This window comes from Paroedura picta, chromosome 1 (assembly GCF_049243985.1).
Source record: "Paroedura picta isolate Pp20150507F chromosome 1, Ppicta_v3.0, whole genome shotgun sequence".
Taxonomy (NCBI): domain Eukaryota; kingdom Metazoa; phylum Chordata; class Lepidosauria; order Squamata; family Gekkonidae; genus Paroedura; species Paroedura picta.
The window spans coordinates 169,169,261-169,457,618 of record NC_135369.1 but is presented as its reverse complement, the minus strand read 5'-3'; the positions used below and the strand labels follow the sequence as shown (position 1 = coordinate 169,457,618).

At 45.4% G+C, this 288,358-nt stretch overlaps 3 protein-coding genes across 16 annotated transcripts; 1 reads left to right on the top strand and 2 right to left on the bottom strand.

Moving 5' to 3' along the window:
• Positions 1-145,446: 145,446 nt before the first annotated feature.
• RHOB (ras homolog family member B) lies at positions 145,447-147,608 on the bottom strand. Its single transcript, XM_077311453.1, has one exon. It carries the CDS (start codon positions 147,233-147,235, stop codon positions 146,645-146,647), a length of 591 nt encoding a protein of 196 aa, XP_077167568.1. The 5' UTR covers positions 147,236-147,608; the 3' UTR covers positions 145,447-146,644.
• Positions 147,609-170,344: 22,736 nt separating this feature from the next.
• LOC143824381 (b(0,+)-type amino acid transporter 1-like) lies at positions 170,345-199,623 on the bottom strand. Of its 2 annotated transcripts, none has more exons than XM_077311617.1 (7): positions 199,503-199,623; positions 188,872-189,671; positions 185,226-185,359; positions 179,926-180,055; positions 178,650-178,774; positions 175,816-175,903; positions 170,345-173,781 (listed from the first exon to the last, which is right to left on the bottom strand). In XM_077311617.1, exons 1-7 carry the CDS (start codon positions 199,573-199,575, stop codon positions 173,548-173,550), a joined length of 1,584 nt encoding a protein of 527 aa, XP_077167732.1. In that variant the 5' UTR covers positions 199,576-199,623; the 3' UTR covers positions 170,345-173,547. The 2 variants fall into 2 exon arrangements, with proteins under 2 accessions (XP_077167732.1, XP_077167741.1); XM_077311626.1 differs by having other exon boundaries at positions 170,346-173,781; positions 188,872-190,301; positions 199,503-199,520.
• A 126-nt stretch (positions 199,624-199,749) lies between these two features.
• Positions 199,750-278,009, top strand: PUM2 (pumilio RNA binding family member 2). Of its 13 annotated transcripts, none has more exons than XM_077311550.1 (21): positions 199,750-199,910; positions 220,801-220,869; positions 230,194-230,299; positions 231,602-231,789; positions 236,239-236,408; positions 238,315-238,588; positions 239,027-239,120; positions 241,401-241,523; positions 243,196-243,338; positions 247,846-247,984; positions 253,800-253,943; positions 255,351-255,632; positions 258,505-258,741; positions 264,661-264,928; positions 266,315-266,444; positions 267,925-268,059; positions 268,248-268,385; positions 270,579-270,704; positions 271,148-271,269; positions 273,495-273,687; positions 276,128-278,009. In XM_077311550.1, exons 2-21 carry the CDS (start codon positions 220,819-220,821, stop codon positions 276,257-276,259), a joined length of 3,195 nt encoding a protein of 1,064 aa, XP_077167665.1. In that variant the 5' UTR covers positions 199,750-199,910; positions 220,801-220,818; the 3' UTR covers positions 276,260-278,009. The 13 variants fall into 13 exon arrangements, with proteins under 13 accessions (XP_077167665.1, XP_077167675.1, XP_077167719.1 ...); XM_077311560.1 differs by lacking the exon at positions 199,750-199,910 and adding an exon at positions 200,606-200,778; XM_077311604.1 differs by lacking the exon at positions 199,750-199,910 and adding an exon at positions 220,395-220,413 and having other exon boundaries at positions 238,318-238,588; positions 241,416-241,523; positions 267,925-268,053.
• The last annotated feature ends 10,349 nt before the right edge of the window (positions 278,010-288,358 follow it).

Sequence of the window (288,358 nt, the reverse complement as noted above, 5' to 3'; positions counted from 1 at the left end):
TTTTTTATATAAGAGGACCGGCTTCTAATCTCACACGCCAGGTTTGATTTCCTCCACATGCAGCCAGCTGGGTGACCTTGGGCTCACCACAGCACTGAGAAAGCTGTCTGAACTAAGCAGTAATATCAGGCTCTCTCAGCCTCATCTACCATGCAGAGTGTCTGTTTTGCGGAGAGGAAGGGGGAGGCAAATGTAAGCTGCTTTGAGACTCCTTCTGGTAGAGAAAAGCGGTATATAAGAACCAACTCTTCTTTTTAATTTGTTAAACATTTATCAGGTGATATGACCATATATGGTCATGCTGACCCGCCCACTCCTACCTAAATGGCCAATGATGGGCCTGGATAGTGTGGGAAGGGGAGGGGCAACAGCTGAGCATGTATACAGCTATGCTTCCTAGCCATATTCTGCATGATAGTACCACATCTGGGGTTTCTCAAAGCCTAATGAATGTATCAGGGATTTCTTAACGGCATAAAGGTTGAGAAAGGCTTCTTTAGGCAGTCGAGGAGATGGGAAGGTATGGCCTGATCTAATCAGATCTCAGAAACTAAGTAGGGTCAGTACTTAGATGGGAGACTGTCAAGGAAGGCTTTGCAGAGAAAAGCCATGACAAGCCACTTGTGCTTCATCACGTGCCTCAAAAACTCTCTAGGGTAGCTATAAGTCAGCTGTGAGTTGGCAGCAATTTACACATAAGCATACATTAGGCAGTCATATCCAATGTAATTTCACCTCTCTCTGTTGTATAATAGACCTAGGGATCCAATCTTCCCTAGGAGCTCCCAGCTTCCTTGTTTGTAATTGTTGGGACTTTGGGACTTGGCTGGGCCCTGAGTCCCTCCAAAGAAATAGACCTGCAGAGTAATAGAGCATTATGTGGATAAAGGCTCAGACTCACAGCACTTTGAGGTTTAAAAGAGAGTAATCTTTACTAGGAAAAATTATTTGCAAAGTGTATCTTGGTGCAGTGGTTAACGAGCCAGGTATGATTCCCTGCTCCTCTACATGCAGCCAGCTGGGTGATCTTAGGCTCGTCACAGTCCTGATAGTACTGTTCTCATGAAGCAGTAGTGTCAGGGCTCTCTCAGCCTCACCTTTTTCATAGGGTGTCTGTTGTGGGGGGAGGAAGGGAAGGCGATTGTAAGCCACTTTGAGACTCCTTCGGGTAGTGAAAAGCAGGATATAAAAACCAGCTCTTCTTGTTATTATTATTGACATTTATCTGTTTCAGTCTCTTTATTGAAACAGAGTACAAAAAGAGTAGTTACAAAAGTAACATATTACAAGCCTCTGTGGCTAAGCTGCAAGCGGACTACACGCTGCACATCAGCAGATGGGGAAAGCTAAGCATAATGGCAGCTGCTTACTTGCTTGCTTCTGCAGAGGATACACACTAAGCTGCTCTTCCTAAAGAAAGAAGAAGTGGGCAGGAGCTTACCCTAAACAATGGGATCCTCAGAGCACCTGCTGGGGACTTTCCACTGCTGATGGCTGCAATTCCCAGCTCGGACCACCCAGCACCACAAGTGTGTGCATAGGTTCAGCGCACCTCCTTAAACACTTTAACAACCATCCTGCAAGGCTAACTTTACCAAATTACTTTCTGACTGCAATTCCAATAGTAATGAAATCTCAGCACCCCAGCTTATATCATCCTCTACATTTTATGCCAAGGCAGGTCTTGATCTGGGATGTTAGGAACAGATATTAGTGTGGTCATTACTGGTCTAGCAATCAGTGGAAGAATGAGGGACAGAGATACGGTGGGCTGGCCATTGCACAATGTTAGGGAGTCACTTCTAAGAAAATCTGCAACTGATGTCATACTTCTCTTGGAACAGACATGAAACTCTATGGGGAAAAACATACAAGTGGCATTTCCTAAGCAGGTTTTCCCTGGGAAAATCACTCAAAACTCTATGGTTTTGCCATAGAATTTCAGGCAATGCCTAGACAAGCATGACATCACTTGTGGGCTTTCCTGGTGGTGATGTTATGCCATAAGCCAGTGGCTATTTGTTCCCCAGTGTTATTTTTCTCCCCCAACCCCTCAGAGTGGCAGTGGGGAACGCCAGCTGGGGATGGGCAGTCTCCTACCCCTCTGTAGGGAGAACTGACAATCCAAACGTTATAGATCTTTCATCTACCCACTTTAGTGGCATAGTACAGTGGTTCCCAACCTGGAGGTTGAATGACCCTTTCACAGGGGTCGCAGCAGGGCAAGCAGCTTGGCCAGGGGGTGCCTTCCACACAACAGTCTTGTGGGGTAGATCGAGATATAACGTTTGTCTGTCTGGTGCAGCAGCAAAGAACGAGATTGGCATGGTGGGACAAGAGGCAAAACTGAACTGAGAAACCCCGGGGGGAAAAAAACAAATGTATATACAATCATGAACAATGGATCTTCACGGCATTGGTCAGTTTTGGCTTAATTCCTATGAAAGAACACTTGCATGATTTGATGGTTGGGAGTCACCACAACATGAGGAACGGTATTAAAGGGTTGCGGCATTAGGAAGGTTGAGAACCACTGGGATAGTGCAGCAGGCCCATCCCATGCAAGGTCCATAAAAATATGGGACCAGCCATGTTGCTCCATTCTTCTTCCCCTCGTTTTCCTCCTCCTCCTTGGTCTCCCTACCCAGTTAGCTACTTTGACTGAAAGGGCCATTTTAAAGAGATGCCTTTGCAGACAGAAGGGCCATTTATATAAATCATAATCCACTTAGCACGGGCTGGAATGCCGGCGGTTTTCAGAAGACTCTGCCTTCCTGCCTTTTAGAACCACTTTCCATTCCTGCTTTATTCAATCACCATTTCAACTTGATGATGTCATAATCCTTTGTGGAATGTGCCGGCATAACAAACAAAGGCAAACGGTGAAGAGAGGCAGAGACGGCAACAAAGGGGATTGATGATTCTGTCAGCATAATTGCCAATACCACAAAGTGATCCAGGTGAAGGAAATAGCCAGTTTCAACCAATAGAACCAAAATGCTTTAAAACTTAACATGATTCTTTAATGGCACTTAGATGGAGTTATTTCTAGGAGTAACTGTCAAACATGAAGAGAGAGGAAATACTAAAGCAAAGATTCACGAGGCACTATGAATTTGGTTGTCTCAGGTAGTTTAAGTGGGCCTATTTGGTGGGCCTACCTGTCAAAAGTAATGGACATCAAGAAGAAGAAGAGTTAGGTTTTATATGCTACTTTTCTCTACCAGGAGTTTCAAAGCAGCTTACAATTGCCTCCCCTCCCTCCCTCCACAACAGATACCCTGTGAAGTAGGTGAGGCTGAGAGAGCTCTGACAGGACGAATCAGTCAGAACAGCACTATCCGGGCTGTGACTGGCCCAAGGTCACCCAGCTGGCTGCATATGGAGGAGCGGAGAATCAAACCTCGATCACCAGATTAGAAGCTGCTTAACCACTACACCAAGCTGGCTCTGTCAGAGTTTAAAATGGTCTGCTATACCTTTTTCAGCCTTGGGAATGGGCTGATTTGAGGCAACTAGAGGCAGTTTCCAGTTTTGATCTTGAACAAAGTTTGAGAAAACAAAATCAGAGTCCAGTGGCACCTTTAAGACCAACAAAGATTTATTCAAGGCGTGAGGAAGACTTAGTCTGAGGAAGAGCGCTTGTACTCAACAGCTCACGCCTTGAATAAATCTTTGTTGGTCTTAAAGGTGTCACTGGACTCTGATTTTGTTTTGTTGTGCTGCTTCAGACCAACACGGCAACCCACTTGGATTTATCTTTATGAAAGTTTGAGAAAGTTTAAGTGGTAATGAGCTGGGCTGGAAGTGGTTGCAGGAATTCTTACTTGGGGAGAGGAACCCATGGTAGCCAGTTACTCCATAATGAGACCAAAAACAGTGAAAAATCTGTACGAACAAGAAGAGTTGGTTCTTATATGCTGCTTTTCTCTACCTGAAGGAGGCTCAAAGCGGTTTACAATCTCCTTCCCTTTCCTCTCCCCACAACAGACACCCTGTGAGGGAGGTGAGGCTGAGAGAGCCCTGATATCACTGCTCGGTCAGAACAGCTTTATCAGTGCCGTGGTGAGCCCAAGGTCACCCAGCTGGCTGCATGTGGGGGAGCAGGAAATCAAACCCGGCTCGCCGGATTAGAAGTCTGCACTCCTAACCACTACACCAAGCTGGCCCTCCTTTATGCCTAATCCATGTCACTCTTGTACCTTAAAAGCAGATTGTTTTTATGTCAAAAGATTTTGAGAGACCCATCATATCTTAATTTTTCAGTCTGTCATAAGGACTTGAGTAGAAGAAAAATTCTAAAGACGTTCCCATGGAGGCAAATACATTAGTTTGCCCAAATCTGTGGATCCAGCACCAATCTAGGGGCATGGATTTAAGACTAATAAAACATATCCAAGGACCTGCTCAAAAATCAATCCCAGTGGCAGCAAATATTGACTAGCACTGCAGTCCTAAGAAGAGCTAGACCCTTCCCAAACAGAAGTAGGAAGTCTGTTTAGGATTGCATTATAAGAGTATATCTGTGGGACGTAGCTGGGGGTAAACAGAAGGGGGCAGGCTATGCAACTAGTGACTTTAGAATGAAACAAAAAAAAATTGTCATGCTCAAAGACTGCACTCTGCTTTCATACTTTAGAATAGCAGTCCCCAACCTTTTTAAGGTTGAGGACCGCCTCCGGGGGTGGTGAAGAGCTGGCGGCCCGGGCGCCATGCATGCGCATTAGCGCCCCTGGTTGTGAAAACGCACATGCGCGGCAGCTCCACGCATGCACGTTTTCGCCCCCAGGGGGCACTAACGCATGCGTGGGAACTCCACACATGCGTGTGTGTGCCCGCTGGCATGCCGGCGCCTGCCCCCCCCCCCTCACAGCAGAAAACTAGCCGGGCCATGAGTGAAGCGGCCGCTTTGGCAGCCACATCTCTCGCGGCCTGGTGTGTTTCTCTCTGTGGGGGGGGGGGGAGAGGCAGGCGTGGCGGCCCGTCACCGAGGCCTTCGCGGTCCACTAGTGGGCCGTGGACCAGCGGTTGACGACCCCCGCTTTAGAATGCCAATTTGGATCTGAGTTGCCAGCATCCTAAGGGAGTTATGGGTGCCAGTCCACAGGTAGGACCTGGAAATCTTCGGGAATTATAGCTGCACCTCCAAAATAAAGAGATCAGTTTTCCTGGATAAAAATGGTTCTTAGGAGGATGGACTCCATAGCATTATATTCCACTGAGGGCCCTCTCTGCCCCAAATCCTGCCCACTCCTGACTCCACCCCCAAAGTCTCCAGAGCTGGCAAACCTAAGGGTTGTTTTTGTGCTGTCGTTCTAGACTACAGAAACCACTTCCCACTGAGAAACCGGCAGCTCTGGAAGGGAGACTTGATGTAAGGGGTGGTCAAACTGTAGTTCTCCAGATATCCATGAACTACAGTTCCCATGAGCCTCTGCTGGCAAGGGCTTATAGTAATTGTAGCTCATGGACATCTGGAGAACCACAGTTTGGCCATCCTCACAAGAAGAAGAAGAAGAAGAAGAAGAAGAAGAAGAAGAAGAAGAAGAAGAAGAAGAAGAAGAAGAAGAAGAAGAAGAAGAAGAAGAAGAAGAAGAGGAGGAGGAGGAGGAGGAGGAGGAGGAGGAGGAGGGGGGGGGGAGGAGGAGGAGGAGGAGGAGGAGGAGGAGAAGAAGAAGAAGAAGAAAAAGAAGAAGAAGAAGAAGAAGAAGAAGAATCTTCCCTTTTCTATCCCCACAACACTGTGAGGTAGAAGAAGAGGAGGAGTTGGTTCTTCTATGCTGCTTTTCTCTACCCGAAGGAATCTCAAAATGGCTTACAGTCACCTTCCCTTTCCTGTCCCCACAACAGACACCCTGTGAGGTAGAAGAAGAGGAAGAGTTGGTTCTTATATACTGCTTTTCTCTACCCAAAGGAGCCTCAAAGTGGTCCTCCTTTCCTCTCTGCACAACAGACACCCTGTGAGGTGGGTGAGGCTGAGGGAGCCCTGATATCACTGCTCGGTCAGAACAGCTTTATCAGTGCTGGCTGCATGTGGGGGAGCGGGGAATCAAAACCGGCTTGCCAGATTAGGTCCACACTCCTAACCACTACACCAAGTTATTGCATCACATCCATGGTGAACTTCCTCCCCAAACCCTGTCCTTCCCAGGCTCCACCCCAACCTTTGGGAATTTCCGAACCAAGAATTGGCAACCTTCATTCGTGTGTGTGTGTGTGTGTGTATTCTGGGAAACAAAAGGTCAACTGGATCGGGAAGGATCGAAAGCCCTGCATGACAGGCAGTCTGTAAGATCTGGAGGAAAATGTACTTCTACCTCCCCCTGCCCCCACTTGTTCCTTTGAATTAACTCTGCTGCCAAGAATGCTGTTTATGACTAAAGTAAAGCATCCTGAAGGGACTCACGGCTGAGCAAATAGGCCCATAGATCATCCGGCTGGGCCAGGTTACAAATTATCCTTATGACCTTGTATACATCCCCGTGAGCAAGTCAAAGCGCCGAGAAGCTGCAAGGTACAGACTGTAACAGCAAATAATTTGCACTCATCTCTGAAGCATTCCATATAACCAGGAATGCTTCAGAATAACTGCCAGGGTGTATTCTAGTGTTCCAGAGGACATGTGTGTGTGTAAAGGGCCATCAAGACAGAATTTACGATGACCCTGTAGGGAAGGGGTGGCCAAACTATGAGCCCCTGCAATGGAACTGTAGTCCATAGACATCTGGAGAGCCACAGTTTGGCCACTCTTACTGTTGAGTTTTCAAAGCAAGACAGAGGAGGTTTGCCATTGCCTGACTCTGCATGGCCATCCTGGGTGTAAACTGCATGGAGCTCTTATTCCAATCCCAGGTCGATTCAGTCCCTGCCGTCTACACAGAATGCGATTTCCGTTTTGATTTTGGGCGATTTAAATTTTCCTTCTGAAACAAGAAGGATTGATCTGGAGTTACCCTACCTTTATTGTGCGGTATCTTAGAGTGCTTTTAATTATCAATATTTTAGGAATCGAATTGAGAAAGCAGGCTGTTTTGATTCTGGGTTTTGCTCCATGGTAGAGAACCCCTGATTGGCCAAAGCTGCTCATGTGACAAGGAGAAGGAGAAGCCCCTAATTTCTCTCAATTTCTGTCGGTCTTGGATTTTTTTCTCCCTCCTCTACCTTCTTCGATCCTCTCCCCCCACCCCTTCAAGAAAAGAAAGAAAGAGGCTTGGCTCCCCCCCCTTCTGACCTACCCTAACCACGTGCAGAACACTTTCCTGTTTCAATGGGGAAGGGGGGGGGAGAAGAAGACCCGAGTTCAAATTGATCTGAATTCAACAGGATTGACAATGGAATAAAGAAAGTAAGTGCAGACTCTGCCCTGGTCTTTGTTGGTGGTCTCCCATTCCAATAGTAACTGGAGCAGGCCTGTCTTGGCTTCCAAGATCCGATGAGACTGGGGTGACCTGAGTCATCCAGGCATTCCAGAGCAGAAGGGTAAATTTATCTTCTGTAGGAGCCCTCCAATATTCTGGTAAGTCTCAGGAGAACTGAAAAAAATTAGGTGGTGGCAGGGGGAGTGGGAATAGGTAGGCACTGCTTGCTCTAGATTATTTCCAAAGCATTGACAAAAATCTAAGTCATACAGTCAGTGTGGCACAGTGGTTAAAGTATTGGAACTGGACTGGCACTCACTGGGTGACCACGCATTTTCAATTTCACTGACCAGACAAGGTTGTTGTGAAGATGAAATGTGTTGCCCTGAGCTCCTTGGGAGAAGGGCCAGGTTAGTGTGTGGGACTACACAAGATCTGCAGTGTGTATGATTGGGTCAGAGTGATCTGAAGGGGGCATTGGAGGAGCTGTGTATTTAGCATAGTTAGATTCCGCAGAGCTCCTCCACCAGGCATTCGACTGAGGTTAATCCAACCTAGAAACATCCGGCGGTCCCCCTCATATCATACCCTCCATAATCTCAAAGTTTCTGACTTCCCTAGGGTCTCTGTTAAAGTTGTTCTTTTGACATTGTTCAGTGAGTTAATAATGGTAACCTGTTAAATTTATATTTACTGCTGGAACTCTTATTGATATATTGCTACTGTTATTAATATATAACGTTCTACGTATCCCATAATGTTCCCATGTAAACTTCCCTGGGCTGTATGGGAGGGCGGTATAAAAATCTAAGAAAATAAATAAATAGATCAGGAACTTCCTGATACTTTTCAAATAATCTACTCCAGATTTTCTTGAGAGCCAGTTTGGTGTAGTGGTTAGGAGTGCAGACTTCTAATCTGGCGAGGCAGTTTTTAATCTGCACTCCCCCACATGCAGCCAGCTGGGTGACCTTGAGCTCTCCACAGCACTGATAAAGCTGTTCTGACCGAGCAGTGATATCAGGGCTCTCTCAGCCTCACCCACTTCACAGGGTGTCTGTTGTGGGGGGAGGAAAGGGAAGGTGAATGTAAGCTGCCTTGAGCCACCTTTGGGTAGAGAAAAGTGGCATATAAGAACCAACTCTTTTTCTTGATTGGCTGTTTGGAGACTTCCTGATCTTTTGAGCATACTTCCTTCCTGCTTGCCTCTCGTTGTGTTGAGCACAACAGGCAGAATGACTTCAGACAACAGTTGGACATACAGCTAGGCCTCTGTTCTCTCCTTTTTTCTATAAAAAGTTGTTTCTCCTCTGGATAAAAACATTTATTCTTTTAAGAAGCCTGGTGTGGCATGCTCACCATATTTAAACACTGCCAACAAAATTTACACGACCAATAAGAACTATAGACGTTAGATTAGGGGTGGCTTGCCCCAAATTGAAAAGAGCCTTCAGCTCTGCGAGAAAATCCTCATCTTGATTCCGATCTCAATGACTGCTATAAACTACCAGTCCATTCACCCCCAGCAATTCTGCTTGTGATTCAGAATGAAACACAAACTTTGGTTATGTTTGTTTGGGTTTAATCAAGATAGGGTCTTTTCCCTTCACTAATGTTGTTTAATTAGTTTCACAAAGACATCCAGAAACACAATGGTTTTTGTGCAGCAGCCAAGAAAATATTATATGCTTGGGCAGGTTTTTGTTATCGCTGAGCTCTTTAACCTAAATGTGTTCAAGGAAGTAACACGCATGGAAAAAACCAAAAAATGGAAGGTGCCTTTGCCTGCCAGTTCTGTGGAACAAGAGTATATTGCACCTTGGAAAATGGTGCTCTCACCTGCTGGATACTTGAACAAGTCATCAATGAACCTGACTCATCATTTGGATTTAAATTCCTGATAGTCTTGGTGATTAATGCTGAGTCTTTGTAGGTGTCACAAGATGTCATAGTCCCATTGCATACGGCACTGGTCAGACCACACCTGGAGTACTGTGTGCAGTTCTGGAGGCCTCACTTCAAGAAGGACGTAGAGAAAATTGAAAGGGTACAGAGGAGAGCGACGAGGATGATCTGGGGCCAAGGGACCAAGCCCTATGAAGATAGGTTGAGGGACTTGGGAATGTTCAGCCTGTAGAAAAGGAGGTTGAGAAGGGACATGATAGTCCTCTTTAAGTATCTGAAAGGTTGGAGGAGGGCAGGAAGCTGTTCTCATTGGCTGCAGAGAAAAGGACGTGCAGTAATGGGTTTAAACTATAACGATATAGGCTAGATATCAGGAAAACATTTTTCACAGTCAGAGTAGTTCAGCAGTGGAATAGGCTGCCTAAGGAGGTGGTGAGCTCCCCCTCACTGGCAATCTTCAAGCAAAGGTTGGATACACACTTTTCTTGGATGCTTTAGAATGCTTTGGGCTGATCCTGAGTTGAGCAGGGGGTTGGACTAGATGGCCTGTATGGCCCCCTTCTAACTCTGATTCTGTGATTCTGTCAGAAACCTGAGAAGAGATTCTGAAATTCTTCTGTCTGCAGGGTTTGTCAGACCCGCCACCCCCCCCCCCCAGTGGAGGCAGGGGTCCCCACCAACAAGCCCTGCCCCCCCCCACCAATTAGCCGGGCCATGGAGAAACATACATTGAACAGTAAGGAGGCTGAGTCTACGCTGCTGGCAACATGATGAGAGTAATTATGGCATGTGCTGGGAGTTGTATCATCACGTTTTGACATTGCAGCAATGCTCTAATAGTTGGGCAACAATTCTATGGCAGAAGCCATTTTTATCATAGAGTTTTTGTCCAAATACCTGAGTTTCAGCTCTGTGTCACAACGGGATGATGTCACTTCCGATGTCACCATGTTTTTTCGCTATCTTGAGTGGCTTGACGCAAGATGGAGAACCCTAATTTACGGGTCTTTCCCACAACTTAATAATGTTAGGCCATCAGTTTGGGGAGGGTTATTGCTCAGTTTGAAGTCCATCGAGGCCCTCTTTTCTCTACATAATTTTATTGGTTTCATAGTTTCACTTAAGGATTTTTGAAAATTGTTGTGTGTGAGATGACAAAAAGCTTCCTGTTGCACAACATTCATGTGTTTCTTCCGTGTGCTCCTTCCCATGTCCCCTGGAAACCTGGGAAACCATGGAAGAAGTTGAAGAATGGAGCTTTCATTGGTAGCACGAGTTTTCGAATGTCTGTGTTATGCACAGGAGTAGACTAGGAGGCTAAAGCAGCCCAGGAAAGGCTCCTGATAAAGGGAGGCCTGGCCTGGACCAGGCATGTGTGATCACTGGTTAGGCTGGGCCATTGTTGCATGACTTGCCTTGGCCAAGCAGGCGTCCCTCTACCTGGTGGCATCTCACAGTTGGCTGGATCTGCTTCCTCACCAGGCAGCGGGCTGAGGAGAATTGATGGTTGTCCAGACCATCATAACATTTCCTGGTTGTATATATGTGTATATGTTTTACTACAGTTTAGACTTGTTTCCCCTTACATAACTTGTTTCCCCTTATATAACTATGGTTTCCAGATTTCCCCCAGACACAGGGAAGACTTCAGCATTGAACCAGTTTAAGGGCAGAAATACTGCAAAGATAGAAAAGATGTGGATACCATGATAAATCACTAGGGCCTATTATGCATGTGTCAGTTTTCAGTGCACTCAGTTCACCAACCCTTTTAAATCATCATTTTAAAAAAGTTTTTAAAACGTTCGTTCATTCATTCATTCATTCATTCATTCATATATAACCTGCCACTCTCAGAAACTGGCTTGCGGTGGGTAACGACAATAAAACCCCATTAAAACCCCAATCAACAATATTACAACCACAAACAGATGGTAAAACTTGGTATGGGAAAAGACCTTATGAGGACAGCATAGGGAGAGACCAATCTGTGTTAAGATGTCCGATGCCAGTTATCAAGGGGGACCCATACAACCTTCTCTAGCACTGGCCCTGACCTGGTGGCCCTGGTGGAAGAGCCCTGTTTTGCAGGCCCTACAGAAAGCAGAAAGCTCCCATCCCCATTTATGCATGAACTATGATACTGCATTGTTTTTCCCCAGGGGTTATGCATCTTTAAAAGTTCCTATGGAAACTCTAGGAGGAGGATAAGAGTTTGAGGGGGGAATTCCATTGCTATGCAATGTCACTCACATTCCCAATAATATTGTCTGCAATTAGCATTTCAATTGTAGCCAGTATCTTTAAGACAGAGAGCCTTAGTCTGAGGAATTCAAGCTACAAAGGACTGATTTCTGGGGATAATCACTCCAAACAGGATACCAGAGAGCCACCTGGAGCTAAGGCAAAGCCCCTTCCTTCCCAATAAAAAGCCACATGAAACACCCAGTCTGTCCTTGGGCTATTATGGGCAGTGGGAGACTGAATCAAATTGCATGTTCACCTGATCACTGACACTGAGGAAGCAGAAACCAGAAGCAAGCACCTTGAGCTCCCACCCCCACCATGGTCAGTGATCAGAGGTAGAGCTTTGAAGGAAATGCATACCACAGGGTAATTTCTACTAATTTACATAGTAATAAAATTGGCTGGGTTGCCAGGGCAAATGGCATGTTCACGTGTTCGCTGATAAAGGCAGAATATCAGCAGGCACTCGATCTCCCATTGGTAAATGAGGGACTGTGAGCAGAAAAGGGGAGGAGACCAAAAATGCGTTGACATTTATGCATTAAAAAGACCATTTTCAGTGCTGTAACACAAGAAAAGTCATCATAAAGCTAGTTTCAGAAACCTCACTGATAAAATGCTGCTGGAACTGTAACCAGCGTTTGCAGTGCAAAAACGAAAATAACACGATGGGTTTTGTGCTGCAAAAATAGTGCCATATGAAGAATTTAAAAAATAAGACATTGTTTTTGGCAGTCTTTTTGTGAGTTTCCTGTGGTGCATAATACACCCAGAACACACTCACACTTAATTTACAGTTGAGCTTCAGGGTGGTGGAGGCCATGTGATTTTTCATAAGTGCTTTTATCAGCATTGAAAGGCACCCCTCCTCGTTCAAGGAATCACCACAAAAAGGAATGAGAGCTTTCACCCTTTGGGGAAACTTGGCTCTCAAGCACTGTGATCAGATAAAATGATGCCACTGATAGTTATAGGGTTTTTAAAAAATACATTAAATTTAATAATGCTTATAAAACTTCCAGTGGTAATCACCCGCTTAAAATGAAAGTTCCCTCCTGCGCGAGACTGCGGGATGCTTTTTCTAAGCTGTGGCTTTGTTTCAAAACAAAGAAAGCTACGGTTGTTCCCAAACACGATTCCATTCAGTTTCTCTCTGACCAGAGGGATTTTTGTATATTAGAAAACGTGTTATTTACCATTTGCTGGATTCAATTACGATTGAGCTGAACATCGGTCTGTTTGGGTTTAAAGGAAGAATAAAAATGTATTCTATTATCATGCATGTTCGCAGACATTGACCCCATAATTTGCTGCTACTTCAACATGATTTCACGCACACACACACACACCACTTGTTTGAAGCTTCTTTCTACTTTGCTACATGATTCCAGCCAACATAATGACGTTATGACATCATGATCATATACAGCTGATCAGACTTTGTGTGTGGCTGTTCAAAGGAGAAAGTCATTTAGGATGTGGTCAAAGGCTCCTGCAGTGGTCACATGCATGATGCTAGCCAATCATAGTCAAAATCAACATGTAGATTCATTCATTCATTCATTCATTCATTCACATTTATATACCACCACTCTGTGGACCCAGCCAGCTTGTGGTGGTTTACAGAAAAATCTTATAAATCCTAAAGAATTCATACAATAAAATACATACAAAAATACAAATACAACACAAACTGGCAGTAAAACCAATCTATAATCTTCTCCCTCTCCTGACCATCCAAGCCATAGAATAACAACCACCACTACCATAGCGGACCTTCTGATGATATCCGGCCTGTGAGGGGGAATATCCGGCCTCAGCAAAGGCTGGATACGGGTCAGCACAGTCTGGATATGGGTCCTCCAGGATGACCTCATAAGGAGCCCAGCAGCTGCATTTTGAACCAATTTCAATTTCTGGGTCAGAGATAAGGGCAGGCTTGCATAGAGTGAGTTATAAGAAGTCTAATCTGGAAGTTACCATTGTGTGGATCACTGTGGCCAGGTTTTCTGGGGACAGGTAGGGCGCTAGTAGCCTCACTTGGTACAGATGGAAAAACGCCACTTGGCCTACCCTTTTGATCTGAACCTCCATAGACAAGAAGGCATCAAAGAGCACTCCCAAATTCCTGGTGGTAGGTACAGCCATAAGTTGTACATCCAGGAAGGGAAAGTACACTTCCTGGTCCTGCCCCCTTCTCCCCAGCCAAAAGACCTCCGTCTTGGAGGCGTTGAGTTTCAGACAACTGAGTCATCTAAATACAACTTCCAAACATCTGGAAAATGTTTCCGGGTCAGAGTCCATCCGTCCGTCCATCCATCAGGAGATAGAACTTTATACTTGCTTTTCTCCCCAATAGGGACCAAAAAGGCATTCACAATATTGTTCGTCCATTCTCCGTTTTTGCCATCATGGTAACAAACCCTCTAAAACAATTAGACTGAGCAGTACTGGCTTGTCCTGGCCTCCATTTGCTTTCAGCTGGTCAGTGGGAGGAAATTCCGCAGCAAAATAGGGGGAGGGGTCTTGATTGGCTACCTCCAACATGATGAGGTCACTTCCAAGGTGAACCTGAAGTAACATCATCTTGCTGGGGTCACCAACCAACCCTTCTCCACTTCCTACAAACTGTGAATATATGGCCCAAAACTACCCAGCAAGATTCTTGGCAGAGTGAGCATTCAAATCTTCGAAGGATGTAACTCTGCTTAGGACTGTAACAACAATTCCAAGAAAACTGTCCTGGAAGTTAGGCACATTGGATAGATCTGAGCAGAATTCTAAACAGAACTACTTTGGGAGGCTCTACAAATGTTGCAGCCTTAATATAGCCGGAGGCCTAGGTATGCGGATGTGCACTAGGGTTGAGTGCTCCAGGGTGCTCTTCAGCAAGCACCAAAGTCTGAGGCCGCCAGCACTGCAGTGTGGAGGGGTGGCATGGGTGGCAGCACGCCAGCCAGTGCCCCTCCCCTCATCGGCGCTGGCTGCCTCAGGTGTCGGTGCTCTCCGAAATTGCCAAAGTGCACCGGAGCATGCAACCCTAGGGTGCACTAGGATTGCCACTAGGGTTTGGCGCTTCAGCCACCAAAGTGGCCGTTCCAGTCCAAAGCAGGCAGTGCCACGGCATGGGGGGAGAGGGGCAGCTCCAGGTTGGGAATTGCCACTGGGTTGGGAAATACTTGGAGACTTTGGAGGTAGAGATGGGAGATGGCAGGATTTTGGGCAAGGAGGGACCTTAGACTATAATGCTATGGATTTCACCCTCCAAAGCAGCCATTTCTCCAGGCGAACTGATCTCTTTAGCCTGAAGATGAGCTATAATTCCAGGAGATGTCCACATCCCGCATTGGAACTTGACATCCTTAATGTGCATAGGAAGCGATGTGGGTTTTGTTTCACGTCAAGGCTGATTTCGGATTGTGTTCATTTATCAAAAGAACTTTCCCGAGGACAGAAAAATATTTGCATTTCTTTTCATTTTCCATTTCATTTAATCTTCATTTAATCTTGAGCTGCGGTCTGTTCCCGCTCCGCCTTGATCACATTTACCCTTCTTGTTGTGCGGACAGGTTGCCTGATTCATGTTCATGTTTTCTATCAGCTGGCCATCTGCACAAGGCGATATGGGCAGCTGCTTTCTATTAAACCGAGAAGGTTATAGTCCCATAAACTGTACAGTGTTTAAACTTCATCACAAACAAATCTCCGCATAAGTTGTGAGCACTATTTGGAAATGAAATGATTTTCCTGGAGATAATAATTGATTTTTTAATCTGTCTCGCTCCATGTTTATCTCACCGTTCCACCAGTAATCTCAAAGGAGCATATGTGGGTCTTATTTCTTCATTTGGTTCACACCATGATCCCATGAGTTAGGTTAGGCCAAGTGTGTCTAATTAGCTCTGTGTCCTCCAGCTGTGACCTTCCTGGCCGAGTCAACATTTGAACACAGATCCTAGCTTGACCACCACATCACACTGTCTAACAGGCTACTGTGGCCATGAATTCAGTAAACAGAAAGGCCAGCCATGCAAACACTTAAAAAAAACCTCTTGTTTGGACTGAGTAGAACACCAAGGAGGATCCAATGGCATAGATACCAGCAGTAAGTATCATGGCAGTGTGATTTAAACCACCCTGTCTTCTCTTTCTCCCTCCCTCTCCTGTTTCCCTTCCTCCCACCTTTCTGTTGTGTATATAAAATCCAGCTTGATGGATTTACATTCCTCCGCATCTGATGAAGCGAGCTCTGGCTGGCTCGTGAACGCTCACTCTGGAAGAAATGTCATTAGTCGATAAGAGGCCCGCGGATTCCGGTTTAATTACGCCGCTGCGGACTAACATGGCTATCCGTTTAGACTCTAGAGTCTGATAAGACTCCCGGTGTTATGGCAGGGAATCAGATTTATCATTGACTAGTTCTAGGAGTCGAGAGATACCAAGGACAACACTGACGTTGGATCTTAGTCACTGAGCGTGTGGAGCAAACAAGGTTGCTCTGACCCGTACCTTAATAGCCAGCAGGAGGCCGCCTCAACAAGGCTGCCTGAGAGGGCACCCTGAGCAGGAAGAGAACAGCTAAACCCTGAGAAAATAAAAAAAAAAGCTTGTTGATTTGGAAAAGGGGGAAAAAAAGGGAATCAATTCTACTTTCATCTTCCCTAACTTGCAGATGGGGACTGCAGCAAAGAAATTAAAAGACGCTTGCTCCTGAGGAGGAAAGCTATGGCAAATCTAGACAGCATCCTAAAAAGCAGAGACATCACCCTGCCAACAAAAGTGCGTCTAGTCAGGGCTGTGGTCTTCCCAGTTGCAATGTAAGGCTGTGAAATTTGGACCATAAAGAAGGCCAAGCGTCAAAGAATTGAGGCTTTTGAACTCTGGTGCTGGAGAAGACTCTTGCGAGTCCCTTGGACTGCAAGGCGAACAAACCGGTCAGTCCTAGAGGAGATCAGCCCTGACTGCTCCTTAGAAGGCCAGATCCTGAAGATGAAACTCAAATACTTTGGCCACCTCATGAGAAGGAAGGACTCCCTGGAGAAGAGCCTAATGCTGGGAGTGATTGAGGGCAAACGAAGAAGGGGACGACAGAGAATGAGGTGGCTGGATGGAGTCACTGAAGCAGTCATAGAATCATAGAATCATAGAGTTGGAAGGGGCCAAACAGGCCATCTAGTCCAACCCCCTGCTCAATGCAGGATCAGCCCAAAGCATCCTAAATATCACATACAGTCATATCACATACAGTGATATGTATACTTCAGATCGCAGATTTACATTGGTGTCACTTTGCATAGTGCCTAAAAAGGGGACTAACATTGGCTTGCGTCTTTTGCGAAGTTTTGCCATCCACAGTTCTTATGCACCAGAGTGGTGTAGGGGTTAAGAGTGGCAGTGTCTAACCTGGCAAGCAGGGCTTGATTCCCTGCTCCTCCATGTGCAGCCAGCTGAGTGACCTTGGCCTCAACATAGCCCTGCATGCTGTTCTCATAAAGCATTCCTGTCAGAGCTCTCTCAGCCTCATCTACCTCATGGGGAGAGGAAGGGAAGGCAATTGTAAGCCACTTTGTCAGACTCATTCAGGCAGTAATATGATGATGATATTAGCCGTTCAGTCGAGTTCGACTCTTGGCGATCGGCTATGGTACAGCTGCTGCCACGATCCCTGATCTTGCACTGCTTCTTTTAGTTGTGCAATGTTCTGGCCAGTGTCCAGGCATAAGTCGGCCTGGTTTCCTTTTTCCACTGACCAATGCTAACATAATTGTTTTCTCCATTGAGTCGGATCGCATGATACGGCCAAAGTAAGTGAATCGGAGTTTCGTGATTTTGCCTACCAGTGATAGATCAGGCTTGATGTGCTTTAATATTTCCTTGTTTGTGACTTTTGCTGCCCACGGACCCCGCAGAAGCCTTCTCCAACACCAGAGTTCAAAGGCATCGATTCTTGTCTCGTCTGATTTTTTCATTATCCAACTTTCACAGCAATAACTTTCACGATTGGAAATATGATAGATCTAAGTAATCTACATTTGGTAGTCAGGCTTATGTCTTTGCTTTCCTGTGTTCGGTTCAAGCTCGTCATTGCTGAGCGACCTGGAGCGACTCGATGCTTTATTTCCATACTGCAACCGCCACTCTCCATCAATTTGTGATCCAAGAGTGATAAGCAGGGTATAAAAACCAACTCTTCTCCTCATAAGCACTCTGGTGCCAGGGTGTCAGAGATGGTAGCTGTTAGGCTGTAATTGTGAAAGTCATGCTCACGAAGTTAGCAAAGGCATGATTGCCTCCCGCCCTCTCGCCTACTCTCTTGCAGTCTCGCTTGTCAATCAACCTGCCACCTTGTGAAACCGTTGCAGCCGCCCCCGCGTTTATACAAAACCGATAGCAGAGGGATGAGGGAGGGCCTTGTTATTCTGCTGGCATAGACACCAGGGCCAACAACCTGGCATGGGGCAATCAAGTTGAAGACACCGAAATGTCCCCTCCCTCCTTTATTATCCACGCCTTTCGGAAAAGCAACATCTGCTGTCGACCATCCAGAAGGTCCAGCTTAATAGAACGTAGCACCGCTAGGGTGAGGCAAGAGGAACACCATTTTTTCAACTCAGTGGCTTTCTCTGTTGGAATTAAGTCTCTGTGCAATGTCTCCAGACTTGGGATTCTGACAGAAGGAGAAGAAGAAGAGTTGGTTCTTATATGCCGCTTTTACCTGGAGTCTCAAAGCGGCATACAATCCCCTTCCCTTTCCTCCCCCCACAACAGGGACCCTGTGGGGGAGGTGAGGCTGAGAGAGCCCTGATCTTACTGAAGAAGAAGAGTTGGTTCTTATATGCCACTTTTCTCTACCTGAAGGAGTCTCGAAGCGGTTTACAATCGCCTTCCCTTCCCTCTCCCCACAACAGACACCCTGTGAGGTGGGTGAGGCTGAGAGAGCCCTGATATCACTGCTCGGTCAGAACAGCTTTATCAGTGCTCTGGCAAGCCCAAGGTCACCCAGCTGGCTGCATGTGGAGGAGCACAGAATCAAACCCGACAGGCAAGATTAGACGTCCGTGCTCCAATTCACTACACCAAGCTGACTCACAGGAAACTCTCTTATCCATAGAGTTAGTGAGACAGACAGGACCACTGACCACTCAGCGTTCTCATCTCACTGACCTGTCGCTAGAGGGTAATTTCCTGTTTCCAAAGTCTCTGTTTCTCTCTCTCTTCTTCTCCATCCTTCAAGCTTGCAACATCTCTGGCCATCCAGCTATTTGGATTAGAACAGGAATCTTCTGTTACCTTTTTATGTGTAGTCTTAAGTAAACTAATAAATAGTTCTATTAGTTAAGTACAACCAAGCAGAACGTGTTTTTCTTTGTTGTTTTCTGACCACATGCACTCAGCTGCATGCTGCGCTCACCAGCCAAACCAGACATTCTGCTAACTTTCAGGATAAGACTTTACCACAAAGTCCATCAGTAAACCTTATAAAATCCAAACTGACAGCTCATTCCCTACCTGATTGGCCCTCCCTTGGGGCGTGCCACCAATAGAAACAGAGCACTATGCCAGTGAAGGGCAATGAGTTCAAAATGCACTGTCAACAAGAGCCAATCAGTTCAAATTGCACTCCGCCAATGAGGACCAATCAGCTCAAATTGCACTCTGCCAATGACGGCCAATCAGTCTTCAAATGATTTTTCAGTCATGGTAGAAAATCCGTGACTGGCCCCTCCATGTTGTTTTTCATGGTTAGTAACAAACCAAGGGACCAAAATGGTAGGGACCTCACAGAAGCAGAAGAGATTAAGCAAAGGTGGCAAAATTATACAGAAGAACTATACAAGAGCGAGCTTAACATCCCTGATGACCACAGTGGGGTAGTTACTGACCTGGAGCCAGACATCCTGGAATGTGAAGTCAAATGGGCCTTAGGAAGTCTGAGCAACAATAAAGCTAGTGGTGGTGACAGCATTCCAGTTGAACTATTCAAAATCTTAAAGGACGATGCAGTAAAAGTGCTACACTCAATATGCCAGCAAATTTGGAAAACTCAGCAATGGCCACAGGATTGGAAAAGGTCAGTTTACATTCCAATCCCAAAGAAGGGCAATGCCAAAGAATGTTCAAACTACCGCACCATTGCACTAATTTCTCATGCTAGCAAAGTTATGCTCAAAATCCTACAAGCTAGGCTCCAGCAATATGTGGACCGAGAACTTCCAGAAGTACAGGCAGGATTTCGAAGAGGTAGAGGAACTAGAGATCAAATTGCCAACATACGCTGGATCATGGAAAAAGCTAGGGAGTTCCAGAAGAACATCTACTTCTGCTTCATTGACTATGCTAAAGCCTTTGATTGTGTGGAGCACAACAATTTGTGGCAAGTTCTTAAAGAGATGGGAATACCAGAGCATCTTATTTGTCTCTTGAGAAATTTATATGCAGGTCAAGAAGCAACAGTGAGAACTGAACATGGAATCACGGATTGGTTCAAAATTGAGAAAGGAGTTCGGCAAGGCTGTATACTGTCGCCTTGCCTATTTAACTTGTATGCGGAGCACATCATGAGAAAGGCAGGATTAGAGGAGTCACAAATTGGGATCAAGATTGCAGGGAGAAATATCAACAACCTCAGATATGCAGATGATACCACTCTAATGGCAGAAAGTGAAGAGGAACTAAAGAGCCTGTTGATGCGGGTGAAGGAGGAGAGTGCAAAAGTTGGCTTGAAACTCAACATCAAGAAAACAAAGATCATGGCAGCCGGCCCTCTCAATTCCTGGCAAATAGATGGGGAAGAAATGGAGATAGTGACAGATTTTATTTTCCTCGGCTGCAAGATCACTGCAGATGGGGACTGCAGCAAAGAAATTAAAAGACGCTTGCTCCTAGGGAGGAAAGCTATGGCAAATCTAGACAGCATCCTAAAAAGCAGAGACATCACCCTACCAACAAAAGTGCGTTTAGTCAAGGCTATGGTCTTCCCAGTTGCAATGTATGGCTGCGAAAGTTGGACCATAAGGAAGGCCGAACGTCAAAGAATTGAGGCTTTTGAACTCTGGTGCTGGAGAAGACTCTTGCGAGTCCCTTGGACTGCAAGGCGAACAAACCGGTCAGTCCTAGAGGAGATCAGCCCTGACTGCTCCTTAGAAGGCCAGATCCTGAAGATGAAACTCAGATACTTTGGCCACCTCATGAGAAGGAAGGACTCCCTGGAGAAGAGCCTAATGCTGGGAGCGATTGAGGGCAAAAGAAGAAGGGGACGACAGAGAATGAGGTGGCTGGATGGAATCACTGAAGCAGTAGGTGCAAACTTAAAAGGACTCCAGGGAATGGTAGAGGACAGGAAGGCCTGGAGGATCATTGTCCATGGGGTCGCGATGGGTCGGACACGACTTCGCACATAACAACAACAACAAACCAAGGGGGGAGCCCAAATAGGGTCAGGGTGGTGCCAAAGGAAGGGTTGGGTGGCAAGCACTTCCCTCCCATACCAGAGAGAGAGAGAATTGCTGCTTCACAACATATAGGATATTTGTGTCTCCCTCAGTGTCACCTCCCAATGCAAATGGCAGCTTTTGGAGGGAAATGGTCCAAATGGTTTAGCTCCCTTTTCCCAATGTCATGACCCTCATTGAATTCAGGCTCTCCCAAAGAAGTTCTTGGCCATTAAAAGACAAGCAGGCCTTCTAACCCGTATCCTGTACAGCTCACCTCTCCATCGTGTCCTCTTTCTCACACACACCCAGTCCACAGGGCCTGTAGCCCTCGACTCAATCAGGGACATTCTGGGTCTGCTTTACAGAATGGTTTAGGGTGAGTTATTTATGGGCATTGCATGGTTTGAGAGCTAGCATGGCGTAGTGCTTAAGAACGTGCTTTGATTTGCAGCCAGCTGGGTGACCTTGGCCCAGTCACAGTTCTCTCAGAGCTCTCCCGCCTACCTCACAGCGTGTCTGCAACACAGAGAGAAAGGGAAGGTGATTGTAAACCGCTTTTAGCCTCCTTCAGGTAGTGAAAAGCAGGTTATAAAAACCAACCTCCTTCTTCTTTGGGCTTGGGATTGCAGCTCTTTCCCATTGCATTTGAATGAGATTTCAAGCTCATAAAAATCATGTGTCCCTTTCAGCTTGGTTAGTTCTCCTAAATGGAGTTCCTTCCTTTTAAGCCTATGGGCTTCCATGAAATTTAGAAGCAGGGAACTCTGCTTAGGACTGCACCATGTATATCACATTCCCCCCTCCAAAAAAAAAAAAAAAAAAAAGAAAGATTCGTTTTCTGAGTTCAAATCCTCATCGGCATCAATTTTTGAGTGAGGTTAGTTCTCCAGGGCTCCTGTTTGCTATGAATCTTTGATACAGAATACAGAAGCACAATTTTCTACAGGTTTCAAACACAGAGGAGGAGGGGGGAATACCCAGAGCCGCCCCTTCATGTTGCCCGCATTGGCGCACAAAGAATAATCCGTAACCTACATTCAGTTGTCTAAGGAACAGCCTTATTCCCTTGTTCGGATATTGATCAAAGACAGGGGAAGCGGGAAGGTGGCAAAGGCCAGCCTGTGATCAACAAAAACCCAAGCGGAATCCAAACTTCAAAGCAGCAGGAGGCGGGCAGCTTAGCCCTCCAGGGAACACTCCCAGGGTTTAAGCCTTGACCCACGGTTTTGCTGCCCGTTTGATCTCACTACAGAAGCCTTTGGAAGCTTTACAAGAGGGGCTCAGCGTCAGTAGCGCAAGGGCCCCTGTCTAAAGGGATGCTGAGCAGCAGCCCAGGCATCAGGCGTTCAGCTTCTCGGCACATAAGCTGTTCGTATGGTTACGATAGTTACGATAGACAAAAAGAAATGTATTGTGGGTCGGGATACATTTGCCCTAAGGTTACCAGCTAGGGAAATTCCTAGAGATTTTGGGAAGAAGAAAAAGAAGAGTTGGTTCTTATACGCCACTTTTCCCTACCCGAAGGAGTCTCAAAGCGGCTTACAGTCGCCTTCCCTTTCCTCTCCCCACAACAGACAACCTGTGAGGGAGGTGAGGCTGAGAGAGGCCTGATATCACTGCTGGGTCAGAACAGTTTTATCAGTGCTGTGGAGAGCCCAAGGTCACCCAGCTGGCTGCATGTGGGGGAGTGCAGAATTGAACCTGGCATGCCAGATTAGAAGTCCGCACTCCTAACCACTACACCAAACTGGCTCTCTGGAAGCGGAGGAGGGCAGGTTTTGGGGACAAGAGGAACAACTGTGTCCCATTAGGGCAGTGGTTCTCAACCTGGGGGTTGGGACCCCTTTGGGGGTCGAACAACCCTTTCACAGGGGTCGCGGCATGACAAGCAGCTTGGCCAGGGGGGGGGCACCATCCACACAACAGCCTTGAGGGGTAGATGGAGATAGAGCGTTTGTCTGTCTGGAGCAGTGGGAAAGAGTGAAATCGGCATGGTGGGACAAGAGGCAGAACTGAATTGAGAAATCCTGGGGAAAACCCCAATTTATATGCAATCATGAACAATGGATCTTCACGCCATTGGTCAGTTTCAGTTTAATTTCTGAGAAAGAACACTTGCATAATTTTATGGTTGGGGGTCACCACAACAGGAGGAACTGGATTACAGGGTCGTGGCATTAGGAAGGCTGAGAACCATTGCTTTAGGGAAATGGAGGGTGAACTTTGTACAGTAGTCTCTAGTGCTTCAGAAACCCTGATACAGACCAAGAATTTGTGAATTTGGTGCCTTGGCAGCTTGCCTGGACTGAGAAAATCCCTCCATGTGCTTGAAAACGGAAGACCCTGTCTTGGGCTACCAGGATGATGTGTATCAGGCAGATGTATGGGAGTGGTTAATTAGATGATGACCTAATTTGGGTGTGATGTTATGGAATCCAGCTTCCAAGCCCTTTTGTCCAGCGGAACAGATCTTTGTCACATGGAGATCAGTCATCACCCCCGGAGATCTCCAGCTGCCAGCTGGATGCTGGCCACCCTAATTTGTGCCGGTACTCTTAACACGCAGCAACATGCTTCACGCAAGCCATTTTCAGCCCCAAGTTCAATACTCAGGGATATTTTTTCTTCCTCCCCCCTTCCCTGCTTCCCTGACAGCTTCCTAGCTCATGGACTCACCTTGGGGGTGTGGGGGATTCCTAGACTTTTCTCTGATCTTTCAGAACCTGCTTTGCTCTGAAGTTTGCAGGAAGATTGCATTCTGGGGAAAGACCCTGTCCCCATGGCAACTATTTCCTCTTTTGAAGAGGCCCTAGAATATTGTGATGTAAATATACCATTTTAACAACAGCTGTCGCCGGCTTTCTGAATTCTGAGCTTTCTTTCCTTTTTCTTTTGTTGAGGCCTCTATCTCCCTCTCTTGCAGAGAGATAAGGGGGGAAAGACATGTTTTTGCCAGACAAGGGGGAATAGAGATGTCTTTAAAAAAAAAGAACTGAGAATTTCAGAGAACTGGCTGCACCTGTAGCTACAGTGGTACGCTGATAGAACAATATTCTGGTGCTGATTTAAAAAAAAAATTGCACAGACTCTATTGACTCAGGGCTAGGAGTGGATGGCCATTTCTAGGAGATTGGGGCAGGGAAACCTGCCACGGGGAAGCTAGTTGCTCTTGCACTTTATCTGTAGCCACAAACCACAAAAGCCCCTCCACTTGTGGAGGCCACCTCAGAGAGCTGGTATGTTATTGTTTATGATTTAGCGTATGAAGAAGAGTTGCTTTTGTATACCCTGCTTTTCTCTACCTGAGAGGGTCCCAAAATGGCTTACAATTGCCTTCCCTTCCTCTCCCCATAAAAGACACCCTGGGAGGTAAGTGGGGATGAGAGAGCTCTGAGAGAACTGCTCTGTGAGAACAGCTCTAACAGAACTGTGACTAGCCCAAGGTCACCCAGCTGGCTGCATGCGAAGGAGTGGCGAACGAAACCTGGCTCTTCAGAATAGAGGCTGCCCTTCTTAACCACTGCACCAAGCTGGCAGAGTTACACACAGGAAGCATAAAATAGTATAAAATATGTAGCCAAGAGTTTTGCAGACAGATTGGGCAATCCTCCTACAACAGCTAAGTTTTCCGCCCATTCAATTGCAACTGAGGAGAGTACAAGAGCTCTGCCACATCTCCCTGGAAAGCACAACACTCACCTTCCTGTGGCAGATAGAAAACTGTTTGGAGGGCTGCACCACAACCACATTTGGGGCCTGGTATTTTGCCCCATTTAAGAAACAGGTCTGCACAATTGCCAACGCCCTTTCCTATTAGAATCATAGAATCATAGAGTTGGAAGGGGCCATACAGGCCATCTAGTCCAACCCCCTGCTCAACGCAGGATCAGCCCAAAGCGTCCTAAAGCATCCAAGAAAAGTGTGTATCCAACACTATTCTATTAGCCAGGGGTAGTCCAGGGAATTGTAGTCCATGGACATCTGGAGGGCAGCAGTTTGACTACCCCTGCTATTAGCCATTTTCCATACTTTATGGGACTGGTGGAGCAGAGCAGCTGCCCAATGGAACTGTGATCCAGGAGAGATCCAAGGTTTAAATAGCTCATTGGCCACAAACGCTGGGTAAGCTTCTTGGCCTCCCCTGCAGTATGAGGACAATCCTATTGATTACAATATACTTCCCTTCCTCTCTCCAGAACAGACACCCTGTGAGGTGGGTGAGGCTGAGAGAGCCCTGATATTACTGAAGAAGAAGAGTTGGTTCTTATATGCCGCTTTTCTCTACCTGAAGGAGCCTCAAAGCGGCTTACAGTCGCCTTCACTTTCCTCTCCCCACAACAGACACCCTGTGAGGTGGGTGAGGCTGAGAGAGCCCTGATATTACTGCTCAGTCAGAACAGCTTTATCAGTGCTGTGGCGACCCCAAGGTCACCCATCTGGCTGCATGTGGGGGAGTGAGGAATCAAATCCTGCTCACCAGATTAGAAGCTGCCGCTGACAACATGGCATACATGGACCTTCTGCAAGGCCTCGCATCCAAGTATTGACCGGACTTCTAGCTTGCTACATCACACATCCTCAGGCCATACCAATTGTTTCAAGGACAGGATGCATCTCGACCTCAACCACAGCTCTCCTGCCTCAGTTCCTGTTTTCCGTGCTGGGACCATCTCTGCATCACTGCGCGCAAAAGCCTTGAGATTCATTGCCAAGAAATGGCTCCCCCAATCACAGGCATCTGGGAGAGAGAGCAGAACTCCGAGGCTGGATTGGGGGCAGCAGAGAAGGCAGCGTTGGAAAAGGCCATGTGAAGTGGTTAAGAATTCACTGCCGAACAACAGGAATGTGTTTATATGTCCCAGGGCAAGAGAACCAGGAAATGCTGCAATATCCTAAGAGAACATAAAAAACTGCAGTCTCACGCCTCTCCTGCTGTCGAGGCATGCCTCCAGTGACAGCCAGCTCGGTGTCGTGGTTAATAATTGCGAGATTTAATCTGGAGAGCCGGGTTTGATTCCCCACTCCTCCTCCTCCTTCTCCTCCTCGTGCAGCCAGCTGGGTGACCTTGGACCGGTCGCTGTTCTCTCAGAGCTCTCTCAGCCTCACCTCCCTCACAGGGTATCTGTTGCGGGGAGAGGAAGGGAAGGCGATTGTAAGCCGCTTTGAGACTTCTTTGAGGGGTAAAAAAGTGGGGTACAAAAGCCAGCTCCTCCTCCTCTTCTCTTCTGCCCTCCCAAGTTTATTCGCCTGTAGGTATCGGGCAATTTATCTCCCTCTCCAGGAAGTGTTTCAGAAAGAGCGGTTGCATCCGTTCCAGGAAATAAGTCCCTGCCTCCTTGTATGGAGAAAACGACACACAGCTCGACTGTAAATAACTTGATATTTGACAAGAATAGAAAGAAAGCCATTAGGACTGTCCAAACAGAAAAAGTCTGAAAACGTATAATGCTGTGTGTTTAAACAGGTTTCAGGAATCCTGGTTTACACTGCTGGTAACTTTTGTGGCACGGCAGGAGTCCTTTCACTGCAGTTCTTTGTTTCTGCTGTACTGACCTATCGCTTCTAGGCCTAGTGATGCTGCTTCTGGCAAGATGGTTGTCAGTTCTGGGTTGGGGGTGAACCCTGGGGAAGGCAGAGTTTGAGGAGGGGAGAGATCTCAGTGGGGCATAATGCCATATAGTCCGCCTTCCAAGCAGCCATTTTCTCCAGGAGAACGGATCTCTGTTGTCTGTGTTGAAACATGCAAGATCTGTAGTGTGCATGATTGATTAGAACAGGGGTAGTCAAACTGCGGCCCTCCAGATGTCCATGGACTACAATTCCCAGGAGCCCCTGCCAGCGAATGTAGTCCATGGACATCTGGACGGCTGCAGTTTGACTACCCCTGGATTAGAATATACAGCAGGGGTAGTCAACCTGCGGTCTTCCAGATGTCTATGGCCTACAATTCCCATGAGCCCCTGCCAGCGTTTGTAGTCCATGGACATCTGGAGGACCACAGGTTGACTACCCCTGATATACAGGATGTCCTGCAGGGGGCATTGAAGGACATGTATATTTAGCATAGTTAGGACAGGAAATTCTTGATGACTTTCAAATTATTTTATCCCAGTGCCCTGATTGGCTCTCAGCAGGAGACTTCCTGCTTGTCTGAGCACATTTCCTCCAGAACGGCTGTTGAACAGACAGAATGGCTGAAGACAACAGCTATCTAGATCAGGGGTCCTCAATCTGAGGCCCGTTAGCCACGTGTGGCCCCTGACCACTTTCTGTGTGGCCCTCCAACCTGCGTGTCTGCTGCCATCACCGTCAGGGCATTTTCCCTCAGACTCATACTGTTCTTCCTGCATCGAGAAGCACCATCTACTGCTGTTCATCCCCAGCTAATAGCAGCTAGAGTGCAGTGGATTTAATGGGAAAAGGAGGAGTTAGGCCCCTAAAATTATACTACTTGTATTTTTATTTATTCAAGGATAATATTGAAACTCTGCAACTGCTGCTCTGCTGCAAACCTTGAAAGATGTCTGCAAAAGGAAGTTCTGCTTCAAAGAAACAGAAAATTGCAGGTGATCACCGTGTCTGTAATGATAAATGGCCTCCTGAGCCCTTCTTTGTTTTAAACAAGGATAAAGCAGTTTGCCTGATACGTCTTGAAACTGTCTCGGTATTAAAGGAATAAAATAGTAAAGGGCACTTTAAATCCTGTCACAAGAGCTACTCAATATATCAAGGAGATGTGCGAGTGAACAAGAGAAACTCTTTAAAAAAATCAATGTTTTTGCAGCAAAATAGTTTTAGAAAGCATGTTGAAGAGAACCTGTCTACTGTGAGGGCCAGCCATCAGGTTGCTAAATGTATTGCTGAGAGTGGCAGACCATTCTCTGATGGTGAATTTGATTAAAAGTGCATGGTTAAAGTCATGGAGGAAATGTGCCCTGAGAAGGCATCTTGTGTTAGTTGGGTCAGTTTATCTGCATCTACAATCACCAAGCGTATTGAAGAGCTAGGAGAAGAGCTGCATATGTCACTGGTTGTCAAGGCAAAACGTTTTCTTTTTTTTCTTTCTTTAGCATTAGATGAGAGCAATGATACTATCGACCAGGGGTAGTCAAACTGCGGCCCTCCAGATGTCCATGGACTACAATTCCCAGGAGCCCCTGCCAGCAAATGCTGGCAGGGGCTCCTGGGAATTGTAGTCCATGGCCATCTGGAGGGCCGCAGTTTGACTACCCCTGCTATAGACGCTGCTCAACTACTAATATTTATCAGGGGGATAGATTCCAACTTCCGAATTACAGAAGAGTTGTGTGCGCTGCAGAGTTTGAAAGGCATCACAACTGTCGAAAACATATTCTTGAAGGTGTGCAAATGAGTAGAAAATCTTGGTCGGAGTTGGGATAAATTGAAAAGCATCACAACCGATGGTGCAAGAAATATGGCGGGGAGTAAAACTAGTGTAGTTGCAAAAATGAAGAGATGTTGAAAATGAATGGTACACTTCCCATGTAATTTCACTGCATCATCCATCAGCAAGGCTTGTGTAGTAAGATTCTTCAGGGGGAAAGCATGATGCATATGCAGCATTAATTACACCAAGTATCATGGCCTTACTCATCATCCGTTTCAAAATGTTCTCTCAGAGATAGATGCAGAATATGGTGAAGCATTGTACCATGCAGAAGTCAGGTGTCTTACCAGAGACAAAAGTCTTCAAATGTTTTTTTCAGTCTTCACCATGAAATTGATGTCTTTCTTAAGGAGAAATGAAAAGGTCAAGAAGCAGTTTCTGACCTTGAATTGAGTTTTGATTTGGCTTTAACGGATATCACAGAGCATCTGAACACATTGAATCTAAGGTTGCACGGGAAAGGAAAGCTTGTGTGTGGCATCTATACTGAATTAAAAGTTTTAGAAGCAAAACTAAACATTTTTGCGATGCAAGTTAGTGAAGGTATCTTTTCAAACTTCTCATGCTGCAATGCACTAAAATGTGAGAAGGATGGGAATTTACAATTCAATGTTGAAAGATACATCAAAGGACTCATTGCAGATGGAATTTCAGAACAGATTCACTGATTTCCATAAGCTTGGAAAGGAAATAGGAATGTTTCAGAATCCATTTGAAGTAGCACCAGAAGATGCAAGTAACTTTTTTCCGATGAAATTAATTGATTTGTAGCCAGTGATCATCTCAGAGACATTTACAAAGAAAATAGTCTGTTAGATTTCTATTTCTATTAATTTGCCTTTGAATGTTTACTTTTGATCTAAATAAGTATGTTAATAATTTTGTTATATTTTGGTTTAAGTCGTGGCCCTCTTTAGGCACTGGGCATGGTAATGTGGCCCCCATGTGCCAAAAGGCTAGGGACCCCTGATCTAGATAGTTAGGTCTCTCCTCTCTTCTATCTGTACATAGTGGTTTCTCTTCTGAATAAAAACTATGTTATTGTTTTAAGCAGCCTGGCACTCTTTGCATATTCAAAATCTGCCAACACAGACAGACTGAATGCCAGCAGACAACAGTTAGAACAGTTAGGAATCTCTCTTCTCTCCTCTTTCTATACATAGTTGTACCTCTTCAGATTAAAACTATTTTATTATTTTCAGGAGCCTGGTGCAGTGCTTGCTTTGCAAATTTAAACTCTGCCAACAGTCTGAAGACAAGTCGCAATTGCAGGAGATCTTCACATCTCACCGTAACGTTCACGGCTCTATTTAGAGATGACGTTTGCTCCCAAGTAATTATTTGCAGCATCATTTTTACAGTTAAATTATCACAACAAAAGACTAGAGGCAGGGTGATTCAAAACAGGATGTTCCCAGCATTTTAAAAAGTGAAATGGAAGTTTTGTAATGTTAGACTGGGACCGCCTGAGAGGAAAAGGGAGATATAACTCTTCCAAATCTACTTGTTGTTCCCCACGCCTTCTAAAACAGGGGTAGTCAAACTGCGGCCCTCCAGATGTCCATGGACTACAATTCCCACAAGCCCCTGCCAGCATTTGCTGGCAGGGGCTCGTGGGAATTGTAGTCCATGGACATCTGGAGGACCGCAGTTTGACTACCCCTGTTCTAGAATAATGACAGTGGGAGGAGGGGACTAGGAAAACCATTCAGGGCCTGAAGAGTTAAACCATCTCTTCCATGATGCAAGTCCCCAGGTGGGACCTGGAAATCCCCACAAATTATAACTCATCTCCAGAGATCAGTTCCCCCGGAGAAAATGGCTGCTTTGGAGGGTGGACTCCATAGCATTATAGTCCGCTGAGGTCCCTCCCTGCCCCACTCCCAGCTCCACCCCCAAAGTCTCCAGGTCTTTTCCAACTCAGAGCTGGCAACCCTACTCCTAACCCAGCCTGCTATTTCTAATAAAGGCTGAGAAGAACCAATCGTTGATCTTCCTCTTTCTAAAACAGTGGTTCTCAACCTTCCTAATGCCGCACCCTTTAATACAGTTCCTCATGTTGTGTTGACCCCCCACCATAAAATTATGCAAGTGTTCTTTCTCAGAAGTTAAACCGAAACTGATTGTATATAAATTGTTTTTTTTCCCAGGGTTCCTCAGTTCAGTTCTGCCTCTTGTCCCACCATGTCGATCTCTCTCTTTTCCGCAGCTCCAGAGAGACGAACACTCTGGGCCATTTCGCACGGCTTCAAAGTAGCAGAATGGTTGCTATTTGGAAACGCTACTAATTTGACATAACCCACGACGTCGTAGACAATCTGCAACAATCCTGAAACCAATCAGCAAAAAGCGCTTCGTTGTGGCGCTTTCAGGGGAATCCAGAAAAGTGGATTCACCCTCCGGATAGCGATACACTCCTGCAACCAATCTGCAACAGTAGCGCTAAAGATCTGTGCGTTACCATTGTTGCTGGTTCTTCAAAGTCCCTCCCCCTGGCTCTCTCCTCCAAACTTCCGGCGAAGCGATCGCCATTTTTTTTTCTCCGAGCGAGCGGGGATAAACGCACCGGCGAGCCTCTTTCTGTTTAGAGGCTTCCCTGGCTTCAGTCCTTCACCTTTAGTCACTAAGCACAAACAACTGAAAAGCCCGTTTGCTGAAATAAAGTCCCTTTATTTTTTACAAATAAATTCAGCCGAAAATCGTGCCCGTGAGAGGGGGGGGGGATTTTTTTTTTTATCACTCGAGGCAGCGTGCAAATGATCATACAATCAAACGACAGCTCACATTAGGCAGCTGGATGGGTCTCTCCGTAGCAACGAATCTACCTAGATTCATTGCTATGGGTCGTTTTTTTTTAAAAAAAAACCTTTCTTAAAGGGAAAGGGGTTGTTTGGGAGCATGCTAACGGCTGCCCATTGGCTGCTTGACGGCCAGGGGCGGGACGAGCTTGGCAATAGCGCTTCCTTTCTAGCGATTTCTGCCGAGACCGGAAGCCTGTGGGAAACGCTAAAAAACGCAACTGATTCCACTACAAAGGCAGGTATGCATAACGACGAATTCCACTATTTTAAATGGCGATTTTTCATTCCGCAAACAATTTGCAACAAAGATCCCTGTGCGAAAAGGCCCTCTATCTTGATCTACCCTGCAAGACTGTTGTGTAGATCGTGTCACACACCCCCCCTGGCCAAACTGCTTGCCCTGCTGAGACCCCTGTGAAAGGGTCATTCGACCCCCAAAGGCAGGGGTAGTCAAACTGTGGCCCTCCAAATGTCCGTGGACTACAATTCCCAGGAGCCCCTGCCAGCGACTGGCAGGGGCTCCTGGGAATTGTAGTCCACGGACATCTGGAGGGCCGCAGTTTGACTACCCCTGCCCAAAGGGGTCCCAACCCTCAGGTTGAAAACCACTACTCTGGTGCAATTAGGCCCCCTCAGTGGGACCATATATGGGTAACAGCAAGACACAACAGGACACAACTATTTGGACTCTGCTCCTGCAAGGCAAGCAGTCCGAACATCAAAGCATAGGGATCACAATAGGACCGGCCACAAAGTCTTTGCGATGAGTACCAATCAATTTTACTCTCCTCTAGTCCAGCTGTTGACACGCCGGCCTTCATTTTCATGGCTGAGGGAGATAAGAAGCTCTAACAAATGAATAGCGCAGCCTCGGACGGAAATACACCCTATGAAACCAATTGCAGTCAACGGGATTAGAAGGGGGTAACTCTGTTTAAGTTTGCAGCAGCTGTTGGGGCCGTGTGGCTCCCATCCTGTAGTGGTCTGGCTCTGGCGCTCAAGCAGATGTGTGGGAGGAGGACACGGCAACTTGCTTGGTCGCCCAGCCCAGCCATTGGTCCTCTCCAGGAAGAAAGGGATGGGGTGGGCTAGCCCTGCCATGCCCACAGTTTGTAAACCAACCCAGCACTGCCTGCCCAGACAATGTATTGAGCAGCCGCTGCTGTGGCAGCCTTCTGCTGGAACTATGCGCACCTGCTTGCCCCTGCACCTCGGCTGGCACCCAGCCCCTGCACCAGAGCCACATGCCCTGCTGGCTGGCTGGCTGGCTGGCTGGAGCAGTGCTTCTTTCTTGCAGCTGCATAGAATCATAGAGTTGGAAGGGGCCACACAGGCCATCTAGTCCAACCCCCTGCTCAACGCAGGATCAGCCCTAAGCATCCTAAAGCAGTGGTCCCCAACCCGTGGGCTGCGGCCCGGTGCCGGGCCGCGAAGGCCTTGGCGCCGGGCCGCGGCTCCCTCTCCCCGCCCCCCACCGCAGTAAAAAACTTCCCAGGCCACAAGCTTGCGGCCCGGGAAGCTTCTTATTGCGGGAGGGGGGGGAGAGGGAATCAGGGCCGCGCCCCCGCATTGCGCATGTGCGGCCAAAATTGTGCGTGCGTGAAAGTGCCGCATATGCGCGATTTCGGCTGCGCATGGCGCATGTGCGCATGGCACATGTGCACATGCGCAGCCCAGCAGCGCGTGCGCAATGTGCAGCGTGGCTGAGCATGCGCAGTATGCGCGGGCGGGCAGTTGCACTGTCGGTCCCCAGCCTCAAAAATGTTGGGGACCACTGTCCTAAAACATCCAAGAGAAGTGTGTATCCAACCTTTGCTTGAAGACTGCCAGTGAGGGGGAGCTCACCACTTCCTTAGGCAGCCTATTCCACTGCTGAACTACTCTGACTGTGAAAATTATTTTCCTCATATCTAGCTTATATCATTGTACTTGTAGTTTAAACCCATTACTGCGTGTCCTTTCCTCTGCAGACAACGGAAACAGCATCCTGCCCTCCTCCAGGTGACAACCTTTCAAATACTTAAAGAGGGCTATCATGTCCCCTCTCAACCTCCTTTTCTCCTGGCTGAACATTCCTAAGTCCCTCAACCTATCTTTATAGGGCTTGGTCCCTTGGCCCCATGAACCTTCTGGCGGTGGTTCGGGGCCTCCAAGCGAGTGAGGACAGCAACAGCCATGCCACCACCCAGCTGGAGATGTACGAACCCTCTGGGGGTAGTTTGGGGCTCCAAGACACGGAGGATGGTGACAGCCATGCTACCACCCTGCTGGGGTTGCCTACACTTGCCCTGTGTCACCAAGTCCCCGTCCCCCCCGCCAAATAGGCTCGGTACACCAGTTTTGAAGGGACAATTATATTTGTCTTCACACCAATACAGCCATAAAATAGTATTTTAAATATTTCTAATGGAGGATGGGAGTGGGGCCCACTGAAGTCATCATGTGATCCCAATTGATCGTGGGATGTACAAGGACCTCAGAGGATTACAATGCTATATTTAAAGCAGCCGTTTTCTATAGGAGGATTGATCTCAGTAGTATTTTATTTATCTGACGCAGAGGCTGATTCTGTGAAGGATCAAGGGGGTGGCAGGTTACAGTGGATGAGTGATAGGGTTGTGAGTGTCCTGCATGTTGGAGTATGCAATGTCTGGTGTACAAAGTTAACCAGGAAGAGGAAGACCCTGATGGGGGCAGCAAGAAGGCTGTTAGATAGATCAGAGAGTTCAGGACCTTTCTATCTTTTAAGTGTGCCTTTTGTCTGTCCCTAGATTGCTACTCTTAGGGCAATTTCCTCTTTCTTCCCGGATGCTTCCAGTCTGCCTTCTTCTCTTGAGCCAGCTAGATGTAGGAGCTCTATCCTCCGCCTCACCTTTCCTATCCGGAATGTCCTTCCGTAAATAAAACTTTCCTTTCTAAGCTAAACAGCGTCTGCATATCAATGAAATAACTTTGCTATGCTAACAAAAGGGTTATGGGCCCAGGGCAGACGCTAATTAGTTAGACAAAGGAGAATTGCCTGAGGGGGCTTGGTCGGAGCCTGAGGCGAGAGGAGAACAAAGGGGATCCAAGATGGCCACGTGCGGCAAGGATCACGCCCAGCAAATCCACAAACTGACCGACCGCAACTATCTACTTTGGAAGGCAAGAATAAAGGCCTTAATGAAGGCGGAGGAGATTTATGAGGTAATTGAGAAACCCCGACCGCCAGAAACCCAAATTGTGGAGAGGATCTCCTGGGACAACAAGAATGAAAAGGCATGCGGTATGTTGCGGGGGTCCCTTTCTCACAAAAACTTGTTGCATGTTTTAAATTTGAAAACAGCCAAAGAAGTATGGGATAAGATTCAAAAGATTTATTCCAGAGTTTCCTTGAAGATGCCTGTTGAATCCCTAAAAGGTCTCTCTGTGAATGCAAAGGAGACAGTGGGTTTCAAATGCAAAGAGAGCAGCCCCAGTCAGTGGGAATGCAAACTAGCAAAACAAAGGGAAGAGGCTGTAAAGACCAAATGGTCTGCCACAGACACAGAGAGCCCAACAGGCAATCTAAACGGAAAGCAAAGCAGAGACAGTGTCTTAAACAGGAAACAAGACAAAGAGTTAACAGATTTTAAATGTCTTTCGGTCTCCCAGAATGTTTATCAAAATAATGCAAACAATATTTGGTTTATTGACTCTGGAGCCATAAATCATATGTCGAATAACCGAAGAAATTTTATAGAATTGGATGAAAGTCGGAAATTGGAATTAATTGTAGCCAATGGGTCAACAATGCTCTGCTTAGGAGTTGGGACAGTTCAATTATCGTGCAGATTACCTACTGGGAGGACCCAAAGAATCCTGATTCAGAATTGCATGTATGTCCCTACACTTGCAAATAACCTCCTCTCAGTGGGGGTGATGACTGATAAAGGACTAGATGTATGTTTTGACAAAGGTAAATGCCTAATTAAGGATGCAAATGAGATTGTGGCCACGGGAAGCAGAGAAGGTGCTTTGTATGTGCTGGATACCTGTAAGCAACCAGAAATTAATCTTGTGAAGCAATGCAAACATAGAGACTGTATGAATCTGTGGCATCGCAGATATGGCCACCGAGATAATCAAGCAATAAAACAATTAGTAAGCCAGGATCTAACAAAGGGCTTGCAGATGAAGGGGTGCCCCATTGAACCAGAGCGATGCATATGCTGCCTTAAAGCCAAAGCAACCAGACCCAGCTTCAAAGGGAAAAGTGATTTGCAAAGAGCAAAGAGGCCCCTAGAACTTATTCACAGTGATATATGTGGTCCAATGAGGACAGCAACCCCCAGTGGAAACCGATATATACTGACTTTTATTGATGATTTCTCAAGATATACTGTAACTTACCTGCTCAAAGAAAAAGGCCAGGTATTGGAGAAATTTAAAGAATACCTTGCAATGGCCAGGAACAGGTTCACTACAGATCAGCCACTAGTATTATTTTCTGATAATGGGGGAGAATATATTGGACATGAAATGAAAAATTATCTGGCAGAAAATGGCATAGAACATAATTTCACTGTCCCATATACCCCAGAGCAAAATGGTGTGGCAGAAAGAAAGAACCGCTCTCTCACAGAGATGTGTAGATGCATGCTCCTAGAAGCAGGCTTACCTGAGAAGTACTGGGGAGAGGCAATTAACACTGCTACCTACCTGCAAAATAGACTACCTACCAAAGGTGCTACTGCAACACCCTATGAACTTTGGTATGGGCACAAGCCCAGTGTGAATCATTTAAGGGTGTTTGGATCTAAAGCTTATGCCTACATTCCCAAAGAGAAGCGAGCCAAGCTGGATCTTCGTGCTGAAGAAGGCATTTTTGTTGGCTATGCAGTGGGATGTAAAGGTTACAGGATCCTTAACCCCCAGACAGAGAGAGTGAAGATCTGCAATGCGGTGTACATTGATGAGAATCCTAGAGGCGTGAAAGCTGTGGACATCAGTGAGCCTACACCAGCAGAAGGGGGTGAATCCTCGCAATTAGAAACAGTGTTCCTCAGTCCTATGGGCAATGCGAAGAAAACTTCCCCGCAACTAGAAACAACGTTTCTCAGCATAGAGGACAACGGAGAACAGGACTCAACTGCAGAACCTCAGGAACCAGAAGGGGTTGCAGAGCCAACTATCAGACAATCTTCTAGAACAAACAAAGGAGTACCACCAGAAAGATTCACTTATCTGGTAAAGGGAGAAGCAGCACCTGAGCCTTCCACATGGAAAGACATTGAAAGGATGCCTGCCAAGGAAGCAGCTAAATGGAGAAAAGCTGCAGAAGAGGAAATTGAATCTCTGAACAAGAACCAAACATGGACACTCACAGAACTGCCTCCAGGGAAGAGGACAGTTGGATGCAAGTGGATCTTCAAAACCAAACTCGGAGCAGAAGGGGAAGTACAAAGGCATAAAGCCAGATTGGTTGCCAAAGGATACTCCCAGAAATATGGAGAAGATTATGATGAAACCTTTGCACCTGTGGTGGGACACACTTCAATAAGAATGCTCTTGAGCATAGCTGCAGCAAGAAAGATGCATGTGGAGCATCTGGATGTAAAGACTGCATTTCTTCATGGAGAGATAAAGGAAGAAGTGTACATGGAACAGCCACCAGGATTTGAAAGACACACAGACAAGAATCTTGTGTGCAAGCTGAAAAAGAGCATCTATGGACTGAAACAGGCTGCAAGATGCTGGAATGAGAAACTGCATCAGCTCCTAACCAAGGAAGGGTTTATGCAAGGCAAAGCAGAGCGCTGTCTCTACTCGAGATATAAGGACAACAGATGGACTTATGTTCTGATTTATGTAGATGATCTGCTTTTATGTTATGAGGCCAAGAAAGACTGTGATGAAATAGTCCAGAACTTAAATCGAGAAGTGGAAGTAAAGCAACTTGGAGACATCCAGTACTATCTTGGAATACAAATAGAACGCAGAGAAGATGGGAGCTATCTTGTCAACCAAAAGCAGAAAATTCAAGAATTTCTCAACTTCATGAATATGAAGGAACTTAAGCCAGCGCCAACTCCAATGAAGACAAACTTCTTGGAACAAAGAGGAATCAGTGAGCCTTTCCTCGACAACAAGCAGTACAGGGAAGCAATTGGGAAGCTCCTGTACATCAGCACATTGACACGTCCAGATATCGCAGCAGCTGTGGGCTTACTGTGCAGGAAGGTGGAATCACCAACCAAAGGAGACTGGAATGCAGTCAAAGAACTTACAAAGTACCTGACAGGAACTGCACACCTGAAACTAAAGCTACCAACATGTGACAATCCCAGACTGGTGGGATACATGGATGCCGATTGGGCAGGAGACACTACTGACAGAAAGTCTACAAGTGGACACCTGTTCTACTATGGCGGCGGTGTAATCAGCTGGAGCAGCAGGAAGCAAGAAAGTGTAGCTGTCTCCACAACAGAAGCTGAATATGTATCTGCAGCGGAAGCGTGCAAACAACTGAAATGGATACTGCAACTGATGCAAGACTTTGGGGTAGAAGAACCCAAGCCAGTGCAACTTTATGAAGACAACCAAAGCTGCATCAAGCTTGCACTATCAGAGAAAATCAACTCCAGAACAAAGCACATTGATGTGAAGCATCACCTCGTGAGAAACATGAAAGAAGAGGGGCTTGTTGAGCTGGACTACTGTCCTACGGATGAAATGATTGCAGATGTGCTCACCAAGCCACTCGCCAGAGAGAAGTTTCAAAGTCTACGCAAGAAGATGAACCTTGTGGACTTTGCACACTAGACTTTGAGAAGGGGTGTTGGAGTATGCAATGTCTGGTGTACAAAGTTAACCAGGAAGAGGAAGACCCTGATGGGGGCAGCAAGAAGGCTGTTAGATAGATCAGAGAGTTCAGGACCTTTCTATCTTTTAAGTGTGCCTTTTGTCTGTCCCTAGATTGCTACTCTTAGGGCAATTTCCTCTTTCTTCCCGGATGCTTCCAGTCTGCCTTCTTCTCTTGAGCCAGCTAGATGTAGGAGCTCTACCGTTTTCTATAGGAGGATTGATCTCAGTAGTATTTTATTTATCTGACGCAGAGGCTGATTCTGTGAAGGATCAAGGGGGTGGCAGGTTACAGTGGATGAGTGATAGGGTTGTGAGTGTCCTGCATAGTGCAGGGGCTTGGACTACATGACCCAGGAGGTCCCTTCCAATTCTATGATTCTATTTATTTATCATGGCATTTCTATACCGTCACTCCCAGAAACTGGCTCACAGCGGTTCACAACTAAACAGTATCAATTAAAATACTCCTAATAGAACAGTAAAACAATATATAATATAAATACAAGATGGCGGTATACTAATAACTTTAAAAATTGCTCCCCATATTCCAGGCATCGGTCTTAAGATATATATGTATATGTACCAGCTGGGAGAAGGAAACAGGCCCCTAGCACAGTCTACCACCGCAGTAGGAGCCGGGGGGTGGACCAGATCTAATACCCCAGGGTTCCCACCCAGCCTCAACCAAATGTATGGAAATGAGCTGTGATTCCAAGGAATCCCCAGGCCCCACTTGGAGGCTGGCATCCCTGTTTGAACCCCTATCCTAATCTGACATTCTAACCATGCAGACTTGGCCTGATTTTATTCACTCTTGGTGGATCAGAGATAAAACATCTCTCTTTAAAGTGGAAATCTTTCACATGCTGATAAAGTTAGCTGTCAATCCTAGACTGTCTTTGTGCCAAATTCTATGCTTGGAACAGATGGATTGTCTGACTGTTATGTATAGGATTATTCAGAAAACATCTTGAAGTCTCGAGCTACCTTTATTCTGAGACCAAAAAAACATATGAAAGAAGGAAACAGCAGAATGAACAACAGGCTCTGAGCCAGCTGCGGCCCAAGGGATTTATCTCACAAGTTTAACAAGCAGGAAGTCGAGTCTTAAAGGCATCGCAACCTTTTTCATTTCTATCTACAGCTCCCTTGTGCCCTTCCCCCCTGCTAATGAGGAAGGGAAAAGGTGAGATGTGGGCACAGGAAGGTCTTACATTTTGGAGGGGAGAAATGGATCAATTGACTATACCGCAAAAGCAGGTAGGAGACATCACGCGATTTGGCCTTCCTTGAGGAGATGGCTTCTGAATTGGGGCATGTGTCTCTGTATTCAAGTGTGCCATTTCGGCTGTGATGAAAAATTCAGGCCGTGTGAAGATTTGCAGGCCAATGCAGAAGGCCTGGGAAGAGTCCTGCATGTCCATAGAAAGAAAGTTTATGCACAACAAGCTAAGAGTGACAGTTGAGTTTGGAGAAGAAAACCACTTTCAAAGTTCATGCACCTTTTGGATTCCACATGATTTGGTACCGCTTGTATTTGTCAAAAGCTTGAGTTAGTGTAGTAAACCTCGAGTAGTTATACCGCAGTAAGCAGACATCTGAGAGGCATATGCCTGGCAGGGCCATATTCTTACTGGGCATGAAACCAAGACATTTTTGCTAGCAGACAGCTGTCTAGTTAAGGTATTTTCTCCTCTACAGCATTGTTTCTCTTGGCAGCACCGAACTCTAACTTTAGAAGAGCCTGAAAGCGTCTCCTAAATCATGCATTCAAAATATACTCCTTTTCAATGCTTGACAAATTTATATTCCCAAATGGGTTTTCCAGAACTGGTTTTCCGAGTATTGTTCAAGTCAATAGCCTGCACATATAATAGCACATTCTTATTTGACACGGCTGTTTTAAAAAGTCAAGAAAATGAGTTTCTACTCTCGGCAGAAGGGCGATCTTTAGAATACCAATCGGAACGCTGTCAACCAAAGACCAACGTCTTTTGTAAGAGGGCTGGGAAATTATTGCCTGGCTGTGAAAGATATACATTTGTCTAAGACTGCAAAACCTGCACGAACTTGCGTGGGATCGTCCTGCTAGTTCATTGGCAAATAAATATAGATAAGATCAGGCTGCTGCACACACACAAAGGCCAATTGCATCTTTATGCCTGGATCCAAACAACGGAGCAACAATTCCACCAGCTCAGAAAGCTAGATTGAGAGAGCCATCAACAGTGTTGGGAAATGTGGGCAGGGAAATTTTTGGAGATTTGGGGATAGATCCTGGGGAGTTTGGAGTTTGGGAAGGAGAAGATCCTCAGTGATAAATAATGTCGTCCAAAGCAGGCAATCTCCTCAGGAGACCTGGAGATCAATCCGAATTCTGGGAGATCTCCAAGCCCCACCTAGAAGCTGGCAAACCATACCCATCAAAAGCAAGACCACCTAGAAGCCATACATTTTGCCATACATTCCTGTTGCCATTCCAGGCTGATAGCTAGCACAAAGAGGTTCTTTGAGTCCTTGGGGCACTGTAGGATGTCCTTTCTTTTCAAGTCCTCGGTTTCCTAGAATCATAGACTCCTAGAATTGGAAGGGAACATTCAGGTCATCTAGTCTAGCGATCCCCAACCTGTGGGCCACGGACCACATGTGGTCCGTCGACTAATTGGAGGTGGGCCGCGAAGGATGCTTTCTCCCCCCCCCCCCCGGCCCTTTACAACACACTTCGGGTGTCATTGTCTCCCATCACTCCCAGATGGGACCATCTCGTTGCAGAGAAACAAGCTCAGGGTTCCCATTGATTTGTTATTGTCATGAGTTAAATTTCCATGAAAATAAAGTTCCTTATGTTCATTGTTGTGGCGTGTCTGTATCTTATTTTGAAGGGATGTTTAAACATTACCATAGCGATCAGAGAGCGTTAGGGCAGTGGTTGAGAGTAGAGGAGTAAACTACCCCCCCCCCACCGGGCCTCAGTAAAATTATCAAGTGTTGAGTGGTCCCCGATGATAAAAAGGTTGGGGACCACTGATCTAGTCCAACCCCCTGCTCAATACAGGATCAGCCTAAAGTACCCATGATTAGTATCTGTCCAGCCACCTTTGAAGACTGTCAGTGAGGGGGAGCTCACCACCTCCTTAGGTATCTGATTCCACTGCTGAGCTACTCTATGAATTTTTCCCCCTGATATCTAGCTCGTACCATTCTCCATGTAGTTTAAAGCCATTATTATGGGTCCTATCCTCCGCTGCCAACAGGAACCACTCCATACCCTCCTCCAAATGACAACCTTGCAATTATTTCAAGAGAGCCATCGTGTCCCTCTCAACCTCCGCTTCTCCAGGCTGAACATTCCCAAGTCCTTCAGCCTTTCCCCCCAGGCCCTTGATCATCCTTGTCACTCTGCTCTGAACTCTCTCAATTTTGCCGATGTCCTTTTTGAAGTGAGACCTCCAGAACCGTACATAGTACTGCAAGTGCAGTCTGACTAATGCAGTATATAGCAGGACTATGACATCTTGCAATTTTGATGCGATGCCTCTGCTGAGATAGCCCAAGAAGCTTGTACTCTGTTACCAACCTCCAGGTGAGGCTTTCTCCTGAATTTACAGTTGATGTCCAGACTTCAGGGATCAGTTCCTCTTGAGAAAATCGCTGCTTATTTGTCTCTTGTTTATTTTTCTCAACATGGATGTCTTTAAGTCTTCACCAAAATGGAAGTTGACACAAACATAGCAAAATGTTTTGGTCACTCACCCCGCCTCTTCAAAAACACTTTTTACACCAATGAATCTGTTCTCAAGGGAACCTGCTTTCAAAATGGCTGCAGACCTAAAGACGAAACATCCGGTCCTCCACTGAGACTCACAATCTAAAAAAAAAATAGAGCATTCATGTAACCGTGTTTTTGATGATGTCGCCACTACTTTCATTGTGGATGAGTGACCAAAAAGTGTATGTTAGTGTTAACTTTCACTGATACAGATATAATTTTTATCATTATGCATTATTTCCCAGATTAGCAAACATGATTTTCTGAAGCACAATATTAAGGGACTTGTTGATTTCCTTCGGTGGTGAACGAAACACATTTCTGTAAAATTCATACAAGATGGCAATTTTTTTTAAATTAAGTTTTTTCTGCATTAATTCTGTTTACAGTCTTCACCACTGATTGAAAGCTCCTTGAAAAGCAACTGTTATCCGGATGGTGTCTTGGTGAAGACTTAAACGCATTCACATTGAGAAAAATAAGTAACAGTCAAGAATTAATATCTTGGTACATTGTTTGTCAAGAGTTCTCTGCCTGTTGAACATCTGTCTGGGCTAAGTTCTCATCCAGCTAAGGCTTGGGTGAAGCTGGGAGCTACTTGCAAGGCTTTTTTCCTCCTAGGAGTCCTCCCTAATAGGACCTGGGCTCACAACACCTCTCCATGGCCCTGCAGCTGGCCATTAAAGTGCCCTTTGCTTTCCCCCACCCTCACTCTCCTCAGAGGAGCTAGGAGAGTCCACAGCCTGGCCTTACCTGTCCAGCCTGTCCTTTGGGAGATGTGGTATGGGTGGGAAGAAGACAGCCCAGTGATCTTTGCGGCACTGCTGCTGGGAGAACTAAGTGCCAGACTTCTGGCTTGATGAAACGGAGCAGTTACCATGCTGCAACGAGACTCATCTCTGCTGAGGAAGCATCTAATAAACGGGGGCCATCGAGAAACATGAAATTTTAGCAAATCTTGGTGTTTCCGTCACCCAACTTTAGAATACTATACAGGTCTGTGCTCAGATGGTTAAGCCAGTGGTTCCCAACCTTTTCTGGGCCGGGGACCGTGGGGGGGGGATGACCGGGGACCGGGGGGGAGAGGGAGGGGTGCGCACAAGCACAGCAACTCCCCCCCACCCGCAGCACAGCACTTTGGCGGCTGATCGCTTCTGGCACAGTGAGCGCCGCGCCACACGGTAGGAGGGAGGTGCGGGCGTGTGGGCGCTTCCCCCCCCCACTGCAGCCAAGGGCTCCACGGCCCGGGCTCCATGGCAACCAAGGGCTCCACAGCCCGGTGCCAGTCCACAGTCCTGGGATTGGGGAAGACTGGGTTAAGCTGCAGACAGTGTGTGCATGGGCGTGCGCATGCATGCGTGCGCATGAAAATTGTTACCCAGAATAAAATTTGGTTGGTCTGGAAGGGGCCACTGGACTCCAAATTGGTTCTGCAGCAGACCAAGTTAGGCACACTTACTTGGGAGTAAACCCACAGAATTCAGTGGCTTAAGTCATTGTTTATAACAGTGGTCCCCAACCTTTTTATCACCGGGGACCAGTCAGCGCTTGACAATTTTAGTGAAGCCCGGAAGGGGGGGTTGTCTTTTGCTGAGGGACGTCACCGCCGCCAGAGCCCCTGCTCAACTTGCTTTCCCACCGGTGCCCCTGACTTCCCGCCGCCCACTGGGGGGTGCTGCCAGCAGCAGCTGCCCAGTGCTACGCCAAGAGGGAGCTCCAGCCATGGCGGCTGCTGGAGAGCACCAAAGGTGAGACAGCAGCAGAATGGCAGGGCAGCCCCCAAGGCAGCAGCCGGGGAGGAAGACGAGGAGGAGCCGCAGCCCGGTACTGACTGATCCATGGACCGGTACCAGTCCCTGGACCGGGGGTTGGGGACCACTGGTTTATAGGACCGGGCCAGTGCTGGTTCCAGGTGCCTTGTGCACCTAGTGCCCAGGAACCCTCATCTGCCTACCTCCCCGGGGCCCCCTTGTGCTCCCCTTTCCACCCACTCCTGAGTCCCCCCACACACACCTGTATACTTCCCGCAATCACAAGCCCTCCCATCACCTATGTTCATTGCTTCCTGCAACGTACTTGTGTCCTTTCACTGACAGCACTAGCTGATGAGTTCAGCTGCTGCTACCCCCAGGGATGCCCCCACTCTGCGCCGCCCACATGTACTTCCCCATCAACACAAGAAAGCATAGGAGGTAGAGCACTTGCAAACACATGGGCAGAGAAAGGCACAAGAACAGGTAGCCGGGAAGCGAGAACTGTAGTGTTCATGATTCAAATGGATACGAAGAGGAGATACGTAATTAGAATAAGAACTTCCCCCCTGTTTTTCAAATAGGCTCTTCCTATGTTCATTTGGAGACTTCCTGCTCCTTGGAGCACACTTCCTCCCTGCTTGCCTCCAGAACAGCAGTTAAATAGACAGAATGTTGGTCAGAGACAGACTCTAGGACTCTCCTCTTTCTTTCTGGACAAAGTTGTTTCTCTTCATCATGAAACTACTTTATTCTTTTAAGCCAGGCTTTCTCAACTTTTTCACCATGGAGAAACCCCCGAAACGTTCTTCAGGTTTCGAGAATCCCCGGAAGGGGTGTGATTGTGCAGAACATGGTTGGGAAACATAGCTTTGTACACGCCCACTTGGAGCCCCATCCCTCATTGGTCGTTTTGGGAGGGGGACACTGGCAAGTTGACATGACCATATATGGTGATACCATCCGATAAATGCGTTAAAATTTTTAAAAAAATGTAAAACAATTAATGAACACCCACCCATTTGGGAAACCCTTCTTGGGCCATCAAAAAACACCAGGGTTTCATGAAACTCTGGCTGAAAAAGCCTGTTTTAAGCAGCCTGGTGCTGTACTCCTCTTTGCATTTATAAACGCTGCCAGCAGTGGGGAGGGTCTGTGATGGTGGGATCTGCGAGAAACTCTGAGCCCTGGCAGCTATGCTGATGCTGGCCCTTGACTGAGCCGTGCATTGGGCAACTCGAAGCGAAAACTTTGGGGGGTCAAGATGAAGGAAAGTGTGCAGGAAACTCCCATGTGCATTCACAGTAGTCATGAAAGCAGTGACAGATACTTGGCCTGTGCAAGGAAGCAGCCCTGGCAGCTGTCCTGAGCGGTTCAAATAACGGAGGGACGGCCAGACAGGGGATGTCAAAAAGTGTATTGACAGCAGTCTCACAGCTCTGTGAGTTCCCCTTGGAGCCCAGCTGGAAAGCAACCCCCGTGACGCTTGTGCATTGCCATGCAGATGTAAACAGCTTCAAATGCATGGGGAGTTGCTTCCGTACAAAGCTGAAAACTATGAACGGCTCACGTCCTGTCAAATTCCGCCCTCCCACACAAACTAAATGGCCGTGCAAGAATAACACCCCTTGTACCAAGGGAAGGCTTTCATCTGACTGCTACTGTTTGATGAATCCTGGCGTTTGAAATTCGCTGCCGACAATTCTTGAAGGCAACTGGATCGAGCAGTTCATTTTAACCACTTCCTCTCTCTCTCTTCGTTGGGTGATCCGCAAAATGCACATCGAATTGTAGAATCATAGAGTTGGAATTGGCCACACAGGCCATCTGCTTCAGCTCCCTGCTCACACAACTCACATCATTCATAACGTCGGAGGAAACAGAATTCCTGCATTAACTGGCTAACTCAGTGATTCTCAACCTGGGGGTCGGGACCCCTTTGGGGGTAGAACAACCCTTTTCAGGGGTCGAAGCAGGGCGAGCAGCTTGGCCGGGAGGGGGGGTGCCACCACTGTTGTCACTCCTCCTGAAGGCGCCCGCCAATTTATAACCAATTTATATACAATCATGAACAATGGATCTTCACACCATTGGTCAGTTTCGGTTTAATTCCTGTGAAAGAACACTTGCATAGTTTTATGGTTGGGGGTCACCCCAACATGAGGAACTGGGTTAAAGGGTCGCGGCCTTGGGAAGGTTGAGAACCACTGGGCTAGCGGCTCAATGCTAAATGCCGAAAAAGGGGTTCAGGACAAGATAAAGTCGGATGTGTCTTCAATGTTTGAAGGCCCCTTCGCATGCCTGGAAAACAGCACTTTCTCTGTTTATAGGATCAGAGAAAGGGTTTCGGATTTCTTTGTTGAGCGGAGAGGCGGGACGGGACGGGGATGTGCCGTCTGTAGTGCTGCGTGATTGTCCTAAGGCTAAAGTCTCAAAAGAGGAATGAAAGAACTCTTAGATCTTTCCCTTACGCTGAGCTAATCTTGCATGCTTTGTCCTTCATTATTTCTCTTGAGCCCACACATCATCAAAGGACATATTTAATGTCGTTTTAATGTCTCCAGCTGTGTTTTCCTTTCTTCTGATGGCCGGGGGTGTCTGAATGGACACATCTGCATTCAAGCTCGCCTTCCAGTGCGATGGGTTGAAGACGGTTTTGCGGAAAGCCCCGCTTGACAGTGACTCTGGGTTGCCAACCTCCAGGATGGAGGAAATGGCTACCTTGGAGAGCGGAATCTATGGTAAAAAACCCGCCCCAAGCCCTGTTCTCTCTAGACACCCGAGCTTTCATAAACACTCAGGAATGCACTTTCAAGCCACTGCCAGTGTATTTTGAAACTGGAATTTATTGGGTGAAGTGGCCGAATCCACTTGCAAACAGTCACTGAAGTGCATGATTTATTTGGCATGTGTGAAAGTGTCCCAAAATCTCTGTGAATTTCCCTACCCAGAACTGGCCACTCTGTTCCTACAGGAGCAAGTAAATGAATGTTTTTAATCTAATTGATTTTCTTCTGAGGAAGAACTTCTGCAGCCCCAAACATATTGGACTTCACCGAGTGCAGTTTCAATAAAAGACTGTTTTCTGCAGTTGTGTGAATTATTCCCAGACGGACAGACCAGAACGAATGGGATGAAATTAAATCAAAAGAAATTCCGTCTCAACATCCGGAAGAAGTTCCTGACAGTTAGAGCGGTTTCTCAGTGGAACAGGCTTCCTCGGGAGGTGGTGGGTTCTCCATCTTTGGAGATTTTTAAACAGAGGCTGGATAGCCATCTGACAGAGAGGCTGATTCTGAGAAGGCTCAAGGGGGTGGCAGGTTACAGTGGATGAGCGAGAGGGTTGTGAGTGTCCTGCATAGTTCAGGGGGTTGGACTAGATGACCCAGGAGGTCCCTTCCAACTCTATGATTCTATGAATGGCTGTTGGATGCATTTCTGTTTGTGTGTGTGTGCATGTCCTAAACCTGTCAAGTCAGTTTATATATCTGTTTGTTTGGTTTGTATATCGCCTTTATTTTTCTGGATGCATTTGTGTGTCTGGGGGGGGGACTGGGGAGTAGGTTGGGGAAGAAAAAGGGAAGAAGTGATGGGAGGGAAAAGTGGGGAGGGAAGGAGTCTGTGTGTGTGAGAGAGGGAGGGAGGGTGTGTTTGTGAGAGAGGGAGGGGGAGGGGAATGGATCAAAGCGCTCCAGAGCAGGTATGTGTTCCACATACCTGTGTGTGTCTGAGTGTCACTTCTTTTGTTGTTACATGACACAATGTGAAGTGAAAAGTAAAAACGTTCTATTCTTTGAATTACTGCAAGTTTCTTTCAGAATTCTGCCACACAGAACCCACGAGGTCAGGTTACGCTCAGAGCTGCTTACATCAATTTGTACAAATGTATTATGTCCCTAGACAGTGCACAATCGAAATCATGAAACCGCTCGTGGAATTAAAAGGAGCAGGGCTGGTGGGAGACCGGAATTCAAACCCAGGTGTTGCCACTGAATTTATGTAGATTTTTCCTATCCCAACCACAGATTCATTTTTTTTTAAAGTCTTGGGGCCCGACTTTTAGACCTGTCATTCATTACTTCAAGGACAGACTTTGGGTATTGCATATAGGTTCAGGTATTATATTGTTGCCTGATGGATCAACGGATTTAAGAGAGGGGTTTGTTGAGAGGATGGAAGCAAGCCTGGGAAAAGGTTGCTTACACATGTTTTCAATATCCAATTTGACTTCAAATGACTGTACCATGTTCAACCATCTTAAATACTCAACCTGCCATCTTCTAATACATTCTAATGCATTCGCTGGCAGGGGCTCATGGGAATTGTAGTCCATGAACATCTGGAGGGCCGCGGTTTGACTACCCCTGAGATAGTCGATATAACAGCTCCAGAGTTCCTGGGATTCAGCTGCAGAGCGATTGTTCATTAGGCTTGTAAGCTTCGCCATTCTGGATTGTAATGGATTCGCATAATGGATTGTAATCTGTTTTATGTGTTTTCTTTGCGACTCCTTCGGGTAGAGAAAAAAGGCCTATAAGAACCATCTCTTATTATCATTGTTATTTTCTCTTTTCTCTGTCCTGTGCAATCTTCAATAAAAGCTGGTTTACCAGCACCTTAACAAAAAATTCAATACTCAACCTGGATAGTTCGGGCAAGCCCAATCCCATCAAATCTCACAAGGTCAGCAAAGTTGGCCCTGGCTAGCACATGGAAGGTCAACCTCCAAGGAATACCAGGGTTGTGAGGCGGTGGCAGGCAATGGCAAACCACCTCCGACTGTCTCTTGCCAGGCAGCCAGACATTTTTAGGATCTCCCGGCTATATTACACACATGCCACCCAATAAATAAATAAATAAATAGGTAAAGGTATCCCCTGTGCAAGCACTGGGTCATGTCTGACCCTTGGGGTGACACCCTCCAGCGTTTTCATGGCAGACTCAATACGGGGTAGTTTGCCAGTGTCTTCCCCAGTCGTTACCGTTTTACCCCCCAGCAAGCTGGGCACTCATTTTACCGACCTCGGAAGGATGGAAGGCTAACCTTGAGCCGGCTGCTGGGGTTAAACCCCCAGCCTCATGGGCAGAGCTTTCAGACTGCATGTCTGCTGCCTTACCACCCTGCGCCACAAGAGGCTCTAAATAAATAAAGAACCTTCTTACATTCATCAAACGCATTGTTACTAGCACAAAGACTGCCACATGCTTCCTTCTGCTCTCAGCTTTCAAAGGGTAGTGACCTTCTCTTGTAGGGCTTTGGGTGACATTTGGGGGACTTGGCAGGTCTTGATCTTGTCAATCTTGATCTTGCCTTCCCTCCATTGTCCAGTTCATCTTCCCAGGATGCAAGTGCTGTAATCCAACACTGTTTGCAAATTACAAAGGGAGGCCCCAAATGGGGGCAGGACCAGGTCTTATGCTCATGACCTGAAAAAAATCTGCTTGTTTCCCTCCTCTCCCAAAACCTCTTTTTGTATTATCTGAGCTGATGATGAAGGGTTGTGGCGAGCGTCAAAATCCGTGCAGAGTTTGGCGTCATTTTGCTTAGGCCTGATAAAGAGGGCTTGCGTGGATTTTGATTTTGGGTGTTGGATTTGACGCAAGCTGATGGGATTGGCTACCACCCTTTCTTAATCCATTTACAGGCTGCTTCCTGCCATGAGGACGCTCCATGTGGCTTAGAAGAATTTTAAACTTTAAATTAAAACAGCTACGCAAGCAAAACCTGTAATAGAGCCACAAAAGTTTTAAAAAATGAAGCAGAGTTGTGTGGTCCTGTTGATCCAAGCGGCTTCATTTGTTGGGTGGGCTTGTTTTCTGTTATTGTTATTAATACTGTTATTATATTGTTATTATTAGACTTACTGCCTGCCACTCTCAAGACTGACTCGTGGCGGGTTACAGCTTGTCCAAATTAAAACCCCATTAAAACCCTATTTAAAACTATACTGGACATATCAGGATATACAACAGACTCCTAAAAGACCATGGCGGACTATGCCCTACTAACCCCTCAAAGAAAAACTGATTCAAGAGCAGGAGGAGGGAGCACAGATCACCCCGCAATTGCTATGCTCAACACTTGGGGGGGGGGTGGGCATCAGATCTTCCTTGCCATGCTGGCCTCAACCATAGACCTGGCGGAAGAGCTCCGTTTTGCAGGCCCTGCGGAACACCAGAAGCTCCCACGGGGAGCTTCCCTTTTTCTAGCCAAAAGGAATTGCTCCAGGCATACGTCTTGCTTCTCCCGATCGATCATTTTATGTTTATTTAAATAGCTCGTCTTTCTCATTGAGACTCCAGGCGGGAGATTGCGGGAGAAAAGAATGCCGGGACACCCGTTGTAACCAAAGAACATGTTGTTGCAATGAAACTGGATTGCAGGATCAGAGAACGACTGGTGGTTTCTTATATACATTCAGACTTGGAGATTACGAATTCTATTTGAAAAGACCTCTTTTGAACAATTCTGTTTTACTGAACAGTTCCATCTTGCTGCCATGCTGTTCCCGATACCGAAACGCCCTTCTGAACCGTTTCATTATAGACATTTTGTAGAAAAGGATCGGAGCCTTCTTGACCGGGTCAGACAGGTAACGCCACCTGTTAAAACCCACCGCACTTGTGTGTCTAAATGGGATATCCATCGCAATTCCGTAGGTGGAACTGTGATATCACCAGCAGTCCTATAATATTCAATCGATGTTTGGTTAGAATTCTAAGTGGGTTCCCCCCCCCCGATACCATTCTAGTTCCCCTTAATAACATTTAAATTGATAAACAAGCTGCCAGCTTAACACGATCATGGTAGAAACCAGACACGTACTGCTAATCCTTGAATACAAATTAGACCGCTGAGCAATTATACGCTCTCCTGTTTGATTCAAGCTTGTAGCCTTTGTTGTACGGCTAGGTACCCTGCCTATTTGCCTAATGGATTCACAGGATGATGAATTAGGTCATTATGGAGCTTAGCTTGGATTATTTACCACCTTCTTTGTGACTGGAAGGAATCTTGTGACTTCATTTATCCCGTTTTATTCATTTGTCCTCTTTTATTTTAGAGCATCACTCCGGCCCAGCAGCTAAGTACCTCTGTATAACTACCTGCCTATGTTGGTTAGGACTGTCTAACATTCCCAAACAATCCCTTTGTTAGACAACATGGCAGGCAAAGTTCGGCACAGCAAGGCTCGTTCAAGGCATAGAAACCATTTGCAGTTGTCTCTTCCTGACCAGCTCTTTGGCAGACTAGCTCTTACCTCCTTAGCAGTCTGGCGAAACAACGGCAAGAAGAAGACTTTGTTGTTATCTCCTGCTTTTCACTGCCTGAAGGAGTCTCAGAGCAGTTTACAATCACCTTCCCTTCCTCTCCCCGCAACAGACACCCTGTGAGTTAGGTGAGGCTGAGAGAGCTCTGATAGAATTGCTGAAAGAACAACTCTAACAGGACTGTAACTAGCCCACGATCACCCAGCTTGATGCATATGGAAGACTAGGGCATGAAACTCGGTTCTCCAGAACAGAGGCCGCCCAAGGTCACCCAGCTGGCTGCATGTGGAGGAGTGGCGACTCAAACCTGACTCATCGGATGCTGAAGCCATCACTTTGAACCACTACACCAAGCGAGCTCCTAAAAGGAATCGAGGATGGATTTCATGAACTACACCTCTCATTTAAGAATAGCACCACAAATAACCCCTTTATTCATTTCCCATAAAATATTTTTAATGGTAATATTAAGCAAGTGCTTTGCAATCTAGTCTGAAACCTACCTTTTGCTGGCATGGTAAATCTGGGTTCTGAATACAACAGGGGGCATGCATGACTGATTTCCATGTACACACACCTCTATTTACAAAGAAAAGCTAGCATGTCAGTGAGAAAGCTAAGTTAGGATTTTTCTTCTTTGAATGTATATTTTATGTGAGATCAGCCATGCAAACCCCACCTATAGACTCAAAGCAAGGACCCTCCAGTCCAGACGCATTTTAGTGAGTACTAGGCCTGACTAAAAGTCACTTGTTCAGAAATTCTCTTGAGAGCCTGTTTGGTGTAGTGCTTAGGAGTGTGGACTTCTGATCTGGCGAGCCGGGTTCGATTATGCACTCCCCCACATGCAGCCATCTGGGGGACCTTGGGCTCGCCACAGCACTGATAGAACTGTTCTGACCGGGCAGTGATATCAGGGCTCTCTCAGCCTCACCCACCTCGCAGGGTTTCTGTTGTGGGGAGAGGAAAGGGAAGGCGACTGTAAGCCGCATTGAGACTCCCTCGGGAAGTGAAAAGCAGCATATAAGAACCAATTCTTCTTCTTCTTCTTCTAAAACCTCCATAGATAGACCAATGTTGGCGACGAAAACAATTTCCCACAACAATCTATGACGTCCCGCATGAGTAGTCTATCAATTCCAAGTTGGTGAGATATATTAAGAAAAGTGTTTTTATACCATACTTTTCAAAGTGGCTCACAATTGCCTTCCCTTCTTCTCCCCACAACAGACACCTGGTGAGGAGGTAGGGCTGAGAGAGCTCAGATAGAACTGCTGAAAGAACAGCTCTAACAGGACTGTAACTAGCCCACAATCACCCAGCTTGCTGCATATGGAAGACTAGAGCATGAAACTCGGTTCTCCATAACAGAGGCCGCCACTCTCAACCACTACACCAAGCTGGCTCTCCTTTTCGTCCTCCCCTTGCTATATAATCCATGTTTCTCTTTTCATTTCCCTCACCAACCCAGACAGGTAATCTCACCCTTCCCAAATACGTTCTTTCTGAAGATGTGTTGAAAGTTACAAAAATACACATTCTAAAAATATTTCCATCAAAAAAATAATGCATACCCTGCAGTAGTCCAAAATTCGCCTCGATTCCCATGGCAACTCTCCTGAAATCCAATGAACTAGATTCAGTTCCTCCCACACCCAGCTCTTCTTTGTGTCTCAATTTCTGAAGTGTGGTGTGTGACTCCTAGCCAGAGACCTTAAGGGTGGAGTCCGAGGAGGGGAGGGTTTGGGGAGGAGAAGGACTTCAGCAAGCTATGTCACAGACTCCACCTTCCCAAGCGGCCATTTTCTCCAGGGGAACTGATCTCTGTTGCCTGGAGACCAGCTGTAACCCCAGGACACTCCCCAAGGGCCTAGAGCAGGGGTAGTCAAACTGCGGCCCTCCAGATGTCCGTGGACTACAATTCCCAGGAGCCCCTGCCAGCATTCGCTGGCAGGGGGTCCTGGGAATTGTAGTCCACGGACATCTGGAGGGCCGCAGTTTGACTACCCCAGGCCTAGAGGCAATCTATGTGATACGTTTTTCACTTGTCTACACTAGTTTGCTTGTATTCCCCACAGCCACACAGCGCTTCTGGGACTTTTGGAGTTGGATGCCATCAATAAACTGATGACTCTCAGCTCTTCCTCCTGCTGCACTAGCAGCCGGCTGCAGGGCTCTCGCCACTGTGTGGTAGTGCAGTAGTAAAGGGGGAGCTGGCTGAAGTTGAATCCATCCCAGATGGAGGTCATGAGGCAAGGAAAGACCGAGATGCTAGCTGGAGGGCGATTCCTGTGACTCAATGGCATTCAGTTGACAGCTGTAGACTCTGTAAAGTAGCGATCCCCAACCTGTGGGCTGCAGACCACATGTGGTCCTTCGACTAATTGGAGGTGGGCATCCCCAAAGGATGCCTTCTCTCCCCCCCCCCCGGACCTTTACTTCATCCCCCCCAGCCCTTTACAACACACTTCATTGTTGTGACGTGTCTGTATCTTATTTTGAAGGGATGTTTAAACATTACCATAGCGATCAGAGAGCGTTAGGGCAGTGATTGAGAGTAAACTATCCCCCCCCCCCCATCGGGCCTCAGTAAAAGGCGTTGAGTGGTCCCCGGTGATAAAAAGGTTGGGGAACACTGCTGTAAAGCACCGGGTCATGTCTTACCCTTGGGATGACGCCCTCCAGCGTTTTCATGTATTCAGACTCAATACCAGGGGAAGGTTTGCCAGTGCCTTCCCCAGTCATTACCGTTTACCCCCCAGCAAGCTGGGTACTCATTTTACCGACCTCGGAAGGAGGGAAGGCTGAGTCAACCTTGAGCCGGCTGCTGGGATCGAACTCCCAGCCTCGTGGGCAGAGCTTTCAGACTGCATGTCTGCTGCCTTACCACTCTGCGCCACAAGAGGCTCATATTTGTTTATTATGTCCATGTTTTTTACTGTATTGGTTTAATTTTTATAAGTTGCCCTGAGACCCTTCAGGTGGGTAGCAACTTATTAAAAAATCTAATAAATAAATAAATCATAAAACTGTTTCTAAGGAGAACAAGGGGGGAGAAGAGTTCTGCCATATCCATGAGATAACTCCTTCCTCATCAAAGTTTTTGTGTACCTAAACTGCTTGGGGGAAGGTAGGAGACCCCCCCCCCTCATGGTGCCATTTTTAGCAGCAATTCCTCACAGCGGCTGTGTAACTACGGGGGAAATGGGCAAACTAGCATAACGTAGTGATGAAACAGCGACATTTGACATAAAAAGATAAAACATGGACATAAATATAGAGCATGCATAAATGTGTGATATAATAAACATTGTGAACTTGTTGTTCCTTCATGCAAAATGGATGTTTCTTAAAGTTCTCACATAGCTTGGTAAGTAAACGAAGCAGATTGGACGATTCTGAATTTGTCTGGAGAAGGCAGTTGTAAGTCTTCAGCTCACAGGAGGCTCAAATATATTTTTCTAATTATTGTTACTGTGCTAACAGAGATGGAGGAGATGGGAAGTGGGTCTCCGCGTCAAATCCCAAAACAGCTCTCTCCTGAAAAATAATTCCTAGAAATGTTTACTTAGAAGAATCAAATGGGGCTTGCTATCAATTAAGCATGCAGAGGAGTCTGTGCAGACTTACTCTGGACTTTGCCTCCTTGAACAAAGTGAAGCTTACTCCTGAGTGGGGCACACATATAATTGAGCTGATATACAGACATAATTGGATTTTCCCCCTTTACTGTCTCTCTTCCACTCTCATTGTAATTATATGCAATGTATTCCAAGAATATATATTTTGGCTGACAAGCAAGTCTCCTGCTGATCTTTCTGACAGCTTGCATTTTTATTGCTATGGTGTGTGTGTGTATATATATATATATATATATATACCATTGCTATGGTGTGTCTATAGATATACAGCTTCCAAGCGATTAATATTTTAAGATGGCATTCATTTTGTTTGGTTTTAAAACACACAAAGAACCGTTCCCAAGTGCCTGCAGACATGATCTTTTAAAAAACATGCTTCATAATATTTCCCAGCCCATTTTGTGGGTCAGTATAATGGCTAACTGCTATATTGCCCAGGGAATAATATTCTGAGTAAGATAAATTGAGTTCTTCATCACTCTGACAGGCAGGTCCTATTAATTCATCTGTGCCACCGAGGAATCTTTTTTTATGACAAGCAAAGCAGGGGGACACACACCTCTCATTAACGGCTACAGGCTACCTTTCCATAAAATGAAAACCTTGAAAATGCCAACATCTGCATCTCTGGCACAGTGGTTGCCAGCAGCTGCAATAAAATGTCCCTTGCAATCAGGTTTTGAATGCTAATAACTTCAGCGTTTCTTCTTAGCAGGCAGATTGTATGCATCTGAGTTCTGGTTTAGGTTGTAGGGGGGAAAATAATTATGTTATATTCCTTATTTACACGTAGCACTTGAGGTGTAGGTGTGTTTGCATTTGTGTCCCATCCCACATGGAATCCCCTAATTATCTCCTCAAACAAAGAAAGATTATGGAAACAGCTCTGTTCCTTTGAACAATCTGGCCACCATATATTATTATTGTCCCGGTTCAGGGTTGGCGTGTGCCTTAGATGGCACAGGTGGTATCGTACTAAAATATAAGCATTTCTGACACACCTCCCTAAGTCACCAGTCTAATGCAGGAAATTTCATAGTCTCCCCTAAATGTTTCTCGATGCAAAAACGTATTTTATATCTTTTAAAACAAACTAACCTGAGGTGTTACAGACTGGCTACGCATTGAACAAAATTCAAGTCCAGGACCAACAAAGAATTCTTAAAGGGGCCACGGACTCGAACTTTATTCTGCTGCTTCAGACCAACGTGGGTAGCTTACCCAACTGAATCTTGTGACGTGGTTGTTAGGCTATCGTATTAGCCTATAAAACAAAATTCCAGGAGCACTTTAAAGACTAAGAACTGTATGAGCTTCCATCAGTCACAGCCTGCTCTATCAGACAGATATTGAAGGAGGAAAGTTTTGGGATACGTTATGGGAAAACTGAGAAGAGCACCAAGGTGTGGTGTGAATTGGTTTAATTCATGAAAACTCATTGTGAAATAAACGTCAGACTTTAAGGTGCCACTGGACTTCTGTTTTATTCTACGAAGACAGACTAACTATGCACATTTACTTTCAGACTCTTTAGAACAGTTCTATGTCGCCTGTCCAGGACCCAGCATTTAAAAGTTAGGCAGACTAGCACAAAAGTATAGATCATCAGATGTGAACTTCCATAGGCAGAGGTCCCTAGAGTAGATTCCAATCTGGATTGGAGCCATGGTACTGAGGAGGGTTAACTTTTCTACCACATCATTTTGTCAATCACGCACTTCCCTTTCTTACCTCTCATAGCCCTGATGACCCAGGTCATTCCAATACCATTGGATCTCAGAAGCTAAGCAGGGTTGGCCCTGAGTCGTATTTAGAAGAAGAAGAAGAAGAAGAAGAAGAAGAAGAAGAAGAAGAAGAAGAAGAAGAGTTGGTTCTTATATGCCGCTATTCTTTAACTGAAGGAGTCTCAAAGCGGCTTATAATCCCCTATCCTTTCCTCTCCCCACAACAGACACCCTGTGGGGTGGGTGAGGCTGAGAGAGCCCTGAGATTACTGCTCGGTCAGAACAGCTTTATCAGTGCTGTGGTGAGTCCAAGGTCATCCAGCTGGCTGCATGTGGGGGAGTGCAGAATCGAACCCGGCTTGCCAGATTAGAAGTCCACATTCCTAACCACTACACCAATTTGGCTCTCATTTAGCTGGGAGACCCACAAGAAAATCTACGGTCACTAGTATTAAAGTGGGAGGGGGATCCTAAAGCAGCCAAAGTGTGGGGAGTTCTCACTTGGATGTGATCAGAATATGGACTGCTGTGGCTGGTAGTGGTGATGGTGGACAAAGCTCGGCAATATCGCTTCCTGGCTAGCGATTTTTGCCGAGACCGGAAACCTGTGGGAAACGATAGAAACGCAACTGGATTCCACTACAAAGGCAGGTATGCATAACGACGAATTCCACTATTTAAAATGCCGTTTTTTCATTCCGCAACCAATTTGCTACATAGATCCTGGTGCGGAATGGCCCAAAGAATGTCCCTCCCTAGCTCTCTCCCCCGAGCTTCCGGAGATGCAATCGCGATTTCCCCCCCTTAAACCGGCAAAAGCAACGAAGAAGTGAGGCTTCTTTGGCTGAAGTCCCTCCACAAGCAATTCAGAAGTGCTTAATAATAAAACAAAGCTCCCTTCTGCAATTGTCTATAAAGTTTCCGAGCACAATACAGCCCCCTGTTCGACACTGCTTGTAATTTCACCCATGGGGGGGAGGATTTTTTTTTTAACTTGAAAAGCATGTAAACGATTAAGTGCTAGCTCCTATGCCAGCGAAAAAGGTCTTTCTGAGACAACGAATTAACACATATTTGTTGCTACTGATGTTTTTGGCTTTGGAAAGGGGCTTTTTGGGAGCACGAACACAACAGTTCATTGGCTGTTCTGTTTGATTGACGGCCAGGGGCGGGAAGAAGCGGGGGAAAATATCACCTCCTTTGTTGTGATTCCGGTGAGACCGGAAACCTGTGGGGAATGAATAGACCGCTACTGGGACTTCAAAATTCCGCTAAAATTGAAGCTGTGCGAAATGACGAAATTCCACTATTAAATATAGCATTTCTGCATAATGCAAACATTTGGCAACATTGGTCGTTGTGCGGAATTGCCCTGGGAAACTCCTGCAGAAAGAACAGATCGCATTGTAGGAAAGATGTAATATGATCTGGATCATGTCCTGTCTGTTAATCTGTTAATCTCTTTGTACCTTGGACATCTAATTTATATGTGCATGTGTGTGGGGGGGGTACTAAATAAGTTATATTTCACTCTGCATCTGTTGCCAATAATTGCAATTCAGTCCTGATCATGCACAAAGAAGTACATGTTACCACCAAGAGGTTCTGTAGTCCTTGGAGGTGGAAAGTCACAGCTGATTTATGGTAAACCCCCCCCCCATAGGGTTTTCAAGGCAAGAGACATTCCATCGTCTTCCTCTCTCTAGTAACCACAATTTCCATGGTGGTCTCCCATCTAAATCCTAACCAGGCCAATCCTGCTTAGCTTCCAAGATCTTACAAGATCCAAATAGGCTGGGCCATCCAAGTCAAGGCCTGTAGCATATAGTGATTCTTGCCTACTATATCTAAGAACCAGTCGTTGCAACATTTGTATAATTTGGGGCAATAAGACCCATTTTTATAAAATATTCTAGAACAGTGGTCCTCAACCTTTTCATCACCGGGGACCGGTCAACGCTTGACAATGTTACTGAGGCCTGGGGGGGGGGTAGTCTTTTGCCGAGGGATGTCGCCGCCAACACCTGAGCCTCTGCTCGACTTGCTTTCCGGCCGGCACCCCAGACTTCCCGCTGCCTGCTGGGGGGCACTGCCAGCAGCAGCTGCGAGGGGGAGCCCCAGCCATGGCGGCCACTGGAGAGCACCAAAGGTGAGCTGGCGGCAGAGTGGCAGCCCCCGAGGCAGCAGCCAGGGAGGAGGACGAGGAGGAGCCGCGGCCCGGTACCGACTGATCCATGGACCAGTCCCAGGCCCCAGCCCAGGGGTTGGGACCACTGTTCTAGAGCATATAAGATTCGACAATTTCAGTTCCTGTAAGTTTCATTTGAATATGAAAATGCCTAAATTTGTTTTGACCAGACTCATCTCTCTCTTTGGTCCATAGATTTTTAAAAAGCAGTTATGGAAACCATTCTCAATGTCCCAAGAGGGCTGTTGACCCATGATAAGAATAATTTCGTTGCAGTTTTCCAGGAAACTGGTGCTGTTTATATGAAAAATTGTTCAAAGCAATGTGGGTCCCAGGGAACGATCTGTCAACTCAACCTTGAAGATGATTTACTTTAGACAGCATCTAAAGATATATTCGTTTAATCGCTACCAGTGACCATTGTTACTTATGGCAAAGAGCATTTGCATGCATGGACTTCTACAACACTTCTAACATGCAGAACAATTTTACAACTATTTCTGGCATTCTTCTTAATCCCATAATTCATATTTGTAAATGTTCAACTTGGAAAACAATGAACGAGACAGAAACATTCCAGTCCCCTGAAAAAGACATGAACAAAAGCAGTCTTCCAGGTACAGATTCTCTTGAAAGACAGCATGGCATAGTGGTTAGGACAGGGATTCCCAACCAGGGTTCCGCAGAAGTTTGGATGGTCACTGATAATGCTAGACAATGGAATTGGTACATGATTGATTGATAGTTTGACTGGCTCCTGCATCTTACTTCCATGCCCCCTTCAATGAAGGGACATGTTGCCACTTCCTGGGTTTCATGAAGCCTGAGAAATATTTCAAGGATTCCTCCATGGACCAAAGGTTGACAAAGACTGGGTTAGAGTGTTGTAGTAGTGGGAGACCCAGGTTCAAATCCCTGCTCCGTCATGGAAGCTTTGATGCCTTCAAGACCCTCGATCCCCAGGGACCGAGATTGTTTACAGCTTATTCCCCCTTTTGTATGCATTCGTGTTTGTTTCCTTGCTCATGACTGATTGGGGCTCACAGACAGATGGGGAGGCAAGGATTTCCGCTCCATGCTGCCCAGAACAACCCTTGAGACCCTGCCCTTCCTGCAGGCTGTTCTGCCCAATTTCTTTCCATTACAGAGGAAAGAGAAGAACGCTCCCTATCCTTCCCGTGGGAACGTGCTGGCAGCATGTGGGGAATGACCCACGGCTTAGCGGTAAATGAGGTTGAAGTCTGTTCCCAAGGTTATTTTGGGGTGCATCCTTGTCCCAGTGTCCTCCTGGTTGTACAGGAGTGGCCAAACTTTGGCTCTCCAGATGTCCGCGGACTACAATTCCCATGAGCCCCTGCCTGCTGGCAGAGGCTCATGGGAATTGTAGTCCGCGGACATCTGGAGAGCCACAGTTTGGCCACACCTAGGAGTACCCCACTTTGGAGCAGCTGACCCAAGTACTAAGCTTTGGACTATAAACAGCGTACATCTTCTCAAAGGGGAGAGTCCCTGCCTTCCACTTCCCACATCCAGGCTCTAGCGTCCGTTGTATTCCTGGATACAACGGGCTTTACTCCTAGTCATCATAAAAACACATAAAGCAAAAAAGACAGATGGAGAGAGCTCTTGGCTCCACGGCCTGTTGTGACCGCAGGGGACGTTTGCTGTTTTCTGATATTTTGTTTTTCAGAAGCGGATGCATGTGTGTTCCCTTTGTGACGAGAGGGGCACAGCGATAAATGTTTCTTTTGCCATTTAAGAAACAAATGAAAAACAGGGTGTGCTGGGCACCGAACAGGAAGCTCTCTGCTGGGTACGTTGTGTGCCTCAGCTAGCCTGTGCCCTCGGCCACAACCCTGATGAATCAGGTGACAATCATATTCTTGTGAAGCCAGCAGACAGGAGAGGCAGCAGCCCAGGAGGAGGTGCAGCTGCTGCATTCTCTCGCAGTGCACTGGAGCTTTGGAAAGCATGGCAAGTGTCATGGGTGGAGGCTTACCATCCTTTGTTCTTCCAAGTGGCCTGTTGCAGCCCCCTCTAACAGAATCAGCTTGGGTTGTTAGTGATTCCCCAACCTGAACGCTGGATTGGAACACTTCGCAAGAATTGCCTTGGTGAGCCAGACCAGTATCAGCCTGCTGGTCCTAGCAGAAACTAGACAACAGAGTGGGGAGTTCATCAATTTGATATTTGTTTATACTTTATTATTGTTATTATTTCCTGGCAAATAGATGGGGGAAGAAATGGAGGTAGTGACAGATTTTATTTTCCTGGGCTCCAAGATCACTGCAGATGGGGACTGCAGCAAAGAAATTTAAAGACTCTTGCTCCTGGGGAGGAAAGCTATGGCAAATCTAGACAGCATCCTAAAAAGCAGAGACATCACCCTGCCAACGAAAGTGCGTCTAGTCGAGGTTATGGTCTTCCCAGTTGCAATGTATGGCAGTGAAAGTTGGACCATAAGGAAGGCTGAGCATCAAAGAATTGAGGCTTTTGAACTCTGGTGCTGGAGAAGACTCTTGTGAGTCCCTTGGACTGCAAGGCGAACAAACCGGTCAATCCTAGAGGAGATCAGCCCTGACTGCTTCTTAGAAGGCCAGATCCTGGAGATGAAACTCAAATACTTTGGCCACCTCATGAGAAGGAAGGACTCCCTGGAGGAGAGCCTAATGCTGGGAGCGATCGAGGGCAAAAGAAGAAGGGGACGACAGAGAATGAGGTGGCTGGATGGAGTCACTGAAGCAGTAGGTGCAAACTTAAATGGACTCCGGGGAATGGTAGAGGACAGGAAGGCCTGGAGGATCATTGTCCATGGGGTCGCGATGGGTCGGACAATTGTTATTATTATTTATTGAATTTATATATTGCCTTCCTGAGGAAGGCTGTGAATGGATTGGGGGGGAATGATCTGGGCATGGAATTGGGGTCACTGTGGGTGGGCAGGTAGTTGTGAATTTCCTGCCTTCTGCAGGGGGTGGACTATGACCCTGGAGGTCACTTCAAATTCTATGATTCCCTTGGGTCCAAGGATCACTAGCTGGTTGGAGTCAGCTGAGCATAGATTTTTACCCTGTCTTTCCCACCTACAGGTAGGCTCAGAATGACTTACAAGAACTAAAACCAGAGTTAGAACATGAATACAATAAATAACAATATAAATATTAAGACCAATTCCCACCCAACTCACCCATCTAAAAGAAGTGAAGCACCTGGAAACATTAATGAGAGTCAAAGAGCCAGGAAGAGATTAAGCCTCCCTTGAGCATCCGTCAGAAGGGGATGGTTTGCAGAAATGTTGAGATAACGATCCCTTGAGATTTGTCCCTCCCTCATAAAATGAAAGTCCCATGGAATTATAACTAGCAGCCTTCTGCAACTTTATTATTATTATTATTATTATTATTATTATTATTATTATTATTATTATTATTATTATTATTTTAGACCACCGTTCTCCAATTAGGTCACAGGGCAGTTTACAGCATAAAACAGTTAAAAACACAATAAAATCCCCATAAAACTCACAAATTACATTAGCAGTGGAATAGGCTGCCTAAGGAGGTAGTGAGCTCCCCCTCACTGGCAGTCTTCAAGCAAAGGTTGGATACACACTTTTCTTGGATGCTTTGGGCTGATCCTGCGTTGAGCAGGGGGTTGGACTAGATGGCCTGTGTGGCCCCTTCCAACTCTATGATTCTATGATTCTACATCATACAACACATAACATATATAAGCGGCAGAGGTCACAATTCTAATCACAATTACCCAACTTCCCCCATGTTCAGCCTGGTGGGAAATAATATTCAGAAGAGGGTGGGAGTCAATCCAGTAGATCTAACAAATGATCTTGATTTTAGAAATCTCAATATTGGAGGGGATACTCAGATGGATTAACGGGAGAACTGCCCTGGCCTCAACCATACGCCTGGCAGAAGAGATATGTACACACAGGAATATCAGACCTCCCATCCTTATGTGAGAAGATCCAACTGTCTGATGAAGAACCCCCAAGCATGGTAGATTGTTCTCTTTTTTAGGGGGGGGCTAGGGCAGTGCATCAAAGATCAGAAAAGGAAGGCGTTCATTCTCGACGTTCCTGCAAGCAGTTCCAAGATGGCACAACTGGTCCCTGTTACCCAGAATGCATTTGTCTCCCAGAGAAACAGCCAGCAGCAGACTTTTCTCAGGGGGATTACACTGGGAAAAATCTACTGTGCCCGTTACGAGGGAAATGATTCTGGCACAAGACGCCATCTATTTCAGGCACAAAGAAGTGATTATTTTCTACCAGCCTTTCCAACCCACTCCGAACGCATGGAATAGAGCTGAAAGGATGGGAGTGATTTCCACTTTGGCCGTGTATTGATGGAGATAAGAAAGCATGAGCTCTGCCTCTCCTCTGAAGAATTGTGGTAACATAGAAAGTGCACCTATCTCAAAGGGCTGAAATGTGTGCTTTGGAAGGAGCCCAACGCATCTATTTTAAAAACGTTCCAAGTGAGTCATGGAAAGAGAAATGCAGCAGTCTGTTGTTATTGGTCAGCGAGAGGAATGTTCTTGAGTTGGGGTCATATTTATAAGGGAAGGCTTTTCCATGCTGTTGTGTTTTGATGCAACAAATGAACACGTGTCAGGAGTGTACGTTTTATTTGCATTTCCTTCCCCTGGATTTAGCAGCTTACAGGCCACGCATCCTTAAATTAAACTCAGTTTGTCAGATGTATTGACATTATATAGCAAAATAGCGCTGTGCCCATCATTTTTTTTAGTTTGCAGGAAAATAAGAACTTCAGTGTCTGAATATTGGGAATGCTAGCAAACTGTCTAATCCAGTGGTTCTCAACCTGGGGTCGGAGCCCCTTTGGGGATCGAACTACCTTTTCACAGGGGTCGTGGCAGGGGGAGCAGCTTGGCCATGGGGGGGGGGTGTCGCCACTGTTGCCACTCCTCCTGAAGGCGCCCGCCAATTTATAACCAATTTATATACATCATGAACAATGGACCTTCACGCCATCGGTCAGTTTCGGTTTAATTTCTGTGAAAGAACACTTGCATAATTTTATGGTTGGGGGTCACAACATGAGGAACTGTACTGAAGGGTCGCGGCACTAGCAAGGTTGAGAACCACTGCTCTAATCCAAGGAGTAATAATTAGAGACTGGATCAGATTCAGGGCCGTGAAGGTCATGGCGCTGGGCCGCGGTTCCCTCTCCCCATCCCCCCCGCAGTAAAAAACAAGCTTGCGGCCCGGGAAGCTTCTTACTGTGGGAGGGGGGAGAGGGAATCAGGGCCGCGCATGTGCACATGCGCAATGCGTGACTGAAATCGCGCATGCGCTGCACTTTGTGCATGTGCACATGCGCGAAAGTGCCACACACGTGCGATTTCGGCCGCACATGCGTGATTTCGGCCACAAATGTGCGGTTTCGGCCACGCATGCGCAATGCGCGGGTGCGCATGCGCAATGCACGGGCGGGGCATTTGCCCTGCCGGTCCCCAGCCTAAAAAAGGTTGGGGACCACTGCCCTAAGGGATCTGGGATCTTTGAATCTATGGGACCGCCTCTCCCACTATGTCCCCCAGAGAGCATCACAGTCTTTCTGCCACCCTGTGTGTATATGCATCTCTGTGTGTGTGAGAGAGAGTATGATTTGATGCTTGATTCTGTGGCACACCCAACACAAGATCAATACAAGAAAGGGTAACCATACTGCAGATTACAATTCTTGCATAAGCAGAGCAAACTCAGCAAGGTCTTGGGCAATCTTGGGAAGAGGGCAACGTGGGTACAAGAAAGGCAGGCAGACCAATGGTCGGCAGAAATGTTGTGGGTCATTGATCAGTATAGAGGGCCAGCGTGGTGTGGTGGTTAAGAGCGCTGGCTTCTAATCTGGCTAGACGGGTTTGATTCCCCGCTCCTCTGCATGCAGCCAGCTGGGTGACCTTGGGGTCGTCACAGCCCTGATAGTGCTGTTCTCTTAGAGCAGTCTTGTCAGGGCCCTCTCAGCCCCACCTCCCTCACAGGGTGTCTGTTGTGGGGAGAGAAAACGGGAGGCGGTTGTAAACTGCTCTGAGACCGTGTCGGGCAGTGAAAAGCAGGGCATAACAACCAACTCTTCTCCATCTTTTTGGGTGGCAAGAGCAATATGGGATGGTCTCTGTGTCCAGTCACTCCCATTGTCTTCTGATTCACTTTGTCACCCTATCTGCCTCTCCCGGTCCTGCCTTGCAGAACTGAACGGACGCTTGTAAGATTACAAAGATAAAATCGGGGGGGGGGGGTTAAAGCTGCAGACAGACTACCTTTCACTTCTCAAAGGAGTGCTGAAATACAGAAAGGGCACGTCAAGTTAAACAAAGCAAACCATATTTTAAAAATAGAGTCACTAATTCGAAAATATGCCATTTCTTTTCCAGCCGTTGTTTGCGCATGGGCCCTGGCTTCTCTTTCGGGACAATAATATAGCCAGTTGTTCTTCCCCCCCCCACCCCAAGTAAGGTATCCAAGCATTTCGCCACATGTGGGCTTTTGCCCAAGAAGCAGGACCTGTATAAAGGCTTCTGCTGTTGTTATGGCTGAGATGATTAATGCAAGGCCTTTGGAAAAGATCCTGCTTCTGCCATCTGGTTAGTCACAGGGCTGGTTATTGAAGCCACTGATCTGAGACTGGTGTGACTCTGCTCAGGATTCCACTGCAAGGATGGCAGAAAAGCCAGACACCTTTAAGGTGCGGATGAACGTGTGACGCTGACATATACTGAATCAGATCACTGGTCCATCGTGGGCACCGGTTTGTGTGCTAGAACGGTCTGCGGCTCTCCAGGATTTCCCATGGAGGTCACGTAATCAGCGATACAATGTGGGGCGGGAGAGGAGCATAATGCGGGTCTCAGGCTGCAACTGTCATGCTGAACCTGTGGCTGATTAGAAGATGGAGTCTGGTCCAGCAGAGTCTTGGCAGACTTTTTTCTTTCTTTCAAATTTTCGTTTTCTTTTTACACAGGATAGAAAAATACTAGGACATTGATAAGGCCTGGCATACTGCATGAAATAACAATATAAAGTACAGTAAGCCCTGATTGTGAATACTGATGATTATGCAACTGGTAATATCATTTATAACAGGGGTAGTCAACCTGTGGTCCTCCAGATGTCCATGGACTACAATTCCCATGAGCCCCTGCCAGCAAACGCTGACAGAGGCTCATGGGAATTGTAGTCCATTGACATCTAGAGCAGTGGTCCCCAACCTTTTTATCACCGGGGACCACTCAACGCCAGGGACCACTCACCAAGGACCACTCAACGCCTTTTAATGAGGCCCGGTGGGGGGGGGGTAGTTTACTCCTCTACTCTCAACCACTGCCCTAACGCTCTCTGGTCGCTATGGTGATGTTTAAACATCCCTTCAAAATAAGATACAGACATGCCACAACAATGAAGTGTGTTGTAAAGGGCTGTGGGGGATGAAGTAAAGGGCCGGGGGGGGGGGGAGAAGGCGTCCTTCGGGGCCCACCTCCAATTAGTCGAAGGACCACTCTTTCTTGGTAGACTTTTTAACAGTGCCTGGATTGGCCACAAGCCTAGACTATTAAGGGGTGCCACTGGTTGTTGGGGACAGTATGTCATACCATAAGGCAGGGTCCTGCCATGCATGAGACCTGGGATCCTGGAGATCAGCTACCAGCTGATACCTGGAGATCAGCTATCAGAGGCAATAACAGTGAACTAGTCTGAACTGCTCTAAGTCATGTTGGCAAGTTCACAAACATGCCATCTCAGTGTATGGTCATCCCAAATACATCCCAAATACATCCCAAATACTGCCTTTCTGCAAAGGCAGTAGTACCTGCCCACTTCCTGGAAGTGGAGTCAGAGGAGCATTCATGCTTCATAATCAAAGGTTTGGGGGTTAGGCAGGCATTCTAAATGGAAATGACAAATAAAACGCTGAAGAATGCACCCTCGACAATTTTGGTATCCAGGGATCCTGATTTAATTTGCCATTGTTTACTTCGCTGCCTTAAATCTGAATGAAGTTGCGAAAGTCTGCAACAGATTTAGAATGCCAAACCTATCTTTTAAATTAAGCAAAGCGAACAACGACCGCCTTCATTAGACTGTGAATGCCGCACGACAGATGTTCATTTCTGCAGGACGCAAAAAGGTGTCCCAGAATTGTCGGGAATCTTTGTCACTCAAAATGCTATTGTATCCTTCAGGGATCTCCTAGGGAACACACCATGGCCCTGATCTAAGATTCACCACGCGCAAGTTCAAAGATCTCTTCCTCATCGATATAATTTTCAGGCCCATTGCTCGTTGGGCAAACAACTATAAATCTGGCCGGATGAGCCTGCGCATCATGCGAGCATGAATTGATTTTTTTGTTTGTTTCACTGCAGTCAGGCATCAGCTTTCCTTCTCTTCTGACGTGAACCTTTTCAAAATTACAATGTTACGTTGGACAATCATGGGCCCCAGAAAGCTGGATGCTCGTACTTAACTCGAGGGCCGTAGCAGAAAACAAAATGGCCGATTAACCAACGCTTATTAATCCTTCACGCATTAATGCTGCAGCTGATGGAAGAGATTAAATATGATACACTTAACAGCTTCCTATTAACGGAGCCACGCAGCCAGACACGGAACATAGATCTGAGCGAGCAGCCTGCGGCGTCATTCCGAAGCTGCGTTCTTGTGCTCCTCGGCAGAATAAATGGGGCCATAAAATGGGCAATTATAGTTATCCTGTTTGCTGCAGACATGACATCACCCATAGGCCTTTGAAAGCCAGCCTCAGGGCCTGGGCCCCAATTCCTTTGGGATCCTAGTGAGGGGGAAGGGGAGCTGCTATTACATCACAGACAATGTGGTTCACTTCTCTAGTTTCATCACTTATTTAAAGATCTCTGAATCTGGAACCTGCCGATATCCCGTTCGGCAAAGACCTAAACTCACACGCCAACTAGAGATGTTCTAGTTATTTATTGACTTTGTTCACGGCCCTCCTTTCTCGAGACACAAGGCAAATGACAAAACTATAGGAAACAATCCAGTAGGACATTATGAGATATTCAGTGATCTGTGAAATAGGACTAGGCTAAAGAAAAGAACCCAAACAAAGAACGGTCTAAGGCAGGGGTGGCCAAACCATGGCTTTCTAGATGTTTGTGGACTGCAATGATCATGAGCCCCTGACAGCTGATAGCAGGTCATTGTAGTCTGTGGACATCTGGAGAGCCATGTTTTGGCCACCCCTGGTCTGAGGCATGGCGTACCATTATTTAGAGTGAGGATTACAAAAATAGAAGGCAGTGAATTTAAAGGAAGGGGAATAGATTGGTAAAAAGAAGATGGATGGATGGATGGATGGATGGATGGATGGATGGATGGATGGATGGATGGATGGATGGATGGATGGATGGATGGATGTGCAGGTGGGTGGGTGGACAGGTGGATAAAGCCTCCGCCTGAGCTGTTCTTTATACTACAATTCTATTCCCTCACTAAAAACATGATCCTAACATTTTGACTTGGGCTGTAACAGTATCCAAATGACCCACATATATTTGGGAGGGGACAGCTTTAAAAAGGGAAATGGGCTGCAAAGAAGCATCAGGGAAGACGGGTTGCTGCAACTTTTCCCTAGAGGAGGCACCCCACTCTAAATTCCCCCTCCCATGACTTAAGCCTATAGACCAGTGGGATTTATTTGGGAGTAACAAGGATAGCAACGTAAGGCAGAAATCCCATGCATACTTATAAGGGTGTATGCTGCAATCCTACGGACATTTTCCTGGGAGTAAGCACCAATGAATTTTAATTGTGAGTGGCTCTGCTTCGGCTTGCTCCCTGTGTCACCTTCAATCCAGTAAGGCTTCCTTCTGAGCAAACAAGTTGCAATTGGTCTTTTCAGCTTGTTGAGTATGATGGACACGCATGATCTGACTGTGTTGGGTCTACAGCAGAGCATCTTCTTCTAAAAGTAGCAGAGTTAATATACAAATGATGAGACCAGGGAAGGCAGTATTCAATAATATTTTTAAAGACTGTTTTACTAGCTAACAGGGTAGGGGAAACTGGAAAAGAAAACAAGGAAAATACATGACTTCCTGTGAGCACAGTCAGCTCTATTCCTTAGCTGTTTAACATGGTGAAGATTCGGGGCCTTTTTGCACGGCTTCAAAATCGCACAATGGTTGCCAATTGGAAACGCTATTGATTTGGCTTAACGCACGACGTCGTAGACAATCTGCCACACACCTGAAACCAATCTGCAAAAAGCGCTTCGTTGTAGCGCTTTCAGGGGAATCCCAAAAAGTGGATTCACCCTCCGTAAAGCGATACACTCCTGCAACCAATCTGCAACACTAGCGAAAAAGACCTGTGCGTTAACATTGTTGCGGTTTCTACAAAGTCCCTCCTCCTGAGCCTATCCTCCAAACTTCCGGCGAAGCGATCGCCATTTTTTTTTCTCCGAGCGAGCGGGGATAAACGCACCAGCGAGCCTCTTTCAGTTTAGAGGCTTCCCCGGCTTCAGTCCCTCCCCTTCAGTCACTAAGCACACACATTTCACACAGTCATTCAGCTGAAAATCGGGCCCGTGAGAGGGGGGGAGGGGGGGATTTTTTCTTTTTCACTCGGAGGCAGCGTGTTAACGATCAAACGATCAAACGACAGCTCAAACACCCCAGGCAGCTGGATGGGTCTCTCCGTTGCAACGAATCTACACAGATTCGTTACAATGGGTGTTTTTTTTTTTTTTAAACCTTTCTTAAAGGGAAAGGGGCTGTTTGGGAGCATGCTAACGGCTGCCCATTGGCTGCTTGACGGCCAGGGGCGGGATGAGCTCGGCAATAGCGCTTCCTTTCTAGCGATTTCTGCCGAGACCGGAAGCCTGTGGGAAATGCTACAAAACGCAACTGGATTCCACTACAAAGGCAGGTATGCATAACGACGAATTCCACTATTTTAAATGGCGATTTTTCATTCAGTGACCAATTTGCAACAAAGATCCCCGTGCGTAAAGGCCCTCAAGATGGATCTCCCTCTGCCTAAAGCAGATCTCTTCTCAAAGGGAGGAAGGAGGTTCCTCCTCTTCCTGCTACAGTTGCCGCCATGGCAAACAAACATGGACGCCGATGGCCCCTAAACTCTTTTGTGTATCTATAAACAGATCACATGACCCTCTCTGCCTATCCCCTCTATCAACAAGTGTAAACAAACAGTTTAACCCTTCAAATGACAGTCAGTGGCTGACTCTTGCTAAAAGACAAAGTCTTCACAGACCGACACCATCTAGTCGGCGGGAGTTGCTTCAGTATATGTAAATTAGCTAGAACCTCTTATTTATATATTTATTTATTTATTTAAAATATTTATATATATTTGTGAAGATTTTTTGGGGGGGGGGGAATTGTCTGCAATTTGAGGAGGGGGAAGTGGTCAGAAAGCCAGTGCTGCCACAGAAAACACCAGCATTTTATTTTCGTAAAATTAATCATCCTTTTTAGAACAAATGTGGCCTTTCAAGATTACACTTTGATACCCCTATGAGTGGTTGAATGGCTTTAGCAAATGATTTATACTCACATCTATTCTGCAGGACGTTTCTAGACCTAAAACAAAGTGTAACTTACAGCTGGCCGTATTTTTAACAGAGCTGACGAATGTGTAGATGGTTTTGACAGAGACCTTTTTGTTAACGTTCATGATGGATTAAGCTAATGTGAAATGTGTAAGGCAGGGGTAGTCAAACTGCGGCCCTCCAGATGTCCATGGACTACAATTCCCAGGAGCCCCCTGCCAGCAAATGCTGGCAGGGGGCTCCTGGGAATTGTAGTCCATGGACATCTGGAGGGCCGCAGTTTGACTACCCCTGGTGTAAGGTATCCCCTGTGCAAGCACCGGGTCATATCTGACCCTTGGGGTGACGCCTTCTAGCGTTTTCATGGCAGACTCAATACGGGGTGGTTTGCCATTCCCTTCCCCAGTCATTACCGGTTTACCCCCCAGCAGTAAGCTGGGTACTCATTTTACCGACCTTGGAAGGATGGAAGGCTGAGTCAACCTTGAGCCGGCTGCAATGCAGAAGGTCACACTGGTCCATTTATGCCCCCCAACACACACTTCTGCATTCACAATGCAATGTTTTATGCAACCGGACATTCATACAGTCATCTCACTTCATATTCTCATTGTTGCCATGTTGGCCTTTTGTGTTCTGCATCTGTGCAGGCCAGAAGTCAAGAACCAAGAACAAAAAAATCTGTGTTATTACTTTTGTGTGTATGAAGCCAGGGCAGGGGTGAGGGGGGGGGGCTCTGTATTCATTTCTCAAATATGTTCTTCTTCCAAAGAATCTTTTGAGAGCTCAAGGAATAACTCCTCTGATAGTCCCCTGGGCAAGAGCTTGCATCTTTCCACACACAGAGGCCATTTGGTATAATGTATTATGTTTTCCCTTTTTTAAAGGCCTGACCAAGCAGTGAATTACAAATTTTTGATCAATACCAGTAGAAGCCCTTTAGATTTTTTCCTGTCTTTACATAAGCTGGGAGGCTGAATTGAATCTTAAAACTGGAGGGCAAGGGCCTTTTCTGCACTAGCATTTCCCTCCGGTTCCAAAGTGCATTCCTGGCTGGTTTTTTTTCTTTTCTTTTCTGCATTTCACACCACTTTCCGGTTGGAATTCGTTCTGTTTTTTTTCTCCTTCTGCATGGCAGGGCAGGGCATGGCAGAGCAACAAAATATGATTTATATTGCATACACTCTGCGAGTTTACTCATTAAAAAATGGTTACAAGGGAAGGATGCAGACTGCTTGCAAATCAGACAAATCAAACCATCCTGAATCCACTACAGGCAAATTTGAGAGTAAATGGAGCATGCAGATATGGCCTGGGTTAGACAAAGGAAGGAAGGTATTCCACCACAATCTAGCAGTGGTGGCCAGTAGTTCTCCCCTAGTCCCCAGCAGGGGAGTGTGGGGGGGGGGGTTGGTTCGCCGACACGTTTGTTGCTGGTTCTGCATTTTGTTCTGTTGTGTTCTAGTGGAGTTTTTAGGGGACTTGCTTTTTTTTCCAGTTTTTAGAATCATAGAATCATAGAGTTGGAAGGGACCTCATGGGTTATCTAGTCCAACCCCTGCACTAAGCAGGACACTCACAGGTTATCTTGGAACCTGCCATGAGCCAGCTTTGCTGAGAGTGGCGGGAAACAAACAAACAATCAAACAAATAAATAAATAATGATAATAATACCAGGAGATTCAATGAGCCTCTTGTGGCGCACAGTGGTAAGGCAGCAGAAACGTTGTCTGGAAGCTTTGCCAATGAGGTTGGGAGTTCGATCCCAGCAGCTGGCTCAAGGTTGACTCAGCCTTCCATCCTTCCGAGGTCGGTAAAATGAGTACCCAGCTTGCTGGGGGGTAAACGGTAATGACTGGGGAAGGGAATGGCAAACCACCCTGTACTGAGTCTGCCATGAAAACGCTGGAGGGCATCACCCCAAGGGTCAGACATGACCCAGTGCTTGCACAGGGGATACCTTTACCTTTTTTACCATGAGATTCTGGGGGTGGAAACTGAGGATGATAGCTTTTGGGGAGGGAAGGGATCACAGCATGGTCCAGTCCTACAGTGTCCACCTTCCAAACCAGCCATTTTCTCCAGGAGAGCTGATCTTCATGGTCTAATGATCTGTTGTAATTCCGGGAGTTATCCAGGCCCTAGCTGGAGATTGGCAATCCCCAGATCTGGAACAATCTGAATGGGATTTGAAAAAAGGGAGCCATGTCCTATTTGTGCTTTAAATTTTTGGACTGCATACATGCTTAGGATAAAGTAAAAAGGTTTTTAAAAAAGCAACAGCAATAAACAGGCAATGCAGAACAACCCTTTTCAATGTGATTGACATTTTGCATGGTGGAAGGAAAGGATAATGTTGGAACCCCACTTCCCAAACATCAGCCTGTAAAGAATGTCCTTTCTCCAGCACAGGTTAAAAGCTCTCCGTTCTCTAAAAGAAAATTACCCCCCTGCAGTCAGATTGCTTGCAAGGCAACAATTATTTGAATTATGTAATGTAACAGCTTTGAATTGTAAATGGATTCGGGAGTCAACCTGAGAGATAAGACAGGATATAAATCGAAGTAAATTGGTGAGGGACCAGCAGGGACTTGCAGAATGCATCTTATTTTTCCTTCCCCAGCCATTTCCTCCTTCCCTTTCACGAAAGCCCTATAACATCTCCCCTCTTCTCACCTTCCAACTAACTAGCCTTACATGTCCCTCACCCTTCAGCTCTTCTTCCTTTCCTCCTCGACAGTCTCTCCCTGGAAAAAACTCTGGCCCAGTCGCACCGTATTAGCTAGGCCAGGCTCAATTGTGCAGTGGGAAACCTACAAAGCGATACCTCTCTCCTATATCCCCTTCCTTACACTATTTTCTCTTTCCCTTATCCTGGCAACCCAATGCCTCCAGCTTTCTCTGCATCCTTCTCTCCTTCCTATCTATCAACCCTCCTACCTCTTCTCTGCTCCCCATCGTCAGCTATATTTATCCCCATCTTCAGCTATATTTCCTTTCGTTTATGCCTCATCTTTCTCCAAAATGGGTATCCAAATCAACTCTTATTTTCCGGTCCTCTGTTTTATCTTCACAACAACCTTGTGAGGTAGCACAACAAAACAAAATCAGAGTCCAGGGGTACCTTTTTATTTAAGGCGTGAGCTTTCGAGTGCAAGCACTCTTCCTGTTGGTCTTAAAGGTGCCCCTGGACTCTGATTTTGTTTTGTTGTGCTGTTTCAGACCAACACGGCTACCCACTTGAATCCATCCTTGTGAGGTAGCTTAAGCTGAGAATGTCCAATTGGCCCAAGGAAAGCCAGTGAGCTTCCACAGCAGAGTGAGGATTTGAACCTGGGTCTTTTGGCTCGTAGTCTGAAATTCTGACCACTACACATGCTGGCTTTACTGAGGTGTTGAACAATAACAAGCAGCTTGTGGCGGAACCAGCCCAGTTCCGTCCTTGCCTACCCCCTGATCTGGCTGGTTACCAGATGAGTGGCAAAACAAACTCCCTGAGTAACCACAGCAACCACCTGGCTAAAGTACAGGGTCGCAGCTGGGATAGCCAGGACCCCTAGCTATCCTTTCCACACCTGAGGCCTTGCCTCTGTGGTTTCCCACAGCCCCAGCTCCTGAGCACTGTGAGGGATGAGATACTGCAAGGGTTCACCCTCTGGGTCTTCCCTTTGCATTTCCGAGGTGCGGGAGCACCTCGGAATTAGAGAATCATGATTAGAGAACCGTGGTTCACTTCCAGTTTATAAAAGATCTATTAAGAGAGCAGGTTTAAAAAGCAGATCTTTAGCACAGCACAGAGTTAAGCAAAAGAGACCAAAAGAAACTGGATGAAACGCAGTCCTTCTGTCCCTCTGCTAAACATACCCTAAAGGTAAAGGTATCCCCTGTGCAAGCAGGGGCTCCCCTGAGTCAACCTTGAGCCAGCTGCTGGGATCAAACTCCCAGCCTCATGAACATCGCTTCAGACAGCATGTCTGCTGCTTACCACTCTGCGCCACAAGAGGCTCAAAGGTAAAGGTATCCCCTGTGCAAGCACTGAGTCATGTCTGACCCTTGGGGTGACACCCTCTAGCGCAGGGGTAGTCAAACTGCGGCCCTCCAAATGTCCATGGACTATAATTCCCAGGAGCCCCTGCCGGCAGGGGCTCCTGTGAATTATAGTCCATGGACATCTGGAGGGCCGCAGTTTGACTACCCCTGCGTTTTCTTGGCAGACTCAATACAGGGTGGTTTGCCAGGGCCTTCCCCAGTCATTACCGTTTTACCCCCCAGCAAGCTGGGTGCTCATTTTACCGACCTCGGAAGGATGGAAGGCTGAGTCAACCTTGAGCCGGCTGCTGGGATTGAACCCCCAGCCTCATGGGCAGAGCTTCAGACAGCATGTCGGCTGCCTTACCACCCTGCTCCACAAGAGGCTCTATACCCTACCTGATGCTAAATACAGGGCAGTCATCTTTGCTTAAATAGCTATAGCAGGGGTAGTCAAACTGCGGCCCTCCAGATGTCCATGGACTACAATTCCCAGGAGCCCCCTGCCAGCATTTGCTGGCAGGGGGCTCCTTGGAATTGTAGTCCATGGACATCTGGAGGGCCGCAGTTTGACTACCCCTGAGCTATAGTCTCATTGCCATGTCCACATATCCAAGAAGGCTGCTCACCTCTTCTTCCAAAAACAGGCTCCCTCCCTGATGATCAGCAGGCAAAGACCAACAGCAAAAACCCCAAGACCCTTCCTTCCTGGGCTCAGGATCAGATATACTCTTCTGTCTCCTCCCACAGGAAGCCCTTCACCTAGGAATCCTGGGAAGAAGAATCTCTCCCCCCCCCCCCCCCAATTCTAGGGACCTTCCTCCTGGCCAGGTCAATTAACATGTGAAAGGGAAGGCAACAGGGGCTTAGCAGCCCCTCCCCCTCTCTTCCCAGCCCAGAGGAAGAAACCTGTCCTTTTGAAATAGCTAAGGAGGCCTTTCCCCCACAGCTGAGTGAGAAATACAAGCCATCAGTTAGCAAACTCCCTAGTGGTTGTTGCCAGGCATGACCTGATGAGTTCTCCCTGACAGGCCTAGAAAATTCAGGCACACCAGAGGACAGTCACTTCTTAAAGGTACAGGTGTTGCGTCTATTAGGTATTTTTTAACCCCCTAAGTTTGTTTTTTTAGATTTCAGGTTTTTCTATAACCTGCAATTCCTCTCAGGGTGTACAGAGGTATGTTTTGTTTGTCTGTAGCTCCCGTCTCCAAATTTAAGTAGTCACAGATGGGGACTTTTGAGAACTAGATATATTGACAAGTGGGGGCCTGTGAAACTCACAGAGGGGAATCCCACTCTCCTCCGACATGTCCAGCCCAACATTCCTGAAACCTGGCAGCAGAAATATCTTGCTCCAAGCGTCTCCCAATGCCTGCTACATCAGGGCCTTGAGAGGCTCCCAGGATCCACTGAAGTAAGGCCCCAGTTGGCTGGAGTCCTCCATCACCTCCATAGCAGGACTTGCAGCAGTTCCTAGCGTCCTCTGCTGCCACGGCAGGTCTCAAAGCAGCTCCCAAGCAGCCTGCTGCATCCCCACCACACAAGCAAGGAAAAAGCATCCTCTGTGCTCCTTTACTTGTGGAGGGAGAAACCTCCTTTACTTGTGGAAGGAGTTAAACTCCTACTATGTTTTTTTCCCCAGGTTTTTCTGCCAACTGGGGAGTGCCCCAGGTATGCAAAAATCTCATTAGTCCACTGGCCCCGGTCTGCAGTTTTAAATATCCACAGGTGGTAGTGATGAATGGCTAATAATATAGAGAGAAATAAATAAACACTGACCATTTGGCATTGGCTTCAAGCAAGTGCCTGGAGACGTAACCCTGAAATCTCCCAAATAAACACACCTAGTTATTAAATCTCATCAGCCTGTAGCATTTGCACCATAGGAAGGGACTTTTTTTGGGGGGAGGGGCTGTGGTAGCAAAGCATTTGCCTTGCATGCAGAAATTCCCATGTTTGGTAGTCAACATCTCCAGTTTAAAGGGTCATATGGTAGATGCTGTGAAAGACCTCTGTCTAAGAACCTGAGTGTAAGCTGCACGGAGCTTTTATTCCAACCCCAGATTGATTCAGTCCCTGCCCTCCACACAGAATGCGATTTCCGTTTGGATTTTGGGCGATTTTAATTTTCCTTCTGCAGCAAGAAGGATTGATCCAGAGTGACCCTACCTTTATTGTGCGATATCTTACAGTGCTTTTAATCCTCAATATCCGGATTGGGAAAGAAAGCTCCGTGGTAGAGAACCTCTGATAGGCTACACCTGGTCATGTGACACGCTTGCCTTAAAGGAGAAGCCCCTAATTTCTCTCAACTTCTCTCAATTTCTCTCAACTGATTCATTGACTGTTTTGACAAAGGATTATCATTGGCTGTATATGGTTGGGACACAGATGTAACAGAACTGATTTTTGTTATATATTCCCTGTCATGTAAGAAGATCATAGTCTGACGAAGGGTGCTTGCACTCGAAAGCTCACGCCTTGATTAAATCTTTGTTGGTCTTAAAGGAGCTACTGGACTCTGATTTTATTGGAATAAGGATGGAAAGGGAAGGGCCTTGCTTTGGTGAAATGGCTATGGCTTGAGGGCAGAGCATCAATTCCTAGCATCTTCATTTAAAAAAAAAACCAGGCAGAAGGTGATGGGAAAGACATCTGGCTGAGACCCTGGAGAGCCACTGCCAATCTGATAATAAGACCTCAAGATGGCTGGTTCAAGAGAGGTGGTACAGAAATTAAACAAATAAATACCGAGGGGATTTCCACACCTGTTAAATGTAGTGAAATGCTTACCTTATGTAGTCGTTATATTCCGGCCCCTCCATATGATGTCTCCCACATCCAGTGTCTGGGCAATAACTGGCTGGCTACATCCTCCATTTTAAGGCACTAGTTGGGGAATCACATAAAGTGGATTCCCCAGCCTATTTAGTGCTAGCTACGGGAGAACAGTAGAGCCTCTTGTGGCGCAGAGTGGTAAGGCAGCCGTCTGAAAGCTTTGCCCATAAGGCTGGGAGTTCAATCCCAGCAGCCGGCTCAAGGTTGACTCAGCCTTCCATCCTTCCGAGGTCGGTAAAATGAGTACCCAGCTTGCTGGGGGGTAAACGGTAATGACTGGGGAAGGCACTGGCAAACCACCCCGTATTGAGCCTGCCATGAAAACGCTGGAGGGCGTCACCCCAAGGGTCAGACATGACTCGGTGCTTGCACAGGGGATACCTTTACCTTTACCTTACGGGAGAACAACCAGCAGAGGGAAGGTCTGGAGGCTCAAACATGCTAAAGGCACCTGCCTTGTCCCACCCTCGCCCCACCTTCCTCTCCCTTGTTCCTGGTGATAGGAATGTCTTTTTTAAATGTGTAACATCCTGGAGCAACGAATAGGAGGACAAGCATGCAGGCAATGCCAGAAACAATTTTCCCCAGTTATACCACAAAGCATGCCTCTCTAAATTCTCTCCCTCCCCCCCCCCCGCAAATAAAAAATGAGATTAATTTTTTTAAGTATCAAGACTCATTATTCCATAAGGGGTAGCGTTCAAAAAGCACTATGCATCTATGATTAGATACATAGGCGTTTCAATTGAGAAGTACGTATTGGGAAAAATTAGCGGGCATTGCGGGACCTTTAAAGCATGGAGAACGGGGATTGGTTGCCTAGATTGATTGACAGGTGGAAGGGAGTTGCGTATAAACTGTGTTGCTCTCATCTGCCATTTCCAGCAGCAGTTTTGTGTCTGTGTGTGTGGAGGGTGAAAAGCGCAAAATGGCAGCAGACAAGAGAGAAACAGCAAAAAGTTGAGTAGGGGCCAGGAGGCACAATAATATTTATCACTACGCCAGCTGAACAGGGTAGTGCTAAATATTATCGCGCCTCCCGGCCACTACTCAACTTTTTGCTGTTTCTTTCGTGTCTGCGGCCATTTTTTTTTTAACCTATGTGCGGAAATGCCCTGAGTTTGATGGGCCAAGACCTTGTTTCTGTATTAGGCAGCTTCTTATTACTGGCTCCTTCTGAAACAGGCTCCTAGCCCGTACTCTATGAAAAGGAGCCAAGGCGTGCACAAACCTCCCAAGGATCTCACCTTTTAAATAAAGGGCCGAAAGTGATGTGATTTGTAGCATGGGTTGTCCCTTAGAAAAACTCCTAAACTCTCTCCCCTTGAATCATTGCTGCCATCTTCATCCACCAAGGCAGAGCTGGGTCGCTTAGATTCTTTCCTCCCTTCCGGCATCTCTTTATTCATGTTAGCCATAGGCAGTTTCAAGGCGCTGCTGCGGGGAGCCCGTTGAACCCTGCCCTTGTGAAAGAAGCTGCCAAATAGCTGGCGGAGAGGCAGTGGGGAGTTCAGAGCCACTGGCCCCCGAATGGCCATGGCAAAGGGAAGGTCTTGCTGCACCTACCTCCAACCCATCTGGGAGCTTGGCTCTAATTAGAATCACAGCTGAGGGAACAATAGGTTCGAGATGCCAAGCACAGTGACAGAATGACGGGGGTGATGGTGGAAAGTCAGCTTTGATATTCACGGTGAAAAAAAGAAAAAGAAAAAGAAAAGGAAACGCATCCCATAATAGGAAACCGCCGTTCTTCCAGCCGCTCTGGAGGACGTCTGTCACGACAGAGAAGCAACAAGCGTGTGCCTCGGCCTCAGACACTTTGTGCCCCATGGAAACAAACCGTGATTTGGCTGGTTGGTTGGCTTTTGTTCGTCGGCCGGTTAGGAAGGGGGCTGAAGAGTTTGCACGTTTTCCTGTCTGACTGGGCCTGTGGCGATGGTGTTGACTTGAGCAGGCGGCTGAGAGAATCGGGCGAGATGAAAGATATCCTCTCAACAACAAATGCGGCGCTTCGATCAAAGCCGAACCGGCAGTGTACTCTGCCGTAGCGTGCATAGGCCGCGTCCTAACTTCTTCAAGCTCTTGAAGGAGATGAGAGGCTTCCGCATGTCAAAGCCCAGAAAAGGGAGAAAGCAAAAAAGGAAAAAAGCGATGCAGGTTTTTTGTTTTTTTTTGGGGGGGGGGAGAATAGTTTGAAAAAGCATAACCTGAAAAGAGAACCTTGAACTTCTAGCCATCTGTCAGCTGCATTAATTTGTTTCCTTTTAGAAGTGGAACTGTATAATTCAGCTGCACATTTTGATTCCAGAGACAGCAGAGCCTGAGCTGATTTTAAGTCAAGAAAACTGTGGGTGTTTGGTGAAGAAGAAGAAGAAGAAGAAGAAGAAGAAGAAGAAGAAGAAGAAGAAGAAGAAGAAGAAGAAGAAGAAGAAGAAGAAGAAGAAGAGTTGGTTCTTATATGCCACTTTTCTCTACCCGAAGGAGGCTCAAAGCGGCTGACAGTCGCCTTCCCTTCCCTCTCCCCACAACAGACACCCTGTGAGGTGGATGAGGCTGAGAGAGCCCTGATATCACTGGTCGGTCAGAACAGTTTTATCAGTGCCCTGGTGAGCCCAAGGTCACCCAGCTGGTTGCATGTGGGGGAGTGCAGAATCAAACCCGGCTCGCCAGATCAGAAGTCCACACTCCTAACCACTACACCAAACTGCTGGAACATGGCAGTCAAGGTAAGGAACTAGAACTGCTCCCTTTAGAATCCCCTTTCAATGGCAATAGAGCCTCAGTAGGATGAGTATGCTACCATACGAGTTCAAACTTAAATAGAACCTACTTCAAGGAAAATATATACAGAATATCATTGTACAAGAAATTGTACATTGTACTGAGGTGAAGTGGAGGGGGCAAATTTTAGGCTTCAAGCAAAATTTTTAAAGAGCCTTAACAGCTACTAGTCACAAAATGGCAGCTTGGTAGGCAGAGCTGGGGGGAGGAGGCAAGAAACCACTCCCTTCTTCATTGGATGTATGAAGTATATTCACCATTTAACCAGCAAGCTCCACGACAGAGATCTAGATCTTCCATATTCTCATCTGACCCTGTTGGGTTTTTACTACTTGGCACGGTCCTAGGTCCTTCCAGAAAAGTTACCTTTGTGGATGAGGCACAGATCCAGATTCATAGTGCTTTGAAGTTTAAAAGAGGAAATGTTTACTGCAAGGTTATTTACAGAAAATATGTAATATGTCTCCTTCCTGAAGGAGAGTACAAAAGCTTAAAAGAGTAGTTACACAGAAAATACATTGCTATCCCCTGTGACCAGCTTTGCAGAGACCCTAATGTCTGCTCCTTGCTTTAGCAAGCACTCACACACTGATCTTCTTCCTGAAGAAAGAAGAAGTGGGCAGGAGCCCCAGTACATGTGCTCGGTTTTTTTTTTTTTATTGCAACCTCACCTGTGACCACTTGATGTCACTAGTGAGCACACAGCTACAGCCCAACTGCTTAAACAGGTAACAACAGCCCTTCAAGGCTGACTTCACAAATTACTTGCTGATTGTTATCCCAATAGAACCTCTAACCACTAGATCACACTGACTTCCTCTACAGAAGCCCCAGTATGAGCTACTAGTCTACAAATATTTATAATGAATCCTTTTGTCTTTACGGTGCTGAAAGGCTTCCTCACTGAACTAAATGTTATCAAAATCATATTAGGGTGCCCTAATTGTCCTGGTAAGGGACTGCCCTGAGAAATGAGATACGCCATTCAATAAGAGGAGTCTCCAAGCATGAGCAGCTGCCTGTGGGCAGACATCTCTGTGAGCCACTTGCTTTTGCCCACATGATGAATAGCTCTTCACACACGGCTGCTCATGGAAACAGGAAGTGTCCGATCCCTGCCTGGCTTGAAGGGGAAGGGGCTGGATGCCAAGGCCTAGACGTGAAGTGCTGACGGCAGCTGTCCATGCCTTGCCGACAACAGGGAGAGGGCACCAACAATGGCCCAAATTTTCATTTGCTCCTCTGCCTGCTGCTGCCACTCTTTCTACGCACCACAGTGCTAGCATTCATGTGTCGGCCCTGGCCGGCACTTGGAAGAGCGGCCTCCGAGGAATACCCGGGTTGTTTCCCAGGGGCAGGCACTGGCAAACCACCTGCAAATGTCTCTTGCTCGGCAGCCAGACCGTTAGAGGATCTCCTGGCTGCATTACACGCATGACATATGATAAATGAACAAATTCATGTGTATGTCAGGCCTTCCATTGGCCAGACTGTTCTGACTCATGCATCTTGTCCCCGGTCAGTCGTGATGGAAATTTAACATAGTTACCCATTTCAGGCTCAGCAAGCCACAGAATCGATGTGTTGTGTAATATCAGTTATTCCTTCATACCTACCCCACTGTTCTCAGTTTACAACCATCTGCTTCCCTCTGTTTTATCCTCACAACAAGAACCTGGGAAAGCCAGCATGGTGCAGTGGTTAAGAGAGGCCGTTTCTACTGTGGTGAGCTGGGTTTGATTCCCTGCTTTCCTACATGCAGCCAACTGGGTGACCTTGGGCTAGTCACAGCCCTAATAGTGCTGTTCTGACTGAGCAGTCATCTCAGGGCTCTCTCAGGCTGATTCCACATGGGTGGAAAAGGCCGGGAGGGGCTAATCCCTGCTTTCACATGACATCGCCGCCCCAGCAGGCCTCTCCTGGTCTGGTGTGTGTGAGCCTGCCCACTCTAAGGGAATGTGGATGTTTTTCAAGTTCCCTTAGGTGCTCTGGGGGCCAACGGGGCCCAGTCTAGCAGAAGCCCATGTGGATATGGAAGAGCAGGAGTTGCTAGGCCCTGTTCCACCCTGTCCTACGGAGGCCCAGAGGGGGCAAAAAAGGCCCGACTTGGCTCTGCTGGCTGATTGGGGCATTTTTATTTTTTTTTTGCAGGAAGGTAACGCAGAAATCTGGGGCGGACAGTTCTGCCACAACACACCAGTGGCGCCCCAAAGTTATGCCATTCATGCAGAATCACCCTCAGCCTCACCTACCTCACAAGGTGTCTGTTGTGGGGAGAGGAAAGGAAAGGCAATTGTAAGCCGCCTTGAGACTCCTTCATGCAGTAAAAATTGGGGTATATAAGCCGATGTGGACAGAGTACCGGAGCTTGCAGCACACCCAGATGCCAACTTTGCTGCTATGCACACTCAGATAACACAATCACTGGACCTGACAACACACCATTAAAGGCTTATTCACATGCTCATCTTTGAACATTGTATATGCCATTAAATGCCAAGAATGACCTTTTGTTCTCTACAGAGGGCAAATGGGTCAAACCCTCTGCCAAAGAATAAATGGACACAAGTCTGATATAAAAAATCGCAGGACTCAGAAACCTGTAGGAGAACACTTCAGTCTTTTTAGACCTCAAAGTAGCTGTTTTATTGCAAAGAAACTTCAAGAACAGACAGGAAAGGGAAATTGCAGAGATGCAAGTTATTATAATACTCAAAACAATGGAATCCCCAGGACTCAACATGGATATTGGTTTCTTATCTCACTACGTATGCTTTCCTCATTTAGCTCTGGTATCTGCATTACTTATAGCCCCCTCTTCATTATATTTCATTTGGGACAACATGATTGTAACGTGATGTAATGAAGTATGTGATGTAAATCAGAATCTAACACTCTGATCCTAGGACAAGAGACAAAACTTAGCATGGCTTGTCAGTTGTGGTGATGCTTCCATTCTTGGATGGAGATGGATGGGGCTAGCAACAGGTCTCTGCCATTAATAACTAGGCAGAACATTTTTATTCCCCTTATGTTTTTGTGAATGGCAATTGATCCCAAAGGACTGATGAACTCAGTTTGCTATTCCAGCAAGGTATTATTTGATGGTGCTGAACATCTGCATTATGCTGCATATTTGCCGGGTATCTTCACGATGTGGTTAGTAGTTTACTGCTAAAGAGTGTCAGTGTATCACCGCGGCTGCCATTGATGCGGCAGGTGGCGGCCAAGAAGACGTGGCGAGACGGAACGACGTAGGCACACCGCAGTGCAGCATGCGGAGGAGGCGGTGCAAAGAAGCCCTTAAGAAGGGTCAAAGGCTCCTGCCTCCCTCCTTCTCGTTCCAGGCCACCAGAGAGTCACCCTCCCTCCCTGTACTTGTAGTTCTGTTTACACAGTTGGGATGTACATTTCAGCAGTGGTTTAAGCACGGGACGAGCCTGTTGGCAGGGCGTCTTGTTAAGGAGACCGGCATAGATACAAGCACGGCCTACCCAGCTGGGAGGCCAGGGCCTGTAGCCGGGCGACATAAGGGATGCCAAAATGAGGTGGACCCTGACAAGGTCACTTCCCTAGTGAGGGATCCCCAGCACAGGCAACCCGCTCTCCTGGTTGGGTTGGAGCAGGGGCCTAAGGTGTACAGGACCCTCGGGCCAAGCAGCCTGATGGCTGGGGGGGGGGGTGTCAGGCTCCTCACCATGCTGGGCCAACCCCCTCTCTGGACGTGGGGGGAAATAAAAGGCTGCGGCCTTTTTAACGCGAATAAAGCAAATCGTGTCTTCCTTGGCAAGAGTGCCACCCTGCTAATCAATTCACCCTCTCCTTATATCTCCTCAATTCAGTCTCTCCTTATATCTGTACTCTGATAATTCTATTTAATTGTCTGGGAACTAGAAAGGAGTTACACAGTACCGAGACAGGAGTGCAGAGTCTGCCGATGAAATAAAGCCATCACAATTGGTAAGAATGATCCCCTGTCAAAAACAGGGGGAGACGAAATGTCAGCATCCATTTACAAGATCTGTTACTCGCTAGTCTCCAGCCTGTTACAATAATGAGCAGGAATGGCTGGGGACGGTGACATGTGTCAGCGGCAGCATGTGAGGCGAAAGTAAGACAAATGACAGCAAGGAAGCACAGTCGCTGTCCGGATACCAGCTTCCAAGCAAAATCTACTCCCCTGATTTCAGAGGGGCAGATTTTCTCCTGCCCGCAGCCAATTTCCTGTTTGCCTATAGCTGAAGGCTCTAGGCCTCCTTGCTGCACCTCCCTTCTACTCCCAGCATGCCCCAGTTAGCACCCTCTGTCCCTCAGTATTTCACCCTGCCAGTGTTTGTCTTTCATTTTTTAATTTTTTAAAATAAAACTTTATTTAATAAGTAACAGACAATCGACATAAACGCCCCACCAAAAACAAGATTCACCCCAACACAACTCTGTAGCTTCGTGAAAATTTTTAATCCAGTGAACAGTGTCCATTTCTTGCTCCTTTCAAAGCAAATCACTGGCTCTCTGCGACAAGGAGGCTCTGTGGCTGAAAAGCCAGCCCATGCTTGCTTTCCTCCTCCTGAAACCATGCGGGAGATGAAAGCAGATGCGCCCAGCTGTGCACCTGATCATGCTTTCCGATAGATCAGCATAGATAATGTGGGAAGAGGTGGCTTATCCTTGTAGCACGTGTAATATGTGTTATGGGCCTCATGGTACCAGGGCCCTGTGGTGCTGTACGGCTTGGGGAGCTTCACACTGTGATTGTTAGGAGATCTTCATATTTATGCAGTTTGCGGGCTGTGATAACGAAAAAGAAGGAGCTGTCGATTGTTTCCAAACTTCCAGCTATCACTGGGAAGGGTGATCTACTGTCAGTGCACAAGTAGCAGGGCCGGTTGTGCTCTGCTAAGGCCTCACGAATCCGTAAACTGGGGCTGGATGTGGGCTACTTTTTATGTCCCTCCCCCCTGCCCTGCTTAGGATGAGATGAGGCTTTTGTGTCAGCAGGTAGAGGGTTATTTAATTTACCACTAAGATGTGAGTGCCAGGGTGTTTTCAAAAGCAGCACCGTAAATGCTTTGTGAATGTAGCCCGTCAAAAAGGCCAGAAATAGTAACACTTGATTGTCTATCAACAGGGTGGGATGGAGTCACCACAAAGAGAGAAAACAACCCCCCTGCTGTTTCTTATTCATTTATACCCTGCTTTTCTCCCAAAGCAGCTTATGCCTCCATTTTATTCTCCTATGAACAATTCTGTGAAATAGGGTGGATTGATTTTTGCTGCTTAATTGTAACCTCACAGGAGCCATGCAAGGTAGGCTGATTTGAGAAAGTACCCATGGTCATCAGAAGAGCATCAGTGGTCACATTGATTTCGATGGCACAGTGACTGAGACTTCTCAATAACTCCTGCTAACATGAACCGGGCTGTAGGGTAAACAACAGTGGCTCATACCTATTCTTATTATGTGGTTTATGAGGTTCCATATGTTCTCTGTTTCTTTCTTTTGACCATTTGATTTCCCTCGACTACTAATAGGTTTTACAGCATCCTTTAAAACCACAATGACATCCACTCAACAAACAAAGTTTACTTTTTATCTTTAGAAAAGTCAAACAAAACAATACACATACACATCAGATATCTTTTACTTAGATACATTTGTCGGGGAGGAGGTTACGTAATCTTTTTACTTGTAGGTCTGAGACTTGCCGGAGATGATGCTATGCATATTTTGAGACCTTTCTGCTGTTTTCAGTTGGGAAGAAGAAGAGTTGGTTCTTATATGCCACTTTTCTCTACCCGAAGGGGACTCAAAGTGGCTTACCATCGCCTTCCCTTTCCTCTCTCCACAACACACACTCTGTGTGGGAGATGAGGCTGAGAGATCCCAGATATTACTGAAGAAGAAGAGTTGGTTCTTATATGCCACTTTTCTCTACCCGAAGGGGACTCAAAGTGGCTTACCATCGCCTTCCCTTTCCTCTCTCCACAACACACACCCTGTGATGAGGGTGAGGCTGAGAGAGCCCTGATATCACTGCTCGGTCAGAACAGCTTGATCAGTCCTGTGGCGAGCCCAAGGTCACCCAGCTGGTTTCATGTGGGGGAGAAGCGGGGAATCAAACCCGGCTCACCAGATTACAAGTCCACACTCCTAACCACTACACCAGTGTGGCTTTCTTGGAGCAGGTGGTCAGTCACTTTGCTTCAGCGATTTTCATTTGAGACTTACGTAGTTAGCCTTGTTTTTAAAGGATCTCAGTCTTGGCACTTCAGGTGACCTTTCTGGGTAAAAAACAAAGGATATTAACATGCCATCCAAACAAGGATAACGATTTTTACATGTTGCCAGGAGCAAGATAATCATCCGTTCTGCTTTCCATCACCGAGGGCAGAAAACCGGAACCTGCAGTCAGCATACAGATTCAACACGTCCTCTTGAAAAGGGCAGATAAAGTTCAACTTCCGTTGGAAAGCGGCAGCCCACTTAAGGGTGGGCAAGTGGCATGTTGGGCTTGCTTATCTTGACGATTAGCAGGAACAAGAAGAGGATGGAGCAGATAATAGACTTCCAACCAGATGACATTTTATAAGAGAGCGATCCAAGGTGTGTGGGCAGAGTTGGCTTGTTTTTGAAGGAGCGGAGGTACTGTACGTCAGCCAGTCGTTCAAGGTAACAGGAGACCGAGCTGGCTTTCCTTGAATATCAACTTCCGTGCTAGCCCCAGAGTAGAATTGTTTCTCATCCTACTTTTGAAACTTGTTCACAACTTCAGAAATGTGAAGCTGATCTCATGGGAAAGGGAGTGGGATTAGGTACCCAAACTCTGCGCTGACTTTCACACATGGTGAGAACATATTTGTGTTTTCTTCTATGAGGTTTATTATTTATTATTATGATGAATAGTCCCGGCCAGATATTTGAGTGGTAGGTGGTGTTCTGCAGTTCTAGCAGAGTCACAGAGCTGGTTTTTATACCCCGCTTTTCACTACCCAAAGGAGTCTCAGAACAGTAGGTGCGGCTGAGAGAGCTCTGACAGGACTGCTCTATGAGAACAGCACTATCAGGACTGCGATGAGCCCAAGGTCATGCAGCTGGCTGCATGTGAAGGAGCAGGCAATCAAACCTGGCTAGCCAGATTAGAAGCTGCCGCTCTTAACCACTACATCAAAATCTAACCAAGCTCTTGCACATTGCAGATGTATTTCTCTAAGTTCTTGCTATTCCAAGCAATTATTAAGATATTTATCCCCTGTCCAGACCCAAACTGCTTACAGCATCAGTCTGCAACAACCCTGAGAGTTAGGCTAGGCTGAGAAAAGAAAGCAGACAGGAGTTTATAGTATCAGTCAGCATGCTGATCAATACTCAGTCTTCCATTCACATTCCAATGAATGGCTGCAAACACAGATGAAACCATTTCCACCCAATACCCATAACCTGATAGACACCAAGGAGAGGCTTGCAGGATTTGACTTGCCATGTTAAGTATGGAAGAAGGCTAACAGAATACAGACAGGCTTTGGCACTTACGTGGACCTGTTGTTTAAAGAGGACAAAATATCAGGGCCCAAATGTGATTGTGGTGCAGCCCGCCAAACTATTTTCCATCTGTCACAGGAACGTGAGCATTGTGCTTTCCAGGGAGATGTGATGGAGCTCTTTGTACTCTCTCTGGCTGCAATTGAGTGGATTGAAAAGTTAGATATTAGTATTTAGGTGGAGTGTTCAGTCTGTCTGCATAACCGTTGTACTTGCTCGGCTACATAGTGTAATAAATAAATAAATATTACTTCCAGTGCAAACTAGGACTAATAACGTCAGCATGGGGGCAATGCTGTAGGATTCCATTGAAGCTTGGAACCTTAGAGTGCCAGCCCCATGCATTGTCACTTCTGGGCTCATGCCATTTGTTCTGTTGCAGCACTGGAGCTGTAGGGCCCATTCCACACTTTCAATGTGCTTCTGCAGCTGGATTTTCCTGTGCAAGATAGGCAAATTACTTCTACAGAGCATTGAAAGTGCATTATCCAGTGTGTGCAGAATGGACAGGTAACATCCCTACCCCCAAAGGAGCTTAAAGGAGACCTGGGTGTAAACTGCACAGAACTTTTATTGCAATCCCAGGTCGATTCAGTCCCTGCCGTCTGCAAAGAATGTGATTTCCATTTTGATTTTGGGTGATTTAAATTTTTCTACTGCAGCAAGAAGGATTGATCCGGAGTGACCCTACCTTTATTGTGCAATAGAGTGCTTTTAATGCTCAATATTTCAAGATTCGGATTAGAGAAAGCAGGCTCTGTGGTAGAGACGCCCTGATTGGCCAAAGGTGGCCATGTGACAAGCTTGCCTTAAAGGAGAAGCCCCTAATTTCTCTCAACTTCTGTCGGTCTTGGATTTTTTCTCCCTTCTCTTCCTTCTTCGATCCTCTTCCCCCCCCCTCCAAGAAAAGAAAGAGGCTCCCTGCTTGGCTCTTCTCCCCCCCCCCTTCAAGAAAAGCAAGAAAGAGGCTTGGCTCCCCCCTCCCCTTCTGAACTACTCTAACCACATGCAGAACAGTTTCCTGTTTCAATGGGGAGGGGGGAGAGGAAAACCTGAGTTCAAATCGATCTGAATTCAACAGGATTGACAATCTGACCTGAAAGGAAAACAAATATGTATGGGGCACTGAAATAGAGAGAAGTCCCGCGACGGACCAAAAAACATGAATGAGCTTTCATGAGTGAGAGCCTGTTTATTTCACATGCTGAAAAAGAAAAGCTAGAAATGTATTTGTACAATTAAAAACATGCCAAAATGAATCACTCTTTTGTGGCGCTTGGTTTTGTTTTCGTGTGACAATATTTTTACTGTTACTATGACAAGGCGCCTCAGGGGCCAGAGAGAGCTTGTTCTTGCCCCAACTGTGACCCCTTTTCAAGAAGGTGAGTCTTTTAGATAAGGAAGTGAAACCTGATTCCAGACACCCATCCAAAAAAGCAAGTGCAGTGTTTACTTCAAAAGGGATTGTCATCAGGAAGGGGTGACAGGAAAGAAAGAAAAGGTGAGCTGTAATCCTTGTTTCTGTCTCCAGTTATTCTTACCCTATGAAATCATCTCTGCTTGATTAGCCCACACAAGCCACGTCGGGTCATTGCAGAGGCAAACAGCTAAGTTTGGCAGGAGGGAGAAAAAAACAATACATAACGCAAAGCAGTCAACAGCATAAAGGCAAACCGGTGAGACGCCCTGAGGGCCTCAATAGGCATTTCCGAATCTGCCCCAGGTCCTGTCAGACCAGACTGGCATGGGGAGTTCTGTTATGAAGCATACTTCTCAGGTTTGTATAGGGTTGCCAACCTTCAGGTGGTGCCTGGAGATCTCCTGGAATTAGGCTTGTGTTGGTTATCACCTTTAAGGCCATACGTGGTCTGGGCCCAGTATACCTGAGGGATCGCCTCTCCGCCTACTCGAAGAGCCTCGCGCTCTACGACCTGCAACCTCCTGGTGGTCCCTGGCCCCCCCGGAAGCCTGCTTGACCTCAACCAGGGCCAGAGCTTTCTCCATTCTGGCACCCACCTGGTGGAATGAGCTCCCAGAGGAGATCAGGGCCCTGACAGAACCTAAACAGTTCCGCAGGTCCTGCAAAAGTGAGCTCCTCCGCCAGGCATTTGGTTGATGTCGACCCAAACCATCGCTTCCATAGAATCATAGAATCATAACACAAAGCAGTCAACAGCATAAAGGCAAACCAGTGACCTCATGGGTCATCTAGTCCAACCCCCTGCACTAAGCATTGACCCCCAAGCTCCCCCCTCCCTACTTCTACGACTGCCACTAATCTGCCCAACCCACTGGGTCCCAGTAAGAGGCTCTTTTGCAGTTCCACCATTCTCTAATGTTATTGTTGTGATCATGTTAAGGTTATTGTTGTTATAAGGTTATTACTGTTATCACCTGTTGCTACCATATGTTACCTGTATCTTTTTCCTGTTTCCTGTAAACCGCCCTGAGCCTTCTGGGAGGGCGGTATATAAATATAATAAACAATAAATAAATAAATAAATTACGACTGCTTTCCAGGTGACAGAGATTAGTTAGTCGAGAGAAAATTCCTGTTGTGACGGGTGGTCTCTAAGGCACTCATACCCTTCTGAATTACCTCTCCTCCCCAAACTTCATCCTCCCCAAGATCTACCCCTAAGATTTCCAGGTCTTTCTGAAGTCAGAGTTGACTGCCCTGGGTGTTATGTAAAGGTAAAGGTATCCCCTGTGCAAGCACTGAGTCATGTCTGACCCTTGGGGTGATGCCCTCTAGCGTTTTCTTGGCAGACTCAATATGGGGTGGTTTGCCAGTGCCTTCCCCAGTCATTACCGTTTACCCCCCAGCAAGCTGGGTACTCATTTTACCGACCTCGGAAGGATGGAAGGCTGAGTCAACCTTGAGCTGGCTGCTGGGATCGAACTCCCAGCCTCATGGGCAAAGCTTTCAGACGCCTGCCTTACCACTCTGTGCCACAAGAGCCCTGGGTCTTGTGGCCCAATTCATATCAGGAGTGCAGCACAGGGGGGGAGGACAAATAAAACCTGCTTCCTGCCTCCTCCGTCCAGTTTTCTGAACTGAAACAGCCCCGAGGAGTTGCTTTGGGGAAATACATCTGCCCTGAAGAGTTACAGGTACAATTCTCTGACAGGGCTTATAGCAACACCCTATGGACACTTCAGGTCAGAAAAATATTGTCGATATAAAGGCCAGCTTGGTGTATTGGTTAGGAGTGCGGACTTTTAATCTGTCGAGCCGGTTTTGATTCCCCACTCCCCCACATGCAGCCAGCTGGGTGACCTTGGGCTCGCCACAGCACTGATAGAGCTGTTCTCACAGAGCAGTAATATTAGGGCTCTCTCAGCCTCACCCACCTGACAGGGTGTCTGTTGTTGGGAGAGGAAAGGGAAGGCAACTGTTTGCTGCTTTGAGACTCCTTCGGGTAGAGAAAAGTGGCATATAAGAACCAGCTCTTCTTCTTCTTAAGCCCCCCACACCCACACCTACACATGCCACAATCAGCCCTTCAGTGTCCAGAATGAGGTTTCAACATGGAGCTCTGGATGCATGTCTGGTTTGATAGGACCTGGGGTGGACACTGGGTGGACCAGGAAACTAATGTGTAGTGATGATGCCATAACAACAGCGTAGAGCAGGAAATCCCAACCAGAGGTCATCAACCCATGGGAATCCACAGGAGCTCTAGAGGGGGTCCACAGCCTTTTGCCTCCTGCCTTAATAGACTTTGCCACAAGCTAGGGAACTGGTTGCCTCCACCTGGAGGACTTGGTACGTAGGCCATGTGTGTAAAAATCAAAGGCGGGGGGAGTTGGTTGTTGTGTGGTATTGTGGGGGGGGGGGCTGGGCTATCTTCTTAGCACCTACACTTCTTTCTGGTCTACATGAGGCAGAGCCACTGTTGTAGCTGTTGTAAATGTTTGAGGGAGCAAAAGGAGGGTGAAGGGCGCAGGTGATTATATCAATTCTGGGGGTGTGGCAGGGAGCTGTGACCAGCTGACATCACTTCCGGGGATCCTCAAAGCCTAAAAATGTATTTCAGGGGCTCCTCCATGGTCAAAAGGTTGGAAAAGGCTGGGTTAAAGGCCAGTGAACAATGTGATAGTGAGACCAATACACTTTCAGCTGCATGATGGAAACAGTATTTCGAGGACTCCAGAAGCAGAAATCAGTGCAATAGCAACCTCCAGATCTCCAGGGATTTCCGGACCCAGAGTTGGCAATCTCTACAGAGGATAGAAATTAAGAGTTTTTTCTGGGAAGGGTAAAAGAGAAGAAAGTAGGGCTGAATCTGTATGGAGCTTTTATTCCAATCCCCTTCAATTCAGTCCCTGCCATCTACACTGAATATGATTTCCATTTTGATTTTGGGCAATTTAAATTCTCCCTCTGCAACAAGCAGGATTGATCCAAAGTGATCTTACCTTTCCCCCATGATATCCTGGAGTGGATATAACCCTCGATATTTGGAAAATCGGCATGAGTAAGCGTGCAGCTGTCTGCTTTTCCTGAACTAACTTGCTCCCTCTAGCCTACAAAGCTGTAGAAAAGCCTTGACAGGCCAGGATGTCAGTTCAAAACCTGCCTTGTTCCCAGGTTGCAAGGCTTTCCTTAAAGGGGAAGCCCTAACTTCTCCCAGCAGAAGCTCCAGAAGCCCTAACTTCTCCCAGCAGATATTTTCCTCTTGGAGTTATTCCCCCTCCTTTGTTGTCTCCAATATTCTCCCCCCACCACCACTTCAAGAAAAGAAAGAGACTCCTGTTGCACTTGGTTCCCCCCTTCTGAGCTTCCTTAATCAGGTGCAGAACACTTTTCTGTTGCAATGGGGGGGGGGACAGAGGAAGACCCGAGTTCAAATATATCTGAATTCAGCAGGATCCACAATGGAATAAACAAAGTACAGAATCAGCCTAGCATAAAGTAGTGATAAAATAGGGATGCTTGACATAAAAAGATAAAACGTGGACATAAATATAGAGCATGCATACTGTAAAAAGTAATATGTTCTGAGTGGAAAGCAAACTTAAGATACACCACCCCACTCACATCCACCCACCCTCAGGCCAACCAACCACCTGGCAGTACCAGCTCCTCTAAGAATGCCAACCTTCAGGTGGGGCCTGAGGATCCTCCAGAATGACAGCTCGTCTCCCCAGTACAGAGATCAATCCCCCCATAGAAATGGCTGCTTTACAGGGTGGAGTCTATGGGACTGTACCAACTGAAGTCCCTCCCCAAACTACACCCTTCCCAGGTACCATACTCATATCTCCAGAAATCCCCAGATTCGAGTTTGCAGCCCTAAGTCTCACCCTCTCTGCTATCTTTTATTTTCAGAACTGAAAAGCTGCAGCCAGCTCTTTAGCCTTCCCTCCGCAGAAACCTGCACTGCCCGTCACCATGGACAGGCAGGCCAAATACGAGCCTCTCCTTTAATCTGCGACGTGAGCAGGGAGTCCTGGACTTTTCAGTTCTCTTGTTTGGCTCACGTTACCGCTGGCTGGATTTCAGTTAGTACAACTTGTTCGCTGACTGCTAAATCAGTACTTTCTGTGTTTATATGGGAAACGAGGCAAGGGGTTTATGTATGCACTGGTGTCCCCGAGCAAGGTGAATGACTGAAGAGACACAATCAAACCCTACTTCAAGCCCTGACTTGATGAATCATTCACAACCAGGTTGCTCCTTTCCTTATGTATATACCATTTGAAAAAATCAACTAGGTCTCTTGATGAGCAGTCCTTTCTCTGAAATTTCCGCCTTAAACATGGGTCTTCCTTTATAAAGTAAGGCCCACCTCCATGAGTTAGCTGGCTGAGAGTGTGCCGTTAACAAATATAATAATAAAATTTAGATGTATTGAAATACGGCTCCAAGCCATCTATAGAACCCACACAATTTACAAAGTCATAGTCCAGCTAATAATAATAATTAATAATAATAATCTGTGCCACATAATATATTTCCGTAAGGCCTTGGAGGAGGAGCGTGTCTCATGGCTAAAGTGCCACTCAGCACTTAACACCCACTCAGGGTGGCTGTCCCATCCCTGAGTGCCTCCTCCAACCAGCTTGCCTGTCTATCCAGCGGCCAGCCAATCGCCTTCCGTCCTCCACCCCTGACCACCCCCTCCACATTCCACTTCCCTTTGAGGCTCGGAGGCTGTAGATCCCTGCTGCGTGAGAGCTGCCCCTACTGGTGAGTTCCATCACAGCTGCCTGCAGCCTTTCCAGGTCTGGGGGTGGGGGTGTCTGCAGAGTTCTTCCACCCCCACTCCCCAATCTAGCACCCATTGTATTCCTGAATGCAATGGGCTTGGCTCCTAGTAACAACAACAACAACAACAACAACAACAACAACAACAACAACAACAACATGCTCTAAAAACTAGTTACAGTGCCTCATAAACTACTAGCAATCTATTGAATTCTTAGAATACTTATCTCACAGCAAACTGATACATGCATGAAGCAGCAGAATTCTGGGTGTATGCCATTTCAGATGGCCCTGAGGGACTATGTTTTGTGAAAAGTTCTTCTACACTGATAATTCTTTGTTAAATATAAAACCACCACAGCGTGTGAAAGGAAGACTAGAACCACTAACCCTAACAGGTTAGTATTTCGATGCGCAGGGAGTTTTCACACCAGGACACAATAGAAATAACAAAAGAGAGGAAACAACCCCAAATCTTCCAGTTATGTCAAAAGGGTTAAACTACAGTGACAAAAATACTGATTATCTAGTGTGTACACCTAAAATTAAAAACATTAGGGGTCTGAATGTCAGACTGTACAATTTACAAACTTTCCTGGTGGATGAATATGTCCTAAGAACCACACAGGACATATTCATATGGTCTGGCATTCAGGCCCACAACAGAAATGTGGCACCCCAGCCTCCAGTCTGAAGTGGTACACTCCATTCTCCCAACCCCCAGTCAGATGTAGCACAGTCTGTTCTCCCTATCGAGCTATTTTGCCATCTCAGGGTAGCCCAGACCAACTCAGATGAACAGTTGTAGGATTATACGGGAAATCATCCGAAAAGGAGTCATCCGCTCTCCTTACGCACCCTAATTATTTGCTAACAATCTGTGCAACAAACATTCCATATACCTTTTACAGAGGCTTCATGGGATGTTATTTACCACTGGGCTACAAGAAAAGCTTCAACAGCCCATTTCTGCACTTCAAGACATCCCCCACCTTCCAGGTTTACTTATCAATTTGTTTCCTTCATTTATATCCTGCCTTCTCCCCGGTGGGGACCCAAGGGCAGCTTCACATAGTTCTTTTCTCCTCCATTTTACCCTCACTCTGCAAAGTTGATTAGGCTGTGAGTGTGGCTCATCCAAGATCACCCAGTGAATTCCCACCACAGGGTGGGGAGGTGGACCTCTGACTCCCAGAGATGACCCCGAACTGGCTCTCAGTCTGTCTGGCAGTCCTGCCTGAGAGAAATGCTAAAAGGACACATTGCTGTGTTGTCCTTCTCTAGGGAATGTTTTCATAATGGTGTAAACACAAACCACCAGTCCCTCTGCTGACCTTGGAAACATCTGGGATTTCTGAGGAGAAAGAAATGAAACAATTCAAGTCTCCAGGAAGCAAATCCTTCCCCATCTGGACTAAGGCATCAGTGGAAGAGTGGAATGTACAGTTGCCAACTGATCAGGGGACCCAATCCGGCCTGCTGTTGTGTTTTAATAACAGCTTGAAGTTCAAAAATCAGCTGGGACAGCCTTTCGCCACGTGAAAAAGAACATTTTCAGCTGCAAATGTCTTTCATGTCAAGCTGCTATTAAGCACATAGTTACTATGGCTCTCAAAAAATATATTGGGCCATTTATCAGTCTATTTTTCAGATCAGTTTTAAAAGGAAAGCTCCCTCCCCAACAGAACTGAATGTCTAAAATACATTTTTATTCATTAGAGATGTTCTTATAGGTTTCGGCTATAACATTCTTTATAAAGAAATTTTTATTCAAAGAAAAAAAGAGAATACTACATATTACAGAACTGCTATTTTAAAACAGGAAAAGCATAAATCTGGCATTTGACAATGCTTAACTTGATATTTTGCATCACCTTAATATCACACACCACATACTCCGTTTCTTTCCAAAATTTGCATTCCCCCCCATTCCCTCAGATATTTAAATTGGTTGTAAAAAATTTTTATTTTTAAAAACCTAATTTAATGAGCCTCAAGCTAAAGGCACAAATCACAAGGAAGATCTCTGACATGAACCTTATTGAAATAAATGGGAACTGCATTGGCCCATGTGCTTTCAACCTAAACTGTTTCCACACGAGGAATCTGCCTCTGGACAGTCTCTGTCTGCTGGCGGGTTTTAGAGCCTCCTCCACATGATGTTGTCTGCATTCCGAGGCTGTCCAGGGGCTGGCTCGAGTTTTGGGCAGATTCTCCTCTTGCGTCTCATTGGTGAGCATCCAGGGGCAAACCTGTATAGAAGGGGAAATGTGCAACAGACTATCTAGCATTGACCCGCCCTCCCCTCTCCATTTCCATTTTTTTAATGGTGCAGTCCATGTTGCTGCGGGACCACAAAACTACTTTGTAAAAGGCAAAATAAAATCTTCTTTAAGGTGTCCACAGTCTTTTTGGGATCAGGCAGGCAAAACACAGTACCGTTTGTGTTTTCTGGAGGTGGGGAATGAACAGGGAAAGAGGGTGTGTGTGCGTGATGAAGCAGCCCTCTCCCTATCATCTAAGCATGTGTGCACTTTGTTTTTAAGCCCACTGTTCACACACAATCACTCATTGATGTCCAGTTACTATTTCCAGCCTTTCACACATCTACCCAGACGTAAATAGAGTCCAAAATACCACAAATCCCAAAAAGGGATGAAGTATCATTCTAGTGTTTCTCCATAGCAACACAGAAGTGTTAATTTTTTATGTAAAATGCTCCTGTGTTGTGGCATTACTGCATAGCAATGTAGAAGTGCCTTTAAAAAAATTAATTTCAGGGCTCAGGGGGGAGAAAGTTTCAGTCCACAAGAGAACCGCTGTGCCGTAGAATCATAGGGATCTCCTGGGTCATCTAGTCCAACCCCCGGCACTATGCAGGACACCCACAACCCTATCGCTCATCCATTGTAACCTGCCACCCCCTTGAGCCTTCACAGAATCAGCCTCTCCATCAGATGGCTATCCAGCCTCTGTTTAAACATTTAAACCCACCACCTCCCGAGGAAGCCTGTTCCACTCAGAAACCGCTCTATCTGTCAGGAACTTCCATGATTGCTGGTTTGCTGTGATTAACAATCCAAGGAGTGGGGAGAGAAGTTTGGCTTGTTTCCCCTTGCATTCTCGTCAGGAGGCAAAAAGCCATGACGGGGCAGAGGGAAAACACAAGGGGGGGTCTTCAGTATGGAGGGCTGCAAACACGAGGTTGCTCCTCTGTGCAGAAAAGGTCCTAAATTTCCCTGTTTTTTTCTCAGTTCCTTTAGGATTGCCACCAACTGCCTTGAGATACTGTCTGGCCTCTCTAAAAGAGATTTGATGCTTCAGGCCATGGGCCATAAAAGCAAGTGGTAATAAAATTACTGAATATTACATAGCAACAGTCTTCCGCAGAGCCTCTAATCCAGGCTTTCTCAACCAAGGTTTCGTGAAATCCTAGGGTTTCTTGATGGCCCTGGAAGGGTTTCCCAAATGGGTGGGAGTTAAATTAATTTTTAATATATATTTTATATTTGTTAAACATTTCTCAGGTGATATGACTATATATGGTCATATCAACCCATCCTCCCCTCAAAATGGCCAATGATGAGCCTGGAGGGGGTGGGAAGGGGAGGGGCCCGGTGGACGTGTAAACAGCTCTGCTTCCCAACCATATCTTGCACGATTGTGCAAGTTCTGGGGTTCCTCAAAACTTGAAGAATGTTTCTGAATGGTGAAAATTTGAGAAAGGCTGCTCTAATCTCTCCCTTAGCCTGCTTGGGGATTTGAACTCGGGTCTCCCTGATCCTTAGTTCAGTAGTTCAGCAGTGGAATAGGCTGCCTAAGGAGGTGGTGAGCTCCCCCTCACTGGCAGTCTTCAAGCAAAGGTTGGATACACACTTTTCTTGGATGCTTTAGGATGCTTAGGGCTGATCCTGCGTTGAGCAGGGGGTAGGACTAGATGGCCTGTGTGGCCCCTTCCAACTCTATGATTCTGTGATTCTTATCTAAGTAATTTGCCACCATAAAAATATCTAGTTTAGTGCTCAGGCAACCTATTGACAATGAGTTTCAGCCTCCACATAACGTGTTCCTACGCTGAGCCATGTTAACTTCTACATGAGACTGCAGGCGGAGGAGTATATTTTTGAATTCTTCCTTAGATCATGAACAAACAAAAACCAGCACAATAGGGAAAGAAGTAGACTAATTCCCAGTGGCTTAGTTTTCGATGAGTTGGAATTTTTAGCATGGGGCCAGGTTCAAGACTGGTAAGTCCTCATCACTGAAGCAGTATCTCCCATTCTACCGCTGAACACATTCTGCCGTATGTCTTGTTCAGGATTTAGTTAATAAATGTGAAATATGAACAACATTTCGGGAAACAGAGGGGGGTTAATCTTGGCTGCCAAGATTAAGAAAATAATAATCTTCAGTGAACTGTAAAGCTGTTATCCTAAGTTCCTGTATTATTTATCCTTCCCCTACCCCGTGCTTTATTTAATCTCTAAATATTTCTCCGGCCTTCTTCTGAAAATATACATTGCAGCTCCCACTATCAATCTGTTTTTATATGGATGTTCCCTCTTTTGATTTAAAATATGTCTCTGTGGGTGTTGCTGAAATAAATACCAGTTGTCACGAGGATAAAACGGAGGAGAGGAGAACCATGTATGCCATCTTGAACTTCTTGTTAGGAGGAGGGAGGATAAAAACGGTATGAAATAAATAAGTTTATTTTGTGCTACTGTTTTCTCTGTTCAGATAGGCAGGGTGGGATTTGAAGCACTACGCTCCTGTTCGACCACAAAGTACGGACAAATTGGGAGTTAAAAACAAGCCCATACTTATGTCTACCCCAGGCTGCAAGCTCCACCCCTATGTCACCAAGCCCCGCCTAGTTAGCTCTGGGGGCAAAATCACCAAAGTCCATTGCCAAAGCCAAGTGACTGCTTGTTTTAATGATCAGTGGGAACAGCAGACACAATACGAAACCCTTCTGAGCTTCACCAGGGCAAAGCTTGTAGTGAATAACAAAATGCTTATTTAATTCTAGTTTGTCTTTTGTGCTCGGATCCTCCTGTGTCCTCAGGATGAAAGCCGTGTCTGGCTACTGCCTGAAAAGCAACGTGTATGAGTGAGTCATGCTCTAACCTGAGTATCACAGACTCACCTGCTTTTGTCAGATCTCAGAAGCTAAGCAGGGTCAACTCCGGTCCAACAACTTTGGATGGGAGATTGCCAAGGATGCACGCTGACAAGCCACTGAGGTTGATTTCTTCCTGGCCACCACTGATGTAAGAGGAGGTAACAGCCTCATTCCTATGACAAGCTGTGATGGAATCCTGAGGCCTAGGTCTTGGGTTGTTCCCATAAGACCAGGAAGACAATGGCAAGCCACCTCTAAACATCTTTTGCCTTGAAAACCTATGGGGTTGCCAGAAGTCAGCTGCAACTTGTCTTAAATAATACTGATTTACAGTGCTGCAAAGACCATCGTAACCCATATTGGAAAATTCCATTATTTATTTACTTATATGGATAGATAATGTGTACACACTGTCTCCCCAGAAACATGCTTAAAGCAGCTTCTCAAGTACAAAAAATATAATAAAACCCTAAAAGACTCCCCCACCTGCAATGATGGCACTCTCGTGTCTCTTTCAGTGCTCTCAAGGACCTGTTGGGTGATAGGTGATAGCCACTGTCAGGGATGGACTGGCTGTTTACCATGGAAAAGTGAGCCCCTGGCCTGGCAGGCATCTGGCTCACAGGATGAAGCAGAGCCAAGGCCAAACAATGCTAAAGGGCTGCTCAACTCAGATCAGTTTTTGACTCATGAATGGCAACACTGCAGGAGAAGACAACAGGTGAGCCAACACCCATAGATGGCCAAGTGTAAGCTCCAAATTCTTTCCTTACCAGTCCTGTAAAAGGCTGCCCTTCCATTCTTCCTGCTGTTCAAAAAAGGGAACAGGCTGATTTTTCCACTCAAGCCACCCAAGCTACTGCTTGGAAAGGCAAAGTGAGAGGACTGCTGACATGCTACTGGGGTAGACTTGTTCCTGGCCACCACTGGTACAAGGAAATGACAGTCATACCATCTCTGACCTATGACAAGCTGTGCTGGAACCCTGAGGCACTAGGTCTCAGGTTGTTCCCATAAGAGCAGGAAGAGACTGGGTGGTAGACCAATTGGAGATTGGGTTGCCAGCTCTGGATTGGGAAATACCTGGAGACTTTAGGGGTGAAGGTGGGTGGGATTTGGGGTGTGGCAGAACCTCAGTAGAGTATAATGCTATGGAGCAGCCATTTTGTCCAGAGCAACCATTTTGTCCAGGGGAACTGCTCTCTTTAGTCTGGAAATGATCTATAATTTCAGGGGACCCCCAGGTCCCACCTGTGGACTGACATCTCTAACCTAAGATTTGGCTGCCAGCCCTCATCTGGCACCTCAGAGGATCTAGGACTTACCCTAAAGGTGTCCTGCTGAAGAATGTTTTCTGTCTCTTGTGGCCCATTCTGGTACGCGGCCTAGGTGAAATTTTACTCAGAATGAACAGAGATTCTTCTTTTCTTATTTCAGTGACTTTTCAAAAACACATCAATAGAGCCATTAAAAAAAGAAACCTTTTGTTCTTGAAACACCAGGCAATATTGTACCAAATGTCAGTTTATCACAGTGTGTTAGTACACTGACTTCTGACACGATTGCTCATAAGACAGACTGTATATCATTAGTTCGAAATGTCTTGCTTCACTTTCTCATCCAAGATGTGACTTGGCCTAAATTAATATGTTCTGACTGAGTCACCTCTGGAAAGACGACATAATTTCAATTATCGGTTTAGATTAACTGCTAGAGCTAATGGCTAAGATTATTTGCCTGCTATTTAATGATTCCCAAGCATTTTCACTGAATATAAGCCTCTTTGACAGAGACTGAGAAGACTCAGAAAACAGGTGAAGTTGCTAGTGAATTCAACAGGTAGAGGGGGAAAGGAAAAGATCTGTCAAATGTCAAAACGGAGCCAAAACCCCAGTTTAATAGTAAACAGTATGAAATCAGAACCAAATATATCCAACGTATTTGGAAACGAATCTTCTTTTGAGGGCAATTCATATTAAAATGTTTACTTTTCTTCAAAAAGCATTTTCTAGAAGATCCTTTCCTTAAAAGGAATGCAGTCAAAGGCAAAATTCAAATTGTTTCAAGGATCTTTATGGACGGTTAATAAAAACAGAATAGGACAGTTATGGGAACTTGAATTGGGCCTATCAACTATATCCTGATTTTATACCAATGTAACTGTCATGGTGCCTCCTTCACTAAAAAACAGTAGTCTGGTAAAGGCCCTGAGAATACCTTATTATTCCTCTAGAGTAGCGATCCCCAACCTGTGGGCTGCGGACCACATGTGGTCCGTTGACTAATTGGAGGTGGGCCCCGAAGGACGCCTTCTCCCCCCCCCGGCCCTTCATTCCCCCCCCCGGCCCTTTACAACACACTTTGGGTGTCATTGTCTCCCATCACTCCCAGATGGGACTATCTCGTTGCAGAGAAACAAGCTCAGGGTTCCCATTGATTTGTCATTGTCATGAGTTAAAGTTTCCATGAAAATAAAATGTTCCTTATGTTCATTGTTGTGGCGTGTCTGTATCTTATTTTGAAGGGATGTTTAAACATTACCATAGTGATCAGAGAGCATTAGGGCAGTGGTTGAGAGTAAGGAGGAAACTACCCCCCCCCAACCGGGCCTCAGTAAAAGGCGTTGAGTGGTCCCCGGTGAGTGGTCCCCGGCGTTGAGTGGTCCCCGGTGATAAAAAGGTTGGGGACCCCTGCTCTAGAGAATTAAACTAATATAAGTGTTGTATGAATACTTTTTTCCCCCTGCCTCGGACCTGAGAAGTGACAATTTATTCAAAATAGCAAAAATTAAACATCCTGTGAATTCCCAAGAAAGCGAAAACTTCTTTCCTTTTCTCGCATAGAAAATAAAAAAGTTACTGAAATTATAGGATTTATGAGTCAGCCATTTATTCTAAGTGTACTTTTCTCAGAAGGCTGTTCTGAAATACACTAGCGGATTATTTCTAGAAATAGCTGAATGATCACATAAAATATATGGCGGCATCAAAGGGCACAGTAAATAAAACGCCATGAAAGGTACCAGTGACTAATTGCGCAGTTTGTGAAGAGTTCACCACTCTTCAGGCTTCTCCTAGAGAAAGAAACCTTACAAAAACAAAACCAATTGCTTGAGTCATTTCAGAGCCTTCTTCCCACAGACGAATTTGCGTCTCTTTTGCCAGCTTAAGGGCTTGTCTGAAGACTTGGGCGCCCTCACTGCAGAATTGTCTTGCAGACTGCTAACTTCCTGGTTTTGTTTAGATGTACTTGAGGCAAACAATGTATATGATTTGCACAGAACCTTCCTCCACCTCCGATTGACACAAGCTTTAGCACGAGGTTGCTCTGCAGGAGTGGGGTATGGGGAAGGAGGAGGGAAACAGGGTGGGTGTGTGGGCAGGGGGGACCTAGCAGAATCCACATAACGTGATGTGAGTCCTGGTCCTATTTATGAAACTCTTGTCCGTTTTAGAATCCCGGCGTCTCTGCTTGACTGCACTGGCCCATCGATACGAAGCAAGCCAGCCATGAATATGAACTGAATGGCATGACCCGCATTTGCGTCCTGTCGGCTAAAAACAACAAAACGTGTAAATGTCTGGCACTTTTCCTCAGCTTCCCCGGCTTCCTGTTTTTCTCCCCTTTAAAGTCTGCTTATTGGCATTTCAATGTCTTTGTTCTATTTGTGCTTGGGGAGCAGGATAGGGGCTGGGGGGGGGGCCAGACAGGAATTGTCGTATTTGATTAAAAATGTCAACAGGGAGCCAGGACATTGTCTACCCTAGCTGACCTCGACCATGAACGTATTAGGGGTCCCAAAGAAAGCCCCTGCCACCATTCATCTGCAATATGGCCATAGTGCTGTTACTCTACTTTACAGGGGGGGGGAAGGTGCTACTGGACTCAAATGTAGTGGAAATAATATAGATGAAGCAATTTTCCTCAGTAAAGAACCAAATGGATTCTAAGCATTATTGGTTATCACTACCATGTGATTTGCATGAGGGAGCAGAGGCCACAAATGACATTCTTGGGCCCGAACTTACAAGGCCCAGTTATATACAGGTGAGAGTAGGGATGCTAGTCCCCAAGTGAGACCTGGGGATCCCCCAGAATTAAAGTTCATCCTCAGACAACAGAGATCAGTTCCCCTGGAGAAAGTAGACCCTGGGGAAAAAAGACTGTATAGTATTATACCCCACTGAAGTCCCTCCCTGCCCCCAAATCCTGCCTTCTACAGGCTCTACCCTCAAAGTCTCCAGGTTTTTCCCAACCTGGAGCTGAGAACCTTGGGGCTTTCCGCACCGGGATCCATGTAGCAAATTGTTTGCTGAATGAAAAATCGCCATTTAAAATAGTGGAATTCGTCGTTATGCATACCTGCCTTTGTAGTGGAATCCAGTTGCGTTTTGTAGCGTTTCCCACAGGCTTCCAGTCTCGGCAAAAATCGCTAGAAAGGAAGCGCTATTGCCAAGCTCGTCCCGGCCCTGGCCGTCAAGCAGCCAATGGGCAGCCGTTAGCATGCTCCCAAACAGCCCCTTTCCCTTTAAGAAAGTTAAAAAAAAAAACACACCCATTGCAACGAATCTGTGTTGATTCGTTGCAACGGAGAGACCCATCCAGCTGCCCGGTGTGTTTGAGCTGTCGTTTGATCGTTGCCACGCTCCCTCCGAGTGAAAAAAAAAATCCCCCCCCCCCTCTCACAGGCCCGATTTTCGGCCGGAAATAGTTTAAAAAATAAAGGGAAAATACATCAGCAAACGGGCTTCTCCGTTGTTTGTGTCCAAAGTGTTGTTTGTGCTTAGTGACTCTGGGGAGGGACTGAAGCCGGGAAAGCCTCTAAACAGAAAGAGGCTCGCTGGTGCGTTTATCCCCGCTCGCTCGGAGAAAAAAAAAATGGCGATCGCTTCGCCGGAAGATCAGAGGAGAGAGCCAGGGGGAGGGACTTTGTAGAAACCGCAACAATGTTAACGCACAGGTCTTTTTCGCTAGTGTTGCAGATTGGTTGCAGGAGTGTATCGCTTTCCGGAGGGTGAATCCACTTTTGGGGATTTCCCTGAAAGCGCTACAAGGAAGCGCTTTTTGCGGATTGGTTTCAGGTGTGTGGCAGATTGTCAACGACGTTGTGCATAACGGCAAATCAATAGCGTTTTCAATTGACAACCATTGTGCGATTTTGAAGGCGTGCGAAAAGCCCCCTTATGTAAAATTGTTTCTGCCTGCTATGGCAGATTCTAGATCTAAGAACAATACCCCCTTTCCTGGAAGAAGATGACTTTCTACTTCATGGGGATGAGGACTTTGATTATGGCGAAGACATAGAATCATAGAATCATAGAGTTGGAAGAGACCTCCTGGGTCATCTAGTCCAACCCCCTTGCACTATGCAGGACACTCACACAACCCTATTGAGAACATGATCTTCTGATTTGTCTTCTACTGACTCTTAGTGGGAGTCAATGTGGTATCATGGTCAGGAGTGTTGGACTAATATCTGGGAAGAAACCTGGGTTTGAATGTCTTGGAAGCTTGCTGGATGACTTTGAGCAGTCACATACTCTCAGCCTAACCTACTTTGCAGGGTTGTTGTGAAGATAAAATGGTGGAGGAGAATGATGTAAGTCGTTTTGGATTCCCACTGGAGAGAAAGGCAGGGTACAAATGAATTAAATACATAAATTTGTGTAGTGCCCCTTGACCAACAAGTCAAGGCCAGTATTGCCAATATGAGGAATATTGTTGCCTTACAAACTGCTGGAAACCGATTTCTAGTTTCTACTTGCCTTATTAATTTAATCATGTAATTTTTATTTACCTCTATTTATACCCCGCCTTTCTTCTACATGGGGACTCAAAGCCAAATCGATCATTCTCCCCTCCAGTTTCCTCCTCACAACAACCCTGTGAGGTAGGTTGGGGTGAGTTGGTGACTAGATTAAGATCAACCTGCAAACTTCCATGGCAGAGAGAGGACTTGAGCCTGACTCTTGATGCTAGTCTGATATTATAATAACTACACCACACTGGCTCTTCATATTTTCAGCACTCAAAAAGCCATTGCATCTCTGTATTGTTAGCTTTTGGAACGATCTAAGCTGTGTTTGGGAAGAAAGCCACATAGTACAACTTGATCTTGGAAGCTAAGCAGGGTCACTACTTGTATGGGAGACCACCCAGGTAGCCTCTGCAGAGTAAGGCCATGGCAAGCTGCCTCTGCTTTTCACTTGCCTTGAAAGCCCCTTGCTGAGGTCGCCATAAGTTTTGGCCTGGCAGCACTTATGTACATAAGATCTCAAAATTCCCATGGTTTAACCTAATGTACCATGCAATTCTAAACAGACATCCATCCTTCTAAACCTATTGACTTTGGTGGAATTAGGTAAGTGAAACCCAGACCATTTCTGTACAGAGGCAGACCATGCGTGCCGCCTCCTGCTTTCAAACGCATGATTGGAAACCTCATGTTTGGCCGTTTCCTGACGGGAGACCCCTCCCACGTTATCCTGCCTGGGTGACCTTGGACTCGCAACAGCACTGAGAAAGCTGTTCTGATCAAGCAGTGATATCAGGGCTCTCTCAGCCTCACCCACCCCACAGGGTGTCTGTTGTGGGGAGAGGAAAGGGAAGGCGACTGTAAGCCACTTTGAGCCTCCTTTGGGTAGAAAAAAGCAGCATATAAGAACCAACCTTCTCCTCCTCCTCCTTCTTCTCCTCTTTCTTCTTGAAATTACTTGATCATAATAAATCCGGATTCCAGTGGAGAGGGTAGGCTTGAATAAATCTTTGTTGGTCTTAAAGGTGCTATTGGACTCCATTTTTGTTTTGCTAATAAATGGAGTTTTATTGTTCTGAGGACACGTTCCTTCCTCTCATTTCTGTCAGTACCCCCTGCCATTTTGCATGCCGATTCTTATGTCCACTTTACCACAGCAAAGTCATCATAAATTATTTTAATCTCAGATTTTTGAATAGCAAACTTCTCCTCAGTTTGTCCCATTTTAGGCAGGAGTGGAATTTTACCTCATCCTGTGGCACCTTGGCTTTCAGAGCAGCTGTGGGCCATGATAACTCTCATTGGAGAAATAGCCACCATTTGCAATGGGGCTTACTTAAGAAGCAAGTGTTTTTAGGATTGCAGCTCATATCAGTTCTCGGCCTGACAGCTTTTCCAGATATCGTTTTTGAGTCATTTGTGCGATTCGGCCGCCGAAGCGGCCGTTCCGTCCGGCCGCAGCCAGCGCCGCGCCGCGGGGGAGGGCGGTGCCGGCAGCGGCGTGACAGCGGGCGCAACCACGCAGGTTCCTGCGTGGTTGCGCCCGCTGTCACGCCGCTGCCGGCACCGCCCTCCCCCCCCCGCGGCGCGGCGCTGGCTGCGGCCGGACGGAACGGCCGCTTCGGCGGCCGAATCGCATGATTTGAGTCTGACTGATGGAATATAAACCAACCTGTTCCCCTCCACTACCCAGTGGGCCGCTAGACCAATGAATATATTAAATGGAATATCCTTAGCTGATTTGCATGAATAGAAATGATCCCAAATGATGAAGTTTGGAAGTATACAATGTCTGAGAGATAGCCCATCTCCTAATGAGATGGTTAAAATTCACTGTTCCAGTCAGTGCTGAGAGTTACAATTGTCACCCTTTATGAGTCTGTCATCTTTATGATCCACTTTGCAGAGCTGATGAAGGAAGTTCTTGTCAAGGGAAGGCTAAGATGAAATAAATTTGTTAGTCTTTAAGCTTTTTGCTGATTTCACAGACCCTCTGCCAATTTATTACAATTTCAGGCCTGTTCACTAGCCTACAGAGAGCTGAAAAAAGAAGCATGTTTCTTTGGTCCCTCTGAAATTTATGTTTTCGACCTGGCAAGCAATATTTATATTTGACCCAGGCAGCCAACACTACTGTAAATTTTAAGCTGGCACAACCAAAGCTGGGCCTTGAAAACGTTTTCTTGGTTTCTATGTTGCTGGATTTTGCTTTGTTCTGTTTTAATTTCTATGTCCTGTATTAGCCTTTATGTTAGAAGTAAAGAAATTAATTTTTGGAAATTTGGAAGACATGGGGAATCTCCCCCAGTTTTGTTTCTGGAGATGAAGTGAAAAATTGGAGGGGCTTTTTGTGTGGAATATATACAATATTTTCATATTGAACTGAAACTTATTTTACTGCTTTAATAACACAAAATATATCATTTATAACTTAGCACATCTTTGTCATACTTATGGAGTTTAAAAATATGAACATATGTTTTCTATATGCAAATAGGATATATACATAGTATATTGAGAAAGAGTTGCAAATTGGAGCCGTGAACAGACAAGCCAGAACTTTTTACATATCTGAAAAATGTCTCAGGCTTGCAGAAAAATCTGGGATCTAAAACAAACAAAATGGAGAGAGATGGCATTTCCGCACCCATTAAATGTAGTGTCATGCCAGTCAATAGCAAGCTGAATATTCTGGCCCCTGTACATGACGTTGCACACATCCAGCTGACAGCTCGCTACATCCTCTATTTTAATTGCATAATGTGGATTCACCAACCTAAAAAGTGCTAGCTACCAGAGAGCAACCAGCAGGCAACCAGCAGAAGGAAGGTATGGAGGCTCAAATGCACTAAAGTCACCTGCTTCGTCCTGTCCTCGCATCTACCTCCCTCTCCCTGGGATGGGAATTTCTTTTTTAAAACAGTGACGTGCCTGGTGTAACGAATAGGCAGACACACATGTAGGCGATGCCAGAAATAAAAGAAATTTTTATTCAACAAAGTGTGCCTCTTGAAAGTTTTCTCCCCCCCTCCCCCCCCAAAAAAAAACAGGAGCAAAATTAATTTTCTAATTTATCAAAGGACTCGTGATCCTATAAGAGGATCAGAAAAAGCACTATGCATCTATGATGCTATGTATAGGCATTGCAACGGAGAAGTATGAAATAAAAAAAACATAGCAGGTATTGCAGGTCCATTAAACTGTTGGAGAAAGGGGATTGGTTGCCTGAACTGATTGACAGGTGGAAGCGCAACACATATGAGGCGCATTGCTCTCTTCCGCCTCTTCCAGCCACAGATGAGGAGGGTAAGACGTGCGAAAAGAAAACAGACAAAGGCCAGGCAGCAAAAAGGTGAGGAGGGCCTGGGAGGCACAATATAATTTAGTGCTTTGCGATTCCACGGCGTGACACTATTTTACTAATGTGTGGAAATTCCCTAAAAACCACCTTCTAAAACAATAGAAGTAGCACTTTAAGAAACGAATCCCCTTAGTGGCCATTCCTAGGAAGCTAATACAGTATTATTGTCACTGTTGGTTTCTGTCAATAAAAGGCACAAGAAGGTAGGCCTCTTACTAGGCAGCCAACTTCCAAAAGCGACTGTAGTGGAAGAGGTAGTCTCGGACTAGGATCTCACTGCGTGACCATGGGCCATTAATACTTTCTCGGCTTAATTTCCCTCACAGGGTTGCTGTGAGGATGAGGTAAAGGTCAAAAGAATGAAATAAGCTGCTTTGGAAACCCATAGTATTGTTTTATTTATTTATTTATTACATTTGTATACCGCCCTCCCTTAAGACTCAGGAGCAAAAGGCAGGATATAAATGGAGTAAATAATAAACAGCTGAATATGAGAGCAGTTTAAAAACTAGATTGGTTGATGAGGGGAGTGGGAGAGAGAAACAGGAAAAGCTCAGCATTGTGAGGGGGGCTGGACAAGATGACCCTAGAGGGCCCTTCCAGTGCTATGATTCTAGGATGGAGGTTGCCAGGAGGGTGGGAAGTGGAAATAACTTGAGGAAGGGGACACAGGGGAAAATGAAGAAGAAGAGTTGGTTCTTATATGCCGCTTTTCCCTACCCAGAGGAGGCTCAAAGCGGCTTACAGTCACCTTCCCATTCCTCCCCCCACAACAGACACCCTGTGAGGTGGGTGAGGCTGAGAGAGCCCTGATATCACTGCCCGGTCAGAACAGTTTTATCAGTGCTGTGGCGAGCCCAAGGTCACCCAGCTGGCTGCATGTGGGGGAGCGCAGAATCGAACCCGGCATGCCAGATTAGAAGTCCGCACTCCTAACCACTACACCAAACTGGCTCTCAGCCCCCCCCCCCAAAAAAGTCTTTGTGGTTTCCCTATTGTGCAACGAGGCCTAGGCCAATGGTTGATACCACACCTGCACCTGGTAGAGGCTGCCAGGGGGAAGGAAGGAGGGAAAACTGAAGACAGGGGAGCAGATCACAAATTGGAAGGAGAGAAGAAATGGGAAAAGAAGAAGCTTATAGGGGCTTATAAACACTTATAGGGTCAGCTTGGTGTAGTGGTTAAGAGCGGGAGCTTCAATATGTTGAACTGGGTTTGATTCCACGGTCTTCCACATGCAGCCAGCTGGTTGACCTTGGGCTTGTCACAGTCCTGATAGTGCTGTTTTCACGGAGCAGTCCTGCCAGAGCTCTCTCAGCCCCACCCACCTCCCAAGGTGTCTGTTGTGGGGAAAGGAAGGGAAGGCGACTGTAAGCGAGACTCCTTTGGGTAGTTGAAAGTGGGGTATAAAAACCAACTCTTATTCATCTTCTTCATCTGCGCCTGCCTCTTCCCTTCCTACTCGCTGCAGGCGGAGGGAGGCAGGCATGGCTACCGGCGGCCCGGTACCGTGGCCTTTGCAGCTCAGCACTGGGCCGCAGACCGGGAGTTGATGACCCCCGTTCTAGAATATATTTATTATTATTTATTAATTAGAAGATTAGATTTATAGACCGCAGCTTCCAGAGAGCTGGCTCACGGCGGTTCACAAAATTAATATAAAAACAGGTCTCTCATAAAACACCCCAGTATTAACATCCAATATTTATTTATGTGATGTTCCATTGATTTCAGCCAGACTTATTCCCAAGTTCAGGAGTGCAGTTCTGTCAGAATTTCTGAGCACTTGGTTTTATGTCCTCACTCCGTGGGCCTTTGCCGTCCCCCAAGGAACAGTTAATCCCGGGATGCAAGTTCTCTCTGGGGTCAGTCCCAGATATGCTTCTTGTTCTGTTTAATGTTCAGGGTTGCTGGCAGACTGACAAAGCACAGAAAGTAATAGTGTAAATTGGCAAACATGAGAATTGGCTCAATTGTCATTTTACCCACTAAGCCAGGCAGATTTTTCCAGTGAGGGAAGCGATGTCACTGGCCAGTATCCCTAAAAAATCAAGGATAGCAAAATTAAGTCTAGAAACATGCTTTCCATTGCTGCCTCTGAAGATTCAGGTCATGGCGATGCTGGGGATATTTATCCATTAATACTGTGTAATTTCCATGGTGATAGTTTCCTTCTTGACAGGTATTATATGCAGGACCGGAATTTTGCAGTTGGCTGATCACGTGTGCTGAATTCAGTTTGCTGAGTACAGCTTTCCCCCAAAAGTTCTTTCCACCCTGAAAGGACAATATTGTTTCAGAAAATAACACTGAATCATAGCAGAGTATGAAGTAATTAATAGTGAAAAGTACGCCTGCCCATAGGAAACAAGGAAAAGCATACCTGCCCATAGGAATTAATGGAAAGCACACCTGTCCATAGGGAATAATGGAAAGCACACCTGCCCATAGGAAAAAAGGCAAAGCATGCCTGCTCATAGGAAAAAAGGCATAGCACACCTACCCAATGATGAAAAGCATGCCTGAACATAGGGAATAATAGGAAGTGTGCCAGTCCATAGGGAATAAAGCAAGCTTTCTGAAAGAGAATGATTCAGAGCATATTTGCCCTTTGAACATTATATGAACCACATTTGACTGAAAAACTGTGAGACATCTTTTGGAGAAATTAACAAAAGGTCTTCCCTGAGTCCCCTGCAAGTTTCAGGAAGATTGCACTGGGGGGTTCCATCCTAGGGGCTCCCAAAGACCATTCCCCATAGAAGTCTATGGGGAAATACGTTCAAACCAAAGAAACTGCACTCCATTATATCCAATGGAGCGGATAGGGGTACCCTCTTTGGGAGCCCCTAGGATTGGACCCCTTGGTCCACTCTTCTTGAAACTTGCAGGGGAGTCAGGGAAGACACTCCCTGAGCTCCGCAAGAAACTTCAGGGGTGCAACTTACACCCCCACCCCGGGAAAGGCGGGGGAATGATTTCCAATGCAAGTCAATGGCTCCATTGTAGTTCCTGGCAGTTAGAGCGGTTTCTCAGTGGAACAGGCTTCCTCGGGAGGTGGCGGGTTCTCCATCTTTGGAAATGTTTAAACAGAGGCTGGATAGCCATCTGATGGAGAGGCTGATTCTGTGAAGGTTCAAGGGGGTGGCAGGTGACAGTGGATGAGCGATAGGGTTGTGTCTTGTATTGTGCAGGGGGTTGGACTAGATGACCCTTATTAGTTTTATTGCTTTTATGGCTCATTTTATCCGTGTAAGATAGTCAACGGCAGTTAATGCTTCTAAATGTTGGCTTTTATGGTGGAGAAGTTTTAAGTTTTATTGTTGATGCATTTTTAACCTTTTAAAGTATTACCTTCCCTTTACAAACTGCTACTGTATAGTAGTGCTTCTAAAATTTTGGTCTAAATGACCGTAAATAAATAAATGATGATGGACTAGATGACCCAGGAGGTCCCTTCCAATTCTATTATTATGTGATCCTATGATTCTGATGTCATTGGCACAGCAAAACCAGTAACAATTTCCCTCTTTGCAATATTGTAATATTATCCCAGGAAATCTGTCCATTTCCTGATACATTAACAATACATTAAAACCAGCTAATATGTTTTGTTTATCACCTCTTCAGTGTATCATTAGTCATAGTCTGTGATCAGACCTTCAGTGTATGCACCCACTGCATATGATTCAGCTTTATGTAAGTGAATATGTTGTTGGACATCCTACTAGATTTGTCAGAATCATACCCTTGGGGGTTTCTTGGAAGGCGTACATATAAGGAACAGCTATCAAGCCGTGTGGGGCAGGGCGGAGGGCTGCAACGAGGAGGCGAGTGCTGTTCAGTTTGCAGAGTGAACAGTGTGCTGGAATTGTTGCAAAACTCCAAAGGCACTACACCTCCTCCAGGAACATGTGGACTGTAAATAAGGCTTGACAGAATGAGTTGCAAATACCAAGTCATACAGAACAAATGGCAAGGAATTGTTGCAGCATGATTTCAATGTGGGTACAATTGCTCGCCCTCAAATAACTGGAAAAGAACAGGAGAGGCTTCAAGGGCTAAGTTCTCAGAAAAACAAACTCTATACAAGTGCTGTTCCACAGCAAGCAGGGTTTTTTTCCCCCTTTCAAATGATGGGGATGTAATCTGCTGAGAAATTATGAACTCCGCACGGCATGTCCTAAGGAAAATCTGGCATTTGGCCCAGGTCACGTGATTTTAAAAGGCAGTGAAAACTCTGTGCTACTATTATTTCTTGACGACTCACCCAAATAATATTTTGAAGTGGTTCTGTGCCATTTTATGTCAGGGCTGGGACCTAGCTGTAAAATTCAGGAGATAGGCAATGATAGACAAATAGAACAGAAGCCCAAAGTGCCTTTCAAGACTCCCCCAGAACTTATTTCATGCATTGCCATTCAGTGGTGGTACTTGAGATGTATTTTTGTTGTTAACAATAAAACAGATTAATGACAGGCTGACGTTTGGAGAGTTTTTAGCAAAGTCTCCCATTTGATGATGCCCACAAAACTGGCATGGAAGTTTCTTTTATGAGGCTGCCAGTCTCCAGGTAGTAATGAAGAAAAAAGCTGACGTGGAAGCAACCTCAACTCCAAGTAGCTTCTTTATTGATGTGGAAACACATCTACTGATGCACCTCCTTTAACGGAAATGACTACAGATGTGACATCCATTTGTCCCACCCCAGGGAGTGCACCAGTAGATGGTTGGCGGCTGTCCAAGCTCGGTGCTCAGCCCTGCTTGCTGCACCACCACTGCCATCTTGCATGGCCAGCGCAGCTGTCAGGAGTGCAGGGCCAGGCGTGGAAGATGGGCAGCAGTGGTAGCAGCAGCAGTAATGCAGTGAGCAGGGCTCAGTGCCCAGCCACTGCTATCTCCCCTGCTCATCTTCCATGCCCGGCCCCACACTCCTTCTGGGATCAGTTTGCTGCAGATTATGTGTTTTCATATATCTGATTCTCAGGAAAAAAAATTTTTTACAGTGCCAAGAGCCAGAATGAGGTCCAGGTAGCAACTTGTTTCCAAAACTGCAACTTTTCCCTCAGTGGCTCAGTTCTAAATAAATATTATATACAATAAACATACATTTCCATCTCGCCATTTGAAATATACATTACAAAATGAAAAATGGTAAATTCTATGGGGACAACATAAATGCAGGAACGACCTGGAACAGGCATTAAACAAACAAAAGTACACAAAAAACACTGGGATGCATTGCGGACACTAGGGAACAAAATTTTAGAAATTAAAAAGTGGAAATCTCTCATCTTTATTAACCTTTGCCATGCCAAAAAGCCAACGGAACATTAGCTGGTATTACTTTTAAGTTCTGTCATCGTAGTTCTAGATTTTAAAATCCAGGTTTCAGGATTGGGGGGGCATCTGGGGGACCCAGGTGATGTTCTTGCTGGAGTTCATTGGCTCCAACCAAAACCCTGTCGGAAGAACTCCGGTTTGAAGGCCCTGCAACTCTTTCTTTGAAATCCCCATGTTTTCCTGGATCACTCATTCTGACAACCTGCCCACATTTTGCTCTCTTGACAGTTTTGCTGGGAAACTAGCAAACATATATAGCAGCGCAAAAGAAACATTGTGTGTCAGCGTTAATGCAACTGAGGGGAGTGGTTCCATATTTAGATATTTGTCAAATTATCCTGCCCCCACCCTGGCCACAGACACATGATTTCAAGGGGCAGGGGAGAATGATTCACTTATTGAGATTGCATGCATGCCTTCTACCATGATGGAGTTAACACTGTGAATAACTCCTCACTTCAGTTTTATCCTTACCACAACTACATGAGGCAACGCAGGGAGAGATGCTTTGCTCAGGGCAGTTTTATGACTAAGCTGATTCATTCACATTTTGCGGCAAAACAGAGTCTTTCCCACGCTCACCCTGCAGGGAACCCAGTCTGGTCTGGCCATGTCTCCACTTACCCAATTTCCTGGCATGAGTCCAGAGCCATTATGTTTCCAGAGAATTTGGAGGCTCACCTCTCCCCTTTACGTTTCTCATGTTCTCAGTAGAGGCAGGTCAGTCTACATGCCCAAATATTCAACATTTGGCATTTCAGGGTATTGTGGGGGCTGAATTTTTTAACTGAAGGGAATCATTTTAAGGAAAAAATAGGAATCCCTTTGGAAAAACTTTGGGGGGGGGTGCTTGTTTTTTGAGTGAGGTACTGTAAATGGGGGCCATACTCAAGAGGCAGCATTTGTCAAGGAAGTAAATAAACACATGAGAGACATAATTAAATAGATAAATGATTTTTTAAAAACCCACCCCCAAAGAAAAAAATCTCTTTTAATGCCTGAAATCTCTTTTCATTCCAGTTTGCTTTTCATTTTCATAATTCTCCCTTCCATTTTATCCCCAGTGTTACATATGGCAGGACCCTGCCCTACAGACTGGCTCACTGTCTTCCACAACCAGTGGCACTCCTCCATAGTCTAGGCTTGTGCCAAAGCCAGACACTGTTAAAGTTTGGCAAGACCCTACTTGGTCAGTCTCCATCTTTGCCAATCCCTCTCCCTAGTCTGTCCTTTGCTACAGGCTTGGAATGACAGATTCAGCCGAGCTCCTCCATTCCAACCCCCCCCCCCATGGTATTGCTGATCGAGTGGCCTTGCTTGCCTAGAGACTTCTGGGTAATCTCCCTTGTTTCACACCTATGACTCACCCTAGGCCAGGGGTAGTCAAACTGCGGCCCTCCAGATGTCCATGGACTACAATTCCCAGGAGCCCTTGCCAGCATTCGCTGGCGAATGCTGGCAAGGGCTCCTGGGAATTGTAGTCCATGGACATCTGGAGGGCCGCAGTTTGACTACCCCTGGCCTAGGCCAATCTGCCAGGGGAAATTGCTTTCCCCACCTCCACAGATAGACCCATTGACATGATGGTTCCTTTTATGTAGACCCATTAACACCCATCTCCAGACCTGGCTCGGTCATTTAACAACTTCCTACCCATGGAAAATTCCATCATGTGCCCACCATGCCCCTATCATGCCCCCACCACAAGCTCAGCACGACCCCCTTTCCCCCAAATCCTATAAAAATTCTGTATTTGCCAAGCCAAAGCGTGCTTCTGATTCGGGACCCATTCAGATCACCCTACAGGCTGGCCATGTTGACTTCTTCTCTGACCGCTCTGCTCTACAGGACCAGTAAATTTTCTCCCTTTATTTTCCTATCCGATCGCTTGTGAGTGTGGTAGATATATTTTTGCCTATTTCTTCTATTGTTCTCCTTCCAATAAAAATCGTTATTATTTTACTATAACAATCTGTTGTCTGCCTTGAGTTCTAAAGGGTGTAATCACCTCGTAAACATTGACAAACAATCCATTTCACTACGTTACCAAATCTTTTGCAAGCAGTTCCCCATTGCTAAATATACACATGTCTTGGGACACATGTGTGTGCGTTTTTGGTAACACCACAACAACCAAGTGAGATTAGGATAGGCTTGTGGGAATATTGGGGCATATTTCCAGTAATCTGCACAGTGTACAATGGCTCAAAGCCATGTGATCTCTGTGTGTGCACAGGCCAGAAAACTCATTCCTGCTCTCATGATGCCAAAGGTGGAGAGTCCTGACAATCTGTGCATGACAGAAACTGTCAAAACAGCAGGAAGTTTTGTTCCCTGAGAGTCGCATTCTACACATCAAAAGGTTAGCAATAAGGTATAAACAGGAAGGATCTTTTGTGTCTTGGCCTATCATAGTCCCCCTCTGGAGTCTGAGACATCACGGAACCCCTGGAATGACAGCTCCTGTCCAGACTACAGAGATCAGCTCTTCTGGAGAAAATGGATGCTTTGAAGGGTAGACTCTATGGCACCATATCTCACTGAGGTCCCTGTCCTTCCCAGGCTCCATTCCCAAATCTCCAGGAGTTTCCCAGCTTTCCCATCCCCCACCAATGGCCAAGGGGCCCAGGCGACCCTCACAGGCACTGCTTAGTGTTGATATGGGTCAGTTTATACAGCTCACACAAAAATGAGCAAATCTTATCCTGGACTGTACCATTTCTGGCTCCAAGATGGAACGCTGGCCCGTTCCACAGGCAAAAGCAAACCAAATCCTGTACATAGGAAAACAATATTTTGAGTAGGCCAAATTCCTAATTCCTGACATGTTGGAGTTTTTTGTTTGTTTGTTTGGATGAGGGGGGAAGTATTCAACTTGCAATCCATGCCTGAAGTGTTCTAGACCAAGAAAACGTTTGCAGCTCGGTTTTGATCATTCGATGTCTCCACCAGCAGGTTAGTGAATGGGGCAGAATTGCAAAGACGGTTAATGCTCAGAAGCTGCTTAATAAGCAACTCCGAACCAGTATGAGGCAGAATGATTTGATCTGTATACTCCTCTCTTGCTTTCCAAGAGAAACTAATTGAGTTCTCTGGAAGCCACCCAAAAGGGCAGGGGGTGGGAGAGGAATGTCTAGCTTTTGAACTACAACCAAGGAAAACCGAGCGTTAATACGGGAATGTTTGAACTGCTTTCTCTCTGTACTATGAGCAGATAATGAAGCAGGTTCCTAACCACTTGGGAAGCCTCGGCAACCCTGGGAAAACAGATACAAATGACTCTGGGGAGTAGAAGACTCAGTGCTATATTTTAAAGGTAGAGGCCCAATTATCCAGACTGAACCTTGCCAGGTGGTGAGATGTCAAATGATAAAAAGTTGGCTTTGCTCACAGTGTAAAGGCACATTATTAAATCTGTGGAGACCTGACCACTAGGATTGCCCTAGAATCATAAAACAGTTGGAGGGGACAATCAGGGTCATCTAGTCCAACCCCCTGCAGAATGCAGGAAATTCACGACTATCTGTCCTTGCACAGTGGCCCCAATTGCATTCCCAGATGATGCCCTCTCACTGACCCTTGCTTCTCCACCTACGAAAGAAATGCAGGGGACAAAAATGATGTTGCATGACATGCCAAGGTTGCTTCTGTGTGAAACCCCAGATGTGATGTCAGGCAGTTCTAGGGGTTTTTTTTGGGGGGGGGTGGGATTCCAGATTGCTAACATCTTATCTGGGATTTCACCCCAAAATGACAGCAGCATAACTTGTAACATTATTTCTGTGTCTCGCCTAGGGTTGCCAGCTCTGGGTTGAGAAATACCTGGAGACTTTGTTGGGGTAGAGCTGTGAGTGGGCTGGATTTGGAGCAGGGAGGGACCTCAGTGGAGAATAATGCTATGGACTCCACTCCAAAGCAGCCATTTTTTTGAAGGGAACTGATCTCTTTAGTCTGGAAATGAGTATAATTGCAGAGGATCCACAGGTCCTACTTGGGAACTGGTACCCCTAGTCATTGTCCATGGTGTGATGATGGGTCGGACACGACTTCACAACTAACAACAATCCCTAGTCTCACCTCACCAAGCATTCAGCAGGGCCAGGTGATCATGTGGCATCCCTAATCTAAGCCCATGACCTATAACTGTACAAGAAATTAAGGCAACAATCTCTGTGATGATGACATGTAGTGGGCCTGTGGCTCAGTGGTAGAGCTCCTGATTTGCATGCTGAAGGTCCCAGGAGCAATCTGCTGGAATATACAGAATTTAATGTTCATGAATGCAGAAAGGTGACTAGAAAATCCTGCAGGGGCAGTCAAGGGGACAGCTACCTAGAATAGCAAGGTTAGCAACCTTGTTAAGTTGTTTAAGCAGCTGAGCTGTACCTGCATGCTTACTAGTGGCATCAAGCGATCACAGGTGAGGTTGCAATGGAAAAACCCTGAGCTCATGTCCTGGGGATTCCTTTGCTTAAGATAGGCTCCTGCCTACTTCTTGCTTCTTTAGGAAGAGGAGCTCAGTGTGTTTTTGCAGAAGCAAGGAGCGGACTCGGTTAGGCTCTCTGCTCTCTCTAACTGCTGATGTGTGGGCATGTTGTCTGCTTGCAGCCTAGCCACAGAGGTTTGTAATGTACTGCTTTTGTAACTACCCTTTAAGCTTTTCTGCACTGCTTCAGTAAGGAGACTGACGCAGATGAATATGATATATATTTATATATAATATTTCCAGTAGTGATTATTCTATTTATTTATTTATTTATTTATCATACTTATATACCGCCTTCCCCGGAGGCTCAGGGCGGTTTACATCATAACAGAGAACAATACATGAAACAGTCTGTAAAACATGTATAACTGATAACTAATTGTAACCAAATAACAGCACAGTATAACAGTAAAACCATATAGTAATACAAACAGATCCAGGGCTTATTGATGGGATTCTGGGGGGGGGGGGGAGCAGGGGTCGCTGTTGATTACGTCTGGTCTTGGCCAAATGCCTGGTGGAGGAGCTCCTTTTTGCAGGCCCTGTGGAACTGTTTAAGCTCCGTCAGGGCTCTGATCTCCTCTGGGAGCTCGTTCCATCAGGTAGGGGCCAGAACAGAGAATGCTCTGGCCCTGGTCGAGACCAGGCGGACTTCCTTAGGGCCAGGGATCCTTAGCTGATTGGAGGCAGTAGAGTGTAGAGCTCTTTTGGGGGCATAGGCGGGGAGGCGGTCCCTCAGGTACACTGGGCCCTGACCGCGTATGGCCTTGAAGGTAATTACCAGAACCTTTAGTCTGATCCGGAATTCAACTGGTAACTATTGCAGCTGATGGAAACCTCAAAGCACTGTGAATCTGGATCTGTGCCTCATCCACAAAAGTAACAACTGCATGTGTTCATGTTTCTGTTACTCTGCAGCTCTAATTCTCTGGAGGGACTCAGGACCAAGCCAAGTATAAAAATCCCAACAATTTAGAACCGATGCTTATAAAAAACGCTTAGGTTAGATAGTAGCTTTATTATTTTATCCTTATCCCACCCCCAATCTTACCTCTTTTGTAAGGTAGAATCAGCAGGCAGGGAAGGTAGTGAATCCTCTCTCTGCCCCTCATTTACCCCACAAATAATCCATCTTTGCCTGCAGCTGGCTTTCTTTGGGTCTCAGAGCCTAACTGAGGAAAAAGCATTTAAAAAAAAAACCTTCGTAGTAAGGAACTCTTGGGTGACAGAAAGGTTAAGTGCCTGGCTGAACAGCCTCTTGTGCAAATGCTCCCAGCCCTGCATTAGAGTTCAGAAGGAAAATGTGAAGGGGAAACCTTAGTTCCGTTGTAACATGCAGTTCCACCTTGAAAGCAAAGCAACGTTCTAAAGAGATTAGTTGTGGTTTCCTCTATAATTTGGAAAGAAGCCTTGAGTGGGGGCCACAGGAGGATCACAAGTAGGCTTGCCCCCCCCCCCCACACACACACACACACGCTTCCGGTCTGAAAGACTAAAAGCTCCTTTGTCCCCCCAGGTCAATGGCATTGCTGTCAAGCACCAAAATCTCAATGCACAAGTGGCTTAAAAAGGCACTTTTTGGAATGCCGTGGAAATGCCAGTGCTGACCAACGGATTTTTTGCCTGGAGCTTGACCATGATGTCATAGTATGACAATGACGGCTGACAATTCAGCCATTTCAGCAGTTTAAGAAAGGCCACACAGATCTCTGCACACCCAGCCTCCTTTCCATCGATGACAATGGCAAAAGAAGCCCTTCTAAAAATAGGCCGCCTTTTGAATGGACAGGAAAGAGCGACTTGTGAGGAGGACAGCCTGAAGCGAAAGGCTGCGCTGAGCTCAGTTCCAAGATCAACTTCCGCTGGGAGGATCGTTTTTCTTTCGCAGAGATTTCTGTCCCAAGCGGGCCCACATGGAAGCAGCTGGGCATGGCTGTGTGTTGGCAGACCGTTTAGAATGATTCATCAGCTGTGATCCAAGATTGACAGCGGAGCTCTAAAAGGCCAGGCCAAAGCTGCCTTGATAGAGCTGCCAAATCTGGCTTTAGACATTTCTGGAGATTTGGGGGTGGAGCCTAAGGAGGGAGGAGTTTGAGGGAGGGGAGGGGCCTCAGAGGAGCATAGTACCACAAATTCTGCTCTCCAAAGTTTCTAGTTACTGTAGGGCGGGGGTAGTCAAACTGCGGCCCTCCAGATGTCCATGGACTACAATTCCCAGGAGCCCCTGCCAGGCAGGAGCTCCTGGGAATTGTAGTCCATGGACATCTGGAGGGCCGCAGTTTGACTACCCCTGCTGTAGGGCATTCGCTGGCAGGGGCTCCTGGGAATTGTAGTCCATGGACATCTGGAGGGCCACAGTTTGACTACCCCTGCTGTAGGGCATTCGCTGGCAGGGGCTCCTGGGAATTGTAGTCCATGGACATCTGGAGGGCCGCAGTTTGACTACCCCTGCTGTAGGGCAATTGACTACTGCAGTCTGGAGATGAGCTGGCATTCCAGGAGATCTCCAGGCCCCACCTGGAGGCTGGCAAGCCTATGTCTGACTGGCAAGCAAAAGTAAGTCAAGTAAAATGGTGCCTCTGGTTTACAGTAATATTCTCAAGTATACTAAGTTTACCACTTACTGGCTAATCTCTCACCCATTGGATAATGTACTTTCCATGCCCTTTAGTAACTGTTTGCAAGCAGGTGTTCCTATTTCACACAGAAAAATCTAGCTGCAAAAGCACATTGAAAGTCCATTATCCATTATGTGTGAAATTAGCCACTGATGAATAAAACCTTTTTTGGTCTTAAAGGCACTACTGGACTTGACCTTTGTTTTGATTTTGTTCATTTATTTAGGCACTTATTATCCTGTTTTCCTTCCCCAACAGGGACTCAAAGCAGCTTACAAGAGAGAGAGAGAGAGAGAGAGAGAGAGAGAGAGAGAGAGAGAGAGAGAGAGAGAGAGAGAGAGAGAGAGAGAGGGAGGGGGGCAATTTAAATACAACCCCTGGAGAACGCTATGGTCAGCTAACCCAACCATTTGAGGGTCCCTGGTCCCAGGGAAGTGTGCTTGGACTCGGTCAGAGCCAGGGCCCCGGCTCCTACCTGGTGGAACAAGCACCCGGGAGAGGTCAGGACCCTGTCGGAACTTGCTAAGTTCTGCAGAGGCTGCACGATGGAGATCTTCCACCAGGCTTATGGCTGAGGCCACCCACCCCACTGCCTCCTCCCCTTCTTTGCATTACCAGCAGGTCAGAATGTAATCATGACTGGTGCTGATATTTTGGTATTTTCATCTTGTTGATTTTACATTTTATATTAATGTTTTTCTGTTTTTGTAACCAGTGTTCGATCCTGTTGTACACTGCCCCAAGGCCGCTAGTCCAAGAGGGGTAGTATAAAAACTGAAACACAAATAAACAAATGAACCGGAGAAAGAAGTGCAATAAACTGAAGTAAAATAAACTAGTAAAATATGTCCCAATGTATTATCTCCTGGCTTAGCCCTAGCTCTATGAGGCTGGCTTGCTCAGACTGCAGGCCAAGGGGCAAGAGGAATTTAGCTCTTGTCTTTCAAACAGGAGGCCGGGTCTCCCATTCTGGGCAGTGGGGGACAATGGAGGAGAGATTGAGTCTTACACCAATGTGAAACATCACTTCCAATACAAAACCAAATGACAGCATCACACTGGCATGACACTGTAGTTTAATCATACAGCCCCGGGTAAGTCCTTGAGTGTCACAAATAAAGGAATTAAGTAAGTATCCCGTTTCCCCTTCATGGCCAATCAGATGCCTCTGAGAAGACTTGAAGATAATCAAGAAGAAACCCTCCCCGAAACTGGTCTTCAGCCGCGGATTCTGCCTCAATGTCCTGTTGGTGGCTTTTAGACAACAAAATCTAGACTCTGTTGACAGACCAATTCTCCAGGGACACACATCTTCTGTGGGAGGGATGGAAGCAGATGCTTGTCGAAGTTGGTTCGAACTGCCATAGCCCTCCCTCACACTGTAAGTCAGGGGTAGTCAAACTACGGCCCTCCAGATGTCCATGGACTACAATTCCCAGGAGCCCCCTGCCAGCATTCGCTGGCAGGGGCTCCTGGGAATTGTAGTCCATGGACATCTGGAGGGCCGCAGTTTGACTACCCCTGCTGTAAGTGATGGCTGGGAATATAACATCTTCCCCCAAATGCACATTATTGTCTTTTCTCAGTAATCAGAACTGTGTTTATCGTCGCCGGTTTCCACTGCCTTCGTCAGAGGCCGCTGCTCCTCATCCTGGATTTAACATGCTCTTGATTTGCACGTTAGAAAAACAAAGTGGAGAGAAACGCCCCTCCCCCCCCAAAACGGTTCTTAATTTTTAAAAATACTTTCTGTTCTCTTCCCAGCCTGGGCTTCATTAACAGGAGCTGAAATTCAATGCCTTTCGCGGGGCATCACCGAAGCTGCAAATTGGAATGTCAGCAGAAAATGAAGACTTAGTGGGTTGTAATTTCCCGGGAGAAAAGGGAAGGCAACGGTCGTCTATAAAGCACTTCTGTCACTTCTTGGAAAGCTTTCCAACCCATTCAGCCTGGGATGGAGAGAAATGCGTAATGGCGGTGATTAGGGGAGCTGTAATAATTATGAACAAGCAATGACCTTTTTAAAGAGGCAGTATCTCTTTAGCATAAGATTATATAAATCTCTGCCTCCCACCCTGGACAGTGAATCTCTCCAGTTTTAAAAGATAAAGGTAAAGGTAAAGGTATCCCCTGTGCAAGCACCGGGTCATGTCTGACCCTTGGGGTGACGCCCTCTAGCGTTTTCATGGCAGACTCAATACGGGGTGGTTTGCCAGTGCCTTCCCCAGTCATTACCATTTACCCCCCAGCAAGCTGGGTCCTCATTTTACCGACCTCGGAAGGATGGAAGGCTGAGTCGACCTTGAGCCGGCTGCTGGGATTGAACTCCCAACCTCATGGGCAAAGCTTTCAGGCGGCTGCCTTACCACTCTGCGCCACAAGAGGCTCTTAAAAGATACACTGTACATAAAAGCAGCTTGTTTAGCAACAGGCCTGGACCCTCATGGCTGGCACGACTTGGCTTCTCCCTCTAGGTGAGGATGCCCAGATGGCTCAAGGCAAAGCCACACTCTGGCCTCCTCTGGGTGTGAGTCTCTTGACTGTACTGCTGGGGGCAAGCAGGGGTGCCCAGCTGAGCATGCCTGGCCCTGCATGGTGTGCAGGCTCCAGCTCAGTTGGCTTGGTGTCAGTGGGGCCTTCACGGCTGGCTGATCAGATGCTGGTGGCCTGCCTGCTGCTGCTACAGCCCCCATGGCTCCTTTCCTGGTACACTTGGCTCAGGCAATGCCTCTCGCCATCAATTGGCACCCAGGGCACAAGCCCTGGCCACCCTAAGCTACATACACTCCGACCAACCTAGATGTTGAGCCTTGATGGACTCTGATTGGATCAGATTGTGTAATCACCTGGATTTACTTTGGCATCTAGGAGAACATCTATATCTTCCTGAGGGTTGGTTATTGTGGCCCTGTCAGGAATAAACATGTCAGTGCCTTTTGTAGAGACAGTTTTCATGTCATGCCATTGAAGTTGCAACAGCCTTCTCTGCAGCCTAGCAGGAGCCTTGCCATGGGCTACCTGGAGATTGCTTCCACTGGCTTGTGTTTGGACTGGGCCACCGCTGGTATGCCAAAAACTTATGGATGAAACTTTCCCACGGTGAACACTATGGCCAGAAACTGTTTTTGATCTGTGCCCAGTGTTGCTCAGCCCACATAAGCCCTCGAGAGGTACAGGCTGAATCTTTGGAGCAGGAAGGCACCCAAGCCACCTTTAGAGGCATCAGTGTGGACTACCACCTGCTGTATCAGATTAGGGAATCTGAGCACAGGAGCTGCAGTGATTGCTGTTTTAAGAACATCCAGTGCATCTCACTGAGCTGGGCCCCATTGCCAGGTTGCACCCTTCCTCAGGAGTGCACATAGAGGTGCAAGCCAAAAACTACAAACTAAGAGAGTACAGGCTCTGCTTGTGCTATTACAATAACATAACAACAATTTATTAGAGAACTTCATTCTAGACAGGAAAGGTAAGAAAATAGTCCCTAATCTAATCTAGCTTCTTGGATGAGGAGAGATGCCTCCTGAAGCTCTTCAACCACCATAGTGCAGGCAGGCAGGCAGGCAGGCAGGCAAGCAAGCAAGCAAATTGTCCCTGAGATTGTCCCTGAGTCAAGTCTGCACAGGGCTTTTTATCCTCTCCCAGCCTGAATAAACCACTCCCATCTGCACTGTATTTAATTTCCGTTTTGATTTTGGGCGCTTTAAATTTTCCCTCTGCAGCATCCATGATTGATCCATGATGATCCTACCTTTCCCCCGCAATATCTAGGAGTGGATATAAGCCACTATATTTGAGGAACCCGCTTTGAGAGCACCCAGCATTAAGTGTAGATCTGCTGTGTTTTGCCGGATTAATTTCTTGCTCCATGCCTCCAATGCTGATGTAGCAAAGCAATCTGTCGCTGATTGGTCAAGACATCAGTTCAAAGACTGCCTGGTTCCTGGCTGCAAGATTTCCTTTGTGAGACTTATTTTTGCCCTCATTTTGGGATTTGTTTTAAAGTGACTATATTCCAGAAGCCCACACTTCTCTCAGCAGAGATATGTCTCTTGGATTTATTTTTGTCTGCGAGGCTGCTGCTGCCTCCCCTCCCCTCCCCCCCCCCCTTCATGAAAAGAAAGAGAGAGAAACAAGCAGCCTCGTGCTGCACTTGGCTCCTCCCCTGGCTTTCTCTGGCTGTAGACTCTCAGAAGTCAAAAGACGAGAAATAAAGCACTCTCCAGCCTTTAATGTCGGCTGGAGTTTCACCCGAACCCCACCCTCAACTTGTTCAGGAAAAGAAAAATAAATAAGAAGCTTTGCAACCACCACTCCCCTCCCCCCCCGAGCTTCCCCAATCAAGTGCAGAACACTTGAGGAAGGCCCGGTTTCAAATCAATCTGAATTCTGATGGATCGACAATGGAAAAAACAAAGTAAGTGCAGAACCAGCCAAGGTCTAACCTTAAAGGGACAGCATCAGAGAGATCAGAAACTCAGTGTTCCTTTCTATCTCACGGAATCTACAGTAAGGAATCTTCTCCTCCTGCAGGTTGAGGCAAGAGACATTGCCTAGTGCACACAACGTCCAATGCTACTAATATGCAATGCACTGCAGATAAAATAGACTCATTTATTTATTTAGAGAATTCATATGTGGCCTCTCCAGAGTTTAGATGGTTCTGCCTTGTCCCGCTACCTGAACTGAAAGTCTGGTTATAAGAAGGATTCCTCTTTTCTTTGTGGATCATTTCATTGTAAGCTCATGCAGCTTGCTCGGTAATTAGACTTGAATGCTCACTGCCAGGTTGAGGTTTTAAAAGATGTGATTTTATATACCGTCAGATCAAATTAGCTGAGCCCAGATTTAATGGGAGTGGAGAGGAATGGGGAAATTGGCTGCTTAGGAAGGACTGCTGTTAAGAAACCTCTGCCTCTGTGGGGCTAAATGTGAAATGAAACTGGTAAGGTAAAATAATGTAAAGCAGTTCAACTCCACAATACATTCTTGCTTGCAAAAACTTGGTGGTCAGTCAAGACCGGCTTCTCTTCAGATCCGCCAAGTTGGTGGATTCTTGCACCCCTCTTTCAAAAGGAGTCGGTGCCAACCGTGCTGTTTTCAAATCATGCCATTGCAGCCCTACTGCGTGGCTTACTGGAGGCCATTGCAGCCCTACTGCGTGGCTTACTGGAGGCCATTGCAGCCTGACTGATCTGTTTTTATACTTTGCCTCTCAGGGAGGAAAGCATGTTATAAATGAAGTAAATAAATCAAATGATAAACGAAGTAAATAAAACCACATAATTAAAATGCTGTAGCAAGACCACCATTTGCAGCTCCGCAATAACAATGTAATTAAAGCAATAATACCCGTTATAATAAATGTAAAGCCCCCTTTTATTAATTAACTTTTCACATACATAATTTCCAGTTACCTTCTACATTAGGCAACTGGAAATCTTACACAGCTACCCCGCAAACGAATCCTCTCTCGGTCTCCTTTCACTGACTCTACCCCTGCTGGGCTGAAATGGGATCTGAAATGGGACCCTAAGTCCCAGTCCAGGGCTTTGACCACTACCACACACTGCCCTGGACAGCCTGGCCATAGTTATTTTCTCCTGCTGACAGACTGAGAGAACATCCTAGGTGATGTGATGATCAAGGCAAGAATTGTATGTACTGTGTCAGCTGCTCAGTAGTGGAACGGAGGACAAGCTTAATGCAAGATGGAAGCATCTGTCTTGATGTTACACTTAAAAATAAGATTAGAAGACACCGTGTACTGGACTAGAATGGGAAGTTAAATTACAGAACAGATCTCCCTATTTCTTATTAGGAACATTTGGATGAATTGAGATTCAGTCAAGGGTTGGTTGGTTGGCTCTTCCTTCCTTCCTTCCTTCCTTCCTTCCTTCCTTCCTTCCTTCCTTCCTTCCTTCCTTCCTTCCTTCCTTCCTTCCTTCCTTCTGTTTTTCTTTCTGAAATTCTGTAGTTTCAATATTTGATTCTGTATTCCTTCCTTCTTCCTTTCCTCCTTCCCTCCTTCCCTCCTCCCTCCCTCCCTTTCTTCTTCCATCCCTCCCTCCCATCTATATCTGACTTTTCACCTAACTCTCACAAAGTAGTAAATGATAAACACTCAAATTGCAAACAGAACAAATAACCACTACACCAAACTAAGAGCCAGTTTGGTGTAGTGGTTAGGAGTGTGGACTTCTAATCTGGCATGCCAGGTTCGATTCTGCGCTCCCCCACATGCAGCCAGCTGGGTGACCTTGGGCTCCCCACAGCACTGATAAAGCTGTTCTGACCGAGCAGTGATATCAGGGCTCTCTCAGCCTCACCTCCCTCACAGGGTGTCTGTTGTGGGGAGAGGAATGGGAAGGCGACTGTAAGCCGCTTTGAGCCTCCTTCGGGTAGGAAAAAGCGGTATATAAGAACCAACTCTTCTTCTTCTTCTTCTTCTTCTTCTTCTTCTTCTTCTTCTTCTTCTTCTTCTTCTTCTTCTTCTTCTTCTTCTTCTTAACAGCCACCATCGATTATGGTGACACTGAATTGGCAGGGAAACCACACCTTGAAGGAGCTAGGTGGCTAGAGTCCAAGCTAAGCTGCTAATTCAGGACATGTTGCACCACCAACTGCAGCCAGAGATGTGGCACCACCTGGAACCATTGCAGGGACAGCTGCCATTCCTGTGACAGTTCTTGAGTGTCCTCTGTGCCCTCCTCACATGACCGATCTCTAGACTCTTGCTACCATCGCACTTTGCTCAAGCAATAATTAACCAGCTCCACATTGCAACACAAAGCTATTCCTGCAGTCACTATTGTGCACACACACACACACACACACACACACACACACACACACATACAGATAGGCAGCATTCCATGTCTTTAACAGAGCACCCGAGGACAGTATGCGTTGCACCACTGTGGCATTTCCTGGCTGTTCTTAAAGTATCTGTAGGGCCAATGAGATAATTTATAAGGGTCCAAATGAACAAAAATACAGCTGCATTTTGTGTTCCTTTGGGAAAGAAATCTATAGTTTGTGATGTGCTAGCAGGTAAAATCCCTGGGGTTTTAATCCTTCTTTTGTTGGCAAGTGAGAGCTTCTTAACATTCAGCAGTGCAATTCAGATATAATATTTAAGGAATATATTATATCACACTTCTGTACTTGATGAATAATTTAGCAGCTGTGTCTAAATGAGACTTCCATCCTTAAAGGAATACCAGTTGCTGGGGAGGAGTAATATCTTCTCCATGACTCAACTACTTGTTGTGAGGAGTTCCCACATCCCCAGATACAATATCTCGGATGTGGCCTCATCTTGTCAGATATAACCTTGGTGTAGTGGTTAAGAGTGGCGGCTTCTAATCTGGCGAGCCAGGTTTCATTCCCTGCTTCTCTGCATGCAGCCAGCTGGGTGACCTTGGGCTTGCCACAGCACTGATAGTGCTGTTCTCACAGAGCAGTCCTGTCAGGGCTCTCTCAGCCTCACCTCCCTCACAGGGTGTCTGTTGTGGGGAGAGGAAAGGGAAGGCGACTGTAAGCCGCTTTGAGAGTCCTTCTGGTAGAGAAAAGCGGTGTATAAAAAAACAACTCCTCTTCTTCTGATCTTCTTGGATCTCAGAAATTAAGCAGGGTTGGTCATTGGATGGGGTCCCCCCAAGAACGACTCTACAGAGGAAGGCAATGGCAAACCATCCCTGCTTCTCATTTGCCTTGAAAGCCCCTTTCTTGGGTCACCGTAAGTTATTTGTGACTAGATCGCACATGCACACAATATAATGTGCACCGTGTGGCACAATGTGATCAGTGCGTTTTTTGGCATGCCTTGCCAAGTTATTCCTCCACAGCAAAGTTATACCCAGGCCACAAAGCTAACTCAGGTATATATAACAAAATCAGAGTCCAGTAGCACCTTTAAGACCAACAAAGAGTTATTCAAGGCATGAGCTTTCGAGTGCATGCACTCTTCCTCAGACTATGTGCTACAGCAGGGGTAGTCAACCTGGTATCCTCCAGATGTTCATGGACTACAATACCCATGAGCCCCCTGCCAGCATTTGCTGGCAGGGGCTCATGGGAATTGTAGTCCATGAACATCTGGAGGATACCAGGTTGACTACCCCTGCTACAGGACTCTGATTTTTTTGTGCTACTTCAGACCAACATGGCTACCCACTTGAATCTATCATCAGCTATATATAAACCTGACTACGGCTACTGCTGCCTTCCACGTAGAAGTCCAGGCAAGATCAGACCAAGAGACCCACTCAGACCAGCTTCCTTCTGTCCTGATCCCTCCAACACAACCCAGAAGCAGATCGGTAAGTTCATCCCTATCCCCAGTTGAACTCCCTCCCTGGGCTTCTTGTGAGACCGAGTATCTGAAACGGAGGTGAAGAACAAGAGACTTGGCAGCATGAAGAACAAAACAAACTGCACCGCTTGTGCCAAGCCAGGCACGATTACGGGAAAAGACTTGGTAAGGAAACAGGAAAGGACCCAAATAAACAGAACAGGACCACTTCTAATTGTGGATGCTGATAAAGATGTAGACATAATAAAACGAGTTCAGAGCAGCTAAGGGATAAACAAGGTCACTTCCACAAGTAAATACTCTCCTCCGGTACCATCAAAACTCCTCTGTTGAAGGCAAATGCCATTTCGGCTCTTAACACTGCACCACTAATGATCTCTCAGGCTTAAAAGATGTCTGTTCACAGAGGGTAGGACATACATGTGACCCACTTCACTGCTCCCAGGGGTTGCAAGGGCCAGGATAAATATCAGCACCACCTTCATGGGCCTTTAAAACTTCAGTGGGCCCTCCTGTCTCCTCAGCCCCAAATTTTGAGAAATGGTTAAGAAAAGTCTACTATACTGGGTTAATGGGGGAAGTATCTGCTTGTAAGAAGTTCTGGGATGGAGACAGACATTCTGGGATGGAGACAGATATGGCCAAGATTAGTTCGTATCAGACTTTTTGCCCTTCAGCACCTTTTGGAATAGAAATCAATCTAAAGAAACCATCAAAAAAAGAGATACTGAACTTGGTTTAGATTGTCAAAGCTTAAGGTAAAGGTAAAGGTATCCCCTGTGCAAGCACCGGGTCATGTCTGACCCTTGGGGTGACGCCCTCTAGCGTTTTCATGGCAGACTCAGTACAGGGTGGTTTGCCAGTGCCTTCCCCAGTCATTACCGTGTCAAACCTTACCTCATGGATATTGTATTATATGTGCATGTATCATGTAGTCTCATGTACTGAATATTATGAAGTAAACAAATTATTTTTTTAAAAAAACAACCTCGATGGGCCCTATCTAGGGTTGCTGATTTGGGTTTGGAAATTTCTGGGGATTTGGGAGGGGATGGAACCAGGGGAGGTAGGGTTGGGGAAGAGAAAAGCCTCAAGAGGGATAATGCCAGCCTTCCACTTTTGCTGCCATCTTGAGTGGGGGGTGTCTGGTGCGGTATTGTTCATCCGCGGGCATCCAGCGACGGCTCTGCTCCCCGTTCTCGGGGGCTGAGCCGGGGGAGTTACCCCGATATGAGAGCTAAGTGGCGAAAGAAGCGTATGCGCAGACTGAAGCGCAAAAGGAGAAAGATGAGGCAGAGGTCCAAGTAGACATCTTGCAGAGTGCTACTGAGGCTGCAGAACAGAGCATGGAATGGTGGAGCTTAGGAAGCCGACTTCCAGACAAGGCCTGCTATTTGATGCTACTGTTAGAAGACCCCTTGCCTATCTTCAGGAGCTTCCATCTTGAAAGCCTAGGAGCTGTGATCTGTAAAGGGTGCTGTCCCTGAGCTTTGCTATTCCGGACTGGTTCTCTTCTTTGCAGCTTGATGTAGTGACTGTATAAAATAAAATCCATTTTTGGGAAAGAAAGAAAAAAGAAAAGAGGGATAATGCCATAGAGTCCACCATCTAAAATCAGGCATTTTCTCCAGGGGAAGTCTGGAGATCAGTTGGCAACCGTAGCCTTAGCCCAGACAGCTCTCTAAATAACCATCTGCCTGTAACATCCAAGATAGCCCCTCTTAGCAAGCGCTGGCCACTGTCATTCAGTGATCATGACTCAAAGCCCCTACTTTTCTCAGTGGTATTCCCTTCCAACTTTTGTAGACACAGGGTCCACCTCGAACCAGAAACACCTACGTGAAGCCCACTTTTAATTTTAGGTACGAATCTTTTCTCTCAGCCCCATAAGCTTTCAGCCTGTCTACTTTTCTCAGAAATCCTTCTCTTAAAAAGAATACTTAAGCCAGCAAAGAAGAGCAAAAGGTGACGTCACCAGTCAACTCATCTTAGGCCATGGTCCACAAGTCACTGTTTGAAGATCAATGCACTGTATGGTTCAGAAGACACATAAAGCCTAAAATAGGCCGTGAGGAGTTATATCCTCTGTCCTCAGTCAAAAGAAATATTCCCAATTTAGAATGGGAGATTGGAATGTATTTCTCTTGTCTGAGGGTAGGGGACATAATTCTGCATAGCCGGTCACCCTACTTCATGCTTGGGGTTGAGGAGACGGACGGAGAATAGTGACAGGGTCACAGTTAATTACTCTCAACATTCCATGACTGGGGATGCATCTGTCCATTAGTCTCCAATCTTGACTTTATTTCCTTCACTATGTTTCCCTCCAGAGGTGAAACCCAAACAACCGCTAACTTTATAAACTTAGCTTGTTATTCCTGTGCCATCCTTGAATCTGTTAAAACTCTCCATTATGCTGTGTAACTAATTTATTGCCCACCCTCTGCCTATGTGTGTGGACCGGTAAATTCCCATTTCATTATGTCCGAGGACGTGTGACTGCCCACAAATGCTCATCCCTTGAAGCAAACTTGGTTGCTTTTAAAGGCGCCACTGGACCAGTGCTTCAGACCAATGCTGTTACCCACCTGAATCTATCTTTTTGCAATATACTTGCTTGGAGTCCATTTACTGCATGATGCCATCCCTTCCTGACAGTGCAACATTGCTGTAATAATGAATACATTTACCTAATACAAAGAATAATCCTCCTTTCTTTTCTGCCCCCAGATAAGCTGGTGTGAGATCCAACCTAGGAAGTGCCTTGCTTAAAATCAGAAGCCCTAAACCAGCTTTTCTTGTCTTTTCTACTGTTGAGAAACCCTATGTAATAAGAAACCCCAGAAGTGACACAATCGTGCAGAATATGGTTGGGAAGCATAGGTATGTACATGTTCACCAGGGGCCCCTCCCCTTCCCATTCCCTCCAGGCCCATCATTGGTCATTTCAGGGGGGGAAGGGCAGGTCAACATGACCATATATGGCCATATAACTCAATGAATGTTTAACAAATTTAAAATCTGTAGCATATATAAAGCCGGACACGGATGGTGGGAGGAGTTGGGACTCATCGTGTACCTGACTGGCTGACTGCCCAACAAACAGCCAATCAGGTAGGCTGTCCTGCCCCTGATTGGCTGTCCATCCAACGAATGGCCAGTCAGGTATGCTGTCCCACCCCTAGCCAAATCCCCCTCCACTGCCAGCTTTCTCCACTCTATTGTCTGCGAGAGGAAAGTGAGTGTGAGCTGGGAGGAGGAGGGAGGGCCTGGGACCTCAGCTGGGCCTGGGGCCTAGGAGGGAAGAGAGGCAAGCCCTGGACTTGCTGGCACATGTGGGGGGAGGCAGGGAAGGCTGCAACCCCCACCAACACTCCCCCCTCACCTGCAAAAGGCCTGTCACAGCATCTCCAGGCCTTGGCAGGCCTGCCCGGGGTGGCCAGAGAGAGGGCTAGCACCCATTGTATTTTAAATTATAGTAGGCTATTTTGCTAGTGTATATATATATTATATACATTAATTATATATATACATTAAAACTCCCACCCATTCCGGAAACCCTTCTAGGTCTATTAAGAAACCCCAGGGTTTCACAAAACCCTGGTCGAGAGAGCCTACCCTAAATTCTTACCACTTTCATGCCTGCAAAGCCAAACTTCTCTTGGAGTTTGCTGGTGCTCAACACACATTCAGGATCCCATGCCATATACAGTCTTGTGAGTTATGCAAGAGAAGCACTTATTTGTGAAATAAAGAACAGCCTACCTCATGGTAATTGGCTTGCAAGACTGGATTCCCCACTATGATGACTAGGGCTGCCAATCTCCAGGTGATAGCTGGAGATCTCCCGCCATTACAAGTGATCTCCAGGTGACGGAGATCAGCTCACATGGAGAAAATGACCAATTTGGAAGGTGGACTCTGTTCTGTATGCAGTTCCCAGAGGACTTGAGCTTGAGTTCCAAGCTGGAATCGTAAAGCACCCAATCAGAAGCTTGAGATCCTTGTTGGGAATTGTAAGAGCAGCCAATGGGGAACAAGGATTACAGCTGTCCTGTAACCAACGGAATGCAGGAGTTAATGGACAACGAGAGGTCACCGCTTAGGACCAATGAGGTTACTGGGCGGAGAGATCCTTTTGTTCTGTATTTTACATAAGTTGGTGCTGTTGGTGGGTTTTTCTCAGTTCAGTTTTGCTTCTTATAACATCATGTTGAGATTACAATAAAGAGCTGGTTGAACTCTCAGTGATCCTGGTTCCCTTGAACCCATGTATTTAACAGACACAAGTCTATGACATTATTCCCCACCCTGCCCTCCTCATGCTCCACTCCACAAATCTCCAGGTGTTTCCCAACCCAGAGCTGGCATCCCTAATGGTTAGTCCCTATTTCCCCGCCCCCTAAGTATCGAACCACATCCTCCCCAATTCCATTTCAACTTTAGACTATCCTTTCTGGAAACTGCAGCCAGCAAACATCCAACCGTTCTGCAAAACCACCAGCTATCAATTGTTTAATGGAACTCATGAGCCGCTTGAATGCTCTGATAAAAAAAATTCCAGGGAAATTCAGCTGTGGTATTTTTAGAAAGGAAAAAAAAGAAGAAGAATCCATTGTCTAACAGGGAAAAAAATAAGCCAGTAGCTGAAATTCTGCCATACATTGTACACTTGCTGAGAAGCCATGAAACGTTCTCCTTCCAGGCTGAAAAATAGAATGTATGACTAACAATGCCATAGAAGGAGGAGAGTGGGGGCTGTTATCTATACACCCAGGTGGTGCCAAGGGAATGAGCCATCTCCCAGTGAAATTCCAGCTGCAAGATTCCTCCCCCCTGTTCTCAGCCCTGTGCCCACCAGGTGTTAGCAATCGGTGAAAGCAGCCACTCCCACCACAGACCTCACCTGCTCAAGGCCACTTTGCAGGCACTCCACAGACCTGCTCTTACAGATTTCACGGTTGTCGTTAGATGTCGGTTCAAAAGCAGGACACCATATATATATGATAAATCAATAGCCATAGTCAATTTAAAATACCAAGAACTAAAACTAATAAGCAGTACAAGCAGGGGCAGAAAAAGCAGGGACATGCAAATATTCCCAGGTTCAGTTCTCAGCATCACCTGTTAAGAGGAACGTGTGGGAGTTATATGGAAAGACCTCTGAGACCCTAGGGGTAGTCAACCTGTGGTCCTCCAGATGTTCATGAACTACAATTCCCATGAGCAATAGATCTCCAATGACTCTTTTAGGGTCCAGCTTCATGTTCTTTTTTGTACCAGATCTTCCACGGTGCACTGTAGACCAGGCGTAGTCAACCTGTGGTCCTCCAGGGGCTCATGGGAATTGTAGTCCATGAACATCTGGAGGACCACAGGTTGACTACCCCTGCGTAGACTTGGGCTGGAGGGTTGGGAAGGAGGGTCTAATTCCTCCTATACACATTGCTTACCTTACTGAACCTGCGCCTCGACTTCTTTTACCTCCGATGGGGAAAAAAGACAGGCAAGAAGAAGCAACCCTGCAAAGGGGCTTTTAAAAGCTAAACTACCAATCAGGGATCTAATTATTGCAAGGAAAAAGGTAGCCCTTCAGATACCCAGACCAAGGCCATTCAAGGTAAAAACAAAACAAAACGTGTATTAGTCATGGACTACTGCAACCATAACAATTTAGTAATAATTGTCATTCTAAGCATAGATTGATAAGGAGGCAGAATTTGGTAGAAGAAAAAAATTATAGCAGCACATCCATCCATCCATGCACTCTTGGCAGAGTTTAAATATGTGAAGGGGTGCAGTACCAGGCTTCTTAAAAAGAATGAAATAGTTTTATTTTAAAGAGAAACAACTTTGGATAGAAAAGTGTCCTAAGAGCCTGCCTGTTTGGTTCATTCTGTCTGTTTGTTCTGGAGGCAAGCAGGGAGGAAGTGTGCTCAAAGAAACAGGAAGTCTCCAAATGAGCCAATCAGGACATGGAGGAGACTAACTGAAAAATATCAGAAAGTTCCTAATCTAACTATGCTAAATACACCTCTCCTCCTGTTTTTGAGCCATGCACACTACAGGTCTTGCATATTCCAACATGAACCATCTGCATGAATTTCACAGAGCAGAAAAGACCTATCCTTATGGCATTAAAAATAATAAAGGATGTTTTTAAACAATGTCCTTTCCTGAGTTTACTTTTCGTTTATTTCATTCCAAGGACGTCAGCCAGAACCGTTTTCCAGATAAACTCAGTTTCTATTATCTTTTCCTCAGTGGCAAGTCCTCTCTTCTTTTAAGTACAACAAATCTAAGTAGTGTTTCTTCCACAGCCTCAATACAAGTAGTAATATAAATTGGCCAATGGCTGAGAATAGCATGGAGAGCCTGGTCCAAAAAACCTTGTTTAAAAACATTCTTTATTATTGTTTAATGCCATAAGGATAGATCTTTTCTTCTTGGTTTGAGTTATCTGAGACCATCCTGTGTTTATCCTATTGCATTTCAGTGGAGTTTTGCATATGTTTTTCGGTCCCAAGACCTACTGCTGACGTTAAAGTATGGTTACCAACCTCCATGTAGTGGCTGGAGATCTCTGGGATTACAACAGATCTCCAGGCAGAGATCAGTTCACCTGCAGAAAACGGCCACTCTGGAAGGTGGGCTCTATGGCTTTATACCCCAGGGAAGTCCCTATCTTCCCCAAACCCTGCCCTCCTCCAGGTATTGCCCAATTAGGAACTGGCAACCCTGCATTAAAACTTTGTATAAAGGGGAGACGGAGGCCCTTCCCAATCTGGTACTTAGAGCAAAAATCAGATTCGAGCCATGATTTGCAAACCATCTGCGGACACAAATCTGTTGCTCTTTCTTTGATGCAGGAACCAGTTTGGCTCTGACAGGTGTCCCCACCCCAAGAATTATCATTTCACACTCCAGCAGCTCTTCTACAGAACAATTGCAGGAAGATCGTGGGAACAGGGACGGGACTTGACAAGAGGAAAGGTGGATTCATCAGCGTCTTCCTGGTGATGGGATGGAAAATGCTAAGTAACGTTGGGCGAGAGGAATAGATCAGAATTGTCCTTCTGGGCAGTGGTGAAACCTGCATTGTGCGGTTCCATCAAAATCTTCAGTGGGAGAGCCACGGGAGATGAAGCTCCATGGGGCAGAATTTAGTTATTTAATATACTTTTAGCCCACCTATCCACAATGCCCGAGGATGGCTTGCAAAATACAGAGAGGTGACTGTTATGTGCCATCCTGCTGCTTCCAACTTATGGTGACCCAATAAATTAAAGATGTTTTATTGTGAACAACTTTGCCCAGAAGGCCATGACTGCTTCTAGTGAGTAAACCCATCTCATCATAGGTCTCCCTCTTGTCCTGCTGCCTTCAGCTTTTCCTAATGTTATTGTCATTCCCAGTGACTTGATTTCTCATAATGTGAATGAACTAAAATAGCCTTAATGTAGTTGTTTTAGCTTCCAGGGAGAGTTCAGGTTCAATTTGATCTAGAACCCCCTTGTTTGTCATTTTGGTGGTCCGCGGTATCCATAAAACTCTCCTGTAACACATTCAGTTGTATAGGCCAGCCTTTCTCAACTTTTTTTATCATTGAGAAACCCCTGAAGCCTTCTTCAGGCTTCGAGAAACCCCAGAGGAGGCACCATAGTGCAGAATGTGGTTGGGAAGCACAGCTGTGGACACGCCCACCCGGGGCCCCTCCCCTCCCGATCCCCTGCAGGCCCATCATTGGCCACTTGGGGAGAGATGGGTGTGGCGACATGACCATTTATGGTCATGTCATCTGATAAATGTTTAACAAGTTTAAAAAATATATAAAAAATTAAATCCCACCAATTCGGGAAACCCTTCCAAGACCATCAAGAAACACTAGGGTTTCATAAAAGCCTGGTTGAGAAACCCTGGTATAGACACACAAACAATCCTGAAAAAATATCCAAACACATCAATTAAAATTTCATCTCCATTTATCTATTAAGGCAGGGATAGTCAACCTGTGGTCCTCCAGATGTTCATGAACTACAATTCCCATGAGCCCCTGCCAGCAAATGCTGGCAGGGGCTCATGGGAATTGTAGTTCATGAACATCTGGAGGACCACAGGTTGACTACCCCTGTATTAAGGTACTGGTCTGTTTGGAAATCTTTATTTTGCCTTTCTAACTTTGAGAGAGGGACTGTGGTTCAGTGGTAGAGGAGCTGCTTGGCATACAGAACATCCCACTTCTAGTCCCTGGTATCTCCAGTCGAAAGGACCAGGCACTGTGGTGGGAAAGACCACTTGGACTGAGACCCCAGGTAGCCAGAGCCAGTATTAGTACTAGGAGAAGAAGAGTTGGTTTTTATGCCTCACTTTTCACTGTGCAAAGGAGTCTCGAAGTGGCGTACAATCGCCTTCCCTTCCTCTCCCCACTACAGGGCTGAGAGAGCTCTGAGAGAACTGTGACTGGCCCAGCAGACTGCATGTGGAGGAGCAGGGAATCAAGCCCGGTTCTTCAGATTAGAGGCCACCACTCCCAATGGCTACACCATGTTGTAAGGCACTTCCATGTGTCCCTGTATATTTGGTTGGTAACATTTAGGGGGGAAATCACCCCCACTTCCTGCACCCTGCTTCAAGTGGCTATTAAGTATTGTTATGCGGGGGACGAGGGAAGGCTCCCCCCAGCATGGATCACCTAGAATCACAGAATCATAGAATAATAGAATTGGAAGGTACCTCCTGGATCCTGGGTCATCTAGTCCAACCCCCAGCACTATGCAGGACACTCACATCCCTATCGCTCATCCCCTGTCACCTGCCACCCCCTTAAGCCTTCACAGAATCAGCCTCTCCGTCTGATGGCCATCCAGCCTCTGTTTAAAAATTTCCAAAGATGGGGGGGGGGCATTCTTTCTCTTCTGCCCAAGGGAGGGGGGAGGGAGAAGAAGGCCCTAAACAGCCCTGTGGGGACAGTTTGGGTTCGAGTCACAGGCCTTCTATTGTGGACAGCTGAGGAGAACTCTGCCGGGCCGGCTCATTGTCGGTGGGTGCGATGTGTACGCATGCCAGTATTCAGGTTCTGGTTTCAAACGCCTCGCTGGAAAGGGCCCTACTTAAAATGCACTGAGGCTTATTAGCTCCTCAGTGTTGCGTTCTACGAATGCCGGTGGCAGGCAAGCTGCCTTGGATTTACTGTTCGCGCCGTCTGGCTCTGCTCTTTCGTTCTCTCGGTGTCGTGCTTGACATTTTATTAGGAGCGGCGTCATGTTTTGGCTGAGATCCTAGATCTGTCAAGGCGAGGATGTGCAGGTAGAGCTGCTTCTTTGGGCTGGAGTGGGAATGCAGACGAATCTCTTCTTGTAGATACTTTTGTATAAATATACTCTCCTCACCTTGTGAGGCCTCACCCGGATAGGCCACACTGGCCGGATCTCATCAGAGCTTGGAAGCTAAGCAAGGTTGGAGGTGCATGCTAGCATTTGGACGGGAGACCACCAAGGGAAATCGGCGTCGTTATGCACAGGAGGGCAATGGTAAATCATTCCTAATAAGGATTGGGCGCAGCAGCGTCTGAATTGGCCGTTCCAGGGGGGGGGGGGGGTTGCGTGTGTGTGCCGAGTTACACACCAGGACCAATGCCTCCCCTCCCCTCCCCCGCCACGCGGCCCTGGCTGTGTTGGATTGGAACGGCCGATTTGGAGGCCGCCACTCACAACCCTACTCTGAATATCTCTCCTTGTGAAAGCCCCCAGGGGGTCACTTTAAATCAGCCACGACAACCAAAAGAAACAAGTAAAAAAATTTAAACCCAGGTTAGTCTATTACAGCCTTTCTCAAGTTTTTTTTTTTTTTTTACCTTTGAGAACCCCCCCGAAACATTCTTCAGGCTCTGAGAAACCCCAGGTGTGATTGCGCAGAATATGGTTGGGAAGCAGAGGTGTTTCACAAGAGGCCCATCAATGGCCATTTTGAGAGGGGGGGGGGATGGGTTGACATGGCCATATATGGTCATATTACCTGAAAAATATGTAACAATTTTAAAATTCATTCATTCCTTCATTCATTCATTCCTTCATTCGTTCATTCAATGTATTTATGTACCACCCTCCCTGAGAGTGGCTTACATAAAATCCAGAAAACAGTACATGGAACTCAGTTTTTCACAATAACAATAACATTAAACTATAACAGAGGTATAACAACGCAAACAGGTCCAGAGCAGAACGCATGGGTGGATTTCTGGGAGGGAGGGAGCAGGGGCCCTGTAGATGTTGTTGGTTACGCCTGGTCTCAACCAAATGCCTGGTGGAAGAGCTCCCTTTTGCAGGCCCTGCGGAACTGTTTTAGTTCCATCAGGGGCCTGATCTCCTTCGGGAGCTCATTCCACCAGGTGGGGGCCGGGACAGAGAAATCTCTGGCCCTGGTTGGGGCCAGGAGCTCTTCTTTAAAGCGTCATTAGCTGTTGAGTAGTGCCTCCACCCCCTCATCTAGATCATTAATAAATATGTTAAAAAGTACCGGGCCGAGCACCAAGCCCTGAGGTACCCCGCTACTCACCTCTCTCCGGTCTGATGAAACACCATTGACAACAACTCTTTGAGTGCGGTTCTCTAACCAATTCCCTATCCACCTGACTATCTGAAAATCCAGATTGCAGCAACTTATCCATCAGAATTCTTCAGAACAGCTCTTTTTATTTGGCAACTCCAGCAATAAAGTCCAAATTCTGAACAGGGAAAAACAGGCAAACTCATGCACTCTTATACCTTTCAGGCAGCTTGCTGCTTCCTCTGATTGGCCTTAGGCAGAGCAATCCGATTGGCCCTAAGCAGAGCAATTGGATTGGCTCTAAGCAGAGCGCTCTGGTTGGACCTTAACAGGTTCCTTTGATTGGTTAGTTCCTTGGCTGGCAGAAATCCTCATTTGCATCAGTGGCCAAATGCCCACAGACATAACAGTAACAAGACAAAAACAGAAGCCCAGTGACCCATGAAAAGACTAACCGCATTGATTTCAGGCAGCATGAGCTTTTGAGAGCCCGCATTCACTTCATCAGGCACAGTAGAATACGTATCCATTAGGTCAATTTTACATAGAAAGCATTGATCGAATGGATGTAGAACTGCAGTGCGTCTGACGAAGTGAAATCTGGCTCACAAAGGCACATGCTGGAATCAAGGCCTTTGCCTTTAATGTGCTGCCGGGCTTCTGTTTTATGTCACATTTCTCATAGTATTCTCTGGGATGCCCCTCAACTTCATCTACCAACAACTAGAACTGGAAGACCAGACAGTGAGATTCGGCAGAGTGGGCAAAAATAAAAGATCCAAAAGGACCCTGTAATAAAGGAACTTGCTGGCTGACCTTTGCCTGCCAGGGCAGCTGGGAAGATAAAACAGGATAAAGGCACTTTGTTTGAAAGGCATGTAAATACAGCCTGCTGCTAATGCTCTCCTTATCGAATCAGAGGCCCAGTTAGTTGTCTAAGTCTACACGGGTGCCTTTGAAGGGGATCATTTCACAAGGGAGCCCCGGAGTCTTGGACCCCACAGCAAACTAAATCCTGTTGCTCTGCGATCTCCTACATGGAAGCAGATGCACAATTTTTGTGTACTGAGGTATTTTTAATTATTTCTTTATTTATACAGTTTGTAGGCTTCCCATCTCACAGTAGGCTCAGCGTGGCTTATGGTATGATGTTGATATGAGGTTTTAAAAATGATTATTGGTTTCTCAGGCTGTTGCTAGCAGAACGTATGGAAGAACTGGAAGCTGGCTGTTACCATGGAAGTGGCCTGTTTTGTTTCCAGATAGCGGCACCCCAGCGCTGCAAGATCAAATGAATGAACGCTAAGTATGCTTTTTCAGTCCACGGAATAGTTTGTGCTCAGGTAGGCTGCAAAGTACAGAGGTGTTTGGAAAGCCTCTCTTGGCCGAGAATTTCAAAGCTACAATTGATTCATCTTGAAATGTGTGAATGAACAGGAAACAATTAGCAAGGAACTTTTCTGCTTATGTGGTGGTCCCATCCTTTGGTTTTTGAGTTTTAGAAGGTGGTATTTGCAGATTAGTCTTATTACAAATGAATATTTTGAATCTAAACTGGAGCTGGCTTTTCCAAATTTATTTCTTGGTGATTGTAAATATAGCAAGCAGAAAAACCTTGTACATTTTCTGTTAGTGGCTGCCAGAATGGTTATGGCAGCCAATTGGAAGATTGTTAATGATGTTTCGTTGGAAAATTAGAGGTAAGAAAAATAATAACTTTGTAATTTGGGGAAAACTGTCTAATAATATTTGAGCGATACAAGGACGGAAGATTGAGGTTACAGTTAAGGAATTATGGGAGATTATTATTAGGTACTTAGGTAAATTTCAAGACTGTAATATCTGCAGCTCTCTGATATAATATTACATTATACTGATTATGGGAGTGAAGCGAGAAAGGTTTTGATTTATGGATGGCGATTCATTTCTCTCCTCTCCCATTGTGTTTTTCATTGTTGCTGTTCATATTTGTTTATTTTGTTAAATGATGTTTTTTTTAAGGAAATAATTAGAGTGGAAAGTAAAAGAATGACCTACAAATGGCTTCTTCCCCTGACCTGAATGGCCCAGATTAGCCTACCTCAGCTGATCTTAGAAGCAGAACCAAGTCGGCCACGGTTAGCATTTGGATGGGGGACCCACCAACCACATCTAGGGTTGCTACAAAATGGCGGGTGATGGCCAACCACATCTGAACATCTCTTGAAGTGAACACTCTACAGCACTGGTCCCCAACCCCTGTCCGCGGCCCAGTGCCAGGCCGCGAGAGCCTTGGCAGCGGGCCATGGCTCCCTCTCCTCACCCCCCCCCTGCAGCGAGAAGCTTGCCAGGCCTTGAGCAAATTGGCCACCGAAGCAGCTGATTAGCTTGTGGCCTGGCAAGATTCTTGCTGCGGGGGGGGGGGAGAAGAAAATGCGGCCACAGTGCCACTGGGCACAAACGCGCATGTGCGGCAGGTGGACCGCTGCTCTACATGGTTGCCATAACTCAGCTGTAACCTGCCGGCACGTCCCATGACCACTGAAACACTTATTAGAGATGCTTTCCCAAAAGTTGCATCCAAGTTCTTCAACAGTGGGCCACATGATCTATGAGGCTCCGGAGTCACATGTCCATACCTAGTCTTAGCCACTCAAGGACTCCAATGCTGTAACATGGTTGTTGTGAACATGTTGTGAGTACTGGGCATAAGTCAAAATGAGTTAAGTGCATAGGATGCATACCTGTTGTTTTTTGTCATTAGTGCTACTTCTCAATGGTTTCATGACATAATTGTAGTGGAACTTAACATGAGCAGATTGGGGGAGGGGGGGAAGGTTGCTGAAAATTTTTTGGACAGACCACTTTACAGAAGGGGAAATCAGAAGGATGAACAGGCACCAGTAATCCATGTGCGAGCCATGCACAATTTATACTAGTGCCCTAGAACAATTGTGCGTGGTGCCCCTGCCTATACAATTCTGAGACCTTGTGTGTGTCCTAGCGAAGGGTTCACAACTACCCGTGCAGAAAACTTATGAATGTAGGTTGTATATTTGTAGTTATTTGAGCAGGCTTTCTTTGCCAGGGTCTTTGTTGATCTCTGGAGTCTGACCTCATTTGGCTCTTCAGAGCTGCTGTCTGCTGCACTGTAGCCAAATACACAACGCCGGCCACGTGGACTGACAGCATCAAGCTGCTTCAACCCTCTCACATACCCAGAAAACCAGGTGAGGGCAAACTGTGGCCCTCCAGGTGTCCATGGACTACAATTCCCAGCATTTGCAGGAGCTCATGGGAATTGTAGTCCATGGACACCTGGAGGGCTACAGTTTGCCTTCCCCTGCAGTAAACCGATGTTCAGAAAATGCAGATAAGAATTTCCCAGCGTCCATCCACGTCACCCTCTCTCCAAAGGGATCAGCCGCTTGGCTGGTTCTGTAGAGGCAGGCTCTGCCGGGGCCAGTTGGAGCCATTCGACGTCCAAAAGCTCAATCTCGTGCAGAATTATTTCTGCCAAAGCCCATCCATTCTGGTGGGTTTAGATGGCCGAAGACCGCACAGCACTGCGCTTCTCTGGAACAATGCCCCATCCTCGGAAACCTCTGCTGTACTTCCCCTTCCAGTTCTTTCCTCTGCAAGAGGAGTTATGAAATGACTGATTACATGACACCGGCTTTCACCACCCACAGAACTTTCCTCGCCTTCCTCTCTGAGCAATCTCAGGGGGAGCTCATCTCCCAGCCAAGGAACAGCTCCTTTGTACCTGCCTGCTATGGAGGAGGAGGAGGAGGAGGAGGAGGGAGGCAGCTGCTGCGGCTCCAGAAAGATCACAAAGCCGTCTGTCAACAGAGTCAGAGAGGGGAGGGCATGACTCGTTCCAGCTGCTTGCTTGCACAAATGCTGGGGAGGGATTTTTTTTCCCTGGTCCTCCTCCCCCGTTTGCAGATAGAGGAGGCCTCAGGAAGGAACTGCCCGTTTGCCTAAGGGACCCTTGGCCTCCTAAAGCCTCAGTGCTGCAACAAACCCAATCTGCAAGAAAAGTATGGGTTGCTAAGCCCACCCTGTGCACTGACTGGTCATATAGGCCAGAGGGGCAGCTTACATTGTTCTCCTCTCTTCCGTGTTATCCTCACGACAACAACCCTGTGAGGTAGGTCAGGCTGAGAGTGTATGGCTGGCTCAAGGCCATCGAGCAAACTTCCAAATACTAGCTAGGGCTGGTCCTGCTTAGCTCTCAGGATTTACTGGGATCGGGCTTGCCTGGGCTATCCAGGTCAGGGCTAATGGTAGAACGTCACATGCCACAGGCTTCTTCTAGCACCATCTCTACATTTGTCTGAGATTCCCTCATACACCAGCGTGGTGTAGTGGTTAAGAGTGGTGGACTCTAATATGGTGAGCCGGGTTTGATTCCCCACTCCTCTGCATGCAGCCAGCTGGGTGACCTTTGACTAGTCACAGTCCTGACAGTGCTGTTCTCACAGAGCAGTTTCAGAGTTCTCTCAGCCCCAACTACCTTACAGGTTGGCTATTGTGGGGCAAGGAAGGTGATTGTAAGATGCTTTGAAGCTCCTTCAGGTAGTAAAAAGAAAGGTATAAAAACCAACTCTTCTTCGTCTTACCCAAACGACAACATCTGCAACTATCTATGAAACCTGATCCCCGATGAACTGAATTAATAATGTACTAAATAGTGAACTTTAGAGCTATTTGAATTCCTTCAGGATGTTTTCAAAATGGTGCATCACGGAATGAAAAGTGACTGGTTAGTTTAGGCTTTGGTTTTGCTGAATATTTCCCTTAAAGGGCCCCAGGCAAACCTTTTGGGCAGAGATCCTGTAAATGCAGAAGAAGTTTATTCAGGAAATAGTTTATTTCGACAAGTGTGGAATGGCAGATTTCCCCCTCCATTTGCATTAGGAAATGCCGTTTCAGGATGGTGCAATAGGGCAGGCTCCATCATAAAAATGCTTGAAAAGGTACCAAATTTTGGGGTGTGCAAGTTCAGTGTCACCAGACAGATGCAGATTGATGGGGACAGCTGACAGGACAACTTGACCTAACACAGGCATATCCCCACCCTTCCTTCTAAGAAGGCAACAGCAGCATGGGTGGATCTAGCCCAGTCTTCCTCAACTTTTTTACCATTTAGAAACCCCTGAAGCATTCTTCAGGCTTCAAGAAACCCCAGAAGTGGTGCGATTGTGCAGAATACAGTTGGGAAGCACAGCTGTGTACAGGCCCACTCAAGGCCCTCCCCTTCCCACCCCTCCATGCCCATCATTGGCCATTTGGGGAGGGGAGAGGGTCAACAAGACCATATATGGTTATATCACTCAACAAAAAAATATTAAAAATTAATTAATTCCCATCTATTCAGGAAACCCTTCCAGGCTCATGATCTAGCCTCTATTGTCACAGGAACCCAGCAAGGTAGATTATGCAGAAAGCAAATGACTGGCCCAGTCACCCATGACTCCATGGGAGGGCCAAGCCCTGATCTAGCCCCGGCACCAACCTTGGCACAGCCAAACTGGATTCAAGCAAAGGTTACATTTCAAAGAAAGCTTTGAAATTCTAAGACAGGGGTAGTCAAACTGCGGCCCTCCAGATGTCCATGGACTACAATTCCCAGGAGTCCCTGCCAGCAAATGCTGGCAGGGGCTCATGGGAATTGTAGTCCATGGACATCTGGAAGGCCGCAGTTTGACTACCCCTGTTCTAAGAAAAGCCCATCAAGTCAGTTTTCTAAGGGAGAATAATGGATTTTGAAAGGGGAATGGCAGAATTCCGGCCTACTTAGTTGCACTCGTCTATCAAGGTGTGATCAGGACAGATCAGTGAGCTTGCATGAAATGTTATGGGCGAGGGATTTTTCTCTAGGACATATTTCATGGGAAGAGCACCCGCAAGCCCAGAAGACGCGGCAAACTTCATTCAGACAGAACACATGCAAGACTAGAAAACAACTTTGTGCAGACAAATGGCAGGAATCCAACGGTTTGGGAACAGATTCCTGCTTGGCTGGTTGACACACCGTGACACAAATTCAGGCTTTGGGGAGCTGGTCGGAAAGAGGCAGCTGAACTGTGCAAAAATGGAAGCATTAGGACCCAGAAGGAAACAGGGCGAGTGGCACTGACCTCCCCCTGCAGGACAAAGGCTTTTTTCTTCTGCTCCACTGGTTAGCTATGGAATCAGAAATCAGCCTGAGGGTTTCTGGGGTTTTTTTAAAGCAAGGTTTTCCCTACTCCTTTGTTCTAAGGGAAAGGATACCCATTAAGCCTCTGGGCATCTATCAAAATGCCTCTCCCTTCATCCTGTTGACTTCAGTGTGATTTAAACAATACAAGACTGTGCACAAGTGTACAGTAAGTTCTTAAAACATTAAACCGGCATGTGTCAAAGCATCTGACGAAGCCAGCTGCAGCAGATGTCTATCCAGCAACACAAGAGTCAGCTTGATTTGGGAGCCGGCTCTGTTTGGAAACAGGAATGCTTATCCAGAAAACCATTCCAGTGTGTCTGTCTCCATTTTGGTCCAGAACTTGAAGGGGGGGAGGGGAGGAGAAGAAGCACAGACAAGATCTCACAAATGTTGCGATAGAATCTTTTAATATTTTACATTTAAAAACTGCATACACAGCTTTTATTATTTTCTGTAAACTTCAGGTGTCTTTTTTTTTTTAAACCAGGTCAATTCAAGTCCTTAGTACCATTTGTATAAAATGGTAATAAAGCAGGCGTGGGAAAAGCGGATGCCTGTTGGGTAAAACAAAGTAGCACAAGTTATTCCTCTGAACAGACCTCAAATGTTGACCTGCGAAAACATGTGTGCTATGGTTTTCTTTTAAAAAAAAAAATTTGATCCCAAATAAACGGCATTGAGCACTGCAAAAAACCCAAACATGTCAATTGTTGCAAGTCAAGGCAGGGTTTCTCAAGGCAAAAGGGGAAAAAAATACAGTGGTTTTGCTTCAGTCCATCAAGAGAACAGGAAACAAAGGACACAATCCAGCCAGAGTCAAACACTGAAATCCTCCCGGATTAGTTTAGGGACCAATCGGATTTCTAAGCCCTTCGCTAGAAGAGCGCTCCGCTGGACCCTGCCCCCCGACGAGGTTAAGATTTATAAGAGAGAGAGAGAGAAAAGGTTTCTTTCTTTTTGTAATGCTACAGTGTTGGATTGCAGATTACAAGTGCAATAATAAAGTGTCAACTTTATATATATCTTTTTAAATTAAACACCCGGCTGTGCAAAATAAGTTCTCACTTTTCTTTTTTTTGAGGGGGGGAGGTAAATCGTTCAAATAAACCCAACTGAAGCATTGCTCCCCCCCCCCAAATAATAACAACAACTCCAAACCGGAGAGAGCAGGCCCAGAACATCATGAAGTCGACACCCGTCCCCCACCCCTCCTCGCTCGCTCCTGCCCGTCTCCGCCGACAGACGGCCCAACCCCACTCCCTCCCCCACCAGGCCCAAGGCGGGCGGAGGCCCAGGCCGCGGCTCCAGAAGCCAAACCTCCCCCCTCCCCCCTTTTTTTCTTCCAGCGGCCCCGCGTAAACGAGAGAATACGGTCTATGTACAGGCTGAGCGCCAGCCAGCCCTCCCTCCCTCCAGGCTCTGGATGCCAAGCGTCCGGGAGGGTCCCAATGAAGACTGGCCCCGCGGCGTCCCTTCCCCGCCTCCAACGCGGGCTGCAAAGCTGTCCCCGCCTCCTCCCCGTCGAGTCCGTGTCGGGGACGAGGCTCCGGCCACTGTGTCCCAGGCTGGACGCGCCTGGCCGGCTCGGTTATAGGACCTTGCAGCAATTGATGCAGCCGTTCTGGGTGCCGTAGCGCTTCTGGAGGGCGGCGCGCGTGGCCGTCTCGAAGACCTCCCGCACGCCGTCCTTGGTCTTGGCCGAGCACTCGAGGTAGTCGTAGGCCTGGATGCGGATGGCCATGGCGCGGCCGTCCTCGGTGCGCACGGGCTCCTGCTTCATGCGCGCCAGCTCGTTGCGCACGTGCTCGTCGTTGCGCAGGTCCTTCTTGTTGGCCACCAGGATGATGGGCACGTTGGGGCAGAAGTGCTTCACCTCGGGCACCCACTTCTCCGGGATGTTCTCCAGCGAGTCCGGGCTGTCCACCGAGAAGCACATGAGGATCACGTCGGTGTCCGGGTAGGAGAGCGGGCGCAGGCGGTCGTAGTCCTCCTGGCCGGCCGTGTCCCACAGGGCCAGCTCCACCTGCTTGCTGTCCACCTCGATGTCGGCCACGTAGTTCTCGAAGACGGTGGGCACGTACACCTCGGGGAACTCGTCCTTGCTGAACACGATCAGCAGGCACGTCTTGCCGCACGCGCCGTCGCCCACCACCACCAGCTTCTTGCGGATCGCCGCCATGGCCAGCGTCGCCGAGCCCGCCTGGCGGGGCTGCTCCAGCAGGGAGCTCGAGGCGTCGCCTTCGCCCGCCCGGGCCGCCGAAGCCGCCTCTGCCTTGCGATAGGGCACCGTGGCGAGGCGGGAGCCGCGGGAGCCGCTCCTCTAGGCGCCCGGGGAGCCGCCCGCTCCTGCCCGGCGCGAAACCTCTCCGAAGGCCGGCGGCGTGTGGGGTGCGGCGGCCGCTCCGTGTCCTCCCGGGCGCTTCCCCCAGAGACGAGCGCCGCCTTATCGGGCTCCTTTCGCGGCTTCGCCTTGGAGAGCGTCCCGGAGCTCGCCGTCTCGGCCGGCCGGCTGCAGCTGTGCCATCCCGGCGCGGCAACCGGACGCGGCTATTTAAAGGGACCGGCGACTTTCTTAATATAGCTGGCCAATGGGAAGGGAGAGGGTGAGGTCATCTTTCGGGGGGAGGCGCGCGATTGGTGGGCCGTGCTGCAGGCGCTGGGGCGGGGCCAACGCGAGGGCGAGTGGCAGGCGGCGAGGAGGGAGGGATGGGTGGGGCGGGCGGACGGACGGGCTTGGGGCGCTGCAGGGCGGTGGGCTCCGGGGGGCAGGGAGGGTCCTTCGGCTGGGGACGGCCCCGTCTCGCCTCGCTTTTCCCGAATCACCGGGGTCGGAGGGCCGCCGTGGAGCCTTTTTCCCGCCTCCCCCACACTACTGGGTTCCGGCTGGGCGGGAGTCGTGATTTTTAGCGATCCTAACCGGCGCTGCGCCGGATCCTGCGTGATCACGGGCGCGCACTGCAGATCCCGCCTTTGCACGGAAGCCGCTTGGCGTCGGCCACTTGTTGCTAAGGCGCCTGCTCCAATGCGGGAGGCCGGCCGCGGTCAGGTGGCAGCAAAGGAGCCCCGGGGAGCCGGGACGGGCTGGGAAAGTGGCGCGAGACCGAAACCTCTCGCTTTGGGAAATGCAGGGGCGATGCTTTGGGTTGCCTTTTCTTTGGTTGTTGTTTTGTTCTAGCAGAGTCGGATCTGATGGAAGTGAGGACACACATGCGGGGTGGGGAGTCGAATTCTTATTATTGTTACTCTGCCCTCCCCCTCCCCTCCAAATAAAAATAAGCCCCGTGGCTGCTCAAGACTAAGGTGAGCAGAAGTTTTCCTCAGTCAGGACCTCCTTCGCTTTCCTTGCACACGATGAATTGAACTCAAGACAAATTCCGTGGAGGGAAAAGTGGTTCGTCTGTAGGGGGCTGCTGGACTCTGGTTTTACTCTGCTGCTGCAGACTCATGGACTGGATAGGCCTGAACTGATCAGGGCTCTGAAGCTCTCTTGCCTTGAAAACAATGTGGGGGTCGCCCTCAGTCTGCTGCGACTTGACCATGCGCATGCACAAATGACCACAACTACTACCTGTAGGGAATTATCCCAGTAGCATGAGTCACTGGTGTGCAGCAGAATAATCCTATCGCAGACAAAACTAGGCGTGCCGTCAGCATTTAGAGTACTGAAACACCCTCGGTGTTTTGCAGTGGCAAAGTCTCTTTGGAAAAAGGCTACCCTTGCCCAGAAGCAGCAGAGGTAATCGTTAGCAAACGGATGGATCAGAACACTGCTTCTTCAAGGTTATTTAAGCCCAATGGAGAAAAAGAGTTTCCAGTTCATACCTGCTATGGCTGTTCAAGGTTTTTGTTTTAATTTGGCACGTTATAGTGCCAGATTTTACCCCTCCTGCCCAAAAACCCCAGCCCCGGCACTATTATTATTATTATTATTATTATTATTATTATTATTATTATTATTATTAAATTTATTACTTGCCACTCCCTAGTAGGATCGTGTTGGGCTACAGATGTCCCGTTAAAACCCCATTAAACCCCTATTAAAAATGGACAAAAAATACAATACAGTGGACTAACAACTCAACAACATGGTGGAAAACCCCCCTCTACTCCCTACCTCTAGAGGGAGGAGGCAGGAGAGACGAAATAATCGCATTTCAGCTTAATGAAGAATATGCTTAATGAAGAATATCGATAATCACTATAAATCAGGAAACAGCATTTCCTTCCCTCCTGCTAACTTGCATTGATAATTTCGTCGCTCAAGGAATCTATACAAATTCATCGGAGGAGGTGCGCTGTTGGGCGAACCATTTTTGACTGCCTTTCCACTCTTAGGGTGTCGTTTGAGAGTCACACGGAATGCCAAAAAGGAAGAACCTTTTTTTTCTGAAAAAGCATGAAGCCAGCAGGTGCTGATTAGAATTACTCATCCCATGAAACCTACTTAGTGACCACCTACAGACATGACCCAAAAGCCCTTAGAAAACAGAGAGTTCTTCCTTTTAGCAGGGGATGTCAACAGAGCCTGAAATTTCACCGGGGAGATAATTCTATAGGACCGGGGGTATCACAGCAAAGGTCCTGTTCCTGACATTTGGTATGGATGTTGAGCCCAACAGCACCTTTAAGACCAACTAAGTTTTATTTACTACTTCTTTGCTCCAGTTTTCTCCCCTTGGGGGCCCAACATGACTATCAAGCGTTTTCTCATTGTCATAACAACCCTGTGAGTTAGGTTAGGCTGAGAGTTTGTGATTACCTCATCAAGTGGAGATTCGAACCTGGATCGTTCACATTTGAATCCTATCTCTTTTGTCTAAAACCTGTGCACACGAATACATACACACTCTGCCCCTTTAACAGAGGCTTTATGAGATGTTATTTACCAAATGATATCTTTGCCTCCCTTCCGTTTTTACACATCACACCACTGTTCAAAGGACAAGAACTCTTTTCTCCAGGTTGTTGCTAACCCAGCGATAGACTTCAAGAATCTCTGCAAAAATCATTTTTTCAAAACTGATTATATCCTTAAGTAGCATACAGCTGTGCAGTAGAATAGACAGGTGATGGCTTACATCCAGCAAAAGCGTCACCTGAATCTCTGGGGATCAGACAAGTTGATCAAGGCAGGTTCAAGGAGGGGGGGGGGAATTGGCACACAGGGTTGGTAAACAGGTGTTGTTTCCTAAGACGCCTTCCACCTGGTTTATGGAGACATTGGATGTTGTGTTACACAGAGGTGCTTATTAGAACAAGCAGAGTCCTGTCTCCATATCAAAGACATGGCTTACATGGTGTTAAAGCAGTTCGTGGCTTTTCTTACTTAAAAGAGGGTGGGTAGATGTTCAAGACGGAAGAAGTTCACTGTAGTTTACTGCCATCTTGTGGCGGTTGTAATAGCCTGGTGAGAATATAATTTGGGGTTCTACACTTATTATTTTTAAGGTTGGGAAGCCCTGGGGTATGTATTTCCATGGAAACATAAAAAAATATCTCCTAAATATTGGTTTAAATTCTGTATATCCATAATTAAGACAGTGCAGATGGCCAAACAGTTGCTTAAGCAGACTTTCTCAACTTTTTCACTGTTGAGAAACCCCTGGAGTGTTCTTCAGGCTTCGAGAAACCCCAGGAGTGGTGCGATCGTGCAGAAAATGGTTGGAAAGCATAGCTGTGTATGTGCCCACCCGAGGTCCCTCCCCTTCTCATCCCCACCAGGCCCAGCAGCCATTTTGGGAGGGTCGGCATGGGTCAACATATGGTCATGTCACCCAATAAATGATTCACTCACTCTCTCACGTACACATGCAGGAAACCCAGGGTTTCACAAAACCCTGCCCTAAACTAAGGCCTTAATCCAGCCCAAACTGAAGTAAGTATGCTGAACTCTAATTTTCATAGGCATATGGCAGGGAAGCATAATTTGTACATGGCCCTGTTTGTATTGCCATTTCTGAGGCTAATTGAATGATCCTTACTTTTCCCTTTCTCAAAGAAAGTTTTCCCTCAAAGCAAAGTGCTAGTTCTGGCTGGCTTCCACTTCACTGGAGCAGGGAGTAGCCCTTCTGAAATGATGGCTTGCATCACAGGAGGATGCATGGTTTGAGATCCCCCCCAGCATCTTTTAACTAGCTCCCTTGGCGGACATTTTGTGATCGATTGAGCTTCCTGTGGCAGCCATTTTGTCTTGCTGCCCACTACCTTTTTTTTTCTTTTTCAAAAATAGCCACAGATTCAACAAGGTGGAGGACTCCTGTTCTTGAAGTAAGTTAAGGGGGGGGGAGGGGTGTCTTTCCCACCTCTTCAACATCTTTGGTAGAATGTAGAGCCCAACTTTGGAAACTTGCCTTTTAGTCCCAAGCATTGTCACTCAGCTGGAAAATGGGAAGAGCCTTTAACAGCTATGGTTCGGAATCCCAATACAAAGAAGATAAGGAGGACGATACTCCACTTTCCACTATCCAAAGGAGTCTTAAAGGCTGAAAAATGCTTTCTCTTCCTCTCCCTGTGAGGTAAGTGGGGCTGAGAGAGCTCTGACAGCTCTGTGAGAACAGCACTATCAGGACTGTGACTAGCTCAAGCTCAACCAGCTGGCTGCATGTGGAGGAGTGGGGAAGCAAACCCGGTTCTTCAAATCAGAATCTGCCACTCTTCAAGCTGGCTACCCCAAGCTGCCTGCTATTCTTCATGTGCTCAGGTGCTGTTGAATCGTTCCCACTGAATCCACTAAGTCACTAAATCCCCTGTTAAATTCTAAGGAAGGGGATGGACAACAGTTCAAATAACCTTGTCCTTTGTACGTACAGTTTTTAAATTGGATTGTTTCTTTAATTGCATGTAATAATTTCTGTGTGTACCTAGCGGTATTACCAATCTCTTCTCTCGGTGTTTCCCCATGCTGCCCATTCTCACAGGTAAACCAGCTATCTGTTCTTATTTGCTTCTCGGTTAATCAGTTGCTTGCATGGTTCTGTGTTTGCCTCATGTTGGCCAAGGACCAACCTTTAGACTTTTGGCCTCTGCCCACCTCAACAGCACCTGTGGAGCAAGTCTTGTGTAACTAAACAAGGGGAAAATTGACACAGATTTCTTCTCTCTCATTGCTCAGCCTTATTAGCTGCTCATGGTTCACATTAAAGGGAAGGTTGCATATTCTCCTGAGTTATTTTAGCTGTATAATTTTGACTGGCTCCATAAGTACAATTTTTAGAGTACCACAATTATATATGAGCCTGCATGAGAGAGCAAATAGAGTCTCAGACTAGGCTTCCGAAAGACCCGCGTTCAAATCCTCACTCTGCTATTGAATCTCACAGGATGACCTCGGGCTGGTCACACACTCTGCACCTAACATATTTCACAGGGTTGGTGACAGAAATTGGAAGAGGTGAGAATGGTGTTGTAAACTACTTTGTCTCTCCACTGAGATAAAAGTGGGATGTAAATACATAAATACAAAAGCAGTCAGATACTCCAGAAAGTACTGATGAAATGTTTCCACCCATACCTAGCACCACATAGGAACCCTGACCTGGATAACCCAGGCAAATCTGATCCCATCAAATCTTGGAATCTACAGGGCTGACCCTGGCTAGTATTTGGATGGGAGACCTCCAAGGAACACTAGGTGTCATGATGCAGAGGCAGGCAATGGTAAACCACCTCTGAATGTCTCTTGCCTGGCTGCTAGACATATGTCATATGATAAATCATAGAATCACAGAGTTGGAAGGGACCTCCTGGGTCATCTAGTCCAACCCCCGCACTATGCAGGACACTCACATCCCAATCGCTCATCTACTGTAACCTGCCACCCCCCTGAGCCTTCACAGATGGCTATCCAGCCTCTGTTTAAAAATTTCCAAAGATGGAGAACCCACCACCTCCCCAGGAAGCCTGTTCCACTGAGAAACCCCTCTAACTGCCAGGAACTTCTTCCGGATGTTGAGACGGAATTTCTTTTGAATTAATTTCATCCCAATGGTTCTAGTCCATCCCTCCGGGGCAAGAGAGAACAGGTCTGCTCCATCCTCTATATGGAGCCTTTTAAATATTTGAAGATGGTTATCAGATCCCCTCTCAGTCATCTCTCTAGGCTAAAAAGACCAAGCTCCCCCAACCTTTCTTCATATGTCTAGGTCTCCAAACCATCTCTCACCATCTTTGTTGCCCTCCTCTGGATACACTCCAGTTTGTCTACATCCCTCTTAAATTAGAGTGCCCGAAACTGAACACAGTCCTCCAAGTGAGGCCAAACCAGAGCAGAGTGCAGCGGTACCATCACCACCTGTGATAAACCAACACTACATGGGTATGGTAGTCTGTGCCCTAGACCGGTGGTCCCCAACCACCGGGCTGCGGCACCGGGCTGCGGCTCCCTCTCCCTGCCCCCCCCAGTAAGAAACTTCCAAGGCCGCAAGCAAATCGGCCGCAAAAGCGGCTGAATAGCTTGTGGCCCGGCAAGCTTCTTTTTGTGGGAGGGGGGGAAAGGGAAGCAGGGCCGCGCATGCTCGTTTGCGGCCACGCATGCGCATTTGCGGCCGTGCATGGTGCAAACGCGCATGCACGGCCCGGCCACACATGCACATTCCACATTCACGACCGCGCATGTGCGGCATGTGCGGCCGGGCAATCGCCCTCCCCACCGCCACCGGTCCGCAGCCTTTAAAAGGTTGCGGACCACTGCCCTAGACCACATAGCAATTGAAATTTGCTTTATGCACTAATTTACATTGTTGACATCCAATTTTTTACACATATACTAATTTGAATAAATATATTGCTATGGTTTTAATGAAATCATAGAGGTCCTCCACTTCGAAACTCCTTTGAGCAGTGAAAAGCGGGGTACCGACTCTACTCCTTCTTCAGTGACAGCTCTTTAATGGAAGGAAATTAGCCTTATGAAGCCCCAGCTGTATGAAACCCCAATCGCTTTACTTGAAATCAGGCCAACAACAAATAACATCTGGCTCAGAATGGTAATGTGAAAAATCTTCACATTCCTTGCAAGGCCAGACGGTCTTAAAACAAAAACAAAACCTTTTCCTGTTTCCTCTTGGTAATGCCTCCCTCTACTGGCCAATTGAAATACTTCCTAACGTGAGGTTATGGCAGGATCTCAGTGGGACCCAGCATCTTTACTTTAGCAGCTGCATGACATGGTGCACTGCCATTGGAATTAGCCATAAGAAATTGCAGCAAGAGGCTCAGAAGACATTGCATTTAAAAAATGACCTCTCCAGTACTGAAAGATAGGCTACTCTCCAGGAAACGAGAGAAAGTAACGACACCCCGTTGAAAACGAAAGGCAACGTGTTTTTAAAAAACGTGTTTCTGCAGTGGTGCCTCCCTGCCAGGACAGGGTCCGGGTGGCATGCGGGTTTCGTTCTGCCTCTTGTTTTCTCTTTGGAGCCGGAGGCATTTCCTGGCAAACAAGGCAATTGCCACAGAAATGCCATCAGAATGGTGGCTTGTTCCGCCTCAAACACCCAAGGCTGGAAACCCTGACATCTTCTCATGGGGCCTGCTGGGAGGACTTGGCCCCCTGAAAGTGAGCAGGCCAGAAGTGGCAGAAAGAACGGGATAAAAATTGGATGGATAAATATATGTTTTGAACATTGTCTCGCATTGCCATATGTTTTTTAAATTGTTTTTCGTTGTTTTTCGTTGCTCCATCAACATCTGTGTTCTGCCTTTAAGAATATGGTGTTTCTGAGCCGACTTTTACATGAAATATATCAAGATCGAGGAATCTTCAGATGTGCAGAATATCTTTTTTTAAATGAACACCAAACAATCTGCTCTCTTACCATAACTTCCACTTTTTCTACAATTCTAGCTCTATAATAGAATCATAGAATCGTAGAATAATAGAGTTGGAAGGGACCTCATGGGTCATCTAGTCCAACCCCCCCTGCACTATGCACTAATATAATATAATGATGATGATAATGATGATAATAAGAATAATAAGAATTATTATTATTTCCCGCCACTCCCCATAGACTCATGGTGGGTAATATAATATAATATGCAGCTTAGAGAAGAAATGCAACAGGGCTAACTCCCAGGAAAGCGTTCTTTGGGTTTCACCTCCAGTCATGGTTAGGGTGCAACAGAAGATAGGGTTTCTATGCCTTTCATTAGGCTAAAGCAAGGAAGCATTTCAGCAAGTGTGGCTTCTCCCCGCCTTTTTTCACCTTTGCATGGCAAACAGCTAAACTCTGCAGCCAGTCGCCCTACTGCAAGCCACATCAAAGATGGATTCATACAAGTCTGGGTAACTAACATGCAAAACGTGGTTGGACAAAGGTGTGGTTCTTTAACCAGCTCAGGTTTGACACATCAAAAGAAAGCAATCAAGACTTGCCAAAGGTATAGTGACTGGGTTACAGTGCCCTTTATAAGACCCAGTTCCCAAGTGGATCTTCCAAAAGAATTCTTGTTCTCATTATAGAGGTCCAAAAATTACTACCATTAACTCTGTGCATACTGCCTAATTTACAGCGTTGGAGTATGGAGAGCCAGTTTGGTGTAGTGGTTATGAGTACGGGATTCTAATCTGGTGAGCCGGGTTTGATTCTGCACTCCTCCACATGCAGCCAGCTGGGTGACCTTGGGTTCACCACAGCACTGATAAGGCTGTTCTGACCCAGCAGTAATATCAGGGCTCTCTTAGCCTCATCCACCTCACAGGGTGTCTGTTGTGGGGAGAGGAAAGGGAAGGCGACTGTCAGCCGCTTTGAGACTCCTTCGGGTAGAGAAAAGCGGCATATAAGAACCAATTCTTGTTGCTGTTGTTGTTAAATTACTTACATTAAATGACAGCATCCCCAGTTGCCTAAGCTGTTTTTGCAGTGTTTATGATTTGACTGTAGGGCTTTGGGGACCAGGTATGATGAGGGGGGAATAGGGTGTATACACAGGTATATACGCAGAAATACTACTTTAAACTATGACTTTTTAAGGGCAACTTGTGCATCGTTCTAACCATTTCTGAAGAAGTAAGCGACAACTCACAAAAGCTCATCCCCTCTCCTTGTTATTCTTGAAGTTGCCACTAGACATTTGCTCTTTTCTGCTGCTACAGACAGACTAACACGGCTGCCCACCTTGATTTTCATGACTTGGTGTGTGAATGCTGAACCAGCATTCAACTTTGCTTGGCTGTATAAGCAGCTTCCTCGACCTGTAGAGCCCAGCCCTGATCTCGTATCTCAGAACTTAAGCAAGGTCTGCCCTGGATGATATTTAGAGAAGGTCTCTCCAAGGAATACCAGCGTTGTGATGCAGAGGCAGTCAACCGCAAAGCACCTCTGAAAGTTGCTGGCCTTGAAAACCCTGTGATCATTAAAAAGAAAACTGCATGGGATTTGTAGAGAGCAGGACTTTATCATTTCTCTCATTAAAAGAACCTTCAAAAGGAAATGGACCATGATAACCTGCAATAAACATTAAACAATAAACAGAGTGAAGAAATTATTTGCAATCAATACTTTTTAAGTACATGCCTCTGAATCACATTGGTTTTTCGCCAGCCTTGGGGAGATGCCACACATGGGATTTCCTACCTTATATCCTGGCAGAGAAGGAAGCAGGGAACATCCTGGATCTGAAGAACAACTATCTGACTTTGCTTCACCTCTGTGTCACAGATCTGAAGCTTGGCTGTCTGCAGTGACGGAAGCCCTTGGGCATGAGCTGAGGGGCAAGAACTCAAAGGTCTTGTTCTTTGGCTTTCACCCTGAGGACTATAGCCTAGAGGAAGGAGTAAAGCTTGCCAGCAGAAGGAGAGAGTAAGATCTGCTTTGCATTCTGAAAACTTCCTCTCTCCTGGCTGTTTTTATTGCTTTTTCAGGGATACCAACCTCCTGGTAGGACCTGGAGATCCCCAGAATTATAGCTCATCTCCAGACTACACAGTCCCCCTGGAAATATGTGAACTCAAGTTCAAAAGAAACAAACCTAGTTCCTTGTGTTACATGGTCCCCTGCTAGAAGCCCTCTCATGCAAAACAATACACGTAAACTAGAAGAAGAAGAAGAAGAAGAAGAAGAAGAAGAAGAAGAAGAAGAAGAAGAAGAAGAAGAAGAAGAAGAAGAAAAGCTGTTGTTTTGTACCTCTCCATTCACTACCTGGAGGCATCTCACAGTGGCTTACAACTGCCTATCCTTCCCCTTCCAACAACAGAAACCCTGTGAGGGATGTGGGACCGAGAGCTCTGAGAGAACTGTGACTGGCCCTAGGTCAACCAGCTGGCTGCATGTGGAGGAGTGGGGAATCAAACCCGATTCTCCAGATTAGAGGACATCGTTCTTAACCACTATACGATGCTGGGTCTCCAACCTACAGGATGCATTGCCTCTGAAGAATGTTTAAGAATGTAGTGTTCATGCGTGGATGCCAACCTCCAGGTGATTCTTGGAGATCTCCCAGAATTACAGCTGATCTCCTCAGCTCCACCCCCAGAATCTCCAGGTATTTCCTAACCCAGAACTGGCAACCGTAGGGTAAACCATAATAAACAGGCCAAGGAGATTGGAAACAGGGCCTTCCTGCCATTGTTTCCTTCTCCTGACCTTTCTGGCAGAATCGTGATAGATTGGACTGCCCAAATTGCATTATCTGAAAAAGGCTTCACCCATGATGTCTATTTAAGCTGACATCTCTGGTTACCTCCTCCTTCTCCCAGGACGTTTCTTCCTGTGTTTGTTCATCCAACATTTGATTTCCTTGTTGATATTTGGTTCCTTCTTCTGTCCCAACATGATTTTTTCCCTTTTCCACACTCATCACTTGCTCATTTTATTTGTGATTGTTTGAAGCTCCTAGAATATTTCCAAAGCTTTCCTTAACTTAACCCTCCTACACATCTGCCTACTTTGTCTTCTGTACCTCACAGTTCTCTTGGGAGCATATGCTTAGCAAGCAAAGAAAATAAATCTTTCCATCATCGCCTAGGCATAAGCCCAAGCTACCCACATGCCCTCTTGTCACGGCAGCTTACTGAAGAAGAAAAAGATCTCTCCTGTTAAGGAAATCATGAGGACAACAGATGCATGAGTGTAGGTAGTAGCAGAAGTTATGTACAAGCAAAAGTATGAATCATATTCCAGAGAGCCTTCATACCTTTTACATAAAGCTGCGGGGCAGCATTGGAACAGATGAGAAAGATTTGACCTCTGCTGATCTTGGCTGGCTGAATTAAGGAGAGAAAGGATTTAGATCAGGCATTGATATGTATATATACACACCCCTGGCACTTGTTCAGCTTGATTTAGAGGTTTGGCGTGGTGTAGTAGTTAGGAGTGTGTACTTCTAATCTGGCAAGACAGTTCAATTCTGCACTCCCCACATGCAGCCAGCTGGGTGACCTTGGGCTCACCACAGCACTGATAAAGCTGTTCTGACCGGGCAGTAATATCAGGGCTCTCTCAGCCTCACCTCCCTCATAGTGTATCTGTTGTAGGAAAATGCCTTCTTGTAGAAACTGTAAAACATTTGCTACCGAGGGATATAGACAACCGATTTTCTTTTTACATGCCCATCTCACAAAGGCTTGAAAGAAAGTGGAATATATTCTATTTGTTCACTGTTTACATGAGGATAGAATCGTCTGTGTGACCGCCTGCGAATATCCCTGCTGTAGCAGAGAGCTCTGTTCAACCTCCATGTGGTTAAGCACCTCCAGGCTGGATTTGGATGAACGATCGAACCCCATAGAAGCAGATATGGACATATTGGCAGAGGAAACTGGGGTTCTGCAACCATTTTAATTATTGCGGCAAATCACGGTCATCTTGTCTTGGACAGTTTGGAGCTATTAGAATAACATTTGCTTCTGCGTCTTTATTTTTCTGAGTAGTCTTGACAAAACTGGAAGGGATGGAAACAAATATAGGAGACTGTCCGGCCACCTCGCTGATAGTGGCTCCTCTAACTCTGCTTTGGGGTGTTGATATCATGCACACAACCTTGGTACCTGTGCATTGCTGGCTGTGGCAAACAGGTCCATCACTGGGCTCCCAAATCTGTCCACCACCATCTGGAATATTTCCTTTATGAGTTGTCATTCTGCTTCTTGAATTATTTGCTTACTCAAAAATTCGTCTTGAGTGTTGAGGGAACCTTTTCCATGTTTCGCTCTTAATGTGCTTACGTGCCTTTGTACCCATTGTAATATCCTTTCTGATTCTTTTTTCAGGACTGATGATCTTGATGGTTCAGGTAAGTCTTGGCTGATATATTATCTGTTCTGATCAGAATGTTGGCTCCCATTATTTGTCCCTGAAAAGACTTCAATGCTAACCTGATCGCTCTCAGTTCTAATAGGTTTATCGGTTCCTGTGCCTCTGCAGACGACCATTTCCCCTGGATGGAACTTGTATTCATCACCACTCCCCATCTGGGGAGTCTTGTGTCCATGTAAATCTGGATTTCTTCCCTCATATAGAAGGTCTTCTCTGACCTCAAGTTGTGAGAAAGGGTCCACCAGATTAGGGATTGCTTGACAACTGTTGGTACCTTTAAAGACATGTCAGTTTGGTGTAGTGGTTAGGAGTGCGGACTTCTAATCTGGCATGCCGGGTTCGATTCTGCACTCCCCCACATGCAGCCAGCTGGGTGACCTTGGGCTCGCCACGGCACTGATAAAATTGTTCTGACCGAGCCGTGATATCAAGGTTCTCTCAGCCTCACCCACCTCACTGGGTGTCTGTTGTGAGGCGAGGAAAGGGAAGGCGACTGTAAGCTGCTTTGAGACTCCTTCGGGTAGAGAAAAGCGGCATATAAGAACCAACTCTTCTTCTTTTTCTTGGCAATTCTGAGCTGAAACGGTCTCAGGAATTGTAGCGGTCTTCATTAATGAAATCTGCTCCATTGTACCACTTCCATATTGGCTATTAATAAACCCATTAGGCTGGCTAAACTCATCAATGATGAGAGTCTGCTCTTTATTACCTGAGACGCTACCTGTCTTGTCTTCTCTTTTTTCTTGTCTGTCCGGAAAAACTTTTTCTGCTTTGTGTCCACTATAACTCCCAGATGCTCTAGTCTCTGGGAGGGGGATAGAAAACTTTTTGCAAAATTGACTAAGAAGCCAAATCACTGAAGGTGTTAGATGGCTTTCTGTGTATGGCTCAGCGCTACTTCTTTCGATAGTGCTCTCAGCAACAAGTCGTCTAAGTAAGGGTAAATGCCTATCCCCTCTCTTCTTAGACCTGTGAGGGCATTTGCTAGGATTTTTGTGACCACCCAAGGTGCTAAGACAATCTGAATGGGAGAGCTCTGAATTGGTAATGTTTTCCTTCTATGCAGAAACTTAGGTACCTTCTGTGTTTTGGAAAGATTGGAATATGAAGATATGCTTCCTTGAGCTCTAGAGAGATGTTAGGAAGTCTTTGGGTCTTAGACATTCCGTGATTGATTTCAGAGCCTCCATTCGGAAATGCCTGGTCTTTGCACACCGATTCAAATCTAGTATCACCCTCCAGTCCCCTGTTCTTTTTGGTACAGTAAAGAAATTTGAGTACACTCCTTTCCCTTGCTCTTGAATGGGAACCGGCTCTATTGCATGTATTTCTAGAAGATATGATATTGCTGTCTGTGTGCATAACCTTTTTGCATGGTTCTTTAACACTGGGGGTTGTATGAATCTTTCTGGGGGAATGTTTTGAAATTCTATTTGTAACTGGAAGTAAAAACCTCCTGAGCCCAGGAGTCTATGTGAGGGGTGACCCAGTGTTGAGCAAAATCCTTAGGGGATTTTGGTCCCCCGTCTGCCTTGTCTCCTCTGTTGAAGGAGTTGCATTGGAACTTGGAAAAATTTCCCTGTCTATTGCTGTTTCGAAAGTTGTTGTCCCAAGAGTCCCTTCTATAGTTTGACATATCTAGGTAAGGTGTTCTGCGTGCAAAAGGAAGTACGTCCCCTTCATACATGTCTAGGCATGGCTTTGTTTGTCTCTAGTTTCTACCAAAATATTTTCCAAATGATCTCCAAAGAGCTTATCCCCTTGGAAGGGGTATGCCGTTACTATTGTTTTCGATTGATAATCAGCCTGCCAAGCTTTGAGCAAGGGCAGGCATCTAGACACATTAGTAGATGTTAGGGCCCTTGCCACAAAAATTACTATATCCAGTGTTGCGTCTGCAGAAAAGGAAGCTTCTTTTTGAGTTCTATTTATTCCTTCAATAATTCTTTTTGCCGTCTCTAGAGGCAGTTCTAAGAGCTTTCTACTCCAGGCTATGATAGCTCTACTCACTATAGATGTAGCTGTGGCTGCTCTTATTGCCATGGCTGTGGTTTCGTGGTTGCAACTCTGGGCATCGTCAGCTTTTTTGTCCCTTGCATCTCAGAGAGCCTTCCCCATCCTCAGAGACTAACCTCTTCCACTCTAAACGTTTTAACGTTTGTTGTTTGTTGCCTGCGGACACTATATGAGTGGAAAGGTGGCATAGAATTTTTTTTTAAGTTCAGTGGTTCCTAAACGATTGCCTCATACGTCAGTGGGAAAACCATTGATCCTGAACACTCAGATAGTTTCCAGATTGTCTTAGTGGTCCATTTTCATTCCCTGATGTTACCACTGTCATTTTCTTGTGTCCAGACAACTCTATCCCAACACTATCCTGGTCTTTCCTCATTTCTCCCCCGTTTATTTCCTGAATTAGTTTTCCCCTAACTTTTTTTTTTCCACTGCAGAATGAATTTGCCAAATAGCCTTTGAATTCAAAATCTGAACATTTTTCACTTTATGGATCACCATTCAAAATGCACCTAGAAAGGGTGGATTTAGGCAATGGACTAAAAAAAGATTGCATGCCAGTGCTGAAATGTCCCAGTGCACTGCATTCTCATTAGAAGACCCAACACCAGTTCCTACAGCTCTGCTTGTACAGGAGTAACAAAAAGAACAGGGAACTTTGTGGCAAATTCAACAAGAAATAAATAAACTCACCACAATTGAATGTCAAATATCAAATTAATTATAATAGAACAGGTATACAGATAATCTTACAATTAGAAAAGGTATACAAAAGGTACACAATTAACAATCTTCAATTTTCTTTATACAGACTTAATGATAATGTGTTATACAAATGAACAGTAACTCCCACTTTGTGGATACTCCCGACAGGACCCAGGAGTTCTGCCTGTTTCCCAACAGCTTCTGCCGGGGAGCAAACAGCTACAAAGAATAATAATAAAACCCAGTTATATTCGAAGCAGCATGGAACAACATAGTATTGAAAATAGTAATATGATACCAGTGGTTTGATTTATTGTTAGATACCTGACCCAAATTAAGTTTGTATAAAGAAAATAGAAGATTGTTAATTGTGTACCTTTTGTATTGTTGTTGTTGTTGTTAGGTTCGAAGTCATGCCTGACCCATCATGACCCCATGGACAATGATCCTCCAGGCCTTACTGTCCTCTACCACAGTGGTCCCCAACCTGCGGGCCGCGGCCCGGCGCCGGGCCGCGGCTCCCTCTCCCCGCCCCCCCCGCAGTAAAAAACTTCCCAGGCCGCAAGCTTGCGGCCCGGGAAGCTACTTACTGCGGGAGGGCGGGGAGAGGGAATCAGGGCCGGGCCGCGCCCGTGCAGGCTGTGCCCGCGCGGCCCGATCCGCGGGCGCGGCTCGCGGGTGCGGCCCGATCCGTGGGCGTGGCCCGCGCGGGCGCGGTCCCTGCGGGCGCGACCCGATGCCCTGCCGGTCCCCAGCCTAATAAAGGTTGGGGACCACTGCTCTACCATTCCTCGAAGTTCATTTAAGTTTGCACCGACTGCTTCAGCGTCTCCATCCAGCCACCTCATTCTCTGTCGTCTACTTCTTCTTTTGCCCTCGATCGCTCCCAGAATCAGGCTCTGCTCCAGGGAGTCCTTCCTTCTCATCACATGGCCAAAGTATTTGAGTTTCATCTTCAGGATCTGGCCTTCTAAGGAGCAGTCAGGGCTGATCTCCTCTAGGACTGACCGGTTTGTTCGCCTTGCAGTCCAAGGGACTCACAAGAGTCTTCTCCAGCACCAGAGTTCAAAAGCCTCAATTCTTTCACGCTTAGCCTTCCTTATGGTCCAACTTTCACAGCCATACATTGCAACTGGGAAGACCATAGCCTTGACTAGATGCACTTTCGTTGGCAAGGTGATGTCTCTGCTTTTTAGGATGCTGTCTAGATTTGCCATAACATCCCTCCACAGGAGCAAGCGTCTTTTAATTCCTTTGCTGAAGTCCCCTTTGTGATGTCTGACTCCTATTGTGTTTAGTGATTCCCCCTGCACCCTGCAAAGGCCAGATTATCTCTGGAGGTTGTCCCCCGGTCTGACTCCTAGTATGTTTTGAGATCCGCCCCCCCCAAAGCCAGTAAGGCGTGCATCTTCCTCTCCAGGCAACTCAGTTGAGCTCTTTGTGATGTCATGTCAGTTCGTCTCCAGTTTCTCTCTGGAGGTTGGCCCCCTGTCTGACCCCTAGTGTGTTAAGCGACCCCTCCCCCCACTAAGGCCAGTAACAGACATCCCCTCGTCTCCAGGCAACTCAGGTGAGCTGTTTGTGATGTCATGTCAGTTGATCTCCAGTTTCCCTCTGGAGCTTGCCCCCTTTTCTGACTCCTAGTGTGCTTAGATATTCTACCCCTCCCCCCCGCCTCCGCCAAGGCCAGTAAGAGGCATCCCTTCCTCTCTAGGCAACTCAGGTGAGCTGTTTGTGATGTCATGTCAGTTGATCTCCAGTTTCCCTCTGGAGTTTGGCCCCTTTTCTGACTCCTGGTGTGCTTAGATATTCTACCCCTCCCCCCACTAAGGCCAGTAAGAGGCATCCCTTCCTCTCCAGGCAACTCAGGTGAGCTCTTTGTGATGTCATGTCAGTTGGTCTCCAGTTTCTACCTGGAGGTTGGTGTTTTATCTGACTCCTGGTGTGCTTAGATATTCTACCCCTCCCCCCCGCCAAGGCCAGTAAGAGGCATCCCTTCCTCTCCAGGCAACTCAGGTGAGCTCTTTGTGATGTCATGTCAGTTGGTCTCCAGCTTCTACCTGGAGGTTGGTGTTTTATCTGACTCCTGGTGTGCTTAGATATTCTACCCCTCCCCCCCCCCCCCGCCAAGGCCAGTAAGAGGCATCCCTTCCTCTCCAGGCAACTTAGGTGAGCTCTTTGTGATGTCATGTCAGTTGGTCTCCCAAGACATAGACCCTTATAGTATGGATTTTACTTCTGAAGGATCCGGAAATACTTCAAGGGAAGACTTAGGGAGCAAGAGATCATTTGCCCCCAACAGGTAGCAATTTTATGGCAAAACAGCTAAAAAACAACAACAGGGTTTTCAGTTTCACCAGTACCACCTCAGGAAGAGAAATTAATTGTGAGTTTGTCCAATTATTCCCTTTCAAAGGAAGAACTGCTTAGGTATAGGCTTTGTCCCTACTCCCCAATATCGGGCTTTCAATACACATACTGACCTCTTTAAATTGAATAGATTGATTAAATTATATGCTTTTTTTGGTAATTCTGATATGTAGATTGGATGTGATAAATTTCGACCTAAATCTAACTGTGTTCCAGATGTGGATTACTCAGAGATTAATAACTTTATGGACTGTGTATTATTGGAAATAAACAAAATGGAAAATGGACAACTTGGAGCACCATGGAACAACCTGAGTAAAAACCAATTATCTCTTTTGGATGCATTAAGTAAGAACCAAGAACCGGTATTTAAGCCTGCAGATAAGGGGGGGGGGGTGTCCTAGTAATAATGAACAAAGCAGATTATAAGCATATGTTACTCAACCTGTTGAATGATCATTCTGCTTATTTACCAATACAGAAGGACCCTACCTTGGATATTTTTAAGATAGTTAAAACTGTAGTGGATGGTGCAACTAGTTTGGAACACATAGACTCTAAATCGGCACAGTTTCTTTTATGTCAACATCCTAGAGTCCCTATATTTTATGGGTTGCCCAAAATCCATAAATCTGTGTCTCCTCTTTCTGCTTGTCCTATAGTCTCAGGTATAGGTTCAGTTCTGGAACCATTCGCTCAGTACCTTGACTCTTTTCTACAGCCTGAAATTCATAAAATTCCATCCTTTATACAAGATTCTTCATACCTTATAACCTTATTGGAAAACATGGAGATTCCCAGAGGCACTTTTATACTAACAGCGGATATTCAGGCCCTTTATACATCTATCCCCTTGGAGGATGCGAGAAACACCGTTAGGGATACTTTAGTCAGTCTTAATATCACACAGCCTCCTGATGATTTTCTTCTTGATCTTACAGATATAATTCTAGAAAAAAAATATTTTCGGTTGGAGCATGATTTTTTCTTCCAAATTAAGGGTGTGGTCATGGGGTCACCTGTAGCACCTTCCATTGCGATTCTTTTTCTGCATTATCTTGAGACAAGATTTATTTACAATCAGGAGAATAATGCTTTTTCATGATATTTTATATTATGGGAGGTATATTGATGATGTGATATTCCTAATTACAGATGTTTCTATTGTCTCTGCCCTGATGACATGTCTTAACACTCTGCATCCTAATTTGACCTTTAGTGGTTTCCATGGAACTGAGAAAGTACCTTTTTTGGATATTTTACTTGCTGTTCCTAAAACTGGTGGCATCGTATGCTCCCTTTACAGGAAACCTACTGATTGTAACAACTTTCTTCATTATAATCACCACCCATTCCATATCAAGAAAAACTTTCCTTACACTCAGTTCCTCAGGTTAAAGAAGGTATACTCTTTACCGGGTGGATACCAGACCAATTCTCAATTATTTTATAACAGATTCAGAGCAAGGGGTTATCCTCAAAGAATTATTCAACAGGCATTTCAAAGGGCCAATGATAAAAACAGGGGTGATCTCTTTATACCAAAGTTGAAATCTCCTACTAAGAGACTGGTATGTTCTTTTGATTTTTCTCCTTATAGTAGTAAGATCAGGACAATAATTTTGAAATATTGGCCACTTATTTCCCACATTCCGGGGTGTGCTGTCCCCCCTGTATTTGCATGGAAGTGTACTAGAACCCAGGATGCCCAAGTGTCTCAGGCATAAACACTATCACCACGGGGGCATCTGGTTTTATGGACTCTGTTCTAAGGCCCTATGCCATCAAGGCTCCTAGTTATGTTTGAGACACCACAGACTTCCTGAGTAAAATACAATCTTTGAACAACCTTCCAGAAAACACCATTTTAGCCACCATGTATGTGGAGTCCCTATATACCAACATTCCACACAAAGATGGACTGCAAGCCATTAGGAATACGATTTCTAACAACACCATGGTTGACCCAGCCACCAAACTTTGCCAATTTGTTCTCACCCATAATCACTTCAGATTTGGAGATGACTTGTTCCTTCAGATCAAGGAGGTTGGCACCTTGTCTGACCCCTAGTGTGTTAAGCGATCCTCTCCCCCAAAGCCAGTAACAGACATCCTCCCATCTTCAGGCAACTCAGGTGAGCTGTTTGTAATGTCATGTCAGTTTGTCTCCAGTTTCTATCTGGAGGTTGGTGTTCTATCTGACTCCTAGTGTGCTCAGATATTCCACCACCCTGCCCCCCAAGGCCCCTAGTGTGTTTAGAGATCCCCCTCCCAAGGCCAGTAAGAGGCGTACCTTCTGCAGGTTGGCCCCTTTTCTGACACTAGAAGTCAGACAGGGGGCCAACTTCCAGAGAGAAACTGGAGACCAACTGATGTGACATCACAAAGCACTCACCTGAGTTGCCTGCAGAGGAAAGGATGCCTCTTATTGGCCTTGGCAGGCGGGGGATCCCTAAACACACTAGGAGTCTGATAGGCGACCAACCTCCACAGAGAAACTGGGGACCAACTGACATGACATCACAAAAAGCTCACCTGTGCTGCCTGGAGAGGAAGGAATTAGATTTACTGGCCAAAGCCTGGGTGGGGTAGAATATCGCAACACACTTGGTGTCAGACAAGAGGCCAGCCTCCAGGTAGAAACTGTAGACCAACTGACATGACATCACAAAGAGCTCACCTGAGTTGCCTGGAGAGGAAGGGATGGCTCTTACTGGCCTTGGGGGGAGGGGGTAATCACTAAACACACTAGGAGTCAGACAGGAGGTCAACCTCCAGAGAGAAACTGGAGACAAACTGACATGATCTCACAAAGAGCTTACCTGTGTTGCCTGGAGAGGAAGGGATGCATCTTACTGGCAATGGGGAGACATTTAAACACACTAGGAGTCATACAGGGGTGAACCTTCAGAGAGAAACTGGAGATAAACTGACATGACATCAAAAAGAGCTCACCTGAATTGCCTGGAGAGAAAGGAAGGACTCTTACTGGCCAAAGCCAGGGTGGGGGTGGGATGGAATATCTCAACTCACTAGGTGTCAGACAGGAGGCCAGCCTCCAGGTAGAAACTGGAGACCAACTGACATGACATCACAAAGAGCTCACCTCAGTTGCCTAGAGAGGAAGGGATGACGCTTACTGGCCTTGGTGGGGGCGGGGGGGCGTGGAATATTTCAATACACTAGGAGTCAGATAGGGGGACATCATCCAGATAGAAACTGTAGACCAACTGACATGACATCACAAAGAGCTCACCTGTGTTGCCTGGAGAGGATGGGATGACTCTTACTGGCCTTAGAGGGGAGGGGGGAATCACTAAACACACTAGGAGTCAGACAGGAGGCCATGCTCCAGAGAGTAACTGGAGAGAAACTGACATGATGTCAGAAAGAGCTCACCTAAGTTGCCTGGAGAGGAAGGTATGCCTCTTACTGGCCTTGGTGGTGGGGTGGTGGTGGGGGTGTAATATCTAAGCACACTTGGAGTCAGATAGAACACCAACCTCCAGGTAGAAACTGGAGACCAACTGACATGACATCACAAAGTGCTCACCTAAGTGTCACAGAAGAGGATGGAATTCCTGTTATTGGCCTTGGCGGAGGGAGGATCTATAACCACACAAGGAAAATCTGGAGACCAACTGACATGACATCAGAAAGATCTCACCTCAGTTGCCTGGAGAGTGATGACTCTTACTGGCCTTGGTGGGGGGGATCTCTAAACACATTAGGTGTCAGACAGGAGGCCAACCTCCAGAGAGAACCTGGAGACCAACTGATGTGACATCACAAAGAGCTCACCTGAGTTGCCTGCATAGGACAGGATGCCACTTCCAGGCATTGGCGGGGTGGCGGGGGAATCTCTAAATACACTAGGAGACAGACAGGGGCCAACCTCCAGAGAGAAACTGGAGACCAACTGACATGCATTCACAAAGAGCTCACCTGAGTTGCCTGGAGAGGAGCGGATGCCTCTTTTTGGCCTTAGGAAGGGTGGGGAATCTCTAAACACATTAGGAGTCAGACAGGGAGCCAAACTCCTCCAAGAGAAAGTGGAGACCAACGGACATGAAATCACAAACAGCTCACCTGAGTTGCATGGAGATGAGGGGATGTCTGTTACTAGCCTTGGGGGAGGGGATCGCTTAACACACTAGGGGTCAGACGGGGGGCCAACCTCCAGAGAAAAACTGGAGACCAATTGACATGACATCAGAAAGAGCTCACCTGAGTTTCCTGGAGAGGAAGGGATACTTCTTACTGCCCTTGGAGGGAGATCTCTAAACACACTAGGTATCAGACATGGGGGCCAACCTCCAGAGAGAAATGGGAGACCAAAAGACATGACAACTCAAAGAGCTCACCTGATTTGCCTGATTTGATTGATGGACCTGTTCGAGTTACCACTTTTTATGTTATAATGTTATTCTGTTATGTTATACTGTCACCCTGTTTATCTTTAACTGCTCCTATTAAATAAAAGGGTAAGGCCACCTGGGGAGGAGTTAGGGCAGGCCCTGTCCAGGATAAAAACTCAGAGGGCCCAATCAGGAGCCACGAAGCCAAAATTCCATTCACCCAGCCCAGTCTGGCTTCCAGTCTGCTCCTGACCATCGCAGGGAGAGGAGGTCAGTAGGGCTGCCAAGGGGGATGAGAACAGAGGCTTGGACAGGCTGCACCAGCCCTTTTCTCCCCAAGGCTGTCCTAATTGTCATGTCCAACTGTAAATTGCCTCAGAACCCTGACAGAGCTGGCAGGAGGCTGCAGAGTGCTCCCCCTCCCCCCTTCAGGCATGCTGCAAAGGAGCCTCTGACAGGCCCTGACTGAGGGAAGGAAGCCTTTCCAAGAGCAACGCAGGGGAGTCTGAAGGCCTTCCTTTTGAGGGGGGGGGACTTTCCCCTTCTGCCAAAAAGTTGCCTGACAGGGAGGCCACAGAAAAGCCCCTTCTCACTTAAAATACTGCTCTGCCCGGAGGTTAGACACAGCCAAGCCATGTGTCTTTCTTCTTTGCAGCTCTCTGCAGATTTGAGGCCACTGCACAGCATTATTCTGCAGAGGAAACTGGCTCTTTTGTCTCCTGTTTCATCTGCACAACAACCCTGTGCAGTAGGCCTCAAGTCTTTCAATTCAACAACAACCTGTGTGGGAAGCCTTAAATGTTTCTTCTCTACCACAACCCTGTCCAAAGTAGCCCTTTCTGCCTGGGGAGCTGATCTTTATACTCTGCAGGTGAGCTGTAATTCCAGGAGCTCTCCAGGCCACACCTGTAGGTTGGCTACCCCTGGGTTGGAAATATTCCTGGAGGTTTGGAGGTGGGACTTCAAAATCATACAATGCCTCAGAGTCCAGCCTTCAAAGGAGCCATTTTTGCCTGCAGTTGGTAGGGAGTGGTGCAGGTATGTCCCTCCTGGCCTATGGGTTATGGCCAGCCCTTACTAGCAACTGTTTGTATTCTGGGGCACAGACAGGCAGACCAGCATCAATCCTGTGAGTCTGGAAAGTGCAGGAAGATCTAAATAAATATTTACAGCCTGAAACTGTAAATAGAGAACAAGTAAATGTCTGGAGACACATAGTAACTGTAATGACTTATTGGCCTGGCAAATAACCTTGGCCTGGCAAATTAAAAAAAAAAGTATAAAAACCTTACTAAGGTCAAGACTGCTGTGCACAGAGAGCCTTCCTCTTAGGGTTGCCAGCTTCCCTGTGAGGCTCGCTACCCCACCTTCCTCTTGTGGAGTCTGCTATGGGGAGAGAAAGGGAAGACGATTGGAAAATGCTTTGAGACACCTGAGGCCTGCTGGGTCACTGCGGCCCATTCCCAGTTCTCTCAGATCTCTCACAACCCCACATACCTCACAGGTTGACTATTGTGGAGAGATGAATGGAAAAGGTGTTTGTAAACCGCTTTGAGACTCCTTTGGGTAGTAAGCAATAGGGTACAAAAATCCATTCTTCTAAGGAGCAACCATGAAAGAAGGATGTGGGCACATAACATTTTACCAACAGTGAAAACATGGGAGATAGAGGGAACAGGGTGGACACCTGTGTACTGTGACTACCCCATGTGTGTTAGGGCAGAGGGGCATTTCGGTGAATGTGGCCTAATTCACACAAGAAGGGAAATGACACAGAACTGGGAGGAATTGGTTGCCATGTAATCTTCCCCTAAGAACAGTCTCCAGTCTGATTTTCCCTTCACATATCTGATGACATGGCTCTGGAAAGCTCATCTGTAACCACTATGCCAAAATTCCCAAAGGTCAGTCCTCTCCCACACTCAACGACATTCCACACCACAGGTTCTTGACACCCATATCTCCACACCCATACCCTCATTTGCCACCATACCACCACAACCTCCCACACAACACACACATTCAACCCCATGCCCTTACAGACTGGACAACTCCTCCCCTTCCTCTTCCCACTGCCAAGCTCTAGCGCCCGTTGTATTCTTGGATACGGCGGGCTTTGCCCCTAGTCAATTAATAATATGAATGTTATTATATGTATGGTTTCATGCATAGTTTCAGTTGCATGTAAACCGCTGAGGTTGGTATATAAATATGAATAAATAAATAAATAAATAATAAATAACAAAGAGCTCACCTGAGATGCCTGGAGTGGAAGGATTGCCTCTTACTGGCCGTGGAGGGGAGTTCTCTAAACACACTTGGAATCAGGTAGGGGGCCAGCCTCCAGGTAGAAACTGGAGACCTACTGACATGGCATCACAAAAAGCTCACCTGTGCTGCCTGGAGAGGAAGGAATTAGTTTTACTGGCCAAAGCCTGGGTGGGGTGGAATATCACAAGGCACACTTGGTGTCAGACAAGAGGCCAGCCTCCAGGTAGAAACTGTAGACCAACTGACATGACATCACAAAGAGCTCACCTCAGTTGCCTAGAGAGGAAGGGATGATGCTTACTGGCCTTGGGGGGAGGGGGTAATCACTAAACACACTAGGAGTCAGTTGGGGCCAACCTCCAGAGAGAAACTGGAGACAAACTGACATGATCTCACAAAGAGCTCACCTGAGTTGCCTGGAGAGGAAGGGATGCCACTTACTGGCATTTGCGGGGTGGCAGAGGAATCTGTAAACACACTAGAAATTCTGCTTGTACGAGAATCAGACTCAGAGTCAAGCTTCAAGGTGATCGGGGGGGGGGGAATTCTGCAACTTCAGTTCCTCAAAAACCGGTTCTTGAGATGTTGATCAGAACAATGCAAAGAGGGAGACTGAAGGAGATAAACATATTAACTGCAGCCCTCGTTGGGAAAAGTAGTTACATTCCGGCTATTTTGAATGCCCTGGATCCTGTCTTCACTCCCTTGATTTACATCAGACATACTGAATCCAATGGGGCTGCTCTCATGTAAAGGGATCATGCCTTGCCCATGTCTCCCAGTGCAGGCTTGGGCAACGCTGACCCCTTTATCAAGTGACACTGCTTACCTCTGAAGTAAGGCCCAGGGAAGGGAACCAGAGCGAGAAGGGGTCTTTCATGGAGCCTGTCCCCAAGAAAGGGCACAGTTTTGTCCTGAAAGTGTGACGATATATGATGGGCAGGGAATGTACTTTAAGGGGGATTGCACAACCCCCTTGAGGCTGCTGAAATCTTGCAATGCTATAGTACATGCTCCCAAATGGAAAAAAAAGAGAAATATCAATTCTCATTGTAAAGGTGTCTTTTGTGGGGAGAAGGGAAGGTGATTGTAAGCCGCTTTGAGGCTCCTTCAGGTAGTAAAAAATGAGGTACAGAACATCAGCTGCTGCTGCTTCTTCTCTTCCTCCTCGCTCTCTGGAGGGCAGTATTGCCAAACCAAAACCCACTATTTAGGCAAGCATTACAACAATAAATATTTTGGAAGGCTTACGTTATTATTCCAGCAAAACCAAACTAATGAATGGGAAACCTGAGGAAAACCTAACCCTGCTTTCAAACAGGAGATCGATGAACTATCTCACTCTTTCTGAAACAATGCATTCTGAAGTGAAATTGTTTCTCCAGTCTCACACACAGTTAACACATTTATGTTCTTCAGTCTTGAGCATAAGACCAATCTTTCGCCTTCCAGAGAAATAAAGGTTTTTTTTTTATTACCTCTGTTTTCCTTCTTGATTCTCATTATCAGAAAAGGGGGGTTGGATCCCAATTACCGAGGCAGGGGAGAAGTGAAGTGTACCTCAGCAGTACATTTAAGGAAGGTGAGAGTGTACATTTAAATATTCGTGTAAGTTACCTCATGGGTGGCTAGCATGCACAGAATTTTGCCAAGTACTCTAGGTGAGTGCCAAAGCAATTTTCGGGCAACCTGGTTATTTGGGTTTAAACTGTGATTGATGGAACATGTAAGATCTAAAATGTGCATGATTGAGTAGAATATAAAGACTGTCCTGCAGGGGGCATCAGAGGAGATGTATATTTAACATAGTTAGATCAGGAACTTCCTGATGTTTCTCAAATTATCTCCTCCAGTGGCCTAACGGTATACTTCCTGCTCCTTTGAGCACACTTCCTTCCCAGTTGCCTTCAGAAATGCTATTGAACAGACAGAATGACAGCAGAAAACTGCTAGCTTCATGATTCAGTCTCTCTCTTTTCTACACAAAATTGTATCTCTTCGGAATAAAGAACTATTTTTTTAGTTATGTAGCCTGGTGCTTTACTCCTTTGCATATCCAAACTCTGCCAAGAGTGATAGAAGTAGGTGAGGAACATTAGTCCTTAAAATATCCAAAAACAAATATTGTACTGTCACATGAAACATGCTGGTTTTTATTAAGCATTGTGTATTCTTGCAAAGTAACAACCCTCCCAGTTGCTCCCACTCAACCCACCTCCCCTCCCAGCTCCCACAATAAAAAGAAGAAGAGTTGGTTTTATACCCTGCTTTTCACTCCCTGAAGGAGCCTCTAAGCAGCTTACAATCACCTTCTCTTCCTCTCCCCACAACAGACACCCTGTGAGGCTGGTGAGGCTAAGAGAGCTCTGGCAGGACTGCTCTGTGAAAACAGCACTATCAGGACTTTGACCAGCCCAAGGTCACCCAGCTGTCTGCAGGTTGAGGAGCTAGGAATCAAACAAAGCTCCCCCTGATTAGAAGTCATTGCTCTTAACCACTACACCAAGCTGGACACTAAATCAGTTCACATTCTTTTCAGCTGGGGCGACTTCCAGAAGCAGCTGTAGATGCAAAGTGAATCTTCTTAAGAAGGCGGGATGATATTGGTAGTACACCAAGGGGAAATAAAAGATGACACCACTGAAAATGAAAAGGATGACATAGAGGAATTCTGCCTGAGGCTGGTCAATGATAGGAGCCAGTACAAGGTAAACAGATGTCACCAGCACTATTATTGGGATGGCGATGGGTACCTGCGGAAACAGAACATATGTTTATGGAAGGCATACAGTCAGGGATATTCTGGGGTAGCATTCAAGTAGCTCTTCAAATATACTTCCTGTTATCTCACACACCTGACCAAAACTTTAGCAGAACATTGTGAATTAGGTTGATGGTGTAACCCTAATCAGAGTCCCATACTTCTGTGGCCAGAGGCTGTTGGTGACGTTCTATTATATTTTTGGTTATGCTCGGCTGAAGTCTTGAAGCCACTGGGTTGGAAGGGGTCAGAAGGGGGCAAATCTATTTCGGATCTCGCTGTGTATCACGGTGCATGACAACCCCCCTCTCAGGTTCTGCCCTCAAGACTTCAACCCAACAAGAGGAGCACGGGAAGATAAAATAGAGAGGGAGACAGCATGGTAAGGTACTTTGTTCCCCCCTTGTGGAGAACAGTGAGATATGAATAAAATAAGTACATAATTAAAGATAGCTAAGAGAGTCAAAGACCTGAGATCAGATAGGCCATTACTTCCTGACGTCAAAGTTGCCAGCTCTGGGTTGGGAAAGACCTGGAGGCTGTAAGGGTGGAGCCAGGAGTGGGCGGGAGGGATCTCAGCAGGGCAGAATGTATTTATTTATTTATTTAGATTTCTATACTGCCCTTCCATAGGGCTCTGGGCAGTTTATATTAAATGTTGTAGAACGATTACACAGAGTATTGTAACAATGCAATAAATAACAAGTATAACATAACCATAGAGTCCACCCTCCAAAGCAGCCGTTTTCTCCAGGGGAACTGATCTTGTTCGTTTGGAGATCAGGTATAATAGCGGGAGAACCTCTACAAGTACAGTAGCAAAAAGTAACGTAACAAAACAGCTTTAGCCTCTAAATAGTTTGCCAACCCTTTTGTCCCCCAAACTAATTATTTGACAGTTACCTCTGCTGCAAATAGCACAAAGGTTTTGTCAGGTCCTAAACATTTTCTGTGTTGAATTTTCTGGCTTGCAAAACCAACTCCGTCTGATCAGATTCACTCCAAGATGCAATTCAGCTTGAATAAGGAATGAACAAGTAGCTGCTGTGCTTGCACATACACCTCCTAGACATTCCTCCTTTGGCATGCATGGCTACACTGACGCCATATTGTCTGAACACAAGTAACTTGGAGAACTGCAGGGTGGGCATAAGCATACCCTGAAGTGGGGCAGACTCTGTGCTTTGGTAGAGGTCACTGCTGCTGCCACCTGTCCATGTTGTGCTCTTCTCCCACATGCTGCCGAGTGCTAATACTCCTGTTGGCCACAGGAGCAGTACCCCCGGCCACACATACCAGCCAGCCCTGTGCTGTTGGGGAAAGGGCTGCAGCTGAGGCACGTGAGCATCTGTGGCAGGAGGGCTTGTGAGCTGATGGGGAAAGGATGCATAGGTAGATGGGGAAGGGACAGAGTGAACGAAGTGGAAGGCCTGGAGGTGGGCAAAGGAGAAGAAGTGGTCCCCAAGAACTCTCTGCCTGGGGCTCCCCCAACCCTGGAATAGGCCTTAATTCACTCCACACAAACTAGAATTCTAAAGTAGAATGAAATCAAGGGTTGGCACAATGATTTTGGTGCTTGATCCAGACAGGATAAGCTATGTGCAGGGCAGGGGCTGTGGTTCAGTAGGAGAGCAACAGCTTGGCATGCTGAGGGTCCCAGGTTCAATCCCTGGCACCTCCAGTTAAAGGATCTGGCAGAGGGCAATGTGAAAGTCCTTTGAGAGCTGCCGCCTGTCTGAGTAGGCAATACTGACCATTGAAGGATCAAAAGTCTAATTCAGTATAAGGCAGCTTCATGCATTCATGTTGCCGGTCAGACTAGAGAGGAGAGGTGGATATGCACCTGAGCACAGCAACTAAAGGTGTTTCTGCCCAACTGGGGTTTACTTGGACCGTCTCAGGAAATCTGAACATAGAGGTAGCCTATAAACCAAGTGGGGCACATTTTCACCTAGGTATTTTACTTGAAAGCATCTTGTCAAAAGGAGCATGTTTATAAATGGGCACAACTGACTTTAGTACTCACCCTGTAAGATCTTGGCAATTCTGGTTTCTTAATCTTTAAATACAGGAGTCCAGCTATGGTTATACCATAGAAAAGCCAGGCTGTGAAACTGAAACAGAAATAACATATGAAACATCTAGTACATAAGTGATCATCCAGTGGATTGGATCCAGCCAGCATTTTGGTTGGACCAATCCCTCTCTTTACTATAGCCTGTCTAGGGATGCAGTGGTGGGAACTGGGGATCTCTTGGAATTATAGCTTATCTCCACACTACAGAGATCAGTTCCCCTGGAGAAAATGGCTGTTTTTGAGGGTGGACTCCATAGCATTATAAGCCACTGAGGTCCCTCCCCATCCCAAATCCTGCCCACTCCCAGCTTCACACCCCCCAAGTCTCCAGGTATATCCCAAAACAGAGCTGGCAACCCTAAACTAGTCCCATGTAGCTTTTGTAAATATATCTCCCACAATCTCCTTTACTGGGTGGTGAAAAGGTCTTTCTCACCAGCATAAAATCTAGTTGGAGCCAACCCAATAAACAGCAACTATTTAAAAATTCCTAGAAATAAAAGATCACTGATTATGCATAACAGGGGCTGAAAAGACGTTTAACATTCCTAGATTAGCTATTCCTCACAGCTGTATGCACAATTAACTTAAGACAGGATAATGGAATTTCATGTTGTTAATATCTCAACTGGTTCCAATTTCTGTGTGATGTTTTTAAAAGAAATAATATAAATAGAGGGGCAAAAACATAGCGTGCGAGTAATGATTTGCACACACACAAAATAAATGAAAAGCATTTTCTGCCTCTGTCATTTCAAAAGCCTGATAATATATCTTGAGAAGATCATGGACAGCATGGGATATAAACCAAAAGACAGAAGGAAGGAATTGAATTAAGAACCAAAAGATTAAAGAAGTCACAACGTGAGGGCCCAGTGCTTCTATATCTAAACTTAAAACACACTGTTGCATACTACTGGCTTCTGACTGCATCTAAAAAAAAAAATTCGGGGACCAGAAGAGAAAGGTACACAACTGAATTATCATTCAAGTCATGCACACGTGGCTAGAATAGCAATCGATTTAAAACGAGGCCTCTGATTTATATCTCTGCCTTAGCTCACAAATATTGATTATTAAACAATTCCAACTTGGTCCAAGTTTAAGAAATAACTGTATTATTATTGTACTGTCTGGAGCAGGGGTAGTCAAACTGCGGCCCTCCAGATGTCCATGGACTACAATTCCTAGGAGCCCCTGCCAGCGAATGCTGGCAAGGGCTCCTGGGAATTGTAGTCCATGGACATCTGGAGGGCCGCAGTTTGACTACCCCTGGTCTGGAGACACTGTGTAACAACATTGTTTGACCAACTGGCTGAAATGTGTTTGGTCAGCATCGCCAATGGTCTGTATTTGGGATAATTGTATGATTCCATTTTGAGACTCCTATTTGGGCCTACATTTGTTTCTGTTTAATCTGTAATAAATAAATGTATTTTTGTATATTTAGTAATATTTATGTTTTACATTTAGATATAGAATGGTTGAGCCCTCACGTTCTGACTTCTGTAACCAATATAGGATATAAACCATGGAAACAAAAAACAGATTATTCCCCTGCTCCAAAATAAAGAGCTACCAGTAGTTTCTTAAAGTTAACTGATAATCTATATTTTTGTTACACAAAGCTAATAATTTCCCCCTTATTGCTACATCCTACATTTTATATCACACTTTTAATAAACGTGTATTGCCATCCTAAACAGCTGACTCAGAGAGGTGTCACTGTTTTTAAGTTTTTCTCCACATTCTTTGAATACTCAAACTGGAAGCCACCAAACAGATACTAAACAGTTTTCATTACTAAATGAGGATCTGAGTTAAGTGGTTAAGCTTGCATGCTGTATGGGAAAGGTTCAGATATTTGCATCTTCTTGTATGTGAATGTAAAATGTGAGTTGGACTGGGAGAACCATAACCCTATCCTTGGGGCAATGTACCATATTGTTTGGGCGTTACATGATACAAGACCTCTTGATTTCAGTGCACTTCGGCACACCTGGCCCTGCATAGAGCTATGGCTCATACATTGCCAAATAGAGAGTCAGCATAGTGTAGTGATTAAGAGCGGCGGCTTCTAATCTGGCGAACTGGGTTCAATTCTCTGCTCCTCCACATACAGCCAGCTGGGTGACCTTGGTCTTGTCACACCCTGATAGTGTTGTTCTGATTGAGCAATCCTGTCAGAGCTCTCTTGGCCCCGCCTCCCTCACAGGGTGTGTGTTGTGGGGAGAGGAAAGGGAAGGCGAATGGAAGCCGCTTTGAGACTCCTTCGGAGAGAGAAAAGTGGCATATAAGAACCAACTCTTCTTCTTCTTCTTCTTCAGTAATCTCAGGGCTCTCTCAGCCTCACCTCCCTCACAGGGTGTCTGTTGTGGGGAGAGGAAAGGGAAGGTGAATGAAAGCCACTTTGAGACTCCTTTAGGCAGTGAAAAACGGAGTATAAAAAACAACTCTTCTTCTTTGTCACAGCCCTGATAGTGCTGTTCTGACCAAGCAGTCCCTGTCAGGGCTCTTCCAGTCTCACCTACCTCATAGGCTGTCTGTTGTTGGGAGAGGAAGGGAAAGCAATTCTAAGCAACTTTGAGACTCCTTTGGGCAATAAAAAACAGGGTATAAAAACCAACTTTTCTTCTAGTAATCCAGATGGATCCCCAGGCAGACCCCACCAAGTCATTTAAATCTTCATAATTTGTAGCAGTGTAGAATTGTGAAGAAAATATCATCAGGCCAAACTGGGAAACAGAACTGTAGAGCAGCATGAGAGCAGAGTGCATACTCACCTGAAAAGGTTCACTATGTGGCTGAAACTCCCAGGGATAATCATAATTAAGGACACTGCTGATGTAAATATGAGAGCCGGAGAAGGGGTGAGGCGTCGTACATGGGCCATTGACAGGATGTCTGGCTGCACATCAAGATACAGAGCACAAGGAAATATAGGATAATTTTCTTTCTTGGCTTCAGCAGTTTTCTCCAAAATTCAGGCTTTAGCAAGCGAATGAGCAGTTAAATGTGAAGTTGTGTTTTAAGGAGTATAATGAATTTCACGTGATTCCTTCCCTTGCCTCACATTTGTTTCACTTTGAATTTCACTGGTTTATCAACATCCCTGCAAAACCACAGCAGGTCTGAGCTCTTTTTATACAAAACAGGCAGTTCTAACCCAACATCCTTGGACGGAAATTTCCTGGATGACAACAGAACAAATATGTGCAGATGACTCCTGTGGGTCCTGCGCGGATTGCAAGGCACAGAATTTGCAGAGCGCCCAAAAGCCCAAACTGGCACCAATAATCAGACCCATTCAGAACATTCCCTAATCTTCTACGGGAGTTCTGTACAGCTTGGGGTTTTAACACCCTTTTCTGGTCGGGGAAGGTTAGAGGAAGAGAAGAATGGTCAAAACCATATCAGAGCACAAGAGGGCACTATTGGTTTCCTCTAAAATACCTTGAGCACCAACACAGTTACCAAAACTGCTGGCTCTCGCCGGAGCAGCATTAAATAATCACCTGGAAAAAGACTGCTGGTAGCGGGCAGGAGGAGAAAGGAAATCTGATTGTAAGGGGTGAGGTGCCGCTACTGTGCCATATCAGGCTTAATCTGAAATAGGCATAATCTGTTCATTCCATTTTTGCAAAGAAGTCAGATCATCTTGTCAGACCATCCTAGTGTCATCTAGCTCCTGTCATGTGTAGCTGCCTTTCTTCTGACCTAATTTGTAATTCTCACCTCCCTTAAAACACAGTTGAAATGCCAGCTGTCCACCCAGGGACTGAACATGTTCTATTGTAGCTTTCCACGGCTGGTGTCTCTTAAAATATCCCCCCTTTCTAGGGTTGCCAATCTCCAGGTGGGGTCTGGAGATCTACCAGGATTACAGTTGATCTCCAGGCCACAGACATCAGTTCCTCTGGAGAAAAGAGCAGTTTGGGAAGGTTGGTTCTAGGACCCCCTCCCCCCCAATCCTCCTCATAAATATCCAGGAATTTCCCAAAATTTCGATCAATATCTGCCCTTAAGTATCAGAAACACTAGCGGGTTCAGAGTCCTTACCATGTGGCCCTCCCTTGCTGCGATGTAGCACATGCGACCTCCGCTGAAGAACGTTCCATGTGCTGACCCAAATGTAGACAGCGCGACGGACAATGAAATCAGCCATGCCGAGTTGCCCAGGACTTTGTTCCTAAAGAGGGAGATTAAAACTGAATGGAGACTCCAGGGTTAACAGAGGACACCCATCTGGTTTGGGCAGACTGTTTTGAATTAAAGGGCCAATTTGCCAGAAAAGATCAGCCTTGCTTTGTCTTCACCCCGAGACCAATAGTGTCGTGTTTCTGCTGCTAAAGTTACACTTCCTGGCATATCTATGACCTCCTGCTCCTCCATATGCTCTGAGATAAGCATTTTTGCTGGACACGCCATCTGGATCATCGGACAGGGGGAACAGAGTGGGGTTGGGTGATAACTAAGGAGAACCTGAACAAATGTCTTCTGAATCATAAATGAGAAATACATGGAAAGACCATCAGAACACAAAAAATTAAAGAGAATTTGGTCTTAGCCAGCCTTTCTCAACTTTTTTTAACCACTGAGAAACCCCTGAAGCTTTCTTCAGGCTTCAAGACACCCCCCCCTAGGACTGTGCAGAATATGGCTGGGAAGCATAGCTGTGTACATGCCCACCTGAGGCCTCTCCCCTCCCCCCTCCAGGCCCATCACTGGCCCTTTTGGGAGGAGGTGGTGGCAGGTTGACATGCCCATATATGGTCATATTGCCTGATAAATGTTGAACAAAATTTTAAATATAGTAAAAAAGTAATTAACTCCCACCCATTCGGGAAACCCTTCCAGGCTGTCAAGAAACCCCAGGGTTTCACGAGACCCTGGCTGAGAGAGCCTGCATTTACGGGAATGCTTTTCATTTCCAACAATCATGTATAGGCGCATTAACATAAATAGTGCATGAATCACATATGGGTGTATTAACAGCAAGGTTTTGTTTTGTTTTTAAAAGAGGGCCTTATCCTCATATCTTAAATAGACAAAATGCGGTCCCACTCTAGAAAAGAGAGCAAATTGGATTTTATTTAATCATAGTAAATATATGTAGGAAATATCAGGTAACAGCATAGGTACTCTCAGTCAATGGTCCCCAACCTTTCTATCACCGGGAACTAGTCAACACAATTTTACTGAGGCCCGGGGGGGGGGGTAGTCTTTTGCTGAGGGACGTCGCCGCCGCTGCCTGAGCCCCTGCTCCACTTGCTTTCCCGCCAGCGCCCCTGACTTCCTGCCACCCGCTTGGGGGCACTGCTAGCAGCAGCTGCACAGTGCCATGCTGAGGGGGAGCCCAAGCCATGGCGGCCACCGGAGAGCACCAAAGGTGAGCTGGCAGCAGAGTGGCAGGGCAGCCCTCAAGGCAGCAGCTGGGGTGGAGGACGAGGAGGAGCCACGGACCAGTACCGACTGATCCAGGGACCGGCACCGGTCTCCATACGGGGGGTTGGGGGCCACTGCTCTCAGTGATTCTGGAGCCCTGGGCAAAAATCCAGGATGGGTGCCCAGACTCGTGGCCATCTCCCACCAGGCCCCCTGCTACACCTACTTCTGACTCTGGGGACCAAGCACTCGATATCCCTCACCCTCCCTGAGATGGAGGGGAGCCCCTGCTGCCACCAGAAGCTGACTGCCTGAACCTCACATGGGGTGGGCACGTGTGGTCACTGCCCCCTTGTGGCTGCTCCCCTCTGGTGAGAGAGTGGGGGCCATAGCCCCCTCCCAGGGACTCCATTGTCCATTAAGACCACCCCTGGATAATACATTGCAGCTTAAACACCAGCCTACAAAATGTTGAAGGTTACCAATGTCAGTGTTGACATTTAGTGACTAATTTCAACGGCCTGTGATAAGCATGTCCTCCCTTTTGGGGGGAATATGTTACTTTCTCTTTTAGTGTCACTTTTCTCCCAGCCATTTTCTCCCAGACACAAACAAACCTAGACATGTGGGTGTAATGCCCAGCACTTTCACTGCCCACTCCTTGAATTTGGTAAAGTATGCTGTTGCCCACACAAACCAATGTCACAATGTCTTCAGGATGCCACAACACAGTTGGTTTTGCTGCAAGAGAGTAACAGGGCAAGTCTTCTGTAATTTACTATGTAGAGGTGCTACCATGGTAACTCTAGATTTTTGTACAAATCCCTTGATCCCGTATTCTAAAACTTCTAGAATTTAAGTGTCTTCTTCCGTCTTTTGTCCCAGGCTGTAGTTGTATGGGAAAGTAGCTTATGCTATCAATCTAGAAAAGGGGTTGGTTCCCCATTTCAATTCTCGGCATTTGTAGTTAACAGGATGAGGCAGTAGGAAAGAGCTCAGCCTGAGACCGTGGAGAGCTAATCTTGATGGACCAGTGGTCTGATTCAGTATAAAGCAGTTTCTTGTATGTTTTATGCTTTACAAACTCACGGAGAGAAACTCCAAAGGTTGCAATATCTTTAGCTGTGGCTGGACCAGTAAAAGACAGCCATTCCACTTGGATTCTCCACGTGGTTTAGGAAATGCTATGCACAAATAGGCCAATCAGAATGATGATAATGTGCAGTGTGAACAATGGCTAAATGTTTTGGCTGGAGATCGTACTTGTCAATTGCATGCAATTTTCTCTCTCCTATTTCTCACTACTTCCAAGAAACGGAAGTTTATCATAGACATTTGATGACTCTCTGTGATATTCCTATGCTTCCCCTTAAGAAGCCAGTTTCAAAAAGAGAGAGAGAATTTTTGAATACAAATTCAGTATTTGTATAAAAGTACAGAAGTCCAATGGCATCTTAAGGGTTATCCAAATTTATTCTAGCCTAGCTTTTGTGAGCCAGAGCTCCTTCACAAGATTCACAAAATATGTCTGCAACATATATATTTATAAACAGAGGTGTGTATCCGTGTTGGTCTGAAGCAGAACAAAAGTTTGAGTCCAGTGCTACCTTTAAGACCAACAAATGTTTTGTTCAAGGTATAAGCTTGACCAACTTCATTGGTCTTAAGGGTGCTACAGGCAGGAATGAGGAAATGTTACAAAGAAAGGACAGTTAAAAACAATATCAAAGAGAAATGTATCCATACAGAGTGGGCGAAGAACAGATGTTGATAGATAGGCAGAGTAGGAGGAACATAAAATTAGATCTAATCAAGAAAAGTGCTGTGTGAAACACAGTAAGCAGATCCAGTTAGGGCAGTAGACGCATTTTAAAAATACAGCTGAACTAACTGACATCTATGAAGGGTAGAACATTTTGGGCTATTAGCACCTATAGTGAGTAAGGAATCTCAAGTCCTTGTTCAAACTGGGGGCAGGGGGAAATATGAACCTGGGGGCTATTTGAACCTCTTGATGAATCTTAATTCAGCTCTTTCACATTTGAGTCTCCCTTTGACTTAATTTCTTTAGGAGAATAGTAATCTTTAGATCAGCAGTGGTATGTCCTGAAAATTTAAAATTCATCTGCTCCAGACAGATGAACACCAGTTTGGTGTAGTGGTTAAGAGTGCGGACTTCTAATCTGGCACACCGGGTGCGATTCTGCACTCCCCCACATGCAGCCAGCTGGGTGACCTTGGGCGCGTCACGGCACTGATAAAACTGTTCTGACCGAGCAGTGATATCAGGGCTCTCTCAGCCTCACCCACCTAACAGGGTGTCTGTTGTGAGGAGAGGAAAGGGAAGGCGACTGTAAGCCATTTTGAGCCTCCCTTGGGTAGAGAAAAGCGGAATATAAGAACCAACTCTTCTCCTTCTAAAATGTTCCCCCACTTGTTTCTGAGTATTATAGTTTTTTATGTCAGATTTGAGTCAATTTATTCTTTTGGGCCAGGGCTTTCCTGTTTGTCCAGTGCAGAGCACAGAAGGACATGGCTGACACATTTGTTTATTTAGTACATCTTTAAAATCCCCCCTTCTTCCAAAGGGTTCAGGTCAGTGTATACCATTCACCAATCCTCCAATCTCATGACAACCCTGTAAGGTAGGTGAGACTGACAGAGTACTACTGGCCCACGGGGGTCACTAAGTGAGCTTCACAGATGAATAGGGGATTTGAAACCTGGATCTGCCAGATCCGGATCTGACTCTTTGTGACAGTTGCACCACATTGGTACATGTTATATTATTGGAGACCTACATGCTAGACCTGGTATTATGAGATCCTTTAATATCCCTGTGGAAATACTGGCACAAGATTAGGCGTCTGGGTGTCACTTGTTTTAGGATTCAAGGCACTGGACGTCTCCAGCAGTTTTATCTGCTCAAGATGTTATCTTGCATCTTCGTATACCTCCTCCCATTCACCTGTCAATTTCTTCCTACATGGAATGCTAAAGAATGCTATATATCTGTGTAACTTTCATTGGTGCATATGTACTGAGTGCATCTCCTGGACCTTTGCGGTCATGGAGAGAATGTGAGAAAGTACGGAGACCCATCTCTCCACAAGATGCCTCTATCTGTTTACAAGTCTCATTTATTCATGTGTATTATTTACAGTTCATCATTCCCAACATTCAGGGCAGCTAAGAAGAAAAACATTACAGTGGCCAAGATGGCGTAACATTCAAGAGGGATGCCAACCTCCAGGTGGTAGCTGGAGATGTGGGATTCCAGCTGATCTCCAGGCAACAGAAATCAGTTCATCTGGAGAAAATGGACACTTTGGAAAGGGGACTCTCTATAGTCTACCCCCCAAACCCTACCACTCTCAGGCTTCACCCCCCAAAAGCTGTTAGACTTTATCTTTAGCAAGAGCCAGCCACTAACTGTCATAAAAGGGTTAACTATTTGTTGACACTTGTTGCTGGTGGGAACAAGCAACGTGGGTCATGTGATTTGTTTACACCAATGATTACATGTCTAGTTTTCATGTATGCAACTGTAACTGGAAGAGAAGGGTGTTCCTTCTTCCCTTTGTTCTTGCAAGCTGCCTTTAGGCAGAGTTAGATCCATATTGGAGTTCAACCATATAACAGCTAAGGTTTAGAACTCCACCACAAGCTATAGGATTCTATGCATTTTCCTGTTCCCCTACCTTGGTAGTTCTAGTAAAATACTTTATAATACTTCAATCCTGCCATGTCTGGTCCCATTGTTCATATTTAACCCTGCTATTATACACAAAATATCCAATAAAATCTTCAAGGGTTTCCCAATCTGGACCTGGCAACTCTAACCATCCAGTAGCCCCAAGAGCAACCTTCCTGTTACATACTGTAGAGATGTACAAGAACTGAGCAGTGGGTCAGATGTCGCTGCTTTGAGTGAGCATTGACAGGAATGGTCAGATTGGAGAAGCGTAACTCACCCCCAAGTAATGGCCACAGCCCCTGAAGACAGAAGTTCACTTGGAGTCATGGCTGCAAAGTAACTCACGTTTACCAGCAAATATAAACAAGTTACCAGAGGAATGGCAATCATCATTGCCCTAGGCAGGTACACCTGGAGAGGAAAAAAATAAAGAAACAGTGTGGATATGTTTACACAACAGCATGTGTAATATTATCCATTTAGCTGATGCATTCACTGATGTGTTTCTTGGTGCCTCATACTGGCTCGCCTTTGGGAAAGGGCCTGCTTGAACTGTCAGAAAACCTGTTCTGGCTGTCCTTTACCTCACTGGGATTGGGTTGTTTTGGAAGAGTCCAGGACCAAGTAGCACACAATCAAGAACAGCTGACTCCATGGTAGGAAAACACTTACCTTAGGACATCTGAACATTTGTGACAGGACCCAGCCTTCATGACCACCATTTTGTGGCTGAGCATCTAGGGTTCCTAACACTGCCTTCGCAAATGCTGCCTCAGATTGGAGGGGCAGTGCCTATAGAGGGCAGACAACGGGAAGGAAGTGATGTCACTTCTGGGTCAGCAGACCAAAATCGGCTCAGGGTCCCTAGCCCTAAAGGTATGAGAATGGCCTCAACCAGAGCCAGGGTCTTTTCAGCCCTTCCCCCGGCTTAGTGAACTGCTCTGCTCATTGAAATCAGGGCCCTGCAGGACCATAATCAGTTCAGCAGGGCCTGTAAGACAGCTATTCTGCCAGGCCTATGGTTGAGACCGGGAACACAATACTGATAACACCAAATTGGCTTGACCCCCTTGGAGAAACATCTGAGGGAATATAGAAGGAAAGTCCATCCACCTATGAACAAAACCCCTCAGAGATTGAAACTGAATCATACAGATATATAGTAAAAAGTGTAGAATTGTTTAAATTAAAATTCATGGATACTGTTAACCTATTTATGATTGTATGTTGTTATTTGATATTACCTACCCTGAACCTCATGGGAGCGGTGGGTTAGAAAAATAAAGATTATTACTGGTGATATTCCTGGCTCCTCAACTAGAAGAAGAGTTGGTTCTTTTATGCCGATTTTCTCTACCCAAAGGAGTCTCAAAGCGGCTTATAATCACCTTTCCTCTCCCCACAACAGATACTCTATGTCTGCATCATCCTGGGGCCTAACTTACAAGAATGCAGAAGTATTTATTTTAAAAACAAATATGGTACACTGTCATGACTCAGGAAATCTTTCACTCAAATGAGAGAACCCTAACTGATATCAATAGCCTAAATAAACAAGATTTCCGTGGTAAGAACTTGTTCATCTCTAAGCAGCTACTGGACTTGAATCTAACAGTTCTACTATAGGCCAACGGGACTACCCTGGGAAACGTTAAAAAATCCAACACGATAATATACTACACCATGTAAGCAGGTTGCATCTATTTTGCTATGTGCAACCACACTAAGAGAAAGAAAAAACCTATCCCAAGGCTACTACTGATATTACTAAAATCATTACAGAATAAATAAAGGGTTCTTCCGTTCTTGTTTGTTTATTATTGTGTAGGATCCAATCAGAACGGTCTCTAGATATGTCCCATTTTCAAATGGAAATTTTCCTCAGTGGTTGTCCTTTGAATGTAAATATCATAAATATCCAAATTGTGAAATTCCTCTATTGAATAATACAGCATACATGTTGGCCTTTGGCTCTTCAGCATGGGGATGCTAGTAATACCAACTGTGCAACCACACCGACAGTGCAAATAATGAGTATAAGTTTTTGTGTGCATGCCCACAAAAGCTTATACCCAGAACTAAACATCTTGGTCCTAAAGGTGCCACTGGACTGGAACTTCATTCTGTAGCTTCAGACCAACACAGCTACCTATCTGGGTACAAATACTAAGACCACTTTCCAGGGAGCAAAGCCCCACTGATGAGACCAAAGTAGTACTGAGTAGACCTGCTTAGGACAACATAGCGAGAAGTCACCGTTGATTGCAGATTTCCAGTGCAGGTATCTATGGTACGTATAACTTGCACAGTTTCTACAACGCTATGAGTATATCCATATGACAGCCTTTTAAAATGATTTAGCAGTCAACTCATTCCTGTTCCTGAGGAAACCATAAGAACGTTAGTTGTGTGAGAAAGGAACAAAGGAAGGAACAAGCCAGGGGTAGTCAAACTGCGGCCCTCCAGATGCCCATGGACTACAATTTCCAGGAGCCGCTGCCAGCATTTGCTGGCAGGGGCTTCTGGGAATTGTAGTCCATGGACATCTGGAGGGCCGCAGTTTGACTACCCCTGGAACAAGCAGTCTTCAATAGAGAACACTGTTTAGACTACAATTCCCAGGATGCTTTGGGGGAAAACTGGAGACATTTACAGTATCGCCATAGGCAAGTCTAATCAGAATCCTACTCAGGTCTATTCACTAAGGCTTACTCCTAAGAAAGCCTAATTGTACTGTTATTGAGTGGTGCAAAACCTTAGTTTGATGTTGTTTCACCTTCCCTTTTATTAGACACATCATCTTAAGTTTCTTAAATAAAATTTCACTAATTTTTGTTTTGATTTAACTTAAAATGGAACTTCACTGGTATACCTTGCGGTATGAAAAATTCAAATGATTTTGTTCATCAAAGAAGACATACATGCAGACAGATTTGGTGGTTCAAATGAAAATGCTCCTTTCCAACATGATTTCACTGAGTAAAGTTCACACTGCTGGTTCTAACTTCCACATTCCTGTAGGGCTCCCCACAGTTCAAAAGGAAGCTCCTTTGCATACTGTCAAAAACTATGCATGTGGATATACTAGTATACATATTTAAAATTAGAGATCCTAATAGTATGGATGGTCTCCAAAAGCCTTGCTTTTCATCAAAACCCTCCAGGGCTGATTCTGCACTTACTTAGTTTATTCTGTTGTGGATCCTGCTGAATTCAGATCAATTTGAACTCGGGTCTTACTCTTTCTCCATCCTCCCCATTGCAACAAAAAACTGTTCTGCACGTGACTTGGAAAGCTCAGAAGGGGGGTGGGGAGCCATTTGCAGTAGGAGCCTTTTTCTTTTCTTGAAGGGGAGAGGGAGAAAATTGGAGACAGCAGAGGAAGGGGAATAAATCCAAGAGGCAAATCTCTGCTGGGAGAAGTGAGGGCTTCCCCTTTAAGGGAAGCCTTGCAACCTAGGAATGAGGAAGCTTTTGAACTGATGCCCTGACCAATCAGGGATTTTCTACTGCCTTGGAGGCTCTGCAGCAAGTTATTTCAGGGAAAGCAAACAGCTGCACCTTTACTCATGCCGATTTTTCAAATATTAAGGGTTATATGCACTCCAGGATATCGAGGGAGAAGAGGTAGGGTCACTCTGGATCAATCCTGCTTATTGCAGAGGGAAAATTTAAATCGCCCAAAATCAAAATGGAAATCGCATTCAGTGTAGATGGCAGGGACTGAATCGACCTGGGATTGGAATAAAAGCTCCGTGCAGATTCAATACAGTAGTACAAAGCCACAAATCCCTATGCCACTTTGTGTGAAAGGTGTAAAACGTCCAGGTGGCTTCTAGCCTTAATATATACTAGATCTAATAAAATAAATGGAGTTTGTTATCCATAAAAGATATATATATATTTTTAAAATCTTCACTTACTTCAGGCCTTTTAATTTCCTCAGTCACGTAATTCAGGTTGTTCCATCCATCAAATGACCACAGTCCCTGATAAAAAGCAATCCCGATGGCCCCGGCCCCATACCGTGTATTTTGAAAAGCGTTCTGGAAACTTTGCGCCTGCCCGTTAACCAGGAACACCACCCCTCCCACAACAATGACCAGGAGCGCTAAGAGCTTGGCACCTGTAAAAACGTTCATCACGCAAGTGGCCAGCCTCACGCTAAGGCAGTTGATCAGAGTGAGGAGAATGATACACGCTGCGGCTGTGCATTTGACCACCAGCTGAGGCGAGGAGCACCCGGGGTAAAAGGGCGCCACGGCATATTCGGCGAAGCTCAGAGCGATGGCCGCCACTCCTGCGGGCCTCACCACAATGACGGAGGTGTATGCAAAAAGAAAGGCAGGGAGGGAGCCAAAATTCCTGAGAATGTATATGTATTCTCCGCCAGACTCTTTGATGATGGTCCCCAGCTCTGCATATGACAAGGCTCCGAAGGTGGCCAGAAGACCGCAGGCTGCCCAAATGATGAGGCTACCGGCAGGGCTACCGACGTTACGCAGCACCCACTCCGGAGACATGAAAATCCCTGAGCCAATCATTGTCCCAGCAATGAGCGACACGGCGCTGGTCAGGCCAATCTCCCGCTTCAGACTCAGCTTCACGTCTCCCGTCTCACTTGGCTGGGTGGCTGAACCCGCCGCCGCTTCGCCTTGTCCCCTTTGCCTCATGATGGAACTGGCAAGACTTGTTGCGGCCGCTGAATGACCGGCCACAGCACCTGCAGGCCACCAGGAAGAAAGACAATGATGAATGAGGCGTTCTGGCTTCTTGAGTCCGAGTTAATAATTACAGGAAGACAGCCAAAGGAGCATCCTGCCAAGCTGGGGGGTTACACTTGAATTTCTTGTGGCGGCTTGAATTTCTTGTAGCAGCGTCGACTGTCTTTTTATTATTAGCTTTAGAAGAAGAAAGAGCTGTTTTTGTTTTGGCTCAGCTCCCGCGGAGCGTCCCCGTTTTAACTCCCTAGCTCCGAGGAGGCCATTTAAGTCCTTCCAGTTTAAGGTGTCTTACGAGATAGCTGCTTTGCACTTTCATCTTCAGGTGAGATGGGAGGGAGATAAGCTGCCGCTTCTGCTGCACTTTATGCCTCGTGACTGATTTAAAAAAGCAGCTTGATAATTGCTCACACCAAGGTTGTCCCGGAGCTTTTGTCCAAGTTAATGATGAGTCAAAGTAGTGTGAAGCTATCGCTTTGGTGTGCCCCTGATGGGAAAACTATGTCATAACAGACTGGCCTCTTCCATGATAAGCAGTGTAATCTCAGATGGAGTTTATGAAGTCTGCGGCTTCGGTAGACACGGACACAGCTCTTGGAAATAGTCAGCTCTTTACTAACTTCAAACGCCAACTAAAACGCCAAACAGGGAGCATAGAAGCGACACAAATTTGTATACAGTTTGGCTCGCCCACCAAAGAATCTGATTGGTCATTAATGGGCACGGTACATCGGTCCAGGAGTACATTCAAGTAGAGTCTCTGACTGGCTGAATTACAATCCTTTGTTTGCATACTGGTTGACATTAACACCATGGAGTTCACACTCATAACTGAGTTACTGATATTTAAACCTGTTGGTAACTCTGCACAGGATTGTGCTGTCGATCTGCAGAGATGAGGAGCTTAGATCCAGTCCCCCAGTGGGGCATATAGTTCCTCTGGCACCATTTTGAGTTGGGAAAACAACACCGCAGGTGGCTGAAGGACGCCCCACACACACACACACACACACACACACACACACACACACACACTTTTGTCCCAGTTGGAGTCAGGATCCTGAACACTTCAGAAACAAATTCAAAGTGCCTAAAAGAGTTTATGTTGAGTTGTGTTTTTAATTTTAATTATGTTGAGTTGTGTTGAAAGCATGGCTTTATAGTTATTGTATTGTTGTGCTGTTAGCTGCCCCAAGCCCCATTCTGGGTTAAGGGTGGGATAGAAATTGAATAAATAAAAATAAATAAAGTATGGCTAGGGTCAAAGTAAGGCCAGGGAAAACACAGACACAGAAATTGTGTTGTATAATTTGACTTTTAGCATGCATGCAGTTGCAGTCCTGGCCACGGCCATAATTCAGCTTTGTTATCTCAAAAATGACAACTGTCCTTTCCAGGGTCATCTTAAAAATCATTGGACTTGCTGATCCTATTAGCCTGTAGTTTTGTTTGGAGTAGCTACAACCAGCACTAAGTTGTGAGAGCTGTGTTAAGCACACTAAAGGACTGTTACCTAAACCGGAAAAATCCCGTCTGAATGCGGCCTATTGTTTTGTGCTTAAAATGTGTTATTGCAGAGGGGTTTGTAAGGTAGCTAGCAATAACCAGGACGGATTACTATTACGGGATCCGTTTATTTAACAGCTTGCATCGCTGTGCGACATTAAGAAGAAGGGTTGTGACAAAAAACAGTTCTAATTTTATGCACTGCGCTTTCAGCTCAGGGGCAACAGCAGCGCTGGCGGAGATCAAACCTATTGCTTCACATGGGGATCTGCATCCCAAGATTGCTCTTAAGCAAGCCCATGGATTGCATGTGAGATTTGGCTCTCTTGAATAAAACACAGCAGCAGCCAACACGGGCCATGCTTTGAATACTGGGATTTTACAGCAGTGAATTCTGTAGAAATCTAGAGCTAATCTGGATTGAATTGATTGCCTGTTGCCCTCTACTGGCCTTGAAGCGTAAAACAGTTCATTCTTACAAAACCGATCGTGACAACCTACATCTGTGACATATAACTATTCTATGCTAACCATGCAGTCCTAAGGAGAGCTACCCTCTTCTGTGCCCTATGATTTCAGTGGATTTAGATAGGTGTCCCTCTGCTTTGCTCTGCACCGCAATTTATGTATGTATGTATGTATGTAGAACCTCTTGTGGCGCATAGTGGGAAGGCAGCAGACATGCACTCTGAAAGCTCTGCCCATGAGGCTGGGAGTTCGATCCCAGCAACCGGCTCATGGTTGACTCAGCCTTCCATCCTTCTGAGGTCAGTAAAATGAGTACCCTGCTTGTTGGGGGGTAAACGATAATGACTGGGGAAGGCACTGGCAAACCACCCCGTATTGAGTCTGCCATGAAAATGCTGGGGGGCGTCACCCCAAGGGTCAGACATGACCCAGTGCTTGCACAGGGGATACCTTTACCTTATGTGTGTGTGTGTGTGTGTGTGTGTATGTATGTATGTAATGTGTGTGCGTGTGTTTGTTTGTGTTTCTATTTATATACCGCCTCTCATGACTGGTCGTCTCATGGCGGTTTACGACAAACATTAAAATTGCAATATAAAACCCAATAAAATCTAAGCCCAACTACACCCAGCCCTACTGTTCCAGCTAATGGACCCAGCTGAAGACCGTAAGCAAGATGCCCTGGGGGTCTTGATTGTTAAAAGTTAGGAATAGGAATTTGATAATACTTCCTGCAGGAGAGATAGATAGAGAGAGAGAGAGAGAGAGAGAGAGAGAGAAGAAGAAGAAACAACTGGGGGGGGCGGGATTTATATCTTAATTACATGATTATTCAAGTTATTGTGACAAGAAAGAAGAGCAAGGCCCGAGAGCCCCACAACATCAAGATTCGGTTTTATTGGCATCTTCAATCATATATGAATCAGATTTTTAAACACAGTTTTTTTCTATATATACTGGATGGAAAGGAAGGTAAAAACAAAACAAAATCGGAACAAAATTCCTTAGCTGTACATTGTCATTTTCTTATTTATTCTTTAGATTTCTATCCCACCACTTTCCCCAGCGGGACTCATGGCGGCTTACAGATGAACAGTAGAAACCCCAATAAAGCCACAATAAAACCAATCAACCACTTTAGAGTTTTAAACAAAAGGCAGTGGCATAATCCCCAATTCTCCCTGATCTTCAGCCAATCACAGCGTGAGGGGGTCGTCAGCTGGAGGAGCAGCCCAAGTTGTTCCTGACCCCGGCCTCAACCAAAGACCTGGTGGAAGAGTTCTATTTTACTGGCCCTGTGGAACTTAGGCAGCTCCGTCAGGCCCTCGACTCTTCTGGGAGCTCATTCCATGTCGATTAACACAAGTATGGCCAATCCGCCTCAATCCAGCTGGCGTTGTAGGTCATCCATCAAAGGCGACCAACACTGTCTCCACCCCGTGGCCAGGATGGGTCGAGTCCCGAAGTATGGGTCGAGTTTCATCCAAGTATGCCAGGAGCTAGTCTGCTGTGCCCCTCTTCTCCCAGCTGCCCCACCACAATAAAAAGAAGAGTTGGTATTTATACCCTGCTTTTCACTACCGGAAGGAGTCTCAAAGTGGCTTACAATCGCCTTCCCTTCCTCTCCCCACTACAGGCCCTGTGAGGTAGGTGGGGCTGAGAGAACCCTGATAGGACTGCTTTGTGAGAATAGCACTATCAGGGCTGAGCCAAACTCAAGGTCACCCAGCTGGCTGCATGCGGAAGAGCGGAGAATCTAACCTGGCTTGCCAGATTAGAAGCTGCCACTCTTAACCACCATGCCAAGCTGAAGTGAAGCTGAACCTGCCAGCCTGTTCAGGACTAAGGAAACGATGCAGCCTTCACTTGGGAGCCCTTTTAGCCTAGAAAGAGATAATAACCGTCACATCTGGGGAATCTCTTTTGGAGTTTAATCAGCAACAGCAAGCCTGGGAGGAGTCCTGTGAAGTGCTGACTCACCTTTTCACTGCTAGGGATATGACCAGTGAATGAATGCAAACAACCAAAGCAAAAGCACAAAGTGAAGTTGGGGCTCCGACCTGTGGTTCAATAAGAAACCAGTTAACTCCTGGAAAGCCAAGAGGCAGAACCTTTGAAGAACTGGTGCATATGTTGTGACAGCCAGAGCTTTTGTGGCTGCTCTGAAGCAGCTTTCTCAGAATCAAAATGCTGGTGTGACGATGTGGCAGTCAAGGGACATGGTAATTAAGGGGAATATGTGAAGAAAAAATGCAGAGATGGCAGCTGTCTGGGTCACAAATCATTCCAGAGCCAGCTTTAAAGCTGGCCTTGGCCATGCGACCCGCAAGCAAAACCTGTACAGGACCAATACCTGGGAAAGAGGGAACACCAGCAGTATCACATCGGCAACACAACAACATGTAGTTAAATCTGCAAAGCATTCATGAAAAGGAAAAGCCTTCAGGGAAGACCTTATTACTCTCAAGGAAAGCAACGCTGCAGATTATAAAATGAAAAATCCTAAACCCGGTGGCAGGTAAAACAATCTCCGAAATCCCCCCTCCCCGAAAACCCCACAGCTCTCAACCGAAATGGTGCTGAAGTAGATCTCTTGTACATCCATGGAGCCTGGCAGAAGAGGTCCGTTTTGCAGGCCCTGAAGAGCTGTGGCAGCTTTGACAGGGCCCTCAGCTCTTCCAGCTCATTCCAGCAGGCAGGGGCCAGGGCTGAAAAGGCCCTGGCCCTGGTTGAGCCTAGGCACAACTCCTGTGGGCCAGGAACCACCAGCCAGTTCATGTGTAAAGCCCTGCAGGAGGCATAAGGAGATGGACTGTCCCTCAGGTATGTCAGGCCCAGGCTAGGGACTGCCTTAAGGGTATATCAGACTTCGCACCTACCCTGCCAAGCCACTCCCACTATACCGTTCCACTACTCCAGCCACCCAGAGCTCGGGCTTCCTGCTCCACCAATGGGACTGGCCCAGCGCAAACCCACACCATCAATATTAGCTGCTAAATGGAAACTCCATGTTATTCAGAAGTAGTATATGCTGGAAGACCTGTGGCTTATTTTGTTTTTAAAGGGCAGTGTTGTGACCCTCTTGGCCTAGCTTGTTAGCCACGGAAAGGTATGTGGCTATTGTTAAAAACAGTAATGGGTTAGCATGAATAAAAACAAGTAACTTCGTGTGTGGGTGAATGTTTGGCGGCTGTAGTAAAATCATGTTGTGGCATGCCTGTCCCACTGCTGCTGCTGTTTTCCTTCTCTAAATATGGCCCGCAGTACCAAAAGGCTAACTAGGCAGCAGTCCAGAAGTACAGAAGGCAAGTAATGGAATCTTGAAGAAGGTGTTCCAACATTTTTCTGCAGGCAGGGTGCAGAATGCAGGAACTGAGCAAGCCTTCTCTGTGAATTTCCACCTCTCTACAAGTGGAATGTGGAGAGCGGTTCTTATGAGGATGTGAGGCTCAACGCACTTTTGAGAAATTAAAGAACCTGCTGCATTTCTCCCCATATAGTCTGGATCTGCAAATGTTCACCACTTGGGTTGAAGGACGCCATTCATCTACAACACAAATGGGTTAAATACCCTTTTCACCTCCAATAAGAACCTGATTTACCCCTTGAATATAAGACAGCCCTACTAAAATCTCACCAAAGGGATTTCCCTGAAGACGACCTACCTAACCTGTCTGTCTGCTTGAGGCTGGGGACTGCTAAAGCATCAGTGACACACCAGGAGAACGAGGTACCAGAAGGCACAGAAGCAGCAAGGGCACCTGCCCGCTAGGGCTTTGGGGCTGCTCCATATTCTGATTCCTAACCAACAGGCAAGAAGCCAGCTTGGTGTAGTGGTTAGGAGTGCGGACCTCTAATCTGGCGAGCCCGGTTTGATTCTGCGCTCCCCCACATGCAACCAGCTGGGTGACCTTTGGCTCACCACGGCACTGATAAAGCTGTTCTGACCGAGCAGTAATGTCAGGGCGCTCTCAGCCTCACCCACCTCACAGGAAAGGGAAGGTGATTGTAAGCTGCTTTGAGACTCCTTCAGGCAGAGAAAAGCAGCATATAAGAACCAACTCTTCTTCTTCTTCTTCTTCTTCTCCTTCTCCTTCTCCGCCTCCTCCTTTCTCCTCTACCTCATAGGGTGTCTGTTGTGGGGAGAGGAAGGGAAGGCAATTGTAAACCACTTTGAGAGTCCTTTGGACAGTGAAAAGCAGGGTATATGCAGAACCAAAATTCCAAACAACTCTTGCCTGTGGTTCTGATTGGTGGAAGAAAGTGGTGCCAATTCACAGCTAACTTCTGGCAATCCCATCATGGTTTCATGGCAAGAGATGTTCGGAGGTCGTTTGCCACTTCCTGCCTCTGTATTGTGACCTTTGTATTCCTTGGTGTCCTCCCATTCAAATACTAGCTAGGGCAGAACCTGCTTAGCTTCTGAAATCTGACATGCCGGGGCTGTACATAATGGAAAGCAGGTCTGAAAGATCCTGTCGTGCTTCTGTATCACCAGTGAGTTCAGAAGAAGACGTAAGGAGACAATAGAGAAGTGAAAAGGATGATATTCACCATCCATGTCTACATCATTGCTTTGTTTATAAATAACTGTTCTGGAAAGGGCTGCTTCTCAATCCAAGCAATATTCCCCAAGTGGCAGAAGCTACATTTCTCTCCTGATCGATCTGATACAGTTTGACAGCGAAGCAAAGGCATTTAGAAAGAAAGCAACAGGACAGTTTATTATTTGGTCAGAAAATGGAGCAGGGGAGGAAGAGCAGCCGTGAACTAACAAAGGGGCGAGGGTGACCACTGTTTTAGTTATTTCAATATTTAAGGTAAAGGTATCCCCTGTGCAAGCACCGAGTCATGTCTGACCCTTGGGGTGACGCCCTCCAGCGTTTTCACGGCAGACTCAATACGGGGTGGTTTGCCAGTGCCTTCCCCAGTCATTATCGTTTACCCCCCAGCAAGCTGGGTACTCATTTTACCGACCTCGGAAGGATGGAAGGCTGAGTCAACCTTGAGCCGGCTGCTGAGATCGAACTCCCAGCCTCATAGTCAGAGCTTCAGACAACATGTCGCTGCCTTACCACTCTGTGCCACAAGAGGCTCTATTTCAATATTTAAACTATGTCAAATGGTGACTCAAAGTGGTTGACGAAAACAGGTGAGACCCCAGTTGAAAATTTTTGAATGTTCTTTGCCATTAAATGCCCCTTAAATAGCTGCACAACAGGATGAAATTTAATCACATTCCTCACTGCTGTACAGCCAGAAGAAAGAGTTGAATTTTTGCTGGTTACAGTGTTTAAAGCACAGGAATCTTATCCGTTTACTTATAAATTTATATACTGCCTCTCCAGAGACCTATTTAAGGCAGTTTCTTAAGGAGTAGAGCTAAAATTCAACAAGATCATACTTAATCCTGCCCCCAAACAAATGATCAAGATGAAAACAAACTATCAAAAACAACATGAAGCAGCCTAAAATGCTATCTGTAAATTAACGGTTGGCAGACACTGTAGCACAATTAAATTTTAGTTTAAATCTTATTTTATTGCATGTTTTTAATTAATGACATTATATGTCTACATGGTGTACACCATCCCAAGCCAGACTGCTGGGAGGGTGGTATAGAAATAAAATAAATAAATAACAACAACAATTACTTCCAGACAGATCAGCACGAAAAATAACAAAAAAAATTAATTAACAGTCTGGCAGGTATGGACTCAGCTAAAAAAATGATAAAACAAAGAATTCAAGATACTGAGTGGCAAGCAGACCTTTCTAGTTCCCCCATCTTTAGGTCACCGCTCAGTAACAGACATATTCTTTTTCCTGCCTCATATCTTTTTACTCTGGAAAGTAATACTCATAGAAGAGTCTTTACCCTGGCTAGGTGCATGGCACTTCCCTCAGCATTATTGGAAGGGAGGTATAAAAGGATCCCCTTCCCTGAGAGAACATGCCCCTGTAATTCTGGCCAGGTAGAAAATCTTGAACACGTTTTTCTGTACTGTCCTTTCTATGCCGAGGCCCGAGCTGAGTTCATCCACCCCTTTGTAAAGCAAAAGTCAGGACAAACTGTAACACATAACACAGACATTATCAATAAATTACTGTCTGATGAATCCCCCCAAATTACTAAACCTGTTGCTAAATTTTGTTCAATAGTATATAGAGTTTGAGGAGTTGGTTGGGTCCGCCATGAAAAATTAAATATGAGGATCTTGTTTCAGGCTCAAAGCTATTTCTACTCTAGTTTTAATAATCCACTATGTGTGTGTGTGTGTGTGTATAATGTCCTCTGTTTTATGTCTGGTGCAAACCATCATAAAATTTCTATCTATCTACTTAAAAGTCTGCATGAAGAGGCATGTTTTGACCAAGCATCTAAAGGACATCAGCATAAGCACTGATGAACCTCAAAGGTTATGTACCACCACTGAAAAAGCCCTGTCTCTGTCCCCCACCCAGGGTTGCCAGGTCTCTGTTGGCCACCAGCAGGTAATGGAGGTCAGTAGGATGGCCAGATCCAGGTTGGGAAACTCTTGGGAGATATGAAGATGGAGGTGGAGTCCCCCTACCAAAGCATCCACTTTCTCCAGGGGAACTGACCTCTTTAGTCTACAGATGAGCTGTCATTCCAGAAGATCCCCGGGTCCTACCTAGTGACAGGCATGCCTAATACTTCTACCTGTGTCCACCACATATTTGTTCTAGGAGAGAGACAGTTTGGTGTAGTGGTTAGGCATGTGGACTTCTAGTCTGGCAAGCCGGATTAAAGCTGTTCTGACCAAGCAGTGATAACAGGGCTCTCTCAGCTCTCTCAGCCTCACCCACCTCACAGGGTGTCTGTTGTGGGCAGAGGAAAGGGAAGGAGACTTTGAGACTCCTTCGGGTAGAGAAAAGCAGCATATAAGAATCAACTCTTCCTCTTCTTCTTGGAAGCAGCCTCCACCCGTGTTATCATTTCTAGCTAACTTTGTGTCTAATGTACAAGCATTACCAGAACACATACAAGACGGCTTCTCTTTACTGCCAAAAGAGAAGTCAGTTTGCAGATTTCTTAGCATGGACGCCCACTCCACCTTCAGCTTTGAAGTGAAAACCACTAGAGAACTATATCATCCTGAATGTGAGTCCAGTGGCATCTCTAAGACCAACAAAGTATGATCATTCCTTTCCAAATACTGCAAATACTGAGGCTGTGTACTAATTTGCTACTAATTTACTTCCTGCTTAATATCTGTACTCTTGTGATCCCTGTTCCATTGCCTGAGGAAGCGTGCCTGCACACGAAAGCTCACACCTTGAGTGCATCTTTGCTGGTCTTAGAGGCGCCACTGGATTCAGTTTGTTGCACTGCTTGAGACCAACACAAGAAGAAGAAAAAAGAATCTGTCCAATGGTTTAATCAAATATTAGAAATATAGTTGTCTGTTAAAATTGTGTCTAGATGATTTTTTCCGTTTTCAGTGCAGTATATTTTGACAGTGGCAGTAATGAGCCATCCACAAAATAGTGTTAATAAATTCAATGTATTCAGTCTCAATGTATTCTATCGTCTTATTTATATTTTTTGAAGTATAGGTATATCTTTCTTGAAGTACAAGAATAATTAAGGCGAAAAACGCTCACAGTGTATTGATTGCCAGGGCTGTAAACTCTTGGTCCCTTATATATTTCTAATATTATTTGATTAAACCATTGGGCAGATTCTTTTTTCCGCTTCTTGTATTATTGGGACCGTCCACTTTCTTCTCGCAGCCCTTGCAGACCAACACGGCTGCTCACCTGCATCTACATAATCCCGAGTCCTCCCCCCCTTCCTCTCCTCCTCGACGCCACAGCGCAGGCGCGACACTCACTCTCTCGCGCCTGCCGGTTGGAACGGGGCGACGCAGGCGCACGCGCGCGCTCTCTTCCTGTCAGCGCCTCCATCCGCCTCTCCTCCTCCTCCTTTCCCGGCGTCCGCGGAGGGGTGGACGGCGCGCATGCGCCCTAGCGGATTGCCGCCGCCGCCGCTGCTACTGCTGTTCCTTGTGTATGTCCGTCCCTCTCTTTCTCTCTTTCACTCGCCATGTTGTTGTGAGTCTTCCTCACGGCGGCGGCGGAGGGGGAGGGGCGGCGGCGGCGGCGGGAAGGCGAGGGTGGCAGCTGGGTAGTCACAGGCGAGGGTGGTCCCGGAGGAGGAGGAGGAGGTGCCCTCTCCGCGTCCGTTACAGAGAGCAGCAGAAGCAGCAGCAGCAGCAGCAGCAGCGCCGCCAGACCAGCTCGTGAGTATTCGGCCGTTGGGCAGGCGGGTGTGGGAGGGGGGAGGGTGTGTGGAACGGCGGGGAAGCGCGCGAGGGGAGGGGCGAGAGAATGCTGAGGGACGGGGATTCTCGCTCTTCCGTCTCCCCCCCCCCCCGCGACGCTCACCCACGTTCCATTGTTTAGATCCCCGGGAAAGGCCGCCGTGGGGGGGGGGAGGGAGGGGGAGAGAAAAGGAGGGCAGACGCCGCAGCTGCTCCGGGCCTGGCTGGTGGCCGCGCGCTCGTCCCTCCCCCCCTCCCTTTGTGCTCTCGAAGTCGGCCTGGGCTGCTGGAGGCGAGGAAGCCATACAAAAGCAGCGGGGGGTGGGAAGAAAGGAGACAGCGGGTGTGGGTGTGGTGCCTGCGAGCAGCCGACATGGTGCTCGTGGGGACCCTGGGCTTGGGCGGGTTGGCGCCCCCCCGCTCGATCTCTCCCCTGTTGTTGTTAGAGAAGGGGGTGTGCATCTTTTGTAAGAGGCGAACAGTGCAGAACGCTTGAGGGGGCGAGGGGCTTGGGGAGCGGGGGGGGGAGGAGGTGGATTTGGGAGTGGGTGGGGCAGTGTTGTGAGGAAAGTGTGCGAGAGGAAGATCTTGGAGGAGGGGGGGTGTTTTCGTCGGGAGGGGTCGAAATCTCCTCTTCCCCTTCTTTCTCTCTCCCCCCCCCCTCCGGCCGTGTACGTGGGGTTCTTGTGTGGCTGCGAATTGGGGTGGGTTGAAGGCCTAGTCTGTGTTATGTAGGATGGAAGGAGATCGGAAATGTGGTCACTGCAAAAGGGCTTAATTGAAGAGCTGCTTTCGGGCCCCTCTGTGCGCCAATCTAAACCACCCCGGTTCTTCTAACCTATTTTTGGTGAGGCCTGTTCTTTGAGACCAAAATAGTTATCAATAAGAATGTGTGTGAAGGTTACTTACTGCCTTTGTTGCTTGGCTGGAAAGGGGGGGATGGCTTTGTGTGTGATGTGTGTTTTGGTAATCCATGGAGGGGGGGGGGCTGTAACAAAAGGGTATTAGGTGGAAGAGAAATAGGCGTTTGAAATGGAGATCGGAAGCAAGAATGTTTTTGTCCTATATAGAGAAGGGGAGCTGATGAGGAAGATCTATGGCAGGCAGGCTTTAGACTTGCTAACTGTTGCTCTTAGAAATAATTTTTATGGCAACCCCTGCAAATGTTGTAGCCGTGGTGTTTAAGCATGACACTGAAGAGTCATATGAAGGTGTTTTTTTTGTGTGTGCAAAGGATACATCCAGTTGGTTTGGGATATGGGACAGCTCTCCTCCAATTTGGAGTCTTAGAAATGCTAACTGTAAAGGTGTTACAGAAAGTCAAGGAAGACAAATTAATTCTGTTTTTAAAGCAATAGCAGATTAATTTATGTAAAGCTCTGTAAGAAGAATTACTGGGGAATGATTCTGTTGCTTGGAGGGGGGAATCTAGCACCTCTCTGTGGGAAGGGCCACAAGAAGTACATAGTCAAGTTGGATCTTATTAACAAAATCATGTAATGCTGAGTAGATTTTAAAAAATAATTTGACAGGAAAGAAAAATAGGATATTCAAGTAAAATATTTCAGATCATAGTATTATTACTCTAGCGTTATTATTACTCTAGCATTCAGAAATTTTTCCATTGTACAGTAGGGGTACAAATTCCTGTATGCTATATATATAATTGTTGTAATTGTAATTGTTAGAGCTTTTATTCGTATGCCAGTTACTATATATGTTATAGGTATGTTATAGGTATGTTATAGGTATATAGTGTAGCATATTTTGTTAAATGAGTAACTGGCATACGAATAAAAGCTCTAACAATTACATTTGGGCTACATGTGCCCTTTTTGCTTTATTCATATGACTGTAAGAAAATTGATTACAGTGACATGTTATTAAGGCAAAGAAAATTGTAACTTTTTAAGGACTACTAACACATAACGTTACTATTTTATATTGAGTAGGAGTAGTCCTCTATTTCAGGTGTGCATGCACACACAAGCTTATACCCAGAATTCAACTTTGTTGATATTAACGGCGCCACTGCTCTCAAAACTTTATTCTGTTGCTTCAGATCAACTACCCACCTAGATATTTTTAAACCTTATTTTTGATGTGTTGTATACTCTCCTGAAAAATTGCGTTTCCTCGTGTAGGTGTTGCTAAGTATAATAGAGAAACAAAGTATTTACACAGGTCTCTCCGTGTTTTAAAGACCACATGATTTGTGCAATGCCTAATTACTCCAAGGAAGCTTTTAAAACATAAAACTACTAAAAACTGTACATGTTTTCACGTGAGGCTAAAGGACGAGGTAATTTGGTATGGATTTGTAGCTGCTTGTTTTTGGTGTTTTAATCCTAATCTGATCAGAACTTGATATACAATCTACATTAGGGTTGCTTTGGTTATATCTAAAATGCTGGGTCTGCTTTTTACGTTTGCAGTGGAATTCCAGGTAATTCTGTAGTAAGTTTTTAAAATAAGTGTGTTGGGTTAGGATCCAGGAGGCTCGAGTTCGAATCCTCACTGCCCTGGAAGCTTGCTGGGTGACCTTGGCCCAGTCAGTCTAACCTACCTTACAGAATCATTGTAAGGAAGGAGGGGAGAATGAGAAATTTTCAGAACAGTATAACTATAAAACTTCTTCACAGCCAGCCTTAACCATGGTTTGTACTTGTCACTGTGACCTTGACAAGTGAACATTTCACAAAGCAGGAAACACCTTATTGTCTTTTTAAGTCACAGATGTTGTAAACAGTCAAAATTATGTTGCACATGGAAACAAGACAAACCTATATGGAAGGAGCAGTATGATAAGCAATTGTGTATTTGATCCATTTATGCCCACTATTTTAGTGAGTTATTGTATGCCCAAACTTCCTGGGATTTTCTTTATTTAAAACATTTATACTTCACCTTTTTCTCTGATGGAGCTCCTCAGAGACATGTGCTATTTTTACCGCTGCCTAGTTAACTTGCCTCAGAGAAATGTTATTGCTTTTCTCTTTCTGTTAGGAATGTTAGATGATTTAAAGCTGGATATTAGCAAGGGTTTTTATTTACTTAATTTTACTGCAATTTTTAGTTGTTAAATTTAAATATAAATAAATAACGCCCTGCCTTTCTCCATGCCCTCTGAAGCAGAACTCCAAAGAGGCTGCATAGTAATATATTCTAATAAATACTTGATAACTAAGTCTGAGTTTTAAAAAGGATTATTATTTTAAGATCTGCTATTTAATTTTTTCCCAGAGATGTACCTTACTGAACCTTCAGAGAAGAACTTTTCTTGGTTAGGAACTCCATGTTGCTTAGTGTTCTATAAAACTCAGTGACCAGGAGAGCTGTGAACCTGCATCCAATAAATAAATCTCAAAAGGATATTCTGAAGATAAAGTTGGTTACAAGGTTACTAAAATTAGCTTTGAGTATTCTTTAAGGAAAGGCTACAATAGTTGAGTCTTCTAAGCCCAAGAAAAAGTTACCAAAAATAGAATATAATGGAAGTTTAGATGGGAAAAGTAAATAGAAGGATTCCCTTGTGCTAATAATGGAATCTTATCATGATGGTTGGTATTAAGCACAGGATCAACAAAAGAAAGCATGCAAGGTTGTCTGGATCCACATAGAAGCTGTATAGGCATGGAAATATGCTGTTGTGTGTATGTTCCTAACTTGGGGGATGCTTATGAGTACAGATGGGGGACTGTGCATGGTATTCCCCGATTAAATGCAAGAGGCTGGGTAGCATGTATGGAGTCCTTATTAATAGTCCTTAATCTCTCTGGTCAGCTCTTGAAGAGTAGAAACAGGGATGGATTTATCCTCCATATCTGTTAAACAGCTGACTGGTGGAACTACTTATTTTTAAAAGGAGGCCTACTGATGTTATGCATAGTGTACACTCCATTGTGTTGTGGTCCATGCAATTAATTGGTTGAGTTGAATTATGACTAGCTCTAAAAACACACACCCTCCAAAAAGAAATTAATGGAGATGGTCAAATGGCTATTAATCGTACTAGCTAAATAGATACAATATCACTTGAGTACCAGATGCTGGGTGCTTTTGCCTTCTTGGCCTGTCTTTAAGCTTCCCAGAGCATCTGGAAAGTCACTTTTTGGAGATTAAATGCTGGACTAGTTAGACATTGTTTCAGCCTAGCGGCAAATTACAAAAAATATCTGTTTGATCACAGCTGCAACTGAAAGACTAAACTTTATTTAGGACTGTAACTTTATATATAGTTCTCTTTGGACATGGCTGTGGATCTACATGGAAGATTCTTAATGAGTTTAATAGAGAAAACACTGAGGTTTACCTTTGTGTGTGCTTCTGATAGAAAGTTATGTGAACGTTGACCCAAGAAACATTGCTTTCCTCTTCTTACCCCCTCCAGTAGCTGAAGTGAGGGATCACCATGAATAGGGTGATGAATTCTCACAGCATTTACTGAACGCCTTTAGTTATATGATGATGGATTTGTTTGCCTTTCCTGAGAGAGTCCCAAGTTGCATGTGAAGTATGATCTCCAGTGCATCAGACTGGGTCAGAAGGTACTTCGGAACCGGTGTTAATGGCTAATTAACTATTATTATAGTTCCGCAGGGCCTGCAAGACCAAGCTCTTCCGCCAGGTTGAGTCTGGGGCTGCTGTGGTACATCGACTGCTCTCCCCCGGGCTTCTTCTTGAACATCGTTGACCTCCTTCTCCACCTCCCCCTTTTTTTAGGAAGGGGGGTAGGAAGGGGATCTTATTATTGTGCCGCCATGCTGTGACATTTTAAAGTCTTTTAATGGGAGTTTTAATGGGGTTTTAAGACACTGTAACTCGCCACGAGCCATTTGGGAGTGGCGGGAAATAAATCAAAATAATAATAATAAATATATAATATATAATATATATAATAATATAGATATATATTGACTTAAATGGACTCCGAGGAATGGTAGAGGACAGGAAGGCCTGGAGGATCATTGTCCATGGGGTTCCGATGGGTCAGAAATGACGTCGCACCTAACAACAACAGATATATACACACACATATATATGCATATTTATTTACCTGCACATTCATCCAAAATATGATATGTATAAAAACTAGTTTTGAACATTTACCTCTTGTCACCTAGTCACACTTATTTTTGTTATAACTGAAATAAAGTAATTGATCACCAAGGTCACTATGTAGCCTGACTGTCGTTTTTCAGAGTCTCAGATAGAGGTCTTTCGCATCACCTACTACCCTGTCTTTTTACTGCTGAGTACTGAACCTGGGCCCTTCGGCATTCCAAGCAGATGCTCTACCACTGAGCCACAGGCTCTGAGCAAAGCAGGCTTCCCACTGACAATTTTGTTAAGCATATCTTGGCACTTCTTTGATTCCTGCAGAATTAAGAGGTGTTGAGGCACAGGGCAGATTTAGCATCCAGTATTCTTGGCCTGTGGGAGAAAAGTGATAACATTGATGGTCATCGATTTGAATGTTTCTTAAAAATTAGTAATTGGTGAGTGATAAAAGATGGGATAGATTATTTTCCCCAAAATGAAATGTTTTCAAGGGTGGGGAAGGACTAGTGTTTTACTTTTCATGGATATATTCTGGTTTTAAAGATAGTTATTTCCTAATATTGGTAATGAATGGATACTATTGCCATTACGAGCCTCTTGTGGAGCAGAGTGGTAAGCGGCAGAAATGCTGTCTGAAGCTGTCTGCCCATGAGGTTGGGAGTTCAATCCTAGCAGCCGGCTCAAGGTTGACTCAGCCTTCCATCTTTCCGAGGTTGGTAAAATTAGTACCCAGCTTGCTGGGGGTTAAAACGATAATGACTGGGGAAGGCATTGGCAAATGAGTAAACTGTCTCATAACGTCCAAATTAAGCCATATGATAATTCTTCGCTAAAACAGCTAATCAGTCTTTTTGAGTTCAGTTGTAGTTCTCTTCTTTAAAAGTCACATTTTAGGTTTTTTGCAAATAATTCATGAAAAATTACTGATATTACATCAGTAATATATTCTTCTTGATTTAACATATATATGCTTTAGATGAGCCTCCTGTGGCGCAGGGTGGTAAGGCAGCCGACATGCTGTCTGAAGCTCTGACCATGAGGCTGGGAGTTCGATCTCAGCGGCCGGCTCAAGGTTGACTCAGCCTTCTGACTCTTGGGGTGACGCACTCTAGCGTTTTCATGGTAGAATCAATACGGGGTGGTTTGCCAGTGCCTTCCCCAGTCATTACCGTTTACCCCCCAGCAAGCTGGGTATTCATTTTACTGACCTTGGAAGGATGGAAGGCTGAGTCAACCTTGAGTTGGATGCTGGGATCAAACCCCCAGCCTCATGGGCAGAGCTTCAGACCGCATGTCAAGTACCTTACCACTCTGCGCCACAAGAAGCATTTAATAGTTTTTTACAAATTCTATGTAAGAAAGAAATATGCTGTATTTAAATTATAAATTTCTATCTAATTTCCATGTAAAGTTTCCAGTTTGTTTTACGATAGAATTTCAACCTCATTAAATTAATTTTTTTCTTAATAAAATATTTCAGTTCAAATATTGGTATCAGAACATAATTTTAACATAATATTAACATAGGGTACTTAAATGTTGATTACTAAATGTAAGTAAAAATATGCTAAACACGATCATTCTCTATGTAGGCATCAGAAAATTTTTAATTACTGTTTTTCTGGAAAAATAACTTCATTTTTCTCTAACACCATGTAGAACACAGTGGTAAAAGGCTATGAACAAAGGGGAAATGCTCCAATTTTGATGAATTCTTTTTGATGGGCTGTCAGTGGGAATCAAATTAGCCTAAGGAGCTTGTCATGTTCCCACCATTGAAAAATACCTGTTTTTCATTTACTGTCTTCTAGTACTTTCAGAACAGGCAAAAGTTTATTTAGCTGTGTTCATTCAAAGAAATATCCAAAAACAAAACAGCCTGTGAGAAAAGACTGACAAGTCCGGGACTTTTCAGTTTAGGAAAGAGATGATTAAGAGAAACTATATAATAGAGGTTATACATAATTATGCATTGTCTAGAGAGATAGGTCAGAACTTTTTCTCTCCCAAAATATTAGAACTGGAGGGCATTCAATTAAATTGATGGGCATTAGATTCAGGGCAAAAAAAGGGAAATGCAACTTGACTCAGTAATTAAAATGTGGCATTTGCTGCCAGGGAGTGTAGGGATGGTTGCAACATAAAGAGCTTTGAAAGGGGATTAATGGGGGGCAGTCTGTCAGCCACAGGGAGCTACCAGCCACAGGGAGCCTCCATATTCAGAGGCAGTAAATGTCTGCATCCCAGTGCGGGGGGTGACATCAGATGAAAGGCCTTGGCCTCTGTACCCTGTTGTTGGCCCATAGGAACTAGTTGACTACTGTGTGATGTTGGACTAGCTGGACCACTGATGTGTATTCAGTTTTTCAGTCACATAGTCAAAGACTGCTTCAGTAATTTAGTTCCAGCCTTACATCATGGCAGGCAACAGTTGAATAAGTCTTTATCTTTTTATTTCATATTTTATGATGATATGAAGAATGTGACATCTCAGTACATAGGTGCTACTTTCCTGATTTCGATATGAACCTGAAGCTTGAATGCATGCTGGTATAAATGTGGACTTTGCTGTCAGAGGATGTAGTGATGGCCATAGGAAAAACAACTTAAAAAGACGATTAGATTGATTCACGGAGGGTCTCTGTCAGTAGCTGCGTACCATGGTGACTAAGGGGAACCACCACATTTCAGATGCACAAAGTCACTCAATCCCAGAGCCAGAAGGCAACATCAGGGAAAGGCCTCAGCCTCTATGCCCTGTAAGCTGTCCAGAGGAGCAGGTTGACTAATATGTGAGACAGAATGCATTGGCTTGATCCATTATTGCTCTTTTTGTGTTCTTATAATTAAGTCTGTGATGAGACCTAGGGTTTTTCCAAAGGGTGAAATATCAGCACAAGGGTTAATGAAATAGGATTACTTATTTATTTTATTTTCTTGAATTTCTATACTGCCCTCCCATAAGGCTCAGGGCAGTTTACATAAAACGTCATGAGTATACATTAGGGTTCTGCGTGGCTGCATCCGAATTGGCCATTCCAGCCTGCATGTGTGCACCGAGTTATGCACCAGCGCCCACGCCTCCCCTCCCCTCCCCCCCCCCCCCCCCGTGCTGGCTGCGACGGCCTGGAACGGCTGATTCAGACACCGCTATGCACAACTCCAGTATATACATCATAATCTAATAACAGCAAACATAACAGTGGTTTCAAAATTGATCATAACAGATTATAACAAAATACAACGGATTCACAGTGTGACAACAACTCTCAACTTTTAACATGAACCCATGGGAGGTCAGCATGGTTGTGTTTCGGAGACCAGAAAATGTTGAATAGGCTGGCCTCAACCAAATGCCCGGTGGAGGAGCTCCCTTTTACAGGCCCTTTGGAATTATGGTAGTTCAGGAAAGGCCCTGATATCTTCAGGGAGCTTGTTCCACCAGAGATGGTCTCTCAGGTACACTAGGCCTAGACTGCGTATGGCCTTGAAGGTGATTATCAAAAGCTTAAACCTGATCAGGAATTCAGCTGGGAGCCAGCGGAGTTGTTGAAGTGCAGGCAGGATATAATTTACTTCTAGGAAATAGTGTACTGTATTTAGATCTGGAAATGTGTTTTGTACCGTATATATATCTAGTTTTGTGTATGTATATATTTCTTTGTGAAGAATGAGACACCTCTAAGGGTACAAAAAGCTGACACCAGGATGTGGATTTCTCTGCTCACTTCTGTTTCTGCCTTCCGCTAGAACAATGGTTCTCAACCTTCCTCATGCCGCAGCCCTTTAATACAGTTCCTCATGTTGTGGTGACCCCCAACCATAAAACTATGCAAGTGTTCTCTCACAGAAATTAAACCGAAACTGACTAATGGCTGAAGATCCATTGTTCATGATTGCATATAAATTGTTTTTTTCCTGGGGTTTCTCAGTTCCGTTCTGCCTCTTGTCCACCATTGGCCCACCATGCCGATCTCACTCTTTTCTGCTGCTCCAGACAGACAAACTCTCTATCTAAAACTACCCCACAAGGCTGTTGTGTTGATGGCCTCCACCCACAGCCAAGATGCTCACCCTGCCGCAACCCCTATGAAAGGGTCATTCGACCCCCAAAGGGGCCCCGACCCCCAGGTTGAGAACCACTGCACTAGAGGGTGAAGATGTTTTTGTTTTGTTTGGCATTCCTTCAGTGACCCATCCTTCCTGACCAATGTTTTATTGTTGTTTTTTATGCCTTTATATGTTTTGACCTGTTGTTGATTGTTTTGATTATGTGTGTTTTAAGAAGGGTCTTTTTCAGTGTTTTGCGAGCCAGCTTGGTATAGTGGTTAAGAGAGACAGCCTCTTATCTAGAGAATGAGGTTTGATTCCCTATTCTTCCACATGCAGCTAGTTGGTTGACCTTGGGCCAAACACAGTTCTCTCAGAGCTCTCTTAGCCCCACCTACCTCACAGAATGTCTGTTGTGGGGAGAGGAAGGGAAGGCGATTGTAAGCCACTTTGAGCCTCCTTTGGTTAGCGAAATCCGGGTACAAAAAAACCTTCGGTTTTGTGTGTGTCATACTTCCCTAGGGAATTACTCTTTATAAACAAAGGAGGGATGCAAGGACTTTTAGGGGGCATCTCATTTTTTCTCTTATTTCCTGTTTCCCTTTCCTGAACCACCCTGTAGTCTCTTCCTGCTTCCTTCAGACCTTCCTGCCTACCAGCCAACCTACATTTATCAGTCTTCTGTAGTAAAGGTTTTCCTCTTTCATTCCCCTCTCTGGAAAAACATGTGATTGCAGTTGCATGGCTCCAGCCATTGAGCCAGGCTCAGTTGCACAGTGATGATCTGACATCTCACTTTCTCTACTTCTACTTTTCTTCTCCTACCTATCCACCAACCTGTCTTGTATCTGCCTCTCAGTGTCTTCAGCTATATTTACTATAGGCTTCACCTGCTTATTTTCTATAATGGGGACTTAGAGCAGCTTACAACATTCCCTGCTGTTTTATCCTCACAACAACCCTGTGAAGTAGGTTAGAGGAGTGTGTTTATATGGAGGGGGGACTAGGGATGTGGCCTGGGAGCCATGGAGGCAGCAGCTCAAAGAAGTTAGGGAACCACTAATTTAAAATGTACTATCATTAGACATATTGATCATTGAATTTAATAAAGCAAAATACTGGCTTGGATCCTATACCTGCCCTTTGCTATATTAGCATAGCTCTACCTTCCTCTTGTGCCTCTTGTGGCGCAGAGTGGTAAGGCAGCCATCTGAAAGCTTTGCCCATGAGGCTGGGAGTTCAATCCCAGCAGCCGGCTCAAGGTTGACTCAGCCTTCCATCCTTCCGAGGTCGGTAAAATGAGTACCCAGCTTGCTGGGGGGTAAACGGTAATAACTGGGGAAGGCACTGGCAAACCACCCCGTATTGAGTCTGCCATGAAAACGCTAGAGGGCGTCACCCTAAGGGTCAGACATGACCCGGTGCTTGCACAGGGGATACCTTTACCTTTACCTTCCTCTGTGGAGGAGTTCTGTATATATGTTTTGTGGAGTGTGATTTTTGGTACTGGGTGCTTTCTGAGCAGTACCACTGGAAAGGAAGAAAGTTTGTTTTTTCAAAACTGGAGTTCTGACTTTGAGGAGGGCATTTTTGAATGAGTGATTCCCACCAATTGCTTGGGGAAGCAAGACTAAAGTCTTCAACTTCCTGTCTCCTCTGTGCTTTGGGGCTGAGTTCTTTGGTCTTTTTGCCGCCTACTACTTACATAAATCCTTAATCTTGGAAGGTAATCTTTGGGGAATAAATCTAGGCCCCAAGGGAAACAAAAAAAACTTGTTTTCTAGGATTCCTTCCTCAGAGAGGTTGTTTTTCCTTTCCAATTTTTCTTCAGAAGGTCTGATAAAGGGAGGCAGCTCTGAAGTGTTATTCCTTGGCTCCTCACGTGATCTGTGATATTCTTGCAGGTTTCCGTAGTGAATTCCTTGATAGGCGCGCTACAGTCCACTGGCCTGGTCTCAGAGGATGGTGTTGGATCCGTAAAGGATGGATTGGACTGAAAAGCAGACTTAGCATTATGAGAATCCCACGAGGCCACTGCAATGAGCATCAAGGCAGCTGCTAACTGTATTAAGCTCTAGAGCAGCCATTATGTAGGCCAGCCTTTCTCAACTTCAGACTTCCACAGAAATGGTGCAATTGTGCATAATATGGGTGGGAAGCATGACTATGTATGCACCTGCCTGAAGCTCCTCCCCTTCCCACCCCCTACAAGACCCACCCATTTACCATTTTAGGAGGGGGGGGAACAGGTAGACATGACCGTATGTGGTCATATCACCTGGTAAATGCTTAACAAATTTTAAATATATATACATACGTAATTAATTAACTCACAGCCACTCAGGACACCCTTCCAGGGCCGTCAAGAAACCCATGGATTTCACGGAATTCTGGTTGGCCCAGAAGATGGTCCAACTCATTCCCGGCAACAGAGGGCACCAGCCCCATTCTCGTATTGATCACCTTCCTAGTGGACGTCTCCCTCCATGTAGTGACTTGTATCCTGTTCTGTGGCAAGTGCACTTGGCAAGCAGTTCCCCACTCAGTCGATAGAAATAGCCTACCCACTCAAAGATGGAAGGCTGTTCAGGGACTGTCTTGACAAGATCCTAGTGCAAGAATCCTCAAGCTGCTTAAAATATAAGCTTATGCTATGCAGTATTAGGGTTCAGAATTAATGCGGTATTAATGGCAGAAGTTCGAAACTCAAGTTTTGACTGCTTCAGTGTGTTTCCAACATAGCTTTAATTTATACAAAACAAAAAGGCATCTTTAACTGTACTAACGTAATTTTAGAACAGCATTTCTTATTTTTCAGCTTAAAGTATTAATTCCAAAAATAACTTTGCAGATAAAGGGATTAGTCATAAATTGGTACTTTCCACAGTTTTACATTAGCAACTGTATGTGAATGCAAGTCATATGTTCAACCAGTGAACTATAGAACCTTATTTATAAACTTATTTATAGTCTTAGTTATTATTAGTGTTAATAATTTCAAAAGAGGGCGAAGAATTTTAACGCATCTTTTTAAAACGTCAAAAGTCTTTTGGGGCACTGATTTGTTTAAAAGGGGGTTTTTGTTTGATTTAACAAAAAGTTTGTTACAAATTCTCATGCTCAGTTAACAAACTACAATGCTACAAGACTTCATAGTAAGGGGTGGTATATAAAATGAATGAATGATGAAATTGTTAAGCAGGGGCAGTGTAATAATTACATACAAACATAACTCTTGTTCTATTAGTGTGAAAGATTATCTCCCATCCATGCAGCAATTTATTGTCAAATAAAATCTGCCTCTGACAATATAAAGGCACCTTATGCTAAAAAAAGGCTAAAAGAGTTTTAAATGTGCAAAGCAATATTTTGCATAATATGGATATTAAATTTTAAATGGATTCTTTAAAATTCTGTATTTTAAAATTATCAGTTGTTGGAAGAACATTGGAAGATGGAGGTGGGTTGTTTGATGGCCATAGTGTATCTTCTAGATACACTGTGGGCCGCGGACCACATGTCGTCCTTCGACTAATTGGAGGTGGGCCCCGAAGGACGCCTTCTCCCCCCCCCCCGGCCCTTTACTTCATCCCCCCAGCCCTTTACAACACACTTCATTGTTGTGGCGTGTCTGTATCTTATTTTGAAGGGATGTTTAAACATTACCATAGCAATCAGAGAGCGCTAGGGCAGTGGTTGAGAGTAGAGGAGTAAACTACCCCCCCCCCCACCGGGCCTCAGTAAAAGGCATTGAGTGGTCCCCGGTGATAAAAAGGTTGGGGACCACTGTTCTAGAGTAATGTCTAAAAAGAATCTTAAGTTTTGCCTCAAACCTTGTTGAAATCCTGATAATAACTACATCTTTTAAAATATTCATATAGAAGCTGTTTGTTACCTAACCTTTTCATATTTAGGTTTGTATGTGAAATGAGCTTTCACTCTCAGAGGGGGCGAGGACATCCTCTGAGTGATTTCTACCATTCCATCAGGGACTTATTCAAATTCGTCTTCCTGTTTGGGCTAGGTTGGAGTCACCCAAGCTCAGTTTGTTTCCTGCCTCAGCATAGGGAGACAGCAAGTCAGGCGGTGGGCAGCCCTTCCTTATTTTACTATTTTCTAGTTTCTATTCTATTCTGTTATCTCCCTTATCTTTAATAGTCTGCCTGGAAGTTATTAAAATAGTAGGTCCAGGCCAGAAAGAACAGAAGTGAAAGGAGAGAAAAGCTGTTAGAGGCATGTTCTCTAAAACAAAGAAAAGGCAGCAATTAGGAGTGTTGGGTGAGCAGTTGGTCCCAGAAATGCACAGCTGCAATTCAGGGGATGTTCACTTGTCAAGAGACAGAAATGGAAGCCCTGATGATTGTGGGGGAGTCAGCAAAGTCGGCGGGTGCATCCTCTTGGACTGTCCCTTCCCCGGCTGACAAGAAGGTTTCCCAGTCAACCACGAAGACGTGGAGGAGAGAGAGAACAGCCAGGGAAGCCTTTAGGAAGTGTGCCAAAAAGGAGGGCAGCCATTTTGAAGGTGCAGGAGGCATGGAGCAGCAAAGCAAGCCAGCGGAAGTTGATTCTGACTAAGACACAGTAAGTGCTTCCAGGCATAAAGAAATAATTAAACAAATTAATAAAAACAAGAAGGTTCGGAATGGAAATGTTAACATCCATAACAGTATATTCAATCAGGAGATTTTCTAACATCCCGGGACTTTAAGGAGGTTATCTCTACATCCCAAGTTACACAGCAAGATGTTGCTACTATTAGAACTGGCAAATCTGATGGGACTGATGATATCTACATTGGACACAGTGGTGTGGAGCCGGTTGCATTCCAGAACCTTCAAGAATTTTTTCAGACCTTTGCAGGAAAAGATCATGAACAAGGAGATAAGAAAAATAAAGGTGCCAGCAATGGTGAAAACGAGCTTACACTGATGGGTGAAGGAGAACTTGAGTCAAGGGAAATCGTTTGAGATGCTGGAAGTAGTGCAAATATTTACAGATGCTAGTCTGATGGGCTGGGGAGCGATAATGGAAAAGCACTCAATGCAAGGAACAGGGTCCCAGCTGGAAAGCAAAATGCCGATAAACATTTTGGCGATGAGGGCGGTATTTCTAGCTCTGACCCACTTTGAACACTGAATTCGACAGAAAGATGTGTTAATAAGAACCAGCAATATGGTGGCAAAGGCCTGTCTAAACAATCAAGGGAAGGTCCAGGTCAGCGAACCTGCACAAAGAGGCCTGGAGAATTTTGAAGTGGTTGGAGAAGAATCTCAATAAGAGCAGAGCGCATCAAAGGAATGGAAAATGTGGTGGCAGATTGGCTGAGCTGTACAACAATATCAGGAGCAGAGTGGCAGTTAAAGAAGGAGGTGTTTCCATGGGTCACAAACTGGGAAATCCACAAATCTGTTCGCCTTAAACACAAACAGGCTGATAGATTTACGTCCAGATATTACCACCCAGCAGCTGAAGCAATGGATGCGCTAATGGCGGAATGGCCAAAGACACTACTCTACGAGTTCCCTTCATTACCAGTTCTGCCTTGACTGTTAGGAAGCATAATTCTTCTGATCTGAGAGCAGAAATAATTGTAATAGCGCCGTATTGGCCAAGAAGGCCATGGTTTTCAACTCTGAAGCAACTAACAGCACAGCAACCACACCGACTACTAGTGTTGCCAGACATGCTAATCCAAGGACCAGTTTGGCACCTGGGTCCAGAGTAGCTAAGTTTAACCGCTTGAAGGTTGAGTGGAAAGACTTAAAGGACTTAGAGTACAGTGAGGAAGCCGTAAGCACTTTGTTGCCGTCAAGGCGAAAGTCCACAAATACAATTTACAGTTATACCTGGAAGATCATAGTACATTGGTGTAGAAAATAGACTATTTGAGGCCAACAGTTAAAGAGGTGTTAGATTTTCTCCAAGACGGAGTGAACCAGAGGTTAAAAGCAGTGACCTTAAGACAGGTAGCAGTACTGACATCGGTTCTGCCATTAGTGAATGGGAAGTACCCGTATATACTTGAGCATAAGCCAACCCGAATTTTAGCCGAGGCACCTAATTTTACCACAATATCAACCATAAGGGACCCTCCCTCGAGTATAAGCCTAGGAGGCCTTTTTCAGCATTAAAAAATGTGCTGAAAAAGGAGACTTATACTCGAGTATATACAGCACTTATCAATGCACCCGCACGTAGTAAGGTTCCTGAAGGATGTGGTGACGACAGGGCCTCTACGATACATCGGCTTCCCACATGGAACCTGAATATAATCCTGTGAGGGCTCACCAGACATCCCTTTGAGCCAATGCGGAAGGCTTCACTAAAGTTCCTGAGAATGAAAACCCTGTTTTTGGTGGCAATCACGTCGGCCAGAAGATTTGGAATTTGCGGCAATGTTAGCGCATAACAGCTTCTGCATGATACACAAGGACAAAGTAGTATTCTGACTGGATCTGTCATTTCAACCTAAAGGTTCTTCATCCTTCCATGTAAAGCAAGAGGTAGTGTTGCCAACATTTTATTCCAATTCAGAAGTGGAAAAGGAAAAGACATGGCACACCCTGGATGTGAGGAGAGCACTGAGGATATTTCTGAAGCAAACAAAACAGTTTAGCAAGGACCAGGCATTATTTATAGCTATTTCACAGCCTAACAAAGGGTCAAAAATGTCAGCAGCGGGCTGAAAGTGTGTAAAGGCGAAGCCTATAAGTGTCAGAAGATGCAACCACCAATAGGGGTGACAGCACATTTGGTGAGAAGAAATTTTGAACACTGCAACATGGTCTTCAATATCGAAATTCATTTGGCACTACAAGAAACACTCCTACAGTGCGGCATAAGCAGCTTTTGGTACGTGAGTACTACAGCAGGGAGAGAAAATGACCCGGAGGAAGGGACATAGCTCGGGGAGGTCCCAGAAGATGTGGTAGACATCCTCATCCTTCCCTCATCATCAATAACAACAAAAAAAGGGAAGAAAATGGAAAATTGACAACATCTGTGGGGGGAGAAATGTACAAAGACCGCAAAGGAAACAGTTGGGCCTCCCGTAGTTTTAACAATTGTATGTCACTAATTCTTTGTTTTCGTCTTGTTAAGATGTGTTGAATAGTTAACAGTTTGATAGTTAAGTTATGGAAGCTGTTGGAGTTCTGAACTGAGCTTGGGTGGCTCAGAGCACAAATAGGAAGAATTTGAATAACTCCTGCCTTCCTGAAGGAACAGTGGAAATCACCCAAAGGATGTCCTCTTTTTCTCCTCCTCAGAGGAGGACTGCTGTTGGAGTTAGGGGTTGCCTCAGTGTCAGAATGACTGCCTTAGGTATATTTTCCATAGGAGTTGAGAGTACTTTTTCAGTCATGTTTCTACAATGAAATTACCAGCATAAAGAATAGCAACTGGACTGTAGACCATACATGTTTATTTTACTAGGTGCCATAGCACCAGTATTTGGTGTTTAGGTAAAGCTTCAAATACTAATTTCTTGTAAGCAGCTTTCTACTTACTCTTATTATGGTGCTTCTAAAATTGGCTGGAAGTTGTCTATGTGTTGGTTGCTCAATCCATTTAGAAAAGTGGTTCTCAGCCTGGGGTCGAACAACCCTTTGGAGGTTGAACAACCCTTTCACAGGGGTCACGGCAGGGCGAGCAGCTTGGCTGGGGGGGGGGGGCTGCCACTGTTGCCGCTCCTCCTACAGGTGCCCGCGCTCAGCCACCAGCTGCTCCAGCAGTGCCTCCAGTGCAGTGCAGTCTCCCACCAGGCACTCCAGGGGGCGGAAAAGGTCGGTGGGACAAGAGGCAGAACTGAACTGAAACCCCGGGAAAAAACCAATTTATGTGCAGTCATGAACAATGGATCTTCACGCCATTGGTCAGTTTCAGTTTAATTTCTGTGAAAGAACACTTGCATCATTTTATGGTTGGGGCTCACCACAACATGAGGAACTGTATTAAAGGGACATTAGGAAGGTTGAAAGCCACAGATTTTAGAAGAAGAGTTGTTTTTTATACCCTATTTTTCTATACAAGGAGGAGTCTGAAAGATGCTTACAATCACCTCCTCTCCCTCTCCCAACAGACACTCTGTGAGGTTGGTGAGCCTGAGAGAGCTCTGACAGAACTGCTCTGCAAGAACAGGTCTAACAGGACTGTGACAAGCCCAAGGTCACCCAGATGGTTGCGTGTGGATGGGGAATCAAGCCCGGTTCTTCAGATTAATGGCCACTCCTAACCAGTACACCAAGCTGTCTCTTTTGCCAAAATAAATATTGCCTTGTAATAACAGTAGTTCTTTCCGGACTTGAGAAACCAGAGAGGCAGATACGGATAACTAAACTGTACAGGAGGTAGGGTATGGTTTTGGGGCTCTTCACTCAGTACAGTCTACCAAACTGGAGTTTTCAAGTTGAGTTAGGGGCAAAGTGGCTGAACAAAAAAGAAGGCATGCTAATGAGGGAAGGTGGCACCCTGCTGATGTAACTGGAGGTTTCTGTGGTTGCTTGCTTAAAAGTGCAGTCTTTAGTTACATTCATTCTGTGTAGTGAATGTTTCTCTACCACCTGGCTTAGTGTAGTAACAAGGCAAAGAAGCAAAATCTCTTAGATGTTGTAGAGGGGTGGGTGGGGAAATGTCATTCAGTTGACATTTTGGGGATATTTGAATAAAACTCTGTTGGTCTTAAAGTTGTACTTTGAAGTAGGTGAGGCTGAGTGTGTGTGACTGGCCCAAGGTCACCCACCGTGGTGGTTTGAGGTGTCCCACAATGTTTCCATCTACGTGTCATGTGTACTGCAGTCTTCGTACTGCAGACCCACTATCAGTTTCTGTCCACGGTCTTAACACCAGTGAGGTCATGACCAAAGCACCCAACCCTACTTCATACCCAGTAGGTCCTAGGTTTGGAAAGATAAAAGATGGTTGGTTTGAGAGATGTAGTTAATTGTGACATGAATATAATGTGAATATTTAAATAAGCGGTGTTCGAAAGGCCTAACGCTGTTTATGCTACTTTTCTAGTTTAAGATATTAGTATTAGCTGATGATTGTAAGTCATTTCATGAGCTTTTAATATGTTTGGGTTTTGACTTGTTAGAAATGCAGGCTCTGGTTATTAGGCATGCAAGAAATACGTTTATCACGTGATAGTTCTGCTAGACAGATTTTTGTACTGTATTTTGCTTTAGCCATTGAAAGCCAGGTGCATACTTTTTTCCATGCTGTTTTTATGCTTGGCTATTTTAATTCTGCCTGGAAGAATGCCAGTTGTAAATATCATTTCACTTTTTCTAAACTTTTCCTACCCACCCGACTCCCCATCAGCTGCCATACTAATCCTGGGATTGCCAGAGGACTCCCATCCCCTTGGCCACCCTGTAGCGGCCAGTGGGGAGGCAGGTGGGCAGGGGGTCAGCCATGGCCTCCCCACAGCATCTGGCAGGCAACAGGAGGGCAGGTGGCCCAAGGCCCACGAGGCCTCTGGCGGCCCCAGGCCTCAAAGTGGCAGCAGGCAGCCAGTGGTCAAGTGTGTACGCAGGGGGGCAGGAGGCTTCCAGTGGTGGCTGCCTTGCTGTGGTGTATGCTGCCTGGTGCTGCCAGTGACTTGCTGGCCTACTGCCCACCATGTGGTGGTCTGTGGCTGAAGGGGAGGTGGTTGGGCAGGGGGATGAGAGGCCTCTGGCGGCTCTGGCGGCCCTAGCCTTGCCAGGCGCTAGTTCATGGCTTGGTGTGGGTTTTGTGCCTCATTTGGAAGCTGGCATCCCTAAAAAGAGGTCTCTGCTTGCCCAGCAGTCCTGACCCAAGTCAAATTCAAGCGCTCCTATCTTGCAACCGTACCTCCTCTCTGCAATGTTTTCTTGACCTGAAATAGTCCGGGGGCACTATGTGGCTGGTTGGGTGGCTGCAGAGGCATTACACCCTTTTTAGGCCCCACTTTGAAACCTCAAGGAATATTTCCAACCCATGGGTAGCCAACCTACAGGTGGGGCCTGTAAATCTCCTTGAATTAGTGCACATCTCCAGACTGTAAAGATCAGCTTCCCAGGCAGAAATGACTGGAGGGTGGATTCTTGTGATGCTGTACCGTTTTTGAAGACCCACTTCAAAACCTCGCTGTCACTGGGCTCAGCTAGCACAATCTTTTGCTTGGCTGGTGATGTGTGCCCTTCTGAGGCCTGTGCCCTACTGCTGGCAACTGCAAAGCCAATTCATCATTGTTTAATAAAAGTGGAAAACCTATTCTCCCCTAAAGTCTCACTGTCTACTTTCCTGTAAACCCTTTTAATGCGAATTCCCAAGCTGACTCCACTTGGGCCACTTACACCCTTTATTATCAGTCCAGGCTTGAACAAAGTCACTTCAGCCACTCTGTCTCTTGTTCAGTTGCTTGTTTACTATTTGCAGGTAGAGGATCTAAATATTCCTTATTTAGATCTTCCTGCAGTTTCCGGACTTGCAGGACCCCTGCTGGTCTGTCTGCACCAAAAAGAAGAAGCTGTTACTGGTAAGGGATGGCCACAGGCCAAGTGTGTCATACCTGTGCCATTCCACCCCAACTTCAGCCCGCAAGCCTCTACCATTCTCTCTAGTATCGTTGCTTATCTCAAGACTATAAAGAGCACCTCTGCAGGCAAAACTTACTGCTTTGGAGGAAGGACTCTGAAACGTAACATTTTGAGGCCCCACCTCAAAACTGTCGGGTATATTTCCAACCTGGGGTAGCCAGTTTACGGGTGCGGCCTCGAGAACTGGAATTATTGCTCTTCTCCATACTCTAATGATCACCTCTCCAGGCAGTAATGGCTTCTTTGGAGGGTGGACAGGGCTGTTGCGGAGATGAAACACTTGAGGCCTACTGCACAGGGTTGTTGTGCGGATGAAACAGGAGGTAAAAGAGCACCTGCAGCAGTTTCACTTGCACAACAACCTTGTGCTGTAGGCCTCAAATATTCAGAGACTGGTGGAGAAGAGACATGCATGGCTTGACTGCGTCTTCCCTCCAACAGCGAGGCCAGCCTCAGCTGTATTTTAAGTGAGAAGGCCTCCCTTCTTTCTGTGGCCTCCCTGTCAGCCAGCCATTAGGCTGAAGGGGAAAGCTTTCCCCCCTCAAAAGGAATGCCCGCAACCGCCCATGGACTCCCCTGCGATGCTCTCGGAAATGCGTCCCTCGCCTCAGGGGCTGTTAGAGGATCCCTTCACAGCAGGCCTGAAGGGGTGTGTGTGTGCGGAATCCTGAGCAAGAATAGCAATTGGCCCTGAGTCGGAGAGATGCAACCAATAGGAGTCTTTGGAACTTTCAGCATTTGTCAGGGTGTACAGTGAGGGGCGGAACAGTCTACCTGATTGGGCATTCTTTGGGCAGATGGCCTATCAGGTAGGTGGTAAGTTGGTCAAACTCCTCTCACAACCTCAACTGCATTTTATATGTGTTACAGATATAGATGACTCTTGCTTGGTCTTGTAAACTTTCTTATCAGTAATTTCGTGTTCCGTAAATAATTTGTGCAAGTTCAGGTATACACTGATCGCACTCATTTAATTTTAGTAATGCTGTGTTAATTTTTTTCCAGATTGCCATATTGAGTAAATATGTTTTAAGTCAATATTTCACTTTTTCCCAGCCTAATAAAATATAGGGCATTTTGAGCTTGGCGGGTTACGAATTCTAGGAATGTATAGGAAAATCAAATAATAAAATATGAATTTAACATGAAATCATTTGATTGATAATTTTAATTTTCATCTCTTTTTTTTTCTCCAGGTTTGCTCTGTGGATGAAATGAATCATGAGTTTCAAGCTCTTGCACTAGAATCACGGGGAATGGGAGAGGTAAATACTTGAAGATGAAGTTGATAGAATGGGTTATTTATTGACCTGGAAACCACAGTTCTGTTAAAATTGTTGCCCCAAATGTTAAACAGTGCTAAAGAAGATGCAGTAGCCATCCACTAAAACAAATTTAAAAATTAAGCAGCCACAGAAACATAAAAGTATGCTTGAAGGGGGAGTCATCACGTGTTCCTGCTGATTACTCTTTTGTCTCTGCTGCAGCAGTGCTATTCTTCCTTTAAAAAAAAAGAATCAACACACTCTCTGTACACACAAAACTAGATGTTTTTCCTCTGTTCTCTTTATGTCCAGTTTCCCCATTGCCAATTCAGTTAAGAGCCTCAGGATTGCACCGGACCCAATATTGCTGGAGAAGCAAGTTCATGTAGTTATAAAAAAGGCTTTCTTCCAAGTCAGCCTAGCTTGAAAAATGGCCCCTTACCTTGAGAAGACTGATTTGGCCATGTGGAAACATGCCATGGTGACATTGAGACTGGACTGCTGTATTGCGATGTACATTGGTCTTTCCGCAAAATCAATTGCTACAGCTCAGTTATTATTGGGGTCTTGGGCTGTGGGGTATGTGGGCAGCTTGGATCAGATGTCCATCTTGCACCCACCCTTTTCGATCCCAGCAGGCTTGCCATCCCCCATGTCAGCTGGCTGCTGGCTCCAGAAAACTGCTTGAGGTGGGTGCGGAGGGGACATGTTCACCCCACTTGATCCTGGCAGCTGGCTCTTAAAGGTTCGGGGGGGGGGGTGGTTCCCCTCCCCTCTGATCCTTCCCATGTAGTGGAAATTGTGCCTCCACTGCCTGGGAAGGCCCTGGGTGGAAGGGGGAGTCATTTAAAGATCTCCCATAAGACTGGACTATCAAGATCAGGGTGGCTTCTCCCACAGTTCAAGCCTCCACTGCCTGGGAAGGCTCTGGGTGGAAGGATGTCATTTAAAGAATCCCCAAATGACTGATCTGCTTGGCAGCTCTTTGCCCCACTTCCCATGCTGCGGAGAGCTCTCTGTATTCTAGGAAGACTTGCCCAAGAGGCATTTAAAGACCCCAACAAATAGCTGATTGCTAGGATCAGATTTTTGGTGATGTCCTTAGCAATGCCAAATCAAGCCCCAATCAATTGAGACATCTCTGGTTTGTCTAATGGGATTTTTGATTCTGCTTCAATACGGCTGAAAAGAACCCAAGTCAGTATTGGTTGTTCGGTAGTTTTGAGCTTATCTAAGCTGAATCATCCATCTCCTAGTGCCAGCATGCAAATGGCAAAATCAACTACCTACTCTTTCTGAAGAGGACTGTAAGGTTCCTACTCTTCTGTGCAAAATGGAATTACTCAAGAGGGCTTTTTTATGCAAGCAATAGGGTCCCATTGAATTAATTACTATGGACCGTGTTCTGTACTGTTGTGTGGTTGGATTCTGTTGTGTATGTTGCTTCACTTATGGTTTTAATTGTCCCAGATCCTTTCTCATTGTTAAGCGAAATGTCCCATCCTATTGATTGTATTGACTCACTCTGTGTAATCCATCTTGAGCCCAAGTGAGAAACGGAGACAATAAATAATGTAGCTAAATAAACCCACCTTCAGTTTATGTATTTAATTTGTAGTATGTTTCTTGCTAATAATCAAGTTAGATTGCAAAATATAGCCATCAGACACTGGAAGGCCTGACGTGAACATTGCATAAAATCTAAGATTTCAAAATCAGAAGCAATGTGAACAGCAAACTCTCTAAGGAAATACTCTATAAACTATACTACAGAGCCAACATGACCTTTTTACCCTGGGGGCAACTGTTAGCAGGGAGAAGACCCTTCCATACCTTCTGTAGATTTTACATCTTATTGGAGTGGCCTTCTGTGATGGCACCTCATTTATAGTCCTAGAAACAAGGGGCTTTTCAAAAATACACTGATCGTTATAATTGAGGCTTTGGAGACTGGTTAGTCTTCTAGCCCTCCATGAGGCCAATACCTTTGCTCAGTGTCAACCATAGAGCTGTGGGCTATTGAGGGTTGTTTTGTTCTTGGTACCCTGCTTTTCACTACCCAAAGGAGTCTCAAAGTGCCTGACAATTGTCTGTCCTTCCTTTCCCCACAGTAGACACCCTGTGAGGTAGGTGAGGCCGAGAGAGTTCTGAGAGAACTGTGACTGGCCCAAGCTGGCTGCATGTGGAGGAGTGGGGAATCAAACACAGTTCTCCAGCTTAGAAGCTGCCACTCCTAACCACTACACCAAGCTGGCTTGGCCCATTATGAGGGGATTGTAAGCTTGAAGGGACTCTGGTAGGCTTGAAACAATGAAGAAACAGGTGCTTATTTCAATGGTATGTCAGTCTTGCTTGTTTGTTTCCCTTTTTTTCCAGCGTTTTCAGTCTTACAGTAACAGTTACTAGAGGGCCTGGTTCTGAGAAAATGTAACAGTTACAAAGCAGGTTTCTTGTTTGCCTGACTAGACTGATTATAACATGGAACAGAAATGGCTTTAATTGTTTATGACAGGAAAAACACCAAGACCTTTATAACACATACAAATAGGCTTACACCTTCCCATTTTGATGGGAAAATTACCCAAATCACACTCATTTTCAGAATAATAGGACTCCCTGCCTAGCCAGCACATTCCTTACCCTTCTCCCACTGAAAGCTTACAGCCCCCAACTCTTGTCAGTTGTCCAAACTGCTTTACTCCCTTTTATTTCTTCTCAACATTTTAGTCCACTGTTCAGAAGTGACTGGCTGAGGTTCCTGAAGAGTGGAACTTGAAACTTCCCAATATACTATATACTCTGTCCCAGCAAGGGCTTTTTTCTCTCTGTACAGGAGGGTCTTGCCCAAAGATCTCTTTTTCAGCCTTTGCAAGACAAATCCGAGATTTCTAGGCATCACGGCAGCTTGCTTTTGTACTGGGGCGATCCACAAGACTGAAAGTGAGAGCTTTCTAGAGTTGTCTAGAGTTGGATCTACAATTTCCATGCAATGGTGGACATTAAGGGAGGGGGTTCTAAATATTACATCAGAAGCACTTAGAAGCCTCATCTGTGGAGTTACTCTTGTCCCTTATGGCATGGAGTCCTTCTTATGCCACCAGCACTTCCAGTGTCTCTCCCAGCATGGGTCATTGTGGCAAGGGTATGGTCAGTCATCTTAGAAAAGAGAACTCCAGTCACTTTTTGGTTGTCTACAAGTGGCTTGACATCTTTTTCCCATGGCTGCAAGGAGAAGTAGTGCAGGTAACTATAACCATAACCAGCTTAGTTATAAAATGCCACAGGAACAAAGCATCCCTGCACTTGTTGCTCTTTCTTGCCTAGCTTGCAATGTTTAGGAGAGATAAATCAGCTTCAGATCACACTAACAGCAATTCGCATCGCTGACAAGGACAACACTTTGGGAGATTGATTCAGCCACTAAGAGACCATTGCCTATGTGTGATTTCTGACCAAACCAAACAAAGGAAAGAGGTACCCATTCAAAAGAGCTGATTGCTTCAAAAAATAAAGTCAAACAAAATATAATAATACATAAAAAGCAGTCATGTAGCCCAACGTTTCTGGGGAAAAGAAGTTCATTTATGGGGTTAGCAAGGCACTAACCTTAATCTAATGTGAGAGAGGCATTTTACTAGCAGACTCGATGTAATAAAGCCTTCAGAGCCTACAATTTAAGGGAATATTTATCTGCAAAGAATTATGAAAAATAAAGGCCTAATACAACTAATTTTCTAAAAAAAAAAAAAAAAAATCCTGCCTTGCCCATCCATGCTTGAGAAATTCAAGCAGGAAAACTTCCAGGAAAAAATTCCTAACTAAAAACCATTTGCTAAACTCCAACTTTCCTATAAAGAACGTAAAGGCTAAAGAGAGCCAGCTTAGTGTAGTGGTTAGGAACGTGGACTTCTAATCCAGCAAGCTGGGTTTGATTCCGTGCCTCCCCCACATGCAGCCAGCTGGGTGACCTTGGGTGGCCACAGCACTGATAAAGCTGTTCTGACCGAGCATTAATACCAGAGCTCTCTCAGCCTCACCTCCCTCACAACAAAGGAAAAAGAACCTGTCCCCTGGCTTATGATAAAGTTTTTCTAAAATATAAGACTAATTTTTAATTTGTACAGGATAAAGATACGCAAAATGAGAAACTTTACTCTTTTATTATGAAGGGTCCAACCAAAATGGTCTCTAGATGTGACCCGTTTTCAAGAAGTAATTTTATTCAGTGGTTGTCCTCTCTACGTTTGTTCAATATAACTGATTCCAAATAAAGATATACAGCACCTTGATTGGGCAGTTAAATACATATATATAAAGTATAATGTGGCCTTCGGCTCTGAATCAGTATGGGGACACTTGTCAGATGACGCAGCCCTTTCTCACACTCTCTGTCACAGGTGCTTTTAGCTTGTAGCATTCATTTTAAAAAGAACCTTTCCAAAAGGCATAACTCTTCCTCCGCAGGCATGCAGGGCTGAGATTATTCTTCTCAGGGGAGAGAGCTTCATGCTTAAAAGCTAGGTCTAGATAGAAGTTCCCAAACAGAAGTTCTGTCAGGTGAAAAGAGCAGTTGCACCTAAGCAACATTTTTGCTTTTGCCAGTTGTCAGTACGAAAACTAGATGAAACACTGTGGCAGGATAGTACTTAATGTGTGTTTTGTGCCTTCACAGCTCTAGGAAAGAGGGATTGCAGATGAGTCTTAGCAGATATATGTGAGAAGCTTCTCATGTTAGTGTTTAAAGCTTTATTATTATTATTATTTATTGCCTGCCACTGCCAGGACCGGATGGTGGGGGGTTACAAATGTCCAATAAAATGCCATTAAAACGGACAGCAAAAATTACGATAAAAACAGAACAACATGGTAGTGAAACTTCCCCAACCTTCCCTCCCACACACACACACATAAAAAAAAAACTCTAGGTGGAAATGAAGAGGGTCACGATGACAATTGACTGCTGAGTACACACACACACCCTCCTGCAGATCTTCCTTGCTACCCCCAATCTCAGCCATAGACCTGGCGGTAGAGCTCCATTTTGCAGGCCCTCCAGAACTTAAAACTCCCACAGGGCCTGCAGCTCACCTGGGAGCTCATTCTACCAGGTCGGGGTCAGGACCGAAAAGGCCCTGGCCCTGGTCAAGGCCAGGCGCACTTCCCAGGGGCTGGGAACGACCAGAGAGTAAGGCTTTGCGGGGGACATAGGGCAATAGGCAGTCCCTCATGTATGTGGGTCCCAGACTGTGCAGGGCCTTAAAAGTTAAAATCAAACCTTGAACTGGATCCATATAGCAACTGGCAATTAAAATACACCTGTACAGTTACGTCAGCTACAATCTGATGTTCTCAGAAGATCAGCCCTGTCAGGAAGTAAGTTGAGCATTTTGCACTGACTGTAGCTCTAAAATCATTTTTAAAGCCAGTGCCACAAAGAGCACATTGATATTCTAATTTTTTTAAAGGATTCTTTGTCCAACAATTCATCTTGGAAAAAAACTATTTGTGCTTTCATAAATAAAGAAGCAGCATATCAAAATAACTTAGGCTTGAAGTATGCAATCTAGCTTTATTGTTTCATTGATGATTTGCAAGCTACTGCGTGGCTTAAAATTGGCCCTTATGAAAGGACCATGGTTACATATTAGGCTAAATAATTTTTACATGCATGAGGGCCAAATAATTTTAATATACATGAGAGAATAAACCAACTGTAATGCAGTTAATGTTCAAAATGTGTTCCTGCCAACGAACCTCTTCAAAATATAACCTGTTATAATAAATTCTGTTTACTCCTCCAAAGGCAATCAATTGATAACTGTGGAAGGTCCTTTTTGAAGAAGCAACTTCAAAGCTGACTTTGGAATAATAGTGGACCTTCTCCAGTCCAGAGTAGACATATAGAAAACCTTTCAATTGAACAGATGTGTGCTTAGCACACTACCTTTCCCCTGCCTTCTTGCCCTACCATTCTGTGATATTTGGACCCAGAAGGTGCTGCAGAGTTTGATGCGAACAGCTAAAGCTTTAGCTTTGACCATCTCTTGTTCATGGGCATCATGCCCAAAGTGTTACTTTGGGCCGTCTTAACTACCAGCACCAGAACATCGCTCCAGGAATCCAGGATGCCAGGGAGCAGTAAGAAGTACCCATCTCCTTTCTGACATCAGAATCTAGAAACAGTTATTAATGAGAAGGGAAGGAAATATCTACTAACTTGTTGGAAGCACCTTCTAATCACTCTGATGCAAGTCAACTTCAAGAATTTAGCAGTCTGCCTGTGGCAGTAAAACCTTACTCTGAAGAGGGGAATGCTCTGGGAATGGCCAAGAGGAAAATGTTCTAGTGCATGTTTCATGCTTCCCCTTCCTTTATTAAATTCTTTCCTGGGTCTCAGCTATGCAGGTCCAAGAACTGCACCAAGAAGCAGAGGAGCAGGAGATAACAAATGTAACTGGCTTATTTATAGAGGGAGAGTAAAACAACGCAATCTTTCACACAAGGAACTTGTATGCTAATAAAGGTTTCTGAGTCACACAAGGAACTGAATACACACATTCACCCATATTCTTTAAAAGGTCAATTAGCCTTAGAATTCCCTTTTTCATAAGCACTTGTACTTATGAACAAGTTTGTATTTAGTGTTTTAATTAATTGTTTGTGTTAATAGCTAAAATATTTTTTTGAACCAGGCAGAATCTTGAATAAAACCAAGCAGAACTCAATTTTCAAATCACTTGACTGCATTCAGACCTCAAGGCAAACCTCATTTTTGCTTGAAGGGGGCACAAACATTGCTTGCTCTTACATGTTTCATCCCGTCCCTTCCCCTCCAGGGGAGTGCTCTTGGAGGCTTCCTGGTTTTGAAAGATTTGAATCGTTCTCCAATTTGCAGTGGTACTGAAATATAGATGTGTGGGAAGATGTGGTGAATATCTCCTCCAGTTTGGTGAAGTAGCTACTTCTAAATGCCATGGCGAATTTGATCAGGGAAGGTTTCTAAAATTAGGAAGATTTCAGTCCTGTTCCATCTGAAGGAAGGAGGGATGCTAAACCAAGTATGTGAAAAATAAGCTGCGTTCATATTTGTTACGGATAGACATCTTGTGATGTCTCAGGATTGCCATTGAGAAAATTATGTTTCCCCCCTTATATACGAAAGACATAGTTGTTCCTAGCAATTAACAAAATGCTTGATGGCCAGCGTGCCAGTCCAGTGCTCAAAAGGATGGATGGATTGAAGGGCCTTCAAGCAGAGCTTTGCTGATCATCCGTGTTTATTATTTGCCCCTTTCCACTGCAGCTCCCTGAAAACCAGCTCTCAAAGTTCAGGGGATATAGGACTGAACAATGGGAGCTGCTAATTTGCAGACAAGTTCCTCCTCCACATGCAAGGGGAAGTGTTCATTTGTTTACAAAAGTAATCCATATCCACACTATTGTTACTAGTTCAACCTGAATTCTTCAGAGAACTGACTGACTAACCTTAGTACAATTCAGTGCTCCTATCTACTTTTCAAAGCAAAACCGAAAAGGGAAACCGAAAGCCAACCTAACCAGAAAAGTTAGGAACCCAAAGATTCAGCTGTAAGAATAATTGTTTTAAAAAATTTAACAAATATTTATTACATAAAGTGCACTAATTCAACATATTAAAAACATAGTCATCGTAATTTTAAAATAACACATTTCTAACTGCACATGAGATAGACCAACAGAACGAACCAAACACATGTATAAAATTAAAATCAAAAGGCTTGCTGGGTGCCAAAGAAAAATCTGTTAGGTGCTGCTTCAACTAGTCTTTCTAAGGTATCTGATTTGGAGCCCACCTTCTAAAATGTGCCCTTTCTAAGGCCACTCTCAGTTTTTGCCCAGCTCTAAATCAAGACTGCATTCCCATGTGTGTCAGAAAAAGCTTTAGAAATATGATGTTTTTAAATGATGATGACTATGTTTTTAATATGTTGAATTAGTGCACTTTAATAACTAGTATCAAAGCCCATTTTAAAAATGGGCTTTGAAAGGGGAGGCAGGCAGGAGGGTATGAGAGGGTGGCCGCGGCTCGCTTTGGTCTGCCAAGCAGGCTACAGGGAGTGGAAAGGCCGCTCCCGCCGGCAGCAACAGGGCTTTGCGGCCTTCAGGGAGGCTCCAAACTCCACCACCCCCAGCTCCCTCCCAACAGGAGCATACCTGTGGGCCGCAAAGTTCTTTCACTGCTTCTCTCCTTGTGGGCAACAATGGAGGCTGCAGCCACAAGGCTTCTAGCAGGCAAGGAGGGGGGGGGAGCTGGAGGGGGAGGGCCAATCAGGGTGGACCTGGACGGACAGGGCCCAGGACAGTCTCTTCCCAGGAGGCAGTTTCCCAAATATATAAGGGAATGAAATAGTGTTAAGGATATTTATAAAAATTTTAAAAATATATTTTTGGGTTCCTAACCTCTATATATCTACCATAAGTTTCTCACGAAGTTTAGGGAACCATTTTATTAATATCTTTCATATTTTTGCCTTCTGGTATAGACTTCAGTGGACTCTACTAGGTTTTATTGTGCCAGTTCATTGACATTGTTTGCAGTTTATAGTTTCAGTGTAAGAAGATATGGGGAGTCCTTAATAAAGGAAGGTCAAAACTATGCAAAGTCTTGGATTCTGAGGTAAATTGTTGCTAAGAGCAAGTAGTGATTTTTGCTGATTCCTGCTTCCCTCTACAGATCTCTGGTTTGTCCTGCATGCTGTTGTTGGAGATTTTCTGTTCTCCAGGAACAATGTTTTGGGCTGCAGTGGGAGGGAGAGAGATGTGGAAATCCCATCACACAAATGAGCCTTCCAGTAACAAAGATTTACCTTTGGATCCATCCAGTGCTTCTCCAATAAGAGAACAAACTATCCTCTTACCTGTTTAATACATAGCACACCTTGGTAACCTCCTTTCCCAGAACTGTAAAAAAAAAATATGCCAATGGGGTTATAAAACAATGAAGAAAAAATGGAGGGAGGAGATATGAGAGCTATAGAGGATTTTCCATGCATTTATGGAATGAGGTCTGTATTTCAGTATACATATTAAATTTATTATATCACCGTATAACTTCTGTTATATTGCGGTACTTCTGTTTCTTAGCAGAAAGATGCTCTGCTTATAATAGACTGCCAGGAGCCCCTTCAGCTTGTAAGCCAATATTTTAATTTTGATTTGAAACACTTCATTATATCGAAGCAGGTGACGATTTCGTAATAATCCCTTTTGTGCAAGAGCGCAAAAGCTTTGTGTGTGAGAAGCGCTACGTCTTTCAGTTTGGTAATTTCTCCTTTTTCTTAATAGCTGCTACCTGCCAAAAAATTTTGGGAACCAGATGATCCAGCGAAGGATGGACAAAAAGGCATATTCCTTGGTGATGAATGGAGAGAAACTGCCTGGGGAACACCTCGTAAGTGATTTTATTTTACTCGCTTGGGTCCAAAAGCAACTTACACTGCTGTTCTTGCCTCCATTTTGTTCTCACAACAACCCTGACAAGTAGATTAAGCTGAACGTTTGAGTGGCTCACCCAGTAAGCTTCCATATGAGGATTCAGACCTCGGTCTTGCAGATACTAGTTCAATACTGTCCTTGGTACACCATACTGACTTATTCCTTGGTGAAGCATTGGGAGACATTGTGAAGGAAAACCTTGCCAGTGGTGGCCTTCCAAAAATCTCACGACCATTCAACTACTGAAATGAGACTAGCTTTATAGAAATTAATCCAAAAGAAAGTCTGTCTAAACACCCGGAAGACGTTCCTGATCGCTGGAGCAGTTCCCCAGTGGAACAGGCTTCCCTGGGAGGTGGTGGGTTCTCCATCTTTGGAAATTTTTAAACAGAGCCTGGATAGCCATTTGACAGAGAGGCTGATTCTGTGAAGGTTCAAGGGGGTGGCAGGTTACAGTGGATGAGCAATAGGGTTGTGAGTGTCCTGCATAGTGCAGGGGGTTGGACTAGATGACCCAGGAGGTCCCTTCCAACTCTATAATTCTAAGTCAAAATGTGAGTTAGTTAATTTTTTAGAATAAGAAGAAGAGTTGGTCCTTATGCCGCTTTTCTCTACCTGAAGGAGGCTCAAAACAGCTTACACTTGGCTTCCCTTTCCACTCCCCACAACAGACACCCTGTGAGGTGGGTGAGGCTGAGAGAGCCCTGATATCACTGCTCGGACAGAACAGCTGTATCAGTGCTGTGGTGAGCCTAAGGTCACCCATCTGGCTGCCTGTGGGGGAGTGCAGAATTGAACCTGGCATGCCAGATTAGAAGTCCGCACTCCTAACCCCTACACCAAACTGGCTCCCAGCTCTATTAAAATTAAATTAAAATTACCACTGAACAATAATCCCATCAGTTTCAAACTATTTAATACTTATCTGCTTGATAAATGTTTCGGCAAAGAAAGACTTTTTAGAAGAAGAGTTGGTTTTTATATGCCGCTTTTCTCTATCAGGAGTCTCAAAGCAGCTTACAGTCACCTTCCCTCTCCTTTCCCCACAATAGACACCCCGTGAGGTCGGTGGGGCTGAGAGAGCTCTGACAGGACTGCTCTGTGAGAACAGCAGTATCAGGGCTGTGACTAGCCTAAGGTCACCCAACTGGCTGCACGTGGAGAAGGGAATCAAACCCATCGCCCTTAACCATGACACCAAGCTGGCTCTCTGTTGGTGCAGATTGTATCTAAACAATTATAATGTCTTTCAAAACAGATCACTCCATGTCCCAACCTATTATGGTTCAGAGAAAGCCTGGACACGTTTTTCATGGCAACAGTGAAGTGAATGCTGTCTTATCTCCTCGATCAGAGAGTGGTGGCCTCGGCGTGAGCATGGTAGAATATGTGTTAAGTTCTTCTCCAGCCGATAAATTGGACTCCCGGTTCAGGAAAGGAGCTTTTGTAAGTAACTCGGTCGTATCACCAAAACTGATAAATGATCCTCAGTTACGCCAGCAGGCGAGCTGCACTGGTTTTACTTATTTAGGTGAGGAATAAAATGAACTAAAGCTTGGCTTCCTGTTCTGATCTGCATGTAGGAAAGGATTGAGATGAAGAACTGACTTTCCCAGATGGAGCAGCCTGGTAACACTACGTGACACTAGTATAAAAGTGCACCATGTAAAAGATTTTTGCAGACATGTGAGCTCTGTTGTGCACAGAAAACAATAGCATGTTGGTGTCTGCATGAGGTTCTGCTTCACATTACTTGTGTGAGTGTTCTGTAGAAATCAGTGTCCGAGATCAGACGAGATTAGCCGTGTTCAGGGTGGTATGGCCAAGCTTACAATATCATCAGGCAACGAATTCTGGACATCGACTGTCAGAACACTATCGCTGGAGCACGCAGAACATGCTCTCCCATCTTTTTTGAAATCTGTCCCCCAGCAAGAAGGATCCCGGAGTACTTTACATCTTTAAAATCGCCTTCCCTGAAGCAATTTTTTTATGCTAGCAAGGCTGAACCTCCTACCAGCAGCAGTGACTAAAGGTCGGTACGCTAAAATCCAATATGCTGACAGACTCTGCCCACATCCTGCAAAGAAACCCGCATCTTTTGTGAGCAACACAACCATCTCAGAGAACGGTACATATACCCTCTCGTGTTGACGAGCAAAATTCACAGTCCTGCAACAACAGTGCACTTTCTTTTATCGGCTTATAACCCTCAAGTAACCGGAGGCATTGCAAAATTCCTCCAGGAGATTTTCTCCAAGCGATCTGGGATCTGAAGCACCTTGTCTTTTATATAGATGTTTTGTTATGATTATGCCAATAAAGGTATTTAATTGATTGATAAATCGGTGTCATCTTTAGTAAACTAGGAGCCAAAGTGATGCATTCAAGAGTTTCCGTGGACCTAACTGGGGCTTTTGCAGAAGTTCCCTCTGGCTGTAAAAAGCAACTTATGAAAGCTTTCTCTGATACATGTGGGGAATGCACTCTTGATTTAGAGCTGGGCAAAAGCGTAGAGCGGAGGCCTCTGGAAGTGCATATTTTAAAGTTGGGCTTCAAATCAGATACCTTAGAAAGACTAGTTGGAGCAGCACCTAACAGATTTTTCTTTGCCACCCAGCAAGCCTTTTGATTTTGATTTTATACATACTGTATATACTCAAGTATAAGCCTACTTTTTCAGCACGTTTTTAATGCTGAAAAAGCCCCCCTAGGCTTATACTCAAGTGAGGGTCCCATTTACCTGTTATTGTTGATATCTTGGTAAAGTTAGGCGCCTCGGCTAAAATTCAGGTCGTCTTATGCTCACGTATATACGGATAAGAGCATTCCCCCCAGTAATTTGACCACTGAGGAAGACCCCTCAGGGTTGAAACGCATTTGGTCCATTCTGTTGGTCTATTTCATGTGCGGTTAGAAAGGTGTTGTTTTAAAATTAAGATGACTGCTGTGTTTTTAATATGTTGAATTATAGTGCACCTTATGTAATAAATATTTATTAAATTTTAAACAAATTTATTTTTGCAGCTCAACCTTTTGGCTCCTAACTAATGCATCTGCAAGAATGTCAGTGCATTTGTGTATTTAAGTTCACTGTTGAATTGTCTTTCTGTAGCTGGTGAAAAATGTCATGCTCTTTCTTTGCAATTTTAAAGGCCATAACATGAGGATGTATTTAGATATGTACATTTATCAGTCAATCCATTTTTATTATATCGGCACAAAAAAAAGCCATAGCAACAATGCAGAATAAAATGAAAATGCCCAACAAGATAAAATGTGAAAAGTAAAATAATAAAAACTGGACATGTCTACAGAAAGTTTTAAAATACAAAGTCATTATTAAACATATATATCTAATAATAAAGGAAGACCATAGAGTCCAGTGTCAAATGGCAAGTGACCTATAGTGGAGCAGTCCTGGGTCAGGAATACTTTGGTAAGCATGCCCCATCATCTTTTTATTCTTCAGATGATAGCAGCAAATCCTTCCATTTGGAAGGTAACAAATTGGCCCCATCTGCCAATAGTTACTAATTTCTCCTGATCAGACCTTATTGGGAAGCAGGATATGACGATCTGCAAAAATCCATTACATACAGCCTCATATCTTGGAGCTGGGAATGTGATGTGGGATGCAGGCTCAGTAGACTTTTGGTCACAGGAGCAGACTTTTCTTATATTGTTGTTGTTAGGTGTGAAGTCATGTCCCACCCATCGCGACCCCATGGACAGTGATCCTCCAGGCCTTCCTGTCCTCTACCATTCCCCAGAGTCCATTTAAGTTTGCACCTACTGCTTCAGTTATTCCATCCAGCCACCTCATTCTCTGTCGTCCCCTTCTTTTGCCCTCGATCGTTCCCAGCATTAGGCTCTTCTCCAGGGAGTCCTTCCTTCTCATGAGGTGGCCAAAGTATTTGAGTTTCATCTTCAGGATCTTGTCTTCTAAGGAGCAGTCAGGGCTAATCTCCTCTAGGACTGACCGGTTTGTTCACCTTGCAATCCAAGGGACTCACAAGAGTCTTCTCCAGCACCAGAGTTCAAAAGCCTCAATTCTTTGATGCTCGGCCTTCCTTATGGTCCAACTTTCTCAGCCATACATTGCAACTGGGAATATCATAGCCTTGACTAAACTCACTTTTGTTGACAGTACGATGTCTCTGTTTTTTAGGATTCTGTCTAGATTTGCCATAGCTTTCCTCCCCAGGAGCAAATTTCTTTGCTGCAGTCCCCATCTGCAGTGATCTCAGAGCCCAGGAAAATAAAATCTGTCACTATCTCCATTTCTTCCCCATCTATTTGCCAGGAATTGAGAGGGCCGGATGCCATGATCTTTGTTTTCTTGATGTTGAGTTTCAAGCCAACTTTTGCACTCTCCTCCTTCACCCGCATCAACAGGCTCTTTAGTTCCTTTTCACTTTCTGCCATTAGAGTGGTATCATCTGCATATCTAAGGTTGTTGATATTTCTCCCTGCAATCTTGATCCCAATTTGTAACGCCTCTAATCCCACCTTTCTCATGATGTGCTCCGCATACAAGTTAAATAGGCAAGATGACAGTATACAGCCTTGCCGAACGCCTTTCTCAATTTTGAACCAATCAGTGATTCCATGTTCAGTTCTCACTGTTGCTTCTTGACCTGCATATAAGTTTCTCAAGAGACAAATAAGATGCTATGGTATTCCCATCTCTTTAAGAACTTGCCACACAATCAAAGGCTTGATTGTGCTCCACACAATCAAAGGCTTTAGCATAGTCAATGAAGCAGAAGTAAATGTTCTTCTGGAACTCCCTAGCTTTCTCCATGATCCAGCGTATGTTGGCAATTTGATCTCTAGTTCCTCTGCCTCTTCGAAATCCTGCCTGTACTTCTGGAAGTTCTCGGTCCACATACTGCTGGAGCCTAGCTTGTAGGATTTTGAGCATAACTTTGCTAGCATGAGAAATGAGAGCAATGGTGCGGTAGTTTGAACATTCTTTGGCATTGCCCTTCTTTGGGATTGGAATGTAAACTGACCTTTTCCAATCCTGTGGCCATTGTTGAGTTTTCCAAATTTGCTAGCATATTGAGTGTAGCACTTTTACTGCATCGTATTTTAAGATTTTGATCCCATTAAAACAGCCTTCCAAGACTGCAAGCAGTAAAATATATACTAATAAGGGTCCTTCTGTGTTTGCAATTCTTTAAATTGGTAAAGTACTCTGAAAGAGACAGGGGAGAGGGAGAGAGCTGTCTATGCAGCTATGTTTATGAAGTATAGGTGTGCTTAAAGTGCCTACTAGACCTACAATGGCTTGAGCACTCTGATCTAACAGTCTTTGTTTTACTAGAGTTCAAGGGTCTTCAAGTATTCTACTAAGAAGCCAAGACTAGCAATTACAATCAGAATGCGAAACTGTCCCATGAGTTATCCTTCATCTTCCCATATGCTAAAGCTAATAGGGCCTGGGGATGTACAGAAGGTACAGAGGGTGATCTTCAGCTAGTAATTCATGGTGGTTTTAACATTTTCTTGTAACTAAATTAATGGTTTGTATTCATTTGCTAAACTCTCGCATTTAAGGAGAAAACTAATGTTAAATTACTAAAATTTGATTCTTCAGCACAACTTTATAACTTTGCAATTTACAGAGTGCAATTTTTAGTAAACTGTAGTGTTCACTGTTGTAGTTAAGGTTGGTTTGGGTATTCTTTAAGCCTTAACAGTTTTCCTACCTATAGCGGTAATATATTTGACAAAGCTGAAACTTGGCTAATTGAAATGTTTGCCAAATGTGGGTTGACTTGATAATGTTTACATTGCAGTGTTATGTAAAATTAGATTATTTTGCAGAGTTTCTTTAGTGTTCTGTTAAAGATTCAGATTGAAGCGGATTTTTTTTTTCCCCTTCAGGGCACAAGAGAACCCGAAGCAGATGGCCCCGAGAAAGGAGACCAGAAAGGCAAGTCTTCCCCATTTGAGGAAGACAAAAACAGAGATCTCAAACAAGATGATGATGATGTTACTAAAATAAACGGCAGAGGTTTGCCAAATGGAATGGATGCCGAGTGCAAAGATTTTAAGTAAGCATTTAAATGTAATCTCAAGAAAGTGTGTCTAAATAGGTCTGCTTTGTGTTTCAGGCATAAAGCTTTTTCCACGTTCATATAATTTGTTCACATTCTGTGTTGCTCTCCGTATTGCAGTGCCTTACTGTGAGTTGCGTGAGACAAATCAAATTAGTGGCTAAATGGTCTAATTTGGTGGCAAACTTGTGAACCTGCGTTCTGCGGGTTGTGAAGTGCGTCAGGTACTATTTCAGGGCATCTTTCTCTTTAAGATGAATAAAAATATGCTTCTTCACAATCCATAGAGATAAACTGGAATAAATTTGTTGTATCCCCCCGTGATGTGGTATGTAAACCGTCCTGAGTCATATGGAAGGGCGGTATAAAAATCAAATAAATAAATAATAATAAATCAGTGACTTACTTTGTAAACTCTCCTGTTAATGCAAGTGTTTGGTTTCTAGTGTTTCCTATCCTCCCTTACCCTTCCCTGGGCTGTTGTTAGTTTATCTGCTTGTTGAATCTGGTGCTGCAGTGCAGTTGGATGCTCATTGCTGGGCCTGGTATTTTTCTGTTAACTTAGTTTTGTTATTGCCGACTTTATTATTTTACTATAGGCTGTTTTAGCTTTAGAAACTACGTTGAATGCCATATTAAAGGTATCCCCTGTGCAAGCACCGAGTCATGTCTGACCCTTGGAGTGACGCCCTCTAGCGTTTTCATGGCAGACTCAATACGGGGTGGTTTGCCAGTGCCTTCCCCAGTCATTACCGTTTACCCCCCAGCAGCAAGCTGGGTACTCATTTTACCGACCTCGGAAGGATGGAAGGCTGAGTCAACCTTGAGCCGGCTGCTGGGATTGAACTCCCAGCCTTATGGGCAAAGCTTTCAGACGGCTGCCTTACCACTCTGCGCCACAAGAGGCTCATTGAATGCCATATTATGGAACTTTAAAAACACTAGAGCATATCTTTTAAACCTACAGTTAAATAGGAGCTTGAATAATAAATGGAAATATACAGTAAGGAAAATGTCTGTTTTCTGTCCATGTTTCAAAGAGCTGCAGTCTAGTCTGGTTATATTCCCAAGTTTGTCCGTTCACTTTAGTTTTTTCTTCTTTTTTTACGAATTGTTTAGATGGCATAGCATTACCACACTGCACAAAGGATATTTGCATGGTACTCAAAATGGCTGTATATTGGGTTTAATTCAGATCATACTGTGAACAAAGCAAATTCACAGAAAGGCTGTTTGCCCCATTCTTCTTTTCAGTTCTTGTATTGCCTGAAAAGTTCCTGCAAAGGGTTGGGGTACTCTCAGAAAGCATGATATCAGTCATGGTGGGCTACAGCCAAAACAAGAATTGCACTCCATCTGTGGACTTGTAAATAGAGCACGCTCCTCAAAAGGAGCAAAAACTCAAGCAGTGGCTTACTTCTATAGTCAACAAAAGGCCAAGGGAAGAATTCCATGAGCAGTGGAGCTTCTACTTGGACTATCTTGGAACAAGCAAAGAAATGGGACTACGGGGGATGGGAGTCAAGGGATGGGAGTATGCTGTAACCAAAATATATTTCTCTTATTTTCTGTATATCTTCATAAAAATGAAAAAAAATCTGTTAAGAAAAACCTCAAGCAATAAATGGGGAAGGATTTTTACTTATCACTGCTTCTGGTTGCAGGTGCCCCACAACATACACACATTGCTGACAGTTTCCTGACATAGGAAGTGAGCTATAAGAGGGATACGGGAGTGGGAAGGACAGCAGTTTCCATGCATCTAACTTGTTCTTTCTCATTCGGTTCTGTTTTAGGTGCTTGGTCTAATATATGAAGTTCACTTTAAATGTGTTAACTTTCTCAAATTCCATTCCTTTAAGCCGTTTTCAAAAAGCTGACCTAATTTTTCCTTTTTCCTAAGCAGTCGTACTCCCGGAAGTCGGCAGGCCTCCCCAACGGAAGTAACTGAGCGCCTGGGACCCAACCCAAGCACCTCTGAAGGATTGGCTTCCCTTCCTAATCCTACAGCCCATAAGCCTCTGGTAGAAGAGTTTTCAAACTCTGAATCTCAGAATTTGGATGCTATGGAACAAGTGGGTCTAGATTCTCTGCAGTTTGATTATCCTGGGAATCAGGTACAGATGGACTCTTCAGGAGCTACTGTGGGACTCTTTGATTACAGTTCACAGCAGCAGGTTAGTGTTTTTGTGCATGGCAGCTTTTAAGGTTGGAAGTACATTATAATAAACGTGGGCTGTGACCCAAAATAACAGCTCCGTAATGAGTCACTCCCTGCTGAGGCCTTAACCGTATGTTGTGGAATCTGCTGTATTGTTCGTCTTCCTCACATTGTCTGCTCCATACCTGTTGTTGGTAAGGAAAGGTGCAACACAGCGTTCTGTGTAATTTCATCTACACCTTGCGTAAAGCAGCAGGGAGCCTACAACGCAAGACTGCCCCTTTTGTCAGAAGTCCCCTCTGGGTCATTCTGCTAAACACATAAATCGAATTCTACTTCAGCTAAAAAAACCCTCAGCACTACTGGTGACTATTGGTGCTATTGGTGAATGTGCGCAGTTTAAATTCTAACGTGGTGCTCCCAAAGTAATGAAACACGTCTGCTTTCTCTTTAGCTTTTCCAGAGGACTAACGCTCTTACGGTTCAGCAGTTAACAGCAGCCCAGCAACAACAGTATGCACTGGCAGCAGCGCAGCAACCTCATATAGGTGAGATTCATTTTTCCAAAGCATGTCTGCGCCACAGGCCAGTGTATAATTTTTACCTGTTAGGGGGGAAAAAACGGCTCACAACCCGGTGTGCTTTGCGGGTGATGTATCTTATTGAAAAAGAAAGTGTATAGTTTTCTGCTATGATGGGGTTGGGTTGGATCCAGAACAAAAATGCGGCTTGTGCTAAAGCTCTTGCCTAAAGAGGAACACAGGAAAACAGCCGTGGTAGCGGCTTGGGCTAAGTCAGGCCTATTGAAACTCCACTTGTATTTCTGCTTGTGCAACCAGTTTCTGGGAATGATAATATATAGGGAGGACAGCGCAAGGTCTTGCACAAATAGAACTGCACAATAGTGTCTTTCAGTTTCTATTTGGTGTTGCTGGATCTAAGGCCTAGGATACTGTACCATACTGGAAGTATATCCTGGCTTAACGTTGATGCTCTCAATGTTATACATTTTACAATGAAATTGGGTTTCAGTGTGTACAGTATTCCGATAAATTCTTTGAAAATGCCCTCTGGAGCTCATATTCATGAGTATTTCTTGACATTAATAATAGAAGATGCTTTAGCTGTATTTTTCCATCCATTACTTATTGCTCCATCCATGGCTGGGCCCTAGCACAGTCATGAAGAAGTGGTTTCTACTAGGAGTGTGCATTCAGATCATCTGAGCCCAAAAATATATCTCTTATTAATTCAGCCAGGTTGTGGGGGATGGTGGTGGCATTTTTTTAGCTACCTGAAATGGCCTAACCCGAAAAATCCCAAAAATATTTGGGTGGGGGGGTTGGGACTGCTGAATGGCAACAGTTAAAGGACTCAGAGCACTTTTAAATACCATCTGAGTGGACTCTCAGTTTGGAGATGGCATTTAAAGGTAACGTGTTACCTTTAAAGTTTAAATATTGCCAACAGAGGATGGGAGCACCACCTTTGGGAACCCATAGAATTGAACACCCTGGTCCAATCTTTTTCAAACTTTGTGAGGTTTTTGAGGAGAGGCACCAGCAGCAATGCTGTGGAATTGGTGCCTCTAGCTCAAGAAACAGAGCCCCAGATACCTCTGGGTCGATTCTTCATTATAGCCTATGGGGACCATTGAGTATAATGGCCCCAATAGGATATAATGGATCCAAAGAAAATTCACTGTTTCTGAATATTTATCAAATCTGAAAACTCTACTGGTATTGGGATTCGTGAATATTGGGAGAGATAAATATTTTGGGAGTTTGGTATATCCGAACTATATCTTGGGTATGTGTGTGAACACCCCTAGTTTCTACATATTCAAGTAAAAAGGCATAAATTATCAAAAATTCTCTCTCCGTAATGTGATAAGAATTGAACACACTTCAGGGGACATAGCAATTTGAACAGCCGAGAGTTGAAAGTGTGGAGGGGCATTAGGCTCAGGCCAATATGAGAGTTCCAATTTTATTTAGAGAGATTTTTATATGGTGTGGGATTTCCAACCCCTCCCCGCTAAGTATTCTTAACCAGCGCTTAACTTGCTGCTTCTAGTGGTGGTGTTGATAATCCAATGTCATTCAGTAGAGTAACGAAATGTGACTCTTTACAGACCGCATAGGCAGGAGGGACCTCTCCATGTAAACAGAAAGAAGTTGTAGTTGTAGGAAATAAAACAGTGTGACTGAAAATGCTTTTTCCTGAGCAGAGGGATGTTCAGGGGAATGGATTGTCCAAAGGAGTGGAGAGCAGATGTGCCTGATCAAGGTCATAGTGGCCTAGTAAGGAGGGGGGGAATAAAGTTGGAAGATACATGGCTGTTCTCTGACCTCTGTGCACCACCTATTATTATATTGTATAAATGTCATTGAAGGGTATGGAAGAAAACTAGAAACCTGGCAAGGGTTTAATTGGGACTGAGGAAGATATGCTGCCCCCAGCATCTCTTCAAGAAAGTGGAGATGTTAGAGCACCTAACAATGTATTTTTCTGGAATGAAATTTGGACTGGGGAATCTCCTTCTTTGGGCATCTAATCTCCCAGCGCCAGCTTTTCCCTCCCTTCCAAGCAGCCATGACAACGCCAGGCTTTGAGGCTAGGAGGACAGGAATTGACCTCCCCAACCCTCCCAGAACATGAATAATCTCTAGCCCCAGCGTGTTTCCTTTGAGATCGTGTCCAGTGTAGGTTGTGTGAATTTCTGAGCCCAGTCAATTTAAAGATTGCTTGGTTTAATCCCAGTGACTATGACAGTGAATATGTGATGCTTGTTTTTGGTGAAATTGAACCTTTTGTTACTGTAACAGGTGTATTTTCAGCAGGCTTGGCTCCAGCTGCTTTTGTGCCAAACCCATACATTATCAGTGCTGCGCCACCAGGTGCTGACCCATATACTGCAGCAGGCTTAGCTGCAGCAGCCACGCTAGCAGGTAAGAGACCGCTATTGCCAAAATAATTTGTTTTGGAAACGCCTGATTTGGAGACCTTTTCATGTAACCAGCGTCATTCGTCCAACCGCTGGCACTTTTGGAAAAAAAAGGAGCAGTTAAAGTTTTAGAATAGCCTTGCTTGTATCTGAATGAGAATAGCTTGAGTATATATATCGTCTCAGTACACTTTCTGCACTCTTTTCTGTTGCAGTGACTCAAATGTCGTGTTGTGAATGATATCAGATGTAAGGAAATAGTAATCCTAATGAAGACTTTGGTCCAAGAACACTTCATATGATTGGCTATCCAATGTCAGGGCTTCAGATATGATTTTGTTAACTAAATAATGGAATTGCTCTTATTTCCTACAGCTTTTCAGTTAGAGTGACCATCTCACCTTCTGTCTCCCTACCCCTAACAGAGCTAAGGGAATTGCAGGGAATTAGTTGTTTGGCTTAGCTTTTTCCTATCTGTGGAAAACGGCATAAGGGACATAATGGGAGCCCAAAGAAAGTGATGGAGGAAACATCAGCATTATCTGGCCATGATAATTTTAACCCGTTTTATACAGCGCCCTGTATATTGTGGGAGGGCAGGATGAAAATTCAGTTAATATTAATAATGATAAGAAGAAAATTAAGTACCCTTATTTTTCATAGGAGTGATTTCTATTAATGTGGGGGGGGTGTACTTTTAAGATGGAAATGGCCGCATGTAGACTGAGATGGGACATCTAGTTGCGGTTTCCAGTGTTCAGGCCTGTTAATGCAAAGGTCTCTGAATGATTGGTTAGCACTTGGACACTTGGCTTCAATTTTCATTAAGTGTCTTGTTTTACTGACATTATCAGTGGCTATATTCAGACATCAGGATAAATGGGTTTCTTAAGCAAGGCTTGTACACTAAATTGCATTTTAGGGCCAAACTACATCTATCATGTATTCAGCATGGGTATTTGCAGTAGGATACCAGCTGCAAGTTTCGTGTGGCAACTCAATTCAGAAGTGCTGCAGGGTCCCAATCTGGACCAAGACTTCCCCGTCCCCATATACCCTTACCCTGAAATAGCCCCAGGGGCATTGTTTGTTGTGTTGAGAGATGCAGATGCCTTCAGTGCTCATGCATCTAGCCCCCCGCAGGACAAATAATGCTGCCCTGAGGCTGTTTCAGTGGCAGGGCAAAAATCCCACGCTCCCCTGCTGCATGGTCCTGATATAATTGGGACCCCTGTGATACCTAGTATCTTGGAGCATTGATCGGATTCGACACAATGAATGAGTTCTCCCCCTGAGTGGAGGACATCTTGTTGGGTTTTCCCAGTCTGTTCTCCAGGGAGGCAGGAACAAGACCCCCCCAAAACACACACACACACACACACACACACACACACACACACACTTCCTTTCACCTGACTTGTGTCCTGTTGATTCAGTCTTCTTCCTGCCTCAAGGGAGAGCACTAGATCTCAGACTAGGATTTGATACAATGAGTTCTGAGCTATTTATTTGTCAGGGGGGCTGAATATGAGTACTTTTGCGTGTGTTTTGATCCCTTTAGGCATTTTAACATTTGAAGTTTGCGTTGTAGTCAGGACTTTTCTTTTTTGTCCCATTCATACAAACTTTCAAAATGACGTGCAGCAGACCAAAATGCCCGCGGGTTTTCTTTTCAGGCCCAGCAGTGGTTCCTCCTCAGTATTACGGTGTTCCTTGGGGAGTGTATCCGGCCAATTTGTTTCAGCAGCAAGCAGCAGCTGCCGCTAACAACACAGCCAATCAGCAGGCTGCATCACAGGCACAGCAGGGACAGCAGCAGGTAAATTGGTTTGAAAGGCATTTCTCTGCCTACTTGTTCAGTTTGCCATGTGAATAGTTGGTGCTGTAGCCTGCTCGAGAGCTCCACGTTTCTTTTTCTTGCTGAACTGTAGATTGTAAATGGACGTTCATTAGACTTTCAAATGGATCAGCAGTTCTCAATGTCCTTTCCAATGAAGAGGGCCACTAGTGTTGTGAAAGCTCCTCACCTGATTTTAAAAAGCCTAAGTCTGTGGAAGGCAGGGTCTTTATTGAACCAGTGGATCAGGGGCCTCTCCCTTCAGTCTCCATGTGAGTTCCCCTCATGGTTACAGAAGGCACACTCCAGGAGAGCTTTGCACTTGTGAACATGTAAATGAACACTTACAGAACAGCCCTACCTAGCCTCCATCTGAAGCCCCTATCTGGAGGAAATTGGGCAGCCACCACATAAAACACCCTTGGGAGTATATCAAGGGTCACCATAGCTACTTTCCTTAGCCTTCAGAGGGGCAGAAGCAGGCCACTACCTAACAACAGCTGTGAAGGAGCCTGCAGCAATATTCTAAACCAGGGGTAGTCAACCTGTGTTTCTCCAGATGTCCATGGACTACAATTCCCATGAGCCCCTGCCAGCAAATGCTGGCAGGGGCTCATGGGAATTGTAGTCCATGGACATCTGGAGGACTACAGGTTGACTACCGCTGTTCTAAACCATGGCAGTCTTTGAAGTGCAAGGCCATGAAACCTCAGGTAATGCTCCCAAGAATGCCCCAAGATGTACACAACTGTTTCTTCACTATGCTTTCCAAAGTCAGGGAGTTGTTACTTGGAGCATGAAGCTCATTGAACCTATTCACGACACATCCGAATGATCTCTGTGACTCAAGATGGTGAACACATTAACATGCTAATTTGTTTCAATATTGAAAACAAAATCCTGACAACAAACAAAGCCATTGTCTAGGTGACAGATTTGCCCCACTCACAAAAAAAGACTTTTCATTTTCCATGGCAGTCAGTCAAAAGTCTTGGTATAAAATTTTCTCTACATCTCTTATTATGGAGAGGACAAAATGTAGTGGAGTGGTAGTCCTCAGTTACGTTAGATGGCCTATTGCTACTGGTAAGATATGTTTTAAAGGTATTCTCTAAAAACACACCTTTGTCAAGGCTTCCTTTTAAATAAAAGAAACATCTGTATCTGACGTGTTTACCTAAATGGTTCCATTCAGTGAAACTACTAGTTTGGATGATGCCCAGATCTAAAAACATACCTCTGCGAAATCTCAGTTTGATTATTTTCCTTACTTCCTGATGTCCCATCAGCAGATATCAACAGATTTATTTTTTGACCTGTCCTGCTTTCTTAGCCCCTGGCATGAACAACACAGTGAAGCCCTTAGCAGATCACTCAGAAGGATCCTAGAGTTCACAAAATGTAGGCAGTTGAGGGTATGAATTGCCGTGTTCAGGTAGATTTGCTCCTATATTAAGTAAGCAGAATCGAAAGAGAACACTCCCAAAACAAGAATCCTGTGTATTCTGCTTAAAGGAAAAAGAAATATAATAGATCAGATCCAATCCCAGAGAATGTGAATTCAGTCAACTATGTTGTTCTTTCCTCAGAGAATTAAGGCTCACTCTGACTTGTAAGGATGAAGAAAGGGAGGTATTGGAACATTAGAAAGAAACCAGCCCATATTGACTTTTTCCCAGGAATATGCTCCTCACGTTCTGGCCAGCATCATTGAAATCCTTCAACTCAATCTGACCAAGGAAGGAGAGCAAGTTGCCATGTCAATGCTATCCAGATATCCTCTGCCTTCATTTGTCAGTCTGCTCCTTCTGCATACCAGTCTCTTGTTCTTCTTTGTAGGTAGACCACTTTGTATCCTCCAAAATGATAGCGTTGATTTTGGATGCTGCACATAGCCCTTGATAAATTCTACCTCCCAACTCGCTGATTTCTCTCTGTGGTTATGCTTATAGATAATCATCACATTATCATGATAGATGCCACCTTAGGTTTAGGGCTTGATGCCTGAACTGTGACCTAAGAGCTTCATCCTTAACTTCAGTTCTTGAAAGGCCGGCATACACCTGGGCTGTTGAAATAGGAGACAAGGATTTTCTAGGCAAATGCCTCAAGGTCCCAAGCCATAATTATTGAGGAAGTCTATTCTCACTATAGGTTTTCTAACTGATGCATCATGGAACAAGCAGCCTTTAGGTAGAAGCTAGGTCCATGTCCTACTTCTGGTGTGATTTCTTAAAAGGATAGTATGTAATTGGGGTATGGATCTAAGGCTAACCTGACTGATTTTGTTGAGCTGCAGAGTTTTTATGGAACTCCTTGGTAAAAGACCTGATAGAAACAAGATGAAGAAAACTCTGAACTGAAAGGGGGGGATCTCCCAAGACTCCCATCTCTTTTCTTCTCACAGCACTTCACAGTATTTAAGAAGGCTTCCAAGGACTACAGGCTTCCAAGGACTACAACATTAGATAGACACAGTAGATCCAAATTGTAATACCACTTTACAGAAAGCCGAACTCCAACTGACTAGGTCCATCCAGCTTCAAACCATGGAACTCCCGTGTTCCTCTTCCATGTGTAATGCTTGAAGCAAAACTGAACACGTGAAGGTTTAATTGAGCATGGTAGAGCAAAGGAACCAACCACATTTTTTAAAAAAGAACCATCACAGTCTTTCTGTGAAACAATCAAAGGGATTGAGACATTCTTAAACACAGAATCCTCAACTTCTCTTTGCCATATTTGCATTATTACTTTCAGAAATATAGAGAACTTGATTCTTACCTTTGTAATAGCTCCTTAGATAACATGATCAATCGCTAAGTCCAAAGAAAGTATAAAGAAAGGGTAATCACAGGGGTTAGCGTGTTTAAGACAAGTGTAGAGGTCACCTCTCCCAGACTATCTGGACTATAAGGCAAGATTTCTTTATTCTTTAGAGCAGCAGTGGCCAAATTGTGGCTCTCCAGATGTCCATGGACTGCAATTCCCATGAGTCCCTGCATGCTTATGGGAATTGTAGTCCATGGACATCTGGAGAGCCACAGTTTTGGCCACCCCTGATTCAGAGGTGAGTTGGAAAAGAAGACTGTATTTAGGTAAGGCTTAGTCTTTGTTTCATCCTATTGATTTGCCAAGTTTAGTTTGAGCTAACCAACCAAGAGTTAGCCTTAGTGCAGACTTAAGAGTGCACTATAGTTAACTTTAAAGGGAAAAGAGTTCACATGCAAACAATTCAAACATTATTAGATCAGGAATGCTATGTCTGTATCAGATCTTAGCTGATTGAATGACCATTAAAACCCACTGGTTGCACGAAGACAAGTAATAAAAAGCTATTGGGAGCTTGCTTTTTATATATCGTTGGTTAGAATCATTATTTAACCCATATAGAGCCAGTTTGGTGTAGTGGTTAGGAGTGCGGACTTCTAATCTGGCATGCCAGGTTCGTTTCTGCACTCCCCCACATGCAGCCAGCTGGGTGACCTTGGGCTCGTCACGGCACTGATAAAACTGTTCTGACCAAACAGTGATATCAGGGCTCTCTCAGCCTCACCCACCTCACAGGGTGTCTGTTGTGGGGAGAGGAAAGGGAAGGGGATTGTAAGCCGCTTTGAGCCTCCTTCTGGTAGGGAAAAGCGGCATATAAGAACCAACTCTTCTTCTTCTAGATACCTGATCGTAACATATTGACAGCTAGTTAAGATATATTTCCTCTCAAACAGAACATCTAATAGGGAAGAAAAACTATATTTCTTCTTCAAGCCTATGTCTTGAGATGGGGCATGAGGGTTTTAAAAGATCTGTGCATGAATGTACATTATCGAGGCCAGAAGCTAGTACAGAAATGCCACCTGATGGTCCTTAACTGAATTCATGAGATTGGGAATGGGCTGTCCGCTGAAGTGTGTTCCCACCTTCTTTGCGTCACATTAATTCCCTCTGCCTCTTCAACCCCCTCCAAATCACTCTTCGCAATGTTCTATCACAATGTCTGCCCAATTACCATTGTTAACACAAAACAGGTTGCATAGACATAACAGGATTGGAAACCTTGATTCCAAACCAGCTTCAGACCCTAACTTAGGAGCCTCGGTCGGCTTGTTTTGACTGTGACCTGAGACCTTAACAATGAGCCATGATTAACAGCGGTGAAAGGAAGCGCTGGAACAAAAACACGTGATGTCCCAATCCCAGTTTATCAGTCATTGTAGTTTTGTAATTAATCTTTAAAAGCCATTATTGTGATTATTCAGATACCTGGGCTATATTTTTCTGCTGGGATGTTTGCTATTTCTGCACTTCTGTTTAGCCGTTCTGAATTCCACGCCATCAAAGTTGTTGTGCCTGCTGTAAACATTTTCCTGCATATACCTTTTAAAGAATAATACAGCCCCAGGTGCATTCAGTCTCTGTGCCATCCTTTTGATGATTTCTAATGTTGTCCTTCAGGTATTAAGCAAATAGTGTCCCCGTTGGTCTTTTGTAGGTTCTTCGTACTGGAGGAAGTCAGCGCCCGCTTACTCCCAATCAGGGTCAGCAAGGGCAGCAGGCAGAGTCACTTGCAGCAGCTGCGGCAACAAATCCAGCTTTGGCTTTTGGTCAGGGTCTTGCCACAGGCATGCCAGGTATATAACAATGAGTTAAGGAAACGAAGCATAGCTCTGAGATGAAATTTCCTAAAGTCCTGTTGTGTTCATAATATACTCTTTGGATGTGATCTCTTTATCATGTGCTTGTGTGTTTTTTTTTCCGGTTACAATTCTGACTCGCCACAAAAATGATTACTCTTAACGGGATTTGTTAAATCAGAGGTTCACCATGCGAATCATCGAATGCCACCTTGCGTTTTTATTTAAAGTTTTAAAAAGAATCGTATGTTTGCCCCAAGAGTTAAACATACCAATAAAATATAAACCTTAGAGCAGTGGTCCCCAACCTGCGGGCCGCAGCCCGGTGCCGGGCCGCGAAGGCCATGGCGCCAGGCCGCGGCTCCCTCTCCCCGCCCCCCCGCAGTAAAAAACTTCCCAGGCCGCAAGCTTGCGGCCCGGGAAGTTTCTTACTGCGGGAGGGCGGGGAGAGGGAAGCAGGGCTGGCCGCGCCCGTGCGGGTGCGGCCCGATGCGCGGGCAGGGCCCGTGGGCCGCGCCCCGATGCCCTGCCGGTCCCCAACCTCAGAAAGGTTGGGCACCACTGCCTAAGAGTGTATTCTGTGAGGCAGGGCTGATCGTGGTCCTGGTTTAAACAGCTGGGACCATGAATGGCCAGTGGCATTGGAATTAAATTCTAAACCACGAGGGAGAAATGTGCTTTTATGTAGAGCACACGGATGACGGTGAGCATTGAGCTAGGATGTGTGTACAGGTTTGACTGGGGGAGGATCCAAAGGGGGTCGTAGGGTTGCATGCACGCTGGTGATCATAGAAGGCTGAGGCAGTCAGCGGCGTGAAGGGGAGGGGTGGCGCTGGCTGGCACACCACTGGCACCACTCCGCACAGCTGGCTGCCTTGGCCTTCCATGCTTGCCAGCGTTCGCGCAACCCTACGACCCTCTTTGGGTCACAGCCACCAACAGCAGTTCTCAACCCCCTTCTGCTAGGTCCTCAAGGCAGCAGCCTCGGCGACCCCCCTGAAAGGGGGATCCACTCCCCTGGGAGTCAGGACCCCCAGGTTGAGAACTGCAGAGTTACACATTTATGTACACAAGTGTGTGATTCTGGATCCTCCGTCTCTGTTTGTGGTACTCAGTTAAACAGGTTACCAACAAATAGTGATGACTTCCAAAAGGCACCTGCTGGACAACAAGTACACAGGCATGCGCTACATACAGTGGACAGTAGTGTTATTTCACCAAGAATTGAAATAGACACGGATTTCATTTCTGCAAAGCTTGGAGCAAATGTGACTTTTTGACTCGGGAACAAGGCTAAGAAGAAATCAGCATCACTCTGATGGTGCCTAAACTTTGTTCCACTCAAAGATTGCTGGCAAGAAACTTGACCTTGAGCCACAGCATATAATAGTAATAGTAATAGTAATAGTAATAGTAATAATAATAATAATAATAATAATAATAATAATAATAATAATAATAATAATAATAATAATAATAATAATAATAATAATAATAATAATAATAATAATAATAATAATAATAATGCAGCTTTGCTTTTATTATTTGCTCTGCAGTATTTCCTGGACTCCATTCTAAACCGCAAACAAAACCTTAACACAGCTTTTGACATTAAAAGTCTGGAGTATTCTCAAGTATTTAGGCAATCAGTTCGTAACCCTAAATATAGCTTCATACTTTATTATCTTATTAGTTTATGCCCCCAAATACATCAAATCTCATGGAGCAAGTATTCCCAAATACACACTTAACACAGCTCTCCCACATGTAATATGGTGAATGTTTTTTTTTTAAACCCACATATTTGTTATAGTTCGAGAAATAACAGTGTTTGCATCGTTTTATTTGTGGGAAGCCTTATAGATTTTTAAATGGTCACCATAGGAGATTGCAGCTTATTGCAAAGTGTGTCAGTCAGAAACAAAGTGTGGAAGGAAATTATTTTTGTCTTCTCAAAATCACAGGCTGATTTCTGTGAAGGTTCAAGGGGGTGGCAGGTTACAGTGGATGAGCGATAGGGTTGTGGGTGTCCTGCATAGTGCAGGGGGTTGGACTAGATGGCCCTGGAGGTCCCTTCCAACTCTATGATTCTATAAGAGGATTTTTCTTTTCCTGACCACTGGAAATTAGATGCTGAGGAAGAGAGGGAAATTTGCACTATTTTTTTAAAAAAGCATAGTGAGCAAAGATTTTGATGAGTTTGATAGCCTTTATCAATCATTGCATTTGTGGAGCTTTGACCATTATGGAGATAATTGATGGTGAAGCGGGGGTTGGAAATTAGATGGTTTACATTCTTGGTACCGTTAGAACCTTGATGGGGACTGACAGGGCCACAGCAAACAACTGTGACTAAAATATTTGATCTTTAAGTATGTTCACTGTGGATCTTCGGGATAAAAAAGAAGACTGAAGCAGATTACATCCCAGCTGGCACATAACTAGAGTGGCAATCCTTACAAATGAATACCAAATGATTCAAAATAACTTTAAAAGAAGGTATAGTGACTTTTTATCAGAGCATTTCATAAGAGGCGATTGAAGGGTTTGTAGAAGAGAGTTAACAGCACATGCTGCTTTATGTAAAATTACTGGAGGGACTTCATGGTCATCCACTATTCAGCAAGTTTAAAACAAATTAATATACTCAATGCGGTCTACAAGTTGTCATTAGATGTAGAGAGAGTGACCAGTTCATTTTTGCTCCTTGAGAACATCGACTGCAATGCAGTGCTTGGTTAATAAATGTTTTTGGTTGGATCCAGCATGGACAGATGTCACCTTTGCTGACAGTAGAGGAAAGTTTCACTCTCTTCCCACTGCAACCTTTCGACCCATGTAGATCCCACGACCCTGGGAAATGCTGCTGAGGGAAAACTCTGTGCTCCTTGCTCCTGTGGGCTGGAGTTCCAGTAAGTTGACTGGCAGCATAGTCAGATATGTCACCAAGTGAAGATCACCCTTAAATAAACGTCAGCTTTATTTTTTTTTCTTGTTGCACCGTAGCATCATCTGATAGTAATGGCAGGAGTGAGGTTCTTCCACTCTGCAGAAGTCAGGATTATACTGCTACTGTACTCTAATTTAGGAATGGGCCACTCCTGCCCTGTAACTTGCTCCAGAAAACATCTACTCATTCCCTGTCAGTTAGATCACTTAGTCTAGCTTCTTCTAGTAGCCATGGGAAATAAATGCCTGTTTCTCTTAGCAGGAGCACAGTTGCCATAAAGATGAGAGACCCCTTTGTGTGGTCTGACTTAGGGTACTAGAAAGTCCATGAGAGAGTCAAGACTCAGGAGCTTTCTGGAATCCACCTTTTGCAGTTGAGCACCATTCTCTCTGCTCAAATATATTCTAATATATTCCTGTTGTTTAATTGGTATTTCATAAATATTTGAACTGTCAAAATGTCAGCTTTACATTTTTGTTCATGTTTTGTGCCAGTTTGTGCTAGGATAACTAGAGCTAATATATTAAACAGCATATAAATGCTAGTTCTAGAAGATTGAGCAAATTACATATTTCACATCAGTGTCAGTTTTCTAAATTAAATTGATTTCAGACTTTTAAAGCCTGTTATGTCCAGTAGCAAGCAACTGCACCATAAATAAAGCCAGACAGGGACGGTGGGAGGATTTGGGACCTGATTGGGCCCCTGGGGAGTCACTCTGATTGGGCCTACCTGATTGGGCCCCTGGGGAGTCACTCTCCCTGGAGCACCAATCATGCAGGGAATACTCCGCCCCTAACTGCCTCCACCTCCCTGATTGGTCCTCGGGGAACCAAACAGGTAGGGGGCACCCCATCCCTGACTGCCTCCCTCTCCGCCTTCCAGCCGCTCAAAGAGTCAAGTAAGGAGGCCTGTGGCCCAAGCAGCCTTGCCATGGCCTCACCAGGCCTCGGTGAAACTGCCCGGATATTGGGGGGGGGGGATGCTAGAGCCTGTTTTATTTTTGTAAAATGAGATTTTCTGCTAATAAGATAATATAGTGTATCTTTTCTTTACTCAAGAATAAAAATATTCAGACCTCTGGATCTATGACCCGAGTCTTAGCTTGAGACACAGACAAGACCCAAACATCCCACACCACATTTGAGTAACCCCTCTGGCAGCAATTCCCTCCTAGGTGGTTTACATATTGCCATGACTCTCTTTGCGTTCTGAAAAGAATTCGATGCATAGTAATTCCTATGCTGGTGATAACCATGTCATCACTGGTGGCTTGTGCATCCAATGCTTAGTATGTTGTAAGTACAATGCTCATCTGTAAAGGGCTTTTTGTTGTATTGCTTGTAACATTTATCCTCTAACAATCTATTCTGCATTCTTTACAGAAGAACAGTAAAGCAGAGTGCAGTCAAAGCCTGGCCATTTGCTAGCATGTGAAAATGGTAGTGAAGGTAGTAGAACAGAACAGCACAGTCTAGTTTTATGAATGCATTTGTAATATGATGCCTTTATATGATATCAGACAGATGTTATGTAGTTAGATTGCCTACATGTGTCTCTGTCCCCTGCTTGCTTGGGCATGATCTGCCGTTTCCTTTGCGCTCACTGCTACCTGCGTGATCGCCTCACCTTGACATTGGGTGAGGCACAGAACATTGCACCTGGCCATTGCCTCAAATGGGGAGATCCATATGAATCTCCTGTAGAGAGATCTAACAGCCCAGCTCTTCTCCAGGACTGTGTATGCAGGCTGCTACCACCCGGTTAATGGGTAACCTTTTGAAGCAAGGAGAAGAGGGGACTGCTATATCTCCTGTGGGAGAGCTATGTAAAGTCAGTTTAAGGTGCTGCTGTAAATCAGCTCTGCATTACTCCGTAGATACAAGCTTCCTGTAAATGCACATGCAGATTAAAGTGACATTGGCTATATTAAGCAGGCAAAAGACTGGAAAATGGTATAATGTCTGTGTTGCAGCCTGCTGCCTGTTAAGGCATTTTTATCCCCTGAGATAAGAAACACATCATGCCCAGATTTTGGGCCAATTGTGGGTATACGGTAGGCTTAATCACGTTTGAGTCAATCTCCTTGGCTCTTAAAATTGACAATTAATGTACATTCGGGACAGTACTCACCAAGAACTTCTGCTCCGGGGTTTGTTTAAGATTTAGTGGCTGTTGAAAGTGATATATATATATATATATCAAAAAATAAAACATGTAAGGATTCAGTAGGGAGGCTATCTTCATTTTTTCCATTTAAATGCCTGTTTAAACAAACAGGGAAAGCCCCCCTGTGGTCATGAGCTGCTTATTATGAAACTAAAAATTACAAGAGCGCTACTCTGGATACCATGATGCTAATGAGCTGAACTAGAACGGCAACTATGACTTGGGAGTAGCCCCCTCCAACCCCTTAATTTTGGGCTGCATGCCGCTCCCCCACCCCCACCCCCCTCATTATCTATCCAAATGCCACAGCTCTATCATTCGTATCCCTTTTAGGCAGTTCACACAACAGCAGTCTCTCTGTAGTGCTCGAGGAAGAACAGTATTTTGGCTTTCTCTCCTGACTTAAAAAGGCCACCAGGGAGGCGGGCAGGTGCCATCGCTTGCAAATCTATGGGCCATTTGCTAGCTAGGTGGATAAATGGCAAACCACCTCTGAGCCGCATATTGGGCATTCTAACTATGGATGGGGGAAAATCTGGCAGAGACTCAGGTATGGAATAGAAATGATTCTTCAGCTTTGGGGGACAGCTTAGCAGATACCCTGGCTCGCTGCTAGAAAATGCAAGTAAATCCAAAACACAGTGTTCCTCCTCCAACTAATAACCTTACTAGTGTATGTTTTGTATTGGTTAGGCTATCAGGTGTTAGCCCCCACTGCCTATTACGATCAGACGGGTGCCCTGGTGGTAGGTCCTGGAGCCAGAACTGGACTTGGAGCACCTGTCAGGTTGGTGGCTTCGACACCTGTGATCATCAGTTCTGCAGCTGCACAAGCAGGTAAGTTGATCTGACAGTGGATGCTAGCCAATAGGGAAGCAAGCATCCCTGTTCCTTTTCTGGGCCTTCTTCCAATTAGTGCTACTTTAAAGGAAACACCTGCTCATATTTCCCCCACATAACGATAAGAAATTTCTCTTGAGATTTGCATCCCTTCCATTTATTTTATTTATTTGATTGATTGATTGATTGATTTCTATACCGCCCTTCCATATGGCTCAGGGCGGTTTACATACAACATGGGGGATACATGGAACCTTGTTCCCCACAGGTTCCCTGTAGGTTGGTGAATATGAGATTATGTGAAGTGTCTTTGTGAATCAGCCCTCATGTGACTGTGTCCAGCAAAGGCTAGCAGCAGATATCATGCTAGCAATATATAGCCAACATCCTGGAAGTGTTGGGAAGAGCAAAAGTTGCTGTTTGTCCGACTTATTGCTTTGCCTAAATTTATTATACAAAAATGGAATAGAAGGACCAGACACAAGGCAAGTAATAGGGCACTGGGATACCATTATGGTGTATCAAATGTTACAGTATAATGAATAGGGAGTAAGACTGTTGTAACAACTGCTACTCCTAGCTTAAGGAACGCCTGGAACGTTAAGCTAGGAGCACCCAGGGGCTGAATTAAAGAATAACTGAAACTGAAGAGAGACAACTCTATATAAGTCCAATGTGGATATTTTTTATTGCCATATTGGTTTCCCAGTGCGTCTGTATTATTCTATCTATGTATGAGAGGCAGTCAAATTTTAGCATATACTGACCATTCTTAAACAGTGCTTTCTTATGGAGTAGAAGACTTGTCCAGCTTTACTGAAAATCCTTTGGCTAAAAAGTAATAATCCTGCTTTGGTCATTTTGGCATAAGATCAAACATTAAAATAAACCTTGCAAGCTTTTCAGAATTTACTCCAGTATATTAGCATGATACTGTAATAATAGTGATTTCCCCTCCTCTTTACAGTAAGAATTTTATCTTGGTTTCATGAAAATAGTAACCTGTTTTTTTTTTAAATAAAAATGCTTTACAGTCCTATGCTAGTTGAAGGACCATCTCCTTCAGCATGTCCATGTGTGCCAATTGTGGTCATCAGACAGCCAACTGTTGGCTATCTCACCACTTGCGGTGGCCTGTCTGGTATTGACCAGAACCTGGGCCTTCTCCATCAAGGCTCCTGCTCTATAGAATGGGCCTCCTGAAGAGGTGAAGGGCTCCTCCATTGGAGATCTCCAGGAGGGCTGCAAGGCCTGCCTGTTTGCCAAGGGTTTGGCTGGGGTCCTTTAAGGTGAGGGGGGAGAGATTTGGGGTTTGCTATTTTATTGTTGGTTTTATATAAGCCGCCTTGAACCACGAGGAAAGGTGGGATATAAACCTTTTAATTTTAATAAATTGTCTTGCAGCTGCAGCAGCCTCAGCCGGAGGAACAGCAAACAATCTTACAGGAGCCACAAATGGGCTTTTTCGGCCCCTGGGTGCCCAACCACAACAGCAGCAACAGCAAACAAACAGTAATCTGCAGTCTAATTCATTCTATGGCAACAATGCTTTGACCAATAACTCCCAGAGCAGTTCACTTTTTTCTCACGGTCCTGGCCAGCCAGGAAATACATCCCTTGGTTTTGGAAGCAGCAGTTCTTTAGGTGCTGCTATTGGCTCAGCACTTGGTGGATTTGGATCATCAGGTAAGCTGATTTTTTCTGTGAGTTGCTGTGACCGGGGGGGGGGGGGGGGGAGGAGATCTGTTTTCCTAGTCACTGAATCTCCTGTTTAATTTGAAATGATGGTTACACTTTGAGTTGGAGGGAAGGTAGTTTGTCCCGCTAGGCCTTGCACATGAGGAACAGTGTTGAGTGTGTTAGTGACTGTGACAGTTTCCATTCTGGGCTTCTTTTTAAATGGCTTTGTTTCTGTGATTAGTTGGTCTTGTACTTATGTCCTTTAAGTGTAACGAGGGCTGCCTTTGTCTGAGCAGTGGGCAGGAGATGTCCCCTCTTGTGCTCCCCTCATCCCAGCCGCATCAGTGATTGGGACAATTGTTAATGGAGGTGAGGAAGTGAATGTCCTTCCTCAAGAAACCCCTGTGGTCTCCCCTGCTACATCTGTGGCAGCCCTTTACCCTCCCACCCAGGATTGGGGCTCCCTATAGTGATAGAGAATTGAAGAAAATATATTTCTTTCCACCTTATTCTACAAGCACTTGTTGCTTCTGGGCAAAGATCAGGCTTTCTTTTGCCACTACCTCAGCTGTTAATCTCTCCAAAAACTTTCAACATAATGGAATTTCCATTATCTTTAAAAGAGTGGCTCCTGTTCAGACGTGCTTAAAAATTGTCATTTTGTTTTGTTTTTATCGTACAAGTCTTCAGTATTGCTTTTCCCCCCCACACACCCTGATAGAATATAAATAATATATATCGCCCCTTAAAAATCACAAATGGGAATGAGAAATTGGTATGTTCCTGAACAAATTATTGCCGTATGGTGAGGCACACGAGACTAGTCAGTAGGTAGTTGCTTTAATCGCAAAGGAGGAGTAAAGCACACACAATTCTGTGCACTTTGCAATTGATGGAAGTGAGCTTGCACACCTTAACTTTGGAAAATGTCCCATGGGAAACAATTTTTTTTAAATGTTTAGGAGAGCACGTTAGAATGCTTCAGTTTCCCCTTTGGTATTACAGTATCTTTTGTTTCACCTGGTAAAGATGTCAATTAAAACGAGCAGACTGGCAGAATCTACTGCATCAAAGACACTTCATTAATGTGAAGAGCTTAAAATGTTTTAAACAGGAAACTGTTCCTTCTGTCATTATGACATAGGATCCGATATGAAAACATACTTTTATGCCAAGCTCTTTTAGGACTTGCTCCAGTATTTCAGCATGGTTCCGAATTTTGTTTATACAGTCTTCTAGTCACTAGGCAGCCTATTTCAAAATTAGTATTGGTAAAGCAACTCCTATATGACTACAAAAATATCCGTTAAAGTCCCTAATACCTTAAAGCCTGTGCCCACTTATTGCTGTATTTATACAAAGACATGTTGAGCTAAATTCAATCTTTAGAATGGTATGGATCCTTTTCCTTAAAAAAAAATCTAGAAATTAGTTGATTTGTTACCGTTAGGTTTAAAGTTAGATTAAAGTCTTACTTTTCCCTATTTTTAATGCACTTTCTCCAAGATCTATATATTTCTAGCTTTGAAGTAAGTCTCCAAGGTAGGAAAAACAGTGACTTGCTCAGGATCCTCCAGTGAGCTTCATAGCACATTACTGCACCATATATATACCTTAAGAGTGCCAAAAAAAAATCCCCTGATTCATGATACTTTCAACCCAATGGCTTATTGCGCCAAGAGGTAAATGTGCCACTTTGAGATACCACATAACTCTTTCTGCAGATACAGATTAATAACTGCTACTCAGGAACATGCTACAATGAGATTCTAAATAATAAAGGATAGCTAAACATAGCTAAAAATGTTTTTCCTTTTGCTAAAGGAAAAAAGATCCTTCCAAACAAAAACTGTGTTGTGCTTAGTCAAACTGGGGATCAAAGTGTTTTATGTGATTTGATACAGTGAATGGCACTTATTTTGGACCCCTGCAGTAGTTTTAATTGAGTGCAACAGGGAAGGGGGAAATTTGACTTAAACCAGTAAAATCCTGTTTCCCAATAAATTTCAGGATATTCACTCACTCTAAACAGTGATGCCATATCCTAGGTGTCTCTGTAAGTTCACTAGATAGATGCTTTCTCAGCATTGTTGCACAGCTTTTTTATAATTGAAGTTTTCTAAAGCTACCAGTATGAAATATATTGATGAGCTTCTAGTCCATACATTGTCCTCTGCGCAGAAATCCCATTTCCTTATTTTACTTGATCTGCTAAGCCTTTGCAGTCCATATCTTTTTATGACTTGCCTTCAAAATGCTACGAACCTTTCTGTTTACATCCAGGAATGTTTTCTGAGACTGTGTGGTTGGTTTGTATGTTACTGAGAGGCGCAGATTCTAGTGGGATTTTTGTAGCAGCCACCGTGCAGTGGGTGAAGCAGAATATCTTCCCTGTTGAGCTTCTCACGCAGAACAAGTCCCGTAGCTTGTCTATACCAGCATCTTGGGGTTTGCCCTTACCACAGTAGCTCAACTTGGGGGGGGGGGGGGAGAGAACTGATGGACCGTTTGAAAGAAATAAGTTCAACTTAATGATCAGTTTCATTGGTTCAAATGAATGCAGTACAACATACCTGACTTATTGGTCCACAAAGCCTGACTCCACAACACTGGACCCTTGACAAACGTTTAGCAAGTCTTGAGTGCATCGAGACTCGGGAGTTGCCTTAAAGTCCCTCCCCTCTTCCCCATGAGGAATGCTTGTACTCATTTTTTTGTGACTTACTAAAGCATGTGTGGTTACCACCGTACTTGTCTCTAGAATGATTTGCTTGTTATAATTATTGTGCTCACATCTGTTATTGCCCAGCTGTAGGTTGGGGCGAGGTTTGCTTTGGTTGACACTGTATGTAATAGGGTCTTTTTATTTCTTCTTCAGTTGGCAGTTCTGCAAGTAGTAGTGCCACAAGGAGAGAGTCTCTATCTACTAGTTCTGACTTGTACAAAAGATCTAGTAGCAGCCTAGCACCCATAGGGCAGCCATTTTACAATAGTCTGGGATTTTCCTCCTCTCCAAGCCCAATAGGCATGCCTCTGCCAAGCCAAACGCCAGGACATTCACTTACGCCACCGCCATCACTTTCATCACATGGATCCTCATCCAGTTTGCATTTAGGTAAAAAAATCCAACGCCCTTTTTTGTTTGTATATGTATGTGTGTATATGTATTTATATATGTGTATAAATATTTTTATGTTGAGTTAAATATGTCAATTTGCCTCTTCAGTGAAACGATACTGTGTAGCGGGCCTAGTCCCATCGAGTTGCTCAGTGCAGTCGATTTTTTTTTTCTGACCTTACCGTGGAGAGCGATCAGCTGTTGGAGCGACAGCAGTTTTCCCTTAAGACCCTCCAGACTTGCAATGTAAAAAAACGAAGCCTGCTACTTAGGGGAAGGGCGGGGGGGGGGGGATCAGTTTGTGACGTGCGTAGTTGTTTGGCAGGTGAAGGTTTTTTTCTTTTCTCCTGTTTCTGTGTTAAAATGTGTGTCTGCTTTGACGGAGTCAGCTTTAGGCTAACGTTTGGCGCATGGTAACGCTAAAAGATTTTTGAATCTTTGTTAAAGAAGGGCTCAAGTCAGTGTTCTCACAGTTCAGCCAGCAGGTTAATGCCTTTGCAGGAAGACACTGTCGAAGCAGGTGGCAAAAATAATAGCGCGAGGAGAAATGGCAGCAGTGCTGAGTTTGTAATGCATGTTTCCATTGCACCTACTGCATCGGTAATATTTGCATTTAATTTTGCTTGCACTGAAGCGTTTGAGCCAAGGACAGTGTGGTTTTTTTTTAAAAGGTGTTGCCATGTAATTGTGGATCACAGCTTGGATCAGACATTGTTTTCTGTCCACAATGGGGAAGGTAGCAGGTCCCAGGGCGCCCCCCCCCCCAAGCATGTGACTATATCCCTGCAAGTAATAGCTGAACAGCAGGTCAAAGTTATGGTTGAGGATATGCCATACAGGAAGAGAAACTTGTCTGCTGCAGTCAAGCAATGTCTACAACAGTGAAGGCTAGCTTTTGTGGTTACGTAAATTGCACAAATTAAAAATACATTGTTCTTCTGCCAGTCATGGGAGGAACCAAGAACTTCATGAGGCACAGAAGTCCTGCCTTTGCCCATCAGGTTATTTAGTAATTTCACTGGTCTCTGAGGTCATGCTAAGCATTCGTCAAACACTCAAGCCTATCTATCTTCACAGCTGTTAACAGCTCAAGAACTTGCCAGGTTGTATCCTACCACTTTGCTTAGTTACATGTAAGAGCCTTCCTCTGTCCCAAACAGCATTCCTCCAATGGAAAAGGCTTCACACATAGCTGGACAGAGTTGAAGGAGACAGTCCACTGTTCTCAAAAAACAAAAGTTGTGATTCCCAGAAAGCTGAAGTCGGTGGCTTTTATCTAGAGCAGTGGTTCTCAACCTTGGGGTCGCGACTCCATTTGGGGTCACTTGGCCCCTTCCCCGGGGTTGCCAGGTTATTGGGCGCCACAGAGGAGGCGGCAGCTGGTGGCCAACGGAGGCGCCGGCGCCATGGCAGTGGATGCCTCCACGCTGCCTTTATTGTTGTGCGCCTGCACGCGCACACACTGCCGCCAAAGTTGGGATCACAGCACAGGTAAGGTTGAGAACCGCTGATCTAGAGCATGTGCAGAAAGCAAATGGCACGTAGGATACATCTGCTTGAACAAGCAAGAGCCCAAGAGATGTCGCAGTACACAGCACATAAATACAATATTTAACAAAATAGTCTGCATACAAAGCAGAATCGGTATTTGTGTGGGAAATTGTACAGATAAAAGTGCCTGACTCTATGGCTTTTTGTGCTTGCTCAGAATTCACACACACAGTAGAATGAAAGTAATCTTTCTATATTAGGAATCCAGCACAGAAGTCTGGATTCATGCACATTTTGAGAAGCAGATGTATAATTTAATTAAAATTATTATTATATGTGGTTTTGTCAAACAGTGAACAACGATAAAATGATGATCTGCTTTTGGAGACTGAAAAGGACCTTCGCAGTTCATTGCCTTGAGAGCAGAAGAGTTGGCACAGATTCCTGCCAAAGCCCTTTTCAATGAGTAGGCTGGACATTTGCATGCAAACAGCTAATGCAACATGTCATTAGTTAAATGACAAGTGCATTAACAAGACTGTGTTCTGCAAAATAATGGCCCAGACTGAGTCTCCGGATGAAAGAAGCCTCTAGTTCAGGGGTAATCAAACTGCAGCCCTCCAGATGTCCATGGACTACAATTCCCAGGAGCCCCTGCCAACGAATGCTGGCAGGGGCTTCTGGGAATTGTAGTCCACGGACATCTGGAGGGCCGCAGTTTGACTACCCCTGCCCTAGTTGATTTGTTTAATAACTTTCCTGTACTTTCAGGAGGTGAGGGGATAAGATCAATATCACATTTTTGTGTGGCAGCTAATGGCTTTTATTATTGAAGGCTTCATACAGGAGCAAAACTATTAGCTCTGCTATAGAATGTTACTTTAGAAGTAGTTGAAGGCGGAGTTTTCAAAATCTGGACTTTGGGTCCTTCCCAAAGTTGTTCTGTGTGCCAACCGTGGCTCTAATCCAGGGGTAGTCAACCTGTGTTCCTCCAGATGTCCATGGACTACAATTCCCATGAGCCCCTGCCAGCAGACTCTAGCAGGGGCTCATGGGAATTGTAGTCCACGGACATCTGGAGGACCACAGGTTTGACTACCCCTGCTCCATTGCTGTTGATGGAAGGATTTCCACCCACAGAGCACAACGTTCTTGCCTCTTGCAAGAGACTGATTCCACAAAGGGGAAAAAAGGACAGAGAAGAAGCATGTTTGCCTTGTTCCCCTTTACCCAAAAGGGCTGGGAATGGTCTTGGAGGGTTTGGTTCTGTTCTCCAATTCCTAATCCTGAAGAAATACAAAGGTCCCAAACATTTTTTCAAGTTAAGGATATCCAGCTACAAGTGTGGTTGCCAACGCCAGCTTGAGAAATTGCTGGGTATATGGGGACAAACATAAAAAGGTTGGGCACAAACATAAGCAGGGCAGTTTGGGGTGACTCACAAACCAGAACCCAAACTGAATGGGCCCCATTCAGACTGGCCCATCAAGTTCAGTCCCACCTGTTTCCCGGCTATGGTTTGCTGAGGCCTGTGAGTAGGGGTAGAATTACCCAGGAAACAATTTCCCCCTTTCTCCCAGCCACGGCTTCCTTTGGGCAGGAGAAAAGGGTGTGGGGATCGCCCAGGAAGGGTTAAATAGCTGCCAGACATATTTTAACCATTTGATTTTGCTCCCCTCTCTTACAAGGTGGGGAGCAAAACTGTGAAGGGTTAAGTGACTGGCCCCAAACAGCCGAACCAAGAGTTGGGTAAACGTTCAAGAGTTGGGTAAATGTTCGGGAAAGATGCCTTCTCTGAACATTAGTCCAAGTTCGTGCCAAAGTTTGGCTTCTGAGCCGGTTCACGCTCATCCTTATTTAAGTATAGGGTCTGAGGGGGAAGCAAGCAATGGGATGTGATGCCATAGAATTCTACCTTCTAAAGCAGCCATTTTTTCCCCCCGGGGAGCTGATCTCTGTAGTCTGGAGATCAGTGGTCATTCCAGGATAACTCCAGAACCCATCTTGATATAAATCCACTTCCTCTCATTTTGTGCATTGCTCTGTTCTCTGCCCCCGGTTTATGGGTTGCCCCTCCATACTTCCCTTGGATGATTCCCTGCTTCCTTGCATTCCCTGTCCCCACCTGCACCAGTATAGAACTGCTGTGGCCTCCTCCTTCTAATCATTGCCTTCCTTCCGCATACTGACGGAATACTCTTTTTCTTAGAAAGACACAAGCCTATTCTAAAAAATTTCTCATGGAGAAGTGGTAAAAATGTCAATTAGGTGATTATTTGATATCATGTTTTTTAAAGAAAAAAATAATGGAAGCAAGAGTTGCTATAGAATATGGCAGCTAAGAAAAAGACGACACCCCCATTCAGTCAGCTGTACCAATAGCCATCAAATGCTAACAAGAGAGGAAAAAATTGTTTCCAGGGACAATTTTCCAAAAAAAAAAGATCAGCAAGACAAAATGGCTTATATCCCTAAGCAAACGATTATAGAACATTTGTTCTGATCAGTAATCTGAGCTAGCTACCGAGTTTAAATTTAGTCAATTTAAGTCTGAAGACCAGCATGACTACTTGTTTTTGTGGATTCTATTTATTTTTTTTAGAAGTGTGCAAGATGTTCCTAATGTATCTGTTATGCCTTGATTGTGTGCGCTGATAAAACCATAAAGTGGATAGGAACCAAATTTTTGTTTATCAAAAACACTCATCACTGTTACGGCTGGAAATAGGAATTTTTGTGCAGATTTAAAAAATACAGATTTTTAGATTTGAAACACTGGGATGGCAATGTTGTACTCTTCTTAACTTGGTTGCCACCTAGTGGCTTTGAAAATATTTTTATGCTCTTCCCCGTTAATGATATTCCCAGATTCCAATCAATATTTAGATGTTCATATCAATACCATTGCAGAATAAGCTTCCTTTTGCACTGTAGGATAACATCCAGAATAGTAGTGGATTATTTTATTCTTTTCGTCTTCAGAAAAGAAGGCAGAAGAAATCTTTGGGATCTAGTCTGACATGCAAAGTTTCTTCGTTATGTGCCTCTCTTTTCTCAGGATGTTTAAGTAAATGCAAAACTAATGTGAATTTTTTTTTAACTTTTATCATTTATTTCTTTAGTGTCTCTGAAACATGATGCTGAAGAATAGTATCTAACAACGTAGCACATAGCGCTATGTTTTAACTCAGATTAATTTATGAACTCCATCTCATGAGTTTATTCCGATGTTTTTATTAACACTTTACCAGCTGTAACCTAAATTCATGTTAAGCAGACTTTGCAGTGTGATTTTGTAGTCCGGATTCACTTCTCATTCCTCCTAAACAAGCATTCACTTCTTAAACATTTATATTGAAGTGCTATGCCATGGGTTGGATCCACACCAATGGTCATGTTGGGAGGGAGGGGGTGGGGGAGAAGCACTTTCAGTGGATTCTTCTTTCCAGCCCTTTGCCACATTCCATATCATTCTCGGGTCCTTGTCATTCAGGAATACTTTTGAAGGGGCAGTGCCCAGGGCTACATCAGGAAAGGGCAGGCAGGAAAGCCCCATTTCCATGACCCTGTCCTACATTTCAAGCATTTGTTAGAGTTGCCATACTTTAATATCCCACGCAGTCAGCTCTGGATTGGCTTGACCCCATTGCTTTCTAGGGCTGATTCCATGCTAGGTAAAACGAGTCGATGCTTGCCTGACAATCTCTCTCAGTTTGCTTCAGCTGTATGTAGTGCATTGATGGATTAAGTACCGGCTACGTAAAACGTGATTAAAAGTCTTGGTAGGAAGTTTGCGAACTTAATAGTTCTCTCCACCGGCTGCTGTTCTGTTAGGGAAAGAGGCAAGGTGTCCTGTGAGTTTAAAAGCAATCATTGAAGCATCTGCCTGCGTTTTCAAGAGAAGCGACGGCAAAGCAAGATAGCAGTTTGAGCTTTGGAACCTTTGCCTGAATAGTTCTTAAGCCTAACTTTGATTCCCTTTCCGGGTTCTCAGATATTTCCTATGCAGCATTTGAGATTAAAGACAAAGCCCCCTTTAGAGGGAGGCAAGCCCAAGTAACAAGCCGTGGATTAGTCCGTAGTTGAGGATGTGCGGTCAGGTGACATGATCCTCGGAGAGACTTTGAAAAGGGGTAGTTGGAACGTGTGCTTTAATCCACGTGGCTGGCCTGACGCTAACAGCAAGCTTCTGAGAGGTTACGTTTCCTTGGTGTAAACCGCACTGATTTTGAAAAGTCAGGCGCGGGGCTCTTGTTTCACGTTAGCGCTGTCTCCGTTTTGGTGCTTCCCCAGCCACCAGTAAGATTTGAAAAGGGCATGTGAAAAGACACTTCCTTATAATTCTATCCTTCCCTAGTGCTAGTTATAACTTGAGTATTTATAGAACCTTTTAAAATTCTTACTGACAGAGCTGCTTCATTGTAGGAGGACTGACCAATGGTAGTGGTCGCTATATCTCCGCAGCACCCGGAGCAGAAGCAAAGTATCGCAGTGCAGCCAGCACCTCCAGTCTCTTTAGTTCCAGCAGCCAGTTGTTTCCTCCCTCGCGCCTTCGTTACAGTAGGTCTGACATTATGCCCTCTGGACGTAGCCGGTTACTGGAGGATTTCCGAAATAATCGCTTTCCTAACCTTCAGCTGCGAGACCTGGTTGGACACATAGTTGAGTTTTCCCGAGACCAGCATGGCTCTAGGTAAGCATTTGTGACAATGTGAGACAGAGTAGCTTTATGGAAATAAGCAATTCCTTCCCACTACATCTATAAGCTGTTTAGCCTGGAGAGGAGGCGACTGAGAGGGGGTCTGGTAACCATCTTCAAGTGTTTAAAAAGCTGCCAATGTAGAAGATGGAGCAGAGTTGTTCTCTCTTGCCCCGGAGGGACGGACCAGGACCAGTGGGATGAAATTAATCCAAAGGAAACTCCATCTAAACATCTGGAAGAAGTTCCTGACAGACTGGTTTCTCAGTGGGACAGGCTTCCTCGGGAGGTGGCGGGTTCTCCATCTTTGGACATTTTTAAACAGAGGCCTGATAGCCATCTGTCAGAGAGGCTGATTCTGTGAAGGTTCAAGGGGGTGGCAGGTTATAGTAGATGAGTGATTGGGATGTGAGTGTCCGGCATAGTGCAGGGAGTTGGACTAGATGACCCAGGAGATCCCTTCCAACTCTTATGATTCTAAGCTTGGTGTAATGCCAGCTTGGTTAGGAGAGGTGACTTCTCATCTGGAGAACTGGGTTTGATTCTCTGCTCCTCCACGTGCAGCCAGCTGGGTGACCTTGGGCTTGTCACACAGCCCTGAAAGTGCCAATCTCACAGAGCAGTCTTTCTCAGATCTCTCTCAGCTCACCAGCCTCACAGGGTGCCTGTTGTGGGGAGAGGGAAGGGAAGGCGAATGTCAGCTGCGTTGAGACCCCTTTGGTCAATGTATAAAAAACATCTATTCTAAATGCACTGAATTTCTATCCGTGTAATGTTTGACATTTGAACTAGCCGAAGGGCCTCTTCAAACAATACTTCTCTGATTACTATGGAAATAGCAGAGGTGGGCAAGCTTCCTCTTGCTGAGATCAGGAGGAAACTTGGTTAGTCACTTACTGTCTGTCCTGATTTCTTCCTACCGAAATCGATGACCTTAATGTCATTTCTGCATGAACTAAAAATTATTGTTAGGAAAAATAAGCGTTCTGATCAATAAAGGAAAACTTAGTGGAAGTCATACATAGCTTTATAGTTCACTCAAAGCTTTCCTTTGCTTTTACAAGTGTGAAAGTAGTTGTCCAACATTTTCCATCACTTTTCTTTTAAGCAGACTACCTTTGTGGTTTGTACCATGGAGGGGGGAGAGGGAAGGAAGAGGGGGGGGGAGTGATTCCCTTTGAAGAGCAAAAGGATGTGAACCAAATAATAGGATGTGCTCATGAAAAAAACTATTAAATTAAAAATGTCCGGTTCCCTCATTAAAAATAAACGCTAGCTTCTGTATGGTCCTCAGCTTTTGTTTTAGCTCTTCTTGTGACCTTTAGAGACGTTTACAGTACTCTAATTTATAGTAGCATGTGCATTTTTGGTGTTTCACAGGTTTATCCAGCAGAAGCTAGAAAGAGCTACTCCAGCAGAGCGCCAAATGGTATTCAGTGAGATTCTGCAAGCAGCATATCAGCTGATGACTGATGTCTTTGGAAATTATGTCATACAGAAGTTCTTTGAGGTGGGTGTGCACAAAAAGAGGGCTGCTGTATTTAAAAATTCCTCCAAACGGAAGGTGGTTCCTGCAAATAGATCATGTTGTAAATGTACAGCAGTCTCTGCTGTAAATTTTGCAGAAAGTTGCACAGATGAGCAATAGGGATGTGAGTGTCCTGCATAGTGCAGAGGGTTGGACTAGATGATCCATGAGATCCCTTCCAACTCTATGATTCTATGATTCTGTGAGATAGATTTAAATGTCATTGGCTTAATTGATTTGAGAATTAAATCTTAAACTTTTCCCTAAAAATAGTGCTCGCACACAGTCACATTTCAAATTGGTTAAAATTCATGCAGTTAAAATAATTCTTTTAAATGAAAGCACTATCAGTTAAATTGAGGATTTCTCTGTAGGAAGTAATTTCCAAACAGTATTTTAAAAACTGGACAAAACTATCAGTAAGCAATGTCTGCTTATTTGTAAGACTGCTACTAAGGTAGGTATATTGCTTGCTTTCAGAGAGCAAGTCAGTTAGGCATCTGAAGAATCAGCCTTTTTGGTCTTTCAGAGGGGCTGGGAGTAAGTCTGGAAGGCCTTGTGTACTTTGCTCTCTGGATAGAAGGGAGCAGCTGAATGGAAATATGCCGTTGCCTCAGTTTCTCTGTTGTGAGGTCACATTCAGTCTGTCCTTTCTTTCCGCACTTAGAGTCCTGAAGGACAATGTACATGATAGGAACTTGGGGGAAGAACAGTTTCCCAAGTACAACTTGAAGTATGTGGATTGGAGAAAAGGAGGTTGAGAGGGGACATGATAGCCCTCTTTAAGTATTTGAAAGGTTGTCATTTGGAGGAGGGCAGGATGCTGTTTCTGTTGGCTGCAGAGGAGAGGACACACAGTAATGGGTTTAAACTTCAAGTACAATGATATAGGCTAGATATCAGGGGGGAAATTTCACCGTCAGAGTAGTTCAGCAGTGGAATAGGCTGCCTAAGGAGGTGGTGAGCTCCCCCTCACTGGCAGTCTTCAAGCAAAGGTTGGATACACACTTTTCTTGGATGCTTTAGGATGCTTAGGGCTGATCCTGCGTAGAACAGGGGGTTGGACTAGATGGCCTGTATGGCCCCTTCCAACTCTATGATTCTATGTATCTATGTTCCTATGACCTGAGAACTTACTTATGTAGACAAATGCATACCAATACCGCCTAGCTGTTCTGAAATCATTGCATCTTTACATGGCGTAGAAGAATAGGGAGCTTCACTTTATTTTCCTTTTGAGTTGTTGTGGCTCATTTCCAATTCAACTTGGTGGTGGGACGATTGGGACTATTCGGTGGGCCAGTTAATGTTTTGAGATCCATAGTACTTTTGTTTTGAGATGTGTATTTCCACGGCTGTATTTTTGAGGTTGTAAAACGCAACTGCACAGCTGTCCCTCTTCTTTCTTAGTTATCTCCTGCTTTTCTTGCTTCTCTTAATAGTGCCTTCATTTTTCTTATAGTTTGGAAGCATCGACCAGAAGCTGGCACTCGCAACTCGCATCCGCGGACACGTTCTCCCGTTAGCGCTCCAAATGTATGGTTGTCGTGTCATTCAGAAAGCACTAGAGTCTATCTCACCTGACCAGCAGGTAATTGTAAGTTAGAACAATATTTTTGTATTCTATAAAAGATTATTTTTCTTTGCGTTGTTGTGAAACATGCTCACCGTGGAACTGTGTATTTTTTAAAATTGAAATTGTTAAGGTTAGAGGAGAATAATTTTTAAGAGCACGGTTCCGGGAGAAGCACGTCAAATTTGCTAATGTTTTTCTTCCGTTTGTAGAATGAAATGGTGAAAGAACTGGATGGTCATGTCCTGAAATGTGTGAAGGATCAAAATGGAAACCATGTGGTACAGAAGTGTATCGAATGTGTCCAACCACAGTCACTCCAATTTATTATTGATGCTTTCAAAGGACAGGTAAATTAGTTTTCCAATCACTTTCACTGCATGAACGGTGATTGCTTTTTCCATAATTGCATGCTGTAGCTGATATTGCCCAAAAGGGTTACAAGTGCTAACATAGAATATTGTTAGATTCTGGTTATATAATTTTTGCTTTCATGCAGATCTAGTCATCATTTTGTTTCTTTTGTGAAGCAGTTGGGGACGAAGGTAGAGAAAGGTGGATTTCAGCATTAGGAAACATAATTTGAGGGAAATGAGACGGGTCATTTTATTCTGTCTAGAAAATTTCCCTTTGTATTAATTAGTCTGAAATGGGTGCCTCACCATTCTGTTAACTGAGGTGCATACTTGACTAGAGAGCCGTCAAACAGCAGAGCCAGGCTGTAGAGACTTAAATAAATACCTTAATAAAACCTAAGGTAACCAAATTTACATAGGAGCTAATTTCCTATCTCTTGCCTCTTCCTCCCATCCCACTAATAGAACAATTATGCAGTCCTTTATTGCCTCAGAAGGGTCTGAATGGTTTTTATTTTTAAAAAATCAAAGGAAAATATTTTAATAGAGAAATGCTAAGAATTTTGTCATCTTCAGTGTTTCATGGTGCGTAGACTCAGTCGAAATGATTGCATATACTGAATACTTGCACTAACAGGCCAGAAAACCTGGAGCCATCTTCCATATTTCATTTCTTTTCCCTGCCTGAGGGAAGTCTTTGGGGAAATAGGAAGGACCCCTCTAGCTAGGCCAAGAAAGGTGTCTGTGGTGCACATTGCCTTATGCTCAGAAAATGGCTGCCTGCATTCAGAAGTTGATCATCAACCTCATAACATCAGCTGGTGTATGATAGAGGGTTATGTAGTCCAGGAGACGCAGCTAACACTTGGCTATGAGTTCTCTAGCAGGGATGAGGATCTGAGAAATAGTCTGTCTCCTGTAGCCACTGGGTCTTAATGACACCGCCATCAGGCTACACTCTGCCACTTTGTAGACAATCTACATATACGATGTTTCTGTCCAAAGCGTTACAGTGTGTTCTTCTCTGCCAGAAAAGCTTGAGGACCCCTACTTCGTGCACCACCACTCAGTGTATGAAAACAGCTTGCTTTTTTTTTTCTTTTCAAGTGATCCGTATGTAGTCAGTATTTGGAATCTCCACTCTAATAAACATTGGGCTATGGCAGATTGGTTCTCTATCGAGGCCTTTCCCTGTCTGAGATACTGCCTCACTTACCTTGGGCTACTCCTACGTGTGCGAAATGAGTTCTTTGGCAGTTCTGTGGAATGCTTTCCCATATGCTCAGCAGCAGTTCCCGAACAAGCATTTAGAGGGATGTGCCTGTGTCATGAAGGCCGTTGATTTTGTTTCACTGCTCTATAGCAGTATGAGTTAATTAATTTCTCACATTTTTCTACTATTCCATGTTGCTTGTTGTTTCACTTCATTCATTATAGTTAATCTAAGTCAAGGGTAGTCAAAATGCGGCCCTCCAGATGTCTGTGGACTACAATTCCCAGGAGACCCTGCCAGCGAATGCGAATGCTGGTAGGGGCTCCTGGGAATTGTAGTCCACGGACATCTGGAGGGCCGCAGTTTGACTACCCCTAAGTTATCTGTATTGTTTCTGTTTTATGTGAACAGCCCTGAGCCTTCGGGGAAGGCTGTGTGTGTGTGTGTGTATTAATTAGTTGGGAGATGAGTTTTATAAAAATGTGAACTAGAGCAGTGGTCCCCAACCTGCGGGCCGCGAAGGCCATGGCGCCGGGCCGCGGCTCCCTCTCTCCGCCCGCCCCACCCCCGCAGTAAAAAACTTCCCAGGCCGCAAGCTTGCAGCCCAGGAAGCTTCTTACTGCGGGAGGGTGGGGAGAGGGAATCAGGGCCGGGCTGCGCATCGCAGGCGCGGCCCGATGCCCTGCCGATCCCCAGCCTCAGAAAGGTTGGGGACCACTGAACTAGAGCACCTTCTCACAGTGAGATAGGTGAGATCCAGATATAATTTGTCTCAGCACAGGGGAAATATGGGTTCCTGTGTTAAATGTTACGCAATGAATTCCAAAACTGAAAGCCAGAAACCCTCCCCCACCCAAAAAGACCTTTGTTAAATCTTGTATTTTACTTTTTCGAGGACTAGAGCTCTAGTCTTCATTTCCTATGGAACAGGACAGATCTATAGCAGCAAATAACTATAATCTTGTTGTTTCCAGGTGTTTGTGCTTTCAACGCATCCTTATGGCTGCAGAGTAATTCAGCGCATTCTGGAGCATTGCACTGCTGAGCAGACTTTGCCCATTTTAGAAGAACTGCATCAGCATACAGAACAGCTTGTGCAGGTTGGTGTAGATGGGCAGGGACTGTAAAATAAATTTAAAATTGCAAAATATTTCTTATAAATGTGACCAAAAGACAGCTGGACTATTAGATGCACGTTTAAAAAATCCGGTTTTGGCTCTGTATTTATCTGAGACATTGTTTTGCCCATATGACACCCTTATCTCCAAAACTGCATACATTTTATATATATATTTGTATCCATCGATGCATTCTCAGAGTGGCATACATAGTTCTCTCCTCCTATTTACCCTAACAGCAAATAGCTCAGGGTGAGAGTTGGTTACTGTTCCAGGGTCATCCAGCAAACTTCACGGCCCAGTAGCGATTTGAACCAGGGGTCTCCCAGCTACCCGGTCAGCAGCCTAGGCGTGTCGCCGTGCCGCTTCAGCACTGTAAATAAGCAAGCGTAGCAAAAGCTAACTTAAAATTGTGTTACTTTCAGGATCAATACGGGAATTATGTTATCCAACATGTGCTGGAACATGGGCGCCCAGAAGACAAAAGTAAAATTGTTTCTGAAATCAGAGGAAAAGTTCTAACTCTAAGTCAGCATAAATTTGCCAGGTATGACTGATCTCTGGTATGGCTCATAGGCTGCATTTTATAAACAGGTCCTCCACTTTCCTTCAGTAGCCTTGCAGCCCCGTTCTTACCCAGGGCCCTGCAGTTGTTCATAATGGGTTTGCTGGAGCACAGTAAGTGGCAAAGATCTATTCTACAAGCAGTCTTTGCAGTTAAAGGTAAAGGTATCCCCTGTGCAAGCACCGGGTCATGTCTGACCCTTGGGGTGACGCCCTTTAGCATTTTCATGGCAGACTCAGAACGGGGTGGTTTGCCAGTGCCTTCCCCAGTCATTACCGTTTACCCCCCAGCAAGCTGGGTACTCATTTTACCGACCTCTAAAGGATAGAAGGCTGAGTCAACCTTGAGCCGGCTGCAGGGATTGAACTCCCAGCTTCATGGGCAGAGATTCAGACTGCATGTCTGTTGCCTTACCACTCTGCGCCACAAGAGGCTCTTAGACTTTGCAGTTACTTTGCTCCAATTACAGGACCTTAAAAAGTTTCTTTATGTTAGGCATTGAACGATTCTTGCTGTTTGGTTGGGACGGCACAAGGAGACCCTTCCGGCTTCCTCCTTTTCTCCTGCCCTCATAGTAGATGGTGGCAGGTTCCAGATGAAACTTCGAGCTCGAAGCGCAAAGTAACTAGAAGTCTTGTGCTGCCACCTAACGCTTCAGTGCCTGGAAGAGGACCTGACTTCCAGGGGACTCACTTGGCAGCCCTGAAAAGAAATACATACTGGAATAAATGGTTTTAAATAACAACGAAATATTATATCCTGCCTTCAATGCAGGGGTTGACGACTAATAGCAAAAGGATCCTCTGGGATGAGTAAGTGCAGAACTCTCCCGCATTACAGTCTCTTCCCCCTGAAAAACTTTGCCACTGAGCTCTGATTCTTGAAGCATGTTGCCTCAGGGAAAAGTGCCCAGGAAGAAGGGCTGCAGAGGGGCACACCACAGCCAAGGAGGACATTCTGTAAGCTCCCTGCATTTTGCAGAGTTAGAATCATAGAGTTGGAAGGGGCCACACAGGCCATCTAGTCCAACCCCCTGCTCAACGCAGGATCAGCCCTAAGCATCCTAAAGCATCCAAGAAAAGTATGTATCCAGCCTTTGCTTGAAGACTGCCAGTGAGGGGGAGCTCACCACCTCCTTAGGCAGCCTATTCCACTGCTGAACTACTCTGACTGTGAATTTTTTTCCTGATATCTAGCCTATATCGTTGTACTTGTAGTTAAACCCATTACTGCGTGTCCTCTCCTCTGCAGCCAGCAGAAACAGCATCCTGCCCTCCTCTAAGTGACAACCTTTCAGATACTTAAAGAGGGCTATCATGTCTTAAAACATATCAAATACTTTTTGGGCTATCCAGTTTGGATAGATGCTTGTTTAAACGCAGATTTGCCACGACATCTAGGTTGGCCATTACATACTTATCAAGTTGAAGTGAGCTCTCTTTATATTACCTTTGTGGTACGGGAGTCGCTTTGTGGTGTCGTCCTTTGCTATGCTGCTCTAACCCGATGCAGAAACCCCGGTCACATGGGCAGGCACAGGCATGCTGGCCACTCCCTCTGCCCCCACGTGATCAAGTGGTCTTTATGGGGCAAATGCATAGAGGAAGTGCCCATGTGCACCTCTCCTTCCTGTGATCAGCAGCATTGGATTTGAAATGCTGCTGAACACAGGAAGAGGGGTGTGTGCGTGGGCGTTCCTTGCATGTGGTTTCCCCGTGCAGACCGCTCAGTGATTGTGTGGAGGCGGGGCCGTTCCCCCTCCCTTCTCAGTGAGTGCCCATGCAAACAGGACACCTGTGTAGCTTGGAAATCCTAGGACCAGGAGAACAGTCAACACCAGTATCACCTTTCCACAGTTAACATTAGAATGGATGCCTGCAGTTCAAGTCTTCTGTTGGGCTGCAAAGGTGGAACTCAACTTCAGTGGTGTCCATGCTGCGAAGACCCAATAGCAGGGGTAGTCAACCTGTGGTCCTCCAAACGTCCATGGACTACAATTCCCATGAGCCCCTGCCAGCGTTTGCCCAATAGAACTGAGATTAGCACGGCGTAATGGACATTACGGGAGTTAAAATACTGCTCGTATTGTTCATTTCAAATGTCTTTGAGTTAAATTGGAGTGAAATACTTGGGAGTTAAAATAAAATAGATCGAATTCTTCCCCCCCTCCCCCGTTAATGACAAATCTTGCTGTCTTTGTTTTGTAGTAATGTGGTGGAGAAATGTGTCACTCACGCGTCTCGTGCAGAAAGAGCTTTGCTTATTGATGAGGTGTGTTGCCAGAATGATGGTCCTCACAGTGCCTTATACACCATGATGAAGGACCAATATGCAAACTACGTTGTTCAGAAGATGATTGATATGGCTGAACCTGCTCAGCGTAAGATTATAATGCACAAGGTAACTGGACGCTTCTGCTTCAGAGGTTGGGAGAGCTTGTCGTCTTTTGCACTCAGGCAAAAAAGTGCCCTATAGCCCCTTAACAACTAACAGATTTTTTTGTAGCACTACAAACCCTCATCCGTTTATTTATTTTTATTTGTTCCATTTCTAGGCCACCGCTCTTGGCCTGCCAGCTCGTGGTTTGCAATATAGAATCATAGAATAATAGAGTTGAAAGGGACCTCCTGAGTCATCTAGTACAACCCTCCGCAATATGCAGGACACTCACAACCCCTATCTCACATCCGCTGTAACCTGCCACCCACTTGAACCTTGACAGAATTAGCCTCTCCATCAGATAGCTAAAATTTCCAAAGATGGAGAACCCACCACCTCCCAAGGAAGCCTGTTCCACTGAGAAACCGCTCTAACTTTCAGGAACTTCTTCCGGATGTTTAGACGAAATTTCCTCTGGATTAATTTCATCCCATTGGATCTAGTCCGTCCCTCCAGGGCAAGAGAGAACAACTCTGCTCCATCCTCCATTTGGCACCCTTTTAAATACTTGAGGATGGTTATCAGTTCCCCTCTCAGTCGTCTCCTCTCTAGGCTAAACAGACCAAGCTCCCCCAACCTTTCTTCATATGTCTTGGTCTCCAAACCCCTCACCATCTTTGTTGCCCCCCTCTGGACACGCTCCAGTTTGTCTACATCCCTCTTCAACTGGGGTGCCCAAATCTGAGCACAGTACTCCAAGTGAGGCCGAACCAGAGCAGAGGAAAATAACAATAAAATGTTCATTAACACACACACACAAATACACATCCCCATGCCAATCCTCACCCCACCCCCAGCCTGACTGCCACATATCCAGAGAGGATATTACCTTGGATACATCAGAGGACAGGTTAAAATCTTCTGTCTGGCCTCAACCAAATGCCTGGAGGAAGAGGCCCTGCAGAACCACGTTTGTTCTATCCGGGCACTCAAATCTTCCGGGAGCTCTTTTACCAGGCAGCGGCCAGGACAAAAATAAATAAATAAATAAATAAAAAAGCCTTGGCCCTGGTCAAGGTCATGCGAACATTGTAGGAATTATTGTGTTCCAGTCTGTTAGTAATTAAAGTTGGATAACAGTAGCACTCACGGAATTTAAATTGTTTTTCACTTCTCATCCTTGATCCATCTTCACCACTCTTTATATCTTTTCGGCATAATCATCCTACTGTTCTTAATTTTTGCCTTTGAAAGTATTTGAAAGCGGTTTGCTAGGCCTTGGATCTTGCTTCCTGCTTGCACAGTGCTGCCCTTTCTTGTGGAGCACGTTTTTGTACAACAAGGAGCTTTCTAATGCCTTACTTTGCATGACTGGTAAGTGACTAGCGCTGGAAGATGGTGCTCTGCAGTAAAAGACACAAGTAGGAGGAAGATCTAAGGCTACCAGTAGAATCAGCCATAATCACACTTGGCTTCATGTTTGTTGTTCAGACTCCATCAACATCATTTCTACTCTTAATGGACAGTAACCTTTCTTTATTAGGCTTAGAACCTAAAATAATTCTTATGTGACATGAAAGACACCTGTATAGCTTAAAAAAATGAGTTATCTCTGGAGGACGGTAAATAAATCCGTTTATGAAATAATCCTTCACCTTCCTTGCTGCAGCTCCTATACTATGCCCCCAAAAGGGGCTCTTGCATTTCAGTAAAACATCGGCAGTCGCCTGGGGTACAGTGCAGGAGGGAGCAATTGAGCAAAATTCACTTTTCCTGCAAGCGAGTTCTCACCAAGCTGTTCCTAAGACCTGGAGAGTCTTGAAACCGTGACTGCCTGTGCGGCTGTGAGGGAGGGGAGCTCTTGGATTATTGGGTTTGCTTCTTCTGTGTCATGCAGTCAGTCTTGTCTGCTCCTTCCTTCCCAAATTGCTCGGGAAGAGTAGCTTTACAACATAAATTCTGTTGAAGGAGAAAAGCCATTCAGCCTTTAGCAAGGAGCTTTTTCTGCCCGGGGGGTGGGGTGGGGATATTATACAACAATTTCCTTCCTTAAAGGGATAGTAAGAGGTGAATTGATGTAAAGTATTCTTTACAAGCAAATCCAGGCTGTTTGCTACCTCAGTAGCATAATACTTTGTTTTTATTTGTTTTAGACAGCTGACCAGGTTTTCACGGGTACTGTAGTGCCCCAGAATAGAGGCAAAGCATTTAGCTAAATTGCCTGTATAAACTGTTCTTACTGTCAACCAAAATTTTTTTTTTTGCTTGAACCTGTCCTTCAGCCGGTCACCTTGAATATTACTTGTCACTTGAGGCGTCGGAAGTTCTAGCCCATTGCTACGCGTTCATAAATATTGATGGTCAACTAGCAGAGAGTTCCTAAATAATACATCTTAAGGCATTCTGTTTTAACAGCTGGAATATGTCAGTGAAATGTAGATTTTTTTTTTCGGTCTTACAGATTCGACCTCATATTACCACCCTGCGCAAATATACCTACGGCAAACACATCCTTGCCAAGCTGGAGAAGTACTACCTGAAGAACACTGCTGATCTAGGGCCGGTTGGGGGGCCACCGAACGGGATGCTTTAAGGACAAATTCAAGGAGCAATCTGGAAGCTAGATTTTATTGTGAATGATCAAAACACACAACTTAACTGAAAACGTTGTGGTTTTTTTTTTTAAAGAAAACAAAAACAAATCTATTTATTGACTTTTCATCCATTTGTAAAAAAATTGATTCGTGTGTATATTTTTGGGGAATGAATTGCAAACATATTGCCATTTCGTATCAGAAGGCCTATCAGATTGCATGGCTCACAAAGCACAGAATGCCTGTAAATGATGTACCTATCAGAATAGCTCTCACATTTTGTAAATTTTTACCTTGTAAAGTCACTGAATAAAATAGTTTTTAAAGGGAAAAAAAAAGTACAGTATTCTTTTAATATACTGGCTAACAATCTGATAGGTCTACCCAAAACCACAGCACAACATGTTTATATAGTTGTATATAGAATTAGTTTTCATTTCCCCCCCCCTTGGTGTGAAACCTTTTTTATAACAGTTTGAAAATAGAGCAATTATGTAATTATATTATTATTTAACATGTTCCAGAATGTTAAGTTCTGTATTTTGGTGGTTCACAATTCGTAATCCAAATAGCAATCAGGGCACTGAAGATACCAATATAAGAATGATAAAATGTGAACATTAAGGAGTAGTTTCTACCTTTTTAAAATCACAGTGCCCTTTTTTCCCCCCTCTAGCAGTGTATAAAAAGATGTGTATATACGTAAATATTTAATTGATGTGAAGGGGGCGGGAATCAAGGTGGTACTTCTGTACAGCAGTGTACCGTCTGTGGGGGAATACGTAAACTGGTATTGAATCGACAGGCAGACCGCCAGCAGAAGAGAAGCCTGTGTGTTGCGTTGCATATATAACTAAGACAGGATTTGAAAATGTTGAGCGGACGTTTTGTGTTCAGGATCGGAACAAGCCACGGGTGTTGAATGGGAGAGGGATTTGGGGCCACCGGAGGCTTGCTAGCTCAACATCCTAAAGCATGATTAAATATTCAGATAGCTTTTTTGCTTCCTTATAAATATAAGCATTGTATAAGTATAGTTAATATAGATGTAAGTTTACCGTTTGTAAACAACTTTTCGTTTTCAATGTTTTACGAGCTTTGCTAACTGAGTAGTGATGCTTACCCCTTTGGTTGTACAGATGTACATTTGTAAACCTTCATGCTGTAAATGTAATTTGTTTTACCCCTTTTGGGAAGAAGATTTGCATTTTAGTGTATATTCATACCCTGTCCCTTACTGCCCTGACATGGTGTTGTATAATGTAAATTTATTTCAGCAAAATCAAGACTGGTTTTTAAAAAAAAATTCTATCTTTATATGGTTTCCAAAAAAAAATATGAACCAGCTTTCTTTTATCTATTGTGAGAAACTTTTTTGTTTGTTTGTTTATAACCTAACTATTCTGTTAATATGGACATTTTGGGAAATTATTCAGCTTAAATATGAGAATAAACACAAATGAATGGACTGAAATGCTGACCACGCCAGACCAGTGCTTCTTCCATCTTCAATGTGGCACGATTTGTTTTTGTACAGAAGAGTACTGTATTTTTGAACAGCTCGCTTCATCCTAAAGCAAACCTGTATGATAACTGTCAATTTTTCTCTGAACAGGACACTGTAACCGTAAGATAAAAGATGTACATTTACAAGCGGCCTTATGTACATTTCCCACTTTCCTTTTTAAGGCAGAATTGTTGACCATATGTGTATAATTAAAATCCTTTTTAATCCTTTGCCTATGAAAATATTTTGGAAAGAACCTTGCTTTGTATATTCAGTTTCTGAAAGATAAAATGTTTTCGTTTTTTTTTTTTTTGTATTTTGTTCAAGTCCGTATTTCGTGTTAAACCCTTCTTCGTTTGGGAGGGTGTTAAGAGAGGCGCTTTGTCGCGGTGGCTGCAGGTAGTGATTGGGCTAGATCATCAGGCGGCTTTTTGTGGGAAGGACAGAGAGTGACACACCTCATATATACAGTGCTCTTTATCACACCGCCCTACAAATCACTGCATCTCTTGATTGATGTGGTGTGGCTCGACACTGGCTCCCGTAATGCTTGGACTTTAAATGCCCGCCCCACTTGAATTTATTCCATAGCTTCCTCCTTTTTCTTCTATATACCCTTTTGCGATCCCAAATTAACGACAGTATTTACATAAATCTGTTTTTTCTCCAGTAGAAATAGAAACCTAAAAATCTGCCCTTGGGTTTTCATCAAATCTCTGTCTTACCCTCTCAACTGAGGACTTCATTGGGACCGGGGAAAGGATGGTCATTGCGTTCTATCACATATAAAACGATCCTTACAGCCTTAAGACAATTCCGTATTATTTGATGCATTTGTCTGTTGAAAGCCCATTGGCTGGCTGTGGGATGTTTATGCTCTCTTCTGTTACTTGATTGGTGGTTTTCCTAATCCATTTTATTAAACATATATATATATTTGCACCGTGGTTGTGTGGAAAGCAGAAGTATATATAGGTAATACCTTTGGTTTTAAGAACCACTATGCTTGTTTTGTTCCTTCGGTCTTTTCCTCTGATGTCGATTAGGTTATGGAACCCTTTGACTAGTCTGTTTAGGTCTGCTCTGCCTCTAGGCTGCTCTTAATATTAAATAATGTAATGTTCACTTGTAATATGCTGTAAAGAAAACAACAAAATGAAAACTGTGTGAATAACTTTATGCAACCTGCTTGGTCTTATGTTTTAATTCCTACCGGAAATGGTCGTGTTACACTCTTGGCTAGCATTGCTAGTCACCTTCCTTTGGCAACACTTAGCTACGCCGATCCAAAAGTTAATACTTCAGATTAAATTTCCTCTGGATTCAGTAATTGGGGAGACTTCTGGTTTCTCCCAAGTTTTATACTGAACGTTTTGGCCTTTCCCTCCCTATGGTTTGAGTTCAACCGATTTAGCTAAATTGGCACTGTAAAAGTGGCTTCTGTCTAACCGCGTGTCTGTGTAATTAGTGTATGCTTTCAAAACGAGTTTAGACTGAGATAGCCCAATATATTTCCCAAAACCTAGCTCCATTTCTTGTGCTTGCCGCTCACAGGGGACAGTGCTGCATCAAAAAACCTAAATATAACGCTTCATAAAGAAAATTAGCTACAGAATCTTAGTTCTAAATATACATGGGCTTTTGCTTTGATAATGGCTGCCATTCTGTTTTCCATCTGTAAAAAAAGGGCAGAAGGCAAACGAGAAATGCAGAGTGCAGGAATCTCTCTAGGTAAGCGTGAAAGAATGCACACACTTCTGGTTTTAGAAACTTGTTTGTCCTCTTTTTCCCTCTCCAGCGTGGCTGTGTTGCTTATCTGTTGTGAGCAATCTCCGCTTTCAGTTAAGTCAAATACTACCTTGCAGTGTACTATGGATGCTAAGCTTACTGGAAGATGTGATAACCCAGCAAAACCACAGACATGTACCTTTCTCTCCTAGAACGCCACCTGATCCATGACCACGAAGTAAAATTACAACCTCAACCTTAAGAGGAATATGCAGATAAATTGGTTCTGTGTCAGATTTACAGGCGCAAGCCTGTGTGAGCCTGGCAGTGCAGGAAATAACCATGTAGTAGGTCATTGCACACTTAGGGCTGGTGGGAAAATGTCCTGATACAGTACGTGTCTCGACTGATTCTTGAAAATATTCGGATCGGAGCCATGACCCCAAGGGCTTGAGCATGCTCAGCAGAACTTTCAGTGTGGAGTGACAGACCCTTTGAGACCAAATCACAGGGCTTTTGAAAGAACAGGTGGGGGAGCTGTGCAGAGGTGCTGTTCAAGAAGTGGCTCCATGGTGGGTGAAGGAGTGCTCATTCTTTGGATCCAGACGCAGGTTCTTCCAGTGAATACTCAGATTTTGAAGCATCTCCCATAATGAGCTATTTTTCCTCATCCCTTCTCAGTTCTCTTCCTTGAAGTGCAAGGAGGTTTAAGCTGCCAATTTGTGCCTTTCTTGTTCCCTAATTGGTCTCTGCGATGTGGTTTTATCCCATTGAGCAACTGGAGGCCACCTACATTTCCTTGTCAGGTAAGGCAGCGAGATTTTTTCCCCACTCGCAGCGTTCTGCAGGCTTTCCAATGAGTCTCTCCGCCCTTTCTTGTCTGGATAATGTTCAGGCATGGGTTGTGCTCTCAGGGCCGCACCCCTTGTTTGTTTATGGGAATTCAAAGGTCTCTTGTTCCTTTGGCTTCCTTTGAGGAAATAAGGGATCTAATCCTGTGCCTAATTGAATATCCAGCTACTGGGAAAGGGGTGTTTTCTCCTTTTAATCGAGTTGTGTGCTGGTTATGTGGGTCACATTATAGAGCAGGCTTTCTCAACCAGGGTTTCATGAAACCCTGGGGTTTCTTAATATCCCTGGAAGGGTTTCCTGAATAGGTGGGTGTTAATTTTTAATATATTTTTTAATTTGTTAAACATATATTGGGTGATATGACCGTATATGGTCATCTCAACACACACACCCCAAATGGCCAATGATTGGCCTAGAGGAGGTGGGAAGGAGAAGGCCCCCAGGTGGCCCTATGTCTCCCAACCACGTCCTGCATGATTGCATCATTTCTGGGGTTTCTCAAGCCCTGAAGAATGTTTAAGGGCCTTCTCAACAGTAAAAAAAAATTGAGGAAAAGGTTGTTACAGAGAATTGCTTCCCCAGAAAACTGGACTTTTCCTAGCCACTTTGGCTAGGGAAGGGTGCGATCTTGAGGGACGCATGTTAACTTCACATGAAGGTACTGTGTATTTTGCAACCAATTCAATAGTCAGGGGTGGCCAAACTGGCTTTCCAGATGGCCATGGACTACAATTCCCACGAGCCCCTGTCAGCACATGATTGCAGGGGCTCGTGGGAATAGTAGTCCATGGACATCCGGAGAGCCACAGTTCGACCACCCCTGCAATAGACCCTTACTGACTTGAGTTTCTTGTGACTGGGTGTAATCTAAGAGTTGGACTGAGTTAAACCAGTGCTGTCTATTTTCCTTTGCAGGCTTCCTTTCTCACTGGGACTCAAAAGAGATTTGCAAGCCTGATAGAACTGCTGAGTCCGTCAGTGAGCAGATCCCCAAATGCAACATTTGGTTGCAAATTGCTTGGGGTCAAAGTAAGGTGCTCCCACAAACTGACATCTTTGCCCTCCTTCATGGTTTCCTGCTGTTTCAAGCACAAATCATAAGCAGATGACTCCTCTCTGGCATGGGAGTGTCCTGTAATCATGTTGGCCTGCTAAAACAAAAACATGAAGTCATCCCAGGAGAGCGAGAATTGCGATATTCTTCTTAAACGAGGAATTCTCCGCCCAGTGTTATCCATGTGTCATCTTCCTTACTGATAAATGATAGCCTGGAGGGAAAATCTGTATCACTGCAGAACTTCTAGACTGCCCATTGTTGACATTCTTCATCCAGGAGAGTAGTCATAGAATTATGGATTTAAAATGTCGAGCTGGCCCTTGTGTGGCCATGTGGAAACGTCAGCTGTTGGGTGAGCTTTTGTTCACTGGCATCTGTGGACCGCATCCATTCCAGTAAGCAGGGTCTGTTTTGCTGTGTGGTCTCTCTCAAAGGGTCATTTGGCTGCTGAAAGTGGGGTGGGATGAGGAAGGACATCTGCATAGGATTGAGCCTCCTGAGTGTATGGGCTGGGCAGCATTTTGTCAGCAGAAACATGAAGGGTGAAGCAGGGGCAAATGAAAGGTGTTGGCCTTAGCCAGGCAGCATCCAGGTAAGGGGCTTGGTGAACCTGTAACTGAGGACTGGCAGTGCTACTAGGATTAAAGATAGGGTGGTTTGTGACAGGCTGGTCATAGGGCCTGGGGGCTGAGCCCTGTGAGGAAGGGACCTGGGAATGTTCAGCCAGGAGAAGAGGAGGTTGAGAGGGGACATGATGGCTCTCTTGAAGTATTTGAAAGGGTGTCACTTAGAGGAGGGAGCTGTTCCTGTTGGCAGCAGAGGACAGGACCAGCTTCAAACTACATGTAGACCAGCATTCCTTGTCCTATAAAGTCTTCAACACAGAGAATATGCCCTTGAGGCAGGATCGATGGTCTTCCGGCTGTGAGATTTTACACTTCTAGTGCTGAAGGATCTATCAGATACATGAACTGCCTTCTCAACTAGATATCAGGGGGAAAATTCACAGGGTATTTCAGCAGTGAAATTGGCTGCCTAAGGAAGCGGTGAGCTCCCCCTCACTGGCGGTCTTCAAGCAGCGGCTGGCCAGATACTTATCCTGGATGCTTTAGGCTGATCCTGCATTGAGCAGGGGGTTGGACAATAGCATGTGTGGCTGCTTCCAACTCTGTGATTCTGTAAGTGAAGGGCTTGAAGGTAGTTCATTTATCTGATAGATCCTTCAATGCTAGAAGCGTAAAATCTCACAGCCGGAAGATCCTGCCTCTTGGGCATATTCTCTGTGTCGAAGACTTTATAGGACAAGGAATGCTGTTCTTCAATGGTGGCCAGATTTGTAGGGTCCATACATTCTGGCGATGTAGGAAAATGCTGTCAAGTTGCAGCCAGGCCCTTGCTATTCCATCCTGTCCCAATCTCTAACCACAAGTTAGAAAGATGCAGCTGTACCTTTCTCTCAGAAAGAATCTTAATGGTGTGTTGTAATACAGTGGTCCCCAACCTTTCCGAGGCTGGGGACCGGCAGGGCATTGGGCCGCGCCCCCGCGGACCGCGCCCGTGCGGGCCACGCCCGCGCGGGCCACGCCCGCGGATCGGGCCGCACCCGCGGGCCGCGCCCACGCCGCACCCGCGGGCCGCGCCCACGCCACGCCCGCGGATCGGGCCGCACCCGAGCCGCGCCCGCGAGCCGCGCCCGGGCCGCACCCACGGATCGGGCCGCGCCCACGCGGATCGGGCCGAGCGGGCGTGGCCCGCACAGGCGCGGCCCGGCCCTGATTCCCTCTCCCCGCCTCCCGCAGTAAGAAGCTTCCTGGGCCGCAAGCTTGCGGCCTGGGAAGTTTTTTACTGCGGGGGCGGGGCGGGGAGAGAGAGCCGCGGCCCGGTGCCATGGCCTTTGCGGCCCGGCACCGGGCCGCGGCCCGCAGGTTGGAGACCACTGTTGTAATAGATTTCCTTTGGCTAGACTTGATTAGGGATGAGGTAACAGGCAAGATGGGGAAGAAATGGAGACAGTGACAGATTTTATTTTCCTGGACTCCAGGATCACTGCAGATGGGGACTGCAGCAAAGAAATTAAAAAACGTTTGCTCCTGGGGAGGAAAGCTATGGCAAATCTAGACAGCATTCTAAAAAGCAGAGACATCACCCTGCCAACAAAAGTGCGCTTAGTCAAGGCTATGGTCTTCCCATTTTCAATGTATGGCTGTGAAAGTCAGACAATAAGGAAGGCTGAGCGTCGAAGAATTGAGGCTTTTGAACTCTGGTGCTGGAGAAGACTCTCATGAGTCCCTTGGACTGCAAGGCGAACAAACCGGTCAGTCCTAGAGGAGATCAGCCCTGACTGCTCTTTAGAAGGCCAGATCCTGAAGATGAAACTCAAATACTTTGGCCAGCTCATGAGAAGGAAGGACTCCCTGGAGAAGAGCCTAATGCTGGGAGCGATCGAGGGCAAAAGAAGAAGAGGACGACAGAGAATGAGGTGGCTGGATGGAGTCATGGGAGCAGTCTTCGCAACTAACAACAACAACAGGCAAGGATGTTTTATCCTTTCATCTCCACACTATTGGCTATTAGTGTTCTCTAAAATAGCAGACATCAATCAAATGCTTGTTGGTTTTCTTTTGTGCAGACCAGTTGCCCCAATAAGGGTCATAAATTCAAGCCTGCACAGGAAAGCTCATGCCTTGAATAAATCTTTGTTGGTCTAAAAGCTGCCATTGGACTCGAAATAAGGGCCAGAAATGAGCGATCTCTATTCCGCTCTGATCCTTTTCTGCTGAGGACTGTTCACGCTTTGCTCCTTGTCTTCTTCGATCCAAACCGGAAACCTCACAGCCTTTGCAATCCTACCTTCTATGGGAAATGTTCCGCCCGGCAAGCTTGCTCGTGAAGGCAACTGGTCTGGACTAGCTTTGCCTGTCACTTTGGGATTCTGTTCCCCGGCATGATACATTTTGCAATGATACGTTTTGCATGTTCGTAGCCTCATCCCTCAAGCGCCATGTGTCATGCCCCCATGTCAGTCTAAGGCCTGTCTAAGAGGAAAGGGAAGGCGACTGTAAGCCGCTTTGAGCCTCCTTCGGGTAGGGAAAAGCGGCATATAAGAACCAACTCTTCTTCTTCTTCTTCTGGATGGAGTGATAGCTGTAGAGGGGGGAGAGGTGCACATGGCTACCAGCCATTCCATATGTAGAGGCAGCAAAACACTGAATGTATGAGTGGGCAGCACCAAAGACCCTGAAGAAGAAGAAGAGGAAGAGGCAGAGTTGGTTCTTATATGCCGCTTTACTCTTCCCGAAGGAGTCTCAAAGCGGCTTACAGTCGCCTTCCCATTCCTCTCCCCACAACAGACACCCTGTGAAGGAGGTGAGGTTGAGGGAGCCCTCATATTACTGCCCGGTCAGAAGACTTTTATCAGTGCTGTGGCGAGCCCAAGGCCACCCAGCTGGCTGCATGTGGGGGAGTGCAGAATCGACCTCAGCATGCCAGATTAGCAATCCACACTCCCAACCACTTCACCAAACTAGCTCTCAGCTTGGGATCTATGCCGTTTGGTCCTCCACGGTATTATTGCAACTGGCTGGTTGCTGTGCTGGACGAGATGGACCACTGTTCTGTGTTGTCAGTTTCCGTTTATGTTGTCTGTGAGCATCTCCCAGGATGATCGGCTTGGGGCTGATTCATACTTGTACAAATCCAGCGTCTCATCCCTCACTGAGTCACCGTCGGCTGCATGACTAGTCGCTGTTGAAACACAGAAAAGCTCCAGCAGTGATATTTGATTGGTGGTAGCCGTTTTTGGACACGCAAGTTCTGACAGGACAAGGTAGTCATCGTCCTCATTCGTCTACGAACTGACTCACTATCCGCTTGAAAAGCAGCACTGCTTACAAAGGAGGGCACGCATATCAACAATCGATAGTTCTAAAAGCAAGGGAATCAAAAAGGAAAACTCCAAGGTGAAATGCCTGAATGAGAATTCATCAACAAGTTCAAGACTGTTCTCCAGCCTTCACTTGCACCAGTTTATTTTGTACCATTTTTTTCTTTTAATTCTACTTCGTGTGTATAATAATAGCAGTTGGGGGTTGGCCTTTTCCCAGTCTGAAAAAAGGGGTTGCTTTGGAGGGTCAGTGCTGTGACTGGCAGCAGCTTTCCAAAATTTCAGATTGAGGGCCTTCTCAGCACTAACAGAGATGATCCTTCTTACTGGTGGGACCAGGAATTGAACCTGGGACCTTCCACACCCAAAGCAAAGGCTCTTTCAGTGAGCCACAGCCCCTTCTCCTCCAAGGTGGTGGTGGTGGTGGTGGTGGTGGTAGAGAGAGGAATCTTCTTAAATTGGTTTTAGCAATATGCTTCTCAACTTGCTGTAAGCGACTTTGAGGGAAGTGATTTTGGGGAAATTGAATAAAATCCATTTTAATGAATGCAGGTAGAGATGAGATCATCATTCCCTGTTTCATCCTCCCGACTCCACCTGGGCTGATTCTGCACTTGCTTTGTTTTTTCCGTGGTGGATCCTGCTAAATTCATATCAATTTGAACTCGAGTCTTCCTCTTTCCTTCCCCCCGCATTGAAACAGAAAGTGTTCTGCATTTGATTGGGGAAGCTCGGGGTAGGGAGGGGAGCCAACCGCAGCAGGTGTCCCTTTCTTTCTTTTCTTGAATGAGGGGGGGGGAAAGAGGATTGGAGACAGCAGAGGAGGGGGGAATCAATCCAAGAGGCCAATCTCTGCTGAGAGAAGTTAGGGCTTGTGGAGCCCAGTCACTTCAAGACAAGCCTTGCAACTGGGAACCAGGAAGTCTTTGAACTGACACCCTGGCCAATCAAGGAAGACTGCTTTGCTACAGTGTTGGAGACACAAGGCAGGAAATTAATTTGCAAAAAACAGAGAACTGCACATTTACTGATGCCGATTTTTCAAATATTGAGGGTTATATCCACTTCTGGATATCACAGGGGAAAGGCAGGGTCACTCAGGATCAATCATGCATGTTGCAGAGGGAAAATTTAAAGTGCCCAAATTCAAAGTGAAAATCAAATTCAGTGTAGACGGCAGGGATTTAGTCAGTGTGGGACTGGGTAAAAAGCCCCATCCAGACTATACCCTGGTTTAACCCTGTTCCTGCACACTCTTTACCCCACAATCCCTTTCAGAGTTGATTTCAATGGAATTAGACTGAATTCTTACCTGCTTTGAAACTCCTTAAGGTAGAGAAAAATCTTCCTTTTCATCCCTAAACAGCGTCACACCTTTCTACCTTCAGCGGGGTCAGTGGTTTAACACTGCTTAGCATTGTACAGTCTTCTCAGGGAAATGGTGTTAGAGAGACCGTCTTGGTATCTATGCTGTGGAGATATTATTTATTTACACCAAAGGATGATGGGAATTCTTCGGTCAGTTCCCCAAACTTTTCTTAACTTGCAAAATATCTCTGGAGACAGAGACCAGGAAAACCATTTCCTAGTCCTCTTGAGTATGACGAAAGATTTACAAATATGCATGTAGCATTTGCTGTTTAGTGCACAGAGGCTGAAGTTTCCGTCCAAACTCCTCTTGTCTATGGGCACCTCCCTGTCCCTTACAGCCAGTGATTATCTTCCCCCTTCCGAACACACATCCCATTTCCTTCTGTGCTGTCATCCAGACATAGCATTCATACTAGATGCTAGATAGTGCTTGGCCGAGAGATCCCCGTTATGAGTCCAGCTCTGCAGAAGTATTAACTGTGGCTTTGATTGATCCCAGACCATTTCCACACTGGATGTTCCGTGCTGGGCTGCTGGCTGGACTTTTGAGTTGGGGCAGGTTGCCCCACTTCTTCTTGCTCCCGCACGGGAGAGCATTTGGCCCAGTACACCTCATCTGCCCCAGATTTGTGCTCCTGCATGGGAGCTGAGGTAGCAAAGTGTCATGACCCCCCTGGTTCATGCCATCTTGATCTGTCCCGACCCTGCATATTCTCACACTTCCATGCCTTTCCTAGCCGGTACTAGCCAAGGCCATAAAGCAATAAACCTGTCTTCTGAGAACTTCACTCCCTTCCTTTCCCAGCGGGTGAGGAGCTCCAACGAATGTATCAATCTTACTGTAAGTGTCCTTGCGGAGACAGCAAAGTCTCAACAATGTGCCGTTCTCCCGATAAGGCTCCTGGCCATCTGGCAGCCTGGGAACAGGATCCCTTTTGTCACCTCTCTTCACTCTCCCGCCGAAACCTTCTGGGTCCCCCTCCCCTATCTGGTGAGCCCTATAACTACCCCACCTGTTCCCCTTGTACTTTGTTATTATCAAGATCCTTGCTTAGGAAGATCTTGGCATGCTTAAGCTTTCTGTGGACTTTGCCTAATAAAGCTCTTCTTAGAAATTTGCAACCGGCTGTTGGATTTCGGATGTGCTTTTACTTGGGACTCCACAGGCTGGGCTCAGCCTGATTCCTGACAAATTGATAATTCTCAAAACAAGCCCACTTCGTGCCTTGCCCACCGCACAGCGCCTAGCCTAACTCTTTGTTGCCCACGTGGTACGACTCCACGGGTTCCCCCACAAGATAATCAGCGATCGGGGGGTGCAGTTCGTTGCCAAATTCTGGGGAGTCCTAATGGCCCTGGCGGGCGTGTCCCGGGGGCTTAGCTCCGCGTACCACCCCGCCACGAATGGACAGACGGAGCAAGTGAACCAAGTACTCGAGCAATACCTCCACTGCTTTCTGAACTACCATCAGGACGACTGGGTTTCCCTTTTACCCTTGGCAGAGTACGCTTACAATAACGTGCCTCACTCCAGCACAGGAAAATCCCCTTTCGAGGTAGTGCACGGCTACGCCTCACCCCCCTTCCCCACTCTCACGAAACCACCGGGAGATCCTTCTGCCACTCCGCCGGGAGTCGACGAGTGGGCAGCCCGGGTGCGGGAGGCCTGGGGGGAGGTGACCGAGTCCCTGGGTAAAGCA

Bases quoted from the DNA above. Each gene is read 5' to 3' on its own strand.
- RHOB (XM_077311453.1), bottom strand. From the start codon at position 147,235: ATGGCGGCGATCCGCAAGAAGCTGGTGGTGGTGGGCGACGGCGCGTGC.
- LOC143824381 (XM_077311617.1), bottom strand. From the start codon at position 199,575: ATGGAGGCGCTGACAGGAAGAGAGCGCGCGCGTGCGCCTGCGTCGCCC. The intron at 180,056-185,225 runs GTGAGTTACGCT...CTCCCTCTTTAG, and splicing joins GCTGTGGCCATTACTTGGGG to GAACAAAGTCCTGGGCAACT. The intron at 178,775-179,925 runs GTAAGGACTCTG...CTTGATGTGCAG, and splicing joins CAGCAAGGGAGGGCCACATG to CCAGACATCCTGTCAATGGC.
- PUM2 (XM_077311502.1), top strand. The intron at 239,121-241,400 runs GTGAGATTCATT...TTACTGTAACAG, and splicing joins AGCGCAGCAACCTCATATAG to GTGTATTTTCAGCAGGCTTG. The intron at 273,688-276,127 runs GTAACTGGACGC...TCGGTCTTACAG, and splicing joins GTAAGATTATAATGCACAAG to ATTCGACCTCATATTACCAC.